We start from the raw sequence: 266160 nt of genomic DNA, 5'->3' as shown, positions 1-266160 counted from the left end.
AGCTGAGAATCCGAGAGGAGGCACAGCTTTCAAAGGACATCTCCAGGTCTACAGTGAGTCTGAGTGTTTACTCCACATCTGCATTATGAGTATAAGCACTGGTACGGGTGTTTTACAAGCCATGTGAGTTTTTTTCTGCAGAGTTTTCAGGGACTCTTTATGATATAAACTTGAAAGTAACACTTTTGTTAAATTCAAGGCTGTAGATCAGTCATGGTCCTTATGAACATGCCGCACAGTCAGGGGACTAATTATATTCCTCCATCCAAGAACTAAGTTGATCACATCAACTAATGAGCTCTGTTTTAAAAGTTTGAGCGAGGGTAGTCAGATTATTAGAGAATCATTCTTGTTATGTTTCTTTTTGATTAGAACTATAGCTTTGAACACTGCATTCTGCAAATTTGCAGAGGACACCTGTTTCTAATTGTATCCCTTAGTAGAAAAGCCTGATGTAATTTAATTACAGAATGTTTAATACCATTAATTAGACGCACAGCTTCTTAATAGATCTTTCATAACATTGTGTTGTCCTCACATGATTTTTAATGCAGGCTCATTCCAGATTCATCAACACACTTCATTGCATTTAGATTTGGTTCCACTTTCACCAGACCTTATTAAAAATGTGAGCTAGAAAGTTTTTATTGTTCTAATCATTGTAAACGCAAAGTAAGCGGGCTGAACCTTTACGCCTGATTATAAACTTATCTCTGAGGCTGCATGTCCCCTCTCCTCTCTAGCCTGAGCCGTGATGCACAGCACTAAGATAATGGACTGCCTCAGCCTTGGTAGGACACATTCCCAAGGCCCTGCACTTCTTGGCAACCTCCATTCTGTTGACATCACAAGGAGAATAGGGAGCCTAATTTGTAGCAGGCTCACGCTAAATGTAATTTACACAGGTCAGCTGCTAGTTTGAACTTCCATTGTGAGGGAGACCTTCCCGACCATAATCATTCAATCAAGCCACCAAAAAAAAAAAAAGGTATTCCAGGAAGGTGCCGTATGCAAAGAATAGGAAAGAACGTGCTCGGCATGCTACTGTAGGAGAAGCAGCTTAATGGGTGTTTTCCTTCTTTTTTCACACACTGTAAGAGAAATACAAAGCAGAGCAACGTGCAATGTTTGTATGCACATCGAATACATTGCACCTATATCTTCTACTATAGTACGGTGGCCCTGAAGGACAAAACACATTTACAACAGATGAAACAATTTTAAAAAGTTGGAGACAAATTTACATTTTGGAAAACATTTTTACATTTTATAAAACAAAATTACATCAGCAAAACACTTGACAAACAAATGTACATTTAAGGAAACAAATTTACAAAAGATGAAACAAATGTACATTTAAGGAAACAAATTTACAAAAGATGAAACACTTTTACAAAGTTGGAGACAATTTTACAAACAACGGAACACTTTTAACATTTCTGAAACAAATTTAAATTTAAATTTTATGGAAAGGGAAGATAAGATAAGATAAGATACTCCTTTATTCGTCCCACAACGGGGAAATTCATGGAGTTACAGCAGCAAACAAAAAGATGTACAGTACAAGAATTTAACTCCACAGGGTCCAGGACTGAGCTGGCCTTCTTCACCAGTTAGTTCAGTCTCGCTCTCCTGTATCCTGTCTGCCCACAGCACGTGAAATCCTTCCAATGTGGCGTTCGTGTCCGGTGTTAGCTCTGTTAGCATGATGCTACTCTGGTGCTGGGTTAGCTCGTCCACCTCACCGTAGACAGATCCCACAGTCCCCATAACGGTGGGTGGAAGGACAGGTCGACGCCGTCCCTTCTAACTTGCACCTCAGTACCAGCACATCATCCTTGCCTCCTTCGCCTCAGCTCGCAGGAAACATGGGGCCTAACATTGTTTAGCATCGTCTAGCATCAACATGCTACGGGCTGCTAACAGCTGATCTCGTATGTGAGCAATGTTATCATGGATACACGCAGGATCTCCGGACACAGACAGGAACAAAAATAGCAAAAAAAAACACTGCAAATGTAGCCAGTTTGGTGTCTATGACCAGCAAATGAGTCCTTAAAAGCCATGACAGGCTCCAAATACAATATAATACAAAATACATAATTAAACACATATGAAAAAAAGAGTCGAAAAAAGAACAATGAAGAGAGAGCTGCTGCAACAAGCAGCCACTCGAGCGGCGCTAAGCAACGGGAATGTACCAAATACCTGAAGTGATCAGGGAGTGATGGAGTGAGGGGTCATTTAGGTTGTTTTGATGGAGAGAAACCAAACAGAGATGGACATGGTTTACATATTAGGACATCCTCGGGTCTCAGAGTGAGGTGTCAGACTTCAGATGAAAAAGCATCATATCTCTGCAAAACCTTAATCGTGTGTCTGAATTCAGATGAAACGGCCTCAGACAGCCTGTTTCCTTAAATGTACATTTGTTTTGGCCTTGGTAAAAGTGTTTTGCTGATGTAATTTTTTTATATAGAATGTAAAAATGTTTTCCAAAATGTAAATTTGTGTCCAACTTTGTAAAAGTGTTTCATCTTTTGTACATTTGTTTTGTCCTTCAGGGCCACCGTACTATATAAAGCAATGTCATTACCAACAACTACCCAATATGTCCATCATAAGTTTAGACATAAGAAGGGCTGTTTTAAGTGCTAGTTGTAAATGTTACTCTAATATTTTGAAGAAGAAGAAGAAACGTACTTTATTAATCCCCAGGGGGAAATTCAATTTTTCCACTTGTGTTATTTTTATTTTTTTTGGTCATGCTACACACACAGTTTGGTATGTGTACATACAATTTTATGCACAAACATGCAGTGGACATGCACTTAGGGAGAGATGTCAGAGTGAGGATGCTGCCATCAACCAGCGCATCCCAAGCAGTTGGGGGTTCGGTGCCTTGCTCAAGGGCAGGCAAGTGAACCAGCACCTCTCCAGCCACCAGTCCACTTGCCAAACTTTGTCCATGCTGGGACTCGAACCGACGACCCTCCAGTTGCCAAGCCAAGCCCCTATGGACTGAGCTACTACCGCCCCAAAGCCTTGAGCCTTGTTCTTAGTGTAGGTCCAGATATCATAACATGATGTTTTTACATTTGAATATGTTGATCATGTTGATGCCAGTATATTCTACAATTTTACAATTTCATTTAGCAGACGCTTTTGTCCAAAGCGACATACAAGAGAAGTATATGCATTTGCAAATATCTCATTTATGTGGAAACAACATTAGAGCACAAAGCACAAGGGAGATGAAACTAAAAGGAGCCAAAGCTTGTGCTACTGCCTGACTCATTAATTAACATTCCTTACGCAGGACTGGCTCAATGATGTAGCCCCAGTCAAAGGTCTCTGTAAATTTTTATAATATTCAATGAACATGAATAAAAAAAAATGCAGAACCACATATAGTGTAGTACCGATCGGATAGAAAGAGACTACAAGATGAAAGGAAAAGCACATACAGCCCATACAGGGCTCAGATGTGGAGTTGTGAGAGGGAGTCTTTGCAGCATGTGGAGTTGGGCAGGAACTGTGGATGCAGCCTTGGAAACAAACAAGTAGGCTACAGGAAAAAAGGAAAGGAAAAAAGGCTTCATGGTTCAGGGGGCTCTCTGGGAAGACAGTTGCCTAGTTTTTCTAAGCCACTGGCCAGCCATGCAGCAGAAGAACAATACAAAGAACATGCGCAGGAACATTACTGAAAAGTGGTCTTGTGATCTGGAGAGGAGAGAGGAGTGCTTTCACCTTTTTTTTCAAAATATGCACTCTGGACCAAATAAGTAAAAGTCTCCTCAGCATTTTCTTCTCATGTTCAGAAACAGCTTCAGAATTGTAATAAGTAGATGAAACTTATTGAATGGCTTGCTCCTTTCAATAAATATGTTCCAAGTTTGTAGCTTTACTTTTGTAGAATCTTTCCAGGGCAGACTGAAAGAAGCCTGAATATTATGAACTGCACACATTTTAAAGCTTTCTGTCTGCTCATTAAGATAAGTGAGCATTTTATTCCCCCTCAATTCTTTTGGGTTAAAGAGCACAAAAGAGCACAGGAAGAAGAAAATGTTTTACTCCCAGAAACCCTGTGTGATTTATACGATAACTTTGTTAAGTGATTTATTAAGGTACTGGAGCAATGAGAGTCAGTCTGTCAGAGCTGTTCAGATAATTATCACAGGCAACATTTAAGATTAAATTCATCCTAAATCACATTTCTGCCTCTCAAGGATCATTGCCTTAAGACCTCTCACTACATTATACATCCACTTTCTCAATACAACGGCTTGCATTGTGTCAACAGTGTTAAAGTGGGTTCTTTTCTCCTCTTGTAAAAGTCCTGGTTACCATAATTGTGCCTTGTATGCGTTTCAAGGATGAATTACTTATTCCCAAATCTTTTTTTTTTTCTGTCTTCCAGCCCTCCCTCAGTGGGTCAGAATGATTAATGATACTCAGATGGATAGCGGAGAGAAGCTCCAGTGGGAGTGCAAGGCCATGGGGAGGCCCCGGCCCACCTATCGCTGGCTCCGTAATGGTTTGCCCTTGACATCCCAGGTACCTATCTTACAGCACAGTACCCTCTCTTTTTTGGCTTATTGTACCATGAAACATCTGAATTATTCCTGTGACGCTACATGTATAGTATGTCTTTATTCAGATATGCTGTTCCTTGTCTGCCTTTTCTTATTACAGGGTCGAGTTGAAACGCTGAACGGGGAACTGACTATTCATAAAGTGCAGCAGGCGGACTCAGGAATGTACCAGTGTGTTGCTGAAAATAAATACGGGGCCATCTACTCGAATGCAGAGCTAAAGATTTTAGGTAGGTCTTTCTTTTTGGGTTATAATTGAAATAAGACGAAATACAACATTGTAAAGAAAAAAATGTGGGTTTAAGTTGCACAAGCCAACTCCAGCCAAGCGTATATCTTGAGTATTGGCATCTGAATGAGGTTCCACATGATAGGTAAGGAAGATTGAAATGCAAGAGGGGGAAGCAAAACTGTGAGATGTGCTGATTGCCAATCAATGGCCGCTGATTTAACCCCAGCAGTGGACGCCATGAATAAAAGAAGGACCCTTACGGTTATCATCAATGAGGTGTCTGCACGCATCAAGCAGAGGAGTGCCTGGAACAGTGCTACATTATTCTGCGAAGAATGAAAAGCAATGACTTGTAGGTATAGATTTATACTAATGGGAGCAAACACTGGGAGAGAGACATCAATGGTTTGTTTGATGGAGTTTAATGACTCCATTAGGATCTTATCTGAGCACTATCGTTTGTCATCAAAGCACAGCCCACATCACAATCCCCATTACTTAGAAAAGCTTCACTTCCTGCATCACTCTCATCTGCTGTTTATTAGATAACGTTATAATTATCATTTGATAATCAATTTTAATTATTAATAATTGTCAACTCACAGATTCTACAATGTTTGGTCATTCTTTGGAAGGAGGGTTTTTACCCTGTGTTGTTCATAGCGACACATACATTGCATGTGCTTTGGTATTTTAGGACATTAAAGCCGAGGAAACCGAGCCCTTCAGATTTAAAGCTCTGGGCTAAAACGTAAGAGTCACACTGACTGGCTGTCCACTGTTCTGTGTTGATGCACTATTTTCTCCTTGTCATCTTCTATACTGGGACGCATCTGGTGACACCCATTCCCCTTTCATGTTCCCTCAAGGGACAGTTTGATTTACTGTCTGTGTGGCATGCCCTTTTTGAAGGGGAATCTGTGGCATTTTGAAAATCTTACAGCGAATGGACACATTTTTTTTGTGGAAAATCTATAAAATGTGTTTTTCAAAACTAACAGTTCATGACTTGTGTAAAACTAGGAGTGTTTGCATCTTTAAAATTCACATTTTGGTGCTTAAAAAAGTGAGAAGTTCTGGATTCTAAAAAGCTTTATCCGAGCTGACGAGGAGGTGCTTTAGCCTTCCTTAGAGTCACAGTCACATTGATGATATATGGAAGCCTGTGATGAATGTTTTCATAACTATACCCCCAAGGTATCTCTTCCAGTGACCTGTGCTCTGTGGAGATGTCCACAAGCAAACACTATCAGGACAGATTACATGGCTAATAACAGCCTGTAGATGAGCGATCACTGGAGGCTACACTGGGGCAGCGGCTGCCCTCATGCCTGTGATCTTGTCCCAGATCCAGCTCTTCTGGGAGGGTGGCCACTGAAGTAATAAGGGTACTGCTGCCACCAGCTGCAGGCTTGCTCTTATTTTGATTAAAACAAATACACACAGCAACTGCTCTGTTTTCTGCTGCTTTCGTGTCTAGAGGGACCTCTGCCACTCAGGCAACTACCCAGGCTCAAAGACACAAGTGTTACAGGGAGAGGGGTCAGCCTGTAGCTACAGACGGGATTGAATTGTCATTGTGTATAATGTCACCTATAAGGCATCAGTCAGGATTTGAATAATCACAGCTGACAAGGCCTCGCAGCCTGTAGATGGCCTTGATGTGTAATGCAGCTGCACACCAGCAGCACATCAACCTTAAGCCTGAAGCCTTATTTAGACCATTACGACTTAATTCATTCCTGTGAGCGAGCGATGATTGTTAAAATGCTTCTATAATGTATTTAGTAGTCACTCAAGCAGCCTTGTTAAGTACAATTTTCATAAAAGCAGTTCAATTCACCCAACCATGTCATCATTAACATCACAGCAGTTATTTAGTAATTAAGCAGCAGAACACAATGCGTGTTTATATTTTTCCAGTGGATGCTTAATTAACAAAGAATTAAGAACTATGGCACATTATGATACAGTTTATTAAAGCATGTTTAGTCCATTGTATGTATAGAAGCACGCTTTGTAATACTTCACGTGGAAGATGTAGTTATTACTTCAAAACATATTAACATTTTGATCGAGCAGCGTTTGAGTCATGGTGCGTCAGTCTGAACCCTCTAGCATTTTCAAAATAATGACTTTGAAATGCCACAGTTGAAGAGGTGTAACTGGTGTTACCTTTATTAATCTGGTACTTTTTAGCAACTACGATGATTTAAACTCTGCAACAAGAGTTGGTTTCAATGCTAGGGGGGAAAAATCTCCAAAACAACACTTTTAAAAACAAATTCTAACCTTTATTTAACCAGGTGAATTAATTGAGAACCAATTCTCATTTGCAATAACGACCTGGGCGAGAAGGCAACACAGGTGGCATGACAATATATAAAAGACAAAACAAAAAACAGAGAGGACATACAGAGAGACCTAGAGACAGAACAGTACAATACAAAAATATGACAGCAGTGAACAACTTAAAAGCAATTTAAAAGCAAGTGCAGTGATGTTGAGTTATGGAGTGTATTAAGTTTTTGGAAAGTGGCGAGTGGAATGAGAGAGGTCAGCTTTAGGGATTGTTGCAGGTGATTTCAATCACTTGCAGTGGAAAACTGAAAGGAGGTGTGTCCAAAGGAGGTCCGGGCTGTGGGTGTGATGAGTTTGATAAGGCTACTTGAGCGCAGGCTACGGTTTGTGCTGTGACGTTTGATTAGTGACTGTAGATAGTGACTGGTTTTTACCAGTGAGGGATTTGTAAATAAATAGAAACACGGGTATCTCATCAGATTAATTTGCCATTGAGCAAGTTGTGTACAATTATCCTCTGGCTGGCGTGGACTTCAAAACAATGCTCAAGTTTCTGTCTGTGACATCGTGGTTTTAGATTTTGAGAAAAATAATAATAATAACAACAACAACAACAATCATGATGATGATGATGATGGTATTGATGATGATGATAATAATAACAATAATAGCAATAATAATAATCATAATAATAATAATAATAATAATAATTATTATTAGTAGTAGTAGTAGTAGTAGTAGTAGTAGTAGTATTAGTATTATTATGAGTATTATTATGATTATTATTATGATTATTATTATGATCATTATTATTATTATATTATTACTAATACTACTACTACTAATAATAATGATAATAATAATAATAATAATAATAATAATAATAATAATAATAATAATAATAATACTTTATTTATATAGCACTTTTCAATACAGGTAACAAAGTGCTTCACAGTGGGCAATTAAAGAAGTGCAAAGCAAAATGGAGCGATACAAAATGAAATGAAATAAAAACTAAAAAGCATGCAAGCTTGTAAAACAGACCCTTAAAATCAGAGCTAAGCTTTTCTGTAAAAATGTGTCTTGAGTAATGACATAAAACAAGGGACTGATTCTGCAAAAACAACAACAACAAGGGACTGATTCTGCAAACACAACAACAACAACAAGGGACTGATTCTGCAAACACAATAACAACAACAACAAGGGACTGATTCTGCAAAAACAACATTTATTTATTAAAGGTGAAATGTCCTTCACTGTTGGGCCTTTGAAATAATCAAGAGTTAGATGATTCAGTCGGCTCCATGCATTGACAAGTCAATATAACTTGATTCAGTATTTTAAAACAATGAACGATCAATGACTGAAGTACAGTACATGTTTTCTCTAACAGCTATATGTGCAGTGTAAGTACACCTTTATTAACATATCTTAAATGTCTATATAAACATTCAGCATGCTTGTTCTGACAGTCTGAATAGTGCTGTGCTTACAAAGACATGACTACATTATTTCTCTTTCTAAAAACCTTGTGCATCCTTCCCACACAGCGTCCGCGCCCGTCTTTGTCCACAATCCTGTTCGGGTCATTGCCACTCTTGGAAAAGATGTTTCACTGGAATGTAAACCCAGAGCATCGCCGAAACCCCGAATAACATGGAGGAGAGGAGACAGAAGAATACAGCAGAATAAAAGGTAAAGCAAAAGCATCTTTTTCAAGCGTCATGCCTTTCTCTCATTTTCTTTGTCAGGTTTTATTGTCACATGAAATGATATAAATGCATTGGATTCCTTTTCTGTGCGAGGAAAATTCTCATTTACATGCAGCTTGCGAGAGGCCCCAAAGCTGATAGGGATCCAGTGTTGTGCTCAAGGACACTTAGCTGGCACAGGTGTTTGCCTATGCAAAGGCTGGAACCTGAGATCACCGACTAAGGTCATCAAAATAAACCCAAGCGCCACGTAAAGCAGACTCTCAGACACATAATCAACACGTGGCAGCAGGAATGATGACACTTTTAAATAAAACATATACCTGTTGTTGATCTGTGGCTGTCAAGCCTTCGTTGTTATTAAAGCTGGGGTTGGTAGTCAAATTTAGACACACTTTTTGTCATACTAGTTAAAATGATCTTTATGTATTTATATATATGTAGCATCCCCGGTCGAATGATGAGCGTACTCTCAACTGATGGTTCACATAGCTTTATTAATAGAAGTTCCTTCCACATCTATGAACATAGTGAACACACCTAAGAGCTAAAACAAGATAAAAGAAGAAAGATATCAATACTTTTATACACATAGAATAATTATTTATCTCTTTACAATTACGTGTTCAATTCAATTAACGGTTACACATTTTAAACCTTTAATTATTATTATGCCTTTTATCCTCATGAACTGTTTTAACTTTTTTTTACTAAATGACAACCTCAATAAAACAGAGTGATTTAACTACTAATTATTAGTCCTTTAAATTATGTTAAATTGCTTCTTTTTAAACAAAATAACAAACTGCATCCTTCTGCAAACTCTCATATACCACAGGCAATACACACACTGATATAGCATGGTCAGGATCGTAGCATCTTCATTAGACTCAACAAAACAAGGAGAAGAGGTCATAAAGTTGCATCTTATTAATGTGCACAAGAAATGGAATGAATACTAACCTTATGCCTCCTTCAACCAGGTGCTTCATTTAACATGTAATAAAATAGAGACACTCATTCATTTACCTTCAAAGTAAAGTTGACATGACAGACAAGGTATTTGAGTCACTTACAATGTGTTCTTAAAAAAGAGTGAAAAAAGCCGCCATCTAGAGCCGGAGTAAACCTGTGAAAACACCAACCAATCCCTGCCATCAGGAGCCAAATTATGGAACCAATCAAATCCCGTCCTGCTGTTCTGCCCGCCTCCTGCAAAGCATACATGTCATGTTTGTTTGTGTTTTTAACTTTCACTATGATAATGTTTTTGTGAGACATGAGTTGACATAGTACAAAACACAAACGATTTTTTAATTTTTTTTTAATTAATTATTTAAAAGGACCATGCATATTAATTAACACTTCTGTAAATAAGCCAGAGTAAGCCAAAAGGCTAGTTTACATCCGTAGTCGCTTGCCAGATGTTAAAAAGGCTCCCTAAAAAGATCAAGATTAAACAAAGATAAAATAAGATCAGAATAAGAAGGTAGAGGAGAAACCAAAACACAAACAAACAAACAAACAAAGAGAAGAAAAGAAAAGTACAAATAGCACCATACGATTAAAAATGACTAAAAGCTACATAAGGACATGATATGACAGTCTTTGAGAAAGTGTCCATGGACATAAAACACACGGAGCAAGACAATCAGGAAGCAGCAATGAGGAAATGTTAAAGAAGACACATGCAGACACAACAGGAGAATAATTAACAGTGCTGTACATATTTGCATCAGGCAGTGACTACCAATCATTAAACTAGCTGCATGCAATTCAAATGAGGCAACATATAGACTTTGAATCAGTCACCATCATATGGTTGTGAATCAGTGGCGCTCGTGCATGTAAGCGGGGGCGTCGTTTTGGAGGAGTTCTGAGGGGAGCGGGAAAGGGGTTAGACAGAGTCCTGAGGAAATGCTCCATCAAATTCATGCTAGTTTTCTGTGACTACCAACCCCAGCTTTAATTAGCAACTTTGTCTACAATGGCCTGATATGACCAGGTGTAAAAGAGATATGATGGATACCTCAGAAGACACAGTGGATTACATTTCCACTGTTTGACAGATCCTTTTAATTGCACAGTTAATCCTCATTACTCAGTGCCTCCAAAGAGGAACAGTTTTTTGGTATTGAAAAGTCAGAGAAATATGTAGATGAATCAATTTGTGCTCAAAATATAACTGAAGTAATGATTTGCCTTGAGCTCTAAACTGAGCAGCCAAAAAAGTCAAAACTTGGAGGATGTTTTTCAGACTCGGGAATGAACCCCTTAAAATCACTTTGGACTTTTGGAAGGAATTCATTTAGCTGTTTTCATTGAGATGGATAGCGTTTCCAGATTATCTTTGCAGACTGTAGATTTGTTGCAGCCCTGTTTTATAAATAGTATCAGATTTTTTTTTCACTGCTCAGTTTAGAGAATAGAATATTATGAGAGCAAGTTAATTGCCCTGTAAAATATGTATGAAGTCCTGAAAGTTTGCCTCCCTCCATATCTTCATATTGTTTTTCATCTCAGTTTCACGGCATAATTGTAAGCGTTATCATTCCAGCTCAGGCCCTTGAGGAATTGCATACATGTCTTGTTGTAACACATCACAGTTTCATTACTGTAACTGAAATTAAGTGTCACTACTAAAATAAAACACCTAAGGTGCTGGCAAAGCTCGGGAGACCCTTCCTCAACCCCACCTCCTGCTCAGGGAGGCTGACAATTTAGAGCGTACAATTGCATTTGGAATTCACATTCAGTTTGATGCATCATCTTTTATGAGAAACATCTCTCTGTGTTGCACCTAGAGGGGGCCAAGTAGAGCGAGGGTCCATCAATCAAACTGAGCGACACCAGTGAAATTATCAGTCGCTGCTGAGCATCCCAAGTTCTGAGTGAGAGAAGAAGACCTTTTATTTATCAGCCAAGATTCAGCAGTCTGTTCGACAGCCTCGCAGCAAGGGCAGCCAGTTGATAATCAGATCCTCAGTGAGCCGCTCCTTCAAACAGGCAGCGACAAATGTTGAAGCCTTTAACAGGTGGATGGAAGCACAGCACTCAGGAATTAGTTTACCACTGTTATTTTAGAGGTTGGTGCACATCTGAAAAACAGTTTATCTTCCCCTGAATGGAAAAAAAAGTCCTCTAGTGGGTTTTTTTTTTTTGGAGGTCTATTTTCTCTAAAAGAGCCAGCTTCAGTGGGACTGATGGATGGGGACAAGTAAGAGAGTGTGCTGCCCTAAAATTGTGATTGATGACCCCTGTCTGTCTGATGAGATAAGGCTTTTGAGGTATTCGTCAAACCCTTCCAAATCTGTTTTTCGGGTGTTGTTGGTGCACACTGCAGGATTCGTATCTGTCCAAACACCTCAATCTAGTTTTTATCTGACTTCAGACAAAGTCATTTCATAAAAGAGCATGCAATTCCTCACAGAAGTGTCAAAGGAGAGAGTTGATCCCTCCCCTCAAAGAGTTATATCATTAACTATAAAGTGCTGGTGTTATGTATGGTTCGTTGTCCTTGTGATCTGAAAATTTCAGCACTCATTAATGATGAAGTGTAACTCCTCACAGGTTTTAAGTTGCTATACTCGGTGCATTTTTAAAACACGAATCCAATTAAAGTTTGACACTAATTGGGATTTGCTGCAACTAAGCGTCACTTTGTTATCCAGTGAATAAATGAACTTGGTGAGAGAGTGTTTTTGTCACCACTCAACAGGAGATCGACCTTGTGAAAGGATGATTTCTGTTTGGGGAAGAAAAAAAAAAGGCAGGGTAAAGAAAAGCCATGCATTGAAAGGTCTTAGACAGGGTGACTCCTGTAAGGATGTTTCTGCCATTACCTGCTGTAAAGTAAAGAATTTATGGACGGACAGACTTTCTATTCTTGGAATAAAAGGGTGAAGAATCGAAACGGCTTCACGTTTATCTGGCATTGACAGCTGTGCTGACTTAATGAAGGTTTGTAATTAACATGGATTTCCGCTAATGTTCAGGGCTTTTGTCTCTTAAATAGAAAGTATTAATCCCATTAGTTTCAAAGTACGTGGCAGACCCTGTTCAAAGCCACAGACCCTTTGTTTCAAAAGTCAGTGCAGAATGTTTGTTAAAGACTGTGGAAGTTTTTTTCACTATTATGCTAGTAACTGATTTCATACATGAATAATGAGTATCCTGTTGATTACAGTGACTCAGGTTCAAAGTATATTCATAGGTTTCCTTTGATTTTGTCATGTTTCCCTTTACATATCCTAAGCTTGAATGGATTTTCATCTGGTGTGTACCTAACAGCTCCTCTCCTGTCCTCTATGCCTCAGTGTCCTTGTCGGATGTGAATTTCTTCCCTAATTTGAAAAATGTCTCCTGGCTGCAGATTGCCTCTGAATTGTCTATGTGTAGCAAGATTTCGCCACGCCTCCACGAGTGTCTCTTTGCCAGTTTCAATCACCTCGCCCATGATGAAAGAGCTTAGCATTGTAAATACGAATGCCAAACAATCTGAATTAAATTGAAAGATGAGAATACGTCACACCCCGTTGTTTCCTTTGTTTGATTTGGGATGAAATTGATATTCCAATAAAGAATAACTGTAAATATTCATCTCCACCTCTGCAGGAACTGCGAAAATCCAATGTGATATGTATATTTACGTTTTGAATAGACAGGGTTTGTACTGGACCCTAAAGGGGAAAGCAATGGCTCAACATGAATCACAATACTATACTTTGCATGAGTCCTGCTCTGAAGCCATCTGCTCACAGACATGCACAAGAGCTGTTACATCCTATACTGTCTGCTGTTGAGCACTTAATTTTCAAGCTGTTATCTACAAGGCAGAGAGAAACGTTAAAACCATATTGCCTGGGTCCTTCTGCTGGCTAAGGGGCTACTTATGGATTCAGGCGAAGTGTTGTTTTTTCTGTCTATTACACTTGTGTTTCCCAGGAGGACGGCACAGTGAAATGCACATCTCACTTTGACAGCTTTTGCTTTAGATTTATTGAACGCAGTAATATTTAGGGTTTGTCAGGCGCATTCAAGAGCAGTGTGCAGGATGAATGCAGCATTTATTAATATTTGATGCAGAGGAGCAAAGAATCACAGCCTCTTTTTTTTTAAGGTTGTGTTGTGTTTTGTGCTCCAAAAAGTGTTATTTTTAAAATTGTGCTTAAATGCATTTAAAATGACTGTGATTACGCCAATAGCAGCCAATTGTGTTCTCTCCAAAGCACACAATCAGATAAAGTGCATTATTGTACCTGCACTGAAAGTCAGTGGGAAACTACTTCTTTGTTGTCCACATCAATACTCTTCTGTCACTTTTTGTCTTCCTGCAACGTGTCCTGCTCATGGTTATCTGTATCTTTAAAAGCATCTGTGTTTTAATCCTGTCAAAGATAGAGCTACTTAGTGTTATCTATAGATCAGATTCATTAACACATTTAAATTGTTGATTGATCTTTAGTGAATCGAGCTTATTTTCATGTTCCCCAGTTGAAGGTTACACGGCAAATACAAACACTGCTCTTGACTTCACATCCGCGGGTCCTCTGAGCTTTCTCAAAACACAAACAACTTACTGTCAGAGGCTTTTTGTCCTTCAGTTCACAGATAATAACTTTCTAGCTGTAAACACAAACCACGGTTTATATTTCCCTCCCTGAAGTCTCCAGTGGATGATTATTTCAAGAGTATCTGAGCAGTTTGTTTTAACTATCCCTATTCTCATCCCTCATGAATATTGCTATTTCTGTTCCCTGATATAACCGCAGACATATAACCTCACGCCTGCACTTGTGGTGCAACTGTTCATACGTGAATTTGTGTCTTATACCAGTATTGATTCTCGTGTCCTTTCTCGTAGGATTATGTTGTTACGGAACAACACACTGAGAATTGTTAACTCCAGCCGAGCGGATGAGGGGAACTATGTTTGCCGGGCCGAGAATCAGCTGGGCTCTGCAGAGATGACTGCCATACTGTGGGTAAAAGGTAAGTGATGCCCTGGAGGCCTTTATTTTCTGCCAAATTAGCACAAGTCTGCACCCAGTAAACAATCCCCAATGTCATTTTTTCCCCCCCCACCTTTGCTCGGGTGCCAGGAAATTTATTGTGCTTGCTCAACCGTGAACGAAAAGGCTCTCACATTCAAGAATCATATTACAAGGACACACTTTAACAGCGTAAAGGCTTTTGTCTCAGAGATGCAATGTACACAGTCTAGATCAGAGCCAAGCAGGGTATTTATCTGACAAAGGTGAGTGTTTTTTCGCCCGAGTTAGGGTTTGGTTTCCGTGATTGCTCTGACAGTGATGTCACACTCTAATGCAGCTGCTTGACGCTAGCTTTTGGTTAGCCTGAGGTGACAGTGTAGCAGCTTTGTGCTTCCAGAGGCCATGCGTGTGGAGCTGAGCCCGAGCAGAGTTGAAGTGACGGTGGGGGAGAGCGTGGTGCTGAGCTGCAAAGCGACACACGACACGTCGCTGGATGTGGCTTTCCAGTGGTTCTTCAACCAGAAACCAATCAACTTTCAACAGGACGGAGGCCACTTTGAATACATCCAAACAGTAAGAGCAAGAGTAAGAGCAAAGCTAAGACTAAGAGTACATTCATCATATTAGTCATGGTCTTATCTCTCTACCCGTCTGCCTGCTTGTGTCTCTAATTAGTATTCCATCTCTCTCATCTTGTCTGGCTTTGTCTGTCTAAAAATTTGTTAATCTGCTGATTTAAATTGGTGGCTGTATTTTTCATTTCATTGAAAGAAACTCATCTGGAAAAAATTGTGTTGAGCTTTTTAATTTGACAAAAACATTTTTCTTGCAGTATTTTTTACTCAGTGCTTTTTATGACACTACTTATTTCACAAATCCTTCATCTCCTCTCCTGAAACATCATATATCCTCAAAGACTTGAACTGATATAATTTCTATCAAAGGCTAGTCTACTATTTTCAGTTGTGCCTGCCTGTAAAATTGTCTGCTTTCTAAAAGGTGGAAACACATATAGAGGCTGACTCATACTGACTGTGAGAGGTGAAAGGGTGGAAAGAAGGTCGGCAGCGATTTAAAGGAGAAACAGAGAAGAGAATGATGAAGGAATCTTTCTGTTTGACATAAGTCATACAGGAGTAGAGGGTCAAGGATCCTCTGAGAGAGATGTCACATAAATTCTTCCTGTGAAAACAAAATATTCCAGTACAAGGAGCCTTGTTATGCCTCCCTTCAACATCAAGGTTTCCTCATTGTTGTTAACTTTGCCATTTCGTGTCACCTTGTTACCTTTGCTCTTTACGCTTGGATCCTCTCTGAATTTCAAACTCTACTTTTTCCTTTTACCACATGTTATAATTTCCTGCTCGACCATATATGGTGCTCTCAGGTGTTCAATAAAATTAGTCAGTTCCTTCCCATAGGAAATTAAATTTAGAGAGGAGATCTCAAAAGTGTTTCGTTTATGTCTCCTATAGACAACAATGAGATCTGTTTGAAAGCAAAATGAGCTTATGTCTCCTGTTTCTCATTCTTGCCTCCAGACCAAAGTTGCAAAAAGTCTCAGCTTAGATTTTCAGGTATTTCTCAAGTGTTGTGACTCCTTTTGAGCTCAGGTGGAGAAATCAGGGAGCTCTTTCAATTGTCTCAATCTAACCTCATCCATTTGTTTTTGTCAGACTCAGTTCTTGTGTCTCAAGCTGAGCTCAGATGGAGCAAAGAAAGAGCCTGAGCTCATCTTTTCATGAACATTTATAGTGCCCTGCAAAATTAAGATTTCAATGTAATTGTCCATGAACTTACAATTCTCAAAATTTGAACCATTTGCAAGATCGGCTATTTAGATGTCAAATGATCTCTTCTTTGACTTCACACTATGGTCATTCCTTTACAAGTCTGTTTGAGAACAAAACAACTTCACAAAGATTTAGTGGATTTGAGAGAAATTGCAAAAGATAGTGATTTCATATCTCCAGGTATGACAGACCATTTATTTAAAATATGGGCCGCAAAAGGGCTGACCAGATTTAGCCAGATTATTACAATTAAAGGGTGTATTCCTTTGGGTGCTGTTGGCCTAGCAGTCTAAGCGCCCCACTTACAGAGACTACAGTCCTCAACGCAGGGGTCGCCGGTTCGATTCCCGGCCGGTCGAACATTTCCTGCATCTCCTCCCCCGCTCACTACTCCCCACATTTCCTGTCTCTCTTCAGCTGTCCTGTCAAATAAAGGCAAAAAGGCCAAAAATGTATATTTAAAAAAAGAGGAGAAAATTAGCCATTAATGAGATCTCTCATTTAAGTCTCAAATAAGACTCATGTCATGGTCTTAACTATTTCTCCTAGTGAATTTTAGGAGAAACTAATGAGAAACGAATGAGAACAATTTGAAACTTGAATGAGGCTGAAGTGAGAATCTCAATTTTGTCTCCGCAGACTTAGAAGAGAAAGCCTTGAGCAGTCAAATTTTCCTACATAATTTTGTGTCCTATTTAACTAATGCCGTTAATATAGTCTATGTGTTGTTTGCATTTTTTGGCTGCATTATTTGGAAACATACTCAGTGAATCGTACATAAAACAAGCCGCATATATTGCTTCTGTTATGTTTGCAACTTGGTAGTTAAAGTTTCCAAAAGATTAATTAAGTTTTTTTCTTTTTCCAAACAGGATCTTGCATTTCCCCTCCCAATAATATAAAAAGGAAACATTATTGCCTGCACCATAAAATGAAGTAAAAAGCCAAATTTGCTGTAGATTGGGGAGTCTTTTTTTATATCTCTATTCCTTTATTAGCAGTGGATGTTAAAATCACATCTGTCCTGATGTGTCCTCTGCTACTAGCTGAGCTCTGGAGGGGAAAGTATTTGCAGTGACAATCCTTTACAGGCCCAACAGATTCCTGGCTGATGCATGGTTTGTAATTTTAATCAGGTTTCAAGCTAAACAGCTGCCTGTAGACCTTGAATTATTCCCAGTCTCGCCAAAGGCATTTCTCATTTCAACACACAGAAAATACTGGAAGCTGAAGAATGTGTGGCAGCGAGCGAGCACCTGAATTAAACAGAAATCTCTCAAGCTGCATGAGCCTCAACAAGATGTAATGGAATCGCACCTTTCCCTGTCAAGCACATTAAGGCTTGCTTAATACATTACTTTTTTTTTTTCTTATTTCTTCCTCGATTTTGCAGCAGTCTTCCACAGTGGATCTGATGATAAGGAGCATTTTGTTGAAACATGCTGGGAAGTATGGATGCCGGGCCCAGACCAGTGCTGACAGTGTGTTTGCAGAGGCAGAACTTCTTGTCCGAGGTGAGTTATCTGTCCATTCACTGGTACACTGTGCTGTGTTGTTCACTTTTTACATGAGCCAGCGACCCACTGCTTCCTTTTCAACTGGGCAGATTTAATTCTGATGCTGATATCTGTTTGGAAAGTTTAGTTCTGTTGAAACTGGGCGACAGTCACTGGTCTTTGTGAGAGGAATAACATTGCTGCAGTTTTGTGGAGTTAGGGTTAGTTTACTGCGTGGGACTTTATAAATGTGCTTCTAGGGGAGAAAATTGGACAAAGACTGTCTCCCCTTTATTGCCTCCTTTTGAGCATTAGGACTGATTTTTATGGCCACAGTAAGTATGGCTGGACAGACGGTCTGTCTGCATGAACAAGTTTAATAAGTGTTGTAAAACAGATAAGTGCTTAAATGTCTGCTGATCACATACTGTGATGCAGCTTTTGATTGTTGCTCGTAATTTATCATAACCCATAATTGTCTCTGCAGCTCCTGGTCCTATTTTGTAATTAATTTCCTGACTCTTTATTTTTTGCCAAAGTGATTTTATTTGAATTAATGAGTCCAATCCATTTAAAAAAATATGAAATTCTAATGTTTTATTTTGTAAATGTTAGAATTATCTTATAAAACGTCCAAATAATGTGACATGTCTTCATAACAAACATATTCATAAGGACATATCCAAACATTAGGTTGAGCCGTCTTCAGTAAACGCTGTGATGTAATTATTTAACATTAAATACTCCTACAGAGGTGAATTAAAGCCGTGGGGCTGGGCACAATAAAAAAGAGGTTGCTGCACCTATAGTGACACAAAATGCATCTTAATGTCCTGAAATGCAAATGCACCTTTCAGGGGAAGCGTCTAATGGGCACTTTTTGGGGACACAGTACATTGGTTTTCATCGAGCGTGCCAGCTGCCAGCATTCTGTTTACAGCTGTTCCCCCCAGAGTCTTTAGACGTTTGCTGCACTTGCAGATTATATTACTTCTGAAGACTGAGGTAAACATATGTTCAGCTGTATTAAAACATAGGAAGGTCTACCACACAGTCATGCTCAGTAGAGCTGACAGACTGTCTCAAAACCCCCCAAAAAAGGGATCTCCAGAATCCTTTAATCAGCATGAAATCAGCAGAATATCTTCCAGCCCGAATGCTATGATATCTAAGTCTGTTGTTTTCTTCTTGCCAGTTGTGTGTTTGTGAGGAGATTACAACAATGACTTTATGTTATCATCATATGCATACAGCTGCACATCCGTCTCAATACATGCATGGCTGCATTCATTAGTGTATCTAATAGCAGCAATGCATAATGAAGACATCACTTCATGGAGCAGCTCGGAATTGATTTAAACACCAGCAGAGCTTTCTTTCTTTTTTTTTTTCTTCTTCCCCTGTGTCTTGACATTTCTGAAGCATTGGTGGTTCAGCCAATCAAACCTGTAATTTAATCTCTGTCTTTCCTCCAGGTCCTCCAGGACCCCCTGGAGTAGTGATAGTGGAGGAGATCACAGATACCACGGCTACCCTCTCCTGGACTCGTGGCCTGGACAACCACAGCCCTATCAGCACCTATAATTTACAGGCCCGCAGCCCGTTTTCATTAGGCTGGCAAACTGTCAAAACAGGTAATCAATAAGAAGCAAATTACAACATCTAGATCAATTAGGTTCATGTGAGGACTTAATCTCACCCAAAGTCATGGAGGGAGCAGTGGAAAAAGCCAAAACCAGTGCAAGGTTACTGGTTTCACGATTCATGATTAGCTTATGATAATTGAAGGGAAGTGTCACCCTGTTTTTATGAGGATGATTATGTGTTTATAGTGTTGGTAGGAATTATAAACATTAAAGGGAAGGTTCTTCACCTTCAGAGGCCTTATTTACCATACCTACATGTACCAGGATGCTCTGCTCCCAAGCATCCATAGCCTCAGCCTCACTCAGCACACTTTGGCTGGACTATTTACAGCTGAATATCCAAGTAAGCCTGTGTTATCCCCATCCATGAAATTCTGCAGACTCATAGTTTGGGTACTATTCTCGCTTTTGAAAACAAAGCTAGTTTGCAAGAAATGGGCAAGACAGAGACTGCAAATCTAAACAAAAATAGCCTCTAGCTCTCCCAGGCCAACAACCATATCCTGTGACTGTGCCGGTGGCCTGAAGAACAACAGATTTTGCAGTCACCGAGAACATTTCCAACAACCTCGGGCGTTTTTCATACTCTGTGCCTCACTGGGAGAGATGGAGATAAAGTTGAATATTTATGAACAATCGCTTTACCACAATCGAATTTAAACCTTATCTGAAACGTAATGAATTAAGAGTTTCACATGGATCGCTCTGGACTAAGCTCTGAGCAGGACTTTCTTCTCATTTGCTTGCCTTAATGGTGGGAATGATAAAAGTAAAATGCTGAACTCTTAGCAGCTGCGGTCTTAATGTTTGATCTTGGCTGTTGTTCAGAGGAACTTCACAGAAAAGCAATTTAAGCCCAAATCAAATGTCATTGCTTTGAATTTTATTCTGTGATATATCAGTGGTTATTGGGAAATTAACCTTTTGGGCTTGAATTATAAGACTCATCAATGTTCATTTAATATAAATGCACTCTTTGCTTAAAAATGAATTAGCCTCTTTTTTTTCTGAACCCTGACAGAAAAGCTATCCATTACCATCACTTAGCTTTAAAGGATGAAGGCTTGCTAGGCATTGTGTGTAATCCATCTTAATATGCTGTGTGATAATAATAGCAGAGTTTAAGGTGTGATAATGATTCATCCCCACAGATAAATAAATCATACTCTGTACACACTCCTCTCACATCATGTCTGTTCAACCACATTTAATTCGATAAAGTGCAATTAGGACTGTGTGATGTATTGTCAGTGTTGAACTTGTTAAGATTAGCATGAAGGGGATGGGGCTTTTAGCTCCCACTCCTTGCAAACAGAGTTATCAGCTCATGTTTGAAGAGCAGCTTGCCTGACAGAGCGCGCTCATTGTGAGCTGCTTTGGATGATAAGAGTGCGTCACTGAATGTTGCCTTGGTTTAGCACACAGAGACCTCTGCTTCATTTGTGACACGGATATGCTCTCAGTCAATGTTTGTTTGTTGTTGCAGGATCAATATTGACGTAGCTGGATTACTGACGCTCTGAAGAAACTAGATTAGTTGTGTTACCTGCTTGTAATTCCACTCAAAATTGCATTCATAAAACTTGACTTTTTTTCCATCTCTGGATGTGTTTTATAATTACGTAGCTCTCTTGGTCTCCTGCAGAAGACTTGATTGAAATCAGCTTGCCTCTATGTAATGAGTTGTGCTACCAAATGCGCTCTAAAGCAGCTTGTAAGCTGTTGTTCAGGAATCATACATCAAATGCCAGGTTCCAGGGAAACTGTGTATCATCCCCACCTGGTGTTTAAGTATGCAGAGTCACGGCAAATCTGGAGGGAAAGTGCAAAAACCGTGCAGTCAATAAGTACTGAGACAATGGATTTCTTTTTCTTTTTTTTGGCTCTGTCCTTCCTTAAACTGGATTTAAAATGAAACAATGGCTGAGAGGTTATAAGTGTCATCTGGCAGATTTGACTCACGGGTGTTAACATTGAGGGAATTATCCCTCAGTTTTAGGGAACAAAAGTAAGCAGTGAACAAAGACTTGAAGTCTTCACATAAAGTCGTCAAAGTTCAGCAGGTGTACGCTTCTTTGCAGGTTGTAACTTCCTCAGCAGACACTTGTCTTCCTTCAGTGTTTCCCACTCATAAACGATTCCCACTCATAAACGATTCCCAGGCAGGCCGCTCACTGAGCCGCCAAAGTTTAGTCCATGGCTACTTTTCCATTTTTCTTCCTTTTTGAAATCCGTTTAAGATCATCGTCTGTTACCAATGAGTTAGACGGTCTCTCGTCACTCTCTGCCTCTGCATCTGACAACCTGCAGCACCTGACACCTGATGTGAGAGAGAGAGAGAGAGAGAGAGATAGGTGCTTGATATGTTCCACCTGTTAATGCATTGGTTGAGGAGCAATGTCTCATATTGAATATATACCTCCTCATACTGCTGTTTTAAGAGTATATGCACACTGTAAACCCGAACAGTACTCCTAACTCACAGCCATTAAGGGTACAGCACTCAAAACCAGCTACTTAGTTGAACCAACAATTAATTATTGAGTTAATATCCATGTCCAAATAACAACTTTTGAGTGAGAGGGATGCTGCATATGACGTCATCAACGTCACAACGTAAGACTTCACACACAAAAACCACAATGGATGTGCTTTGTGAAGTGGCAAGTAACAAGAAAAGACAATGCCAAACCGCTGTTACCAGTACAGTGAAGACGAACAATGCTCCAACAAGGGACAGGGGAAACAGAGGAACTAAATACACAGTAATTAACACAGGTGTGAACACAGGACACAGGTGAGACTAATGAGGGGAATCACAAAAGGAGGGAAACACACGAGGGTGTGAGGTAAAACTAAACTGGAGACACAAGGATTCAGAACTACAGGAAACACAAGACTAGACTAAGAAAACACAACATGAGACATGGATCACTAAACACTCAAGAGAAACAAAGGAAAACTAATACAGAATAAACACGGGGAGGAAGCAAGGCATGAAGCACAAGGACAAAACTAAACTAACCAAACCATGGCATGGACTCAGTTTCATCTAGTATGTATGAATTAAAAATATTAAAAACATGTAACTAATACATTTGAGTAAGGAAAACTCTACTTAAAAACTCTTATGTCATCACTTACTACAAACATTTTGAGTCATTTCAACTTGTTCGGCTTTGCAGTGCAGTTACTGCTGATGTCATTATGCGCTATCTTAGTTTTGGATTCCTGCAAATCCCTGCATCATTAACGAGACTCTTTCACATTGAATTTGACATAGAGTGGTCTAGACCAGGGGTGTCAAACATGCGGCCCGTGGGCCAAAACCGGCCCGCCAGAGGTTCCAATCCGGCCCACAGAAGACTTTGCAAAGTGAAAAGATTACAGAGAAGACATTAACTGCAGACTTTTTAGAGCACTATAAGATGATCCACTAACTACTTACACTAGCACTACACCCCTGCATACAACACTTTCCAGCAAGCAAACTGTTCATGCTGGAGCTGAGGGGTCCAAAATAATCAACTTTACCTTCTTCATTATTATAATCTCTGCTCTTTTGCAGTAAACATTACACTCTGTGTATCAGGTGAATGGGTAACATTTGTGTTTGGTGTGTTTGCAGCAGGTTGCAGGGCTTAAATAGTAAAATATTAGGCCCATTATGAGACTCATCATGGCAAAAAATACAACAGCTGTTTTTGTAGAAAGAGAGTTCATTAAATGTGAACATTTTCAGAATGTACTTGTACTTTTTTGCACTAAAACAAAGGGAAAAATGTAGAGTTGTTGTTATTTATAGGTTACTATGTTATGATTTTGCTGGTCCGGCCCACTTCAGATCAACTTAGGCTGTATGTGGCCCCTGAACTGAAGTGAGTTTGACGCCACAGGTCTAGACCTCCTATGTTTGTAAAAGCGTCTTGAGATAACAAATAAAGGTTGATTGATTGATTGATTGATTGACATGCAGATCCCTTATTTTGATAACAGATCATTGAGTGTAATATTACATAACAGGAGCTGTTTTATTTGGGCATCTTCATAATATGTGCTGCTGATGAATATTACCAAAAGATCAGATGCAGAGAAGGGAAACATTGGGGGTAAGGTAGAACAAGCCGCTGTGTGTATAAAGAGAGAAAAGCTGCAGGTGTGTGTGTGTTAGATGGACTGAGGGGGTTAACAGAATAGAAGGAAAACGAGGTGAGGGAATGAAAGTAGTTTGTGAGCATTCATAAATAAGTTGGATAACTACGCACATTTAATGTAACAACTAACACATCAATACTAGACAGATGAGACAAAGTAATAGAAATGATATACACGGGGTGATGTATTCAATATTTGCAGCAGTCTCCCTCTCCCTCCTCCTCGCCCTCGCCACAGGTACAGCATCACTCTGTGGAAAAGGCTGTCCTTGTTGATACACTGCCAGACATCTTCACTCCCTGCTTGTCTCAGTCTGGCCTTCAGCAGTGAAACACCTGCTCAGTCTGTGGAAAGGACGTAAGGTGTTTGCATTGGCCAGCTCTGAACTTCAGCAGCAGTGAGCAATCAGCCACAAAATAACTTTCTCATTACTTTTTCCTCTTTGTTTCGGATTATTGGCTAAATCTCCTGAGAGACATTTTTTGCTGCTTTAAAAACCTGTTTAAGCGCTCCAACAGAATAAATGTATTCTATATGAACACCTAAACTGTCCAAAAGTGATTGAAATTGTAATTGTTTTTCAGAGGAATAGTTTAAACCTTTTCATTTACCAATCAAAAACAAAAATGTGCAATGAATTAACTAAATTCCCTCCTGGCTGTGCTCCTTCTGTCTTATTCTGTATGCATAGGGATCTACCAAGTTGGAAGAATGCATCATTGTAAGCAGCTTAGTTTAAAGCAACTAAATAAAGACAACTATAGCACAATTTAGTGGGTATAAGATCATCCTCAGAGAGACTTTCAAGCAACCAATTAGATGAAATTACAGAAGTTGCTGAAAGGCAGCTCTCAAGGACGGGAAAAGCATGTTGTATTTATCACTTTTAAACGTGTGAACCAACTTCCAGTCACACGTGTTGGGCACATGAAAACACCATATCACACTCATCTCTGGTAAGCACTGCAAAAAAACTCAAAATCTTACCAAGTGAAATTGTCTCATTTTTAGTCGAAATGTCTTCTCCCACTTGATTTAAGACACATTTACACAACAAGTAACATTTGAGAAAGATAGAGGGACTTGTTTTAAGACATCTTAAATATCTTGTTCAGTCAAACAATCTTGAAATGATGTTGTTTTGAGTTGTAATTTAGAAGAAACAAGGTTTATTTCACATTGCATACATTTTTCAAGCTGAGATCTTATTTGTAGAAGACGGATAATCTTACTTGATTTAAGTAAATGCATTTTATTGGAGAATCTAACAGAAAACAGCTCCATTGATAAAAGAAAGAAAGAAAGAAAGAAAGAAAAGTTGTTGTTTTTAAGGGTGGGTTTCAGTTTTCAGACACTGTTTCTTCTGAATCAGATAAAAATATACATCCTCAAACTACATGCACACAATGAAACACCTACTTTAGAGCATAGCTGGCTTATCCTAAAAAACAACATGACTGAATATTAGTATATCCAGCTCACTATGAGAAGACATTATATCTCAAAATGCTCAAATTAAACTTTGTGATCTTGTTCCAAGTACAAGATGGTCTTAAACCTAGAGAAGTGCCGCTATAACACAACTCAAATTAAGGTGAATATATCTCAAATGAAGAAGTTGACATGAAATTTATTAAATAAAATGAAAAAATACTAATTGTTAGCATTCCTGTCTTATTCTGAGACACTAAGCTTTGAAATACTGGTAAAATATTGCTTAAAATAAGTTTTCCCTGCTAATTTTAAGATCACAGTTTTCTAAATATTACATCTTATTTTAAGAAATCTTACCAAGCAAATTTTCACTTGTTCTTTTGGCAGATTTGTTTTGCTTTTTCAAGGTAAAAGTACCTTGAAATAAGTTTTTTTTCTTGTTTTTGGAGGGCCATTTTTTCCAGTGAGGAGTACCTGAAACCTTTAGTCAGTCTGTTTCAATCAGAATGAAAAAGGGTGCATTGGTTTGGGGGACACATTCCAGTATTTTTATAATATTACAGTATACTCAAATTATTGAAAGGCAAATGATTCTACCTGATATGAATCTCTCAAACATCAACCTCAGAGTCATCCCATCACAACACTGTATCTCTTACATTTTGTACATTGTGTGAACAGTGCCTGAAGCTGCAATGTCTTCATTAGCATCACTTCTCTCTCTGCAGATCCAGACCCAGTGACAGGGGACATGGAGTCAGCCATGGCTGTGGAGCTCAACCCGTGGGTGGAGTATGAGTTCAGGGTGGTGGCAAGCAATGCGATCGGCACCGGAGATCCCAGCGCTCCCTCGAGAGGTGTCAGGACTAAAGAAGCAGGTAAATCCTCTTAGCCATCAGTGCTGGATACAAGTGACATTCAAGTCACATCTTGACAGACATAATCACCCGGAATCCAGGAACTTATTATATAACACTCTGAGTGCAAATTCCAGCTGATGATTTCTTGTAACAAGAGAGCTTTACATTAGCTTGTGCCCCCACACGCCACTTCATGACCACGTTATATTCCCATTGTTGATATACTCCATTTTAATTGGGCAAGAAGTTTAAAATAAGCTGCTTACATGAATTTCAACAAGTTTAGTGGTTCTGCTAAAGCAGACAGCCATTTAATGCCTCGAGGCAAAGACACAGCAGAATACACTATTTATGGTGGGGCAAAAAACTAACTGAGACGGACTGGATGAGGCCTGCCGCTTCACTGGCTGCTCATTTCTCATCTCTTAAAATGTAATAATTACAAAGGTCAGTGGAAATTTGGAAGTAGCTTATTTAATCTGTCCTTTCTCTTCAGCATAATTAAGAGACTAATTACTGTAACTAAACACAGTTGCGTTATCAGACGCTGAAGTTATAATCCATGATTCAAATGTCAGCAAAAGGGTGCAAAACTAAAACAAAGCAGTGAACGCTATTGTCACTCTTCATTTGATTGACAGGCATTTTAATGTAGAGTAAAATAGCAACAAATAATGCATTTTTCATGTTTCCTGAAGCTTTACAGATTTGTTCAGCTCAGATTTTTATTTTTTAATCATTAAAAAGCGTTGTATTTGCAGTTGTTACCCAAAAAAATCTGTTTTAATTTATAATAGCAAACTTTAGAATAATTAAAATGTAAATTTAGCTGGACCAGGACTGCAGTTTTTGGGCTCCACCGTTTGAAAATGTTTTTATTTCCTCTGTTTTTTTCCTTTTGTCTCTGATTCAAACATGTTGCAGTGAGTTAGTGGTGTTGGGGCAGTGATGCAGTGTTAACCTTTGTTTCACACAGTCCCGTCAGTGGCACCAGCTAACGTCAGTGGAGGAAACGGCCGGAGGCATGAGCTGGTCATCTCGTGGGAGGTAAGTCCTTGCCAGACTCCCTTAGTAGCAGCAGCCTGACACCCAATGTGAAAAAAACACGTCACATCGGGTCTGCTGGGCAAGATAAGCATGCTCAGATTTCTGCTGAATGATTTGAAGTTTATGGAGACTTCTTTTTGTTTACTCTGTCCTAAAATGAATGATTGAAGTTTCTTGTTGTTTTGATGGATTTCAAATACATGACAATTAACCTGTAGAATGTTTCAGATATCTTAGGTAAGTCATCACACATTAAATAATTTAACTACAATTCATATTCTAAATGGAAATACAAATCTCTAGTTTAATTTGAGGATCACCAGCTCTGCTTTTGCCACTAGCGTTTTTACCACAGTGTCAACTGGCAGAGGTGAAATGTGCTGGGCGAGTTATTTGATGACGTGGGTGATCAAGCTGTTTCTTGCTTTTGAGAATGTATTACCATTGTTCTGGTTCATTTTTTTTTAAATGAACCCAAATACTTCTGACCTGTGCTGGCATGGTTGCAGTGGGATTGGTACACTTATGCATTTACTGGGGTCTTGTCCAATGGTTGAAAGATTCTGGACCCAGGTAATCGATATTTTAGAGCTGTTAATGAATGTTCATGTCCCTAATCGCCTTGATGTATGCATACTTGGAAATGTGATGGACAATATACAGCCAAGAGCAACCCAACGCATTGTTGGTGTAGCTATGTCTGTAAAAAAGGACAATACTCCTGATCTGGAAAATTTGAAAACTGGACTGTTTTGATATACACAACTGGTTTGCAGACTTTTTGGATTTGTTATCAATGGAGAGTGCAGCATCATCACTCAGTGACCATCACACACCAGAAGCCCTATGGACTATAATCAGGGAAAAGTTTAAATTATATATGCATCTAAGCTAATTGTGATCCTAACAATAATAATGAAAAACCGTACTAATGCTGAACCCTCCCCTCAATCCCACCCATCCACCCCACACGGTAAGGGTACTGACTGTGGCCAGTTAGTACATGTATAGTGTACCCCATGGAAACAAGGCTTTCTTTGTTTCTCTTGTGTCTTGTCTCTTGTGTGTTTTTGTGCATTACTCTTATTGTATATTAGGTGTATTGTCTCTGTCAATGTCTTTCTTTTTATTTTGAAAATTAAATTAAATTACAAAAAACAAATAATAATTTATTTACCATTGTTCTGGGGTTTTGACCAATCAGAATTAATTATTTAACACAGCTGGGTAATTTATAAGGAGGGTTTGATATAAAGCAAATAGGTCAACCAACCCTCCAAAGACGGTTTACAATAATCCGTAGTTTTAAAATGACATTAAAAGCATGATCAGGGTCCTGCAGCTTGCAAAAGAAACTAGAGGGTAGAATGATATTTAACAATGATAAAAATAATGTTGCACTACTTGGAAAGATGTCATAAATAAATCCTAAACAATGAGAGCTTTTTGAATAATTGAAAGTCGTATTTCTGAGAAACAGAGAGTTTTTCATCCTTCTTTAATCGTGACTCTTGGAATGAAGACATCCCTGCAGTGATATACGTGGAAAAGAACAGACTGCTGACTATTCTTAGGATTTTTTCATGATTAGGTACAGGAAAGAAACCTGTTGAGTGTAAATAACTTGAGAAGTCATCATTCTTGATGAAGAAATGCGATCATAAATCTGTATGTTGGAGAATTTATCCTCCTCCATCTGCTGCTGTGAGCTTTGTGAAACCTGCAGGCTGAGAATCGGTGCTGTAATCCAAGAGTGAAAACAAGCTGCTGAACAAAGGTTCACTTTAAACTTCTGTACTGAAACTACAGCTTTGCCATTGTTCCCTGAGGAATTTAACTGTCACTAAGTAATAAATCCTGCGTGTGAATGTGACTTAATAATCATGTCGAGGTAGCTGCTGCATGTGCCATTCATTAAACACCTTCACTTTTTGTTGCCTGGGAATACTTGTCAGACATTATTAAGGGGGATAAAGCACGGTTGATGGACGACGTTAGTCCTTGTGGTTCCTAAGCTTGAAGGAAACGGTCTAATGATTTTGAGATATACTGATTATTGCATTGCTTTACAGTCAGTTGCATTCACTTGAGGTGAGATTTCATGAGGAGCTGCAGTTTTGCTCAGTGTGTGCGAGGGACAAGAGTTTGGTAGCTGTCCTATTCCCTGAACCATCAAAGTGGGATCTAATTAAAACATAGAGGAAAGTTTCAGCAGCCCAAGTGAGAAAATGAAGTGTGGGGATGTTCTTAAAATGCAGAGAGCTGGATGCAGTCAGGGATTTGCTGGAGTATTTAAGTAACTATGTTGAGCATCAGTGGTTGACATCTGGGCTCAGACAACTGATGCCCTGTTGGTTTAGAGCGTATTTCTTTCTGTCTTGTTCAGAATGTTTGATTTTAACTGTGAAGAGATTTTGAGAGAAGTTTTAAAAAAGGAAAAGATTAAATCAGCTATGTCTGTGTCCAAAATAACATAAACAGGTGTTGTTTTCTGTGATTATCTGTATTTATACATTTGGTATTTAGATCTAAAATCTGATAATCATGCCAAACAAAACACCCAGAAAAAATTGTAACAGACATTCAATTCTGGTATCCATGATGAGTATTTTCATTGCAGTATTTTGTATGGTGGCCCTGAGAGCTTACAGCACTGCAACTTAAGAAAACACATGCAAAAAGACAGAACACAAGCAAATTAAGAAAACATCTTCATCAATTTGACAACACATGCCCAGCATTTGGAAAACACGCAGCAAAGACCACAACACAACACATTAGAAATAACATGCTGCAAAGACCACAACACAACACATTAGAAAAAACATGCTGCAAAGACCACAACACAACACATTAGAAAAACATGCTGCAAAGACCACAACACAACACATTAGAAAAACATGCTGCAAAGACCACAGCACAATACATTAGAAAAACATGCTGCAAAGACCACAACACAATACATTAGAAAAACATGATGCAAAGACCACAACACAACACATTAGAAAAACATGCTGCAAAGACCACAACACAATACATTAGAAAAACATGCTGCAAAGACCACAACACAATACATTAGAAAAACATGCTGCAAAGACCACAACACAAAACATTAGAAAAACATGCTGCAAAGACCACAACACAATACATTAGAAAAACATGCTGCAAAGACCACAACACAATACATTAGAAAAACATGCTGCAAAGACCACAACACAATACATTAGAAAAACATGCTGCAAAGACCACAACACAATACATTAGAAAAACATGCTGCAAAGATCACAACACAATACATTAGAAAAACATGCTGCAAAGACCACAACACAACACATTAGAAAAACATGCTCTAAAGACCACAGCACAATACATTAGAAAAACATGCTGCAAAGACCACAACACAATACATTAGAAAAACATGATGCAAAGACCACAACACAACACATTAGAAAAACATGCTGCAAAGACCACAACACAATACATTAGAAAAACATGCTGCAAAGACCACAACACAATACATTAGAAAAACATGCTGCAAAGACCACAACACAATACATTAGAAAAACATGCTGCAAAGACCACAACACAACACATTAGAAAAACATGCTGCAAAGACTACAACACAATACATTAGAAAAACATGCTGCAAAGACCACAACACAATACATTAGAAAAACATGCTGCAAAGACCACAACACAACACATTAGAAAAACATGCTGCAAAGACCACAACACAATACATTAGAAAAACATGCTGCAAAGACCACAACACAACACATTAGAAAAACATGCTGCAAAGACCACAACACAACACATTAGAAAAACATGCTGCAAAGACCACAACACAATACATTAGAAAAACATGCTGCAAAGACCACAACACAACACATTAGAAAAACATGCTGCAAAGACCACAACACAATAGATTAGGAAAACATGCTGCAAAGATCACAACACAACACATTAGAAAAACATGCTGCAAAGACTACAACACAACACATTAGAAAAATGCTCTGCAAATAGACCGCAACATAATGGAAGTGTTTCCAGAGGACACTTAAAAGTGATGCACACGTCAGGACACGCTTGTTATTGATGCAGATTTTGAGTCACTGCACTATTAAGGTTCTCTTACCGTCAGTGGTGTTGGAAAATGAGATTAAAAAAGTAAGTGTTTTTGATTTATTTTAACATTGTGATCGCATGATTCGGCCTGTTGCAGTGATCTGCTGTTAAACTACAAGCGTGTCCGGACTTGTGCATCACTTTTAAGTGTCCTCTGGAAACACTTCCGTTGTTTTGGGGTCTTTGCAACTTTTTTTTATTGAGTTTTCCATAGATTTAATCATGATACATTTTTCTTGCAGCATACATTGCTGCTAAACACATACAAAAAAATATATATATATTACACCTGCTGCAGTATTTAAGGTTGCCATTCCCCTTCCATGCCCCACCCTATCCCACCCCAGCCCTCCCTTCAACTCCACATCCCAGATTTTACATAATGTGTAAGTAAGCAAAAGGGGAAATAAGATAATTCATTAGTAAAAATATAAATAACAATAATAAATAAGTAAACACACACACACACACACACACGCACACACACAAAATTAATAGTAATCAAGAAATTGGAAAAGGAAGAGAAAATAAATAAATAGATAAATAGTGGCATCCATTCTTCTATTCTGCTATTGTTAATTTCTTATTTAGAGGGACTTGTAGGCTGTCATAATATTTTATAAAGAGGGTCCAAGTCTTACTAAAGTTGTGTAAGGAACCATTTAAGGTGTATTTTATTTTTTCAAGTTTAAGAAAATACATGGTATCTGTAATCCATCTGGTGAAGCTGGGTGGTGATTGTGCTTTCCAGGAAAGAAGTATAAGACGCCGGGCTGTTAAGGAGGTGAACGCTTTTATTTCATGAGCCTTTCCTTTAAGTAAAGAGATCTCATGGCTATATCCAAATATAGTGCACATAGGATTTGGAGAAATATCAATTTGGAACATCTTGGTATATGCACCAAAAATGTCTGACCAAAATGTTTTAAGTCTCGGACAGGACCAGAACATGTGCATATGGTCTGCAGGTTGGTGTCGACAGCGAGGACATGAGGGGGACATGCAGCTCGTTTTCTAAATGCTGTGCATGTGTTCTCACATTGATGAAGATGTTTTCTTAATTTGCTTGTGTTTTGTCTTGACTTTTTGCATGTGTTTTCTTAAGTTGCAGTGCTGTGAGCTCTCAGGGCCACCGTAATTTTGACTTAAATCCTCAAACATAAAGTTTGAAAATAAATGTCAAATTAGCAATTTTCTAAATTGCATTTTCCATAGCCTGGTGTTTGAGATGCTTATCAGTCTAATTAAAATGTTGCTCTATGCTGCAACTGAATTTGACTGAAGTCAGCGTTCCCTTGGTTTTAATGTGTCTTTCAATGACCGTCTTAAAATCAGAGGAGCATGTCCACTAGCTCTCCTCCAGAGGAGTACAGTATCTCAAAAGGGAGGGGAACCTCAGTTGTTTAATTCTGTAACACCACTTGTGTAGCAATCCTCTCCAGCAGACAAACAGGTCAGCCCCTGAGCCCTGGAGACAAAGGTGAAGTAACCCAGGTGTGGATGCACTAAACTCCCAGGAAGCTGTGACCCCTCTGATGGAAAAAAAGACACAAAGAGAGATTCACATTAGATCCAGTGAGATAGCACAAAGGTGGAGGTTGTAGAGCTAAAAGTTATCTCTACCAGGACAGAAAGGGGGTCTTGAGAGTTGTGAGGGGGTTTGTGTGAGCGCCCTTCATTAAAGCAAAGTGATCTTTTTTTTTTTTCCATTTGAAAGGAAAGACGTGTTCATCCCATCTTCAGCAGTATTCTTTTCCACTGAATCGTAATTCTACATTGGAGGGTTTGAGCAGGTTGAGCCCGGAAGAAAGGCTTCAACTGTTCCATCAAAGGAACAAACCAAACGGGAAATTGCTTCAGTCTAGCAGGGCTGGATGCTGTTCCACTAGATCAGAGGTTGAAGTGGTTATTGTAAGAGGAAGCCCGTGTGTGAGATAAAGATTTAACTGTATTGGTCCCATGGGAAATAAATTCATGGCAGTAGCAAAGAATGCAAAACAAGCATTAGTGTTCAAGTGAAAACACCAAAACAATATGTTGATCATTTTACAAAGACAAACCTTCAAATGAATAGAAATAATGTCCACTGAGCGATTTCTAATTCCAGCCCAGGTGGAAGGTGTTTTAAATTTTTCTCTCACCCCTTCACTTCCTGTGTTTTTTGTGTGTGGATTTTCATTACAGGCAGGGCAAACACTCTCGCTTGATCACTGACACGCAGCACATTGCATTGTAGAAAGGGTCCCACTTTAAATCTGCCATAAATTTGTTAAACCATTCAGAGTGTCAGAGTTTGAGGGCACAACTTGGTCACAACTGCAGAATGTGCTGACCGAGCTGAAAGAAGGCCAGCTGGGCCGTGTTTAACACAGAGCATGCATCAGCCGGCCCAGTGATTAAGATGTTGTGAATTTTTAATTTGCTCCCACCAGAGAGGCGCGCTGATGATTAACCTTGAATCTTAGAGTCGTTCCCAATAAATCCACGGATGTTTATGACTATCTGTTTGCAATCTCAATCGTGACAATGATTGGACAAAAGGTGATAAATCTCACACACCGGGTAAAGAGGAAATTAGTGTGAACTGTTTCCAAGTGGACAGCTTGGCTCCCTGCCAGGTTCAGGGCACCGCATGTACAGAATTACTATGAGCAAGGCTGAGAATTTGCAATTGAGATCAGTTGAAGGATATATTAACAGGGGAACAGTGAGCAGATGTGGAAGCGACTGACAGTTATTCTTGTAGTTATTAAGTATGGGAGCCCAACTGCCACTGGGAAGATAACCTTCACATGAGGAGAAGTGCCCCTCGGTGGCACATTATGGGGGATAATGTCCATTCCAGATGGGGTGGTGTTTGCTGCTACACCATTTCCTATTTATAACTCAAGAGTGTCATTAGAGTAGCTAGTATAACACAATGACGACCCCTTATAAATAAATACAGGACCCTGTGTTGGCAGGGCAATCATGGGATACTTTAAACTTACACACAGCCACTGGTGCTTGTTTAGACCTAAAACCATGATATAGAGTCCCTTCATGCTGTAATGAAACTAGGTAACAAAATGTGCTCCGTGTGAAATATGGCCTCATCCAGAGTTCTCAAACTTTCCCCTGATTAGACCGAAGAAACTGTATATATTCAGCTTTATATAGACCGGCTCATCTTGTGTTGCATCAGCATAAAAGTGAGTCTGATCATTCCTTAGTCTGCTCATTTGTTTTTATTCACAAGTTTTTTGCCACTAGATCAATTCACATCTAAAGTACAGAGTGTACAAAGTGAAAAATCAAAGCAGTACCTAAACTAAAGTGTTTCCTCTCTTCCCTGTTGTGGAGTACAGTAATTGGTCACACACTGATAAGTCTGTCAGTTTTTAAAGTACAACAGGCCCGACGCCGAGACGCTCCACTAGTGCAGCGTCCTCCTTTTGGTTTCCTGGCATTTTAAGTCGCTTTAAGCTCTGCCCTATTTCTCCCCACTCCTGCTAAATGCTTTTGGAAATAAATCAGGACTTTGTCAGTGATCAATGGAGATGGATATTAAAGGAGACGGAGCAGGAATGTCGGCCCTTTTTGGCAGTCGAAGCATGTGAGCGCATGGCAGTTCTGCCTCTCCAATCATCTGTGGAGAGTTGTCAGAGTCTGGACGGCCATGGTGGGCAGGGTTATTAAGCAGGATGAATGACTAAACAGTCTCTGCAGCTTCACTCAGCCGTCTCATTAGAGTCGACGGTGAGGGGGGGAGCTTTTTTTTCTCAGGGAGCCATCGGGAGGACTATTAGTGATGCCCCCACAGCCACCGTCACTGAGCCCAGCAGGCCCCACGATTTCATCCAAAAGACTCTCCTCAGGTGGATCAGCCCTCTCACTGTGTCCACGCTTTTCTTTCACTATCTCAATTCCCAAACCTGCAGGTCCTTCTGCACTTAACCAGCTAATTTGTTTGTACTATTTTTTAAAACCTCATTCCTTTTTGCATCTCTTTACAAGTATTGCCAGCTCCGATAATAACCTTGATGGAAGCTAATTCATTTCCACTGATCATCCCTGTAATTAGGCAGTCATTGTGATTGGTGCTTGTTGGATGAAATGCGAACTACATCTCCATCTTGCAACAAACCCTCTGTGGACTAGATGGCTAATTTGGATGATGCCTTCAGGGGGCAATATTACTTTGAAGCCTATGCAAATCAACACTCTACAGCGGGAGCCGTTTTTGTAGCCAGGAACAGGTGTACAGGTGTTTGTCATTTATTAAATATAGCCAAAGATTCAATCCCTGCAGCTCAAATTTTAATTAAATCCTAGCTCACTTAATAAATTGGCATTTGATTCGATTAAACACAGAGCAGCTGTGGAAGACAGCTCCCAGTTTCACCACTTCAGGAACACCACAGACACTCAGGGAAGCCGGCGTACAGAAACCTGTGTCCCAAAAATCCTGCCGTCACATGGAGAGATAAACTGATACATATTCGGAACAAGTGAGCCAGATATAATTTGTTTCCATTACTGTAGACTGACTGCATCTTTATTAACGCTGGCAGAGAGTCCCAGTGAATTGAAGGATGGTATTGTGTGAGGAAGAAGATAGAGGAAAAAGTCATGAAAACATGCAGAGCTGACATGCTGGTAAACCAGTTCTGCACTAAACCTCAGTATAAGACACTCTCCAACGATTACCTCTCTCTTTCCCCTCTTTTCAGCCTGTGTCTGAGGAGTTCCAAAACGGCGAGGGCTTTGGGTATATCGTTGCGTTTCGTGCCAACGGGTCCAGAGGCTGGAAGGAGAAGATGGTGACTTCAGCAGACTCAACGACGTACAAATACAGAGACGAGACTTTCCCTCCCCTCACCCCGTTTGAAGTGAAGGTCGGAGTGTACAACAATAAGGGAGACGGGCCATTCAGCAAAGTTGTTGTCATCCACTCTGCTGAGGGGGGTGAGTTAATTTGTGTGGCAGCATGGGTTTTCAAAAGTACAGACGGACTAGCTTTCTGTATTTCTGACATTTTCCTTTGTGACTTCAAATTCCCAGAGCCGAGGGAAGCACCGTCTGATGTCAAAGCTTACAGCATCTCCTCGACAGAAATTAGAATCACTTGGAAACCACCCAATCCTGGCCCTGGAAAACCAAGAGGATATGAGGTGCTTGTGAACTTTTTGTCTTGTGTACTTTGCTCCCACACTAGATTATTTAACCACACAAGTTGAGGTGATGGAGGTCATGTCTCAAAGTTTTATATCTCTGTTAACAGGTCAGCTTGTGGAAAGATTCAGAACAGGAAGAGTCTGGAAAAAAACAGAGGACTCTCAAAAACGAAACATCCATGGTCTTGACAGGACTGGAGGGCAACAGTATGTATCACATCACAGTAAAAGGATTCAACAGCATCGGCCAGGGTCCTGCCACTGCTGCTGTCACAGCCAGGACCAGGAAAGCCCGTGAGTGCAGCACTGACACTAATCATGTAATGCTATTTATGGAATAGAGGCTACCTGTTAAGTTAGCTCCAAATCCCCTCGTGAAAAGTGTAGTAATTGACCCAGTTGGTTGAAACTCTGCTTTCAAGTCTGTTTGAATTTGCACCCAGAATTTTTGTGTTGTGTCCTCAGCACCTGCTCAGCCTCCATCCAGCCTCATGTGGATTCAGGAGGGAAACAACGTGACTCTGAGCTGGGACCCAGTGAAGGCCAAGGACAACGAATCTGATGTCATCGGATACATGGTAATTACCAGTCTTTTTTAGCATGTTTGTGAAGTTTCATTATATAAAGACATGTAAAAACAGTAAAGCAAGGTCTGTAAATATGTAAACAGGGAGGAGAGAATATTTATAGGTGTATTATTTACTACAGAAACACAAGAGCCTGCTTCATAGTGCTTCATGGATTGAGTTATTTTTTGTCACATATTGTTATAGCAGGTATGATTATGGTCAAATGTACATAAAAATCAGGAAAAAAATGTGTATATGGCATGGGGCGGATCCAAGGGGGGGCCACCCCAAAATCCTACACCATGATTGGTTATCTAGCCTTGTGAGGTCAAAATCTACTTTTTAGGCTGTTGTAACTGGCTGCTATTATTCTCTTGTTGCATTTGAATGTACCACCTTCTTTTGTTTTTGATACCTGTGACTTAAGACATAAAGTACGGTGGCCCTGAGAGCTCACAGCACTGCAACTTAAGAAAACACATGCAAAAAGACAAAACACAAGCAAATTAAGAAAACATCTTCATCAATTTGAAAACACATGCACAGCATTTAGGAAACGGGATGCAAAGACCACAACACAACACATTAGAAAAACATGCTGCAAAGACCACAACACAACACATTAGAAAAACATGCTGCAAAGACCACAACACAATACATTAGAAAAACACGCTGCAAAGACCACAACACAATACATTAGAAAAACATGCTGCAAAGACCACAACACAATACATTAGAAACACATGCTGCAAAGACCACAACACAACACATTAGAAAAACATGCTGCAAAGACCACAACACAATACATTAGAAAAACATGCTGCAAAGACCACAACACAATACATTAGAAAAACATGCTGCAAAGACCACAACACAACACATTAGAAAAACATGCTGCAAAGACCACAACACAACACATTAGAAAAACATGCTGCAAAGACCACAACACAATACATTAGAAAAACATGCTGCAAAGACCACAACACAACACATTAGAAAAACATGCTGCAAAGACCACAACACAACACATTAGAAAAACATGCTGCAAAGACCACAACACAATACATTAGAAAAACATGCTGCAAAGACCACAACACAATACATTAGAAAAACACGCTGCAAAGACCACAACACAATACATTAGAAACACATGCTGCAAAGACAACAACACAATACAATAGAAACACATGCTGCAAAGACAACAACACAACACAATAGAAAAACATGCTGCAAAGACCACAACGCAACACATTAGAAAAACATGCTGCAAAGACCACAACACAATACATTAGAAAAACATGATGCAAAGACCACAACACAACACATTAGAAACATGCTGCAAAGACCACAACACAATACATTAGAAAAACATGATGCAAAGACCACAACACAACACATTAGAAACATGCTGCAAAGACCACAATGCAACACATTAGAAAAACATGATGCAAAGACCACAACACAACACATTAGAAAAACATGATGCAAAGACCACAACACAATACATTAGAAGCAAATAGAGTGGAAGAGAGGGGGTGAGCTGGGTCTCCATTTTTTGTGGACCGCTATTTTCTTTGATCACTTTAGTCATCTGTTTGTGCACTTTATCATGAGTTGATTATCCTTTTTCATTAATAAAAGGTTAAACTTATTTTTTTGTATATCAGTGATTTTTGATTTTAGCACGTCAGACACGTTACTAGGCCCAACCTCAGCCTCTCAGCTGATTTTGGTGCTTTGTAGTTGCTACATTAATAGTCAAAGTAGGGGGCTCTGGTGGCCTAGCGGTCTAAGCGCCCCACATACAGAGGTTACAGTCCTCGTCGCAGGGGTAGCCGGTTCGATTCCCAGCTGGTCGACCATCTCCTGCATGTCTTCCCCCGCTCTCTACTCCCCACATTTCCTGTCTCTCTTCAGCTGTCCTATACAATAAAGGCAAAAAGGCCAAAAATATAACATAAAATAAGATAGTCAAAGTAGATATGATCAGACAGAAAGAGTAAATAACTGTTAGTTTGCTCTTGCACTCAGAACAATTCATATTGCAGTTAGAATCAAGATAATACGCAGAGGTTTATTAATTTATCCAACATTGAGCCAGAAGATGAAAAAATCAATATAAACTGCTGAATGTACAGTAAGGCCTCTGTAGAGTGCAAACCTCAGCTTCAGCCTTTTATTATTGACATCTGCCGCAAAACTGAAGCTCAGTGATTTGACCTTTAATGCTTAAAAAGCCCTTGTAATCATAAATAACTTCTCTGCTGACATTTGCAAATCACATTGAATTATAATGACCAGATATTTACCAAACAAGTTGTTTATTAAAAAGTGACCAACACATGTCCAAGTAAGCCTAGAAACGACAAATTATGTGTAATGGTCTAAACAGAAAACAAACAGGACTTAATACCTGGATTTCCTAACAGCAGAAATTAGCTCATATTTCACTGCTTGGAACTTTTAATGTTTGTTTTTAATTTCTGTTTCTTTCAACTTGTGTACACTGTGTCATCCTGTGCTCCAGGTGTTACTCAAACAAGAGGGCAGAGGTCACAACCAGGTGACAAGAACCATTAACCCCTCCACCATACTCTCACTGCCAGAGGGAGGCACCTACACCATCGAGGTGCGTGCTCTCAGTGAAGGGGGCGAGGGAGCAGTCAGCTCCCAGGTCCGGCTGGTCACCTCCTCTGGTAAGCTGGAAGCGAGTGAGTCTCCTCTCTCTCTCTCTCTCTCTCATCCACACATTGCATTACATGACCTCTGAAATCCCATCTCTATGCACAGCCTCATTTCTCTTTGTTCTAATCTTATGTTCTGCCCTTAATTGAGTCGCCACAGCTGTTGTTCGAGCCAAGTTTTCTTTGGCTAATACTGTTTTAATTACATCGCCCACACAAGCCTTCCTACTCCTGCTCAGCCAATTAACTTCTGAGCAACAGGATGAGGAGAAAGTTAGCAGCCCTCGTGTGATGTGGACAGCCAGCTTTTCAGGGCAATGGATTGCTGTTTGCTTGCTCATTTCCGATTCCCATCTCTGTCCATTTTTTTTGTCCTTAAGCAAAGAAATCTCTCTATTGTTTCTCGACTGGAACAAGCTCACCGTGGATAATTCATTCAAAAGATCAATGACGTTATGAATGCCCTTTTGGGATATTGTTTAGCACCTCTGTTTTCATCAGTATTGACTCTTCCTCTCCCCCTCTCTTCTCTCCTTGTCTTAGGTGTTCGAGCAAAAAGCAGCCAGTGCTCGGTGCACTGCCTGCCACAGAGCCTAACATGGACAGCACTGCTGCTGGTTCTCCTGGTGCCTTCAGCTTCCTGGTGAGGCCACTGTGCCATCCTCATTGTCATGGAGGGAGCCACCAGTCTTCCGCTCCCTCGTTTCCTCTGACTGCCTGATTGCTTTGGCCTTAACTCATCCCAAAGGGCCGAGGCCTGCCAAAGGGGGTTCAGTGTGCCAGTTAACATGCGGCTCTTCAGAGGTCATCCTCCTTTAGTTCCCTGTTTCTTTTTGAAGGCCCTGGACTTTTGATTTGCACAGTTCTTTCCAACATGACAGTAGTGTTGTACTGTAGTGAACATTATGTGGAAAGATTTGTTTAATCACTCGCTCTAACATCATGTGTTGCCCTCATTGACTGGCGTCTAACCACTTCCAGACGGCTGCTACAGCTCTGCAACTCTGCAGAGCGTGAACAATTCCTCGAAAGCTGCTGTGGTAGTAATACAGGGATCAGCCGGCCTGTTTCTTTTCATTACTTATCTGCATCAATTTACCCCTTGGCCGCCTAACAAGCAATGCAGCAGAAGCTCAGTAGAGATAAGTGCATTGTTTTCTTATTCACACATTGAGGAGAAAACGTTTTATATGGAAACAAGAATCTTACTATTTCCAGACTTGCTTTTTTGTACATTGTGTTACCTTTAGAGAACAAACACAGTGGTGTGCTATGTCAAACTCTCTGTTTTTTGGTAGTGGTTAAAGCAATGCTTGGTGATACAGTTTGTTGACTGTTGGATGTATGGAAGTAGGAAACAGGTCCTTACCTGTAGTGCCCAAACACATCAATAGACAAAGACGACTCTGTACGGACTCTTGGTATCAGTACAAATAAATGTGATGTATATTTTTTAAATGCTTGTTGTTTGTAATTTCTGACTTTTAGAGAAGAGTTATGACAGTGTTGTACCAGGGGGGAAATAACAAGTATTTGCATTATTGATCCGTCTATTGGTTATTTTTTTAACGAGCAAATTAATCATTTTTATCTTTTCAATGATTCCCAAAGCCCAAAGTGACATCTTTTTAAAGACTTCTTCATCTTACCAACAGTCCAGGATCCAAATATATTCAATTTAAACCAATTACAAGGAAAATTATCAGTTTCTCACACTTTAAGTACTCAAATATGTTTTCTAATAAACACAAGGGATCACTGACAGCATTGGTAAATAGGTTTGGCATCTAAAATATGCACACACAAAAAAATGCAATCCTAAACTATCATAAAACTTTGATTGTGTGATGTTCAGAAGAAGAAAGAAAAGAAGAAACATACTTTATTAATCCCCAGGGGGGATGTGGTGTTTTTCGGGCATGCTACACGCACAGTTTTTTTTTGGTATATACATACAATCATGCACACACATGCAGTGGACATGCACTTTTGGGAGAGATGTCAGAGTGAGGATACTGCCATCAACCAGCGCACCCCAAGCAGTTGGGGTTTGGTGCCTTGCACAAGGGCACCTCGGCAGTGCCCAAGCAAGTCCCTATGGACTGAGCTACAGTATGAAGTGAGTATGAAGTGTGACATCTGAATGTCCTCTGTCTAATTAAATCCACCAACAGCACAGGTTAGGTTATGTTGGTCGTATATTGACACTATAGAACAGGGGTGTCCAAACATGCGGCCCGCGGGCCAAAACCGGCCCGCCAGAGGTTCCAATCCGGCCCGCAGAAGACTTTGCAAAGTGAAAAGATTACAGAGAAGACATTAACTGCAATTTTTCAACAAAAGTAACTACTATTTTAGATTTGTTCTCTGGGGGTCGCATACAATCATAGTGCTGACAGAGCAAACCAGAACCTGAACAGTGCTCTTTTTCCAGGACATTTGTTCTCAAAGTGAGAAAATAGATGACTTGCTGTTTGCATTAACCGGGTGAGAATCATGAAGACTTTTTAGAGCACTATAAGATGATCCACTAACTACTTACACTAGCACTACACCCCTGCATACAACACTGTCCAGGAAGCAAACTGTTCATGCTGGAGCTGAGGGGTCCAAAATAATCAACTTTACCTTCTTCATTATTATAATCTGTGCTCTTTTGCAGTTAACATCACACACTGTGTGTCAGGTGAATGGGTAACATGTGTTTGGTGTGTTTGCAGCAGGTCGCAGGGCTTAAATAGTAAAATATTCGGCCCACTGTGAGACTCATCATGGCAAAAAATACAACAGCTGTTTTTGTAGAAAGAGAGTTCATTAAATGTGAACATTTTCAGAATGTACTTGTAGTTTTTTGCACCAAAACAAAGGGAAAAATGTAGAGTTGTTGTTATTTATAGGTTATTATGTTATGATTTTGCTGGTCCGGCTCACTTCAGATCAACTTGGGCTGTATGTGGCCCCTGAACTGAAATGAGTTTGACGCCCCTGCTATAGAACATTATCCAACATATTTAAAGCTACTGTGGGGAGTTTGTAGCTAGTCATAAAACACACTGAAATGAATATCTATGCCTCCCTATGACCTTAAAAAAGCAAAAAAATACCATCAACAAGAGTCTAAATTGTCACGGCTAACACACCTCTTTTTTACCATTTCATCTGCAAAGAGGCTCAATAGGATAAACATTTGACTGGGATAAGAGAGGAAGATGAGATTTTTTATCTCTAACATTCACAGGACAAAATCAGCAAAAACTCACTCGTCCACAGGGGGCATAAAGTTCCTCACAGGAGCCTTAAAGTGTTTTTTAATATTTTTGTAATATGAATCATCACAGAGTGAATTCACCCTGAGACTTGGATCCCAGATTTCACTTGTCAGAATGCTAGAGGTCTATCAGACACTTCAGCACTTTTCAAAGCAGCTCCTACTAAGTCTGGATGATTGAATTCCACACTGGTGGCAATAGAGGTCACAAAACTTTGTGTGATAAAAGAGCCATCGCAGAGTACAACAGGGCACCATGAGGAGTATCTCTCCTTCCCCTCTGTCTGCTCTCCTGCCTCGTTTTCAGTAAGAGCTTATCTCTCGCTGGGCAAGAATCCAAATGAATTTGCCTCAAGTGTAATTAATGTTAGAATGGAGATCTGTGGTTCTGAAGCCTGCTTGCTGGAGCAGACCTTTTGCCTGCTCTGCCTGCAGCTCCCTGGACTCTCCATTACACATTCAGAGCAACCTGGCTCGCCTGCTAAGGGTTCAGACAAGGGTACCAGCTCAAGCACGAGGGATAGGACCACACAGCTACGCAGAGGACGAAAGCTGCTCCGAGCTGTGTCTATCCCAGGGATACTCCTCCTCTGTCAGACCTCTGTGTTTTGGTGACATGCAGAGGGGGAGGATGGGTAGGTTGGACTACTCTCTCTGACTTGCTCATCATTTCTGTGTGTAGTGCAAAGCATTAAGCTGTTTAATGTGGATGGAGGGTTTTTGTGGTGCTTTTAGGCTGTTCAATGACGTCGGCTCAAACACATACCTCCACACAAGTGCTAATGTACCGACCTTTAATTATTCATGCAGCACCTGTCTGTGTTGGCGCTTCTGATTTATGATAATGGATTATGTATCCTGCAAGGGGACCCATTTGGTTCAGAGAGCCAGAAGCTATAGTGTCAGCAATTAAAGCGTGAACTCCCTCTAGGTTAATGTCAGGATGTGTGTGAGTGTGTGTTTTAGCATGTGGAAGTGTGCTGGGAAATACTGTACTTTCATTTTATAACAGTATTTTTTTTTTGTAGGAGATTTTAGGGCTGATTAAAATAACTTGAGTTCACACAGATTCTGTTTAGATGACCCTACTTACAATTACATGTTAGAAAAATATACTTTGATCAAAACATGGCTCATGGAACTAATATCATTGTTCTTGTGTCACAGTTTGAACCTCTATTTTACTTTGCTCTTCATTAAGGTTAAAATGTCTGATCACCATGAGTTTATGGCTGAAGAGTGACTATGCTGAAATTTGAAAACAATTTTACTTGATGGGTAAATCCATGCACATACATTCCCATAATCCATCAGTAACCCTGCCACTGAGGGATTCAACAGCCCTGCTGCAAGGACACTTCAACTGGAGGGATGCTTAGGATGGGAGAATTTCAAGTTGAAGGACTTGTGCACTACTTTTTATACCGTCTATGCTGTTGCATTAAATATATTTAGAGTTCATTTTCCAAAAGTCATGGTTTATGCAGGGGGACATCTTGCACATATGGTATGCAACTTCCAAATCTAAACCATATTAGCACGAGCATATTGACTTATCTGCACCAAAGAAAAAAAAACCTTCAGATATAATATCCCAGCAAGTATCAGTTTATACTACTTACGCCTTCATCCATATATTTCCTTTAGCCTTTTAAAACTTGCAAAGTCAAGTATTAAATTGTCTCGGTGGTGTCGTCAGAGTACTTTTCCAGTGATGGAGAGCTGAGCTGTGACTTTGCTTTTCAGTCGGGGTCACAGTTAAACACTCATCCTGAAATTGCTGGAAGCGTAGAAGCCCTCGAACAGATGCCGCCGCCGCTGCTGCAGAAAGAGGTAAACTTTAATATCGCACAGTAACAGACTTTCAGTGCAATATGTGTTATTTTCTGTCTTGCTTCTGATCCTGTTGAGCTTCATTCACAAAGCTGTTACATCAAACTCTTCAGTGTCATTTTCGGTGTCAGCCGTTGAAAGCCTTGACAAGTATATGATCACAAGGAAGTAAACCATAACATGACAAGTCTTTCAGGGATGTGGGGAAGATGTGTCTTACCGGAGACTGAGAGGAATTGTGATGAAAATATTGCTCAGATATTCATAATTATGCTGAATGTGTGTGTGTGTGTGTGTGTGTGCATGCATGCGTGCGTGCGTGTGTGTTCATGTTCTCTGGATTTATCTCTTTCATGAGCACTCACAGATTCCACTGAATTAAAAAAACATAATTATAGTTCTACCTAATTTAATTTTGTCTACAATTTTTCTGAATACGCTTTAATTAAGTGTTCTCAAACCTTAATTTCCTACTATTGTATGTCTAGTTAATACTGTTATAGGAGAATTAAAATCCTGTGTGTGATGTGAAGCCGTATGTGCTAATGAAAAATCCTGCGGATCAGATTTCTATTTCTGTGGACTGAGATATCAGTCACAATTATGTCTTATCTTAGCTGCAGTACATTGTGTATTTTTTAAATTCAAACTGTGGGGACTTCTGACACAGCTGGCTAATTTTATTGTTTGCCATTGGAGGTTTGTGTGATGTTTGGATTTTGGGCCTGTTGGTCCCTCTCGGCGGTGGCAAGGATGGCAAAGAATGAGAATTAGGGAAGTTTGCCATGTTGTGCTGAAGACTGTGAACAGAGGGATTAAAGGAGCAGCTTTGCAGAGAGAGTCAACAGCCAGCATTGTATTGCAGTCCAGAAATTATTAAAGTTATAATTAAAGTTGTCATTTGACCTCTAAAAAAAACAGCTGTGCTGTCAGGCAACAACGAATGTGTGCTGAAACACCTTTAAGGTTTAAAAAAGTAATACATCTTCGGTTTGTTTTTCTGTTTGTTTGCAGTACTTGTCTCTTACCATCAACTTCAACAGAACTGTTCTCTCTCCCCAGCAGTGGACGGACAAGAGAAAACAACTTGTTTGGTCAAGAGTTCAGGGTAACATTTTTTGAAATGTTCATGTCAATATCTTTCCAACATTGCAAAGAAAAGGATCAAAACACAACACAACAAGGATATGCCTCATCTCAAATCCTACAACTTTTTTTTTTTTGGAGCAAACTTTTTTTTCTGAATCACACCAAAAGAAAAAATGTGGTTCCATTTGAGAAACCAAAATCCTTCTTATGTTGTTGCTCCTATTTTGTTTTGTTTTTGTAGTGTCTTGTAAGTCCATATGGGCATGGCACCTTTTTGGTGCATGACACGATGAATAATAAATAAACTAAACTGATAATAATAATAATAATAATAATAATAATAATAATAATAATAATAATAATAATAATAATAATAATAATAATAATAATGCATTTTATTTAAAAAGGCGCCTTTCTTAGCACTCAAGGTCACCATACAGGGCAGAGTTTAAAAAACAATATCAAAATAAAGCTGATAAAATTTACAATGCATGATACAGTGCAATTAATAAATACAAATAAAATGAACAGGATCAAATACAGTGCAGTGAAGACGTGTAATCAGAGTGAATATGAAGTCTGGTGGGAGGGAGTTCCAGAGGCAGGGGTAGACCGGCTGAAGGCTCTGGACCCTAAACTGTATACATTCAGAGTTGTTTCAATCTCCTAAAAGGATAACTGTTAAAGCAAGTGCATGGATACTCTTCTTCTTGAGCTCCTCTGTCATGCTAGTAATGTAACAAGCTAATCAGAGAAACTTGGTTGGTTGGTGCACCCTTTAGTTATGACCTTATGACCTTTCCTTCAGCACCTCTCTCAGGACAAACAGCATATTTAAGCTGCACTAATGAGGCGCAACAGACAGGGGTATTCTGTATATTATTCCATTCCATTCCATTCCATCATCTTGACCACTTATCCCATTCGGGGTCAGGGGCTGGAGCCTATCCCAGCTGACATTGGGCAGAAGGCAGGGTACACCCTGGACAAACATGGAAAGACGGACAACCATTCACACACTCACACCTACGGGCAATTACGAGTTACCAATTAACATAGTAAGCATGTTTTTGGACTGTGGGAGGAAGCCACTGTATATAATATGTCTGTTCTGAAAGAGTTACATGATTTAAACCTAATTTAATGCTACAATATAGCTGGAAGTGAGGTCAGTTTCATTGGAACAAGCGGCTGAAACAGTCTCCAATATACCACATGTGTAGCATTTAAAGCTACAAGATACAAGATAAAGATCCACTACTTGCAGAATTACAGTATATTGTGTTCTTCTTTCAAACGAAATGCTCTTACCAGTGTGATGGCAGATGGTGTACTATTACAGAAGAACTTTTTAAGATATGCCAGCTAATTTGATCTAGTGTGAGCCCTCCCTCCATAAGAAATTCAAGTGAAGGTTCCCTGCTGAGAGAGCTCATTAGAGAGACACATTTAAGAGTAAAGTTAAAGAGAGGAAAAGACAAATTCTGTTGATTAAACTTTCCACCCCTTGTGGTTCAGCCCTTGTGTTTTGCACTGCAGAACATTTGCAAAATGTAATACTTAACAGAGTCACTGAGTGCATTATAAATGTTTTATTTCTTAATCAGTGAACTTTGCTCTGACACAACCAAATGAAGGGCGCCAGAATCACTACACTTATTGCATGTCTGTGAAGTATGAATGCATTTAAAGGTGACCCAGGTATTCATGTGAAATCTTGATAAGCCAAGATACTCATTCTTCACTGAACCACCTGTCTACCTATAAATATTTCCCTAGTAGTGTTGTGTTTGATGCTGCTCAGAGAAATCAACATTTATCAGGACTATCCCTGCTGGAGTAAATCCTTTCACAAAGTTAAAGTCACATATGGTGGATTGTTTATACACATCTTGGAGTTCAGCCAAATCCCTGCAAACTGGTGAAGGTGCTGATTCAATTTGGAGATTCAAGCTTCTTTTCTCCAGACCCCATTGTGTGACGAAATATAATGGCATAGATTTGTAAATCTGAGGATAATCCAAGTGCAATGTATATAAAAAGGAGAGGGCTGCGTGGGGAGATTTAAAGGTCAGGCAAAAAAGCAGGAAGCTCAGTGCAGACCTTTACCAAGCCCTTTTAATCTTCCAGTTAACCATTCCTTTCCAAGGCCGTCTCGTACCGGGTACAGAAGTGGGCAGCTCTGTGTCCATGACCAAACTTTCCCCTGATGGAAGCTCAGCAGGAAGGTCATGTGATCAAAAATCCAAAGGTTTGTATCTGATGGAGGCCAGGGGCGTGTCCAGAACTTTTTGACCAGGGTGACCCAACTGAGGCTCTCACATAGGTAGGGGTGGCCAGTGCATTTACAAATAAATAAAAATGACCCTTTCTGTCTTCACAACCTATACTTTCATTAAAGTATTAAACACTTGTCATATTCCTTTTGACTTAAAATATATATATATATATAACAAAGTGGCATAAATCTTCTAAGCTTAATTCTTTAAGGACTTACAAAAGATGTTTTTTCAAAGTCACATTTGAGGGCACTAATAAAGAAATCTACTGTCAGCCTTTTACTCATCCCAATCATAGATTTTAACAGAAACCCACCTCTGACAAGGCAAACAGCCAATCATAGTTTTGGATTTTTGGGTGGCCCCTGGGGTGGCCAATTGGATTTCAAGGGATGCCAGTGCCACCCTTGGCCACCCCTCTGGACACGCCACTGATGGAGGCATACATGTGCAAACTGAATGTCTTATCTTTGTAGGACTGAAGTGAATACAACTGAACCTGATGGGTGTTCAAGTCTAAGCAGTAATGTGTTTGACATTTTTGATGCAAAGTTTATGCCTATTAAATTCAACCTAAATAAGTTGCAAAGTATATATAAGACCAAGAATATGTAATCTATAATGTGCTTGCAGGGAAATAAAAATCAACATAAAACATTCAAATAAAACTTTAATGCACATTTTTTATCTGGTGACTAATTTGGCCTTGGGATGATTTTGTTCTAATGAAAATCCAAGTATTCAAAGTTAAGTTTCTTAGCTTGTGGTTTAAACTTTCTTGCATACAAACACTGTAGACATCATCCACTTTATGGAAACCTTTCTGTCTCACAATCTCCCTTATTCATCACTGTGTGCCTCATATGTCCCTTGACGCAGGCAGGGTATTGCATATAAAATCCTTCATGTGCAACTCAAGCTACGTTATAGATGATTGGATACCTCCTACTTTTGGTTCCTGCTCGTAAAAGAGGGGAAAGAAATAAGAAGGGGGACATTATGGCTAAGCAATCATTGAAGGAAAAAATTGATTGGCATATAAGTACCTCAAAGTGAAGCAGAGGTTAAACTATAAAATGAGGATTGTATGTGCAAAAGCTGCTTTATCTGGATAAATGATAAAGTGAAATCTGTACAGTATTCAGAGCCGTATAGAATAAAAACTGACAGTCAAACAATCTTTAAAACACAACAAAGGGTGAAATTTCATGGAGGGTCATCAGAGTTAGAAAGTGCAACACCTGGTTCGGGGTTGAGCAGATATGGGGTTCGATTGCATGCTCTACACTCCAGTCCAGTAGATGTCAGTGAGGCACCTGTACGCGGCTTTACCAACCACCCTGGAACTGGAAGAAGAAGTAAGACTTTTGAATACTGCTCACCTGAGAGGTCACGAGGCCTACCAGCCACCAAGCCACCTTAACTAATCCTGGCATTGCCAAAGTTGACATGTAGAAGATTTCTGCCAAACCATCAACAAAGGAAAAAGAAACAGGGAGATGTCCAGGCTGATTTATGGAGTGACTGCACTGAAACCTCAGGTAACTTCATCCATCATTTGTGCTGTTTGTGTTACCCTCAATATTGCTCACCTCACACTCCTGTGTGACGAAAGGACTCAAGCTTAAAATTCCCGATATTCATCCAACCCAGCTTTGGGAAAGTACTTAGACTTCATGGATTTTTACCCCTCGTGGATGTGCTGTGTTTTGTGTCATTTTGCTTTGGCTGTGGTTGGAAATATTTAGCAGGGCTTCAGTTTTTTACAGGGTTTGACCCCGAAAACTGTCTCGCCGAAGTCTTGAAGTCTCACTTGAGAAAGTTTCTGTCTTTTAAGTTATTGTTTTGGGGCATTTTTTCCCTTAAGGACAGCTGAGGAGAGACAGAGTGGAGGATGGCGTGCAGCAAACGGTTGTGGCTGACAGTAAAACCAGCAACCACTGAGACTAAGACTATAACTACTGTAAATGAGGCGTATATTATAACCCATGACAATAAAGTTAACATCAGTAGGAAAATACAGTTGCAGGCATTACAACAACTTGGAGGTATTTTGGACCGGCATGGAAATCTGTGGAGTTTTTGACCCATAGTAGCCTTTTGAGCCGTTTATGAGCTGGATCCTGTTTGCTTCATTCAATTGTATGCAGAGAGATATAGAGATGGAGACAGTCAGAGAGATATAGAGATAGAGACAGTCAGAGAGATAGACATTCAGAGAGAAAGAGTCACAGATAGACTGACAGATAGAGACGCAGAGAAAGATAATTACATAGATAGCTGACCAAAGTCAGATGGTGTTAGAGGCAGTGTGTTATAAACTACAGGAGATTACAGTGACAGGAGATAATCCATGTTATCATGATTTTAAAAAAACTGCAAGCAAGTTAACACTGATTTTACCTGCTGTTAGTGTCATAAGAATTCCTCTCTTGGACTGTATTAACGCTCCTGTTATGTTCGTTTCTCTTGAACAGCATTAATGTTCCTGGGTCAGTTTGACCCGGGGTATATTCAATTATCCAAAAGTGTCAGAACCCAAAAATAATCCCAAGACACATTTTTTTTTGTCTAATTTTTAACTCAATTTATAACCATTTAAATCAAGATTGGGTCCATTGGTGTTCTTTAATTCTCAACTTAACTCGTTTTGCATTAAAATTCATGTTAAAACTTTTTTAATATACATTGGAATGACCTTAATATGAATTCAATAGTTTTACATGACATAGATTTTTGTTTATTTTATTTTAAAAAATGTTTTTATAATTTTTTTATGAAGTGATGTTGATAAAATAACATGAAACCTCTTCTGTCACATGCTGCCTAGATTTTTATGCTGCATTTTGCTGGTTTGGAATGCATATATTGCCTAAAATAGACTTTAAAAAGGGTCAATTTGACCCGCAACATAACAGGAGGGTTAATATATTTACTAATTTTGAAGTAGTTCAACCAAGAAGTTTGGAAGTGTAGGACTGATAGACTGACCAGCTATAGAATAAAATAGAAAAATCCTTGTTGGACAACAAGGTGGAAATTTGCCTTTGGTGCTCCAGATAACATTGTGGCATAAAAATATTCACACAGTTAATAAAACAGATAAACAGAGTAGTTCATGTCATGGTTTAGATGTCTTCAGTCACTTTAAAAAAAAACAACATTTAGGTTAACTCTCTTTTAAATATAAGAGCTGAATGATGTGGATATTTTTCAATAAAAAGAGCCAATATTAATCACACTTTTCCCAGTTTTGAGCCGCAGACTCCTAAATCTCTGCTAGCATATGCCTCAAACTGGAAAGCAAAGGAGCTTCTCCATATTTAACCAGGGAAAGTTCAGCATCTGTACCAGAATGTCCTGTGTGTGTGAATCTGACATTTCTCACCAATCTGGACACGAGGGAGTGCAGAGTGCCTGCAGATGGTCACATCTAATTACGTCTGGGTTTCCTGATGGCTATTTACCCTCTGTCTCAGAACACAGAGAGAAGCTGTTTTCGTCACTGTCCCTTTAACCATTTCCTCCTGAAAGTGAGACTCACTCTGTCAGTTTTAAACGGTACACCTGTGGTCATGTACTGTACAGCTGTAGGCATGGTTCATGTTGACTACAAACACCTCTCAGGTGTCCTCTTCTCCCGTCTGTGGACTGAGTGTGTTCCCAGCCTCCCTTGCCTTGCATATATTCTCTTGTTAAGATCTTAATAACAAGTGGATCTGAGGATAATACCCAATGTTTTATTCATCGCCTTTAAATTCCGATGAATCAAAGTCTCATCAGTTCCTTTAGTGCACTGGCTTCTTCCAGGATTGAACCGTCCTGACCTGTCGCTAAGATCCTGCTGCAGCCCCCCACCCTCCATTCTCCACAGAAGGAGGGAGAGAAAAGGTAAATGCTGGCTTTATCCTTGGTCTGGAGCCCGACTGTGCAAGGGAGCATCCAGTTCATCGCTTGGCCTTTTACAGCTTCATTGCCTACTTTACAGTAAAGCCAGGTGCAGCGAACCTTTCATGGGGCTGACATATTACCTGATTTAAAGATTCCCTGGGTGGCAGGCCGCAGTAAAACTGGGATCAGTTGAGGCGATCTGAGGGTTCCTTCAAAGTGAAACTAAGTAATAAAACAGTAAAGAGGCTGCACTCTCTTCAGTTTCTTTCTTCTTTTTGCTGTTCTTCTCCAAGTTTTAAATTGGCTGGATTACAAGAAAGCCTCATATTTGCCCATGTCAGACACTGCAGTGAAAGAGATCTGAGAACTTCGCTGATAAACTTAATAAAGTTGAAGCTCCTCCACTCTCGCTACAGAGCAGCGATGCTCTAATTTAAGCTTGACAATAAAGCATCTGATTTTTGAATGGAAGTCGCAGTTCTCAATAACAACAGCTGTGTCATGTCAGTCCTGATTTACTTAAATAGCATCTGTCTGAGTCTAATTCTGACGCTGTAAGCTTTCCATGTTTTGGTAAGGATGTCGCTGAAAGAGCATATCAGATAATTCTCTTAGACTCCCTTTTTTTTCCAACGATGCGTGAAATCAACATGTATTATCTAACGCTGCATGGGATGTATAGAGCAGAAACCGCTCATTAAATCTGATCCCCGTCAAAAAAGGAACAACTACAGTGCTGAATCACTCTTTTCACAGTGCTTTCAATTAGCCGCTAAGATTCCTCGCGGCTTGGATTTATTGTTAAGAGATGAATGGGCTTAGAGTGTTGTGTTTTTCAGAAGATCTGTAAATGTTAACGAGACGGAAACTGTTTCCTGAGGAGGGATGGAAAAAAAGGAGTTCATGCATTTACATAACGTCTTACGGTATATAGACCTTAAAAGGCTAAAGACAAATCCTTCCTGGCTTAGCGCATTAGCGTTGGATTCTCATTGTGATATTTTATAATGCATAATACAAAGGTATAAATACACCTGTTGTGAGATGGGCTTTCAAAGCTTCTTTGTGAGAGATCCAAGCTGTGGTCTCAGTATGCGGTGTCTCCTCTCTGAGTGTGATTTAATAAGCAAGAGAAATTACAATTTCTCCTATATTGTCTTGTTTATTGCTTTTTTTTTATCATGTTGATCATCTTGTTTCATTTTGGCGTCTTAAACTTCTACTAATTTAGTTGCCTGTGTTTTTGTGTGTAATAATTACAGAGAAACATCATTGGGTGTAATCTTGGTAATTGAATATCATAAAAGATGATGCATGATGGTGCTTTCATGAAAACAAAAACAAGGTTACTTAGCTGTCTTTGGAAGCAGATGGATTCAGTTCATACATGATGTAATTAGTAAATAGTTGTGACAACCATAAAATTGTCATTCCAGCTTGTTGTCAATCACTGTGAACAACCCACAGACCTGGGGTCTCTGTGATAAGATAAGATAAGATAAGATAAGATAAGAGAAGATAAGATAAGATAGTCCTTTACCCGTCCCACAATGGGGAAATTCAAGTGTCAGTAGACAGTGCAAAAAATATATAAAGCAAACAAGAGCCTATAAAGTATCATAAAATTAAAGAGGTAAAAATAAGCATATCTTGCAACATATATATATTATTGATTATAGAGTCTGACCACTTCAGGAAGAAAAGACCTGCGAAATCTCTCCGTGAGACACAGCAGATGAAGAAGTCTGTCACTGAACGAGCTACTTAGTGTTGTTATGGTCTCCTTGAGGGGGTGTGACGTGTTTTCCATCGGAGAAGATAGCTTTGCTATCATCCTCCTGTCAGCCACCACCACCTCCACAGGGTCCAGCTGGCAACCCAGGACAGAGCTGGCCTTCTTCACCAGTCTGTTCAGCTTCTTCCTGTCAGCAGCAGAGATGCTGCTTCCCCAGCAGACCACTCCAAAGAAGATGGCTGATGCCACCACAGAGTCAAAGAAGGACTTCAGAAGAGCCCCCTCCACACCAAAATACCTGAGACCTGATAACTAAGAGTTTAAGCTCTAGAGCAGGGGTTTCCAAACTTTTAGGCCAGTGAACCCAAAATATAGGTGTCAAAGACTTGCGACCCCCTGCTGTCCCTTAAAGTGATTTAATGTGGCTTCATTTAGCTGGTCTGCAGAAAATGACTCTACCTATATGAGCACGTTTCTGTGTTTCCTGTGCTGTTATGAGTTAACCTGCTGCTACTGATGCTTTTGATAATTAACTGGTCACCTCCCTAAACTTAGGAGTCATTTGGCAGCAAAGAAAGGCAGAAAACTCATTACATATTCTATTTTCAAGGTTTTATTTCAAGGGTAGCTACTATTTTTGTAGATATTTTTTAATATAATGGGTCAAATTTTCTATTTTTAGATAACTTTTAAAATAAAAACATTCTGGAGGACATCTCACGACCCTTCATTTGTGTTTCCCGACCCCCCAGGGGGTCCTGACCCACACTTTGGGAACCCCTGCCCTAGACTCTAGAGTCTAGAGAATATCGCTGAGAAATACTTATGTCTGGACTTGCAATTGTAGTTCTTTGTAGTGCTCACGTGTATACATTTCCTCTTTTGTATATACAGCAGCAGGTGATATCCTAAACTAGAATCTGAAGATGTCTGCATTAAAACCCCAAATATAAAAGAGCGAGGTGAGAACACCTGCTGAATTTTGGATGAACCAACCTTTTAAAAGTCTTCAACTCTGAATCTAATTCTTTTTGACCTGAGGACTTCTCCCCAGTAAACAAAATGTCAAACAGCGGATCCTGTCGGTGTACACCCTCCAATGCCCAGCAGGCAGCCAACATCTGAAGGGTGGATCCAACAATGATACTTGTAGAATCAATGGCAGCGTCGTTACCGTAGAGACTGCCGATATGCTCAAGGCTGAAATCATTCAGCTCTGATGTATTACACAAGGTGTTGTCAGAGTGTCTTCCCTGTATGACAGTTTCACACCATCACAGCTAAACAGCAACCTGGAGTGTTGGCCACGGTGTCCTCCAACACTGAGGGGGGAAAACAGGTAAAGACACGTGCTGCTGGATCAATATAAAGAGAGATTGCAGCTGTAAGTAAGCGCATGATGAATGAGATAGACTTGGAGGTGATTGAGCATGTCTGCTCTGATGGTGGTGCATTTAAATTGGGCTGTGCATGTAAATGTTTTTCCCTTAATTGGTAGCCAGAAGAGGTTTATCACCCGAGGTGAATACAGATCTGCAACACAGGCGACTGAAAAGAAATTCAATTCAGATTTAATGAGCTGTAGGCTGGAAATCTAGCTTTACGCACATAGGTTGAGCAGAGAGCCAATTCTCTTTGTACTCAAACATAGAGATTTCCTTTTTTTTTACATGGCGGTGATTAATGTCCTATGTTTGACCTTATTGACTCAAAGCTCAAATCAGGAAATTGCTCTCAGGAGTGGTGCACTTTACCCTCATTCAGACCAGAATGTCAAATGTGTGGGTCGTGTTTCCCTGGATGGCAGATTAGGCAGACCAATTTTCTTTTGCTGACAAAAGCAGAGGCCAAATTCACTTTAACATGCTTTTAAAGCAGCTGGGACGGACCTCAGACTGCAGCACTGTTTGTTCAGGTGGACCAGACATCCCAGTCTTTACTGTTGAGAGGGAGTCTTGATTAACGTCTGGGAGACGAATCAGCACTTTGGACAGCTCCTTTATGGTCGCAACAAAGCCAAGGCAAAAATACACGACAGGAAAAAGCCACGGGAGCTCTGGAGCAAAGACGTGAACACAAAGCAGACGCCCATAGTCAGAGTATTACAATAAATCATCAAATAATAGTGGCTTCTGTCTGAGCTATCGTCTTCACACATCACAGCATGCAGGCTCCTCTCAGTAAATGAGATGCCTCTCAATTTGAAATGGCCGCACACACATGTTTGATGCTGCACATGAGAAGATAAGCTTATGTTGAAAGAGCATTTATCCATTTTAACAACCGAGGAAGCTTATCAGGGTGGGGGAAAACAATTTGGCTGCACAAAGACGAATGATTTATGGTTATCGTCTTTATGTTGGTAAAATCTAAATGATCTAAAATAGCTCTGAAATTTAAACTACTGTAAAGGCAATGCATGACAGCACCAATGTCCGCCTCATGTACTGATAGATGGTTATAATAAAGTGCAGCAATGAGGTGAAATGTTGTGTTGAGGATCTCTGAGGTTGTGGTATGAAATGCAGATTTTGCATGAACATGCATGATTCCACAACGGCCATTTATCCTCCAAAACAGAGCTGCAGAAATCAATAGAGCCACTGATTTGTTTACTGTATCGAACGCTGGCACAAAATCAATGTAATGCTGTTTCCAGAATATCCTGCTGGATGTCTTAACTTGTGCAATTGCTGGATAATCTTCAGAGATTTCCTTTGGGTGTCTTTTGGAGCAGATGTACAGTTTTGCTTTAAGTGGTTCAGTTTCAGGGTTTTTCCAGACCATCGGAGCAACTGTGTGATTACTGCACGCTCTTCTGAGGCGCCATGTAGCCTGTGCCGCCGCTGCTGGAGCTAATCTCAGTTTAGCATTTCCATACAAAAGTCTTTGTGGTTGCTCGAACAATAGAGGACTACTAGAAGCCTCAGATGAGGCCGGTTGTGAAAACAATGGCATGTAGCCCTCAGTTTCAATCTTTCCAAAACGGCAGTTTGTACATGTAAGCCGCCGCTCGAGTTGTCTCCCACAGGACTGTCCCTGAGGCGCTGATGCTTTGGCAGGAACACTGACATGTGTATGAGTCATTTTGTACAGACAGCATTGACAACTTTATGTCCATGTTAATTTAATGCACAATTTATGAGAGAGAGTCAGAGTGTCTTGGAGGATCAGGGGTAGAAAGAGAGTGAAAAGCAAGCAAAAAAGCATTGCAGAAACATCAGAGGCATGGAATCTGTGAGGTCAGATCCAATAAGTGAATGAAGATCACAAACATGGAGATGATTATTTTTTGGATTTGAATCATGATGCATCTCCAGCCATGTCTGGACAATCTATCTCCATTTCATCTGCTGTCACCAACCTCAGTGTGAGACTGGACCCTCACCTAACATTTGACAATCAAACATCTGTCCAAATCCTGCTTCTTTCACTTAAGGAACATTGCCAGACTCCGCCCCTCCCTCACCGTATCTGATGCTGAAAAGCTCGTCCACGCCTTCATCTCCTCCAGGCTCGACTACTACAATGCTCTCCTCCATTGGGACCCCCAGCAAAAATCTCCACAAGCTCCAACTAATTCAGAACACTGCAGCCAGGATCCTACTCAGTCAGAAAACATGAACACATCACCCCAGTACTCCGCACACTTCACTGGCTTCCCGTCACTGCAAGAATTAACTACAAAGTCACACTCATCACCCATCAGTGCATCTATGGAAACGCCCCACTTTACTTCAAAGAACTCCTCACCCAGCAAACTCACGCTCTGCACATCAGAACCTCCTCCACCCTCCCAGAACCAAGCTCCGGACCATGGGAGATCGGGCCTTTTGTGCTGCTGCTGCACCACGTGTGTGGAACTCCCTGCCCAGCCACCTCAGGACCCCACAGACTGTGGAGGCTTTTAAGAAACATTTAAAGACTTTCCTCTTTAAAGAGGCTTTTAACTTATTTTAAGTTCTTATTTTAAGAAATGTTAAAGTTTGTTTTTACTGTGTGCCTGTAGCACTTTGAGATTTCTGTAAATGAAAAGTGCGTTATAAATAAAATGTTTTCTTCTTCTTCTTCTTCTTCTTCTTCTTCTTCTTCTTCTTCTTCTTCTTCTTCTTCTTCTTCTTCTTCTTCTTCTTCTTCTTCTTCTTCTTCTTCTTCTTCTTCTTCTCCTCCTTCTTCTTCTTCTTCTTCTCTTCCCCCTACTTCTTCCTACTTCTTCTTCGTACTATTCTTCTTCGTACTATTCTTCTTCGTACAATTCTTCTTCGTACTATTCTTCTTCTTCTTCTTCTTCTTCTTCTTCTTCTTCTTCTTCTTCTTCTTCTTCTTCTTCTTCTTCTTCTTCTTCTTCTTCTTCTTCTTCTTCTTCTTCTTCTTCTTCTTCTTCTTCTTCTTCTTCTTCTTCTTCTTCTTCTTCTTCTTTTTCGTACTATTCTTCTTCGTACTATTCTTCTTCGTACTATTCTTCTTCTTCTTCTTCTTCTCCTTCTTCTTCTTCTTCGTACTATTCTTCTTCTTCCTCTTCCTCTTCCTCTTCCTCTTCTTCTTCTTCTTCTCCTTCGTCTTCTTCTTTGTACTATTCATCTTCTTCTTCTTCTTTGTACTATTCATCTTTTTCTTCGTACTATTCTTCTTCTTCTTCGTCTTCTTCTTCTTCTTCTTCTTCTTCTTTGTACTATTCTTCTTCTTCTTCTTCATACTATTCATCTTCTCCTTCTTCTTCTTTGTACTATTCTTCTTCGTCTTCTCCTTCTTCTTCTTCTTCGTACTATTCTTCTTCTTCGTACTATTCTTCTTCTTCTTCTTCTTCTTCTTCTTCTTCTTCTTCTTCTTCGTACTATTCATCTTCTTCTTCTTTGTACTATTCTTCTTCTTCTTCTTCTTCTTCTTCGTACTATTCATCTTCTTCTTCTTTGTACTATTCATCTTCTTCTTCTTCGTACTATTCTTCTTTTTCTTCTTCGTACTATTCTTCTTCTTCTTCTTCATACTATTCATCTTCTCCTTCTTCTTCTTCTTCGTACTATTCTTCTTCGTCTTCGTCTTCGTCTTCGTCTTCATCTTCGTCTTCGTCTTCGTCTTCGTCTTCTGTCAACTTCAGAGTCCTAACTGCTGTTCACTCATCTCACACTGCTTTCACTCCTGACCCTGAAACAGGAGTAGAAGTCTGTGAGCTGACACTTGACAGACATCTCCTGATAGCGATGAAAAAGAAAATGTGTGCGGCAACTTTGCTGCTTCGGCATAACGTTATGGCATGTTTAGTATTTCTGCAGGGCCCCTGTTGAAATCTACACTTGGTTTCTTCAGGCATGCAGTGCATGCTAATGAACTCTGTGCTAACTGACAAATCCTGATCTCACCCGGCTATTTATAACTTTCAGTGGGCTCACCATTAAAAGCTGAGAGGGTTACAGAGAACCAAAGCAACAACATGTGGACTCCTGAAGTCAAATGGAAACACTCATGTTGGAAAATCTATCTGATATTGATTTTATTTTGTCAGAGTACAACATCCAAACATACAGCATGTGGACTTTTATATAATGGCTATCATATAAGTTGTTTGTTTAGCCCTGAAAATATGTAATAACTGTAGCTGCATATTGCATGCTGCAAATTACTTTATGATCCATGAGCATTATGTTCTAGTAAACTGAGCCGTGTAAGACATAAATCCTACATGAGACTCTATTATAAAGACATTCATTAGTACATATCTAAATGGATGTTCAGCAGCAGCCACTGTTCTTAGTTATTTATGCCCTAAATCTTATATTCAGACATTATTTTTCTCACCACTTAAGAGCAGCTGTCGGAGTAAATCTGCTTTATCATTCAGTAAATTCAAGCATTATACATTTCAGCGTTTCATCTGTTAAGAGTAACACAAATCAGGATGCCCAGAAGGAGTAAATAATATTTTTGAATCACATAACTTGATTGTTTTGTATTGTTCAGCTGTGTCACATTCCCCTTGGAGCAGCCTGTTTATAATCTGCAGCTTTTTTTCGGGGGACAAATTCACAGAGGGATTTGTCTCATGTGAGTTTCAGAATATCAGATGTCTCCTCTCCTCTCCTCTCTCTACAATACCTCACATTCAGCAGCCAGAGATGTTTGGCAACGCTGCACATCAGATCACATGACACATGAAAGCTGAGGGTTTAATCTGCTTTTCAAGGAAAGGGGAAATCCAGACACACATGGGTTGAAAGTATGGCTGCTCTGGCTCACTGTGTGTGTGATGTATTTCTAATGTAAAGAGAAGAATGTTGAACTATATCGAACTTTCAGAGGCTACTTCCAGTTATATGAAGAAAGACGTATTTTATTGCTTCTGGCATCTTTTGTTCTGACCTATCATGGACTCTGACACGTTACCAGCAGCTGACTCGACAAGCTTAACACAACTTTTTAGATTAGCATAAATCTTTAAAGTGGAAGCTGTCACTCATTCGGGTTTGACTGGCAGTACTCGTGATGGGATGCAAACAAAAAGTGGACAGATAAGCCTTTTGTCTTTGTCTGTTAAATGCCTTGACCTTGGATTATTGAGCTTCTGTCAGCTGCAGTCTGCTCTCCCCGTTGCTTATTTACCAGCTTTGTGCTTGTGTAAGGACACCGGGATGATGAGAGGGATGATGCATTTGATGCCGTCTTTACACACACTCAAGACCATCATTACTCCCAACCTCACCTGGTACTGAAGATTCAGACTGAGGTTTAGTTTAGTTTGCAGTGTTTGCACGTGAAGGAAATAACTTGACATTTGGAGCAACATTTGCTGCACAGGGAGGCTGGAGATGAGAAATGTGGGAGTGGGCTCTCGTTTGTGGCTCTTTGTGGAAAAATATTTACAACACTGAGAATTAGTTGAGTCCAAATATCATGATGACCTAGTTTACTGAAGTTCTGCCTGCCTGGTTTCATTAATGAACCAAACCACAACAACTATGTGGTCATGAATGTGTCAGGTGCTGCAGAAATACCCTTACTCGCCAGGTAATAAACAGTGGATGCACTTGATATTATATATGCTGCCATATGAAGGAGGTATGTTCAAATATTGATGGTGGAGATTGCCATTTTCACACAACCTTGAGTCTGCTGTCACAGTCACTTCAGGTCTGAAGTTTAATGAATTTTTGAATTAGTTTTTGATTATTTTCTATGGTTCAGCTGAGTCACACTCCCCCCCTCTGAGCAGTATGCTGTAATCTGCAGCTGTTTCAGGACAAATTCACTGAGGGATTTGTTGTTTCCTGGGGGGAAACGTTTGTGCTGCTGTTTTGTGAGATGAATTTAGTTAAAGAGGCAATGCATTTAACAGCAAATTAATTACATTTTGTAAACTTTAGATATGATTGGTCTGCCTGTCTGTCATGTTAAAGGTGACATATCACGCTTTTTTCATCAATATATATTGGTCTAAGAGGTCCCCAAAACATGTCTTTAAAGTTTATGCTCAAAAAAACACTTTGAAATCAGATTTTGGCATACCTGAAAAGCCCTCTTCTTCAGTCCTCCTCAGAACACTCTGTTTTCTCTCTGACCACGCCCCCTCAGGAAGTGGATGTGCCTCGGCTCTCCAGCACGTTGATCTAATGTTTACATGTTGGCTGAATATACACGGCTGCTGACAGACCTGCGTTACTTCAACCCTCTGAATCTGATCCAGAATCTGATCCTGACGGAGAGGTGCCTATAGCAGGACCTTTCTGAAGGATTGGTCACAGATTTAGTGTTTCTTGTTGTTTTATTTGTCAGTATGTCGACGTGTGTCTTGGTACACAGCTACGAACATGTAGCTATGTGGCTATGCTAACTAGCGCTAGCACTTATCCATGATAAATAAAAATCATCCACTAGATCTTCAAATCTGCAGACGTGGGGAGTAAAACCGACCTCTGCCAGAAAGGCAGCAGGACCTTTCTGAAGGATTGGTCACAGATTTAGTGTTTCTTGTTGTTTTATTTGTCAGTATGTCGACGTGTGTCTTGGTACACAGCTACAGATACAGCTATGAACATGTAGCTATGTGGCTATGCTAATTAACGCTAGCACTTATCCATGACAAATAAAAATCATCCACTAGATCTTCAAATCTGCAGACGTGGAGAGTAAAACCGACCTCTACCAGAAAGGCAGCAGGACCTTTCTGAAGGATTGGTCACAGATTCTGTGTTTCTTGTTGTTTTATTTATCAGTATGTCGACGTGTGTCTTGGTACACAGCTACAGCTACGACATGTAGCTATGTAGCTATGCTAACTAGCCCTAGCACTTATCCATGATAAATAAAAATCATCCACTAGATCTTCAAATCTGCAGACGTGGGGAGTAAAACCGACCTTTGTGTTTATTAAGACAGCCTACAATTAGCATGCCTCCCTCCTAAGCTCCTTGTTAGCACACATTTGTGCAGGTAATGAAAAACGGAGGAGGAGTTGAGTTGTATTTTTATACAGTCTATGGGCTGAACAAGCTCCGAGCTCTGACTCCGTGACAGACCGGATATTGTTGTTACGTAACAAAAACACGGAAGTCTGAAGCGGCTCGTTTCACACACATTTACAGAAAGGTGGAGAAATCAGAACAGGGGCAGAATGGTTTTTTTTATTCTCGGGGGGTTTGTAGACATGCCAGGGACACATATTTCAGGGAGAGAACCATTAAAAAGTCAATTTTGCATGATATGTCACCTTTAAAACGTGTGTTCCAGTAAAACAACTCTTGGTTGTTGTTCTTTTTAATCAGCAATATAAGCGATAAAAGAGCCCTTTGATATTTTCAATATAATTAAGAGTTGCAGCCTCAGTTGGTTGTGTTCCACTATTTGCCTGGTTGCTAAATCAAAGTACTTCATTAGACATGAAAGAAATCCGACTCTTTTAGTTTGAATTTTAATGATTTTAGGTTATATCTCATGAAAATCAGAAATCCAGTATCTCAAATTATTAGAGTATTTCCTAAGATGAACCAAAAAATGTATTTTAAAATACAGAAATGTGCAACTTCTGAAAAGCGTGTTCATTTCAACTCTCAATTCTTGGTTGGGGCTCCTTTGCCATGAATTATTGTATCAATGGCATGGCCTGGAGGTGATCAGCCTGTGCCTGAGGTGTTACTGAAGCCCAGTTTGCTGCTTGATTGAGTGTTCCTCATCTTCCTCTTGACATATATCTCATATCTGGTCAGCACACCAGGAGTTTTGGCATTGTGGGCAGGTGCCAAGTCCTGCTTGAAAAGATAATTAGCATTTCCACAAAGCTTGTCAGCAGATGGAAGCATGAAGTGCTCTAAAATCTCATACAGGCGGCTGTGTTGACTTTGGACTTGGTAAAACACAGAGGACCAACACCAGATGACACCACAGATTGTAGAAACTTCACTCCGGACAAAACCTTGGATTCCGTGCCTCTCCACTCTCCCTCCAGTCAAGGACCTTAATTTCCAAATGAGATGCTAAATATACCTTCACCAGAAAATAGGACTTTGAACCACTGAGTAACAGTCCAGTTATTTTATTGCTTAACATGCTTCTGGCACTGTCTCTGGTTCAGGAGTGGCTTGATATTAGGAATGCGACAGCAGTAGCCCCTCTTCTGAAGACGTCTGCACATGTTGGCTCTTGATGCACTGACACCAGCCTCAGTCCGCTCCTTGTGAAGCTCTCTCAAGCTGTTGAATCAACTGCTTTCAACAATCCTCTCAAGGCTGTGTTCACCCCTGTTGTTTGTGCACCTTTTCCTATCACACTTTTGCCTTGCAGTCAACTTTCCATTAATACAGCATTGATACAGCACTCTGCGAGCAGCAAGCCTTTTCAGCAATGAACTTCTGTGGTTTACCCTCCTTGTGGAGTGTGTCCATGATCATCTGTTAAGTCAGCAGTCATCCTCATGATTGTGGTTATGTGTATTGAGCTAGATTAAGAGATACACTGCATTTATTTTGAATAGTATACTCAGAAATGAAATACTCTTATTTTCTGAGATATAGTTCTTTACATTTTTGAGCTGTAGGCTATTATCATAATTTAAATTGAAAAGCACTTAAAACATTTAGTTAGCATGTAATTAGTCTAGATTAAATTAGATAATTAATTTCTTAATAACTGATGGAAGATATTTAAAAGAATATTGTGTTCTAATTAGTTTGAGATGCACCTGTATGCATAACAAGGAGTAAATGAATAGCTCAGACAGTGTAAACAGACAGTATTTTCCAGGGAACATTTTTTTCAAACCCTCTGTTGGAAAGAGTGCAAAGGCCTCCACAGTCTCCAACATGTTTCTGATTTCTGTCTGACATCTGGAGTCTCTTTCTCCAGAGTGAAAGAGCTGCGACCTGTGATATTCACATGCTGACTGTTGGAACCTGCAGAGCAGACCATCGCAGCTAGATGTATTTTTTCACCAAAAATAAAAGAACTCAGAGCAGAGATTTGATGCCTGAGTTAAACAGACTGTTAGTGATAAGGTTCAACAGGTTGGACAAAGGAGGCATTCAAAAATGTTCTAATCTTCTGGATTATGGAGTTAACCCTCCTTCAACTGCTTGGGTAACCACATGACCAATATGCATGACTATATGTACCTTGTTGTGTGTCTTGCATTTAACCCTCCTGTTATGTTACGGGTCAAACTGACTCTTTTTAAAGTCCATCTTAGGCAATATATGCCTTCCAAACCAGCTAAATGCAGCATAGAAATCTGGGCAGCATGTGACAGAAGAGGTGTTAATTTATCAGCATCACTTCATAAAAAATAGAGAATTCAAAATGTAAAATAAAATAAACAAAAATCTATGTCATAAAAAGCTATTGTATTTATATTTAGGGCTTTCTAATGTACATTTTAAAAAGTTTTAACATTAATTTCAATAAAAAACGAGTGAGTTATCCTCATGGAACCATGATCTGTGAGAATTAAAGAACACCAATGAACTATATCTTGATTTAAATGGTTAGTAATGGAGTTAAAACTAGATTTAAAATAACGTGTATTGGGATTTTTTGGGGTTCTGACACTTTTGGATAATTGAATATGCCCTGGTACCAGGTACATTATTGGTGTTCCAGAGAAATTAACATAACAGGATGGTTGAAGCAAAGGTTTGGGGGGAAATTGTAGAGGCTAATATGTGTAAAATCAATGCTAGAGAAAGACTGAAAATGTGCAGTGATTTTGTTGGAAAACGGAGTCTTTCTAATCTCCATCATCCAATGTTATCTCCACATCTCCTTCTCACTCAGTCCTCAGTTAATTGTTGGCTGAAGACTCAGAGTGTAATAGCAAAGCATTAAACTTGAAAACAGTACCTCTTTAAGTGGTTTGGCAGAAAGCAAAGCACTTTGAAGTTCTGGCAGTTTCAGTCTGATCTTTCTCAATCACTGACTCGGCAAAGTGATGAATTTCGAGATATTTGAAAATCTATTATTATAAAGTTGTTTCTTACTTGCTCAAATAGAAAGCCAGAAGGCTGATAAGAGTCCACTTTAACAGACTAACACTTCTGGGATGCAGTCAGCTTTGTTTTAAGAGCTGCTGATGTTTTCTTAAGCATGATAAACTACTTGAAAACTTTAACTCCTTTTCATTAAATACCTTCTTTCCCAGTCTCAATTTGAAGTGTCCGTTTTAACTTGATTGAAAGGCACAGCTGTGATGCATTATGACACCTGGAATGCGTACTGCGAGGCATCAGTCTATTGAGCCTCTCTGATTATGTAAGTGCTGATGAGGCTGGTAGTGTTATGGATTTGTTGTCTCTCATCTGCGCCAGGGCTCAGGATTTAGCCTTTCTCTCTGCTGTGTGGCAGCGTTTAACCTGTCAGATGATGTTCTATGCACTGCGCTGATGGATTGTGAAAATCATAAGTTAATTTAAATGCATTATAAGCATGAAAGTGTATGCCATATCAATATCTGAGCTGACTGGCTTTCCTTTCAGCCACATACTGCTTTTAGTAGTGTGGGCTCTTTTGTAGATATGTGACCTGCTCAATGACTGTTTTTTCCTCCTTTTTCAATTACCTGCCTTTGAGCTGAAAGGGTCCCAGTAAGCACAAACAAGGCTTTTATCAGTCAATCACCAGCAATGGAGACATGTTCTTGTGTGCTGTTAAAACTGAAAGCAACGTATAGTTATTAAGCCTTTCCTGCAAAGCGCAATCCCCGACAAGACAAACTGATCTCTCCTGAAGGAGCTTTCCTCGACTCAGCCTCCAAACCTGAAACAGACCTAATACTTGTGATTCAGCCTGAGCTCCTAAGTGCTTCTTGTTATATCACCATATATTGCTTATTAAATCCTTTATAGGACGCATGTCAACACCATACCATTTCCATTAATACACAACTCAGTCTTTAATATTTTTTTTTGATAAAATACGAGCATAAGTTTATCTCTAGGAGTTTTTTATTCTCCAAAGTTTCAGTGGCCACCGAAATAACTCTGTATTTACTGTGTGTGTTTATATTGCTGCAGTAAGAACACAACGCAGTGTCTTTGCCTCTGGACACTCGCAGTATCTCAGCGATGCAGTTCTAAATTTGAGGAGAACTGTTTGCTTGATTTCTCCTTCAGCGTGCTCTCCAGAAGTTAATCTCCTCGTCTCCTTTCTCTACTGTCAGAGGCAGAAATACACACTGAATACAGAAACTTCAGGTGACATAAAACTAATGGACTTTAGATTTAACCATGAAAAGAGAAGATGATTGGAAAAGTTTTTGAGGAATGTAAAATTCTAATTCAGTCTCCCTGAGGAGGAGTGTGAAGCATGGGAGGACCTGTGTAATTCTCTCTCTGATGAAAACCCTTAATTCTGATTTATCTGATCAAGAGCGTCTCAACAGCTTTCTGAGGTCTGCTTGAGGAATACTAATAAAGCAACCGCAAGCTAAAGAACCGAACAGGACCCATGCAGTTACAGACATAATCATTTGAGGCTGCAACATTTGATAGCCCACATTTAATAACTGTGAAGGCTTTGTGGGATATTTTTGTCCCTGCAAAAGATTGATGTATTGGTTGTCTTTGGACAACAATATTGCTCTCTGTTACCCTGAGAAAAGAAGCTGCAGTCACTGAAATGGAATCAGAAAATCATGAGAGAGATCGTCACACATTTAGATTTACTGGGTGTGACAAGTTAACTGTAACAAGCTTTAAAAAAAACTCTGAAATCTCACTTAAGAGGAGGAGTGTATGTTTCATGTTTATCAAGATGAAAACATTTGATTGGAGTTCCTTCGTCGTCATCATTTTTTTTGTACTCAAAACAATATTTCTGAACTATGCCAAATCTTTGTTTTCACAAATAGTTCTGTAAAGCTCTGTGTTTGATGAGAATAAAAGAAAAGCTGTGGCATCATTTCTAACCAAAATGGCACTCCAAAAGATGTCTGGTCCAAAGCATGGTGTCCAGATGGAATAAGCTGTAAGAGAGAATGATCCAGTTTTATATGCAATCTGTTGTTTTCTGTTGGGACCAGGATAACTCCTGAATCCTGTGCTATTATCTCCCAGATGGTTAAAATGAATCGTCCAATAAATTGCACCAGTTATTGCAACTGACTGGCTTTTAACCATAGTTCTTTGTAACTGTCGTTTTCAAAACTAATGAACCAGCACGTTTTTAGAGTTCAACTGCAACTAAAACCACTCTTACAGGAACATCAAACACGATTTCTTTGGAGGGAAGAGGTGAAAATGAGCCAATCAGGAAAATAAAGATAACATTTTAGGCTAAGAAGAATGAGAAGTTCCATTTTTGAAGCATATTTAGGACACAAAATGTCATTTTGGCTTTTCTATTTCTTCCAGGCAGAACTGTATTTTGCATGGTCGAATAGGCTGGGAGGAACAATGAGATTTCTGTTCCATGAAGAAAAGGGAATCATTGTTTTACAACAACATACTGGATGAAACACTCTACTTTGAGCTAAAATTGAATCAAAGTCTTTTCTAGGATTTAGAGAAAATCAGAAGTAGCTGCTGCCAGCACTTGAAGTGGCAACCTGCATCCTACATCAGGTTTTAAAAATAAGAACAAAGGCTTCTCTCTTTTTTTGTTGCTCTAAAAATCTCTTAAGCACCATTCTCTGCCTCACAGTATCAGGTGGTAATGTTCGGTGCAATCACTGGTGATGTACCACGACAACAACACAATGTGGGGCCAACAGTTGAAGGTGCCAAAGAGTTGTTTATGTGGCTCGACAGGTTGCACTCGGGTTGAAAGGTCTGGGGTGTTTTTTTTAAATAAATTTCTCTCTCTTCAAATGAAAGTTAAAGTCGCAGCAATGTGCACAAAGTGTTTGCTGACAAAGCTGGTGGAAGAGCTTGTGTAATTTATCATTCAGACTTAAATTTGTGCCTTGGGTCTGCCTGGACAGGTATCACCTTATGAAGGACAACGAGGCTAAAACTAAAGCCGCTTTACCCTGAAACCTTTCCTTTGAGTGCTGAGAAGATTTGTAAAAGACAAAAGTAAAGACACAGCAGAGGCTTTCATGTGCATTTATACTCTCCACCTCTTGCATATTCCACTGGATGTGTCCTTTACCTGACACCAGACTCAACTCATATGCAGCCATGGCATTTTCAAGCTAAAAAAGCTCACCATCCCAATTTCCACTGTGCAATGAAAAGCAATAAATGGAATCCCTGTGGACACCGGCATGCTTCAGAGGTGCTTCTTTGTGTAAGGAGGAGGTAATCGTGCATAACTGCTCAAACGTCATCTGGACACGGGAGTCATAAATGAGTGCCTGCCACTTGCCACTCGGGCAGATTGCTCTGTCAGGAGGTAAACAACGGAAAAGAGTGAGGAAGGACTCATCAGATAGGAAATGTCAGAGCATGATTGGATTAAAAAAACCTGCGAAATTAGGGTCATTAATCATTAGCTGGGAAAACATTGACAGGTCTCGTTTTCAAAAGCTCTCCTCTGGAACTAAGCTGAGTGCCACCCGGAAATTGTGCAATTACCGTAATACCTGTTTTAAATGAAGAGTATGCATGGCAGTGTCAATTGTTAATTGGGGGAAAGCAGCTCTTATTATTGAGTGGTAATTGCGATCACAAGAAGTCTGGTTATCTAATCCTGTCTTTTTTTATGATTCATCTATTTGTCCCTGTTGCGTAATTAACACAGCAGTAAAATCACTTATATCTGATGCTGCCCAGCTCTGTGCAGACACGGCTCACACAGCATGCTATATGAAATGTCTTCCTCTGCTGTGGTTTTGTGTTTGGCTCATCCTGGCTGGTAATACACATGCCAAATGTGACATCTTAAAGGTGACATATTATGCTCTTTTTCCTCAAAATATATTGGTCTAAGAGGTCCCCACAACATGTCTTTTAAAGTTTATTGCTCAAAAAAACACTTTGAAGTCAGATTTTGGCATGCCTGTAAACCCCTCTTTTTCAGCCCTGCTCAGAACAGGCTGTTTTCTGTGTCTGTGCCTTTAAATGAGAATGAGCTCTCTGACCACGCCCCCTCAGGAAGTGGATGTGGCCTTGGCTCTCCAGCACGTTGATCTAATGTTTACATGTTGGCTGAATATACACGGCTGCTCACAGACCCGCGTTACTTCAACCCTCTGAATCTGATCCAGAATCTGGTCCTGACGGAGAGGCGCCTGCAGCAGGACCTTTCTGAACCATTGGTCACAGATTTTGTGTTTCTTGTTGTTTTATTTGTCAGTATGTCAACGTGTGTCTTGGTACACAGCTCTTAACATGTTGCTATGCTAACTAGCGCTAGCACTTTTCCATGAAAAATAAAAATCATCCACTAGATCTTCAAATCTGCAGACGTGGGGAGTAAAACCGACCTTTGTGTTTATTAAGACAGCCTACAACTAGCATGCCTCCCTCCTAAGCTCCTTGTTAGCACACGTGTGCAGGGAATGAAAAATGGAGGAGGAGTTGAGTTGTATTTTACACAGTCTATGGGCTGAACAAGCTCCGAGCTCTGACTTCCTGTTACAGACCAGATGGCGTTGTGACGTATGAAAAACACTGAAAACTGAAACGGCTCATTTCAGCACACATTTACAGAAAGGTGGAGAAATCAAAACAGGGGCAGAATGGATTCTTTTCATTTTTGTGGGGTTTGTAGACATGCCAGGAACACATATCTCATTATAAAGTTGATTTTGCATGATATGTCACCTTTAAGCTCTATCCTCTCTGCTCTTTCAGACGGAGAATTGAGCTCTGTGCATCGAACAGAAATGTTTTTTTTGTCTTCGTCCATCAATCAGTCGTCATCTTTCACCCAATAACCCAGTTCAGCACTGCAGGAAGCACACAGCAATTAACTTGAAGCAACAGTTACACTAATGTATCACATTTCTCTGCTCACTGCGTCGATGTAACAAACTGCACCCCAGAGGGCTGCTGCAGCAGAATGATGGCAGAGGGGGGCCGGATTTGACGGGGGCATGTTAGGAACCAACACCCCCCTCTCCCCCCTCCTCTCTCACCACGATTAGACCAGACATCTCCTTGTGTGCAACCGGCTGCCCCACTGTGTGATGCAGTGATATCAGAGGGAATCTAATCAGGAGTTGCCCTACTTGCGTATAAGTCACTGGAGAGCTAATCGATGCTTTTTCTGCATGGATTATTGATATCTTTTGTGAAAACCAAGCCTTCTTTTCCAGTTCAGCTGCTGATTCTCTGTCAGGCAAGGCCGAAGTGGTTCTGTTTAATGCAGTGAGAACGAGACTGAGGACGTGGGAAGATGTGTGTCTCATATCTAATTTCTTCACCCCACATGTGCAATGTGTGAAGGATGTCTCACTTCTGCGTGCAAAAGCTTGTGTGGTCCGTTGGTTGGTCTCCATAGGTGCGGTCACACAGAAAAGCATGTGCACTCCAGCAAAGTGGACTCATGTTTGCATGCATAATAAGAATGTGTGAATGCCTTTATGAAAGAGGAGTGCAGGGACACAGCTCTCTACTGAGTATCATCTTAATTAAACCAAATTTCCCTCAAAGACTCTACAGGCAGCTATTTTAGATTGCAATTAGACGTGCTTCATACAGTTAAGCACTCGTCCACAAGTCTCTACTGGTGCGTCGTCAAGGCAATATTTTAGACTACTTTTCTGCATGATCCTTCCAGAAGCAGCAGACAGCAGGAATGCACATCATATTAACTTTATTTTCAGAGAATTACCTCATCACTGAAGCATGGCTGTTCCCATGGTCATATTCCACCGAATGGATGAGACATCCAAGGGCATTATTACGGCTGCAATAATCACATTCCCCCAGGCTAACCGGGCTCCCTGGCAAAGCTTTGTCACATGCAATTTTAATGCGATTTTAGTGTTGGTGACCACAATAAGTGTTACACCTCCCAATGAATCACTCAGGGTTTCACATTAGGTTTCATTTGCAGCCTTGAGATTTCATCATCATAAATGCATGTTTGCAAGGAAACAGTTGCAGCTGCTGTTGCTGATACCTCAGGTGCAACCAGAGGCCAGTCGTCGTTAGTCTGGAGCTCACTCCTGGAGCATTTTGGGAATGTGTGACACAGAATCAGCCATGAAGTTAGAAGATGACTGTCTATAAACAGATGCTGTAATCAGGGGTAAAACAATAAGCAACAGAAGGCATACAGGGTGACATCATCAGGAAGTAGAGATACAACATGCAAACATAGCCATATGACCTTTAATGACTGTATCATAATAAATTGTGCTTTTCAGATCTGTGTTTTCATGTCTGGGTTCAATGAGAAACTTTTATTAAAAGTCATCATGTCTGTAGATTAACGGCCCTGTCTCACATCTCAGGAAATGTTCCATTCATAGGCGTTTCTAGCCCATTTTTGGGGGTGCTGAAGCACCTCTAAATTGAATCCCAGCACCCCTAAAATTTGAGAGATTTAAAAAAATTGTTTTACTTTATGTCCTTTTTAATAACAAGCTAGAAAGGTTTCAAAACCATACAGTACTTGGTTGAAACTTAATATTTTAACAACAAAAAGACAGCAGCTCCACCATGTTTTACATGTTGTGCATTGCATTTCAAATGAAAGTCCAAACAATAACTCCAATGTCAATTTTTGGTATTTTTGGTTCTCACTGTAGGGGGCTAGTTTACTCCAGAAACATACTGTTTATGTGTATGTTGAGGACCTGCTGTGTCAACATGAGTTGTCTTTCCCCAGAAATTAGGTCTACCATATGTTTCTTTCATAATTCCAATTCATTCCTCTTTTGCTGTGGCTCAGCATTTAAATAACCTTTGTCAGATTTGATGGTTTAGTCACAGACTTTCCCAAAAATTGTTAGACTTTTCTTTCACAAATGTGGGAATGAAATTGCATTAAAAATGTACAAAACAGTGAAATGTATCTTGCCCGGTTCAGCACCTCTAAACATCCGATCCTAGAATCGCCCCTGGTTCCATTTATAAAATTGTTTCCTACATTTGACATCAGATGTTTGCAGCTGTGCACCTGTTTCATGCAGATATCGGACACACAGAAAGCAACCTTCTAGCTCCTCTTGTTGTGACAGGTTCATAATGTTCAGGTGAAGGAGGACATGCTTGTCAAAGCCCTGATGAAATACCACTGCTACACTGCTGACATATTTGTATCTGATTGGATGACAGCGTGACTTTCACATAGTTCATGAGTACATAAGAATCTACTGTATATCTCAGTTTTGTGTATTGGAAATGCAGTTTGACAAAGACTACTGGCCGTAATTGGAATATGACTTTTTTTAAAAACACCAGCAACTAAGCTGCAGCCACTAGACACTGCTCAGGAAGGTTATCTGTCTGTGATGCGTTATCTCTCTGCAGCAGAGTCAAAGCAGGTATCTTATTAGGAAAGGTTGCTAGTTTGTTATCAAGGAAGAAGACTGCAAGGCAACCTTCCAAATGACACTGAACGAACACCTCTCCCCTCCCACAGAGCGTATGGTCTGCTCTTGATAGCGAGAGCATTAAATAATTAATGCATTTTCATTCATGTGTGTTGTTTCTCGCCAGTGCTGCAACATTTGCCTCTCCACGGAGGTTGTTTTTACACTCTGCACAAAGATAAAGCCTCTTCCGGGCCCCCTGATGCTGCAAAGTACCAGAAGTAGAAAGAGTCATCCAAAAGACTTAGTGCCACTGGTGACAGAGCCTCGGCTTCATGCCTACCAAAATACTCATTTGGAGTGTGACATCATTATCATCATCCGTCCCTGTTGCTTGAAGAGAAAGTGACAAATCCCCCCGACTCTAATTATGCTCTTGTTTAATTACTTCCATTTACCAAGGTATTAATTCAGATCCCTCTCCTCAAACCCTCACTAATTCCTCTATGAAGCATTGTCACCCATAATTTCTGCACAGTACACAGTTCATGACTCTAAAAAGTAAGCCTGCTGGTATATAGTTGAACCAAAAATCTAAGATGTGGCTGAGTCACAGTTCAAAAGGTGTAGTAATAAGATAAGGAATTAAATAAGAAAGCATAATGTGGTGTAGAGCACAGAGTAATGATTAACAGAGTTAATTTTGTGCAAAAGCCTATTACAGGATTCACCTGCTACTTTGTTTTCATGGCTGGGTTGGTATTTGTAATATACCAGGAATAATCGTGCTGCAGGTCGAGAATAGTTTTGGAAAGGATCATTATTATTTTCAGGACACAGCATAATGGTGCTAAATGTATTAGATGCTTGCCTTGGAGCTTACCTGCAACATCATTTTGCTTTGGGCATTGTGTCCACAATTTTTAAAAGATTAATATGTGTTTGAATTGACTATATTCTATTTTATTTTCTTCTTTATATTATTTGCACAAAAATTTAATTTAAAACTCTAACTTTTTAATCTATTTTAGTGCTTTTGGTTAATAACCTTGCAGAATAAAGTGACTGGGTGTCAAATTCTGCCAAGACACCCAAAAGCACTTGAACAAGCCTTTCTCTAACTCAGGGGTTCCCAAACTTTTCAGCCTGCGCCCCCCAAAGTATAGGTGCCAAAGACTTGTGACTCCCACTGTCCCTCAAAGTGATTTAATGTGGCTTCATTTAGCTGGTCTGCAGAAACGTTGCCTACCTATATGAGCATGTGGCTGTGTTTTTATGAATTAACCTACTGCTACTGATGCTTTTGTTAATTAACTGTTCACTAACCCTAAACTTGGGAGTCATCTGGTGAAAAGAAAGGCAGAAAACTCATTACATTTTCTATTTTCAAGGTTTTATTTCAAGTTTAGCTACTTCTTTTTTTGATATTTTTTATTATAATGGGTAAAATGTACTACTTTTAGACAACTTTAGAAAAATAAAAAACTTTCTGGAAGACCCCCCAGGGGGGTCCCGACCCACACTTTGGGAACCCCTGCTCTAACTTATGAACTCGTAATGACGTGGAACACTAGAAATAGGTTTCCACTCTCCAATTCAGACTCTTCCACCATGTTAATTATTAGAAATGTGTTATTTTATAATTGTTTCAATGTTATTAAACATAGCGAGCTGAATGTGTGATAATATTTAGTACTGCACAGACTGTGCAGCTCTAACCTGGAAAGGTAGGCTGTTCCACAGCTTTGGGGCCGCCACTGAGAAGGCTCTGTCCCCACGAGTAGAGAGTCTGGACCGAGGTCCTGCCAGGAGCAGCTGGTTTGACGACCTAAGTGCTCTGGAAGTACTGTGAGGCTGTACAAGGTCTGATAAATAAGGTTTCATTTCAAGTTGAGCTACTATTTTTATCGATATTTTTAATATAATGGGTAAAATGTACAATTTTTAGATAACTTTAAACAAAAAAAAAAAATCTGGAAGACGTCTCACGACCCCCCATTTGTGTCTCGCGACCCCCCAGGGGGTCCCGACCCCTATATTGGGAACCCCTGCTCTAACTTATGAACTCGTAATGACGTGGAACACTAGAAATAGGTTTCCACTCTCCAATTCAGACTCTTCCACCATGCTAATTATTAGAAATGTGTTATTTATTTATTTTTTCACATATATGTTTATAGACATTTTGTTAAATACAATCAACACAAAACCAGGACAGCACACAGACAGTGACATACAACAACAACAACAACAACAACAATAGTGGTACATATTATATTAGAAGTTAAATGATATAGAGAAGCGTATACAAATCAATATGTATAAAGTAAATAAATCGTTAAGTAAATAGACAAATGCAAAAATGTAATTAAATTAAATTAAAAAAACAATTAAAAAAACAATTAAAAATAAATAAATTGTTATTGGTGAAATGTGTTATTTTATACGTGCTTTAATGTTATTAAACATAGTGAGCTGAATGTGTGATAATATTTAGTACCTGAATGTTTCAGTAGGAGAAAAACAGTACTGGTCCACAGACTCCAGCAGGCCTATAAACCCTCCAGAAGTTGCCAGCAGGAGTCTCACGACCACTGTTTTTACGATAGGTAGCAGAAAAAAAAGTGAAGAAAATCAAAGCGGAAGTGAGGAACTGAACAGAGCAGGAAAAGTTTTTTGGAGGAACTTGGAGACGGCTGTATCACATCGAGACTCCGGGATGAAAAGTCTCTTCTCTTGTATGCAGAGAGAAACAGTCTGAGAGTTTGAGAGGTCTCTTCTTGTCGTTGAGGCGCAATGGGACTCCCCACTTTGGAGTTCAGTGACTCGTTCCTGGACAGCCCGGACTTCAGAGAGCGGCTCATATGTCATGAAATCGAGCTGGAGCGGACAAATAAATTCATCAAAGACCTCATCAAGGATGGGAACATGCTCATCACTGCGCTCCGGAGTGAGTAGCCAAATGCGCGCTTGTACACAGCTCCAGAAATAAGCCATAACAATAAGTGTAACTACCTGAAAGCCACATGCGACTAGTAATTAGAGGATGCCTTCATTACAGTTTATTTCAGTCCACTGTGTGAGTGTGTGAATGGTCCTGCCCCTCTTCTGAAGTCTGAAGAACCCCATGGTCTCCCATTGGGGAGCGTTTACTGCAGCTCTAAACACAAAAAGCAGACTGAATTAATTATTCTGAGGTTGTTGTAACTCCTGTTGTTTGCCTTTGTGTCCGCGCTGCATGCATACTCTGTTTTAAAGCTGTTTAAAGTTGTTGTGATATTAAAGCTTCAGTCTGAATAATGCCCAATCATAGGGCCACATGCTGGCACATTGAGGCAGTGGCGGAGCCAGACAGTTTTGACTTGGGTGGCCAAACTGGGGCACTGACTGTTGAAGGGGTGGCCAGGCGTGGAAAACAAACTTAAGAGCTTACCCCAAACCTAAGAGGGTTACTTCCAATAATCACATCTACTTTAACTTCTTTTATAAAATAATTTTAAATTAAATTAAAATTAATTTTAGATCTGCTGAACTGAACTCTTTAAGGACTCAAAATTAGGATGATTGTCCAAAGTCAAAGCATCAACAAAAATAATATTCAAATGCAAAGAAACTAGTTTCTCTGCAGCTTGTTGAAACACAACAACACAATAGCTGATTTCAATATAAGTAATACCTCTGACATGGCAAATAGCCAATCATGTTTAAGAATTTCAGGGTGGCCACACGGGTGGCCAATCAGTTTTCAGAGGTGGCCATGGCCACCCCTGGCCACCCCCTGGCTCCGCCACTGCATTGAGGACATTAGTGCGTAATAGCTGCAACAACGTAAACTTCAGTTCATTCATGGGAGATGCTTTTACGCAGCCCTATAACGTCACCTCTCATAATTGAGTCAAAACACAGGCTATTTTTAATAACCGTATGAATGAGAGCTGTGGGACTGTCCCAGCTCTTTGACACGGGTCACTGTCCTCTCAAATCCTGAGTTCAGTCCCAAATTCCTCCATGCTGATTAAAGTTTCACTTCCTGCTCTGCTGTATCCCTGTAGGGATGAGAGTTTAGGTCTGTTACCCTCAGAAGTGTGTCTGTGAAATGGAGGGAGATTAGAAATATAGGCCTAATAAATATGGAAAATAGCTGGCCTAGCTGGAATGGGACGTGCAGCCCATCACTTCTTTCATCATTCAGTCTAGCATGATTCTGTCAACCTTTTACTGTGAGGAAGCATCACTCTTCATGCTCTTCTTCTTCATCTCCTTTCACTGCATGTCCTGTACACGGGTTTTGGCTTTTGTTTTGGACATGGCAGGGAATCATTCATTGAAGCTGGAAGACTAGTGGAGTTATCACCAAGGGTCTAAGATGCAATATCAAACTTTTACACACACACATACACACAATTCTTCAGTTTGATGTGCTGCACATTGTTATGTTTGTGGCTGTCCACATTGTCTTCAATGTAATGCTAGAAATAATGAGGCATATGGGTACCATGGGTGAGAATAAGCTACAATAGGCCAATTTCTGTCCAGGCCAATTATATAGTGAGCTGTGAGTTTTTACCGACCACAGCCACTGACACCTCACAGAGTTTAAATGAGAAAAAGAACTTCTCCTCGATGAATGGATGCAAAGGTACACCCAAAGAAGAGTTAGCAGTAACTTCAGTTCACAGTCAATGTAGGAATAGATTGTAATAGTATCTGAGCTTTTTTCCCCCTGTTTTCTTTCATGTGTCTGTCGGTATCAGAGACAGTGAGGAGCACTCCAGAGGGCAGCTGAAGGTCAAACCTATTTCATAGCTTTTCTGCAGGAAAATAGTTTTGTCAGTGGGCAGGGCACCACAGGTGGACATGAATACCTTGCTGAATGGTTTATTCATAGCAGTTAGGACACTCAGTGGTGAGATGCCAAAGGTTCATGCAGTTTAATATCAAATAAGACCTTTACGCCCAGTTTTCCAAACACATATAAGAAAGGAGCAGCTGAGTCTTTGATTGGCTTTGATAAGTTCATGGATGCAGGGAAACTGCAAATCTAAGGTCCTCTTTGAATTCATGTCTTAGGTCTGAAGTCTCTTGACAAAAAAGGTAAAATACAGGAATGTAACGCACCAAGTGATCAGCCTCAAGGAGTAAACTGTCTTGGTGCAGAAGCCCAAAAACTCCCCACACCTAAACAGCTATGGGCAGGTTGTATTTGTCCTTTCTTTGTCATAAAGAAGTAAACCGCCTTTAGCTGGGAGCTCAGTTTCAGTTGAGGGGGAGTGAGAGAGCAGGAAGAGAAGAGACGGAAGTAAATTATTGATGGTCTTAAACTCCTGATGCCACAGAGGTTTATGACCCTTTATGACCCACCATCAGTGGTGACATTACAGGAAGACCTCTAATGGACCCTTTTTTTAATAGTTATCATCTAGTGTTTCAGGATTTAATATTGTACCATAATTCATCTGTCATCACATGTGCTGTTTTTTTCCATGATTGACAGTACCTGTAAAATGCTTGAACACACATTACAACATTTAGAAGCATCCTATATGTGTGCCTGTTTTAAAACACACATGGAGTGAGCATAATAAATCAATCACACTAAAATGGATCACAGAATTGTGCATTGCTGGTCAGTTACATGTAAAGAAAAGGAAAAGTAGCATCAAACTTGGCTTTGGAGATTAAAGGCTGTTTTTTTCTTGATCTTCAAATACATGATTCATCAATTCTTCTTTATGTAAACATGGTAATGCCAAAGAAACACAGCAGTCACAGTCATCTCCTTAAATGTGTAATTCAATACTCATGATGAGGATTGTGGTCTAAGCTTTGTAAAGTTAACCACAAGTTGAACTTCTTTATATCCTGGTGTGGATACGCTTTGTTGTAGGTGTGAGTACCATCGATCTGCAGATGCTGGTGATAACTTTGCTTCACTATCAGTAGCTGGCACTGACTGTTCACACCTGGTGTAAATAACAACCGCTGCCTTTTTTATTAATCCCTCTGCCTGGCTGCTGTAATTGAATACACTAAAAGCACTAATTAGCTCTTTGTGGGCAGAGTGGGGGGGGAAACCACAGATAAGAGGCAAACAGTGATACATTTCAGATGTGGTACCAAACTTTGTACACAAAGCACTTGGGCAGGTAGCCAGCCCTGATGGAGTCCACTGTTGTGTATTTAAACCATCAAATGGTGAGGGAGGAGGGTGCACAACAAGGGGTGCTTTAAATGTCAGCTTTACTCTTGTGCTTCATTTGTTGACCTCTGCGTCCTGATTCGCAGCTGAGGAATGAATTATCATGCTAATGTATTTTGTTGAGACAAACAGAAGTCACAAGGGTTCAATGTTGAATTGAAAGCCAATATTTTGAAGCTCTTGTCATCTGTGCTTCTTTTTTTTTTTTTGCCATGAGTTGTGGAGTAAGGTTGGCACGACTCTCATGAGGCGACAACCACTGACTGGTTAGCTTAGTGTAGCACAAAAACTGTAAACAAAGGACTAGGGATGGGCATTTCAAGCCAAATTGCTATTCAATAATCATTGGCATCTATTCAACGATTATTTGAATAACCCCCATTTTACAGCCACGCTCAGTCTCTGGAAATACATGTTGTGGGGCGGCAGTAGCTCAGTCCATAGGGACTTGTCTTGGGAACCGAAGGGTCGCGGTTCGAGTCCCAGTATGGACGAAGTTTGGCAAGTGGACTGGTGGCTGGAGAGGTGCTGGTTCACTTGTCTGGGCACTGCCGAGGTGCCCTTGAGCGAGGCACTGAACCCCTAACTGCTTGGGGTGCGCTTGTTGATGGCGGCATCCTCACTCTGACATCTCTCCCTAAGCATGTTCACTGCATGTGTGTGCATGATTGTATGTATCTACCAAAAAACTGTGTGTGTAGCATGTGCAAAAAAATAGAATGAGTGAAAAAATTTAATTTCCCCCCTGGGGATTAATAAAGTACCTTTCTTTCTTTCTTTAAGTTGTGTGAGATTCAGAAAATCGTTGTGAGTGTCGCTAATGTTTTCTTCTTCTTTTGGTATCTAATGCAGTTAGCATTCTTCCTCTTCTGCAAATATTCAAAGCAACTTTTCAATTTTTACTAAGTGAACGAATATACGAAAGTCATTGCCCATCCCTTCAAAGGACAGCATCAAGCCCATAGACTGTATATTAAAAGGGACGCCAGAAGTGTTCACTGACTGTGTAGCCAAAGGGCTTAGAGCTCCCCCTGCTGACCAGCTGCAGTAGAGGTCGTTTTATCAGTAAGTTAAATGCGTGTTTTGGTCAGAGGACAGGATTTGACATCAGTACTGCAGCCCTACCACTCAGTTAGCTTCTCTGCATGTCTTGGTTCCATCAGCATGATGTCTTTTGGCCACCCAGTCTCATAATATCATCATCGATCTGATGTGGCTCCAAAGCTCATCATATTGTCTAATTTGTTAAATCAGTACCACTCACTACGATTTCAAGACTTCAGGAAGTGATGATGCCAAGACAAAGAAAATGTTGAAATACATAACCCCACTTAAAAACCACCTCAAATAAACATTTACACGTAAATGAAGACCTGTTACTTTATGACATATTGTAGCATGGAAATCCAGCCAGAGCAGAATAAACATTTCCAACCATTCAGCACGAATAAAAAAATGACATATCCTCTCAGAAAGAGTCTTCATGCCTCTATGAAGTCTTTGGTGTCTTTTACTATTGTGTAACAGAACGTAACACTTCTGCTTTGTGCTTTCAGCTGAGGTGGTCAAACAGATATGATCACTCATCAATAATGGGCTGGGAAAAGTTTAATACATAACATTAACTCTCATTTTAAAATAACAATGGAGGCAGAGGAATCATTTCCCCACACCTTATCCATTTTTGTGAGCACTATGAGTCTATTTCTCACTGTGGATTCACTGAACAGCTCCCACAGACATATTCTGGGACTGTTTGGCATTTAAATGAAATAACAGCTACCTGTGTTGTATTAATTGTCCTGTTCTTATGCGTGTTCTCTGGTTTGATAGCGACGTGTTGGTCCCTTATGTGGGAGTATCAGAGTGTGTTTCAGCCCTGCTGTGGTTGAGAGCACACAGACTCTCAGTCGTGTAGATCACAACCACCTGACTGATGATTAAGACTGTACATTGCTTCTACTGCTGTGTCCCTCTTTGATCTTTATATTTTTTTAACAACCACTTGTTAGCTTTGCTTTTAGTCATTTCACACTCATATGGTAATGTACAGTGGGCATGTGAATAAGCTTGTGTTGTAAGAGCTGCCACTACACATTCAGAGGGCATCTTTACAATCCTTTCAGCAGGCACAGGTGGATGTTACAGACGCTCTAAGCGCATTTTCTACAAACTGATTTGCACTGAGCTGATGCAGAAAAGAAAGCATTAAGAGCTGCTCTAAGTGGCTCCATCAACGGCAATTTAGTAGTATATCACAGAATGATATGGATCTCTATTTAAAGACATGTTGTTACAACACAGCGCACTAAAGGTGGTTCTGGTGCAGTGAAAGAGTCTTTAGAGACCTGCTTAGCCTCGGGTAAGCCTTTAGGTGCTGGAATTTGTCCTTGAGTTAATATTTGCACAAATTGTTAGAAAATGAACATCCTTGTGCTGTGCTTTGACAAGAGTGGCAATACAATGCATATACTACATACCAGTGGTTCTCAAAGTGGGGTCCTGGGGGTCCACGAACCATAGCGTGGGGGTCCGTGAAATAATTAGAATACATTTCCTATTAATTATAAAATTGTACTGTGTCATTAAAAACAGCATATATACCATTGTTAGGATACCATTTAGTGGCTTGAAGTGATATGCCAGTCTTGCTACTGTTAATTTTCTGAAAGCTTTTAAGATCAATTACTTGAAAAGTATAAATGCTGTCATGTTGAGTCCACAATGAATGAAATGTCCCTCTGTTTTAAAGGATACAAGTGGTATTTACTTGATTCAAATTGAAGTGGTTTCTGTTTATCACTATGGAACAGGTCTGAAGTATTTAGATTGATAAGTTTTACAATACAAATAGTTCCAAGGGCATCTAAGAGTGCAAATGGTAGTAAGCATGTGCTTAATCTATGTTATAATTATGAGGGTGTCCTTGGAAAATTTCCTCACCTGTAAGGGGTCCCTGTCTCCAAAAAGTTTGAGAACCCCTGCTATATACTATAGACTGTCACACATCTTGCAAGGAACTTTTAATCAAAATAGAGAAGTAACACATTGTCTTCAAAATGATATTATGTCTCTGAAGTAGATTAATATCCTCTTACAACCCGAGAGCTCACTATTTCTTACTCTGCTGTAGCTGCTTTGGCACTTACCTCTCCCAAACTGAAATACTTCTCAACAAATTGATCCAACTGGACCTGAAGTGTACATTTAAAAGTTGTTCAATCTTTGTAGAGATGCTTGGAGATCTTTCCAAGACAGTGTTGTTTTATAAGAAGAGTCATAAGTCCCTGTAAGCATCTAATTTGCACAAGCTTTTGTAAACTGGGAGACAGCCCATTATTATGTACATTGACTGTGTGTCACGCTGTTCAACAGCCACCGACTGATGCTTTCTTCCTGGGATACATGCAGTAATGAGTGGCTGACACAAATGGGCGTTGCTGTTATAGAAATTATAGTATTTAGTCTGTAAGCAGCATCTTTACTTTTTCCTAGCATGCCTGCATAATCCTGAGATATTTATGCAATTTAATACAGCTATAATTAGTGTCTTATTTAATTAAATGAAGACATGACGGAATTTTTTTTTTTTTAAGTGGGGTTTGCAGTCGCTTTTAGATTGGGGAACTCTGAGTGTTTGTTTGTCTGAGGACAGATGATGCTCCCAAGGCTCAGCCACAGGAAATGTCCTGTAAACACACTTGTATAACCATCCCCCATCCTCCTTCAGATAGCACTGGGCTGGACATGATTCTGCTACTGAGTGTGGTGTGTATGTGTGTCTGGCTGACTGTAAAGCAGGCTTGCACGATCATATCATTTATAATGTACTGCTGTTGGTTTGACTGCTTTGATGAATTTGAACTCATGTTATGGAGATGTAATACGGGAGTACATTATGTGACCAGTTTGGTAATAACACTGAGTGTGGCGGTGAGCACAGGCTCATGCAGCTCTGTGAGGGACACGGCTGTTTCTTGTGGACAGATTTTGATAAAGGGATTAGACGCTGTATTGGTAAAAAGCTGCTTCCCCTCAGACTGTGCGGGGAAACGTGTTCGACTCCTGATTGAGGTCTGCTCTGAAGTGAGTGTTGTTACTGTGTCAGTCAAAGTGACTGTCACAGCCGGCTCTCTATTCTCATGCTAACAGTCGACTGGCATCATAGCTGCTGCTTTTGTTGCCTCCTCCTCAGACTGAAAAGAATAAAGTGAAGCGTTAGTGTCTCTCCTCCACAGCATAAAAAATTCACCAAAACTCTTCAGCTGGATATACTTCTTGTTGAATTATCTAGTGTATGTGTGTTTTTATCTTTTTCTCAATGCAGGTAAAAGCCATGTTGTCTAAAGGATTCAAAGTCACTCTTATCTTTTAATACACTATAATGATAAGAGAGCACAAACCATATCCAGCTAATGGAACCACTTTACAAACTGTGCTCATATAATAAGAGATGAAGTGATAATGTAGTCTTTGTATGTGTTTGACATGTATGTATAACATGGTAAGAATAGCTTATTTCCTGGCAGATTGTTCTGAACCAAAAGACTGTAAATGAAGGGGAGTGTACGCACCGATTCAGCCCACACAGGCGCTAAACTGGGACTGTAGATGGCACAAAAGAAAGTCTCATGGGATGCCAAGTTTTCTCAAAATGTTTGGACAATGGGGAGGTTTTAAGAAGTTCTGCACACCTCTTTGTTTTTTGAATTGTCTCACTTTGAAGCGTTGTTTCTGGATAATTGTGTGTGTCACGAGGAGAGCAAGAAGAAGAAGAAGAAGAAGAAGACAAAATAGATGCTTTGTAAGAAATCGAAGTGTGAAGTCGTATGCCAACTATCATTACAAATTCTTGTGATATTCTGCTTGTTTTTCTCTGAAGCCCTTCTTGCTTCAGAGGCGAGTTCATCTCTGTCAGAGGTTGTGTCAGACGTCTTGTGAGAGTGTCTTCTGGAAGAAAATCTCTCAACTCAGTCTAAAGGCTGCAGACATGGGTGATAAATGGTGGGGGTTGGCCTGGATGGCTTCTTTCATTCCCACAGAATTGCAGGGCTAATAACTCTGATCCTTTTCTTTGGAGTTTAAGAATTGGCTGTAGCATTGCATCAGCCTCATATCAAAGACCCGGGGTCAGTAACTCCCCTCTAGTCAATTGTTTCAGCTGTTTAGATGGATGAAATCAATTCAGTGGTGTATTCTTTTGGAATAAAGATGCATTTCTTGAACTCTGATCATCAATGACATAATTGCCAAACATACTAAGATTATTGATTTGAACTCCTGTACTCATAGTCTTCCAGAGACTCTGAAAAGGCCTCTGGTGTGTCCTGACACAACCCCAAACTTTCTTTCTTGCCTTTTTTAAAAGAAGTGGTGTTAAATCTGGCAACCAATATGCATTTTAATTTTACAGTACACTGTATATGACTGTACCCCTGGGACAATGTTCTCTGGTCTCTTGCCTTCATGTTTTATTCAGCCATACTAAGACCTCTCTACTTAAATATTAGTTCAGAGGTTGACCAAATGCTACTTAAAGTGACTGCCTGCTACTACAGGAGCCGGTGTGGAGTTATTAGATAAGTCTTTTGTTTCAGGCAGAGGTCTGCTGTGGGAAATGTTCAGTATGCTGCAGGAGTACAGGGGCCCTGTCTGGTCGGCTCTCCTCATGCAGCTATTCTCTCTCTCCTGCTGGGCGACTGACAGGCAAATGTTACAGCAAGCAGGTGGAAGAGGCCTTACCTGAGGGGCCACTACCCTGGTACAATCCCTCCAAATGGAATCAAAGTGGCACAATGCACCCCACTGTTGCATCAAAGAGATCTCCTCATCTCTCGTTAAGCTGGGCGCATAGAAGCGTTCCCCTTTGAAGACCCTTCTCATCTGAAATCAGCTGCGTCTCGCTGACAGGATGATGTAGCTATGGTGGTTCTCACATCCATGATGATGTACAGGCAGACAGTGTGTACTAAAGAGGAGCACTGCAGTACGCTAGTGTTTTCATTTGCTCCACTAGAAGACAAAGATGCATACTAAAGGACTGAAATGCACTTTTTAAATGTTCAACAGAAACGACCTTGATGGCACTCTCAGTCATTTTAGGGAGAGTGTAAATATGTAGCTATTCAGCAATAGCTCAGGCTGAATGCTTTATTGGGATAATAGTTTCTTTTTAATGGAACACATTTTAGCAGCGTCTTGAAGTTTTACAAGCTTTTGTGCACTAATTTGCGTTTAAACACTTCATTAACCCCTCCGAACATTCAGAGGAGGGAAAAGCACAACAAGGATGCAGCTTGGTAATTAGTGTTGTGATGAGCATGTCAGTCACATAACACAGAGGGCTGGGAGTGCAGCACACTGCTGTTCCAACATGCCTCAACATGTGTGAGGCGGCAAGACATTTTTTAAATATCAGCTTGTAGTTTGGAGTATTCGTCTGTTAGGGGAGGACAAAGTATGGAAACGTGCTGGATAGTGTTCAGTGTGCTTGTCCTCTATAAGAAGTTTACTTTAAGCTCTTTGTTTGTGTAATTTGTCTCTCTCTGTGGTGTAATGACTAAGAATACGTTTTTCATATTGTCACATTCGCAGGTTCTTTAAACCGTGCTCTTGCAATTTACCTCCAGCTCCCTTGGTTACCTTGGAGGCTTTTTACACAATAGGTTGAAATATGAAGCAATTAAAAACAAATGCTGCTAATTTGAATTTAAGTTGTTACATTCGGAAGTTTTAATATTTAATGAGGTTCTCAGCAAAAACATTTGAAACTTAGGGAATTGAGTTTTACAGGTTTTACCACACAGACATGAAGAATCAGGCTACATGATGACTTTATCAGTAACAAGCTCAGACATTGTTCTGAAAGCGTTGTGAGGATGTTGCAGTTAGTGCATCTTTATAGTACCGATTTTGTGGGAGCATTATTGTTGTTTTTTCTTAACTTCCTTGTGTTTCTGTTTAAAAGTAAGACCCTTTATTGTCATCCTGACTTAAAGGTGACATATCACGCTTTTTTCATCAATATATATTGGTCTAAGAGGTCCCCAAAACATGTCTTTAAAGTTTATGCTCAAAAAAACACTTTGAAATCAGATTTTGGCATGCCTGAAAAGCCCTCTTCTTCAGTCCTCCTCAGAACACTTTGTTTTCTCTCTGACCACGCCCCCTCAGGAAGTGGATGTGCCTCGGCTCTCCAGCACGTTGATCTAATGTTTACATGTTGGCTGAATATACACGGCTGCTCACAGATCACGTTACTTCAACCCTCTGAATCTGATCCTGACGGAGAGGCGCCTGTAGCAGGACCTTCCTGAAGGATTGGTCTCAGATTTAGTGTTTCTTGTTGTTTTATTTGTCAGTATGTCGACGTGTGTCTTGGTACACAGCTATGAACATGTAGCTATGTGGCTATGCTAACTAGTGCTAGCACTTATCCATGATAAATAAAAATCATCCACTAGATCTTCAAATCTGCAGACGTGGGGAGTAAAACTGACCTCTGCCAGAAAGGCAGCAGGACCTTTCTGAAGGATTGGTCACAGATTTTGTGTTTCTTGTTGTTTTATTTGTCAGTATGTCGACGTGTGTCTTGGTACACAGCTACAGCTACAGCTATGAAGATGTAGCTATGTGGCTATGCTAATTAGCGCTAGCACTTATCCATGACAAATAAAAATCATCCACTAGATCTTCAAAGCTGCAGACGTGGGGAGTAAAACCGACCTTTGTGTTTATTAAGACAGCCTACAACTAGCATGCCTCCCTCCTAAGCTCCTTGTTAGCACACATTTGTGCAGGTCATGAAAAACGGAGGAGGGATTCAGTATTATTTTATACAGTCTATGGGCTGAACAAGCTCCGAGCTCTGACTCCGTGACAGACCGGATATTGTTGTTACGCAATAAAAACACGGAAGTCTGAAACGGCTCGTTTCACACACATTTACAGAAAGGTGTAGAAATCAAAACAGGGGCAGAATGGATTATTTTCATTCTCGGGGGTTTATAGACATGCCAGGGACACATATTTCAGGTAGAGAACCATTAAAAAGTCCATGTTGCATGATATGTCACCTTTAAAACATTCAAAAAGAAGATTCTTTCATTTAAAGCTCCTGTGAGGAGTTTTCAGCTGTTATGAAACAGACTAAAATGAACAGTGATGCCTCTTTATGAACTACAGGAGCAAAGGAGACCATTAGCAGGAAGGCTGATTTCATTTTGTGATTTTTAAAGCTGTAAAAAGAGGGAAAGGTGGTTTATTTGACTTTTTCCACAACAAAGATAAAAAAATAGCCAAAAATATAAATTCATTTTCTTTCTGTTAACCCCCTGATAAATATATTATTGATAGTCGCACCCTTAAAAAATGTATAACTTGTGCATGGAATCCATATCCACAAAACTGTCACAATCTGAGCTGCCAACACTGAATTTATGCGCGTCTCAAAATGTCAATTTACGTCCCAGTCCTTCATAAAGTCAGCATGCACCTGCGCTGTGTGTGTCAAAACTGCAGACTTTCCTGCAGCGTTGTCTGTGTTTTGTCAGCCGTTGTCAGCAGATGGAATTAGGTAGTGTGTGGTTGCCCTGGAGACGAGATAAAGGGTGTACCCAGGGGGCTTCGCTGTGTGGTGACTGACAGCCATAGTCCTCCTTCACACCTCAAACACACTGGGCACTGACTCGGGAGCTGCTCCATCCAGGCCTGTCTTGGCTGGCTGGTCAGAGCTCCTCTCTTTGATTAAAACCTGCTCAGGAGGACAGTCCACCATCACCGCTGGTCAGTCTGTTACCGGACTGTGTGAGGAACCATTACAGCAGGTTAAATACAGCGTTAGTAATATTCCAAGCAGGGTAAGATCAAAAGTTTTCTCAGGGTAATAAAATTAGAAGGTGCTATTTTAGGGTGCTGGTATAAATAGTGTATAAATGAGCTCTTTCTTCTTATTTCAGAGTTACATAAAAAAGAGATAAAAAAGAATCTTCAGATTCAGACCTTATCAAAGTTCCACTTCTTTCCTTTTATTACTTCTCCTCTGAACAGCACAGCTCTCTCTTTCACCTCGCACCAAATTCCTGCCTCTGTCAGAGGAGATGTAGTGGAGTGAAATGAAATGTCTGAGGAACCATGAAGTCTCTCCACTCCTCGTACTCCCGAGGAAGACTCATCCTTCTTTCTGTCTTAATTTTTATTCTCTCCCTCTCTTTAAGAACAGAAAGTAATCTGGCTGACTGCGGTGGCTGTGCTGCATAAATATCACCTGTGTGGTCGGACTTGTATCATTTTAATATGGCGCGCACACGACAGAGAAAGGCATTAACATATCGCATATCACTGTACAGAGCACTCTGACCTATAACTATAGTTTCAAGCTCAGCTTACATCAGCCTTTGTCTCTGCACCAGCACCATTTCTCAATCAGAAAGCTAATACACCATAACTTGTAAAAATACAGTGCACAAAGAAGCATTTAGGTTCATCCCAAAGCTTAAATTAGAAGCTCTCTGCCTTCATTGTTTCCCCTGCAAACTTTTGATTGCACAACATGGATTTTTCTGCACTGTTTTTGTCTTTAGGGTTAAAATATTTCAGCTGTTCATTTATCTTCCTTTCTACCCCTCTGCTTCCATTTATCGTTGTTTTGCTCTTGTGATCACTGTAAGTGAGTTTTTCTTTGTATTTGCTTGAGCTATATTTTCTTCAGCACCCACCAAGGAGCCGAGGGCCAAATCATTAGTGGTCATTCCCAAAGTTAGTAAATAATGCATGAGAAATAAACACAGTTTTCTTCTGATTATTGCTCTTATTGAAATATTTAAATGTATTCATGTTTATGTTTAGGTCGGGGTGGAGTAGGGTTACTGTGCTGCCTGAATCCTGTAGCTCTGCAAGTGCGTAGCTAATGCTTTGACTAAATATAAGAACATACTTACAATACAAAGATTTAAAGTCGCAAGTTCAGAAACAAGCAGCTGTTTTTTTCTGCTGAAGCTTACCAACATTGTCCACAGAAACCTGGTTGATCAATTTCATTTCTATTTAAAGGGATAGTTCTGTTTTTTTAAATGAGGTTGCATGAGGTACAGCTTAGTTTGGTTGTATTTTATTCTATTTCCTTTGTTTGGCAATTTTTTAAATCCCTTTTAAAGGGATATTTCAGGTTTTTTTAAGTGGGGTCATATGAGTTACAGTACACTATTGCTCCTGTTAGCCACAATGAGTGCCTGTGAGCTCTTCCCCTTTTAAAGAGAAAATTCCCAGAGGACCGGCCGGCAAGCTAGGATACAATTCTCTGCAGATGGGGCCTCCTATTTCGCCTAATTTCGCAAAAGTTGATGAGTTCCTGTACTATATTTTCTCAACTGTAATGAAATAAGCCGGCCCCATCTGCAGAGAAAATAGCCTAGCTTGCCTGCCAGTCCTCTGGGAATTTTCTCATTAAAGGGGAAGAGCTCACCGGCACGCATTGTGGCTAGCAGGAGCACTAGTGTACTGTAACTCATACGACCCCACTTTAAAAAACTGAAATATCCCTTTAAGAGAAGGAGCAAATCCTCTCAAATATGAAATGTTGTTGAACACTTGAAGCCATACAAGAACTTAAAGCTGCTGTTGCTAGTCGTGATATTCACATCAGTTTGGAGAGAGATTGCGAATGTCAACACTACCTCTTCCCACCAGATTTCATCTCACTCACCTCCCCCTCCCCTCTCTGCTCCCATAACCCCGCCCACAGAAGATTGTTGTGCATGTTCTATAAGGAAGAAGTGGCTTCCCAGCCAATCAGGATGACAGAGGGTCAGGAGAAGCTCTGATTGGTCTGTGATAATGGGAAAGAGGGGAATAATAAGATAAGATACTCCTTTATTCGTCCCACAACGGGGAAATTCATGGAGTTACAGCAGCAAACAAAAAGGTGTACAGTACAAGAATTTCAACAAGAATATATATAGAAAATAAATGTCCATTAAAGATGACCGATTGGCCAGAATTCTCCTGTCAGCCACCACCTCCACAGGGTCCAGGACTGAGCTGGCCTTCACCAGTTAGTTCAGTCTTGCTCTCCTGTATCCTGTCCGCCCACAGCAGGTGAAATCCTTCCAATGTGGCGTTCGTGTCCGGTGGTAGCTCTGTTAGCATGATGCTACTCTGCCAGTGTTCTCTCTGGTGCTGGGTTAGCATTGCTCGATACAAAGGCATTGGAAAACACAGAGATTTCGACATAATCTCAAATTACTTCACTTACAGATGAGTACCAATGGGTATTATGACCTTTTCTCCAAACCCAGCAGAAAAAAGTACAGTTTTTTTACACCATTCCTTTCCTACCAACAGCAGCTTTAAACCTGAATCATTTAAAATAGTTTGAAATCTAAAATACATTTTTAAAGCTCTTCATGATGAAACAAGAAGTAAAGAGGGTGAACTAAACCACCCATGAAGTTCGTGACTAGACATTGCCTGGATAGCTACGTTAAAAAAAAACCTTATGAAGAGATCAAAGGTCAGAGAGCGATGATTTATTTTGATCATTTTCCTTTATGTGTGTTCTTTTCTCCTGGTTTCTGATGGCCATAAAGGCGTTACAGGATTGTATTTGAGGTTGCAGCCCGTCTGAATGTCAGAGCTAAAAGATCATCGTTTATTGATGGCCCCGCGAGCTCATTCAGACAACTGCAGCCAGGTATTGATCTGAAATCAGCAGCTCTCAAGACAAAGCAGAAATGATAGCAGCCCATCGCTGGCACAATACATCTGCACTCCGCTGCTCTCAGCAACATTTACAAGTGGTCAGACGGACTCCTGCTGAGATGGTGTAGATGTCTTTAAGAGGTCTGTGGTCTCATTGAGTAAAAGTCTTATTATTCTGTTTCTCCAAAAATACACTGAAATACAATCCAACAATGTTTGCTGGTATGTAAAAGAAAAAGATACTCGCTGACAATTATCACTTGATTCTTTGGTATCAGCCGTTCCAAGCAATTTATGTTCCTGTGGAGATGAGAGTATTGATTTTTGTTGGCTTTTAAGGCTGGTTAGATAAACTGTTGTTGTCACAGGACGAGCAGTATGTGTTTCCACACAAAAGCCATTGTGCACTGGCAGACCTTTCATCACACAGACAAGTTTCAGCAATCATTGAGATGGAAATTTGCAGGTTTATCTTTTCAGACTGTATTGTCAGCTTTCTATTTGAGTCATAATTGTAAGACATGAAAAACTCCATTGAACCAGATTTTTTTATTATTTTAAGTGTAATGTTTGTTGGAGAAATACCGCTTTGTTTACATCTTACTTCATTCCCTGTTGTATTCTGCTATTGCTGCAGTAAATACAGTTAAATACAGGATCATTTTTCAAAGACCCTAAATGTATAATACCAGATTGTAAAGCACAAATAGTCTGAGAGGCATGTGTGAATGTACATAAGCATTTTTCATGCACAGTTTAAAGCAGTAAAACAACCCCTGGAAAGGTTTATGTCTAAGTTACTGCAGTTTTAAATTAGACTTGTAAAGCAGCCTCGTCCTCTGTGTTTTATTTACAGTTATGAAAGAGTCCTTTGCCACAATGTCTCAAGCGTCTGCAGCAAATGTTACTCTGTGTGTGTGTGTGTGTGTGTTATTCCTCCACAGGCAGAGTGTGTTAGGTTCCTGCATCTTTAGACATGTCTGTTGGTGAGCGAAGACGGAACCACAGGAGCAATTAGTGAGTCATTGTCAACAATGGGTATGAGAAAAACGTCTGAGTTTCCAACTGTGTGGGCTGACAACTAAAATGTCAGAGCATTTTAATATCTCCAATATCTCCACACACTCACCTTTATGTAACTGAGGGACGACATAAAATTGAAGTCAGTTGCATAATAAACAATAAATAAAATGAGGGGTGATTCATGCTCCCGGTCAGCACTGTGGTTACTTATTTTGTCTTAAGGACGGATTGATTCCTTCCTTTGTTCTCAGCATGGTTTTCCTGTGAGTCTCGGTGATATAAGACCCTCTCATAACTAAAGCTTTGTGTTTTATTGGGCAAATATTTGTGTGTGAAGTGCATCTCTTTGTAGTTCTAGATTCTCAGGAAAGATCCACCTTTTATTAAACTCTAATTTAGTGTTTCTTTGTTTTGTCTGATGCAAAAGTTAAATGAACTTATCACCGCTTTGCCCATTTTACCTCCAAACCTGAGCCATCAAACTCATTTAGTAAAAGTGCTAGACAGGGAATCAGCTTCTCTGCCTTTAACTAATGAGATAATTCTTTCAATTTTTGTTTCAGAGGAAGAAATTTCCTAAAATTTGACTCTTTAGCAGCTCAGTACTTTGACCATGAAGTTCCCTGATTGGGGGTTAAATTTAGTGATACTGTTGGGAGATGTTCCTGCTTTGCGACCCAGCTACATGAATAAATGATGTTCATCCATCAAGTGAAATATAAGAAAAGAGAAAAACTTGGATCATACTGCAGTGTCTAATTAATAATAACCTCAGACTGAGTGGAGTTTGTCTTTATTCTGTGGACAATAGACGAGAGAGGTTGGAGGCTCTGTTGGTGGAAACCTTGTATCTTCTCTTTTTTCAGTCAGTCTTAAGTAACATAATCTGAAAGCATCTCTTCTTCTTGAATGGACATGTAACACCCATGGTTGACTCATCACTGCAAACATTGAGTGATTGCTTTTGGACAGTTCAGGCTTATTGCTGGTAAGTTAAAGGTAGAATAGATCAAACCAGCAGATACAAACAATGATTTGTTCCTGATTCAGAAATTTGACAGTTTTACGCCTCAAGCTGGTTTCACCCGCAGCTACGAGTGCCAAAGCTCATAGCATGATGGCCATAAAAGTTCAATTTAAAACTTGCAATCAGATCCCTCTGAGAACCAATAGACACCACCTTATCACTGGCACCACTAGTGAATAGGTGAATAAAAGGCGGGGCTCACTGTTTCTCAGAATTAAAGCTGCAATACAAAAAGTTACATAAGCTGTTTTCTCCAGTGGTTTCAAATGTCAATATGTGCAATCATCTGGGGCACCAGTTGGTCTAACCATCTTAGGCTTGCATCCCATATACAGAGGCTATCCCTTATGGCAGTGTTACAATGTCATTTAGCAGACGCTTTTATCCAAATTGCGTACATATGAGAACAAGAACAACACAAGCAAAGATCTAGACAAGAGGAAACAAGATCAGTAAGAGTAACAAAGTGCTTCAAGTCAATTTGGATGCAGGTAATGCCAAGCAGTGTAAAGGCAATGCACAAAAGTAAATACAGATTTTTTTTATTTTTTTTAGTGAAATAAGGAACATCTAGAATGAAGCAACCAAACAATTTAAGACCTTCCATTATCATCATCAACAATTAACTTAGTACCAAGTGCTGGGTCACTCCAGACTTGAACACAGATCCCCAGAGTAAAGCATGCAGTGTGAGTCAACTGTAGCTAGAAGACACAATCTGCCACTGGGGACAACATTGGAGAACAGTCTAGCTAAGTGCATAGTGCTTCCTAAAGAGCTGGGTCTTTAGCTGTCTTTTGAAAGTAGAGAGGGACTCTGCAGATCGAATGGAGTTGTGGTCGCTGGTTTGACTCCCAGCCATGACCCTTTGATGCATGTCTTCCCCCACACTCTACTCCTCACATTCCTGGTCTCTCTTCAGCTGTTCTATTGAATAAAGGCAGAAATGTCCAAAAGTATAACATTAAAAAGAAAGAAAGGCAGTCTATCTAACAAAAACTCCTGTAACCCAATAAATATCCTAAATTTAGCTTTCATTGTTAAAGTATCCAAAGGTGGAATATTTCAAAGGATTTAACTCCTGTTTGTGCACTCAATCATTCTTGATTCAAAGGTTGAGCAGCTCAGCTGGGCTTAGTTTTCTGGACAGATCGAGATATTATGATCAATGGACTGGAGATGAGATAAATATAGCACATTTATCAAGTTTCACAAGATTACTATTGTGAGAATGTCAGTGGGCAATGAATTGGTTTGTCAGCAGATCTTCAGAGCGTACTCTTGTTGCTGTTCTGCCTTTTTGTCAAGTAGAAATCATCTTAATCGTGTTTGTTCCTGCAAAATGGAAAGCCTAGGAGGGTTTTTTATGAGTACAGTATACCTAAAGTAACAACTAGTCCTTATAGGAAGGGGCTATCCAAATTTACAGCTTCACCATTGAACCTGATAACTTGTGTTTAAAGGCAACATCAAATACATCCATATGAAATCTGACTTTTGATCACTCACACATCAGTGTTCAAGTTTCTTTGGTTAAGGAGTTTTTTAGGATGGCTTCAGTGTGTTTTCACAACACAAGAGTAAAGTATTGATTTGCAGTCCTTTTATATGTATCCAGTACATGAGAAGATTTTGATCTCTGAGTCTGTCTGAATCATTTGAGCAGTGTGTTGTTCTGATGCTCAGATCCTCTGTCTTCTCAGATCTGTCTGCTGCTGTCCAGAAGTTCTCCCAGTCCCTGCAGGAGTTCCAGTTTGAGTGCATAGGTGATGCAGAGACAGATGATGAGGTGAACATCGGTAAGTCCAGTTTGACCGGGGCCCAGGAGGGCAGATCTCTCTCTTTAAAGTCTCTCATCTTCCTTCCTCTCTGCTCGGCCCAATTAATCACCCTGTCACCCCACTCAGAACCTTCTCTGACATTTCCATAAGGGTTCTCCTGGGTGATACTTAAACACAATTGGCTGCTGTACTTAAATCCTATCATAAGAGCTATGTCCTCTGGCTAAGGGGAAGTGCTCAAAATGTGAAATTATTGTGTTTGAAGAATTTAACATTGGCTAAAGTAGTAAAAAGGAAAACTGAAGAGCTATCACAGATGCTGGGAACTCTTTTCAGACACAAATTAGCCTTACCCTGCAAATTCTTGGAATGAGAACAGGCGTTGAGCATAGATCTTAAAGTTGTCCACGTTGCATGTATAATTAATTCTATTGATTTGCTTATGATGCTTTATCTTTTCAAGCCTATGAGAGATCAAAAGGACTAATTGTAATCAGTGTCAGAGATTAATGGAGGTGTGCACCTCGTAGCCTCCAACAGGAATATGAAAGCAGCTGTGCAGAGAGCCTCGCTGGCTCTAATGGGCAGGACTCCCAGTCTGGCCTCATCTTCCTCTTCTTTTTTTTTTCACTGCTCATTATCCTCAGGCTGAGTCCTTCGCTCCATGGAGCTGCAGACTTCTGAATTACTGTCCATCTGTGAGGGCTAGACTGGATATCGACCTCCTCTACATGAGGCTGTAATGTTCATCTGAATGTGTAATGAATAGTCATTCTTCCCTTTTTTCTCCTAGAGCCGGGGCGGCTGTGTGATAGGCAGCATGCAGGAGACCAATTATGCTTATTGGAAAAATCCACACCAAAATCCAAGCCTCATTAGAATCAAGCACACTTTAATTTGAGGCAGCGCACCCCTTCCCTGGACTTCAATCAAGAGCAGTGTTTGAACAACGGACATTTAAGCTGCCCACCTGTTATGTAGCTGGACTTGCTTTTTATTTACAGTGCAAACCACTGGTTAAAATGAAGCCAGAGCGGGGGCTGTGCCCAATGCTCGGATGCAAAGCCTTTTTTGTTTGGAAGCTTTTTAGTATGATGCAGACAATGCTTAATTCGTGTTGGATACATTAAACACAGCATGACACAGGATATACACGGTGTGGAAAAGCCTCCCATGGGCCTTTTTCAAGTATCAACATGTCCAGATTTTGAAAATCACCATCACTCTGAAACCACTGCAGCCTGCAAGCAGCTTCTGTGTAGGAAAGGAAAAGTTTCTATGAAGGCTTGGATGGTGCAGTGAAGCAGATCTGGTTCTTAAGTGTGAATAGTTTTAAAACATGACATCCAAGAAATGTGTTTAACCCTCCTGCTATGTTGTGGGTAAAATTGACCCTTTTTAAAGTTTAAAAATCTAAAAAAAGAAAAGTAAAAAGTATTTTTTCTGTATGAAATGTCTTTGCTTGGCTTAAATGTGATATATAATATAAAATCACAATGGTTCATTTCACATTTTAGGCAATATATGCCTTCCAAACCAGCTAAAAACAGCCAAAAAAACTGGGCAGCATGTGACAGAAGAGGTGGTTCGTGGCCCCACCACCACTTAAACAATGTGTGTTACTCTGCAGGAACAATCTTAGGGAGACCCAGGGCATCAGCAAGAGGAGACTGTTCAACTAAACTTAGAAAGACTGCATTTGGACAGTCTGCATTTTCAGTCAGAGCAGCAGGAAAATGGAACTTAATCCCGACTCACATTAGAGACTGTACAAGCCTCAGTGTTTTTAAAAGTGAACTGAAATTATGGCTCAAGGAAAAACAAACATGTGATCATCTGAATGCATCAAACTAGAAACAATGAAATGTAATTTTAAATGTGTTGTTATTAGTGATGGACTGTGTTGAGTAGCCTATGTATTGTTTTAAATGCTAGTGTTTTTTTTATCATTTGTATTGTACATTCGTTTACATCTTCCTGCCCAGGGACCACAGATTAAAATTAGCTTATAGCTAACTCTGGCTTGACAGTTTTTGTTTTGCATGCCCCCTGTAAAATAAACTAATAAATAAATAAAATAATAATTGGAAATAAAAAAAAAAAAAATTCTAAGTCATAAAAACTATTGTATTTATATTTAGGTCTTTCCAATGTACATTTAAAAAAGTTTTAACAAGAATTTTCATTAAAAACGAGTGAGTTATCCTCATTGAACCATGATCTGGGATGATTAAAGAAAACTATTGCACCAAATATTGATTTAAATGGTCAGTAATGGAGTTAAAAATTGGATTTAAAAAAAATCTGATTGGGATTTTTTGGGGTTCTGACACTTTTGGATAATTAAATATGCCCCCTTTCAAATTGACCCATGACTTTATTGCTGTTCCTGAGTAACAAACATAACAGGAGGGTTAAAACAAGTATTTTCCAATATTCACATAAAGCTTACTTTTTTTTTTTAAGTTATATTTTTGGCCTTTTTGGCCTTTATTTGACAGGACAGCTGAAGAGAGACAGGAGATGTGGGGAGTGGGGGGAGGACATGCAGGAGATGGTCGACCGGCCGGGGACCCCTGCGACGAGGACTGCGGCCTCTGTACTTGGGGCGCTTAGGCCGCTAGGCCACCAGCGCCCCAAAGTTTACTTTTATAACAACTTTGAAATTATTGCATCAACACAAATTTTTCCCCAATAATTGATCTCTGTGTCATTTAGCAAGTGTTCAATATCTTGTTGGACAGAAATGATTTCTTTAAACCTTGACATCTTTACTGCTGTGTTCACTCACCATCTCAGAGAGAAAAGGCCATGATTACTCTTTGAAAAAAAAAAATGAAACTGCCTGTTCAATCAATCTAGTCATCAATGAAACTGAGCTTCTGAGTGACATCCCCGGACCCTTGGTGAAGGCCATCCACGATTTTGATACGGTATTGCTATAGCTCGCTTTGATGCTCCTAACTTACCCTCATAACATCAGGATCCTGTATGTGCTGCCAGACAGGTTCACCTGACCTTTATTGATTTTACTCCATGACTTCCTGCAGTGACATTCACATTCCAGGCCAGTTATCTAGGAATCAATGGGGGCAAAAGATTGATGTGGCTATAGAAATTTAAATTTTAGAAAAAGTTACATGGCCTTCTCTTCGAAGGTCAATCCGTCAGCCTCCCAGAGCTGTGCTGAGCTTTCCAGGGTGGAACAAGTCAGATAAGGTCTTGATTTAAAAAGTTAGAATTAAAGTAGAAAGACAACATTTGAACTTTAAAAGAATATGAAAAGCATATTGTATGCAGAGGAAATGAACATGTACCCTGAATGTCTCTCAGTATATCGGTGTAAGCTCGTCCTTCTTATTCACTCCCCCTTGAGGTAGTACATTTTACTTTATTCAGTGATTCATCAGTTCTATTGCCTTTCCTCCATTTACCAGTGAATGATATGCAAGCTGTAACCTCACTTTGACTTCCATTTCCTTTCTTTGGAGTCTAATCTTGTCCCATCAACGGCTCCAGCTGTGCCCTTTACCCCCTGAGAGGTTTGCACTGTTGATAAAGGAGCTGGTGGCGTTAATAGGAGGCCAGCCTGCCTGCAGGATCACTGGCACAAAATCATTGCTCCCTGCTCTTTAAAAGCTTTGGTGTGTAAATGGACCAAAGTGTCTAAGATGATGCATGGCTCCCCATGCCAGGCCGTCGTGGCTGATAATGATGTTGCTGTGTTGGCAAGCAGAGCAGCTCGACCACGGCTAAATGGTTGGACACAGGGTGTCAGAGGCTGACCAACAGGGGCCACACTGTATCTGGACCCCTATTTAATGAAGCCGTGAAGCTATCAAGGCACTATTCTCTGGCAGATAAGATTTCATGTGTGGCACGCTGAATTTAGCTGGCCCTGCAGAATGTAATATAAGCTGCTGAAGTACAGCCCAGATGGTGTGAACACATCAGTCTCTCCTATATTGTGACAGTATATTGTAAAGTCTTGCAGGGGAAGAAAATAAAGGGAAGCAATCAGTGGGTTCAATTTAATTGAAGTATTGTTTTTTACTGCTATTCTTGGTTTTAAATTGGACAGCTGCATGATTTTATTAGGTTCTAAAATGTGCTGCACTGAAAGCTCTGAAGCTGCAGTGAAAATAAACATTTTAGCACCGTGCGACACTGCTTGTGGGGTGCCAAGAACATCTGATGTTTAATGACTGAGCCACTGTATTAAAATATCTTCTTTTATCTTCAGAATATAAGAACACGATATATCACTGTGCACTTGCATTATGGGGAACACATTGTGCTTGATGTATCATACATGTTGCTGCATTTATTGACTAAACAAACCGTATTTCACCTTTTAATGCAGTGTCATAGAAATTGTATTTTCTTTTGTGTTTCAGCCCAGTCCTTCAAAGAGTTCTCTCAGCTGTTGAACACTGTGGAGGAAGAAAGGAGGCGCTTGGTAAGAATGCAGTTTTGATATTTACTTTTTCTTTTAATGTAGTTTTTTAATGGAAATTGGAGGAAAGAACACACTGTGCTTCTGTTGCTGTAACAGGATAACCGTTTTGCCAGATATTTGTTTGTGCTGTCATACTTGTATTTGTTTGGACTAGTATCATCTGGTAAAAAGGATTTAATCTACTGGTTTCTGGCCTCTCATTTCCCCACCAAAGCAAACAGAGGTGGATTCTGTGTACACAAGTCAGGCACCTTATTCAGCTCAGGAAGGGCTGAGGTGCTCTTTTGAAATACAATGAGGCTGGAATTACCCCAAAACTCCTGACAGTGTTACAAAGTCACAGTAATGGAAACTGTGAGAGAAAATGTTCTGATTGAACACACTATATCACTAACATGGAACACCTTCTTCTTGATTGGTTCACTTTTACAAGGTGTTGATTTTTTATTTCCCTCTTTATTTCAGAGTAATTGTTTAATATTCTCAACTCTGAGTGACTCTGGGTCCTTTTTTTTTTTTTACTTCTTTTGACTTTTTGACTTAGCAGCTTTGTAGTTCACCTCAAGACTTCCTCAGCTGTATCACTGTGGAAAAAAAAAACCCTGGATCTGCACTAAGCATTTGTTTTGTAAAAGAAGACACTTAAGTGGGTGGTACTGAAGGTGCCTCAAGGCAGGAATTACCTTAGACCACATACTTGAGCTGTGCATCTGATTTACCCAGTCTGATATGCAAATGAGTTCAGCAGCGGGTTTGCAGTCATAGACTTTGTAACTAACTGAGACATTTTCATTAGGACTCCGTTCTCCGTGAAGGAGCAGACTACAAACTTTTTATAGACACTTTTTCAGTCGAAGGGGGGGAGAGTGTTTGATGCAGAAAAGATTAACTTTGGAATAAAACTTTAAATGGCTTGCACAAATGAGACTTTGAGGACAAACACACTAACGTGAAAGGTTGTTCTGAGACTATTAGAGTATATATGTCTTTATAAATAGATGCACAGACGAGCATAGGCAGGTATTAAAGCAATATCAGTTAAATCACACATTCATCTTATAGATGTTAATTTCAAAACTTGAATTAAAGTGACTCAATGAGAGCTTTTTCCTCCTGACATTCAAATTGCAGCTGCATTTTATGATGGACACAGTTGCCCTTTTGAAGACGTGGGTCACCTCTGTGCAGGCCATGTATCTTTATGAGATATCGTGTCATCCTAATCAATTTGACAAGCATAAAGTCACCGTTCATAAATTCATACTGCCTGTAGAATTGGTGAAGCATGATTTTCCCCCCCAAAGCCCCTTTTTCTCATACACGGTTTAATTGCTGTAGATAATGTATGGCATATAACACCTGTGTCAGGCTGAACCAATAATATCTAATCTAATAATTCAGAAGGGATGTAGAGCTTGAAAACATTTTCCCCTGAAAGGTGATGTAATTATTTTTATTTAATTGATAACCTTGAAATACTTTTACACAGAAGCTGATTAACAGGCCTCAAAAAATCTGAATAATCAGAATCAGAATCAGAAATACTTGATCAGGGTTCCCACGCGTCCTGGAAAACCTGGAAAACAGTTGACCAGTTTTCCAGTACTGGAAAGCACCTGGAAAATGGGAGAAAAAGTCAAATGTCCTGGAAAATCACAGATTGTCTTGGAAAATTATTCCAACATGACTGTGTGCAACCTGACAAGGTTGAAAAAACACATCCCCATTCAACATTTGTGGCCATTTTTGTCATTCAGTTCTATTAAGGTCAATTTATGCACTCATCCTCTGATTATTATTATTATTTATTCATTTCAGTAAGGCAACTTCCAGATTCCTTTGCTGTCTCTTTTGTTTTTTACTCAGCTCATTTTATATTTTTTGAGAAAAGAGAAAGCTGACATGAGAGCTGGCCATCATTGTTACTTGGTTGCACTAATAAAGTGCTGTACATCAGTGGTTGCATTGTTCTCTAATTAATTTGCCATACTTTTTAAGCATGTAAGATATGATTTAATGGTTAGCCATAGACTGCACGTCTTTCAGTGTAGACTCCCACTTAAAGGAACATATTAGACTATTTAGGAACTAAATTAGGAACTAAATTTAGACTGTCATACCAGCTTGATCATCACTGAAAATGTCCTGGAAAATAATCTCTTGAAAAGAGTGGGAACCCTGTTGATTTATCCCGGGGGAGATTCAGTTGTTACAGAATGCTCTTATACACAGTATGAAAAAGCCAAAATATTAATAGAAAGAAGGAATAAAACAAGATATAAATACGGATGAAATAATATAATTTGGATTAATAATAAGTATATACAAAAACAGTTTGCTATGTACAAAAGCACTGGGAATGAGGGTATGTATACAGGATGCCGAATATAACTGCAATGTAAAAATGCTCAAAGCTCAAAGTTTATTTTGCAAATAAATGTAGTCAATATCAGTCATTGTGTCTGCAGCATGAACTGCAGCTGGTCATTTAATAATACAGTATGTTGAAATGGCAGAAAAGGCTGCGGACAAATGGAGAATAGAATTTTCCTCACTTTTTATCTAAATTTCCAATCAGTGTGGATAATAACTTCAGTAAATTGAAGCAAAAACTGCTCAGTGTGTGTGTGTGTTTCATAATAAAGACAAGTTCTTCTGGAGAATGTGCCGGATGTGCACACAAGTAGAAAGCTGACACTTTGTTATTGCTAAGATTTTATGAATGTGGTTATATTAAACAGAATCGGCTCGAGTTATGAAAGCATAAATTCTCTAAGAATTTAAAAACAGTTTGTACAAAATGTCATTTCTTTATTTTAGCTGTCTCGCTGTCTCGCTTTCTGCTGTACTTTTTATTCCAAATCAGTTCTTTGACTGTCAAGGTCGGCGAGAGAGACAAGACAGTGCTGCTACTGCTCGAGGCACATCCTCTGCAGCACAGTATTTCATGGCAGAGAGACGCAGCCTACCTTGATTCACACAGATTAGATTTAAGTCGCTTCTTGTGTTTAGAAAGCAGCAAAATAACAAACGGCAAAGGAATAAACATCTCCATTAGACTGAATGATATTTCCTCTTCCCTGGTCCAAAAACAGGATGTGACAGACTCAGAAAATAAACTCAGTGTGACACAGGGCTGGTTGGCTCTCACTGCCCCAGTGCCTCAAACTAGACTCTGACATATGGTTGTGACTTTGTCGCTCTCCTGCAGTGGTGGTCATTTGATGGCTGTCAAGGTGGATCAGAGCAGATTTGGACCCACCAGGTTACCTGCTTCATGAAATAGCACTTTTTTTGTACTTTTATAGAGAGCACATTTAAAGTCAGGAATGTGGATGGCACAGAAATGAAACTGCTTTACAGCTTGATGTGTTTTTACAACATTGATATGCACAAGCTATAGCGACACAGAGGGGAGGGAAGTGCGTATTAATGCAGGTGTTTGCAGGTTTCTCCTTTGTAAAAAGCATCTAATTTCAAAAGAAGCTAAGAGACCAAAATACATTAAGATGACAAGCAGAGTCACGGCTGAACTGGATAACAAAAGTTGAGTCCCTACCCGGCAAAACTGTAACACAACAACAAATGCATACTGCAAAGTAATGAAAATACACTTAAATCAAAGCTGCTGGAGTCACAGGCTATAGGATGCTGTATTTGATTCAGATGAGATAGATTTAAAGATTCAAAACTCATACACATCACACATGACTCCCACCCCTGTACATTGTATCTCTCTCTCTCTCCTTGAGAAGTGAGAGTGGTCTATTTTTAATCTTTGCTGTCTCCTGTATCTGAACTGTAAACTGCTAATGACTCACCTCACTTTGGGTGTGAAGCTGTAACTGATCTATAAGCTCCTGTAGGTGTTGATTTCAGATATTCTTCTTATAACAGAAACACACTGTGTATGTATAGAAGGCTCAGTATGCAGGTTACCAGGACCATGGCTTACATTTCCTACATTTTATCTCCATTTGGCACAATTTGATCTTCTTAATAAATAGTTTAAGATACCACAAAGGTTGCTCTTACAAGGAATAAAACCTCCATCAGTATAGAGATGAGAAAACCTTATTATTAAAAATATTAAAATGAGAAAAAAAGCTTTTTTATTTCAGAGATTGTCCTCTGAAGTCAAAAGGTTTCCAGATTATATGATCTACTACCCAACAGTTATATGTCAAATATTGCTGCAAAAGCTTAGTTAGAAGCTTGATAACTTCTTCTAATGTTATAAAGTCTTTTATAGTTTGTTTTCTCATCATGCTTCTGTCCTTTTGTAAATGATTGACCCATAATCAGTATAAGCCCAGTGAGTATTTTGTTTGAAATGACCTGAACATCAGATACAGATACAGATAATTTAACATAAATACAGGGTTTATATTCCTCCAGATACAATTTGCATTCTCTAAATCTGAAAGAGCATTTACATGATTCATGTTGATGAAACATTCATAACTGAGCTCTGCACACGGTCAGCAGTCACATATTTATTTGGAGTCTATACCCTATAATTTTCAGATATTGAAGAACTATGATAAGCAGCTTGCACAAAACATGTTTATCTAGTAAGAACCTCGGAGTGTGAGCTTATCTTTGACATTTCTCTCTATATACGAAGATGTGATGAATTCAGTGTAAAGTCTGGAGCTGAAATGGCTCCATGGTGTAATCAGCAGAAGTTGATCACACCAAGAGTTGATGGATTCTCTGATTAAGTTCATTAAGTCTGATGTGTCATCTCTAGAGTACCACAGAAAAAAGAATGAGTTTAGATGTAGTGATAACACATTGAATGTGTTTATTGGATCCTCCAGTACCCCGTTATCAAATCATTGATTCAGACCGCAAAATTTCAACTTGTTTCAGACCAAGTTTGGTGCTAAAAACGTGTAACTGATATATTCTTCTGCAACTTTTGAATAACTCATTGTTTTACTTGTTTATTGAAGGGACTTGAGTGGCAACAAAAGGTTTAGATTCTATAAGAAATAAAAGAAAATAGACTGATGGTTCCTCTTAAGTGACCTGCTGTCATATATTTCAGCAACAAAGATGCAGTCGAGCTCAGAGAACTCACAGCACTACATAGAGAAAGAACAAAGGAATTATTATGAAGACATACACATTTCTTTTTACCTAAAGGCAGCATCATAATTGAAAAGGGGCTGGGTAGCAAGTTCTGACATTAAACTAATGAGGCTTCTAGTCTAACTTACTCAACCAACTTATAAGATAAGATAAGATAAGATAAGATAGTCCTTCATTCGTCCCACAGCAGGGAAATTTAAGTGTCACAGCAGCAAAGTAGACAGTGCAAAAGAGTATAAAGCAAACAAGAGCCTATAAATTATTAAAAAGTTGTTAGCAATTAAAAATTAAAGAGGTAAAAAATAAGCATATCTTACAACATATATACACAACGTATATACACAACTAGATAAGTACATTTACAAATCATTATATCATGACATCACTCTGTGGCCGATACTCACTTTTGTTTGCAATGTCTACTGTCCACTTCCTTTATCTGAACCAACAGTAGATTCAGAGCATTCCACATCAGTGACAGCCATCTTGCTTGTTTACAAAAATGCTCCAATGGTGCACCACTGTCTCTTTTTTGTTTACCAATATGGCCCCTTGTCAGAAAACCACTTTGATTGGCCCAGCCTGAATCAGGCCGGATCTGTTTGAGTGGGAGGGGAACTGGATGTTACTGCCAAGGCAAATGAGACAAGAGCTCATAGATTCAACTGGGTCTCAGGCTGTCTGCATTTTTATCACAAAGTTTTGCAAAAACATTATATGAGGGATACAACTTCTGAGATGTGTATGTTGTATTTGGTCGTAATGCAATTACTTGAACAGCTGGCATAATTGTAAATCTTATTTGTTGTTTTTTTTCTGTGCTGCTGTCTGTCTGTTTTTTTATTTCCTGCTGAATTACAAAGACACAAAATCAGGGATGACAGCGTACAAATTAGACTGTGGAGCTGATGTGTGTGTGATTGTCAGGGGGGGAGAGGTGCCAAGCACATTCAGCTGTCTGTCACTGGCTTAAATCATTTCCAGTGTCAAATTATGAAAGGCAAAAACGCTTATTTGTTTAAGCACTTTGCACCGAGCAGCTTTTATTCGATAATTCACTAAACTGTCACATGAGAGAAAGGCACGAAGGAAATTCCTAAAATGTTTTCCAGATCAGCGCTGTCGTGCTGTGTGCATCTGGAAGTGCAGACGACCAGAGGGCTTCATTCTGGTCTCTCTGTAATATCAAAGCAGTTGGTCTGCAGACCTCAATTAACACCTCAAACCAACACGTGTTCCCCAAATGTATGAAACCTTTCTTCATCAGGGAAGTACACTATCCTCAAAACATGAAATAGTGTGGATTGTATCAGTTGAGACCAGACTCTCTGCTTTACTTTAGACTCAATGGCTGCCAGATGGTGTGTTTATTTGTAGGGTTTGTTACTGCTAATAGAGTAAGGCACACAGATGTGGTAGTCACAGCTGAGTGTTGGTAGAAAGAAGCTTGTCACACACAGACTGAGTGGGTGTAAACTTTCAGTGGCAGATTCTGAACCCCCACCACCCCCCTCACTCGATTTCACATCTGGACTAAATCTAAGTACTAAAAACCAGAAGATACAGACTGATAAAGAGTCTCTTAAAGCCACACATTTCAAAGCTTATGGAGAGGAAAACTGCATGTCTCCAATGAAACGCACCGTCCTGTACCGTGGAATGTTAACCATGCATACTGTATATCAAAGGTACCTCAGCTGCTGGGGGGGTAGACTCTCACCACAAGGCCAATTTCTGCCGGCCTTGTGGAGCATGAAGTGTTTTATTGTCTGTTGGTTTGGCGGGTGGCCAGGCCTGAAATCTCTTGCTTGTGCACTTAGTGATTGGCTTACCAGCTACTCAAGTGTGTTATTCCATGGGAAGACTTCCCAAATGCTATCTTTTTTTAAGAAAGATTTCTGCTATAATTCCCCTGCTGATAACCCTGCAGCAGCATAGAAAGAGCGAAAGTGGTTCAAGTTCTGCATGGGTTGAGGAGGTTCAGCACGGCTGAGCGTGGATGGCATTTAGGGGTTGAAGGGCAGCACCCTGAAGTTGTGCCTTTTGGACTGATGAGCATAACCCCCCCTGGGAGGGAGCCTTTTATGGCAAAGGTGGAAAACAGAGTGGGTTTCCCTCTTGTTGAGATCAGGTGTAGCATCTCCTCTGAATTATGTAACATGAATAAATGAATGGAGAGCTTTAACATCAAAGTGATACAGAGTAAAGATTACAGATGAAATGATCTGTTTGATGAATGAGTACACACAGCTATGTTGGAGCCCATGACCACTTTAAAAGCCTTTGAATTTGCTCTAACAGAGTGTCAGGTCAATCAACCGACACTCCTTTTCCTGCAAGAAAGAGAGCTGAACAGTTATGGGGGAAAAAAGATAAATGAATGTGAACATCTATGATAAAACTTCAAATTCAAAGAAATGTAACTTTAGTAACCTTGTGTTTTTTTATCCTTGTATTGTGAGTTTGTGTCTGTGAACAACGTGAATGTGTTTTTGCCAGGATGTCCTTATTTTCAGGCAGAGAAAAACAATTAGTACACTCTTTAATTGCTCCAATATTCTGCACATGCACAGTATGGCAGATGGAGATGAGAGAAACTGGACTGAGAATTTATACTTTCAAAGCTCTTCAGGCTCAAAAATCCAACAATATAAGTTTCAAAACTGAAAAAACTAACTGGGAAGCATGACAAGCTGTCTGTTCTCTAGAGCTATCTCTTAAATCTTAGACAGCTTGGCAATATTCAACAAGCTGTATCATCCTTATTTCCCTCTCTGTAATATGTGAAAGACGCATTTTCTAATTCACTCCTCATTCTCCTGCTCCTCTGTGAGATGAGGGGAAGAAAAGTCAGTGCATAGGTGCATTCAGCTTAATTCTCACATTTAGAGTTTTCTTTGGATGTACATTTTCTTAAACAGCCTTTAAACTCTTTAAAAAGTTCCACATAATTTGTCTCTGCCATGAAGCTGAAACCAAATGGTGTACGTTTTTGTTTTGTGTGGGGTAAGACATATGCTGCTGCTGTTTTCTCAGGATTTAACAGTACAGTAACTCCGCTCCGTGGGTAACTTGTGTGCCGGCCTGCTAACTGAGGAATGTGCTGTTGACCCTGAAACTACAGTTTGAAATAAAAGCAGGCATTGTTCTGCTACACCCACGTTGGCGGTTTAATGAAAGTCTGAAAGTATTTGGAACAGACGGCATCAAACCTTTGAGCCTCCACCACAGCTAAAATTAACCTCAGTAAGCATGAGCCAAAGGTATCAATATTTGTATCGTTCTTTCCCTCTGTCTGAGGTAGGGTTGCAAAGTTCTGGGAATTTTCAAAGCTGGAAGCTTTCCATGGGAATAAACCAGGAATTTACTAAATTGAAGGTTGGCTCTTAATAGGGAACTTAAATATAGTTGGGGAAAATATATTTTAGCATAATCCTGACTAAAACAACCAGATTGGTGATTTCATGAAAGAAGATGCTTTTTTATTTGCATGTTGAATGGGACTTTTCTGGAGGGAGAGGGGCTCTTTTCATTTAACATTTTGAATGGGACTTTGTTGGGATTGCATTTTTTGTTCATTTTTGAATGGGTTGGGTCAGAGGGATGAGTAATGTTTAACTCAACATTCATGTTTTTGTTCTTCAATGAAAGAAGTGATGGTTCAATAAAATATTTAACACTTAAGATAAGGTAAGATTTACTTTATTTGTCCCCCATTGGGGGAAATTCTTTTGTTACTGCAGCTTACAACAAGGGAAAGGGGAATACAACAATGTACTAACATAGTTAAAAATATAATAACTATAATAACAGCAATGATAAAGGTAAAATAGAATAGAATAGAATAAAATAAAATAAAATAGAATAAAACAAAATAGAATAAAATAAAATAAAATAAATAAATATAAAATAAAATAGAATAAAATAAAATAGATTAAAATAAAATAGAATAAAATAAAATAAGATAGAATAAAATAAAATAAAATAAATAAATATAAAATAAAATAGAATTAAAAAAATTGATTAAAATAAAATAGATTAAAATAAAATAGAATAAAATAAAATAGAATTAAATTCAATAGAATAAAATTAAATAGAATAAAATTAAATAGAATAAAATAAAATAAGATAGAATAAAATAAAATAGAATAAGATATGGCAATTATTACAGATGTATACGTGCCATGTACACTTCTATCTGATAAATAGATAAGGTAAGTTATTGCACTGATAAAATTGCACCAGGTTATTTTAAAAAACATACACAGATAAAGTTCTACTTACAAATAAATCTGTTTTAGTTGTATTATTTTGGATGGATGTCTGCTTGTAAAAAAAAAATATTTATGATATGATACATTTCCATTAAATTGCCCTCAATTCCCAGTTAATTCACATAAATTCCCAAATTCCCATGGAAAGTTTCCAATTTGGAATATTTCCAAATTCCCCAGCTTAACTTCCCATCGAAATTTACCAGAAATTTTCCACCCGTTTGCAACCCTAGTCTTAGGTTTTATGTGTTTACTGAAACTTGAATTTAAACCACACCATGTGCTTGTATTCTAAAGATATAGAGCACTGCAATGAAGTTATAATATTAGTTTTTAACATAATCTTGCCTGACAAACTCTCAAAGGATCTATTAAACATACACTCTTGATAATGATCACATAAAGAAAAACACCTTCAACCTTACAGACTGTCAAACTCAGGTCATTCTAACAAACCACACTGACTTGGATCATATCAGATGTATCTTCAGATCACATGTTGGCTGAGTCAAGCACACCTCACAGGAGCTGATGATTGTCACAGTTTTAAAGCCTGTCGGTGCGGCTGCACTGCAGAGCTTCCTTTTCTTCTCGCTGCCTCTCTGCTATGTGCTGTTATGTGTCACTTATAGCAAGCAGAATAGCAAGGTCGCAGATTCCTTTCAAATAAAGTATCCTCTCTGATGATGTGAACGTTCAGACTGCACACAGCTGTTAACTGGAAGAGTGTGGAAAGTGAAGCAGGCATTTAGACAGTCACATGAAGAGCTGTTTGCTGACATAATGTATTTCCTGACGTTGTCTGTGCTAAAGAGAAACTGGATCCCACAGAGCCAGACGGGCTGAAATACCTCTCCCAGGTGGGAACTTTTATGTTCCCATATATCACCCTGAAGGTTCACCAGACTCACATTAATTAATACATGAGATATGGTACTTAAATATCTATGTAACTTTAGCACACAAATGATCTCGCTCACTCAGGGTCCTTGGTAAACTCCGCCTGCCAGCTTTACTAACTTGCTGACGGCGGGCTACATTTTTCAAGGATCCAATGGAGTGTTTTATGAGGACAGTTGAGCTGGTGTTGTAATTGTTTAGTTTCTGTGCATTGGGGCTGCAGTAAAGATACAGCAGCAAAGCCTGGCCCACTCACGCACCTGAGTGACAGCAAAGCTTCCTGTTTTGACACACGGGTATCATAAGTAAATAATAACGCTATTTTTACGGTGCTGTCATTCCCCTCTCCCACTTGAGTTTGATGTGTTTCAATGTTTGTGCAGCAAGAGACGAAGTTTGACTATAAGACAAAATAATGAAAGATATGGTTCTGATGTTCAGAAAATAAACAATGAGTGTGAAAATAGAAGTTCTGTGCACATAAAAGTAAAGTGATACGTTATCTAAATGTACATTGTCACCAATCACCTTATATCAGTGATCTTATTTATAGAGTATGTCATAACTCAGTCTAATTTCTAAGTCAAACATGAAGAATAAAACATCTACACTTGATAACAAACCTTTATAAGCTTAAAGTCCAAAAAAGTTTGTAAACTCTACAGCCAGGACTTTTCTTAGTATAAAAGTTACACGTCTATGAACAGGATTTAATATCTATGCCGGCTTGTTAATGCTCCACTGCTCTTTGAGGACTAAAGAGTTAAACTGTGTGTATATTTCAAGCGGCAACCTCCGGCCGTGAGAATTGAAGCCAATGTGGAAGTGTTAAAAACTGCAGTTAGGGGCACTGGTGACCTAACAGTCTAAGCGCCCCACAAACAGAGGCTATAATCCTTGTTGCAGAGGTCGCTGGTTCCATTCCCAGTCATGACCATTTGCTTACCCCACTCTACTCCCCACATTTCCCCACAGTCTATCTACTGCTGTCCTATCAATAAAGGCAACCCCCCCCCCCCCCCCCCCCCCCCCCCCCCCCAAAAGAAAAAAAAACCAACAAACTGCAGTTCATCAAGTGTCCACTTGAGGCTGGCTCCGGAAGTACCAGAAACCACATACACACCAATTCAAAAAAGCTGATCTTTACAGCAGAAATAGACATGTTTACAGCCTGGTACAAAATAGTTTTTTTCAAAAAAGTTTAGTCTGGATAGGTCATTTCTCGATTGGCACACACTACGGGGGTTAATTTTTTCATAACATTGCAATTATGAAGATATTAAGATTACAAGTTTTCCATTATGAGAGACACAGCTGGCTTGATTGACAGGCGGGAACACTGTAACTGTTGGCTAGGAGGCTCAAACTCCGTCTCTTTACATCACACTCGCTCAACAGCAGTTATGTTGAGTTCAGTGTTTCCAATATGGCTGCCATTGTGCCCCTCATAATGAAAAACTTGTAATCTTTCCCATATGGACGTTTGATACTACGTCCATTATTTATACAGTCTATGGTATATTTACAATATTCAGACATTTATTGGGACACCAGAGCACACATCATCCAACGCCACATTGGAAAGATTTCACCTGCTGTGGGCGGACAGGATACAGGAGAGCAAGACTGAACTAACTGGTGAAGAAGGCCAGCTCAGCTCAGTCCTGGACCTTGTAGAGGTGGTGGCTGACAGGAGAATTATGGCCAATCTGTCGTCTTTGATGAACATTTCTTTTCTATATATATATTCTTGTTGAAATTCTTGATCCAAGATGGCTGCGCGCATGGATGCTGCTGCTGGTTGCTCCGTTGTTTGGTACCTTGTTTTTAGCACCTAATGAGGACTGCACCTTTCAATTTCATTGTACTTGTTGCAATGTCAATAAAGGCATATTATTCTATTCTATAACAGCGGGCTGTTAAACGGATGCATCTGCTCACCTTTGGAAGCTAACTAATGTCAATGAATCAGAGCTTGCAAAGTTTTATCATGTAGCGTTAGTTAATCATTTTAAGTAGCTACAAATCAATGCATTACCTCATCACTCTGAATCCTGCTAAAAATTGTGTTGAGCAAAGAAAAGTAGTCTCAAAAAGAAGATCTATTTTTATAATACAAGAGCCACATCTTTATGACATCCAGTGATGGTGCTGATGGGAAATTCAGTCTTCATCCCAGAATAACAGAATCGATTTCATCCAAAGGGGTCACCGGAATCGACACAGCAAGAAAACTTTTCAGTGCCTGTAAACCTGTGTAGGATTAAATAGATTTTCTTTTTTAAGAGCATGTTTCTTTTTTTAAAAAAAGCAGCAGTTTAATACACAAGCATAAACACACACAAACAAGTACTCCACAGAAGCCTTGAACACAGGTTTACTTCAACAAGCATTACAATATATCACAGGCAACCTAAACCGTTCCCAGCACAAACAACAGGAAACCCTCATGAGACCCCCACACCCTCCACTGTCTCCATTTCAGCGGCTGCTTCATATCCACGGCTCACTCACCGATGAAATGTGCGGGGTGAACGTGTCACAGCTACTCTCACACTGTTCTGTGACTCCGTGTGTGTGTGTGTGCAGAGGATTTGTTTTTATATCACAGCTCATAAAAGTTAGGGGAGGATGACTTTTCAGCTTGCTGCAGGTGCCAGTCCTGCACCAGATAAAGATTTAGCTCTGCGATGAGATTGTTATACCCTGCCACAGAAACACTCACAAACAGCTCCCTTCAAAACAATCTTCAGACAGAGCACTGAAAGTGACTGACTGAGACTCACAGCCATGGCACTCCCTTTTTTTTTTTTTTATAAAGGTCATATCATACCATAAACAGGAAATAGGAGGTTTTATTCTGCCATGATTATGAAGGTAATAATGTTTATTATTCATTTAACACATTTATTAGGTTGTGGGCTTCCACCTACTGCAGTGTGTGAGGCCAAGGTTGCTGTTGTCGCTGTGGTTATTGGTGTGAGTGTTGCTGTTATTTAGATTTGATGCTGCTGGCTATTATTACTTGTAATGTGACTCAAGACAAAGAGGTGCTGATTCTTTTACAGGGAAGGAAAACACACCCACGTCATCCCTTTCAGAAGCTCAACCATCCCCTCGTTAAAGTAACTCCTTGCTTTTACCCTCTCTGTGTCTCTGCTGGATTTGATACCTTATAAACTGTCAACATTTTACTTTCAAATCAGCTGCTGCCGAAGTTTAACTGTTTACAAATGACAGTTAAACTTCAGAGAAGACCTGACTGGGAAATGTAATCCCTGTCTAAAAACATTAGGCCACTGTAACTACGAGAAGATACATTTATACACTATGCCATCAGGAGATCTCTTCATGGTTCAAGCTTGAAAGACAACCTTTGTGAGGTTATTCCTTTTCTAACAGATGATTCACAAGATTTCTGTGTTTATTTCAGACCCAAACTTCTAAGTCATCTGAGTCATTCTTCTAAAAGTTCCAGGTGTCTCAGGGCGCCGTTGGCCTAGAGGTCTAAGCGCGCCCCATATACAGTACATAGCCCTCGTCTTGGAGGTCGCAGGTTCGATTCCAGCCTCACCCATTTGCTGCATGTCTTCCCCAACTCTCTACTCCCCACATTTGGGCGGCAGTAGCTCAGTCCATAGGGGCAAGGCTTGGCAACCAGAGGGTAGCTGGTTGCCAAGCCATTGAGCAAGACACCGAACCCCCAACTGCTCAGGGTGCGCTGGTTGATGGCAGCATCCTCACTCCTGTCCTATCCACTTTACTGGCAGTGAGGCTATTTTTATCCTAACTTCCCCTTTTTGCTGTGAGCAGTTCCTGGCAGATTGCGAAAGGCTATTGCAGGTGAGCCATTTCTCCAGGCAGACCTATGCAAGGCTTATTGCATGTGTACAGACGGGCAGGCCTGCATGACACTCTCTCTGTCTCTACACTTTGTTATTCTCACTCACTAAGTCTTAATCTTACTTCTATGCAATACTAGTTTTGATTTAAAACTTACTCTAAAACATATAATTTTTACTTCTATGATTATCATTCTGCTTGCGGCGTAAGCTATTTGGTTCTAATTTAAGTTTAATATAAGCTCTCTTAACTGATGTTACTCAGGCCCATCTCTGCTCTGATAAGATCACTTTTCACCCTTATTTCCCCCAGTATTTCCTCCCCCCTCGTTCCCCTACTATACCATCTCCTTGGACCCTGTCGTTGGGGTCTATTACGGTCAGTTGGCCAAGGACGGGTCTCCCAGCATGGTCTAGATGCTCCTGCATTGGAAGGGCTTACCTGTTGTGTAGGCCTGACCCCTGATCTGTCCCTGACCTGATTCCTCAAACTAGGATCCTCTTGACACATGACCAAAAATAACACAAGTGGTAAAATTGAATTTCCCCCCCATGGGGATTAATAAAGTAGGTTTCTTTCATCTTCTTCTTTCTTCTATTTCCTATCTCTCTTCAGCTGTCCTGTCCATTAAAGGCGAAAATTTAAACCTTACTCTAAAACGTATCATTTTTACTTCTATGATTATCATTCTGCTTGCAGCGTAAGCTATTTGGTTATAATATAAGTATAATATAAGCTCTCTTAAATGATGTTACTCAGGCCCATCTTTGCTCTGATAAGATCACTTTTCACCCTTATTTCCCCCAATATTTCCCAAATAACACAAGTGGTAAAATTTAATTTATTCCCATGGGGATTAATAAAGTATGTTTCTTTCTTCTTCTTCTTCTTTCTTCTATTTCCTATCTCTCTTCAGCTGTCCTGTCCATTAAAGGTGAAAATTCTCAAAAAAGATAACTTTAAAAGTTCTAGGTGTCTCCATGGAGGCAAAATGTTTGTACAGACAGACTCAAACAGAGGAAAATAAACTGTTACTGGCCACCACATACTACATTGTTAATATGAAAGTAGATATAAGTAGATGTACTATTATAATCGTTTTATGAAGTATATAAAAGTATAATCAGTTGTAGTAATTTAACAATATAAATAGGGCATATTAAAAGCATTATGCTGTGCTTCATGTATATCCCAGAAAGGCCTTTCTCTTTATTTTCCTCTTCAGATGTAAGGCTGTCGGTGAATATTTGACCTGTTCCTGTGAGAGGCATTTACAAACTTGTTAAAGTTGGCAGATTTTAACTGGCACACACAGACCAATTAAACACCCACTTGTAAAAGCCCTGGTGCCTTTTCCAAACTCTGCTCTCTGCCCGGATCAACGTTAGCTTGGATATTGTATGCGAGAGCAAAAATTACTAACACAAAAATGTTGTTCCCTTTGAATGATAGGGCAGAATAATGATCAGGCAAGCTTTTATGACACCTCTCCAACCTGCGAAAATAAATACACAGAAAGTCAGACCAGCATATTTGTAGTGGTGTGTACTTATGTACAAAGAGATTGAGTTTGATTTGCTGTGAAGTCGCAGAGCTTCAGGCGACCTGAGCTTTCTTTTATCGTGAGAAGAACATTGTTAAAATGGAATGGGGATGAAGCCCATAAAGGTTCTATACCAATGGATTATAGACTTGCATGCTGTAACCAGAGAGCCCAAGCAATTCACTGTTAAATGCTTCAATGATTATAACCTATAGACATACGCATAGGAACAGACATCCACAAGCTAATCCCCAGGATGGAATGTGGCTGATAAAAGCTAGTGTTGAGAGTGAAGGATGAAAAACAACTACATTTTTCTGACAATTTGAGGTATGATTAGTGTCACACTAACAACAGATTACCTGGGAGAAGTTATTACTCAGTCAGTTATTACTTTCAATATAAGTGGAAATATCTGATTTAAAAACCTGTAATGTGTTGAAAAGCTTTGGAAAAACATTTGAATGGGAGGACAGATGAATAGGTAGAGACCACGAGATGTCATTTCACACTTTTGAAATGGTTTCTCTCATTTAAGAAGTCCTAAGATGTTTTTTGACAGACTTTACTGGCAAACATCAGTTGGTCACTTTGCAGTTTTTGAAATTGGTCTGACCTCAGCGGCATCCTGATCTGCCTCCGCACATTAACCCCTGAGTTAGACTTTTTGATCCCTCAGATATTTGGACTGGTAAAAAGCAAAAGCAAGAGCAAGGGAAATGCAGCACATTGACATTCCTCCCCGTATCTGGTAATGAAATTGCTTAGCGCTATTGCATCCTTTCAAGCATCACACTGTGCTCGCTCATATGGATTTAATCCTGTTTAGAGAGGCTTTTGCTGACGGCATTCGGCACAATGCCATTTGAAAGTAATCCATTGAGTCTGGAATAAGTTGGCCCCTCTCAAGTGTAAATATCTAAATCAGCTTATTGGAAATTAATAATCCAGACTGATCTGAAATCATGAGCATTTCAAATCTTGACATGCTTATTACGACCTATATATTCTGCACTAGTCTGGATATGATGTTTGCTTTGTGCCACAAACTCTGCTGTTTGTTTGTTTATGTTTAAACAATTGAAATCTAGTTTTTTTTTTGTATTTCTTGTCAGAATTCATTTTAAGACAGGTTATAGTAATACTATATAATAAGATGTCATGTTATATAATCCAATTTGATTTTAAAACATTGTATTTAACAGCCAAGCCTATTCAAATAAAAAAAGAGAAAAAGAATGATCCCATTCTTGCTTTTATTCAATTCTGAATATTAGACCCTAATCTTAAAAGCTTATAGTGCTCTATATTTAATTGTCTTGTCCATTAAACTGAAAGCAAAAAGACTAATGGTATTAAAAATTTACATTTAAAGCATGGGGATACTGTAGTCTCCATTTCACTGAAAGCATAGGCGATAAGACAGAGGAAATGGCTTTATCACGGAGGCAGAGTTGAATAATTCTTGCTGTTGACACAGTAGATAACAGGATGACTGGAGGATTATAAGAGCTAGATTTGATGACCGCCAAATGTCCTCTACACTCCTAATGGAGTGTCACTTTTAACCAAATTGCCTTGGTTTTATCTTGCAGAAGTGCTTTTCCTCCATATGCTTCTGTGATGCTTTTAAATTCCATCTGCTGGTGGACTTCATGCAGGTTTTGTGTGGTAACACTGGGATGTCCACATACATTCATATTTATAAAAAGCATCCGATTGCTTAAGGTTAAGGATCCTATTTATAAATTAACTGGTGGCTTCCCAATTAAACCACAACATGTAGTAGACGTGATGACAGCAGTGACCTTTTCTAAAACTGTAACTGTGTGATGTGAGTGTCAACCCATGTGTCAGTAAAAGCCCCCCAGTCTGCAGATTTTTGCTCTAATTAACAGGGTCTCATTATTGGCTTATTACTAGGTTTTCCCTCATTAGTCCAATGATTTTTGAACCCTTAATTATCAAACAATGTTCCCTCATTGATAGTAAAATCAAAATGACCAAAATGGACCATTAGATAGTGATGTCAATGCATGGCATGTACAGCCTTTTTCGGGAATCAGTGCAATACTTTTTGTGATTTAAATGAGGAAATGATTATAACTCCACATTGCTTCTGTAAAATTATGATGCAGAACGTCTGAACTCTCAGTTTAGTGCTCCCTGTGGGGTAAACAGAGATGTTTATTATATAGACAGCAGTGATTGCAGACGCAGTATTAGTCAGCAAATATTTGTAATTGTAATATCGTGTAACCACCACGACAACTGAACTAGATTATGGTTTCCCATGTGAAACATCAGTGTACTTGAAGGACCACAAATATCACTGTCTAATTAAAGTCTATTATTACAACAAAGCTACAAATTTACTCAACAGGCTTACGACATCCCACAGCACTGCATGTAAAAGGATGAGGGAAGATTTCAGGCTCAGAGAGATTGCAGCTTTCTTTTGAAGTCACTCGTTCTGGTTGGGTGACGGAGCTGACAGGGTTATTTTGGGACAATGAAAATACACTGTGATTAATGGTTCAAAACAAAAACACCATCCCCAAGACAGTGTGTGTGTTCGGAGCACTGTAGCAGATAGTCCATCTGAGCCCACACCTCTAAATTAGTGCTGGTATCATGGATGTATGATAGAGCTGAGCCTTCAGTTTATCACACACACTCACCGCACAGAACAACACCTTAAATCAGCCTAAGAGCCGTGTCATCCTCGACAGCACCTCCTGTAGAGCGGCCCCACAAGTCTGATGTCATCTGATCACAGCGGATAGAAGCCCATCCGCTGGAAATTCAGAGGCACCTTAATGGCACCTTTTCTGAAACGCTCGATTGCAACAATTGAGCGTGGGCTGTAATTGGCTCGATACATCTCACCTGATCTGTTTCTGTCTTAAATGAGAAGGTAGAGGCCCCATGAGAGAGACCTTTTTACTCCTGTATGACGCAGGAGAGGTCACCGCTATGTGGAGACGTGCCTCGAACATTTAAATGCATCGCAGGCTGCAGTTGTAAAGCTCCTTTATCTGCTGTGCTGTGTCATATTTCAGCGAGATTTGACAATGCTGGTGCTTCACAGCTCCCATAAAAAGGCTTCATTTTCTTCTATCTAGCAGAGCCATTGTTGAGTGCTCTATCTCTTATCTCTGCAGTACTTTTGGGTACCTCACAGTCACACATTGTTCATTGTCACAGGCTTAAGAGATACTAATGAATGTGATTGCTCTATCCTCCCCTTGTATTTGGGCTCAATGCATATGTATTTGACTTGGAATGGATAATTCTTGGTGCTTAATTTCCTGTGTGTCATACTCTCTCTGGCACATTTGTAAAGCGAGGCCATTATAATGGAACTGAATGACTACTAGATTAAAAGTTTTTGTGATATTTCTCTTTCTGATAGTCATATTGAATTATTCAGAAGGTTACAATAGGTCAGATCCCACCTTTCAGTCTGACATCTTTCCCCCCTCCTCCTTATTATTCTTAATTTTTTTCTTTTCAGATTCAGAATGCAGATGACGTGTTGATTACTCCCTTGGAAAAATTTCGGAAGGAGCAAATCGGTGCTGCAAAGGTAAGAGACCACCTACACACGCAATTAGTGATAGAACAGCAGAGGGTATTTCATGTGTTCTGACATCCTCGCCTCTCATGCGCACCCCCTTCATCTCCCCCACAGTATGTAAATCATTAATTAAAAGCAAAATGTGACACTGCCAAGACAAGTGACTTAATCAGACGGATAGGGGGTATAAACAAAGCTGTCAGTCTGCGAGTGTAATATTTAAAGGATATTAAGACATGTGAGATGACAGGGCCATCAGTTCTTTTGGAGAGCTAGTGTGTATTTGTTTAAAGGTGGCGTATAGAACTGAACTGTCTATGTGACAGACCTCTCTAACCAGAGAGGACTGCTTCTCTGATACAGCTCAACATAAATTACAATTTACAAATGACATACTAGACTTGAAAAACCACATTAATGAATGACTGACTCCATTTACAAACTGCTCATTTTCATCTGTTTTTATGTAAATAGCAAACATGAAAATATAAAGTAACTGTGTCACAGTGTTTAACCCTCCTGTTATGTTGCAGGTCAAATTGACACTTTTTAAAGGTGACATATTATGCTCTTTTTCATCAAAATATATTGGTCTAAGAGGTCCCCAAAACATGCCTTTAAAGTTTATTCCTCAAAAAAAACACTTTGAAATCAGATTTTGGTCTGCCAGTTAACCCCTCTTTTTCAGCCCTGCTCATAACAGGCTGTTTTCTGTGTCTGTGCCTTTAAATGAGAATGAGCTCTCTGACCACGCCCCCTCAGGAAGTGGATGTTCCCCTCGGCTCTCCAGCACGTTGATCTAATGTTTACATGTTGGCTGCTCACAGACCCGCGTTACTTACAGATTTTGTGTTTCTTGTTGTTTTATTTGTCAGCATGTCGACGTGTGTCTTGGTACACAGCTACAAACATGTAGCTATGTGGCTATGCTAACTAGCGCTAGCACTTTTCCATGAAAAATAAAAATCATCCACTAGATCTTCAAATCTGCAGATGTGGGGAGTAAAACCGACCTTTGTGTTTATTAAGACAGCCTACAACTAGCATGCCTCCCTCCTAAGCTCCTTGTTAGCACACGTGTGCAGGGAATGAAAAACGGAGGAGGAGTTGAGTTGTATTTTATACAGTCTATGGGCTGAACAAGCTCCGAGCTCTGACTTCAGTTACAGACCGGATGGCATTATGACGTATGACACAGAAAACTGAAACTGAAATGTTGATTTTGCATGATATGTCACCTTTAAAGTTTATTTTAGGCAATATATACCTTTCATACCAGCTAAATGCAGCATAAAAATCTGGGCAGCATGTGACAGAAGAGGTGTCGTTTCATCAACATCACTTCATTAAAAAATAAATTCAAAATGTAAAATAAAATAAACAAAAATCAATGTCATGTAAAACAATTGCATTTATATTTAGGGCTCTCTAAGGTACGTTTAAAACTTTTAACATTAATTTGAATGAAAAACGAGTGAGTTATCCTAATTGAACCATGATCTGTGAGAATTAAAGAACACCAATGGACTAAATGTTGATTTAAATGGTTAGTAGTGGAGTTCAAAATTAGATTAAAAAAAATGTGTATTGGGATTTTTTGGATAATTGAATATGCCCCGGGTCAAATTGACCCAGGAACATTATTGCTGTTCCAGAGAAACGAACATAACAGGAGGGTTAACATCTAATCCTAGTTTTCCCTCCAAAGATATTTCTGCAGGATCAAGCTGCAAGGCAGTTTCAACAGTCTGATTACTTTAAGTTACCTAATACACTAAATTGACCATTTTTGTGATCGCATATATTATTCTGTTCCATGTAATGCATACCTTCATATCCTTTTTGATATAATAGAGGGTTATCAGTGGGGTTCTGCAGAGTGTTGCTTGAAGGAATTCCTGGTTCCACAGTGGCTACGTTGTTGAAGTCAGCGTTGACTGCAAAGAACAGTGTGGGCTTGTTGCTACAAGCCATGCTTTCATTCCTGGCCAACGCAAAGGCATAAAATGAAAGCAGAGCAGCTTGTTTGTGGTCATTCCCATGGTGAGATCACACATGAACGAGCTGCCTTTACACTGATCTCCCACTGAGTTTCTGAGTCCACTGCAAACTCGACACTCCACTCTGTGAATCATTTGCACATCTTTATAGCTCCAACCACTGTGTGGAACATTACAGCCTCAAAGTCACACTCCCTCTCATCTCGATTTGTTTTACATAACTTGACAGCCACTGGTCTGCAGAAGAAGAAGTCATTCTCAGTGTTGTATTGGTGTCCTTCTACGAGCCGGGCTGCAACGTGAAGGGACTATTTCTCTTTTCGGTGCTTAGGTGTGAACATCACTCACACTCCTTTTTACTGGGTAGACTGAATAACTATTGTCGCTCCATGTCTCAACTATCAAAAGCATCTGCTATAATGAAATGGCACATCTCGCTGCCATCTCTCTCTCACTCTCTCTCCCACCTCATCGCTCTGTGTTATTGCACTGACTCTCCATGTTTATAAAATGGTTTCTTAAAAGCCACAGCCCCCGTCACTCCCACTACCTCTTATATCCTCCGACCACTTCCTCCTAATGGCTCTCTCCTCCTCGGGCCCACCCCCCACACCAAACATTAGCCCAACTAGAGTGAGATAAAAGGCAGACATCACGAGTGGCTGAGCAACTTTCCACTGTTCCGAGAATCTGAGAGAGATCTGCAGGCTGTCTGACCCTTCCAGTTACTGCGCTTCATGTCCGAAAAAACGTCACATGGACGAATGGGGAGCTCTTGCCTTATTTGGGTATACTGAGAGTAAATCCCAGTGAGTGTATCAGCTTCCTAGGCACAAGCACAACACTTCCATGGCTATGAAACACCAGCAGATTGACTGCAACACTACAGGACATATTAGGCACAGTCTTGTTTTACACAAAGCAGAACCAAATGTTTTGGAATGAAACTTTCAAAAAAAGCATGTAACAAATAAACTTTGAGGAAAGCCACGAAAATCCAAACCGTCTTGATTTGTCGCTGGGACATGCAGTCACCATGTGTGCTGCTGTCTGCCAAAGCCAGATGTAGAAGTGAAATTACTGTCACACTTCTTTGCAGTTTCAGATGCATTTTTGTTTGCTAAAAGTTGTTGACTTCCCAGGCGGAGAACAATGCTTCCAAAACTGAAAACAGGAACAGAAATATGTCCTGGTTTCAGAGTGTTTCTGCTGTTTACTTTTACTGCGTCTTCCCATTTTATCTGCCAAATTGCTAAATGTTCAGCTGAAACTTAGACCTGAACTTTTGGTCTGAACTCACACAGACCCTGCTGCTGTAAGGGGCTGTGGTGTTGATCTTTTCTGAACCTTTGGAGGTAAACTGCCTAAAGCTGGTTCCACACTATTTCTGAGTGTTTGTCGGCTGTCACATTTTTAAGACCTTGAAATTTAAACAGACCTCGGGGACACTTTGTCAAGAAAGTACCAGGGGGTGTCAAACTGGTGGGTGGCAGCCTTGCTCTCGGAAATTTTTGACAATATTATACTTCCTGCAAAGATCTTCAGCATTAGGGGCACCATAGGGGGCCCCCTGCTAGCTGAGTGTGTAGAATTAGTGCTAACAGGCCCAGATGGGAGTCAGATGGCCACTGATAATTTGAGCCTCATCCTACAAAGAGTGCAGGGACATCGCTCAAATAGATCTTGGCTAGTTTTTTGTCTCCAGAGGCAGAAATGACATTTGCTTTCATGTTATCAAATCTCAAAATATGCTTACCAGGAAGCGGTGGAGTAAAGGGCATCAATTAGAGATATGAACACCAGCTGTGGGCTGCATTTCCATCATGAAATATGTACTGTATATTTTTATACTTTAATCAACCTTGGGATGTTGTGGTTAACAGGCAGCGCATGACTGAAGGACTTTTCTTCTATGTTTCTTACAATGTGTTCACCACTGGAAATGTGGGCTTGGCAGAAGTGATCATCCATTGAATTTAAGTCTAGTTAAATTGTGTTGAAATTATGTTTATAATCTTTTTTATCAATGATATCCAGTTTAGTGTTGATGATACCACCAGGCAGTGCTCTGTAAAAGCTGTATACTTATTGCTTATAGGTGACATATCATGCAAAATCGACTTTTTAATGGTTCTCTACCTGAAATATGTGTCCCTGGCATGTCTACAAACCCCCCCCGAAAATGAAAAAAATCCATCCTGCCCCTGTTTTGATTTCTCCACCTCTGTAAATGTGTGCTGAAACGAGCCTCCTCCTCCGTTTTTCATTCCCTGCACACACGTGTGCTAACAAGGAGCTTAGGAGGGAGGCATGCTAGTTGTAGGCTGTCTTAATAAACACAGAGGTCGGTTTTACTCCCCACGTCTGCAGATTTGAAGATCTAGTGGATGATTTTTATTTTTCATGGAAAAGTTCTAGCGCTAGTTAGCATAGCCACATAGCTACATGACGTAAGACACACGTCGACATACTGACAAACAAAACAACAAGAAACACAAAATCTGTGACCAATCGTTCAGAAAGGTCCTGCTGCAGGCGCCTCTCCATCAGGATCAGATTCTGGATCAGATTCAGAGGGTTGAAGTAACGCGGGTCTGTGAGCAGCCATCTATATTCAGCCAACATGTAAACATTAGATCAACGTGCTGGAGAGCCGAGGCCACATCCACTTCCTGAGGGGGCGTGGTCAGAGAGCTCATTCTCATTTAAAGGCACAGACACATAAAACAGCCTGTTCTGAGCAGGGCTGAAAAAGAGAGGTTTACAGGCAGACCAAAATCGGATTTCAAAGCGTTTTTTGAGCAATAAACTTTAAAGACATGTTTTGGGGACCTCTTAGACCAATATATTTTGATGAAAAAGAGCATAATATGTCACCTTAAAGTTGAGTATTTGAATTCAATCATTATCTTTTCTTAATCCAATAACCAAACTCTTCTCCTGTTTTTATTGGAGTACTTACATAACTATTCTCACTGCTTATGGATCACCGGTTATGAATAATGTTACTATGCACAGCACCGTTTCACCATCTGTACTGAAACACGGCACAAGTCCAAGCACTTGGAGATGATCAAAGCAGAACTGATATAGGCTACTGCAGATATGCAAACCATGTTGTGAAAGCTTACAGATTATCAGTGAGTTAAAGTGACAGCACTGAAAAGTGAAGTCAGAGTCTAACTTTAGGCTAGCTGCACAAACAACAAAATGCCTGAACAAGGTGAGCACGTTTAATATATTTCTTTCCATTATTCTCCTGTCTGTCTCATCACTTTCCACTGTGCCCTACCTAATAAAGCAGAAACACTATTATAGAATCTTTCTGAAGGTAATTACTTTTTTCCTCCTGATCACCAGAATTTCACAAGGCAGTCAAAGTAGACCTTGAGAGGTCGATCCTTACCTGTGTGAAGGCAGCCAGCAGCCATCCACTGCAAATATATATCAGCTTCTTTCTGATACATTGTTGTTTGCAGAAGCAACATGTATGAAATTAGTAAACATGAAAACAGGAGTATTAAATTGACTTTAATTCATGGAAGTGCTCACAGTGTTGTACCTCAGGAGTGCTGTGTATTGTTATGTAATATTTTGAAATAATTAATGCACTCTTAAATTAGAAAACAAAGAAACAAAACATCTCCCAACAGTTTATTTACTATTTACAAGCTGTCACCTTCAAAGCAGATGATTGGTTCTCTGGGATAATTCCACACTGTTGTGTTTATCAAGTATTTAATGGTTGCTTTTAGACTTTCGAGGTTCCTGTTTTTATATTTGTTCTGCATATTTTTGAAGGACAGTTTTATTTGGGACTGTAATCTAACTGACAGTCACTTACTCCGGGGAGTCATTTCACAGGATAAAGTGACATAGCGGCTTTAAGTTTTATTGTATATTCTTGCAGCGTGTTTGCTGTTCTCCAGATCTGAAGCAGTCACTGAGCAACAAACTGAGTGCCTATATTTCATGTCTCCCTTCTGACTGTCTCTGTGGGGAAGCTTCCCTGTCAGTCTTCCCCCTCTGCAGGTTTAATAATAAAGATTTGTTTTGAAAGTTATCTTCATATTTACACAGTACTTGCCAACAGTTAAACTTCATAAGCAAATGAAACTTTTTAGTTGTTGGACTCAGGTTTTGATAAATATTTAACTTCAGTGTCTATTCAAATAAAAACTAACACTAACACACATCATTTATCTGCCAGCCTGATGCTGAAAACAGATAACTTCCTGTTACCTCAGATCAAGCTGCAACCTCCAGCTGTGAGACTTGAAGCCAATGCAGAAGTGTTAAAAACTGCAGTTCATCAAGTGTCCACTTGAGGCTGGCTCTGGAAGTACAGAAAACCACATACACACCAATTCTAAAAAGCTGATCTTTACAGCAGAAATAAACATGTTTACAGCCTGGTACAAAAAACAAGTGTAGTCTGGATAGCTCATTTCTGGATCGGCACGCACTGTACAGGGGTGAATTTTGTCACAACTCCTCAATTTCGAAGATATTAAGATTGCAAGTTTTCCATTATGAGAGGCACAGCTGACTTGATTGACAGGCTGGATCACTGTAACTGTTGGCTAGGACAGCGGTTTTCAAAGTGGGGGGCCTCCAGAGGGCGCTAGGGGAGCCTCAGAAAATTGGAGGAAAGGGAAAAAAAATGAATCTAATAATTTTTTTTCATATATATTTTTTTTACAACACGTTTGTTAATAATTTCCTATGCTGAACAAATGTAATAATTACTGAAAAGTGAATAAAAGTAAGAAAATACATTCTAAAAGTTGATGTTTTTTATTTACATATTTTGAAGCATTGTCTGTAGGTTTGCAAAGGGGGTATCCGGCCAGAAGCTAATGCTGTTTGGGGGGTTTTGGCATGGTAAAGTTTGGGGACCCCTGGGCTAGGAGGCTCAAAGTCCGCCTCTTTACCTCACACTTGTTCAACAGAAGTTATGTGGAGTTCAACATTTCCAATATGGCCGCCACCGCCGCCGTTTGACCTCAAAACAGAGCTTCAGAAACATGGGGGCGTCACTACGTCCATTATTTATACAGTCTATGCATCAGATATAAAAGGGGTGTTCTTAGGAAGCTGCTTTGCCACAGGCACATCCAAGGCAGCACTGACCAGCGCCATCGTCCAAAACAAACAACCCTGACCGATGTTTCATCTTAACAAAGATCTCCAAACTTCCTGATGACTCATGCTGCCATTTCTCTCTCATTCTCTTCCTGGTGAGGTGGTGAGAGAAAGGTTTAGGATGATCTGTCTTGACAGTGAGAAGCCTAAGGCATCGCTATTGGATACAGTAAAGATGTATATTCATGCAGAGCTTATCAAAACCTTTTCTGCGCCATAAAAAAAAGAATCCTTTGAAGGTTATTTTATGAAGATATCAGCACCCATTCTCCAGCAGCTACAGTGTGTTCAGACTTAAAGGCTCAGTTCATATAGGAGGACATGTGTCTGTCACCAGCAGAGTGTACATGTAAGGAGTTTTGTATACTTTTTAAAACAAATTTGGATTTCTTATACCATGTGTCAGGCTCAAATTGAGCACTATTAAATGCTCATTTTCCTGACTAAGCCCTGCAGTTTGCCTCACACACACACACACACACACACTAAATATGGCTTATTTAGAAGTCTGGATATTTGTTTTTCAACTCCTCTGAAGCAGATGTTTGTAATTATTCTGTGTTAATTGGCCGACTTTGAGCTTGTCTCCTCGGGAAGTGGGATTTCAGGTAAAGAGGGAAACATCGTTTGGCTTTACAGCAGAGCAACTGAACCCTAGACTGAAGCCTTGTGTTCTCCCCTGTGGAGGTGAGACCAGCCCGTGTGTGGTGGAGCATCAAAATAACCCGGCTACTGCTACTTAATCGCCGTCCTGGACCCTTGCTCCAATTAGCCATCCCCTAATGAGCTCACAGACATAGGTTGCACAATTTTTCCCCTTTCATGTCACTGCTCCGAGCTTCATTTAAAATCTACGTGTAGGGAAATATCCTGCATGTGACACACCGCTAGCCATGAATGTTTTATAATCCTAAGGTGTTGAAGAGACGAGGAAGTGTAGAGAGATACTGTGGGATCTCTGTAGTTCTTCAAACATAGACCTTTCTTGATGCTTACATCTGTAACCATGGTGATGAGAGGTACAGGCATGATGGGCCTCGGGCTCTTAGGGCCGGTGTCAAACTTGCTTTCTACGGCATGCTTCCAAATACTCCTCTTTCCATCTCTCTGCCTTTTCTCAGCATCCTTCTGCAAACTGAGAATATTAAACCAGAAGAAAGCAGCCTGCAGTTTCTCATAATTTCTTCCCTGCAATGTTACATTATCAATTAGCAAACTCACCTATACTGGAGCTGCCATCAAAGAGCTTTTAACAGCACCATGAGGCTTGCCAGTTAGAAATCCCACTACTGAGGAATCTGCATCAGAATATTCTCTTCCTGTATCTGATTTATTCATGAGCGTGAACAAAGCAATCAGATGAGGAAATCTCCCAAGTGGTGGGGTTCATGTGTGTTTTGTGCACCTCAGAGTGTTGGGAAGTGCTCGGGCTCCATCCATTCCCTGCCAGATGATTACTCGGGGGCGCTGGCATTAGTTTGTGTCAGAAACTTGTGTGCTTCAGGGTATATATCTATCCACATCTATGTCCTCTGCCACCGTGTGTTTGGCTTCAAAGCCTTTATGCCTTCACTGCTCCCCCTCTCTTCTCTAGCAGTCTTTGCCATTTAAATTGCACATATTCCTCTCAGATTGCACAAACATATCCAGGGGGGTTGGGGTGGGCGTGTGCTCGCTGCATGGGCAAACCAACAAACACCTGGCGTTCTTCAAGGGTATCATTACCGATCGCACCAGTTTATACACGTCCGGCTCGGATCAAAACAAAGCAAGGCACTTTAGGTGTCTTAACAAGGGTGGCTCTGCCTCACAGATATCTGCAGCTCAGAGTCACACCCCCACTCTGTGCACGTGTGACAGAGGTGCAGAGGAGGTCGTCTGTGAGGAGGCTTTAGTATGCTCGCTGTGGTCAGTAGTGTGGGGTGAGTTTCCTACTACAGGGCTCAGCTAAACCTAAAGCTCTAGATTTAATGTGATCACCCGTGAGTGTGTGTGCATATGTCTGTGCAGGGCTAGTGGGAATGTGTGGGCCTCAGTTGCCTGCACACAAATGTCACATCAACAGCAGTCAGAGTGGCAGAAAAAAAAAAATTCTATAAGTGTCATTTGTATTTCTGTCAGAGCAACATCATTCTTCATCATTTGAATATATTTCTATCCACCTGTTAAATTTCTATTATTTTTCTGAATAGTGGGCACATAAACAATTGATTTTCCTCCCTCCTGCTGAAAAGATCATTCCTGGGTCAGACATGACAGAAAAGATGGAAATAAGATGCTACTACATGAAATTGTCTATTGATTTTTTTTTTGCGCTGTACTTGTTATAGTTATGTAGGAGGGTTACACAGTGTCTTGTGGTGAGTTCTTCCACTGTGGTTAAGTGCTGTGGGGGTTGCTGAGGCAGAACACTGTTCTAGGTCATATCAGTAGCTAGTAGATTAGACTTGCTAAATTTCAGGGCCATGGGAATGAAAACAAACAAGCAGGATCTGGTTACATTGGCTTTTTCCTCACACCCCCTCTCTGTTCTGTCTCTGCTCTTCCCCCCTTTATGAATGTTTGCGTAGCGGGATGGGCATTAAGTGGGCAAAGCTTAGTTTAGAGGTCAGCCTTGAAGATGAGCCACTTGAATGCCCTCTTACAGACAGGTCCTCTCTGCTCGGGCAGAGTTTGATTAAGGCCTGCAGAGTAAATCTCTTTGGGGTGAAATGTTAGATCACTTCATCCATATGCTTTATAGATGGGCATCTGGCATGAAAAGCCCATTTCCTGTTCCTTCCTTTGAGCCTTTTGGGACACTGTGTGACTATAGAGCTTGACATGTCTTTGCAGGTGGAGAATTAGAAGTAAGGAAAATGCAGAAACCAGCTAGTCCTGTCTGTCACAGTGCCAAGTGCATGATGCTGTTGATGATTTAAGTTGCTCTGTATTTTTCTGTGAGCTTCTGTGAGCAGCTTGGACAATGTGAGGATAACAGAACATATTTCAGAGAAGTCCTTTTGATCTTATCACAGTCTTTGTTGACCATTCAGATATTGTCTACACCACATTACAAGAGCCATGTGTCATTTTTTATGACCTGTAATAATCTTTTGACAGGAATTTAAGACGTCATTTGCCAGATGCCATATGAACCTGTAGTGAGACTTCCATCTAGTGGCAGTTCATCACACACACTCACATCATGAATGCCTGACACACTTGTGGAAATGTTTATGCCTGTCATGTGTTTTGTGGACCATTTTAGGAGGGGAAGAAGAAATTTGATAAGGAAACAGAGAAATACTACTCCACGCTCGAGAGACACCTCAACTTGTCATCCAAAAAGAAGGAGGCATACCTGCAGGAGGTAAAAAAGCAAAACAAATGTTCTTATCCCCAACATGTCTTTAAATAATGCTATTTTACAGCCAGATGAGAGTCTCCTTATTGTTTGTGCACTGCTCTTTCTGCACACTCTGTTTTCAGGTGTTGGTCTAAACATTAACCGTCTGTCCTCACAGTGCTGACCCTGTTTGACCTCCTGTCTTTGTTATGGCTCTAACCCTGGTTTGTTTGCTCCTCCTCCTCAGGCCGACACGCAGATTGATAAGGAGAGACAACTCTTTTATGATGCGTCCCTTGAGTATGTTTTTAAGATACAAGAAGTGCAAGAAAAAAAGAAATTTGAGTTTGTAGAGCCGGTAAGAGAAGTGTCCTCTTTACATTTTTCTGTGCTTAGTTATTACTGAATGCATATTGAAGATCCAGTAATTGCTTTGCCTTTTTACTATGTATAGAGTTGAAGTAGAGTTTAAATGGCACACACTCGAAATAGCACAGAATGTTTGTACTTACTGCTAATGGAAGTGGCTTTTTAAGTGTGTCTTGGATCTTTTCCTGAGTGAAGACACAATATTACAGTGCATTTCTCACAGGTATACATCTAGGCTTGTACACTCTCTCATATTTGTCATGTGCATCACAAAGTCTCTGCAATATTGTCGATCCATTTAGAAGAGGTAGTGGGTAAAATTGGATAAAGTGGTTGTTGTCAAAGAAAACAAGACAAAGTGCAAGCATAAATCCAAGCCTTTGTAAAAAGCCTCACCCTTACAGATATGTGAAGTCAATTCTAACATCTTTAGGGAGGGGGAAGTGACCAGGAAACGTTAGGTTCTCTTAGGTGTTAAATGTCTGGGAACGTGAGATGGGAGCAGAGTGGCTGTCTTAAAAGCCCCCACTCCCATTTGCTATATTTCCACTGGCAGGTCACCCAGAACTTAGGCCAGAAATGCAAATCTCCAGGCTCCAGGTAGTGGTGTGGGAAGTGACAGGGCTCAGCCTAGCCTGTGATGAATCTGGGCACGGAGAAGATGCCACATCCTTGAATATTTGACAAACAAGTCTCATCTTAGAAGTAGAATCAGTGGTTATGTCTGAGGTTTTGACTCAGAGAAGCTCTCATCTTTCTCTGTAGTGAGGAAGGGATCAGTTCTTTCCTTTAACAATACTGTTTGTTATACCGAAATAAAATCAATATGTGTCAGCCTTAGAGAACTAAAACTTTCTAAAACTTGCTCCTTTTTTTTTGCTCTCCTCTCCTGTGCAATATTCAGTGCATCAACATGATCACACTTAATTTTGTCAGATTTGCTACTTCATTATCTCACAGACTAGAATCCACTTAAATGGGAAGTTAATTACATTTTTACTGACAATGCAGTAATTACACTGAAATTATAGTTTTACTCCAAAAGTGGTTATTCACAGGGTGTGACTCACAGAATTAAAGCAAATTCTTTACTTTTGGAAGCTTATTTGATAAATCACAACAGACTTTATTCCCCATGTGTTAGAGACACTAAATGGTAATTGTGTTGTTAAGAAAGTCATCACAGCATCTGCTTTTCAACATAGAAATTTAAAGTTGCAATGCTTCTTATTAAAGTGTCCTCTCTGGTGTGAATTGTAATCAAGCTGTGTGTTGTTTATTCAGTCAGTAAATCAGTTCTAAATATTCTTCCTTATCCAGCTCCTGGCCTTTCTTCAGGGTTTGTTTACATTCTACCACGAAGGATACGAGCTGGCTCATGAATTCGAGCCATACAAACAGCAGCTCCAGTTCAACCTACAGAACGTAAGTCTCCACACCTCAGGGGTTGCACACAAAAGCAACCAGCCTCGTAATCAGATTCTGCAGCTTATCATACCACGACATAACAAGCTGAGTTTTCACAAATGGATAGCTGTGTGATGAAATGGGATTCTCTGCTGCACAGAGGATCAATATTTTCAGAATGCTGTGTTGCAAGGAGTCACTGCAGGCTATTTAATGGTAATGTGTCCAAAAAACAAGGGACATTTGGGAGTGAAACTACAGCTGCAGCCGTGCCCCCGCCTTCCTTCACCATGGCCCCTCCACTTGTAGCCTGAGGGCCCAAATTTCTTTTGACCTCAAATGTCAGCATCACTGCCCTGACAGTTTCCACTGCCTGACCCTCAGTACATGTCTGAAGATACAGAGAGCTCTAATGGTAGTGGGAGAAGGTGAGACTGTCTCAGCTCCTTGCTACTGAGGGAAATGAAACAATCTTGTTATTTTTCAGACCCAAAAAAAAAGGATTTCTGAGATCATCGTCACTAAATTTAGATTATTAAGTATTGAGTGTATCTGTATTTCCTAACAGTTTGCCAGTTTCTCAGTAATCCTTTCCCCAAATGTTCTCTTAAAGCTGCCCAAATATGAAACATTCTTTTCTTTCAATGGTCTTTTTATTGAACAACACTCATGATAAAAACACCAAAGCACATGACAATTGACATACAGAAAAAACAGCCTCATAATAGTTATAAACGATAAGGTAATGATCAGTTAGTCAGATAGACAAAAAAATAAATGAAAGAAAATAATAATAATAAAAAACAGGACAAAAACAAACAATCAGTTTAGTTTTTATAAAAAGAAAAAAAGCCCCCCAGCCCTCCCATCTCTTTCTAAATAATATACAGTAATAATGGATAAAGTAGTATAAACTAAATATTTAAATTAATCAATAAATAAATAAATAATAATCAAATAAACAAAGAAAAAAATGGAAGGCAGTGAATGCACTGATTTAAAAAAATAAACTTAAGAATAGTAATAATTGAATTAAATTAAATTACAAAAAAAAAACAGAAGTGGAGGCTACTCCACATTTTTTAAATATTTGTCTTTTCCTTTATTTGTCTCATTTCATTCCTTGTTGTGGGTGAAAAAAAGAGGTATTTTTAAGATGGAAAAATCAAGTCTCCCTCTGTTAATGAAACTGTAATCCAATCTTTCATTTTCTGCGCAGACACGGAACAACTTTGTGAGCACCAAGCAGGAAGTGGAAAAGCTGATGAAGAGGATAAGATCTGCAGATCAGGACTATAAACCCCCAGGCCAGTGGACGATGGAAGGCTTCCTGTACGTCCAGGAGAAACGTGAGTCTTTCCAGCCGGGCTCCCAGCACAGCCAGACCCCCCTACCCACTTTTAAATGCATGGTTTTACATCCATCATCATAAACATGTCTTGACTTCTCCCAGGCCTCTGCAGAAAAGATTCTCTCACACAGAGCTCATAATTCATCCTGTTTACTGATTCACTTTGATGTGCTCTCAAACAAGGGGGGGAGATACCCGAATGGTAGATTTTTATCAGCGGTGATAAACAACTTTTGATTTATCACACTTTAATTGCAAATTGATTTTCTGAAGTCTTTCCAGAAGCCTGGGATTCAGAGAAAAATATTTTGGCTCAACCGCTATTTTGTTCTTTTTTTACCCTGTCCTAGGTCCTCTGGGGTGCACATGGACACGTCACTACTGCACATATGAGAAAGGCAGCAAGACCTTCACCATGAGCAACACTGAAACTAAGTCAGCAGGGAAACAGGTAGTTTAGATTAGCAGCACAAACAAATGATAAAAGCTGAAAGACACAGAGCAAGATTAATCCGGGTGGGTGCAACAAAGATTCCCTTTGAGGTTTATAGAATTTCTCAACCTAGAGGGGGAAAGAAGGGAAAAAAGTCAAGATGACAGAGCTGTGAATTGGGCACAGAAAACAAAAGGCTCGTAAACTCGAGGCGGACTGAAATGGTTCAAAGATAGCTAAATCCACAAATAACAAAAAAGGGAAAGTCAAGGGATGAAAATATCTTTAACAGAGAAAGTTTAGCTTCCTTTGTTTGTACACAACAAACTCCCAACAGTGTCACTTTATGTTAATGCATATATACTTTCAAACAGATGAAAACTTTTCTGAGGGCCTGATCTACTAAAGTTTTGCGTGTATAAAAACACGTGCAAACTTTATAGTGCACGCAAAGCTGATGTACTAACCGGGAGCACCAAGGATTGCGTCTGTCAAATGCACAAAATAGCACTCGCTATCCATTTAGCGTATTTGCCTTCATGAATACGCAGAATACATGTAGATTATCAGAACACGCAAAATACTGGGAGGAGGAGATGCAAAGGTAATCATTTAGCACACACAATTTGATTTATCAAACCTGAAGCGGATAGCGGGCGGTGTTTTTGCGTCTATATTTAGCACGTTTTGAAAGGTAGGTGCAAACTGGCACAGCGTTACTCACAAATGGCTGCGGTCACTGTGGCGAGAAGAAGGCATATAGGGCGGTCTGCACCACTTTTGCACTTGTTATCAATTGCGCACGCAATCATAGTAGATCACCCGCAACACGACCACTTATAGCACGTGCGATATTATAGTTTGCACATGCAAATTTGCGCTCGTTATTTGGGATCTTAGTAGATCAGGCCCTGAGAGTTCAGAAAGATCATATCAGAATCGGAAATACTTTATTTATCCCAGGGAGGGAAATTCAGATATTACATAGCTCTTATAAACAGTATGTAAGAAAGTCAAAATATTAATAGAAGGAATAAAATAAGAAAGAAATAGAAATAAAGATCAATACAATTCAATTAAATGGGGCGCTGGTGGCCTAGTGGTCCAAGCGCCCCACATGCAGAGGCTACAGTCCTCGCCGGTTCGATTCCCAGCCGGTCGACCATTTCCTGCATGTCTTCCCCCACTCTCTACTCCCCACACTTCCTGTCTCTCTTCAGCTGTCCTATAAAATAAAGGCAAAAAGGCCAAAAATATAACTTAAAAAAAACAAAAAACATTAAAATAGAATAAAACAATAATAACAATAATAATCATAATAGTAATAATAAAGTATATACAGAAGTGTAGAAAAGTTAGAAATATCATTAAGTTTTAACTGTTTCAAACTGTTTTTAGATACATGAAGTTTTCACATTTTCCAATAGGATAAGAAGATAAGATAAGATATACTTTATTGGTCCCCTATTGGGGGAAATTCTTTTGTTACAGCAGCTTACAACATGAGACAGGGGAATACAACAGTGTACTAACATAGTTAAAAAATATAATAACAATAATAATAGCAATGATAAAGGAAAAATAGAATAGAATAAAATAAAATAAAATATGGCAACTATTACAGATGTATACACACTATGTACACATAACATATTACATGCTTACACACAGTACATGCTTTCTGTATGCGTTGAATATTCTGTCATTATTTATTGTAATATGTGTTTATTGTTGTTGGATGTGCTTCTTATATTTTTAGAATGGGCTAGTCGTGAACCACGCAGAGATGTTCAAACTCAAGTCCTGCATTCGGAGGAAAACAGACTCCATCGACAAACGTTTCTGTTTCGATATCGAAGTGGTGGAGAGGTCTGTGACATCTACATGCTCCTAATAATGTCTGTCTACTTACATAGACTGAAAACATATAATGACAAAACATGGAACCCTGTAGCATGTGATGGTACGTTTGAGGAAAGCAAGTGGATGAAATGTAAAAAATCTTGTCCTCAAATCTGCATGCAGACATTTGATATCACTGTTCTCTATATTGGCTTCTGGAAAACATTACTGTGACATCCCTCCAGTGATTTTCTATTTTGAAGTTTACATGAAATGATATTAAAGCTGAACAAGTGCTTGTAGTATTAGCTGTCTGTCAAATTACAACTCACTTGCAAAGAAAGAGTCTTCATTTATTTAAGGCACACAATGGTTATGTCAGATCTAACATTTTAGGACCGATTAAGCTCACTTAGGAAGTTTATTTCTTATGCACTTTGTGTTTTATTGAACCCAATTGATACTGGCAGTTAACCCAGATTACCATGGGATCCCGCAGCAGTGTAAGAGCTGTTAGGGTTTGATTGACATCTTTTAAGACTCCCTGTTTTCCAGTTTTGGAATGTTTTCAGCTCTGTCTGTGTCCTGCATGTTCCTCAAGCCCTCTCCCTTCCGAAGCTCTTGTTTGTTGAATGTCCACAGCATCTACATTGACTTTATTTTTGAACCCATTCCATCTTCTCTCTGTGTTCATGTCGATGTAGAAATGAGATCTGTCGTGGAACTCTTTTCAGACCGCTTCAGTTTTTCTGTAAAGTCCGGTATGTGAACTGACCAAGTGCTGCCGTTTCAGAGCAGTTGCATGTGCTGCATGTGTGCTGCTAACCTCAGTCTCATTCACTCTCATATCCAATCCTAATGATAATCTGTCGCTCTCTTACCACTTCCCAGAAATCAGACCTCCTGTAGTCAATAAGGCTACAGGACACAAACATATTCTCTAATTATTTATACTTCTCTGCAATTACTCAAGCAACACACTGATGAATGTTGTTCTGAGAATCACTTAATCATTTTGTCTCTCTCCAGAAGTTTGAAATCCTTTATCTGTATGGGATCATTCAGAACTGATTTGTATTTAATGTTGCACTGGGGAATAGATTAAGTTATTCCACAAAGATCAAACACCTTCAGGTTCTCCTCTCGCTGATTAACCGTGGCTAGAATGATTAAGTTCTGTTTTACGAGAGCTTGATGTGAGCTCATTATTGTGATGTGTATTTCAGAATATAGAGTTGGCTCATCACTGCGCATTATTGTTGCACAGGGCCAGCACTGCTCACCCTCGCTGACTGTTGCTGAGCTTGGACAATAACTGCAGTTTATTTGCAGGACAACTCATTTATCATAAAGAGCGTGGCCCCAAGGTGCTTGTTCCAGCCACAAGGACAATGAGGGCCGAGCTCCAGTCAGCTCCTAGCTCGTGCATTCATCCTCATTATCATAAACATGCTGTTTCATATAAAGCCCAGCTTGAATCAGGCCAACCATCTCACAGCCTTTTTAAAGGGTGGTTTCACACAAATAACTTCAGGGGTATTCAGCCATGCAAGTAGTTTTATTCTATTTGTCCAGATTTTGAGATATGCATATTTGACACTTCTAAACGAGTAGAGCAAATAGCATTACTTTTCTGTCAAAACACCAAGACAGATTAGAATACTCAAATATGAAAGAATATCATATACATTATGTAGGGGAGAATGGGGTTGGTTGTCAAACTTTTTACTGTTTTGATGATTGCTCATCATCAAAACATCTTTCAATAGTCATTCCTACATTAAATTGAAGCTTAAGGCGTTGGCTTGAAATGTGTATCCCTCTCATTTTCCAACTCATTGTAACAAAGAGGTAATTAACTATCAAAGACACTATGACACATTGTGACAACCAACCCAATCATGGGGATGGTTGTCACACACTATGGGGTTGGTTGTCACACACTATGGGGTTGGTTGTCACACACTATGGGGTTGGTGTCACATGGTATTTTAATGGGAAAAATCTTTTTAAAAAGGCAAGAAGGCAGAACTAAATTTGAAAGTTTAATTGCACTGACAAGTGATAGGCCTGCATAACTTAATGCATTTTAACATAAAATGAGCAAGGAACATGAACAGGAAACACATCTTTAGGCCAGCCTATATAACAACATAAAGAACAAAACAAATAGGCCTAACAATAATGGCCTACTAAACTTGGCTACATGCAGTCACTGCCTGAGTTACAGTGATGGCAAATGTAGGGTCTGCACACTGATTTTGCCAACATAGAGAATGTGACGACCAACCCCAATTGGAATTTTTTGCTAGCATCAAGGCTAACAACCATCTAACAAGTAGTTAGCTAGCTAATAAAAATCTGAACTATAGCTTTCCCCTCACACTTTGTAAGGGTAACACTTGTTTTGCTATAAACCCATCATTTAAAAGCCAGAAGAAAAACACTGAGGAGCTGAATATTTACAATTTGACATGAAGAACACAAAAAGTCCTCTCACCTTAAGTTCAGCTGTCTTACTCCAGAGAAGACTATGTAGGTGAGCTCTGATCCTAATTCTGGAAATGTCAATACCCCAATTTGAGAGACAGCGCCCTCTGGTGGTGAGATATAACGAGTGTGCCAACCAACCCGTGTGACAACCAACCCCGTTCTCCCCTACTGTATATCTGTTTGTGTATGATTAGAGCTGAATAGTTTTTTGAGGGAATGTCCAAAATGTTGCCATAAGAGCGTGAAAAGGTTTATTTTAAGAAATAGAGACACTCAGTAATAGGAGATGTTGTAGTAACGTGATTAAAAGTCTTGAGTGTTGGGAACATCAAAAATAAAACTCCCTCCACCTCTGCTTCCTTTTTCTGAAATCCATAATTGCACAATCAAAAAGAAAACCTTGTGAAATAAATCTAAAACTATCTGCATGGCGAGTTTCCCCAGCAAGTAAGTAAGTAAGCTCATTACAGGCTAAAGTTGACATTGCTCTATGCTAGTACTAACTATCATCACTGGGTGGGTTTTGTTTTTGTTCACCAGTACAATCACATGGTGTTATTAGGAGATTATGAAGGTACAGTAGCAGTGCTGTGTAACAACAGCAGATAAGAGTAATCTAGTCTGAAGCTATGAAACACACAGTGAGATGAGACATGAAACACAAGATCTGCTGTGCCGAACACAGATGAGATTGGTGTATGCATGTTGGGGGGCAGCAAATCAGATTCACTGTAATATAAAAGCACATGTAGCATTTAATTGGGAGTGGAATGTGAGGCACCCAGCCAACCAAGGGCACAGTTTGAAGTCAAGCATTTGCACATGAGCTATTTTAGTCACACTAGTCCTTTTATAGTGGTATCAGCCAGTGTAAACATGGCCTGTCCAGGGGCCCCAAGGCAATGAGATCAGACTGAGACCAGCTTTTCTCTGAAATCTTTCCAGGCATGGCGTTATGACACTGCAGGCACTGTCAGAGTCTAACAGAAGATTGTGGCTGGAGGCTATGGATGGCAAGGAGCCGGTGAGGAACTTTGCCTGTTTGTCTTTGAAATATTCATTTTTCTGCTGGCTGCTGTTTAGCCAGGAGGTTTTTTACTTGACTGTTTGACAAGAAAACAACACCAAACATGAATTTTTTGTTCACTGGCACCCTCTTCTGGTGGATTCAGGCGGAATCTTAAGAAACTATGACCTCACCACCCACTTGTGCTAAGAATAGGAGAGTTTGCTATAAGCATATGAACTCTGGGGAAAGAAAAACAGCCAAACACATAACCTTCTTTCCTGGGACTTTATTCAATTTTAGCCAACAGGTTCCTAAACTTTGCAATATGTTTTTTTTTACTTTCTCTAGATTTACAACCTGCCAGCCATATTAAGCAAGAAGGAAGAGAGTAAGTGTGTCTTTTTATCTTTCCTGACACATTTCATCTGAAATATATAGAATCAGCAATGTAAGAATTAACATGAAACCCTCTGCGCACTCTCTGTTACTTTGAGCTATCTCTGTTCATTAACACAATTACTTGACATCCACCCACTCAGCTGACATAGCAGAGCCTTCCAGCACAGGGGTTGTATCTTATTAGTCAGAGCACAAGCATAGGGGAATGCTTATTATTCCTGCATGATGCGTGGTTAACCCTGACGGTAATTGACGTGTCAACTTTATTCTCCTGTTGTTTTACAGCATTTCTTAATGAGGCAGGCTTTAACTTTGTAAGGAAATGCATTGACCTGGTGGAGATGAGAGGTGAGGCTTTTCAAATCTCTCAGCTTTCATCCGTCAAATGACTTGAGCTGCAGGTCTGCTGTGTTAATGATCAACAATGTGCCCCGCTCATTAGTTGGCATGACAGCACGTGGTATTGACATTAGCTTTAAATGAATGGGAAAATCTTTAAACGTTGTTCTATTATTTCATTAACTTTCATTTATCTGAAAACAGGCATCAACACGATGGGCCTGTACAGAATCGGAGGGGTCAACTCCAAAGTGCAGAAGCTGATGACCACAGTGTTTTGTAAGTGGTGACATACAGTATATTAAACTTAGTATAGATGTCCAGATTTTACTAATCTACCTGCTATAGTTTAATAAACTCCCCTCTGGAAGGGTTGTCAGAACAGGTGCCTACCGACACTCAGTGGTTAGAAGTTATATGACTCTTAATTAGGTTGTAAACCTGCAATATAAGCACAAAACACAACTCAAAATTAACCTACATCAGCACTGCCAGTACAAGGCGTACCAGTCCTGACGCTTAATAGTCCTGGACCCTGTAGAGATGGTGGCTGACAGGAGAATTATGACCAAGCTGTAGTCTTTGATGAACATTTTTTTTCTATATACACTCTTGTTGAAATTCTTCTTTTTGTTTGCTGCTGTAACTCCATGAATTTCCCCATTGTGGGACGAATAAAGGAGTATCTTACCTTATCTTATCTAACCATGTGAAAATGAAACTAAATGAATTAACTACACTTTTTGGTAAGACCTGCCCACTCCACACACACAGTTGGGAGAGCACACTCCTATCCAATAAAGCCATGTTATGCTCTCATGAAAACATCCATCACTTAAACAGAACAATGATTGCAACTTCTGTGAAGTTATACAATAGAAGAACTACCTCTGAGATCTGTGTTTGCTGGGACAAAAATCACAATAATTGTTTATTAAAACAGGAATTAAGAAGCCTCCTCTGTCCTTACAGTTGTTTTTTTGCACTTAAGTAATTGATGACATTCTAACAGGCTCCAGTGAAAACAAATAATGAGATATTTTGTAATTTTTAATGCTTGAATACCTAATTTTGTATCACCTTTCAAGCTCTAGTGTATAACTGCTTGTTTTGTCAAGCATATACAAGTTAAAATGAGAGGTCTGGTAGGTATGCTGGTGGTGCAGAGTAGAGGAAGAGGTCCTCCTTGTGGTGTGATAGTGTAACAGCCATCTGGCCTCATAGTACTTAGTCATTACCTTATTAGATGACCCTAGGTAACCTTGTTTGTATTCATAACATACATGAGAAGTAGAAGCGCCTCATTGATTTATTCAAATCTGTCTTAAGCTTGATCTACATTTCTGTGAGGCTGCACACATGTCCTCCTGTGCATGGGTGTTAATTTGAGTGTATCTACACAAGGAGGCACTTTGTAACCTTAATGCTCAGGTCATGTCAGCTTGTATTGTTTTTTTTTCCAGGCAGTTTACAGCTCACGCATTGTTGTGATATAAAAAGAAAATGTGTTTCCAATAGCATCCAAGGCACCAGTGCATATGGACCTGGACCCAGAGACGTGGGACAACAAAACTATCACCAGCGGTCTGAAGAATTACCTCAGGTCAGCTCGCCCCACCAGCTGTGTGTCTTTTAGCTGTCAGGAATCATCATTACCTCCATTATGCCTCTTAGAAACCTCTCTGGTGTTAGTCATGCGTTCAGTGCTGCCTGTGACTCACAGAGGCTGCTGACTGGATTTCAAAGACCCATGTCACTCAGGAAACAAACGACGACTTCTCTCTTTTATTCACCAGGTGTCTGTCTGAGCCTCTAATGACCTTCAAGCAGCACAAAGATTTTATCATGGCTGTCAGTAAGTTGAGAAAGGTTCCAGCTTTGATGTTGTGTTTTTCCAAACTGATCAAATTACTTTTATTTCGTGCTTATCAGGGACATCTTTATGGGCACTTTATCCATGTCATGACTTTTCTGGGAATCAAATGAGCAAAGACTGAACCTCTTAAAAAAAAAAGCCCACGTCATGAGCAGCACATAACTTATATGTCATGCCTAAGCAGGAAGTTAATTATGTTTCATCTCTGCTCATTTGCTTTTTCCTGCACCTCTGGATGAAGTTTAAAAACTCAATAACTGGCATCTTGCTATTTTCTGTTCTCATTTTCTATCCATTCGCCCCTCCTCAGAGTCAGACGACCAGAACTACAGGGTGTGTGCTGTCCATGCCTTGGTCCATAAACTGCCAGAGAGGAACAAAGAAATGCTGGAGCTCCTAATAAGACACCTTGTCACGTATGTGTTGCCGTAATCAAAAGAGAGCCGCATTTAGGAGGAGATAAAAAATGTTCTGAGACTGATTAAATTGTGTTCACTGTTCAGGGAGAATTAATGCATTCGCAGATGTCTCTAAAACTGTCAGTTTCAAGAACATATTGAAGAGTAATGGGTGTTAGGGGTGTGTATCAGCAGAGAGCAGAACGCATCACATGTGTAACTCCTGTGTCCTCCACCTTCAGAGTTTCCACACAGAACCAGTCCAATCTAATGACAGTGTCCAACCTGGGCGTGATCTTTGGGCCCACCCTCATGCGCTCTCAGGAGGAGACTGTGGCGGCCATGATGAACATCAAGTTTCAGAACATTGTGGTGGAAATTCTTATTGAGAACTTTACCAAGGTGAGTAGCATAGAAGTACATTATGATTATTAAAAGTAATCATTATAATTTTCTTGAACATGTGGTTTGTCCTTTCATGTTTTTTTGTTTGTTTTTGCGAAGTTAAGAGTACTTTTATGCATATTTTTAATGTTTAAAAAAAGGATACAAAGCATTATTCTGCATACAGGTGGATGATATGCATACTATCTTATATCTACAATTCTACAATTTCATTTAGCAGATGCTTTTTTCCAAAGCGACGTATAACACAAGCAAGAATTTAGACTGGAGGGAAAATGAGGTTAGGGTTAGAGGGCAAGACGACTGACCAATACCAAGGGTTAGGTTTAGGCATTAACCCCAAGTGATTAGGGTTAGGGTAAGGGTTGGGTGAGGCGATGTGTTGCAAGTAAGCCCAAAGGTTAGGTTTAGGCGTGAAGTCCATGGACCAGCAAGAATGGCTCGGGTTAGGCACCAAGTCCAGTGACAAGCAAGAACCCCGACTGGTTAGGGTTAGGCACCAAGTCCAGTGACGAGCAAGAACCCCGACTGGTTAGGATTAGGCACCAAGTCCTGGATCATGTTTGGGTTAGGGTTAGGGTAAGGGTTGGGTGAGGCGATATATTATGAGTAAGCCCAAAGGTTAGGTTTAGGCGGGAAGTCCAGTGACCAGATAGAACTCCGACTGGTTAGGGTAAGGCACCAAGTCCTGGATCATGTTTGTTTCTTGCTGTATTTCATTTTCTGTAACATTAGTTGTGAAAATGTTTATTGATCTCTAACCCAGTTCTGATGAACACAGCTTTTAGGTTTTTTTTTAAAATAAATTATAGGGGTTTACATGCAACCAGATATCCAGAAAGATAAATCTATCAACATAAAATGTTTTGCAAACTTCAGAAATTAAACAAAATTCATTAGTCCCAAATTATATTTTGTAAACTAAGCAAGCAAACAAACTCCAGATATCCAATTCAGATAGCAAATATTTGTTATGTATAAACAGATTGTGATTGTGTTGAGTAATCAGTGAGCTTGTCTGGACCTCCCAGATCTTTCACCAGCCTCCAGATCCAAACGTGCCCCTGCCTCAACCCCAGAGCCGGCCCGGCTCTCGAAGGAGCAGAGCCATCTGTCTGTCCACGGGGCCCAGGAAGCCCCGCAGCATCTACACGCCAACACTGTGCCTGGCAGATGCAGAAAGTGAGTGTCACAGCAGTGATTACCGCAACAGGTCATCACACCGCGATTTCATGAACCTGTCGGCGGCATTTAATATCCATCACAACATGTGCTTGTTTCTGAGAGATTTACCTTGTGTGTTTTAAATGAATGCTATCATAGCTCACTGAGAATCGTCTCCTAAGAAGAGAGATATTTTCTTAAGCCATAAATTAACCTCAGTGAGTTTATCACTCAGCAGGTTTTAATGAGGGCTGTGTGTGCCTCTTTTCTGGTCCCTGCATAGGTGACACATTCAGCAGCAGTCCAGGCAGCACCCCCATGGGCAGCATGGAGTCTTTGTCCTCCCACTCCTCTGAGCAGAATAACTCCTCCAAAACAGCTTCCTCTACTCAGGTCAAGGACAAGTCGCTCCTGGACCTCCGCCGAATGCCATCACAGCTCTCAAATGGCCCCAGGAGCGCCGTATGTGTCAGCAGCCCAGAGTCCAGCTCCAGGGAAGATGCAGGGCATACAGATGGAGAGTCAGAGGATGCTCTCAGCCTGTCCTCTGTGAGCACCACACCCAGGCTGTCTCCTGCCCCCAAAAAAGCCCCCCACTGTCGCACTGACCTCAGACCAGCCCTGCTGAACCGCTCAGCTGCTCCCTCTCTGAAATCACTGCATGTACCTGAAGGTTAGAGAATTATTAAGTAATGCCAGTTTAAACTTGTCTGTTATTAGTTTGTTGATTTTGTTTCCCTTGCAGTAATGGAGTGGAAATAAAGCTCGTGAAAATGTCATTTACAGGACAGAATTCATAAATTGGATGGTTTTATTATCATAACTTATTCCTCCAAGACTTAATACATTCATAGATGAAACCAACCCCTCAGACTGAAGCATAACACAAACAGCAGTGGTAAAATAATATTTATGTGTCTCATTTCTTGAGCCACTTGGCACATTGAGCTGAGCTGTCTGAGTAATAAACTTTAGTATCTCTGTGCCGTTTACACAGATAGGAGTTATTATGTGTATGTCTCCCTCCAGGCCGAAGGAGCTGCTCTGGATCTGTCCACAGTCTGTCAACACTGGAGCCCAAAGAGGGTTTAAAGCCTGCTGAGCACCCAGACCTGCCACCAAAACAAGTGATTCGCCGCAGGATGGACACCTCAGCCATCAACGGCTACCAGAGACCTGGCTCAGTGTAAGGCTAATAATCTTGGTTATTTTAATCTGTGATTAATGAAAGTAGTGATGATGTCAAATTGCAGTGTGATTACATTTATTTTTAGGACATTTTCTCAATCCCAACTTACCTAAACCCAGTGCAGTTGAATAATAATAAGAAAAAGCATGTAAATTATAGTAAGACTTGGACCCCCTTTTGTATATATTATGACAGCCTACAAGTCCCTCTAAATAAGAAATGAACAATAGCAGAGTAGAAGAATGGATGCCACTATTTATTTTTTTATTTCTTTCTTTATTTTATTTTATTTTATTTATTGATTTTTTCTCTTCCTTTTCCAATTTCTTGATTACTATTAATTTTGTGTGTGTGTGTGTGTGTGTGTTTACTTATTTATTACTGTTATTTATATTTTTACTAATGAATTATCTTATTTCCCCTATGCTTACTTACATATGATGTAAAATCTGGGATGTGGGGTTGAAGGGAGGGCTAGGGTGGGGCATGGAAGGGGAAAGGCAACCTTAAACACTGCAGCAGCTGCTCTATGTATTGTTTTTTTTTGTATGTATTTACCAGCAATGTATGCTGCAAGAAAACATTATCATGATTAAGTCTATGGAAAACCCAATACAAAAAATAAAAGAGAAAAAACATGTAAATTATTAACCAAAATCTAATAATAGCCTTTTAGAAAATATCCATAAAGCATATTATACAAGTTTTAAAATATGAGACCTCCAGCTGTTCATGTTGTAATCATTGTAATTCTGATATTTTTGTGTATAGTGGGCTGTTTGTCCAATTAAATAAGTGATTTAAGTTGTTATCTTCTTTGAGAAGAAGTGATGTTTTTATCATCAGAGGGTCACAAAATAATAAATGATCTCAAAATGATAATGATAAAATGATAAGGTATCCGAACGCAGCAACACTCAGGCTCATGTAGATTAAAAATCAGCTATGTTGGTCGCATCTGTAAATAAGACATGAGGACAATAGTTCAGCAACATTTCTCTCAGTCTTACTCCCTCCCTCTTGTCTCTCCCCGTCTCCGTCTGAGTCATCTCCTCCTCCTTCTTTGCGAGAGATCAGATGAGTATGTGTTAGTAGATTTATGTCTTTTCCTTTCTGGTGGGAGAGCTGGCTTTAATTGCGCTCAGCCTGCTCTGGGGTTGATGTGACCCAGCAGCATTCTGCGCTCGTTCTCTTGGGACAAATAGATTGTTTGACTTGTCATGTCTGAGGGGCCAGTCACACGGTCTCGCAAGTAGTTTCCCTGTATAGCACCCAGTTTGCCTTAGGCTCTGTTGTCCCCTTGACTCTAAGGTTGTTGTGTGCAGGGTCAAGTGTAACCTTGTTATAGGGTTTAACTCAATTCAGTACCATACTGAAACCGAGTCCACCCGGAGGAAGGAAACCCTCCTGTATTGTGTCATAGCGCATTTCACTGCGTTCTAAACAATAAGGATCACTGGCAGGGTCAAGAGAAAGTGTACAGACTAGTTTTTGTCTAAATTAAGTCAAGAATTCCTCCCTGAAGCAGTCCTGCTGATTTATAGACATCGATGAAACAAAGTGAATTAGACGAGGAAGACTTACTCTGATTCTGACTGCAGCTCGTTTTTTACTCTAGATGACATTATTTTCTAAACACATGATTTCTCAACAGTTTATTCTATCCATGATGTCATCAACTGCAATGAACTATGTCCTCATATCATTTCAGGGTTGCTGCAAGAGCACTGCTTTTTGAAAATGCCTCCTCCCAACAGTCTGTTCCAGTCGGAAGGTGAAGTAAAACATCCCACACCTAAATAATCCAACTCTCATCTCAGACCTGCATTGTCATTACCTGTTTTGTTTTCTTTATAGAGATGCCAAAGCAATGTATTCCTGTGAGGCAGAGCACAGCCATGAGCTCAGTTTCCCCCAGGGGGCGCACTTCTCAAACGGTGAGTTAAGCCAACGAAACACAAACACTATTTGCTTCAGTTGACAGATACTTTGCTGCAGAAGTCCTCACATCAGCACACGCTCCTCTTTGCAAAGCTGATAGGACATTTGAAAAGTGTACACAGACAATCTGGTGTGTGTACTGGAAGCCCACAGTGCATTCTTGGCTAATTCCCAGTGTTATGTTGAGGCATAAAACAGATTTGCTCTTGGCGTAACACCCCCATATGCATTGCTTAAATCCAAACAGCCTGAGGGTTTTTTATTGCCTCTTGCCTTTTTCCATCGAGAGCTGACTTGGCCCTGAATCAGTGCAGGCAGGTCACTGTAACCTGGTGATGGAAGGCACCAGTGCCTGTTCCCTGTTAACACAGCCAGCAGAGCCAGCAGCCAAATGCAAAAACGTCAACAAATGCTCCCCCTTCACTTAACAGCAGGCAGACTACTTTTATTGCTGTCTACATCAGCGGGCCATTTTTCTCTACATCTGTAATCTGAATACCTCTGCCAGATTGTTTAAGCTTTGTATTTTTATATCTGTGCTTCTCAATGCTGTTGCATCTAAGCAATAAGTAAAAGTGTTTTATTTTGATTAATGCTGTGTATATGTGATTAAGCAAAGTGATGCTGCTTTCAAGTCTGCTAAAATGCTCCACGGGGATCGACTTGAAAGAGCGCTCTGACCCACACTCTTCCTCCATCTGCAATAAATGTTTATTTTTCTGCCTAATAGCTTCTTTTTTTATTTTTCCCTGGCTTCTGTTCACTAAGTCAGGGAAATAACGTTACCAAATACCAGCTTAGTGAATCTGATCTTGTTTTATTACATCAAAAGCTTCATTCTTTCTCTCTTTTTTTGTCCTTCAGTCTACGCCTCTGTTGAACCAGGCTGGCTCCAAGCAACACACGAGGGGAAAACTGGTTTAATCCCTGAGAATTATGTTGTCTATCTCTAAGCAGCTGGTAAACATTGCATCTTTTTCATGGCATCCATGGAAATATAATGCACAATATGACTGATTGTTGTGATGTTTAGCTTCTTGCTGGTACCTGTCGTTTCTGCATGTTGTGCAGATATCAAACAGGACAGTTATTGCTCTACATGTCCAAAGTTTACCTCCTTAACTTTAATGGTTTTATTGTAAATTTATTCGGGGAATCATGCTAGATTCAGACGTTCAGAAGAAGTAGACTATAATGAAAAAATGTAATGTTAATACATTTTCCTTCAACTGCACTGATATTTTAAAATCACAGTATTAGATCTCAGAATCACAAAAACAATCACATCGTGTTTCACAAGATTTATTGTCAGTAATATATTACCTTTGAACTTCCCATTCTATCAACATAACACTTTCATCCAGTTGTTAATGGAAAGCTGTAGCTCCAAAGACATGTTGCATTAACTGTAATTGAACAAACTGTGATTATAAATAAGGATAGAATGTAGTTTGTTAGATATTAATAGAAAAAAAGCATAATGGTTTGCACCTTAACTTTCATGTTCATGTGAACATTGTTCATCCACTGAACCTGCTCACCTCTGCAGTGCACTTTCTGTTTAGCTACATGGTACTGTAATGTAGATTACCGCTAATATTTTTTTTGCTAATCAAAAATATTTACCTCTTGTAACTGGTAGTTACTATAAATTGTCACATTAAATATATATTCTGTATGTAAAATGTGTTTTTTTTTTATATATATAATGCAATGAATGCTTTGTTAATGAGGTGAAGCCCTCCTCTTGAGTGCTTACTGGTACACTGGTGTACTATAACAACAACTAGACATGTATCAGAGTATATTATGGAATAGATGTCATTGAATATTTCTTTTTCTATTACGCTCACAACATTTCCAAAGTACAAAGTCCATAATCATCTAGAAAGTGAACTTTATTGACACTATTTCAGCAGAAAAGGATAAAAAAAATGAAATCAGAACAAACTCCTACATGCTTCAGTTATTACAAACTAAAAGTTTTATATCAAAGTCAACCTTACTCTGTTGGAAGTAAGTTTTATTTGAAAGGTTATATTAGACGCTGCACTTGCCAAGATCAGGCTGTTCTTTCCCATTTACATTTTTAAGAATGTGGTGGCCTTGAACACTGATGCTGGGATAATACTCCCCTACAGTCTGAAATTGCAAAGGCTTATCAAGGAAATGATATCCATATCCTGACTATGTAACGTTTGGCGTCCTTTTTTGTTTTCTTTAAATGGAAAGCTTGTTTCCTTGCGATCAGCTACTGTGTCGGGACAGTACATAAACATGTCTAATAATAAACAGCGTGATTTATTAGACCTGTGGTCTGAATTCTTTGGAACAATAAATAACTTTTGCTCACTGCAGTAAGAACAAAAGGTCTGGGGGAGGCGGGGATATTGTTATGAGCAATCATTTTGGACTATTCCAGTATGGTGCTTGCTTCTTTCTTTCCATACCTTTATGAAAATGAGCTTTTAATGATTTTTTTACATTATGAAACCACTTATCTGTCTTTTTTTGTCAGCTACTTTAACTTTCTTCACTTCAAATGTGTTGTAAAAAATGGTCAGAGAGGAGGGGATTAATTACTTTGACAGATCTGTAAGGATTTTTTCTGGATTTAGGCACTTACTGTCACAGTGGGGATTTTAAAAAAGTCTCCCTTTCTGTTACATGCATCATTTTGATACAGATAAAAACAATTTTAAAACATTGTATTATGAAAATAACATTTAGGGCATTGTGCAGTCTGCATGGAGATATCCACGGGGTGTGCATAAGGTAAGTTCTAGTTCAAGCAGGCACATAGTTTATAGTTGATTGTTAAAGCTGGTCATTTCCCAGCCTCTCCTCCCTCAAATAAATTCTGAGTCACTCTGATGCTAGCTGTAAATTTTGGTTGTCTCTTTTTTCTTATAGTAAGAATAAAATATTAGTGGCAAACACTGATTATTTGAATTTTTAAAACTATTTTTCTGTTTCTTTTTTGTTGCTTCAATACAAAAATATGTGTATTTATGGAGGTTCTCAAAACCTTTTTATTTGTCAGCTTGGAAGTACCATTTTCACAAAGGTGGTAGGATTTGACTTGGTGGATAAATCAGGATTAAACAGATTTATTGATTAAAGCCTCTGAATTCATAAGAACATAGTTCTGTCTAAAAAGAAAAAAAGGAACAGGTATGTTTTTGGCCTCATGAACTAAAGTGGCCAAAGACCATGAAAGGTATTAGGCAAAGCATATTCTGTACATGACTGAGTACAATGGTGAATGCTACGAGGAATCCAGTAACTGAAAGATCAGTAATCCATTAACGAGATGTCTCCGCAGAGTAATGAAGTCTGTGCTGGAATCGTCACTTGGAGTGGAATAAGAGGGGCCTCACCATGCCGGCCAGGACCTTGGGGAGCTGGGAGGCAATGACCTCTGACATCATCTCTGGAAACTCCACTTTCATGGAGTCTGCCTGGATGAAGGTGCTCAGACAGAACAGGTTGACCTTCTTCACTATCTGTCAGCAAAGAAACAAACATTCCTGTTTTAGTACTCATCTATGTGCCAGTTATATTAGACACATTAATTAATGATTAATGTTGTTGCACTCAGATCTGCAAGAAGAGCATACATCATGCATAGCATCCATCAGTTTGGTGAGGTGGTAGAATCGCTGTGAGCTGGCCACCAAACTCTTCTCCTTCATGTGGATGGCCTTGGTCAGCTCCCGGACGTAGGCTTGTCTCATCTCTTCAAACGCTGCCTGACTTTTTAGTCCCTCAAGAGGCACTGAGAAGAGACAGGATTTAGAAAATATAACCCCAAACTTTATACTCTTTTTAAATTCAAATTATGACCATCCAAAAAGCTAAAAAAAAATATGAATGAAACAAAAGCACCAGTCAGAATGGTTATTTTTCAAGCTTCAGTGCACCGTTACACTGACTGTTACTTTAATACTGACTGATTTTCTGTCGGTGTAAAAGTAGAATTTGATACATGCTGCAACATGAATCTTATCAAGGTCCAGTCATCTTGTGCAACCCTCCCTTTATTTTGTGGATTTACAGTGGACAGTCATCAAAGCTTCTCATGACTGTTTGCAACACTGTTCACTGAGTGCAGTAAATAAAAACAAGGTCACCATAAGGTGATAAGGTGAGTCATCTTAAAACATGTTTACCTGTGTTGAGTAGAATTATGGCTTTCATGCAGAGGAACTCCTCATGGGTGACTTGCAGATTGGAAAACTCCTGCGGGATGAACTGTATCGCCAGGCACAGGTCGTAAATTGGAGATCTCCTCATTTGCTCCCTGTCAGACAAACAGAACATGGTCAGTGTATCTGAACCACGGATATACAGTCGTCTGTCTATAACCTGTAGACATAGATCACAGTGATTTGAAACCAGCTGCCTGTATGAGCATTACTTACTGACTGAGAATCAGATCAGGTGCAAAGTATAAAAATTCACTGGTGACATTCTGAAAGGAGCGCCACCCGAGAGAGAACACCATCAGGTTCATCCACGAGTACTGGATGAGGGTCATCTGATCATTGATGTGGAGATTACGAAACCCTTAAAAAGAAAGTGCTGATTAGAGAACATTCCATCCTTATCATAGTAGATGTCAGCTGTGTTTTAACTCCTGTACACTGATTTATAATCACACAAAGTTGTGCAGAACTCTGCTGCTCCAGTAATATTTTAGCTCAGCTTGCAGCTACAAAATGCTCCTTAATCTAACATTTCCTATGACAATCAAATAGTTTTATTCCACTTGGATGCACTCCTCTCACTTCAGTACTCATGACATTAAAAGGCCTTGTATTTAAGGGTTTAAGGCTGAGTCCTTGACAAGGTCTGCCTTTGGATCCCCATGGAAACAGCCGCAATGACCCTGAGCTGCAGAGAGCCGTTACCTGGCAGAGACTTGGACCACTTGACGATCCACAGCAGCTGTTTCTCGCAAAGCCTGTTGAGGCTGTTGAGCAGAAGATGCGGAACATCAATCTGGGAGTTGTCATAACCAGAGTGCACGGTCTCTGGTTCAATGTTTTCCAGGATGTTTATGATCTGCTGGGAGAGATGCACCTCTCGGACGCCTGGTATGCAAGACATGGAGGTCAAGGCTTGATTGTCGCTGGACATGGCCAAGTGAGACTGGAACATCAGGGAGGGGGGCAAACCCAAGGCTTTCAAGGCCCCGAAGCGCTTCAGCTTTCTACCTGTGATATGAAAAGAAAAGCTTGGTTAAATCTGATGACAGGGAGCACAGTTTTAAGCCTATCACTGAGCTTTAGTGTTTTTCTTTTGATAAAAAGTAATCTCCTGCAATTCCAGTTTTCTCAATGAGATCCTGTTAAATGTGATTTGTTGTTACTTTACACATCAGTTGCAGTCACACCATTTAGCTGCATTATCTGTGCAAAAAGGAAATCTTGGTAAATAGTACCTCCGAGCATCATTCCAGCTTGGTAGCATTTTCGAAGGCGACAGGCAGGGCAATTTTTCCTTCTGATCTTGTCCACAATGCAGTCATTTCGCCCGGCGCAGAGATAGCTATGATGACCTGTTGAGTGAAAGGGTACAGACAATGCACACAGTCTTAACTCCACTTGATTTTCCAATATTAAGAAGGAGGAGAGGCACATAATGAGGAGAAAAGGAGTTGAAGAGCTCTTGACTATTTACATGGCTCCTTTTATCCACACTAAAGCAGCGCTCTAAGGAGATCTAAAGAAGAAAATGAGATAGAGGCAAGGCTGTGAGGACAGAGTGACACGGCCACGCTGAGACATAGTGGCTCTTATGTATCTCTCGTTTCTAGATAACAAGAAAAACAAGCCCGAGATGAAGAACACGGTGAACACTGGTCAATGTGATACTGTTGCTAATGACCTTTAACAACCACCATAGAAGGCCAGTCAAAAATTGATGTGTTAACTCCCCCTCAGTGATTCATCCCATTTACTGTAGATCTGTGATAGCTTATTGTAGATAACACTATTCAGGTACAGCCTGTAACCACCTCTTTTCATCCTGTTTTTTAAACTTTGATTTTCAAGAAAGATGCCAACTGCTTACAAAAAAAAACTAAATAAGTATGCCCAGGAAGAAAATGTTTCAGGCACCTTGATATCAAATAAGTAAAAATGAAAAGTCACAATAGTGTGTGTAAACTTCACATGCACTGATGCAACAAATAAGATAAACTTCCCCATTGTGGATTAGAGTAGGGAGATGAAAAACGAAAATGGATGGGATAACAGAAAAGAGTCATGCATGTTTGATCAGCTGTCACGGGCCAGATGTGAAGACGTAGTTTCTTTCATATAAAAGCTGGAAGAGGAAGCTGTTAAGCTGTTTGCTATTTGATGACTTTCTCCCCATTCATATCAAAAACAAAGTAATGTAGCTACATGTGATTAACAGTATGTACAAAATGGAAAGTAAATGTTAAATGCTTAAAACAATTATTGGATTAGACTTTCACAATAGTAGGGTAAATTATTTCTTAACTTACCTTCAACTGCTCTTTTAAAAAAGACTTTACAGCTCCCGCAGGTTAACACTCCATAGTGGCAACCAGATGCTTCATCACTACAGATCACACACATTCTCTGAGGTGGCATACTAAAGAAACAAAAAAACACACATTCATTAACTGCTGTATAAATTCATATCAAAACTGAAGACAGGGCACTTCTTTATGACACCCTGATTTTTTTAAGAACAATTTCCCTTACAAACTTTTCACCTTACAGTGAGTGCAACTGTTCATACTCACATGTAATGAGTAAAATGAATGGGTAAAATATCTGAATCTACACTTTTAGTGTGGGTGTGAGTAAACCTTTAATTGTGTACTTTTTGTATTGTTTTTCCTGAAAAATCACAGTATATAAAATTATTTTAAATTACATGAACTAGAGGTGCTGCTTTGAAAGTAATGATTTGCTTGTTCAAGCATTAGAAGAAGTTGCTGGTTGTTTAAGAGGACTCCTTGTTTGTTGAACCCTAAAGCATCCAGGGATAGGATATGAGAGGTTGATGTGAACTCTGTGGTGTCCTCTGTCTCGTTTTTGTGTGTGTGTGTGCTTCCTGTTGTTCCATCTTGTCAACAGCAACATCAGATCAATATGAGTCAGATGTTCATCAACTTTCGTTTTTAATTATCCGTCACATTGAATTTCAGTGTTTCCATTAGCCTACACAGTTAAAGTATTGCGAGTGGGCAGAGGTGACTCTTATCTGATCAGAAAAGGAGAACTGAGTGATAAATTGGTCACAGTTGTGCAGAGCAAATAATTTATCAAAGCACTTGTGTTTTGTTCCTCTCTGCCTATCATGTATGCTTGGCCTGCAGTCTGAGAGAACTCTTGTCTACCTCTTTCTTTTTCTTGAATTGTCACACAAGCATTAAAGCAAAGTTACATTAAAAGTTAACTGAAATATTTTTTTAAATATTCTAAAATTAAGCACAATTATATATCTGCCTCTGTGACTTTAGGTAGTTGATTTCTTACCCAGGGAATGTGGAGTAAAGGGTTTGGTTCCTCTGAGACAGGGCCTGACTCTGGATCACATCATACCCGCTGTGTGTGAATGGGTCATCGGTCACTCCTGTAGGCTGGCACCAGTACTGAGGCTCAGGTGGAGACGGCTGCATCTGCCAACGGGGAGCCTCGCTCTTGAACATGGTCACTTGCGTGGATGTGTGCGTGTTGCCATCAAACTGAATGACAGCCTTCCCTGGAAAACTGCTCCTGGAGTCGGCTCTCCCTTGCCCCGGTTGGTTCAGGTCCATCAGAAAGTTTGGAGATCCCTCTAGCCCAGGGCGAGAACCCGAGGCGCCATGCGTAAAGCTAGTATGCTCTTCGTCTCTAAAGCCAAGCTGCTGCTGCTTCTGCTGCTTTCTGTCACTGTCACAGCAGGAGTCCAGAACAGGTATCTCAGCGGATGGATCAAAGTTGGGAGAAGCGGTCCCCATGATCACAGACGGCTCCTGTTCATCTTTGATAAACTTACAAGCTCCAGTTGTCGAGGAGAGACTTGCATTTGCGCATGTCAAACTTTCGGACGTGGCCACATTGGTTCTCTGAACATTTAACAAATCTTCCCATGTCACGCTGTCACACTTCAGATATTCACCACGGTCACAGAATTGCTTTTCAGTGATTGAACCATCAAGTATGGTACAGTCTTTAAAACCTGCGTTTTCACCAGCTGAATTAATACCATGGACGAGTGTGCCAGCGTTTCCAAAATTACGCACGGAGGAAGACATGCAAGTGAGAGACTGCGATTCGTCAGGTAATTTATTACTACTGTACACAGCTTCAATCAACTCACTTACTCTTGTGTCAGTGGAATCCGCCATAGAAGTACTGATGGTGCTCATCCTTTCGCTTATTTTATTTGCCATTTCCTGCCCCGAGACGCGCACAGTGCTCAGAGAGTGGAGTGCGCCCGGAGGCTGGATGGAGTCTGATAAGTCGTGGCTCAGAGATTTTCCTGTAACCCTCCTCCCTTGTCGAAGAAGGCTGTAACTTCGTATTTCATTCACATACGAGCCTGTTTGATACAATGTCACAGCTGCTCAGTGAGAGGAACGAAATCCAGATTTGACAAAGTATTGGAGGTATAAGGGATTGAAAGTGCGCAATTATTCACTGTTACTAGTAAATAAACCTGGCATGTTATTTCAAGTAAAAGTGGATGCCATGTTTGAAAGTTATATTTCCTCTCTAGCTCAGACACAAGCCTTTCTTAATCCAGAGTGAATCGTGAATAACCCACAAAGTGCCCGAGGAAGAATCAATCCCAATGTATACAGCAGCACTATCATTAAGGAAACATAGCCAGCCAATGAGGAGAATCAATGATGAATCACCTCAATGTCAAGCACCATTAGTCTCCACCCTGCTGATCATGAGTTAAGTACAAAATGGAAGTTTTTGGCTCAGTGATTTAATATTAGGAAGTAAGTCCCTTTGGAAGAGTGTTTATTAGCATTATTAGTATCCATAGTACTTACTTATTAACTCCCTGGTTTAAGAAATCATGCAATAAGTGTAAGCGATATGTTTAATTTAAATGGAGTGAAAAGTATAAAGTCTATGTTTTAATGTGTTGCTGTTTACTCAACCAAATGAAGTGAAGTAACATGATAGAGGGAATAATATTACCCCAATTAGCTTCTGTGCAGTTCCCATAACTTTTAGGAAATTTATAAAATAACCAGATTTCTGTTATCTTAGTGTGATAACATGAAGAGTTATAGTCTTTGAGTTTATCAGTGGAGTATGGGTGTTGAGGATGCATGTAGTTATGATGCACAGAAAGGCCTTGGCCCTCTGTTCTGCGTCATCTGTTTGCCCATATCAGATTTGGAAGGGATTCTCGTGCTGTGGCCTACATAATTCTGTGATAACAGTTTCACAATCACATCTACTCGAAGACATGGACTGGATGACATAATTCTCATACCAGAGGGGGGAAAAAATGTGGTTAGTTTTTTTTATTCTTGCTCCTGTTTTAGCTCTGCCTGTCCCTTTAGTTTCCTTGGTAGAAATGCTTCAGAGTAGCTCTGTTACGGGATCTGACAGCAGATGGAGGTGAGCTGTTTGTCTACCTAACAGGTCAGACTGTTCTCAGACATTTGTCTTGCTTCAAAGCAAGCGTGAAAGGGCAAAACAGCATGTGTTGTAATGGTTTGAGAAACACAAACCCTTGAAGACAATGAAGTGAGGATCATTAACATAGATTATCATTGTATTCATTGAACATTATGCTTATACTGTGCAATCAACAGTTCAATGAAACATAGTATTGATAAATTATGAAAGTTAATGGTCTGTATGATGTTCAAGCAGGAGCTCTGTTGATTCATTTCAATGTTATATTAATGAAAAATTTAATCTCATATCCTTTGATACAGACAGCTCTGAGGGAAGGTTACAACCTGTAAGCTGGCATTTGTCTAACTGGCTTTATGAGCCTACCACTGACACATCTAAACATAAGCTGTTTCTTTCTGAACACCTTCTCCAGCACGAATGGGAAAGTAGCCTCTAAATGAACCGCAAACCCTTTAAACAGCTGGTAACAGGCAGTGCTGTCATATGTTAGCAGTCAGCTGTGCATATTAATCTAATGCAACAGAGCCTGTGCAAGAAAAAGTTCATTTGTGCCAACATGTGACTGACAAATACAGGGACTACACATTTATTCATTTTAATGAAAGGAAAATAATCTAGGATGTTAAACATTGTTGGTTCTATTTAAAGTTTATGTTTGAAGTGTATGCTGTGAGCTTTTCAAGTAATCACATCATTCACATATCTATATTTACATTTGTTTGTATTCTTTAAAGAAAGAATAACCGTCTAATTGTTCTGATTTTCATTCTTCTGGACATGTATGACTTCTCCCAGTTGCCTGATGAGCTTTGCCAGTGTCTGCATGTCATGCTCTCCTCTTTCCAGCAGCTCATAGCGGAGACTGGAGATGTCCTGTTTGATTTCTTTAAGCTCACCTGTGATACAGCAAGTTAAACATTATCAAATATATCTTCATAATTCAAAGATTCAGACATTTCAAAGCACTGCCAAACTCACCTTCATTCACTTCATCATTGTCCTTATCTCTATGTGCTTTGAGGATGTATCTTTTAATGAGGCGATTCATTATTTTCTGAAATAAAGAGAGAGGGACTTTAGTCTTAAATGGATGAGGTAATATTTGTTAAATTCAGAGCTTGTTTCAATGAAATAAGAAAATAAGAGTTCAAATGTTTGATGATTGAAACCATGGTTGTTTCTAACAGTGCATTATTAATGTTCAGATGTTTATAAAACTTAATACAGGTGATACTAAACAGGGCGGTTAAATACAGATGATTAATCAACATTAGTAAATGAAAGAAACAGTTTTACGTGGTGAGAGGTAGGGCCAAGTGTTGCCACCACATTCAGATCCTCTTGTTGTCTCAGCTAAGATTAAAAACAGCCAAAAAAGGAGAGAGAAATCCACATTGACACCTGCAATTTGTAAACCTGACACAAGAGGGCACTGTAGACCAGTATCAGAAGAGATGCTGCACTAAACTGTTTTATTACAAACTGCATTTAGACATTTATTTGCATTTGAAGAAGCTAATTTGATTCCTTCCTTGCATGGTATGTCATTTTTGAAAGCAGCTGATGCCTCACCTTGTTAAGCTCCGTTTCATCATGTGAATTTTCTTTCTTTTTGCTTTTAGGTCCATCCCAGAGAAACTGCTTTAAAGCCAGCCAGATGGAAATGACGAACGTGGGGCTGGGTATGAGGTTGAAGGGCACAGGCAGTGTGCCACCGTTCTCAAAGTACGAGAACCACAGCTTAGCTCTGGCAAACTTCCACTCAACATCAGAATCATCCTGCAAGCAGAGGAGACAGGTAAAAATGGAGAAGTTATTAACTCTGATTTTGTTATGTGAATCTTCATCCAACATTTTTTTCATCAAATCTGAGTGATTATGTGTGAACTATATACACAGCAGGCAGACAGAACATGACTGTAACATCATTTTGACACAAATCAGTAGAATATAACATATTTTGATTGTTGATTCCAAAAAACACAAAAAAAAATAATCTTTATTATTAATCACAGAGTATGAGGTTAAAAAGTTACTACTAATTTTGAAAAGTAAATTGATCAGATGTACCTCAATCTCTTGGAAGGAGCTGTTAAACATTGCAATGAGCATGTTCAGCAGCACAATCACCATGATGATGTTGTACACCCCGTACAGAACATAGCCAATATTCTCAATGAACTTATGGTCGATGTTAATAACCACAGACTTCACTTCTGACAAGCCAAAGATGGCCCAAAAGAGCGTCTTAAAGCTCTCTTCAAGCCTTGAGGAATGAAGAAATGAAAAATTGAATTAGAAAAGCAAAGAAAAATTAATTACAGTTACATCATATCCAAGACAAGTTCTGTCTCAAGGCAAAATGAGTGAAATTGGTTATTGCAACAGTAAAAGCTGGCACTTACGTTGTAAAGGCATCGTTGTGCTTGGCTCCGAGGTAGTACGAGTACAGATTGAACATTCCTACCATGAAAGCCACAAAAACTGTTATGAAAATAACCATGAACTTAAAAATGTCCTTGACTGTTCTTCCAAGAGAGATCTGCAGAGGCCCGAAGCTCTCATTGGCAGGCAGGATGTATGCAATGCGTGAGAAACTCAGCACAACTGCAATTGCATAGAGGCCTTCAGATATGAGCTGGGGATCTGAGGGCATCCAGTTGATTCGAGCTGAAAGTAGATAAATGATGAATGTGACAATTTTCATTCTTTAAACTTCCCCACATTTAAACCACCACAGAAGTCTTAAGAGAAGAAGGTTCAGCCTGAGTATTATTGTTACAGAAAATCAAGAACTCAGTAAATGCTGTGAAAACACTTCTCACAAGCAGAAAAAAATATTCCTTTCTCTCTATCCCTTCCTGCCCTGGGTCTCAAATCCAATCAATTAGAAGGATTACCTTTAAATATTCCCCTGTTAGATCAAAAATGTTAGAACTCATTGTCCAGTAAAATAAAGATTGAATATAAGTCTCAGCTATAATATAATATCCAGCAACAGTATCTATTTATCAATTCTTATACATGAATTTGGTGGTCCACACTTACCCAGCTGGAAATACTGTATCTCAAAGGGCAAGGTCATGTTGGACAGGCCATTATAGTGCTTGTCAACATAACTCTGAGCGGAGTATGCATGCCAAAAAGCCATTAACCTTGCAATGAACGAGGTCATGAAAATGGCCAAAATGCTAAAATCAAGAAGGTTCCAGGGTTCTGAGAGATATTCCCGGATGTCCTGCGACCAGATGTCTTTACATTCTTCCCAGATCTTTCCTGTAGGAAGAAGAAGAACAGTCAAATTGATTCTCTCTCAAAGGAAATCTTTTTTGTGCTGAAACATTATACATAAAGCTTCAATTGATAGTCATATCACAAAAGACTTAATGATACTCTAGGGCCAAAGTCCTGCTTAGTAAAACTGTTACCATGTATTTCGTCTTTACAAGCCTGATTTATTACTGTACATGTATTAAAATAAATAATTGTCTATGCAGGTAATTTCCTGGCATGATAGATTTAGGAGGGGTTTATAACACCCTCATGACTTCTCACATCTATAACCCTGTATGCACAGCAGAGAGATTTGATTGTAAAAGTGACGGGGTCTAAATTAAAATATAAAAGGTGGACACCAGTGAGTCTCACAAAGCTGGGGAATGAATAAATTATAGATGTGAGCCCTCTGTTTTTATATATGACAGAGTAAGTGGTAAGGTTGAGTTTGAGGTGTGGTTATGCTCATGACCTATGACCCAGGAGATGATGAGGATCTCCATCCAGGTGAAGGGGGTGGTTTTCATACGAAACAGCTGTGAGGGGTTATCATGGGTCGTCATGTTAGGCAGCAGCGATGTTCCCCCAAACCGGTCTGCTGCATTCAGGATCAGTAGGCAAAGAAATATTATAAAAGAAGCTGCATGCGCTACGAACTTCAGGAAAGGGCCACACATCAGTTTCCCCAACTGAAACGAGACACAGACAGAACAAAGCTCAACATTTTTTAAAGTGCACCAGGATTGTCAAAGTCTTTTCCACATGTTGTAAATCTCAGATGGGAGCCATCCTTGCACACAGATTAAGATCAATCATAATCCATTAAGTAAAAACAGTGCATGACTTTAGCTAACCTTGCTTGATGGTGCTATCCAGTACATAAAAGCCAAGACAGGCAACCCGGCGGCGACACCAAGGACCAGAAGGATTTTTACTGCTGTGGTTTGCTGACGCAGTCCAGACAAGTTCTCGTACCAGATGGAGAGGAGTTGCTGTTGGCAGTTTGGATGTGCCACAAACTGCATCATTTTTTTGTTCGGCAATATGTGCGTGTGAAAGAGTGAGAGGGTTAAATAAAAGGGTTATTTTAAAAGAAAAAGACACATGAGACAGAATATGAAAATGATTCCATTAATTCAAATGATGTACATTAGAGGGCTTATCTCAAGTGCTTACTTTTTTAACCTCATATTTTATTGCAAGTTTCAATCTGATGAGGTTTTGTCTGCTGAGGGTTTGAGAGTTCTGACATGCTTCAGAGTCCCCGTTTAAGATGGCCTTCACTTCCTCTGTGTTTCGACACAAATCCAGGAGTCCCACCACAAAGTCTTTACACTGCATGGACAGTTTCTGGTACTCATTCTGTAACAGACAAAGTCAGCGTCTTGAACAACATGTTTTAGGACTTTTATGAATCAACAGTTAAAAAAAAAGTACATATATCTTCAATACTTTACCTTAAACTCCTTCTCAATATTTGCCAGAACTGCTAGCTCATTCCCCAGCTCCAGGGCTGCCATCACAGGGTCTTCATTGGAGAGGGACAGATACGCTGGACTGGCCAAACCTTTATATGCATTAATGCGTGATTGTGAATGGCTAAATGAGTCAAACTTCTGCTGCTCACTGCAGATCCCACACTGGCAAAAGTAATCATGGGGTCTCTCTATCCGCGCCCCCCTAATAAGAAGTGTATGCACGATCTCATAGTCATGGCACTGGGAAGCCAGTATGATGGGAGTGATGTCGTGGGAGAAACGTGTGCCGTCCTCATCATAAGCAAAGAAGTCATCATGTGTCTCTGCCTTGCTGGGACTGTTAGTCAGCCTCTGTCCGTCTGCAAAGGCCTGATGGTTCAGTATGGCCTCCACTATACGGATGTAGCCTTTACTGATAGCTAACAACAAAGTGTCTCCTATCCTAGTGAGGTCCTTCTTCTTAAGCAGGAGCCTTGTCACCTCTAAATGCTCATTGGCAACTGCCAGCTGTAACGCATTCAGGCCCATGTAGTTCACACAGTTGACATCAAGTTCTGGCAGCTCCTCAAGCATCCGCCGCACATCAGGAATGTTGCCATATTCTGCAGCTTCCAAGAAAAGTTCCTCTGTCATTGAAAGGCAGGAGGACTGAGAATGTAACAGGTAACCAGCTCCCCGTAAAGCCGGTCTCCTGGGTTTGGACACAACCTGGCAGGACATCATCATAGCTCTCCATTCATTGCTCCACCTAAAGACAGGTGAACAAATTGAAGATGTTTTATAACACAAAGGATATAGATGAAAACTTTGTAATTTATAATATGCGAATAATTTAACTTCCTTCTACAGGTAGATTTGTTTTTTAAAGATGTATTGTTAATGCTGAGCAGAGAAATAAGAGTCTGCTGGTTTAGGTAAGACCTGTGCCTGGGGAATGAGACAGTAATGGAGCGAATGGAAACCAGTATTAAATGGACAGCTGGTCTTGGCTGAATCATAACTACATGTGTGACACCACCCACGGTCTCATCATCTGCTCGCCTTCATTTCATGGCCTGGCATTGTCCATCCACTAAGCCTCTGACTGAGGATTATCATACCATTGTATCACAAATGTTCAAAGTTTAAACAAGTGGTGAACTTTTATTCACTGTCTCAAGTGCAGTGTTAACTTCATCCGCTCCACCATGGCTTTAACCATAAGACAGGAATTCTATCTAATTGTAATTAAATTTTGTGTCATTGTCAAAGAAGGAAATCTTCTTTCTGTCCAGTAATTCGATTTGGAATAACATTGTTATCTCAGTAGATAATTGCTTCAGCACAGATGATGATAGATCACAATACATTCAATCACAGTCATTGTTAATATGATTCTACAAGCTGTGCAACCTTCTGCAACATTCTATATTGAGTGCAAACAGCATATCATTTTTAAATAGCTACTCCTAAATGTTGCATTGTTTGGCATCTGGTTTTACTGAGCTGATAAAAACAGCTTATTAGCCAAAATATTGAAGGTTATTGCTTTAGCTAAGTTTACAGCCATGGTGGATTTATCTTCCTGGATTTATGAGCAATCCAGAATTGTTAAAGCTCTGTTGCTCTACAAAATGACCTGCTACTTTTCTTTAAGTGGATGGAAGACACGCTGCTTTACAATGATGGGAGTAACTTGACTACTTGACTGATGAGCAGATCAGATTCTTTAGTAATTGACGTCATTAGTGTGTGCACGTGGACAACAACTGAGAAGACTATAGTCTAGAGTTCCCAATCATTTCAGCCTGCAACCCCCAAAAATATTGGTACCAAAGACTCACAACCCCCACTGTCCCTCAGAGTTATTTAATGTGGCTTGATTTAGCTAGTCTGCAGAAAATTAGCCTACCTACATGAGCATGTGGCTGTGTTTCCTGCGCTCTTATGAATTAACCTACTGCTACTGATGCTTTTGAAAATTAACTGTTCACTATCCCCAAACTTAGGAGTCATCTGGCAAAAAGAAAGGAAGAACAATCATAACATATTCTATTTTCATGGTTTTATTAAAAGTTTAGCTTCTATTTTTGTGGATATTTTTTTACTATAATGGGTAAAATGAAAACCTTCTAGAAGACATCTCATGACCCCCTAAAGACAGGTCAACAAATTGAAGACGTTTAATAACACAAAGAATATAGATGAAAACCTTCTCTGTAATTTATAATCATATGCAAATAACTGAATTTCCTTCTCCTGGTAGATTTAAAAAAAAAAGAAAGTGTATTGTTAATGCTGAGCAGAAAAATAAGAGTCTGCTGGTACCTATATGAGCATGTGGCTGTGTTTCCTGTGCCATTATGAATTAACCTGCTGCTATATGCTTTTGATAATTTACTGTCGACTAACCCCAAACTTAGGAGTCATCTGGCAAAAAGAAAGGCAGAAAACTTTATTTAAAGTTTAGCTACTATTTTTGTCGATATTGTAACGCCAAAACTTGTTTAAGTATCTCTTCGGAACTGTTAAACTTCAACAGCGTTAACTAGAAGCTAGAAGAAAGAGCACGGGACAACTTCTGCTGTGCGTCCTGATGCCCTTAATGACCCTTCATCAACATATAGGACAACAGCACATCGAACACGTGACACTTTTACTTCAACTCAAAAACCATATCACCCCGAGCAACTTTAAAGAGGCAGTGCAATATATGAAATAGAAGTCTTTTGAACTTCATTAAAGAACTCAATGAAACAAATAAAATCTGAATTAAATAAGGACTATTTGGTGACACTTAAAATAAATTAGACCAAAATAAATGTTATTATAATGGGTAAAATGTACTATTTTTAGATCATTAAAAAAAGAAAACATTCTAGAAGACATCTCACGACCCCCCCAAAGTGTGTCTCGCGACCCCCCAGGGGGTCCTGACCCACACTTTGGGAACCCCTGGTCTACAGAGTACAATGCTATGTTGTGTTGTCTTTGTAAAAACTGCAGGTCTCTATTAAAAACAGCAAAATGTGAAATAATCTCACTTGCTAAAGTAAAGTGGAGGCATCATTGTATGAGAGGAAGAGATACAACAGGGATAAATAAATAGAAGTCTTTTGAACTTCATTAAAGAACTCAATGATAAAAAATAAAATTAGAATTAAATAAGGACTATTTGGTGACACTTAAAATAAATTACACCAAAATAAATCTCACCTTACAATATTTGTTACTATAATGGGTAAAATGTACTATTTTTAGATCATTAAAAAAAGAAAACATTCTAGAAGACATCTCACGACCCCCAAGGGGTCCCGACCCACACTTTGGGAACCCTTGGTCTACAGTCTATGTTGGTGTCTTTCTAAAAACTGGGCATCTCTATTAAAAACAGCGAAAAGTTCTGTCAAATAATCACACTGGCTAAAGTAAAGTGAAGGCATCAGTGTATGAGAGGAAGATACTGTATATAACAGGAATTTGGAAAACTATCCTGCACATTAAAAACATTGAGTTGTCTGCAGCCTCGCACAGTTAGTGTTGATGTAATAAAATAGGCCAAAAGCTTATCGCAAAGAAGCATCCACATTGACATTCTGCGAATAAGGCAATACATAATTAAGACTGCTTTAGCATGGTTATTATAAAGATTCTAACGCAACAGTATCCTACTCATAATATTTCCACCTACCTCTGAAAAGCCTGACGACCGAAATGACTTCATTATCACGCCGTTAAGTCGAAACGAACCGACACGTCCTGCAGACATCCAGTGTGCATGCTTTCTGTAAGAGCCTGTGATCCACCTGTCAGACTGACTCTCCCCCTGAGTCCCACCTTGGGTCCTGATGCTGACGATGCTCCCTCTGCACGCCCAGTGGGCGTTTTTTCAAACATAGGACATCAGCTCATTTCTTGAATGACATTTTGGATTCGGGTTTTGGTGAGTATAACTCTTTCTACTTTTATCTTCCCTGATTTTCAAAAGCTGTGACCTTAAGCCTAAAAAAAAAACGAGTTATTAAAGTGCTTTGTCTAAATAACAGAGGATTTAAGCACAGACCTCCACTGACCTGTGCCATAAACGGAGGGAAAGGGGCTAAGGGATTATTTTCTTCAGGCTATTTGTAATTGTCAGTGTGCAGGCAGCAGGAAATAGCACCATTAATACTCTATATGGTGTTTGACACAATGGAAACCGATTTGAGGCACTGGTCCGCGTCCATAAACACTCTGAAAAATGCAGCTTTTCTAAATCCTCTTAACTCAAGGTGACATCAAATGTAACAGGTAATAGAAGCAAACCTTCAGCCTATATCACATGGGAGACATCCCCCCTTTGCAGGGTTAGGCTGTGAAATTGTGCAATAACTGTTAAGAATGAAAGTGTAGATCCTTAGTATGTCTAAGATAAAAATACTATTAAGTCAATATTCCTTTATCTTTACCCTGTAGTAGGCAATGTGTTTAAATATATTGATTTACATGTAGGAGGACAGAGAACTGCTCGCCATTTGTCTCCAAGCAAAACCAAAGATAAATAGCCTATTCATTGCTGACTGAATATGTTATGAGAGAGGCCTGCAAACGCTGATGAATGTTATATTATATGTGAAAGGGGGCGTTCACTATAAATCACTAAAGACTCCTGTGATACATTACATACATGTGCAATCCTTGATTTCAAGTGCAATATCTCAACAACCAATATTGTAATATTGTAATTTATGCTATCACATATTCTATTATTATATTCATCCACTGAAATTTGCACTCTGGCTTTTAGGCTGATTCATTTATTTATATCTTAAAAGTACTTATTTGCCTTTCTTTGCACATATAGTATTTTTATTTAGATTTTTTAAGGTTAGTTTTTAGGTGACTATATTTATTGTCCTTACTGTCTTGTTGTGTCCTTACTGTCTTGTTGTGTCCTTATTGTCTTGTTGTGTCCTTAATGTCTTATTGTTTCCTTATTGTCTTGTTGTGTCCTTATTGTCTTGTTGTGTCCTTACTGTCTTATTGTTTCCTTATTGTCTTGTTGTGTCCTTACTGTCTTGTTGTGTCCTTACTGTCTTATTGTTTCCTTATTGTCTTGTTGTGTCCTTATTGTCTTGTTGTGTCCTTACTGTCTTATTGTTTCCTTATTATCTTGTTGTGTCCTTATTGTCTTGTTGTGTCCTTACTGTCTTGTTGTATCCTTACTGTCTTGTTGTGTCTTTACTGTCTTGTTGTGTCCTTATTGTCTTGTTGTGTTCTTATTGTCTTGTTGTGTCCTTACTGTCTTGTTGTGTCCTTACTGTCTTGTTGTGTCCTTATTGTCTTGTTGTGTCCTTACTGTCTTATTGTTTCCTTATTGTCTTGTTGTGTCCTTATTGTCTTGTTGTGTCCTTACTGTCTTGTTGTGTCCTTACTGTCTTGTTGTGTCCTTACTGTCTTATTGTTTCCTTATTGTCTTGTTGTGTCCTTATTGTCTTGTTGTGTCCTTACTGTCTTATTGTTTCCTTATTGTCTTGTTGTGTCCTTATTGTCTTGTTGTGTCCTTATTGTCTTGTTGTGCCCTTACTGTCTTATTGTTTCCTTATTGTCTTGTTGTGTCCTTATTGTCTTGTTGTGTCCTTACTGTCTTGTTGTATCCTTACTGTCTTGTTGTGTCTTTACTGTCTTGTTGTGTCCTTATTGTCTTGTTGTGTTCTTATTGTCTTGTTGTGTCCTTATTGTCTTGTTGTGTCCTTACTGTCTTGTTGTGTCCTTATTGTCTTGTTGTGTGCTTATTGTCTTGTTGTGTCCTTACTGTCTTATTGTGTCCTTACTGTCTTATTGTTTCCTTATTGTCTTGTTGTGTCCTTATTGTCTTGTTGTGTCCTTACTGTCTTATTGTTTCCTTATTGTCTTGTTGTGTCCTTATTGTCTTGTTGTGTCCTTACTGTCTTGTTGTATCCTTACTGTCTTGTTGTGTCTTTACTGTCTTGTTGTGTCCTTATTGTCTTGTTGTGTTCTTATTGTCTTGTTGTGTCCTTACTGTCTTGTTGTGTCCTTACTATCTTGTTGTGTCCTTACTGTCTTGTGTCCTTACTGTCTTGTTGTGTCCTTATTGTCTTGTTGTGTCCTTACTGTCTTGTTGTGTCCTTATTGTCTTGTTGTGTGCTTATTGTCTTGTTGTGTCCTTACTGTCTTGTTGTGTCCTTACTGTCTTGTTAAGTACCAGTGTTCCATTCACCACGTCAAATTCCTTGTGTGTGCAAGCTCACTTGGCAATAAAGATTTATTGATTGTTGATTGTTGATTGATAACACAAGCTCTTCTCAACCTTTACTTCAGCTGTAAAATAAAAACTACATCATTGTCTAACCCCTGAGTGTTATTTTATAAATCTCTTCTCAATTTTTTTTATCCAAACAGTGTTATTTTTCTTTGCTTCCATGTTTGTGCTTTTTTAAAATCTATTTTTTATAGACTGCTAAACATTTTCCCACACTTTAAGTTGTCCCTGAAGGCAACATGCGTTCAGCCCTCTGCTGGGCAGATTGTGTCATAACACGCACGAGCTCCTCCGTCGTCAAGGAAGTGCGTCCTCGGTTGCTATCATGGAGAGACAGTACACAGACAGGCTCTATTCACCTCTGTGGTTTAGATGATAGAAAAGTGACAGGACAGCCTCTGTTTGGGTTTTAACAGACCTAGAGGACGTGGATCCATCTTTCAGAGGAAGCTGCTGCGATGTGGAGTCGAACATTTCCTCTCCAGGTCTATCTTCGCTCTGAAAATGGTTGAATGAGTTACTGACGTTAGCTAAGAGGAGGGTTAGCTAACAGCTCTGCTGGGACCTGGACCTGGACCAGACCTGGACCTGTATGTCTGTTCTGCGTCACCAAGAAGCAGCAGGCTCGGAGGATGCAGTTTCTTCAAGACAACTTCTTCTATCACTCGTATCCTACAAACTGAAAACTAGAAACAGATACTGAGACTTTTAAACGTATTTATTCAGTCTGGCTTTTATGTAGGGTTTAACAATTTATTACTCACATTTTACAGTAATATTGATTTAAATGTTGCTTTATTATTTTAATAGTTTTAATTGTTATTTATTTATTTATTTATTTTATATATATACTCAGTTTTATCTAAATTTTTAGCTTTATTTTTATTTTTTTATGATTTGTTTATTTGTTTATTATTGATTTATTTATTTTATTTATCTACTCAGTTTTATTTATATTTTTAGCCTTAGTTTTATTTTTTTATTTTTTTTATGATTTGAAATGTATTCGTTTTTTCAAACATTCAAATAAAGACACACAAATAATGACATACACTAAAATAAAAAAACAAAACAAAATAAAAATAAAATACAAATACATTTTTAAAAAAAATTTCAAATATTTTTAAGTATTTGTATTCTTAATTTTGATGCTTTAACTTATTTTAATTACACATTTTATTGTTGGTGTGCATTGGTCTCTATTTTATTTTTATTTTTATTTTTATTATTTTTATTAATATGTCTTGCCATTGATTATTGATACATTGATTTGTATGAAAGGTGCTATATTAATACAGCTTGATTGATTAATTATTAAACAGATTATTCAACAGATTAAACATGTATCATCAGTGGTTATGTTAAATATTTGGACTGTGAATCACTGTTAAATGCATGTTTACAAGCAGCTTTTAATATCCATAAAATTAATAATCATTTTTATTCTGTCCAAGGTAACTTGTAGGTGACACATATCTCTAATATTTGAAATGCTGTTGTCCTTAGCTGCTGACTTCCACTTCCAGAGATTCAAGGTTGGGAGCTGATGGAGGCCTCAACAATGAGCGACAACTTTTGGTTGAGGAGCAGAAGCTAAGCAGAGCTCGAGCTCGCAAGTTCTCTGTGGAGACAAACCAACGCAGGAAGTCAGTTCTGTTGTTTGAACACTTTATGATTGTAACTTCAAACTACTTGATGTTGTCTGAAATCCCTTTCTTTGTAAGTTAAAGGCAGCATCTTCCTTGAAGCAGAATTTGTGTTACTGATGTACAGCACCGTATGGTTGGACAGCTTACGCCTCTGTCCACGGCTTAATACTTATCAGGCATGGATGGTTTTGACAGGATTTTGTAGTCTAGACCTGGAAATAGATCTGTTGGCCCAGAGGGTGACTGCTGGCCAGATCCATGACTGAAGTGTCACCTCTCAGAGGACTAAAGCTACAGGGTGCAACCCCGCACGAGGCTCAAATCCCCAACAGTTATTAATATCCTTCTAAATTTGTGTTTCTTGGTGAACAGTAGTGACAGAAATTGCCTGTTTGTACTTTTTAAACGAAGAGCTTGAAAGAGGAGGTGGAGGAAAGACTTGTTGGGTATTAATTACAGCTTCCACTCCTCTTATTCATACTGTAAAACACTATGTATTTATAAAGTATACGTTTTAATTTGTGCTGTCATTTTCGTGTGACTGTTTTGTGACATGTGCTGCTGACCTCTTGGCCAGGTCACCCTCGTGAAAGAGATCCTGATCTCAATGGGTTTTACCTGGTTAAATAAAGGTTAAATAAAATAAATAAATAAAAATAAATAATAGAAACAGACTTGATAGTAAAGTAGATTTTTATCTCCAAAGTTGGACCTCAATTTAAGAGTTAGTCAAATGTATCCACAAATTTGCTTTTACAAATGTTCTCTACAGTAAAATGGATTTAATTAAATATTGAATGAATTCAACTTTTTTTGAGTATGCAATAATCTTCATAAAATACATATTTATAATTATCTTAAATTTAATGCAGCAGATTTTTGTACAATATCGAGCTAATGCTTGTGAAAATAAACTTAAGTTACATAATTGTTTGAATACATGTTAGAAATAATATTCAAACGATATCAGATTATTGGAAATGCATGATCACTGCCTCATTCTTGCCCACATAGGTGTTTGTATTGTTAATGGCGAAGCAATTAGGTGCAAAATTTCCTAACTAAAATTTAAAGATGGTCTTACACCTCTTGGGGCATGATTGAGGGAATTGAATTAGACTCAAAATAACTCTATATAACTGAAAATGTAAGAATTTAGATGTAAGTTTCACAAGAGCTACTTTTAAATAGATAGAAGAAGAGACATTTGAAATGATAAAGATTATTTTGGTTTGAACATTTATGTGGTATCCAAAAGCTTTAACTTTATATTCTTGTTCTCAAAGCTGTTTAAAATACGTCTTTGTTTAGATTGATTATCGCACCTTTGAACATATAGAAAGAAACAAGAAAGTTCTGACCTCGCCTGACCTTGTTGACGTCATTATTGGCTCCCTCTGTCAGGCCAGTTGTGAGGGGTATCTTTAATTTATTAATGACTGTGTTGAAAACATATATCAAGGAAGGGACTCAGGTTTCTTCATCTAAAACATGGCCAGTCTAAACTTAATCAGATAAAATGTGCCTCTGGTTCATGCTCTGCTCTTTTTATGTCTCAGGGCTCTGGAGGAAAGACAGAAGCAGTGGGACAAGCAGGAGCAACGGCTGAGAGAGAACGTCCTGCAGCAACGCAGGCAGCGAGTTCAAGATGCAACTGAGCGCTTCCAAAGAGCCCATCTACCTCCTTCGCAGAGGCGCAGACAAAGTAAATAATCAAGCTTACATAATATCCCTGTTATGATGGAGAAATAATGAGCAAACAGTTGTGAAGCATTTCAGTTTTTATCTGTAATTTCTCCTTTTTTGTGTGTTTCAGCCTTCCGAAGAAATGTCCCAAACATTGAAGATGCACTTCATCAAATTCAAGGCAACTTGACATCATACACCCAGCAGTCCTCTTTCTTGTCCAGCAATTCCAACATTTGCAGGTAAAAAAGTCACACTAATAATTCTATTATTGTTATGCATCATACACTCAAGAGAAAGGCCTGTAACTGCTGATGGTTAAACCCACATACTGTTACTCAAATTACAGTAACACTGGAATTGAGAAATTATGATTCCAAATATTTTTAATGTCATCATATTTCTATTTTGCTGTTTTCTCTTCCAGAAGCTGCACTCCCTCTCCAAAGCCTCCCACAGTTTCCAGAAACACTCACCACCAAGGACTCTCCGTTGTGGAGGCTATCACTAAGTTGCTTGAGGAGCAGAACATGACTTGCTTGAAGATTGGTCAACAAACTGAAAAGAGTGAAGAAAAGCAACAGGATCCCAGCCCACAGGTATGTTGGTTATTCAATTTCACTGTGCAGAGAACACAAGATTGCATGATTTATAATGTCAGAATTAAACTTGCATTGTGTGTTACTGAATGAGCATCAGAGGCTGTTGTCAGCAAGGTAAAAATATGTATAGATATTGACACATGTGCCCACCCGATGTTAAATTATGTGGCAAAGATATGGGCATTCAAAGTGAAATAGTTGAGACTGTGCAGAGAAGAGCTGCAGGCTTTCAAGAAATTGATTTTTCTCTGTCTGCTTGGGGCGACATGGATTGTAATTCTGGATCAATAGCATAACAAAAGAATAATAACACTTTATTTATATAGCACTTTTCAATACAGGTAACAAAGTGCTTCACAGTGGGCAATAAAAACAAAAAGCGATAAAAATAAAATGAAAAAAAACTTAAAAACATTCAAACTTATAAAACAGACCCTTAAAATCAGCGTTAATATTAAATAAAATCACACAATAAAAGCTTTCCTGTAAAAGCTGTCTTGAGTAATGACATAAAACAAAGGACTGACTCTGCAAGTCTGATCCCCTCTGGCAGGATGTTCCAGAGTGAAGGAGCTCTGACTGAAAAATCCCTGTCCCCTTTAGTTTTCAGTCGGGTCAAATGAAATGTAAAATGATAAGGCTTTAATATGGTTTACATAACATTTTAAAATGATGGTGAATAGGTGTATTCTCTTCATAATCAATGCACACTTCTCCATTTTCTGTAGAGCTTTGTGCTATTTGTGTAGACACAGATTAACAAGAGATCTCATGATTTATTCATTGCACAGCCTAAACACAACCTGCTACATTCACAGAAAATGATGAGACATGTGTTATTTTCATCATTTCATAGTTACAATCCGTGTTTCAAAACATTCTCAGTCAATATAAATTGCTTTTGCATGTTAAAGAAAAGTACTATTACACTGATCTCACGTATTATACCTCCACAACCAGAATTAAAGATGTTAACACCAGAATGCACAGTTTGTTGAATCCTGCAGTAACTTATCTGTTCAGCCACTAGGGGGCAGTGTAAACAAGCCTTAAAACCCACCAAAGTTTAACCATCAAATTTAGCAACCTGTTGCTTATTTTCACATCCAGCTGTCATTTTGCAATGTTCAGTCATGATTGAGGGGACTGTAAGCTACAAAATAGACCACTGTGTTAATTGCAGAGGGACTTCTGTGCAGTGCAAACAAACATTGTTATATTTGTAAAAAAAAACAAAAAAAAAACTTGATTACCTCTCTAACCATCCATCAGTCCATACAGGGATTTTCTATTTTTAATCAGTTTCATCTAATGTCTGTAAAGAAACTGTATAAGCACATCATGCATTGTATCTACAGGGTGAGATTTCTGCATAGATGATGAACTGTGTACTTTTACCTGATGCATTGCATTCATAGAAAAAGTGCACAGATTGCGTTCAATGCTGAACATATAAGCAATAACTGGTTTTATTTCCCTTAGTGATTAGGATACCTGCTTGTGCAAACTGCATTGCATCTCATTTTTAACAAACAGACCCTGAGGTAGCAGCAGTGTGACCTGTTTCCTGCAGGAATACCCCTCCTGTCTGCCAAAGATTTCAGCAGACATGACATTTTCTCATGGCATTTTTAGAGTCGAGAGCCAACTGATCCATCAACACTATAGCTCTTTAAATTTAATTTCCGCCTTTCAACACAAACACCTTTTGATTAAGTGTGTCTACGTGGAGAATGTAAGTCATCATCAAACTGTTTCCAAGTCATCAACTTTCTTCTGCTTTCATATTTCAGGACAGCCGTCTGTCTGATTGTTGTTACTCTGAAAGCCTTTCAAGTAGAGACAGTTTGGAGAATGAAGACCCAAACCACAGCACAAAGAATCCACAATGTTCCTATTCATCAATCTTGCTTGACTCTGAGAAGTCAAACCCAGACCTGAGAAAGCAAAAGGATTTGTATCCAACATCAGACCTTACTCCTTTTTCAGCAATGACACTTCTTGGGGATAACGTACCCCCATCAAGAAAGCTGTCTGATCAGAAGCCGCAAAAACAAGAGCACTGTGAACCACCTAATGACAACATGCACACTTCTAAAGCGTCTTGGGGGTTCACACCTTTTGATTCAACACCTAAGACTGAGAGCCAACCTGCGCTGAACAACTGCAACGTATTAACTCTGAGTGAAATTATGAGTGCAGACAAAGAGCACTTTGGAGTTCACTTCCCACAAAACACTCCCAATGACAACATCATTATGACAAAGAAAATTGCTCCTGATGACACCGCTCTTAAGTCTTTGTGTCCTAAACAAGAGGCTCTATTAGACGCCAGGCAGCAGAGGGTCCATGATGACAGACAAACAAAACATCCATCAGCAACAGAAATTCTTTTGCCTGCCAAAAGTTGCAGCAAAGACATAATGTTTGAGGATCATCTGAGGCCAAATATCTTCTTGAACTATAACAGAGCAGACAATGCACCAGAAGAGGGAAGTGTCATGCAAACACACAGAGAAAACCACAATATGTCAACCAAGACTGAGCCCAGTGCTTCCATTAACAACCTTAATAAAGTTTCAAACTTAGAGCCCCAAACAAGCAAGTCTATTAACACAGCACTGCTGCAACAGGCATGCTTGTCTAATATTCATGATAATAATAAGTGCCTTAAGTGTCCTGAAGAGGAAGTGCAACATGTGCCTGCTTCAGTTGGGACACCTCATTCAGTCAGATTCATTAAAGGAATCCTTAAGAAGCAGTCCAAATATATGTCAGGGGATACCACATGTGCATATGGATCAGGACATTTGATATTTGCAAAACAAGTAGCTCTAGCGATCAGAGATAGTGTTGAATTGACTCGTGCAAAATCTAAAGCTCTAGAGGGAAACACGGTTAAAAAGAAGCTGCGGTGGTTTGATGAGGTGAGTGAGGGAAAAGAGGACAGAAAAACAGACTTATTCAAACAGACAAGTCACAAGTCTCACAGTCTCCCTGAGTCGAAATACACTTCAGAAGACCACCAGCTAAGTCTAACTGCAGTCTCAGGGGCTTCCAAGCTTGGACCAAGCATGACCCCTCCAGCCTCGAATGGTTATCACTTTACAAAGCAAGCGTGGACAGATGTTGGGGTTCAAGTAAGCTTGCCGCAGAAACGAGCAGATGAGGTCAAGGTTCCTTGGAGCAGCACCAAAACCGGTGGCCCCAAAGTCCCTCGGAGAGAGCGCTCTGCCAGAACTGGAGCAGGTCCTGTTTCTTCAAGAGCTAGAAAGGGCACTGTCATACGACCTCAATCTGCCACCGAGGTGAGTCAGATTGCCAAAACCCAAGGGAAGATCATGGTGCCCCGCCCGCCTCCTAGGATGCAATCACTGGAGAAAGAGGAAAAGCCGCCATACATCACAAAGAGTCCATATGGCGGCGCGGATCATGCAAGTGTCAACAGTAAACAAGCTTTGAGAGTGGATACCTCCGAAAGCTTCTTCTTACCATGCACACATCATGTGATAAAAACCGATAGTGCTGTTATGTACACACCACTCCAGCCCTCGTATACATGCCCTGTGTCTGAGGTCAACACCAAGGGTACGCCCAGCTCAGGTCATCAAGAGACTCAGGGCTCCAGTAGACGGAGAGGGATGGTGTACCATGAAAAAGGCATCTGTTTGGATTGCACTCCAACAGATGAAGAGATCTCAAAGCTCTGGTACGGGGTCCGCAGCGCCTTAGCCACCAAGGAAGGTAATGTATATTCTGTCTGGCAGCCTCTCACATGGTTTACATTCGACTTGTGTGCAGACGTAGGTTTTATAGTGTCCCTTGAGCATATTTTTCTGGAAGTTTTCCATTAATTTTCATATTGAATTTATTAATCTTAGGTCCAGCACAATATACTTAACTTTTTAGGCTTTATTCTGTCCTTACTTAAACTGGTCCAATGACCCTTCAAATATATCCTTATCTACACTCCCAGTCAAAAGTTTGGAAACACCTTCTCATTCAAGGGTTTGTATTTATTTTAATTATTTGAAACACTGTAGATTAAAACTGAAAACATCAAAACCATGAAAGAACATATATGGAATTATTTGATTCACCTTTTTCCGTACTGACAGATTTGCACACTCTTGGTGTTCTCTTAGTCTGCTTCATGAAGTGGTCTCCTGGAATGGTTTCTAATTAACATGAGCCTTGTTTAGAGTTCATTTGTAGAATGACTTGCCTTCTTAATGTGTTTGAGACCATCAGTTGTGTTGATCAGAGGTAGGGTTAGTACACAATGGATAGCCCTGTTGTAATCCTTATTATGGCAAAACCAGATTATTTCATAGTTTTGATGTCTTCAGCATTAATCTACAATGTTGAAAATAATTAAAATATATGAAAACAATTGAATGAGAAGGTGTGTCCAAACTTTTTACTGGTAGTGTAGGTTTCATTACGTTCTCTGGAGAATATTCTTCTGGCAGTTTTCCATTCATTTAGCAATCATAGGTCCAGCACAATATTTTCATTCCTTTTGAGGCTTTAACTATGTCCTTACTTTGAATCCAGTGACCCTCCAAATATGTCCTTTTTTTCTCATTTTTAAAAAAATATATTTTTATTGATTTTTCATGGACATACATTCATAATAATCAGGGATACAGTGTTGAATATTAACACAAATATCAATAGTATAGTCAAAACTAGCCTAGAAAGGAACATCAAGGGTGCTGGTGGAACATACCAAAACATCACTAAACAAACAACAGAAACCTCCCAAAAAATACAAATAGGTAAATAGAGCATATAAAATCACTAGATAATAAAACTAATAATATTAATAACAATAAGAAGAAGAAGAAGAAGAAGAAGAAGAAGAAGAAGAAGAAGAAGAAGAAGAAGAAGAAGAAGAAGAAGAAGAAGAAGAAGAAGAAGAAGAAATAAGAAATTGAAAAGTGTATTAAAATGTTAGAAAAAAACCATGCACAAACACACACACACACACACACACACACACACACACACACACAGACACACACAGGGGAGGGGGGGGCTCCAGTTGCAAACATATGTGAAGTGTTGCCGGTCAAAGTATTTTAATAGTATACCAAATCTGCTGGATGTTAATCAGTCTAACTGCAGCCCATCAAGATCCTAGACAAAGTTCACAAAACCATCTCAAGCGCTATGGAAGTTCTGGAGGGCTCCATTTACACTGTATTGGATCTTTTCCAACTGAAGATTAGACATGATATTACGGATGAGAAGAGTGTGGGTGGGTGGAGCAGCTTTCTTCCAGTTCAGTAATATCAACCGCCGTGCTAATAGGGAAGAGAACGCAAGAGCTTTTTACACATGTCCTTTTATGCATCACTATCCTTACACAATCTCAACAAAAGAAAATGATAATACTATATTTTATTTGTAGAGCACTTTTCAAAAACCAAGTTACAAAGTGCTTTACATGGGCAGCAAAATATAACAGGAAGTTAATAAAAAAACACACAAGTCAAGATAAATTAATGAAACACATTTTAAAATTCCCCTAAAAGAACTCTAAAGGAATACAATTATTTTAAAATATATTTCTTAAGACGGTTAAAATAAAATAAAATAAAGATAAAATCCAGGAAAATGCTCTGAATGAGTTGCAGGACCTGTAAAAATGTATTTTTCCACTTGATTTTAGCTTCTTCACACATTATCACACCACCATGTTTAACAGATCAAGGTTGCACATTGTAGACAAACACTGTACACTGCTACAGTATTTAATGTTTTGTTATACTTGTCCTGCATTTTTTTTTTTTGCAAGGCAAAGAGAAAGCCCAAACAAGACAGAGAACAAAACTGAAAGTGTAATGTTACAAAGTGGTATCATTTCCTAGCATATTGCATTTCAGGTCAGAAACCAATCTGCTGACCTTGGAGCAGGCAGTGTGTCTCCTCATCATACAGATATCTTTCAGTGTGTTTGTTGTGCTTCATTCATTGTGTAACACATGCAGTTCATATTTTCAAGGTTGATATAATCTGGTATAACTTTCATTCACATTTATTTCAGACTTGAGGGATTTGGTTTCTAATTAAAGATACAAAGTTTTTCATTTAATGTCCTCTCAGTGGACCACAGGGGTCAGGACTCATAACAGGAACAGCTAATTCTAATAGTAATCCTTATTATTATTTCTGTAATGTTGGGATTGTTTGTTATCTTAATAATTTCAGTGAATGTGTCTTCTTTCCAGTCAAAAACATGCTGCGCAGACAGGCCCTTGAGAGTGAGAAAGGTGTGAGGAAACCCTGCGTGGAGCCGAGCAGACCGCCTCCTGTCTCCGGGTACAGAAAGTTTCCTCAGCCCTCTCAGGTACGTGCATGCAGTTGCCCTGTGGGAAGTGGGGGAGTGAGAATAATTGAGAAGATCAGTAAATGGGTGTGTGTTTGAACTTGTTGAATCGGTTTTTGCAGTCCCTTTCATGCTGTCCTTTAGTGTTTGGTAAAACTGACTACACGCCACAATTTATGCTCCTCAAGACAAGACTTTCCAGCTGGACTTGAGTTGTCACTATTTACCACGAAACACGGTTGAGGCATAATGATTTTTTTAACTTGCTCTACCTGTTATTATGCTTTATGCCTCTCGCCTACTAATTTTGCTGTGTACTTTGGTCTCGATCGATGTTATGCAAGGTTTATCTAACATTAACGACCTGACATGGTTTTGTTTTGCTTTGTGAAGCCAACAAAACAGCCTACAGAACCTGTCAGATCCATTTCCAGTGCTTACAACGTTGCCTTACAAGTTGAAGGTAATGTGTTTTTCTATTAGAGTTCAATCAAACGTACATTTCCAGTCAGCAGTATCAAGTTCAACATTATAAGCATATTAATAAATGCAAAACTGATAAGGAATACATTGAAAGCAGGTGAGAATGAATGGCACAAGTGTGATTTGATGTGTTCGATCAGGTTTAGAGAGTATGTCTCAGTTACACCGGAGTGAGGTACACGCTGAAGGCCTCCTTGAAGAGAGGGGTGTTGTAGCTGCTATGGAGACCGCCCAAACACAGAGACCTGGGACAGTGCAGCGGCACAGCCAGCAGCAGGGCCTCACCAACATCTCCCTGGAAGAGCAGAAGATCCTCCTCTCTCTGGACAGACTCAACCGCCAGCTGTGCAGTGAGTACTTTGTGAAGGCCTGAACTGACATAATTGATTGTTTTGACCTGTCTCTTTTTTTGGATTCAGACTTCCAGGCGTGTAACAATCTTTATTTTTACAACCTGACAAAAGACTCTTATTGTGAACTTAACCTTCCCCTTCATCCCATCCTGCTTTGACTTTTACTGAAGAGCCCACACACTTACACACACACACACCTTCATGATAAAATCCTCCATAATAGACCTTTAATTTCCTCATAATGACTCACCTGTTGTCTCCAGGTAAGACAAAGAGCCTCCACATGACTGAGACATTAGTGCAGCAGCCTGTCAGAGGCCCCCCTGTCTCATCCGGGGCCCACGTCTTTTTTATTTTTTTTAATAATTTATTTTTTATTGAAATTTTGCATCAAACATTTCCATGGTATATACATCATCTCTACATTCTCAACATAGGCTTTTAAAATCATCATTCCAAAAGCACATATATTGGCCATCTCCATGCATGATAACCAATTCTGCCTGTCACTGTTTACAGGTGTGCGGGAACACGTGGGGGCCACTATTGGTACACAAGGCCTTGTACTCATTGGGACACCCTCTGTAAGTATTACTCTCATGGGGAATCATCTATCGGCTCCACAAATGAGCGGACATAAGATTGTTCCTCCACTCTTTTCAGATAAGGGAAGTGAAAGTAACAAACCATCACAAGCGCCGTGCATCTTCAGCTACCAACCGCCCTCGGTACCAAAAGAAATCCTGACCTGGAGATCTGAGATTCCCTATAAACAAGCACTTTAATGCCCTCTGAAGAAGGTTTTATCTTCTTTACTACTTAATCTACCCACCAGAATAACTTACAGATCTAAAGGATCAGCAGTGACGGACTGTGGAGGAAAAATCCACGGATGTTTAAGTTTGTCCTGTTTGCTTTGTGCATGGATAAGAGCATGATGTCACTGTTTTTCTTATTTGCTCAACTTCAGCAATGACATTTGAAGTGCCTTTCAAAATTACACTTTTTATTTCACAAATTATAAGGCCCGTCTTATAAGTGACACATGACCCAGATTAAATGAATAACACTTTAAAGACTGATGTAAGATGAGGATTTTTTTCATAGCTTCTTCACTCTTTGTTTATTCATCATATATATACTGTATAGTTATTGAATTGTAACAGTTTTCAAAGCATATCAAAGTGACACTAAATAAAGGTTATTTTTCATGTATAAATAAAATGAGTATTCAGGTTTTTTTGCTGTTTGTTATTGTTTCCTGGACAGACTGAGAACAGGAAACAGTTTGTAGAGAAAAGCGTTGCAGTGTTGTAAGGAAAGGTGTGTTTGTTTTCTGTTGATGGCTGCAGAAAGGACAATTATGTCTTTGCAGTGCACTGAACCCACTGGCTCAACAAGGTGAACCTCTGCCAGAGGGCCTGTCACCTTCTGTTGCAATCACATCCATCCAAAACTTCACTCTGAAAATCCTGTTTCATTCCATATCATCCTTAGCAACATTGAGATCAAGACTTAAGCTTATGTAATATTTAATTTAAGGGGAAGCAACTCTATTATTTTTTTTCATTTAAAGGGATTATTAATTATATCTTTCAGTGCCTGTCTTGTCAAAAAATAGGTGCAAAGGCTGCAGGGATTATTGCTGAGTTCAGTTGCCCCGCCTTCACCAGCATGTCTGGCTTTGCCCAGTCAGTAAGCCTGCTGGGACTTGCTTCAAGACGTGGAGGAGGCCTGTACTCATTTGCAGAGTGAGGCTCCCATCTTTGATGACACTTTTTGGGGTTTAACTGCTGGTTTCTGGTTCTTTGCATGTGCACATTCTTGAGTTGTTGTGTTTTTGACAAGAAGCTTTTAACACTGATGTGACTGTGTTGTCTTACTGCCATGTTGAGTCACATCATCTCCTTGACATCTTACACCAAAAACTAAGAGCAGACACAGTGAAGAGAAAATATGCTGCAAATTTGGTGTTTAAAAATACTAGATAGTTAAAAAAGGCTTTTAACTATAAGCACAAATGACACAATATTTCCACTCTGGTTATTTAAAGACACCTGTCAATGTCACTGGAGGCCACTGGGCATACGGCCATGACAGAGGAAACACACTTACACATTTTCCTTTTGGTTGAATACTGATATTTAACTTATGTAATCAAAATATGTCCATTAGACACAACCACACAACCAAGCACCTTCTTATGCTCTCTTGTGTCAGTGAGTGAATAGGCCTAAATGCACATACAAAAAAAAAAGATAGTAAATTATGTAAATCAATGCAAAATCTCTGCACAGCATTGACCAAATTTGATCTCAGGCTACTATAGTGCACATTGTCTTGTTAATATCTTCCTGTTGGCCTACTACCGTTAATTTTAGGAGTCATTATATCACACAATGGAAAGCTTAATGACATGTAAGCCTTCAACAGCACAACACCCAGAAACTCAACAAGAAAAGGCAAGTGAGCTGAGAAAAGGGGAAGACATTTCCATGGATGCAAGTTCAAGCTTGCACGTCTCACAAGCAGCTTGTCATGTTTTGTTCCAGACCATTGAAGATGCGATGAATGAGTGTCTGGTATAGCTCAGTCAGTTTCTGCAAAACAGAACACTTAGTTTGAAGCATGCATAAGGATATTCGATAGATCTAGATTGCAGGTTACAGAAATGCTGGACAAAATTGCATAATAAGTCAAAATATTGCAATTAATCTTTCTTTAAAATGTTTCTTTTCTACTTAAATGACAGATCAATTAAAAAAAATAGCATACCTGCAAAGACATTGTGTTATTGACACAGTTTGAACAGATTAGAGATACAAGATATGAAAGATGGATCATGGAGATGTTCATAAAACTTAAAACTTGTCAAATAAAAACACTGTTTATTGTTAATTTTACTTGATTAATTCACTCTGAACCAAATGCAACAAACACATTGTGTAAATAGGGGAAGACAGTCATAGTTTGCCTGTATTATATGTGTTTATAGGGTAAATCTACAGTCTTTTAAGTTCTCATGAAAGACTGCAGGGGGCACTGGAGCTGTCATCTGCCCATGTTCTCTAGCAACATAATGCGTCACTATGTCCTATAATAACACCACACCAAGTGTTTTAAACATGGAGGACTCATATAGCCCCTGTGTCTATCAGGACCTCAGATTGATTCAGAGAAACAGAGCCCCACAAAAATCCAGGCACCAAACACCTATGTCACTGACTCGCCTCAGAGGGAGGAAGAGATGTTTACCAAGGGACCAAACTCTGCCAAGTGGGTGGTCCTTCCAGGGCTGCTGGGACACTGCAGTCCATCTCTTTAATGTGTCTGAGTGCGTTACAATGATGTGAAAATGACCACTTTCACCAGAACAATGGACATCTCTTGACTGGCAGCATGTGTGCACAGAAAATGTCATTCATAAAGGGAAATTACAAGGGCTTGAAGCACAGTTATGAAGCATGCACAGACATGGCAAGTTCTCAGAGAACTTTGATGCAACTTTGGTGTAAATGGAAAGTTTCATAAATCAAAATATGCATTAATTAATGTAGAGCAGGAGAAATATGAACATGAAGCAGAAGTGGAATAAAAGCTGCAATAGATTAGAAAGTCTATATTTCATATAAAATAACTAATAACAGTGAATTGCAGAACTTATTGCAGACCTTACTTAATAACTTCAGAATTGCATCAGCATTATGTGTTGGACTGGCAAAGGGAAGCGTTTTAATCTCTTCATCTGGGCTCTACAGTGTCTGCTGGTATTAAATGGGGCTCATAATCATTCATTCAGTAGATGTATGGGAAAAAGAGTTGAAACAGAGCCTCTGTATCCAAAGAGAGTGGATCTTGACAAAATGATTTCTCAATGGAAGAGGGGCCTCATTAGCATAACAATTGTGGGAACTGCATGGATCTACTTTTCATGAGCACTGTAAAAAAGGGGGAGAAAAAATAGTACTATAGGCTTCTTGGCCTACTGATAAAAGAAAATGTGGTTGTGGGTAATTGTTAAAATCACTGAGTTGTGAAAATTAGTTTTGTCTAGTCATCTATATATAATAACCTGTAGAGCCTAATAATAGGAAGGAAAAGACTTCACCTGTATGATAAAACATATAAGGAAAAGGCCCAGTAAGTTACCCAGAAAATCAGCAATCACATAAATATTCACCTCAAAATTTAATTAATTATAAATACAATTTTCATTATTAAAAACTATTTGGCAAAATACAATGTTCAGCTAAGCTTGTGATTGCTATACACGCCTTCCACCACTGTGCTTTTTTATGGGGCTGCAAAGTTGAATTTCTGAAAGGTGTTTGCAGTTTGTTTATTTATTTTTATTAGACCTTTATTTTACCAGGTAACAATGTTTGAGAACCAGTTCTCATTTACAAACATGACCTGACCAAGAGGCACCAACAGGAACATATACACACAGACATATAAACATAAATAGAACAAAAGTGGACCAGTAACAAGCAATGTGCGCAAGGTGTAAAAAAGTATGTGTGTATAAAAGTATGTATGTAAGTAAGTTTATTTAGCACACTTCTACATTATGGGTAGCAAATGAGCTATAATAAATTAAATGTTTTTCCAAGTGGGTTCAAGCTGTAAAATTGGGGATGAGCAGGGGTTGTTGTTGTACTGAAAATAAGTAATACCTTAATTAAATAATTGCTTTTGTGAATTTCTAATAAATGTGCAAGAATGACTGTGCGTAATAAATTATTATATCATCAATAAAAAAAAGTTATTTTGTGACATTGGGGCTGTTAAAATGTTTAACTATTCTCAACTCAACTCAACTTTATTTATTTATAAAGCACCTTTCATACATTAAAGCAGGCAGCCCAACGTGCTTCACAGAGTAACAGACAGTAAGAAAACAACAGCAATGGTAAAATTATAAAAGGCATGATTAAAAAAAAAAAACTTGAAAAATAAAAGAAAATCAGTACAGTAAAATTAATAAAACAAGTAAGAGTGGAAAGAAAAGTTAAGAATAAGGTAGAGTTAATGAGATCTGATGAACACAAGAAATAAATAAGATAAATAAATACATGTTAAAACAATGGTTTAGATAATAATGATTAAAATAATTAAAATAACAACAATTACTACTTGGACTATATATGGTCTATTTCATTACTTTAAGTAAACGAACTGAATGTTAAGTTGTATTTTATATATGTATTTTTTTATGGGGCTGCAAAGTTGAATTTGTGAAAGGTGTTTGCACTTTGTTTATTTAGCACACTTCTACATTTTGGGTAGTAAATGAGCTATAAAAAAATAAATGTTTTCCCATGTGGGCTCCAGCTGTAAAATTGGGGATCAGCAGGGGTGTTGTTGTACTGAAAATAAGTAATACCTTAATTAAATCATTGTTTTTATGAATTTCTAATAAATGTGCAAGAATGACTGTACATAATAAATTATTATATCAGCAATATAAAAGTTATTTTGTGACATGGGGGCTGTTAAAGTTTTTAACTATTACTTGGACTATATCTGGTCTATTTTGACTACTTTAAGTAATCAAACTGAATGTTAATGTTGTATTTTATAGAGGAAAACTTATAAATAGAAACATTTCCAGGCCCCTGAAAGCGTCCCGGGACCCTGGGTTAAGTAATACCTTAATTAAATAATTGTTTATAATAATAATAATTGTTTTTATGAATTTCTAATAAATGTGCAAGAATGACTGTGCGTAATAAATTATTACATCAGCAATAAAACGTTTATTTTGTGACATGGGGGCTGTTAAAATGTGTTACTATTATTACTTGGACTATATCTGGTCTATTTTCACTACTTTAAATAAACGAAATTAATGTTAATGTTGTATTTTATAGAGGAAAACTGAGTAAAATAGAAACATTTCCAGGCCCCTGAAGCGTCCCGGGCCCCTGGGTTACACTGACTGTACCTTTAAAGACTCTTGTCCCAATTAAAGCCAAGCCCCGCCTCTGGAGCAGACATCCCATGAGTCATAAAGTTTGATGTCCTGCCCAAAGTTTAGATCCGACTGGAGCAAAAGTTTTTTTTTCTAGAAAGTGAGCTGCGGAGATTTGATGGTACGCACTCTGAATCTTTTCTTTTAAGGATTCTTTTAAAACACTTTCAGAAACACAGAAAGTGTCGGACTTTTCCCACCGAGCGTGTGTTGTTTTTCCTCTTTTGTGGCTACCTTTTTTTTGTGTGTGTGTGTTTTGTAAAGTTGGGGCCAGGACGACAACATAGATTCCAGTGTGGAGTAGATATGCGCTTTGTTACATTGACAAGTATGCTTGCGGAAAACAACAGCCCAACGCTGTCTCTCTCTGCTGATTTGGACAGCTAACACACTTTGGAAGATTACAAAGTAACGACCTTGTTCCACTCTGGAATGACTCGGGAGAACTTTTTCTGAGTGTCGGTGTTATTTCCCGATTTCCGGCTGAAAGGGGGGAAAAAAAAGTTTGGATTGCTTCAAACTTCTTCTTTTTTTTTGTGTAACTTTTTCTCATCGAGACATTTTCGGACTCCAGAAGTTTGCTGACAGTTTTTGGCACAATGGATCCGAGCCAGCACCAACCTCCTGCCGGACACCAGATCGTCCACGTACGGGGCGACTCTGAGACCGACCTGGAGGCGCTTTTTAACGCCGTGATGAACCCGAAGAACACTATTGTACCCCCTTCAGTACCCATGAGGATGAGGAAGCTGCCAGACTCTTTCTTCAAGCCTCCCGAACCAAAGTCCCACTCCAGACAAGTAAGCCCGCCCTGTCTCTCCCCTGCCCCTTTCCCAGAAATCACGGCTGAAGTAAGGCCCATCCTGTGGGGGGCTCAGGCCTACAGTAGACTTCACCACTTAGAAAGTCACATCAGAGTTTTTCTCTTATCTTGATATCTTTTTTAGCCCTGATGTCACCTCTGTTCATGAAAGACTATTCGATGCCACATCCTGAAATGCAGAATAACTTCTACAACACTTACAAAGTTTATCAACAATCAGCTGCAACAAGTTTCACTTGTTTAAAGTAGAACATTTAAGATTGGAATTCTCAACAAGCTAAAATAGGATGAAAGTGAACATCTCAGCAACAATAATAATCACTTATTAAAAAAAGGCCATGTGGCATATATGAGGAAAAAGTTAGGGTGACTTAAATATCCTCAAAACATTTTGCTGGCCTCAAATGTTGGCCTTTAATTCTGCAAAAATGATGTATCTGCAGAGACATAAGAGTCATATTATCATGCCTTAAGTGAGTTGTCAGATTGGCTTTACCAGAAGTTGCACATAAGTGTAGGCCTATGTGTTTTGTTTGGATTATTTAGGTGCAGATGTTATAAATCAAAACTTTATCTGAGGTGTAAATATTTAGAAAGAGTCTCTCAACCTGATTAGTTTGCTTTACAAATGATTTCTAATCAGAAATCATATGATGGTTGAATTAGTCCTATTTACCCCCTCCCCCTAACATCCCCCACAACTGTTGCTTGTGGTCTTTGGAGTTTGTCATCAGTGCGCATGCGTTGCTGTGCTGCGAGCCTGCGCTCTCATATGTCAGGCCTGGGTTCCCCCAATCCTCCAAGGCTCTGACTTAACCTCCTCCTCCTCAAACTTATAAACAAATACACAACAAAAGGGGGGGAATGTTCTCATAAACCTTTAGAGTGATTCAAATGTATGAGGAATACATTAAATGTAATGTCAGGGTTATAGACATCACAACAATGCATGTGGCTTCAGACACTAGTGTTAAAATTAAGTTATTTATGTTACTTAGAATAAAGTGACTTAAAAAATACCCACGAAAAACAGCATTTATTACACATTAGTGAAAGGGGTGTCTTGTGTTTAAAGCTATCATTTTTCACATTTCACATTTTCAAGACTTAAGTAAGTGAATTTTAAAGTCTATCACTGAGAGATACTCTGACAAAATCTTCAAGATGAAACTTCAGTAGAGAAATCCTAATGTTTTGCTTCACTTCCAACACAGGCCAGTACTGATGCTGGGAGCGGCGGAGCACTCACACCCCAACATATCCGAGCCCACTCATCCCCAGCTTCCCTGCAGTTGGGAGTTCCTGCTGGCTCCCTGTCTGGCATGCCCCCAGCAGCTGGCTCCCCTCAACATCTCCGTCAATCTTCCTACGAGATTCCTGATGACGTGCCCCTGCCTCCAGGGTGGGAAATGGCCAAGACTCCCTCTGGCCAGAGATACTTTCTCAAGTAAGTAATTCCAGCAACAAGTGTTATCTTGTACTAAAGCGTCCATAGAGGAACCTGTAACTTTGTGGTGTTAATGTAAGTTCCAAAAATAATGAATGGTTAAGAGTGATATAACCACTTTTATCATTTTAATATGAAAGGGGAAATTATAGCTTCAGTCATGGCCCAGACAAGTCCAAGATACCAGAGGAGCAGTCTTGAGTTGGGATACTGCAGCTCAATTTATTACAACATGTATATAATGCTTGTAATAATTTGGACATCAGCTACAGTGCACAATGGTGGTCAATGTACTAAAAAAGAGACAATTGCAATAGTGGAAATTGTAGGTTATTAAGTTTGGTGTCCTCTGCAAACAAGAGACGTCTTTAAGAGGCTGCTGCTGTATGTAGTGCTCCTTTTTGTCCGTCTCAGGTTTCAGTAGAAACAATGGATCTTTGTAGCTCCGCAGACAGCAAAGGACAGACAGCTCTGCAAAACTCATCCGCCAACAAGCAGATCTCTTCCACATCTAAGTTCCAGAGTAAAGTCTTTCAGATAGGTAGCAGGTAGACCGGACCCTCTGGGCGTGCTACAGGAAAGTAACTTATTGGATTGTTTAAGCTTTGTTTTTATTCTTTAGTGCTTTCTTTTTTATTTATTTGTTTTAAATGCCTCCATTCTCTATAGCTTTGTGAAAATTGATTTAATAATTGCAAAAGTGACAACCTTATGTAACAATAATCAGCCTTTTGTAAAGTTAAGGCTGCTCATGTTTTGGTGGAATTGAAAGTAAAAGTCTTCAACGTGTTCCTATTAAAGGCAAGCTGATCTCACTTTGACTCTCTGACACGGGTTCAGATGGACATGATAGCCTCAAATTAACTTCAGCCTCAAAAAAGAGCTTTGAGCACCAGATGTTCTCAGGTCTCACATCTGGAGGACATCTGGTCCAGTTTGACGAGGTTCTTCTAAAATTGTACGAAAAGAGAGCGGACAGAGAAAACACTATTCCTGTAGACTCTCCCATGATGATCAGTGCAGCTCTTTCAAAAAGTGTCTGAGCGAGTGACTTGAGACACAAGGAAGCAATTTTCTTAACTTAATGTGATTGTCCAAAGTTAACTTTAGCCTTGTATAACCTATAGTTGAAAAAGACAGATGCAGAGAATGAAAGGCTCTGACTAAATCAAACACAGTATTCCTCATATCCTTGAATAAGGCTTAATAACTTTTGATAAACAAAGAACTGTATAGTCATATTTATGGCTTTTAGGACATATTATTTAATCTGAGCCCTGAATGTAAGCTGCTGGTCTGTATTTGTAAAAGGTAAACATTCATATAAATGTTCTTTACTCATATGTGTTAAAAGTCTTAAACTAAACATCTTGCTCTTGTAAAGTAAAACCAATCTTGGACAAGCAGTTGAGTATCTGTGATTTGTTACACAACTACAGGAAGAGTAGTACACAGTGTCTGTGTGAAAGCAAGGAAAACTCGAGGAGACATCTTCATACAGTGCACATCAAAGTTCAGATATTTGATCTGGAGCACAGCCGGCCTCAGCAGAGCTGCTGCTTAAAGACACTCCCCTATTTATAAACAGGAGTAGTCTGAGCGAGACGTGTTGCAGAGGAGGAGTGAAGCCGAGTGTGTGTGTGTGTGTGGGTGGACGGGTGGGGGTGGGGAGTCAGTCACAGACTCTGCAGAGAGTGGGGGCTCACATTTCACTCAGGTGACTGCTGTTGTTCTTAGAGATAAATCAAGTCAGGGGGGGGAAAGTTTTTTTTTTTTTTAAAGAGTGAGTTTCTCCTCCTGGTTGTGTTCACTTTTACATGACTTCATGAGTCACAGTGGCGCTCAGATGGCGATGTCCCATTCCCTTTAAAGCTGGGCTCCGCTTGGTATGAATGGAGCTGTGGCGTTGTGATGGTGCCTCTTTTGTATCAATGGAGTTAAATGGCAGCCATGTGGAGAAGCCTAGAAGAGGGGCCAAGAGAAACTCCGGCCCTCCCTTTGTCCCGGCAGTGAAACAGTGATCTTTATTCAGACCACAGGCCTGTTGAGACTCATGTGAGGCGTCCCAAAATAGACAAATAGTTGACATGAAGTTAAAAGATGGTGCTGAAAGAGGCAGCGGCTTTCTTTTGTTTTACCTTGTTCCTCACATCTTAAACATTAAGCTAATGTTGGTAGTGTAGCGTTGGTATCTCAAGAAGTTTTTACTTTGCAAGTCTGCTGCAGGGGAGAAGTTCAGCTGTCACTACACCTTTTACACTGAAGCCACAACCGCCTGATTTTACAGTGTGTTGAAGATGCACAAACATTTGGATATCAAGCTCATTGCATTTCAAGGTGTAATGTTAATCACAATGTTCTAATAAGTTAATAAAATAGTCTTATAGAGGGTTCAAATATTTGATAGTTGAGGCCCAAATAGAAATAGGAGGCATGCATGAGCTTTGTTTCTACATTGGTACATTATAAAAACAAAAACCTAACACTGAGAGAAAACAGGGAGATTGTCAACAAAGTCTGTTGACCTTTCCTCTTCTTTCTTCCAGCAGTTTGCTCTGGCCTTTGATTTATGACAGCAGGGGCAGGGAGGTTGGGTCACCTTGCTTGGTGCTGAGACGGGGGCAGGGCCCAGTCTCATGGGCTGGGTCATAAACTAATGAAGGTTTCTAATTTAGACACACCGGTGAACTAGGAGGGGTAATCACCGTTTCCGGGTGCTTATTAAATGCAGCTTTGAATGAGCTTTTAGTCCGTGGGAAGTCAGCCTTAAGCAGAGGAAAGCTTTGGGGGAGCAGCTATTGTCTGCCCTAAGGGGCAGGTAGAGCTGTGTGTTGATGGACACTTTTGTCTTTTCTCAATTGGATTTTAAACTGTTTTGATGAGCCCAGTTTCCCACGACCAGAACGTTTGATTTGCACCTCCTCCATATTTGACTAAACAGTGATCCAGATCAATCAAATCAATAACGGTGTCTGTGTGTTTTTTAACACAGTGAAGCGTCACACTTCTGGGAACATGAGACTGAGCCTGATATCTTGTCTGACTGAAGTCGTACACTATCTGAGGTTTCCTGAACATCTGTTGCACTAAACACAAGTCAAAGACAGACGCTTTTAGAGCCGGGAAGATCAAAGTGTTATCTTGGAGCTTATGCTTTTTAGATATCTGTGTTAGTCCTGATTTGGATTACAAGATTATGTGGGGATTTCCAGCAAGTGATTTTGCCTTTTTATCAATATTCAGCTTGTAAAACTAAAAAGACTAGATCTTTTTTTTTAGAACCCCAACACTAGTGAAGAAAGATACTTTGAAAGTATTTACAGTCCCTTTAAATCTTGCAAGACTGAGACTATTCCATATTATATACAACACCCCTAGAGCTTTAAATGACACGGCCATTGAAGTAAAGCCATTTGTTGTCACCCTGTATCCTGATTGGTCCGTGCATTGACTAAACTTTAATTTAGTTTTATCCTCAGTGAGCGCTGATTTCATAATAAACATCTTAAAACCTACAGGAAATCAAAGATACCTGAATCTTGTATGCGTCAGTGATTACCCTTATTTGTTTAATCCTGAGGGAATGAATCCTCAAACTGGATTTCATACTAAGCTGCTATAAACTGACGCCTCCCGGTCAATCCCAAATGGTGCTGGGAAGCCTGGGCAGTAAGCCTGCGTGAAGCCCTCATTTGGAGCAACTTTTTGTTTGACAAACTTTTGGTTTATTGACCACACACAGACAAGGCCCTTCCTGTTCAACTGGGGGCCAGATCAGTACACAAATGGGACTGTGAGAAAGTCAGGCTTAGTGTTTACCAAAGTCTTGATGCAACACCTCTGTCCCAGACATCAATGCCTCCACTGTCAGGGAGGGCATCTCCACAGAGATGTAGTATCTGAGAAGTGGGCTCTCTCAGGTAGGGTTAAGAGGTCCCTTAAATGACGCAACCCACAGCATAACAACATCAAGGAACACTTTGTGAATGTGTTGTCAGTGCATACCTGTGTATCACACTGCTTTAATGTTACATGCAAAACAGGAATCCATCCTTTAATTAACCATTAATCCAATAATGGTTAATTGATTCAAGCTGATACATCTTTAATAACAAGTGTGGTCTGGAGTCTGCTCATTAATTTAATCCATCATTCATGTTGTGTTGTCAAAAGAAGCAACCTCTCAGGAGTGACTGTATGTCACATGACTATCCCTAAAATAACACTAATAAATTCAACTTTTCATTGAGTCTGTGAAACTAGCTGCAGTGTGTCTGTGAATTAGCTGTTTCATTAGGAAGTATGATGGTACTTACTCCCTCCTTCAAAGGGAAATTTAAAGACACAATGGGGTCACAGAGGTTGCCCCAATAATCTCTCTTGATGATGTCCTGCTGATAGAGAGGCAGCCAGTCGAACACAGTGGAGGTGGTCATCCTCATCTGAGAAGCCTGATTACATCTGGCCTCCCTCAGTGCGCTTTTCAGCCATCTGCTGCAACCACCTTCCGAGCATATACTCCCTGGGTGGAGCCACTGTGGCCTGAGGATCCCATTTTTAACATTTGACAACTCAGCTGTGGGGCGTGTTTCATCATTGCTGCACTCCCACATAGCTGCACTCCCCTGTTTTAACACGAGTGAGATTAAGCTTCTGACGTCTGGGTTTGAAGGGAGACGATTTCAGTGGAAATGAACAGTCGACCAAACCAATTGGCCCCAAATCGAGTTTGGATGTTCTGTATTGGCAGAGCTTGTTTGGAGACGTGTAGACCAGACAACAACTTACTTTTGGATGAGATGTTTTCCTCAAAGCAAGTTGTAAACACCGCAGCTCTTCATGGGTGAAAAGGGCCATCTGTGTGTGAGGAAGTTTGTCATACTGAAATCAGATGAGTTCATGAAACAAGTGCAGCATTCAGTTTTCTCCTCTTGGATCTCTGTAACAGTGTTTAACCTTTCTTTGCTTGTCTGTTTAGCTGGGGGGAAAAAAAGTGTGTCAGAGGTAGTTTCCTGGATTTACATTTTACTACTGATGGAGAAGTCCTGTCTTAAATCCTGAAAGTTGACAGGGAGGATTTTCCTCATGAGGTGAACAAGAAGGTTGGACAGCAAATCATTTCAGCAAAGTCAAGTTTAGTCTTTACTCGAAAGGTCCCCCCCTCCCCTCTTTCTCAGCAAGACACATTATAAATAACACTGGCACAATAAATGCCACCTTGATAATTGGGCTATCAGTCAAGGAGATGTCAAGTGCCTGGGTGGATCAAGAGTCCTACTCTGTGCTCAGCTAAGCCACAGTCGACCATGATGACAGCCTGGGCAGAAATTAGCAAGTAAAGCACAACGCTGCAGGCATCCCACTTGATAATGGGTCATGTTTGAACCACACTGTATTACCTGGCCATTTATAGAAGCTTGTCTCCTCAGAAGGAGTTAATAATGGGTCTTATTTTGTTTCTAAAGGTTCACAACAGTGCAGGAAACATCAGATTGAAGCAAAATAATGGATTGTAATGTTTTTTTTTCTCATGGTTTTCGCCCAATGTTCCTATCAGGTGTTCTGCAGGTTTTAGCTTGTTCCCTCAGCTCTAGCATACATTTGTAATGCCAGGAGTAATGTAACCTCAATTCTCAATGTTCTCAGTTTGTAACCATCATGAAGTCTAGCTGACCGAGGCCACAGTTATGCAGAAACACACAAAAAAAGTTCTCAATTGAAGACTCATCTCAATATTTGACGTTTGAGTTTGGACAGCAACTCTTTAGAAAACTATCAAACAGTCAGGCTTAAGAATTCAATCATGTGAACACAGTTTTATGTGTTTCAGATTGTAAACACATTACTCTACATATGTCCTGACCCACAACCAGTCTGCTTCATGTCCACGGCCCTGCCCCTGGGTTTTTTTTTGGGGGGGGGGGAGGGTGAGCTGACCATCCTGCTGAGCTCGCTGTGGTGTCAGAGACATGTAAAGACAACACCGAGCAGTTGTGACTGCCGAGGTTGCAGATCATCAGCAATTCCTAACAGCAACTGGTGGCCTCCAGCCGTCCCAACAGTTGCCATGACATTGTTTTGTTTAATGTTTTGCCTCTACAGGAAGCGGCGTATAGCCCTGACCATATAGCGTTCGGGGAGGCAGGTTGAGTGAATGGATTATCTTTCTGTTTCAAAACCTGGTGATAAATTACAGGCTCTTGGTAACTTATTTACCAGATCTGTTGAGTTCCCACACGCAGGGCTCTTTGAATACAGTGCTGCACTGACTTGGAAGCTCTAACAGTGCAGGGATTTTTATCACGTGCTCATCTCTGTCTCCTCTGTTTAGAACTGAACCTTTGTTTACATCTGTTTTGATTGATTTGAGCTGCAGAAGTGAGCCCCCTTTAAGCTAGGGTCTGATAGAAAATTCAATATTTGACTTTAATCAGAGCTGAAAGAAACTCAAGTTCAGGCTGGAGAGTAGAATATTCTATAATCAGAGATCTTGGAGGTTGTTTATCTCCATCAGTGTTTTCTAGCTGTAGCATTTCTGTCGGGTTTTGGTGTACCAGGATGTGCAGGCCTCTTATTTACGATAAGCCCTCCCTTCCCTTATCCCAGTGCTCCTCTCCCAGTCTCCTCCCCTGTTCTCCCCTCCCTCAATAATAAATGTCATAGTTTCCAGAGTGGGAAGGAGGCAGAAAAAGGGGGGAGGGCGGACGCTCTGAGTGTAACAAGACCACAGCAACTCATGCAGCCAATGGAATTCAGAGGGATTGCTTCCGTAGATGTTTTTTTTCCTCTTTCTCTCTTTTTTTTTTTTTTTCTTTTCTTTAGTTGTCTCACCCCGCTCCCTGTGACCCCTCTTTCTCAAGGGGCCCCACCAATCTGAGCAGTTCCAGCTATTTTGCTTGGTTTGTGGTGTTTGTGTGTGTGAGAGTGTGAGTGTGTGTGTCTGTGTGTCTGTGTGTGTGTGTGTGAGGGCTGGGGGGAGGGTTTGGTAGGGGATTTGGCAGCTCCTTTGATCACTAAAGCATAAACAAGAGGGGGCTTCAAAATGGGTTGCATTGTGTAGAGAGGGTGGGGGGGGGAGTGCTGAGTCAGGCCCTCTCGCTCTCTGGCCTGGGACAGAGCGCAGACAGGCAGGCTGGGATTACCGCAGAGGCCAAGAGAAACTCTGAATCTCTCACTTCAGCCAGCTGTTCCAAAATCTGGGCTAATGGCGTTTTGGGATCAAATTAACAGTGAGATGTAAAGGATCACAGTTGGCGGAAGAACACATGCTTCTTGCAGGGTACAAAAAATAGATCCCTGAGTTTTGATAAAGCCCACTTCAACTTAAAGTTTTATTTTTGTTATCATAATAAATCAATTAATTCAGATACAGTATACATTTAAGAGTTGTGTTGTTCCATAAACGAGCTCCCGGATTGTGCAGCTAGCTTGTTTGAGGTGAGGGGGTCCCTTTTAAAGGGGATGTTTTAAAAAAACAAAAAAAAAGAACAAGTGAATAGCGGGGTTTTAGGTCGTAGCTCAGTCTGTGCCTTTGTCAAGCAGGTGAAAGCTTTGTAAATGTGGCGCCAGATTGTTAAAGCCCCTGACACTCCACAGTGTCCGAGCCACTTCCAGGAAAAAGGACCCCCTGCGTTGAGCCCTGGGACTGACCCTCCCTCAATAGAGAGGGTCCTGCTCGGGAGAGGAGGGCTTCCTGTATTAGCTTTCCATCTTAATCAAGCAACAAGTACCAACAAAGCACTAATTATCAATGCCTTCACAGAATGCAACACAATGCCCCCCTTCCCCCCCGCTCCCCCACTCCTGTCCCGGCAGAGACAAGCTGTAAAATAGATGGAGCAACTTTGTCTAACATTACAATCGTTGTTTTTGAAACCAATCATAGCATCTTGGACGTTTTTAAAAAGGCGTGTCTAGCTGACTTATAGGAGCCTAAAAAAAGTTGTTTTTATTTTTTGTTTTTATTTTTTATTTTTACAAGGTTCAGTTTCTTCAGTTTCACTCTGATTCATGACACCAAGCCTCAAGTGAATAATAGTGCAAACATCTGACTTAATCCAAACAAAGAATGAAAAGCCTTGTGTGAATCTTTGTTGTGTTGCGGCTCCAGAGTGAGTCCAAGCAGACAGCTGAGTTTGGCTTCCTGTAAGTCATGGTTCACAGAAATCAGGAGTCAGATCCAGAGCTTTTATCAAAGAGCTTGGTGAGACTCTTATGAGTCATCAGTTCCTGTACATGACCCAGTATTTTGTCCCTGGTTTTGAACTCACTCTTGATTACTGGATGCATTGACGCAAATTTTCAGACTAACGTTGTGCTCACCTTGTTGTGTTCTTACAGCCACATCGATCAAACCACTACTTGGCAGGATCCTCGCAAAGCCCTGCTCCAGATGAACCAGGCTGCCCCGCCTAGTACTGTACCGGTGCAGCAACAGAACCTCATGACTCCAGCCAGTGGTATGTAAATGTTGACTTTCTTTAATGAAGACAGTGAGCAAAAAATTATTGCACCTTGCTGTGTTCTTTTTGGTGCAGAATGAAACTTTCCTTCAGATTATTTCTGTGCATTTTCTCACTTTGTGTAACGTTCACTCAGGAGCAGCCTAGTCTAGTTCTTACATGTCACTGAGACTCTATGTACCTCAATTCTGTCCATGCAGTTGGAATTTGCCCTAGGTGAGGTAAGACAGGGGTAGAACGTGACAGGTCCTGTCTGACATGTTTGGGAGCTCCGTGACTCACAGATTACAGAACCTACAGATGAAGTCTCTGTGTGTTTAAATCAGGACTGCTCTGTCTTGTAAACTGGAGGTACAAAAAAAAAAAATAGAAAAAGCTTGTTTGTTTTTTGTGAATGAGGATTTATTACACTCCCTTCTGCTAATTGTTTTGTTTTTCCCTCATCCAGGCTTGTTTTAGCTTAATGTTTGTATGATATCCTACAGCCCTACTTAAAGAGCATCTCTGACATCTCTATAATATACTGTAATTACACCCAATTATGTACTACAGTAAAGCATTGACTGTAATATGTGCAATTATGGCAGCAAAGAGGACTGTGAATATTGAGCTAACCACCAGCATCTCTAACATGTCTTTTGCTTGTCACCCCTCAGGTCCTCTCCCTGATGGCTGGGAACAAGCGATTACATCAGAAGGAGAAATTTACTACATCAACCACAAGAACAAAACCACATCCTGGCTTGACCCGCGACTTGACCCACGCTTTGGTGAGTTTTTTTATAGACTGCTTTTTCTCCTTAGTTTGGAACGTGATGAAGTTAATGAAGGCTAGTAAACTACATGATTGTTAATGTAAACAAAGGCAAGGATTTTTCATAAGAGTGATTTACTTTCTCTTCAGAGAGCTCTCTGACTGAGTCATGAAAGTTGCATTGTCCCCTTTTTTTAATACCGAGTCTAATTCTGTATGATTCATAGTCCGGTTTAACACACAACATTGTTTTAGAGTGAGCTGTCATACCATTGGTTGTTGGAAACAGATTTCTCCAAACCCCCCCCCCCAACCCTCAAAATCTGCACCTAACCTTTTGTCAGCCATTTTAGTGTTGGAGCAACAGCTGAGTTGGCCATTAATCCCCCAGGCCAAGCTAAAGTTTGACAGTTGGCTTTCAGTGTGTGGTGGCCAGGCCGGGTGAATTAGTGACAGGACCAGGTACATGTGTTGGGATTTTCTTGTGTGTGTGGCCCATGGGAATGAGCTAAATCTCCTCTTTGCCAGGAAGACTTTTTGAGATGAAGGTCCCTGCTTATGTCACTCTGACTCATTTACGCTTCAGGTGCCATCCTTTCATTACGGCAGCATTCCCCAGGGAAGCTCACTCCGGTTCACAAAGGCAACATGCGTGAATCAGCACGCAGGCTGTTATCCTGTTTAATTTTGGTGTTGCTTTTTTTTTTTTTTTTTTTTACAGAGTCTGGACACTTTAGGAAATGTTGTTTTTTTTTCTCCTCTGTAAGCTGTTGCGTGTCCCACTCTGAGAGTAGTCAGGAGGGTTCAAAACAGAGTTGCGAGGAGGGGAGCGGGGCAGCTGGAGAGAGAGAGAGAGATGGCGGCTCTGATCGGCAAACCTCTTTGAAGACTTATAAGTCTTGAACACACAAGGCTGTGGGGCCTCTGAGAGTGAGGGAGAGGGAGAAAGAGAAGATGTTAACTCGTTATGTGCCATCAAACACTATTTTCCAGCAGATAACGCACATCCTCCTCGTACTTTAAAGTTCCAAAGGCTCATATCTTGACCTTTTATCATCTTTACCTTTTATTATTATCTCTTAGAAAGATAGAAACACGCTTTACTCTTTGGATTGGTGCTTGATATTTCATAAGTGACGCTCTGTGTTTGAAGGATCTTAGTTTTTACGAGCATATGTCAACATTTATTCTATATTTGTGTCTGGGCTCCTCAGATTTAGTCAGCGTCACAATCCTCCATACTGCTGTTATGTAGGTCTGCAATCATATGCAGGCTGCTTTGATAATGGAGGCTAATTTGAGCTTTGAGAAGAAAAGCAGCAGAGCGCCTTTAACTGAGGGTTGTTCGCCGGCTGGCTTTCCCCTGCGTGAGGCCCAGTGCAGGCACAGCCCCATTCTGCTCCAGCTCCAGACAGACTTGAATCTCTGCCAGGCCTCTTTATTCTGTGGTCCAACTCTTAATCTGTTCCAGACCTTTTCAGTCAAAGAACTCCAATGTGAGAGGGGGGAGGTGGGGGTTGGGGGGGGGCAGGGAGAGGCAAGGCGAAAGGGGAAGAAAGAAAAACGGAGGAACAGAGGGAAAACGCCGACAGGATAAGCATGCATCCTCTTAAAAGATCCAAGGAGGTGGTGAACAGCGGACAAGACATGAGTGCACTGTGGCTGGGTTCAAAAGTGTGTGTGTGTGTGTGTATGTGGGGGTGGGGGTGGGGGGCTAATGTGAATATGATGTGTTTTCTGTGTGTACCACTCTGCTGGAACAGCATGGAAAACATACAGGGAGGACACTTGAGGTCACATGAGGATAGAGAGTGAAAGTAAAGCTGTTTACCAAACACACACGGCTACATTATCCATCATGTGATGCTTATTTTTTTTTTACCTCAGCTCCTGAAGCACCTCAACAAAAGAGTCTGCACCTTATTAATGACGTCACTGCATGAAATACATGTGTGATGAGGCAACAGTGAGCCACATGAAGAGGCAGTTGAAAGTTTCGGTCTGTGTCACTGATTCGATTTGAAGTTGCAACATCAATAATTCTTCTCCCATGACATTTTTTTTTTTTTGAGGAACACAGCATCAAATTTAAAAACAAGTCCTGTTTACTTTAGTCCTGGTTCAAGACAGGGGCTTCACGCCTCACAGTAAAAGGTGCTGAGGCGGAGTGGTGATGCTCTCGAGTCTGCAGCAGAGCGGGAACATTTGGTTACTGTACTGCACTCGGAAGTTTCAACTTCAAATGAGAAGACTTTCCAAAAGATTGTCACAGAAGTTGGAGGAATGAAAAAAGTCATCACATTGCAGACTTGCTTTTAATTTTATTTATAAGTTCAAAAAACTTTAATTGGACCAGAAAGTACAACAACAATTTGAAGAACCGGTGTTTGTGTCTCATCAACGCAGCACCTTCCCAAAGGAGTCTTTCTTAAATTCACTAAAGTGAAAACAGACACATGTTTGCAAAGCCTCCAGAGGTGTTGTGCCCTCGACATGTAGAGAACATCCCACAGATGGCGCACCCTCGTTCCTACCTGCCCCAGGTAATCCGGTGGTGTAATATGCCTGCTAGCGTGATGCCTGATAAGGGCTTGTGTTGCCGGCTCGTTGTGTTGAAGGAGTGCGTGAAGAAGACAAAAGGCAGACAGCATTAACTTGTTTCTTATCTGCCCGGCCCACCTGCTATCACCGCCCGTATGTGCTGCTGCTGACTCTAGCCACCCCTCCAAACACACACACACACACACACACACACACACACACACACACTCAGACTTCTCCTCCTGGCCTGATTTATTGCTATCAATCTGGCCCTGAACTGAACCTGTCCTTCGCTCCTATCTCAACCACAGATGTAATTCTCTGCTTCGATATGCTCATTGTTTGTGCATATTTCCTCCAGTAACATTGGTTAATGTTAACTGTTTGGTCTGGGAGGAAGTCCTTGACTTTGTGCATAGTGTCTGCACGGTCTTACACATCAATGGACCTTTCTTTTTATCCCTGCCCTTCTTTTTAAACACATACTGCTCCTTAGAATTAAAATCTTTAAGGAAAATTCCAGTACAAGAAGCTTTTTTATTTACCTTAGGTGTTATACTGTATATATTTTTGATAGTTTTGGCCATGCCTCTTGTTGACTTTGACAACATTGTTCTCATAAGCGGGAAAGCATACATCCAGGAATATTGCAGCGTTAATTTATTAGCATAAACTTTTCCTGAACTTAGTGTTTTCCCCTTCAAATGTTGGCCTTGTTATCAGTGAGTCTTTCTCCACACACCTCCACTCACTTTTCAATACACGTCCTATCAAATCTAAAGCTGTTTAAATCACCCGTGTGCAGCACTCCTGCCTTCAGAACAGCTGATGGTGCCCTGATGGAGGAGTCACCCAGCCACAAAAGGCCTCGGTATCAGCCAAAAGATAAGACACAGAGAGAAGTAACACACTCTCCCGTGTGTGTGTGTGTGTGTGTGGGAGAGAGGAGGTGGCGGCTCCATGACTCTGTGTGGGTTTTGTGTGTATGTGTATGTGCTTGGGGTGGGGTGGGGTTGTCGGGGGAGGTAGCGTGGAAAAGAGAGAGAGAGAGAGAGGGGGAGGATGGGGGGAGACGGAAGGCAGGGTAGGGCGGGGCCACCCAAGCTTCCCAGGGAGAGCCCTGAGCCGTGGTTCATTCAGCTCCTGAGATAGTGTAAACAGACAGTGATTGAATGGTGATGAGGAAGGTGCCGGGGCGGGCAGGACAAGCACAGAGAGGTGGCCCCGCATGAAAATTGTTCCCCCCTGTCAAGGCTTTGTTTTGGTTGGTGCTTCAGTCGCAAAAGCAAACAGCGCTCCTCATTGGTTCCATTACTGTTACACCCCTTGTGGTCAAGCACATTTGCTTCTCTTTCTCTACTTTAGTGATAAAACGTGTGACCTACTTTGCATGCATAGATTACCGCGTTGCTGTGCTTGCTTTATACGCATGTTTATTAGACCCACCCTCGCTGGAGTAAAGAATAACAAAGATTTCTCTGAGGAACAGCTGTGTTTTCAATCCACACACATTTGTTCTGATAATGTAAACATGCACTGAGGCTGTTGGTGCACATTGCAATTACACTTTTTGGGTCAAAGAACTTTCCAAACTAGATTCAATAGTGGTGGTGTTTATAGAATATGACGTCGGGTCTACTTTTTAATTAGATTGTTTGATCCGCACGCCGCGCTCACATTGCATTCATTAACTCAAGCTGAAGTGGACGCATCAGGCCGGGGTAAGGAGGCAGAGTCAGTCTCCGGGGATAATCTGCGATTTGTTTAGAAGGAAACAAAACGCACGATGAAAGGATAAATCATAACTGATGCAATGTACAACACACAACTAACAAAGCCTGTCTTAGTCAGTGAGTGGGAGGGGATCAGGTCTTACAGGAATTGTGGTGGTTTCAGACACTAGGCTGCAAACTTGTGCTGGGACTTCCCTTGTCCTACACAACCTGCTGCACTGGCTCAGCTCTTTTACAAGTTCAGCTTGTAAAGAAAAAAAAATAAACGCTCGAGTTGTCACTCTTGTTATGCAGCGGTTAAAGGCAGCCAAGCATTAACTGCTGTAGCTGCAGACACAGTGGGTTGGTTGTTGTCAGCTTAAGATCCCATATGTATTATTCAAGGTGCTAAATTGATTGTTTCAGTGCTGAACTCACTTACACTTACTTTAGGCAGATGCTTCTTCCTATGTAGCTAAAACAATGTTTGCAGTTTGACATTTCCCCACAGAAGGAAAGAAAAATTATAAAATGTCTATAGACCTTTATTATGAAGCAGTGACAGTTCACATTTCTTACTGAGAGTTTCAATAAAGGCATTTGGAGTCTTTGTATGCAAATGTAAAAAACAAGCACAACATTTTATTGACTGATTACATTTCCTTTCTGTGTCTTCTGCAGCCCTCAACCAGCAGAGGATGACCCAGAGTGCTCCAGTGAAGCAGGGAGGCCCGCTGCCTCCCAGCCACAGCGCAGCAATGAACAATCAGATGAGACTGCAGCAGATCGAGAAGGAGAGGCTGAGACTAAAGCAACAGGAGCTGCTTCGGCAGAGACCACAGGTGAAGAGTCGGACTTGCATCTATTTGAATGCACTTTAAGGAGCTCCTGTTGTCTCCAGGAAGAAGAACTTACCTTTTATAAATAGGACATGAGGATGCCGGACCTTGAACTGCTCATGACTTAATTGCGAGTTGCTGTGAAACGTTTATGTCCTAAGATTTGAATGGACACCTTGAATAGACTTTTTAAAACATGAGTCATCATTCATCCGTACAGTGCCTGAGCTTCAGCCCCCCCCTTTGATCGCTCTTTATTCTTACGCCACCCTACAATGAAGTCTCATGAGTCATGTGTGGTAATTTTATCACTTCCTAACGGTGATGTGTCACAGCGCCGCCCACACACAGGGCGGAGCAGCCAAATCCAGTAGTTTACTCAAGGCTGTGTCATAACAGCAGAAACAGAGCTTTATGGTTATGAATGAGGGCTCGGGCCACGTTGTTTACAGTGCCATTCACACCGGTTTGTTTAAAGTTCACAGAGTAGGAAGTGACCTGAGTGTGCACATGCACCAGCCTGCAGAGAGAGAGAGAGGTTGTATTTGAACTGTCCCTACGGAAAGTCCTCAGAGCATATCCTCTGTATGGGTGAAATCTGGTTTTCATAATGGGGTGAGGGATTAAGAGAAACCTGACAGGTGGCACAGAAAAGCCTAACTTCTTAACCAAAGCATGCATTGGTTTCAAACTTTTTTTTTATGTTATATTTTTTGGGCTTTTTATGCCTTTAATTGATAGGATAGCTGAAAAGAGACAGGAAATGTGTGGAGTACAGAGCAGGGGAAGAGACTCAGGAGATGCACGAGAGCCGGCGACCTCTGCAATGAGGACTGTAGCCTCTGTATGTGAGGCGCTTAGACCGCTAGGCCACCAGCGTCCGCCAAACTTGTTTTTTAAAGCATCTTTGCAGATAAGATAAGATAAGATACTCCTTTATTTGTCCCACAATGGGGAAATTCATGGAGTTACAGCAGCAAACAAAAAGGTGTACAGTACAAGAATTTCAACAAGAATATATCAGCCACCACCTCCACAGGGTCCAGGACTGAGCTGGCCTTCTTCATCAGTTAGTTCAGTCTTGCTCTCCTGTATCCTGTCCGCCCACAGCAGGTGAAATCCTTCCAATGTGGCGTTCGTGTCCGGTGTTAGCTCTTAGGGTATCTTAATCCAGCTCTCTCCTTGATGTGTTTCTTGCAGTAGATGCAGATCCTGTTTATGGTGCAAGGAAAACATCATGTATAAAGAAGCTGATCAGTTTTCCAGCCTCAAGCATCCATTTTTTAACAAAGCAAACACTTAATGGAGCATTGTCCGCGAGGATTAGCTTGCAGACTGGACTGTATACATCTGAAGAGCACCCTGTCAGGCAGGAGGCCAGATATCAGTGAAACCAAAATTTCCTACAACCTTCAACTTCAAGATGTTTGGCTGGCTGGCTGTGTTTGCAAACATAGAGCAGTGTGACTATAGTAGGAAACTGTCAAATCATGCAGGCGATGTGTTTGTGCATGGAGTTCAACTTTGGGGGAACATTTGCCACGCCTACATTCATCCCACATGGCGGAAGAATGATTAAAAATGGGTGGCAATGCACACAACTTGCCGGTGGCAGCAGTGGAGTGCTGACGCTGCGGAGTCTTGCAAAAAAGAGACGTGAGCCCATAAATGTTGTTTACAGTACACGGCGCTCATAATCTTGCTTAATCACAACCAGATTGTTTACAAGTGTGCATAAATATCTTTCTATAAGGAAAACATACAAGAGATGTTTTTTAGTTTTCTTAGTCCTTAAAGCTGTTTCACCCTGAGAGAGAAGACTGTGCCTGTTTCTACTCGACCACAACCAATAAAAGCTCTAACCAACCACTTAGGGAGTCTAGCAGGGAATTTAACGTCCTTAACAGAAAGGTCACATCTCATTGGCTCCCCATGTTGTCGTCTTTCACCCACGAAAGGCTCAACGAAACTCTCAAACCTTTTTCCAGTCCACTCATTCCATCGTCCTGTTCAAGGACCTGTGAGGGAAGGAGGTGAAAAACAACAACATGACTTCATATCCTCTGCCCTTATCTGATATGTGCAGAAAACAATCGTCTCCCACTGTGGACAGCCCCTCATGTAATATGACACTGTGTATGAGGAGAAATGGAGAGAGAGAGAGAGAGAGAGCACCATGTCGGCTGTGGGTGTGTTAGGCCTTAATTCAACATTTTATGCAGTGACAGCACAACAGCAGCAGTGTGAGGCAGCCCTGACATGTTTTCACGGAGCTGTAGCTGTGTATAATTAGCTTCTGAGGTTTAAGGGGTGGGGTTCATTGTGTTGCTTATGAGTCTCGTTCTTTATCACCCTCAGGAGCTTGCCCTGAGGAATCAGCTGCCTACAAGTATGGAGCAAGATGGCGGCACGAACCCTGTGTCCTCCCCTATGGCCCAAGATGCCCGGACCATGACTGCCAACAGCTCTGACCCATTCCTCAACAGGTTGGTTTTTTTTTCACACAGAAGCCCAGGAGTGAAGGCAGGGAGAGTCATCTGTAGAGCAAAGAGCAGGCTGAGGTGTACTCATTGACGTCAGAGCACTTGGCCGGGGCTCCACTTCTCCCCTCGGCTTGTCAGACTTAATGTATCCCGTTTGAGAGAAAACTGTGTGCACGCCTGTTTGAGTTTGAGCCTCAGCGAGAGCTCCCAGAGTTACACAAGTTGTAAAAACAGCAGAGCAGCCTCTGAGCTTAACCCCTTTCACATGGCAATGACTCATTTGCAGCAGGAGGCGATCACTGCACAATGACGACCTCTGGTGTGCAGATGTGGTATTTAAAAACAACCACAAACCAAATGGTGTTGTAACCTGTGAAAATATGTATCAAACTGTCCTTTATTCAAAGTGGAGAAGGCAGGAATGTGAACAGCAAAGACACAGAACAGACAGAAAGGGATGTGAGACCATTTATAAAGATAAGACAAGTTTTGTTTCTGTTCTGGGAAACTAATCATAGCCGCTCGAGCTCCAGTTCTTCTGTAAGCAGATGAAGTGAGGAGAGAGCTGAATAGCAAGCAGGCCATGAGAACATGTGGTCCAGTCAGTAGACAGGCCAGCCTAATCTCCCCTCCTCCCCCTGTTGCCTCCGCTCCCCTGCTCTTACAATGGCCTCATTCATCCTGCCTCTGCCATACTCTGCCTACATATTTTTCCTCTGCTAATTAGTATAGGCTTGTCAAATGTCTTCTCTCTGCCTCTTTGTCTCTCTGTTGCCCCATTCATGGTTGCCCTTTTTCCTGTACTCTGTGATAGAAGTGAAGCTCGTTTTCCTCGCTGTCACTGTGGATTAGTCACCACAGTCTCTCAAATAGATCTATCTGTGGAAATGTGGATGTCTGCAGAGGGTCCCTGAGGGAATTAAGGCCACACTGTAACTTTCCAGCCTCTGTGTGTGCGTTTAATAGCCCTGTTTGCTTTGTTAGATTGAGTGAGTGAGTTAAGTGTGGAGTGATGTAAAGTGAAGGTTGCTATCACTAACCGGGCGGATACAGAAGTCTTGTGTGATTGGACTCTAGTGACTCTGCAGAGTTTGACACAAACATGTTCCTCTCTTTGTGTTCTGTCAGCGGGACCTACCACTCCAGGGATGAGAGCACAGACAGCGGCCTGAGTATGAGCAGCTACAGCGTCCCTCGCACTCCAGATGACTTCCTGAACAGTGTGGATGAGATGGACACAGGTGAGGCCGGAAGACTGAAGTGTGATACTGTAGTGACATGTCATTTCTCTGCAGGTTGAATATAGAAATAAGGAAGTTTCTTGTTAGAAAAACATGGTTAAGGGGTGCCGGTGGCCTAGCGGTCTAAGCGCCCCACGTATAGAGGCTACAGTCCTCGTTGCAGAGGTCACCGGTTCGACTCCCGGCTGGTCGACCATTTGCTGCATGTCCTTCCCCCGCTCTCTACCCCCCACATTTCCTGTCTCTCTTCAGCTGTCCTTTCATTAAAGGCAAAAATGCCCCAAAAACATAACTTCATCACACCAATTTTAGCATCCCTATACATGGACTCGCCCCTTAATACATCTCTGAGCTTTTATCCCCCCCATAAACCAGGACGCAGTCTGAGATCCTCTGGCAGTGCTCTGCTAGCTGTTCCACAGTCTAGACTAAAAACTAAAGGCGACAGGGCCAGAGTCAGTGGCCCAATCTCAATGTCCTCCCTAAGCCCTGAGCCCTAAGCCCTGAGCCCTTCTTGACTTAATTGACGTCAACTGTAAAGTGATTGAGGGCAGGAGGCTGTAATGGCTCAAACTGTAGAACTGGGAATGGAACAGCACTTTGAGACTTCTCACATAACCTGCATGACATCACCAGCTCACCTTAGAGATATTAGGAGTTTTTATTGCACAATTTTTACTTTCCTCAAATTCAAGGTGCTAATGGGATGACTGACTGTCATGTGATCCAGGCTCTTACAGTACAGACTGCTTAACAACACACTTTAAAATATGAATAGGCTATATAACTACAAATATATAAATTATACTGCACACACATATGTGAAGATGAATAGATTAAGGCTGTTTTCTATATTTATACTTACAGGCAAACTCTTTTAAATTACATTGCAACTTTCATGCTTCTTTTTTACCGTCTCTCTTTTTTAAATGTCATGTAAGCTCGCGGGCTTCCCCTAGGAATCCCGTGTTTCACGTCACAATGCTATGAACTCTGGGTAATTCCCTTACGCCAAGTCTGCAAAAATGCCCACTTATGGAAAGGGGGCATAAAGGGCTCCAAAAGTCAGTGAGAGATCCCTCACACACTTGATGATTTGACAGTGGGACAGCCCTGAGCCCTCACCCATTTAGCGGGAACGCACCTCAAAGTCAGTGAGTGCTTGAGGGTGGACATTGAGATTGGGCCAGTCCCTCATTTTATTTCACTACTCAAAACACACCCCTATAGTAAAGCTTTAATTTTGTGAATTTATTTACATTTTTAGCATTTTACCTCTCTGCTTTTATTGTGTTTTTTTTAAGCATTTTGTTACTTGTATTGAAGAGTGCTATACAAATAAAGGTATTATTATTATGTAGTGGGTGGCCCAGGTTCGAATCCAGCCTGCAGCCTCTGTCCCACATGTGATTCCCCCACCCTCTCCATCTTTTCTACACTATCCACTGTCCTCTCCTCTATAAATAAAGGTGCGAAAGCCCCAAAAAATATAACTTTTAAAAAAGAAAACTTGTTTAATAATCACTTAAGCCAGCCTTAAACCGCTAAAACACACAGCACATAGTGTAGGGAAAAGGTGCAAAGGTCGGCAGCACAAGAAGAGTCACATGCAGCCTAACCTTCAAGTCATCTTAGTAGGATTGAGTACAAATAACTAACTCCATGAATTTCCCCATTGTGGGACGAATAAAGGAGTATCTTATCTGATCTGATCTTATCTTAAATCTAAAGTAATGATGCTGGATCCTTTTCTACCCGTAGTAATTGTTCTTGTTCTCTCCGTGTCCATTAGGGGATCCTCTACCACCCTCCATGGCAACACAACCCAGCCGCTTCCCCGACTACCTGGACGCCATCCCGGGAACAGACGTGGACCTGGGCACCCTTGAGAGCGAGAGCATGGCAGTGGAGGGCGAAGAGCTGATGCCCAGCCTGCAGGAGGCCCTGAGCTCCGACATCCTCAACGACATGGAGTCTGTGCTGGCAGCTACCAAGATCGACAAGGAGAGCTTCCTCACATGGTTATAGAAGACCTGAGCAGGGCGCTCCTCACTCCTCCGCCTACACTCTGAACTGCTGCCTGCTCTGATCTGTGAAGGATTCATAGATGCTTTTTACAAGACATTTCAGCAAGCGTCTCTGGACTTCTGTGTCTGTCTCGGCGTGTAAGGCCAACCCTCCTTTGAGGCAGTATTTTTCTGTTCTTTCACTGCTGTGTTATCTCTTTATTTTGTCTGTGTCTTCAAGGCTGGCCCATGAACAGACAATTACGCAAGGGTCCCCAAATCTTTCACATGTCTGTCAGTGAATCGAGGGCATGTTTACCCTGATCTTCCCTGGTCTCCCCTCATTTTCTGAGCTTGGCTGATGCATGTGCTCCTCTGCAAGGACTGTCATCAACAGCTACCGCCTGGAGTCTCTGGTGCCTCTTCTTCTTGCATTATGGCTTGAAGCAGCAGTTCTTAACTGAATTTGGGACTTTCACAGCTAGCTTGAAGTAGCTTTATATTTGGCCTTGTGAGTTTGTATTCTTTCTTTTTTTGTGTGTGTGTGTGTGTGTGTGTGTGTGTGTTCAACGAGCCTGAGAAACCAAAAATGATGTATTAGAAGCCGAAAGAACAATACTGATTTGGAGTAAAGGTAAATGTGAGGCCCAGTTTGGACATATTGGCTCTGCCGAGGGTTTTGGGGGGGGGGGCGAGGGTTGGAGCCTGGGGACCGACTACATTGCTGCTTGGCTGTGCCAGCAAGTCTAAGTTAAACCTTTGATAGATCAAGTGCCTTCAGTTGTATTTTTTTGAGACGCGAGCAAAATGAACAACTACTTAGTTCCTGTAACGCAGCGATTAAGCATCAGGCTGTGTTGGTTGAAATCAGCCTCTTTCCTCTCTCTAATGTTCAATAATCAAAGTGTATTTTGTTTTATAAACACATTATAAGGGGATTTAGGGATTTCTGTTTGTGTTTTTGTTTTTGTAACCCTAGCTTCTTTGTATCTCAGTCTTATCCAAACCTAATCCATGATTCACTCTTTCTTTTATCTTCTTAGTATTCTTTATTTTTTAGGTTACTACGTATGTATGATAGCTTAGATCAAAAAAGGCATTTTTGCTTGTTTTTAACTCCTTTCATAGATGAATTTATACATTTTTAACATGGTCGACTGTTATCACAGCATGTTTTCACTTCATGGAGATGAAGTCTGCCAAGACACAGATTCAGTTTTGGCTTTTGTAACCATTCAGCTGATCCTCTTCTGTCTGATTTCCTGTATTCATATAAGTGTTATTGTGTATTTGTTGATCACATGCAGCTCTTACTATCATCCGAAAACATTAACCAAAAAAAAAAAAAAAAAGGCAGATCTCTCGGCTCAACAGAAACTACAGCTCTGTGACAACGTTGCAGAGTTACAGTGTTTGAAAGTGTCTTCCTGAGGAGGGGAGGTGGAACCCGGTGTTGGCGCTGGGTGTTGAAATGAAGAGTCTATAGGGGGGACTCCAGCTTGGACAAGTTTCAGCAGGTTTTAAGAGTCACGTCGAGGAGAGCGGGCACGGCCGGGGGGTTTGACAGACAGACAGCAGCGAGTTGTGTAGATTGATGAAATGTGTCGATTTTTTTGTGAAACGATCAAGAAACAATCAGTAATTATCTCAGTCAGGAATTGTTGAGGCGGATTCCAAAGATGTTTTTGTAATAACGCTGATTTTGCTTCCATTTTCACAGAGTCCAGAAACGATATGATTTGTAAATCAGCCTGTGTATGAACAAAAACGTATAAGCTAATGAGAAAATGATGTAGGTTTTTAAGTGTTAAAAGGACATGTCTGAATAGGTCTAGCTGAGAGATTCTTTTTTTTTATGATGAGACGGTTGTTTTGAGTGACTAACCCTGAGATTTTTAAGGATGAGGTTTCACCACAGAGAAACAAGTGATTCTCCTACAAACACTCACATGTTTACATTCTCTCTGAGTCAGAAACTGCGACAGCCACAGTGACAATTCTCTCATTATCACATTGTTTTGATGTTGACAGCATGAACACATCTTTGCATTACTGCAGTAACCGTTGAGTGATCAGACTGTCAGATTGTCACACTGATTCTGTTGCCTGCCAATAATTGATTGGTAACATGAACTTGATGGAACAACTTTTTTTTTTTTTTTTTTTAGATCAGAGAACATGAACAATTTTTTTTATTCTGTGTGAGAAAACCTCTTTTAGTGTTGATTTTATTGATCATTGAATCATGTGTTAATGATGGATTTAAGGCGGATAAACAGTGTTGGTGAGAACAATGCAACTAAAAATGAGTGGTACACTACAGTGCTTGTATCGCACGGCTACAGAGTTATCATTTTGATGCAATGATGCATTTTTGTCACACAAACCTGATTTTATGCTTACTTAGTGTGTAATTGTCGGAGCATATTAGCTGTTGACTGTCATTGTAGCAGTAGAACTAATCACACAAGTTAAAGGATTTTGTATTTAGAGTTTTTCTAAATGCACATGAAATGAATTTATATTCAGTAATGATCTGTTCATTTTTGATAGATATGTGCATGTGTTTTAGAGCAATAAATTCTGTTACATTATATCTTGCTTCATATCATACTTTGAAATTGGCCTGAAATAAAGTATATTCTTTGTGGTAAACATGCCTTGTGTTGTTATGTGTTTGATTTATATGAATTTAAATTATAAAACACAAGAGATTCTGATATGCATGCTCTTTACCTTACATCAGAGTTAGATTTGGCTGCTGTAGCTTTTTGAATTCAGATAAGATAAGATATTACTTTATTGATCCCCTGGGGGGGGAAATTCAGTTGTTACAGCAACCCAGACATAAGTACAATCAAGAAAGAAGTTTCAATAAGTAAAAATAAAATAAAGCTAGAATACAATTTAGATATATACAATGTTACAAATGGATCTAAATATTAACTCAGTTTGAAAACCAATTCAGAGGAAGACAGACACATACAGCTATTTGAAAGGTCATCTAAGTATCAAAGCACATTTCAACATTGAACTGTTGTCAATTAGGTGAAAAGTTGGAGTATGCATTCACATTTAAAAACCAACATCCTAAAATATGTTGCTGCAATTACAGTTATTTTAAAACTTAACAAATACAGGGATACATAAATAGTTGATGTTGGCATATTATTTTAAAAACAACACATCTTCAAGTGTTCATCAGTCAGAAAATAGGCTGTTTTTGTACTAAAATCACATGTAAGCCGATGACAAAGACACAACAGCATAAGTTAAAGATGAGATCATGTGACCAGCTTATTTCTTTTAGTAAATAAACAATATCATTTGGTCAATTCTGCTGTATTTTGTCTTGTCCTGTTACAATTTGGACAAACAGTTTCATTGTTTTTTGTTATGTCATGGATTTGAATTATTTCCTTACATTTATTTTGTACTGTTTGTATGTATGGCTGCTCTTTGTTTGTCAGACACCTTTTTAAGCGTGCGGCTGCCTATTGGTCAGGTCCCTCTTGAAAAAGAGATTTTTAATCGCAAGGTGTTTTTTGTCCTTGTTAAACAAAGCTTAAATAAAAAATATAATAATTATTACATCCAAAGGCTCTTTTGAAAGTCTTCACCGGAAGTTCGTATGTGCTGCGGTTCCTCTAGGTCAGGGGTGTCTAACATACGGCCTGTGGGCCAAAACCGACCCACCAGAGGTTCCAATCCGGCCCGCAGGCGACTTCCCAAAGTGAAAAAATTTCAGAGAAGACATTAACTTCATTAAAAAATTTTCAATAAAAGTAACTGCTTTATCAGATTTGTTCTCTGGGGGTTGCATACACCCACCTGAATAACCCAGGTGAGTGGGAAACCTGTGTGCTCGGTGTGTTAAAAGATTATAATATTTGGCCCCACTATGAGACTCATCATGGCAAAAAATACAATAGCTGTTTGAGTAAAGAGATAGTTCATGAAATGTGAACATTTCCAGAATTTAATTGTACTTTTTGCACTAAAACAAAGAACAATTTGGAGTTGTCCCTCTTTATAGGTTATCATGTTATGATTTTACGGCCCACTTGAGATCAAATTGGGCTGTATGCGGCCCCTGGACTGGAATTAGTTTGACACCCCTGCTCTAGGTGACCCCTGGAGGGCAATACACACGATGCTGATGCTTGATAGTCTGCCGTGTAATGCCTTGTGCTGATTGTAGAGCCGATTTTGATCATTTGGACACCTGAAAGTGAACACTGCCCTCCACATAGTGTTACATTTTTGTATAAGATTTTTTGGTCATTTTGAATCAGTTTTAACCAGAGACTGTATAAAAAACAGGGCAGGTTAGAAAAAAAAAGGTGTAGCATTACGTAGTTATTAGGGAAGTTTCACGCTAGCTATGGAACATTTACACAAATGTACTGCCCTCCAGTGGTCACAGTGTGGAACTGCAATATCAAGATCAATAAAGCTAGCGTCAATACTTAGTCAAATGAATTAGTATTTCTGGCAAATACTCTCAAATTAAAGATTAAAAAATGAAGGATTTTTTTTTCTACACTGTTATTGGACTGTTTATAAAAATTCAATTAAATTCTTGTATTTTCACACAAGATGAAAAAGGCATTGTTCCATGTTCTAAATTGAAACGATTTCTTTCTTTTTGTTGGTCAATAAAAGCAATGCAACATTAAAGGCAGGTGTGAGTGCATCTGCACGCACAGTGAGGCGAAGACTTTTGGAGGAAGGCCTGGTGTCAAGGAGGGCAGCAAAGAAGCCACTTCTCTCCAGTAAAAACATCAGGGACAGACTGATATTCTGCAGAAGGTACAGGGACGGGACTGCTGAGGACTGGGGTAAAGTCATTTTCTCTGGTGAATCCCCTTTCCGATTGTTTGGGGCATCTGGAGGAAGGCTTGTTCGGAGAAGACGAGGTGAGCGCTACCATCAGTCCTGTCTCTTGCCAACAGTGAAGCATCCTGAGACCATTCATGTGCGGGGTTGCTTTTCGGTCAAGGGAGTGGGCTCTCTCACAATCTTGCCTAAAAACACAGCCATGAATAAAGAATGGTACCAGAACGTCCTCCGAGAGCAACTTCTCCCAACCATCCAAGGGCAGTTTGGTGGTGAAGAATGCCTTTTCCAGCATGATGGAGCACCTTGCCATAAAGCAAAAGTCATAACAAAATGGCTCGGGGAACAAAACATGAAGATTTTGGGCCCTTGGCCAGGAAACTCCCCAGATCTTAATCCCATTGAGAACTTGTGGTCAATCCTCAAGAGGCGGGTGGACAATCAAAAACCCACAAATTCTGACAAACTCCAAGCATTGATTATGCAAGAATGGGCTGCCATCAGTCAGGATTTGGTCCAGAAGTTGATTGACAGCATGCCAGGGAGAATTGCAGAGGTCTTGAAAAAGAAGGGTCAACACTGCAAATATTGACTTATTGCATGAATTCTGTGTAATTCTCAATAAAAGCTTTTGATACTTATGAAATGCTTCTAATTGTATTTCATTATACCATAGAAACATCTGACAAAAACATCTAAAAACCCTGAAGCAGCAGACTTTGTGAAAATGTAATATTTGTGTGGTCTCAGTGGGAGACGAGGTAAGGTTTGGGTTGCTGTTTTGATGAGGCTTCCTAGAGAGTTACAATGCTCATGTCTCTGTTATGTTCGTGTTCAAGGCTCACCTGCTGGAAGGCTTCACTGAAAGGTAACCTCACAGAAACTCTTCAGTTCTTTGGATCTTTGTCCTGATTCATTATAAAGATGGTCACAGAACATTTACCTGCAATGACGTTCAAACCAAACATGAGACACTTCAGGAGTTACAGACACAATCCTGTAATCAGGCCTAATTCAAGACATCTGCTTTCAGATTGAGCAAAATCATATACATGGGAATTGTAGTCCATTGCCACACATGAACTACAGACTGAACACTTCACAGAGGAGATATTTTGAAACATGTCAAAGTGACATCTTCACATATAATGTCGACTTATTTCTTTGCACATTATCTCCGCTCTGATGTGGAAACAGTTGGCAGCAGAACTTACTTTAAGAAGCTAATGACTAAAATGAATTTTTTGGATGTTGTGATGGTGTGAGCCACACAGTGAGTTACCTGGCTGTGGGAGCATGGCACTTCCTGGATTGAACAAAAGGCATGGCTAAGGGTGAAAGAGACTTTTATCCTGAAGCCAGCTGAGTGGAGCAGACCATAGGCTCTGATGTCATGGGGGTGGTTTGGGCTTAGTTAGTATTACTTTGAATTCAGTTTGATTAAGCGTCCGTTTTGTTTACCCTTTGATTAAAACTTGGTTTGGCCCAACCACTATATAAATTCCTTGATGGCTCATTGTGTCAGGTCTGTTTGTTTAGTTCACACCTTACATTTTGTTGTGTTAAATTGAGTCATGTTAAGTTGACCTCTTTTATAAGCCTAGTTCTTATAATTTGGGGTAAAATAAGAACCCGCTTCTCTTTAAAACTTACACCTGTGTCTTGTGCTTTACTGCTTGGTCCCTAACAGATGTCAATCATTTTGTCCCAAATCACAGCAAAGGTTATTTCATACACTGGAAAAAATGCCCCTCCAAAAACAAGAAAAAAAAAACTTATTTCAAGGTACTTTTACCTTGAAATAAGCAAAAAAAAATTGCCAATAGAAGAAGTAAAAATTTGCTTGGTAAGATTTCTTAAAATAAGATGTAATATTTAGAAAACTGTGATCTTAAAATTAGCAGGGAAAACTTATTTTAAGCAATATTTCACAAAAGTTTAAAAGCTTAGTGTCTCAGAATAAGACAGGAATGATAACAATTAGTATTTTGTCACTCAAAAAAAGATTTCTGCACTAATACATTTCATGTCAACTTCTTCATTTGAGATATATTCACCTTAATTTGAGTTGTATTATAGCGGCACTTCTCTAGGTTTAAGACCATCTTGTTCTTGATATAAGATGACAAAGTTTAATTTGAGCATTTTGAGATCTAATGTCTTCTCATAGTGAGCTGGATATATAATATTCAGTCATATTGTTTTTTAGGATAAGCCAGCTATGCTCTAAAGTAGGTGTTTCATTGTGTGCATGTAGTTTGAGGATGTATATTTTGATCTGATTTAGAAGAAACAGTGTCTGAAAACTGAAACCCACCCTTAAAAACAACAACTTATCTTTCTTTCTTTCTTTCTTTCTTTTATCAATGGAGCTGTTTTCTGATAGATTCTCCAATAAAATGCATTTACTTAAATCAAGTAAAGTGTTTGTCTTAAATCAAGATTATCCGTCTTCTACAAATGAGATCTCAGCTTGAAATATGTATGAAATGTAAAATAAACCTTGTTTCTTCTAAATTAAAACTCAAAACAAGATCATTTCAAGATTGTTTGACTTAACATGATATTTAAGATGTCTTAAAACAAGTCCCTCTATCTTGCTCAAATGTTACTTGTTAAGTAAATGTATCTTAAATCAAGTGGGAGAAGAAATTTTGACTAAAAATGAGACAATTTCACTTGGTAAGATTTTGAGTTTTTGCAGTATTCAAACTGAATGAATGTAATATTTTCAATAAAACACTGACTTCTGTTCCTTTTTAGAGAGTTATTATCTAAACTCCTGCTTCAACCTCAACGATGACAAGGGATTCAGAGGTTAAATGTCATTAGATTAAGTTCTAATAATTCATTAATTCTAAAAAGAAACAATTTCTTTATCTGCATTGTGCAAATATTTTATTTATACATCCACTACAGTCAGCTGACTTTGTAATAAGTGAGTTCAGTCTTAAATCATATTTAAAGTAAAAGGAAACAACAAAAGAAAATGTTCGATATATTTATTTTTTCAAATCAACTTTCATTAATTACATGTACTATAATGTCTCATTACTATCCCAATAATTATTAAATATCACATGAAAAAAACTAAAGGTTACATTATTTCAATCGCGTCAAAAACTAGCACAGATGAAAAAGCTTGAACAATGAGTAAGAAAACATTGCGGCAGGTTCTCTGTGAATGCTAGCAAAACTCCTGAAGGTAAATACAGTATCATGCTAAATAGTGGGTGCAGAAACGTAACTTGGGATGCCGACACGGGCTTGAAAGAGCACAGACATGTTTTCTTTTCACAGTGTGAAGTGGGTATTTCATCCTTTATGACAGCACTACACTTGAGTATGACAAACAAACCACATGAAGTACTGGAGAGACTTTCACAGTAAATACAATACAAAACAATACAGTATACTAGGATAACAAATTATATGAGTTTATAAAATTCCTTTTTTTTTTTTTTTTTTACAATATTTAAAAAATGTTACCCCTACATCTTCTCATCCATAGCCTCTGTTGTTTGAGTTGCTGGATTTTTTTTTATTTTTATGCAATCCCTGGGCGAAAACTCACGAGTGACTCCCCAGAATCTCATCCAAATTTATATCTTTCATCCAATCGTCATTCCCAGAGCCTGACTTGAGCAGAGAGTCAATAAAGTCTGAGTCGGTGTTGATCCCTGGAACTGTGTTGTCTCCCTCAGGGAGGAAGTCAAAGGTCAGACGGTTGGCTCGGTTATTCTGGAAGCTGCTGGAGCCGGGATTGGGCTCTGCAAAGGTTCCTGCTGGTACCCTCTGCTCAGGAGAGGCCTGGTTTCCCACTCCCGACGGAGATCCCATGAGTGGCTGACTTGGTCTTGGGCCTGTGTCTCTTACTGAAGGATTATGAGGGAGCATCCCGATATCTGGAGCTACCTGGTTGGGAGGTCCGATGTGTCTCTGTTGGTATGCATGGTTCTGGATGTCGAGCTGTGCACCCTGAGACTGGAGTGGGTTAGGGAGCCGCCTAACACTGAGTCCAGTTGTCCCTTGCTTGTTGGCTGAGGCCCAGCCCATGCTGGCATTTTTCATCAAGCCTCCGAGACCCTGTCCTGGTGCCCCTGAAGGATGCAGGTCAGTCGCCATTCTGGGGTGTTGAATTCCCGCTACATTGTTCATCCCAAAAGAATGTCCGCGCCCGTGCGGCCCCAGAAACCGAGTTTTATTCTGATTGAGTCCAATCTGACTCTGATTGTTATGCTGCTGGAACGGACCGATGCAGGAGCTTGTGTGACAATCTGTGCCGATGCCAAATCTGCGATCTGATGGTGAGGGATTCATCTTGGAACCAGGCCCGCTCTGGAGGTGACAGGACATGGACTGGAGCTCATTGTCAGGACCACCGCTGGAACACTGGGAGGAGTTTTGACCTGAGGGAAGTAAAAAGAAAATGCTTACAATGATTGTTACTTAACATTTAAAGCATCTCTAACTCATGAGAAGTGTGTGTTACCTGTGAACATATTTCCCTGCTGAACTCCCACCATACTTCTTGGCTGCTTGTAGTCCGGCGGAGGTCTCGTGAGGTGACGACTGAACTGATCATGCGCACTGTCTTTGTCCTGAAATGAAAGAAATTATTTGAATAATTCATTCTGACAAATGCTTTCTATGTTTTATCAGCTTGATATTTGATGACAGATAAAATGAGATGTCGCTCACTGAGTTGTTGATGGTGAGCTGTTGCTGGTTGAGCTGCCTCTGCATGGCTTGAGTTTTTATTGGGCCTTTCTGCTGGTTCATGGGTACTGGAGGCCGTGGTAGTTGCGACTGAGCTGACATGACCCCCAAGTTTCCATTGGTAGGCAGCCTTGGACCGGGAGGAACAGCCTTGGAAGTAGAGACATGATGGTTAAGATTAGTGTCAGGGGAGGTGCTTCTTTGTTATTTCAAACTCTCACCTTCTCAACAGATCATTGGAGGTTGGAGGTAAGCTCTGTGAAAGCTGATGGAGAAGTACACGAAAAACTAACCACCACCAACCAAAAGTGTTACAAAATGACACACTTAGTCTCTCAATTTATGAATCTATTTACCTGAGAGAGGGACTTTGGCTACTTCTTTAACTCTGTCAGGGTGAAGCATCTCATTTACAATAGCTTTTGCAGGAAGTATTAATGTCTCTGCCACAGTGTGTGGCTTTTTTGATTTAGCTACGAGTTCAGCTACTCAGTAGCTAGCTGTGAGAGCTCGCCAAACACTGTTGTAGTTAAGCTCTTCATCCGGGTTCGAATTTTGTCCAGGGCCCAGTTTGGAGTTTTCATTTTTCCATTTTGGATATTTATCCATCGCTGTTGTACGCCTACGTCTTGTCACATACACCTCTCATGCGCACACCATTAATTCTACTGTCTTAACAAGGTCATAAGTGGGCTTTATTGTAACCCAGTGGGTGGGCAGCGCAGGTCAGTACATGGATAAGTATTTAATTACTCTGCCAGTCACTACACTGCAGGCACAGACGCACTCCATGGCAAATTATTTGCAGTATATGAATAATATTTTTTGATAATGTCCCACGGCACACCTGACAATCTGTCACGGCACACTAGTGTGCCACGGCACAGTGGTTGAAAATGACTGATCTATAAAATGTTATACAGGATGCTTGAATAAACTTTTAACCACTGTTACTTAATTATATATGCATCATGCTCAACCACATTCTCATAGAGTAGGTGTCCATACACATTATATTCATATGTTGTACTTTTGAATTCTGTTGTTATAATAACTGTATTTATAGTAATTATTAATTTTGTATATTCTAATGTTATTTTATTTGTAGTATCAACTATTGTCTTTATATGTGTCAATCTAGTATTTTTTAATTCATTTTTGATATTAGAACACTATTTTGGGTGAAGGCTTCAAATAAGCTCTCTGAGTTCCAATCATCCCCCATAACCACCATCACCTTTTCTGGACAATCTATCTCCATTTCATCTGCTGTCACCAACCTCAGTGTGAGACTGGACCCTCACCTAACATTTGACAGTCACATCAAACACCTGTCCAAATCCTGCTTCTTTCACTTAAGGAACATTGCCAGACTCCGCCCCTCCCTCACCGTATCTGACGCTGAAAAGCTAGTCCACACCTTCATCTCCTCCAGGCTCACAGCAATGCCCTCCTCATCAGGACCCCCCATCAAAAATCTCCACAAACTCCAACTAATTCAGAACACCGCAGCCAGAATCCTACTCAGAGTCAGAAAACATGAACACATCACCCCAGTACTCCACACACTTCACTGGCTTCCCGTCACTGCAAGAATTAACTACAAAATCGCACTCATTACCCATCAGTGCATCTATGGAAACGCCCCACTATACCTCAAAGAACTCCTCACCCAGCTAACTCACACTCTGCACATCAGAACCTCCTCCACCCTTCCAGAACCAAGCTCCGGACCATGGGAGATCGGGCCTTTTGTGCTGCTGCACCACATCTGTGGAACTCCCTGCCCAGCCACCTCAGGACCCCACAGACTGTGGATGCTTTTAAAAAAACATTTAAAGACTTTCCTCTTTAAAGAGGCTTTTAACTTATTTTAAGTACTCCTTTTAAGAAATGTTAAAGTTTGTTTTTACTGTGTGCCTGTAGCACTTTGAGATTTCTGTAAATGAAAGTGTGTTTTCTGCCTCTTCCTGCACATTATATTATTCATCTTTGCAATTTTTGATGTATGTATTTTATTTTAATTGTGCAAATAAATACACATAAACATAAACATACACAAAACCAAAATGGTGCAATACTATGATTTGACCACTAGAGGGCAAAACTCCACAAGGATTGGACAGATCTGTTTCAAAGATGCTGTTCAACCTCCAGAATGTGGTCAAGGCTACTCCCTCTGCAGATGAAAAAGGGAGACTCAGAGAGATTTTTTTTTTGGGAGGGGGAGTGTGAGTCCTTCTCAAGGCTCGCTTCTCTCTTGATAATTGTGTCTAAAGAGAGTGGAAAGAATCCCTGAGACAGCAGGAAATGTGTGCCAATGGGGAGTTCAGCGCCAGCACCATGACTACCTCCATTTAATAAGCTCTCCTTTACTGATCACTGTGTTGTGTTTGGCAAGTAGGCCTTCCCTCCACTAGAAACCCATTTGGCTCGTGACACTATCACACTGATTAAAATGTAGTCGGGCAGCACTCGAATGAAACAGATATTCAAACTTGCTTTTGTTTGAAGTCTTGTTCAGAATGTATGCTTTTGAAGATAAGCTTTAACCACCCTGAGTGTTAGAGAAGTTACTCGTCCTTGATGCTTTTTTTTTTTCTTCCATTTTTAGACCATCCAGGCGCTCCAAGTAAAACCTGTCTTTCTTGTGGACATAAGGACACTCACTACGCACAGGCTTTAACCAAGTGCGAGCATTTGTCATGAAAGAGGTTAATGTGCACCAAATCAAAGTCAACACATGCTGTGTATACAATGTCAGTCTTTCTGTTGACTCAAAATGTTTCCCAGGGTGAAATGGATTAGAAACCCAACAGTGCATTTAGCAGAAGCTATTACTTAGAGGACAGATTCTCTGCAGAAGATGAATCTCAACAGAGTGGTGACTGTGGTCCCTGAGAGGGAGAGAAAGAGGGAAGTATGTGTACATAAATATATATGTGTATGCGTGTGAGAGTGTGTGTGCGGGGATGTTAATGAATGGGGCTGAGATTTTTTGGAGAACTAAGGAGACAGGAGACACAAAATAAGAGAAGTTGAAACTCATCAGGAGTCACAAGCCATTTCATGAGCTAATATTCGCCTTCTCTGCCTGAGTTCAACCCACACGGCAAACCGAGCATGGCAATGAGGTTACACAGGGACTCCAACATCAAAACCCCGGATTCTTCTGTTACTCTAGAAAGCAGAGGCACCGGCTTTGATTTCCTGAACGCAGTTATCCAGACTGTAAGAAAACGTGATCATCACAGCGTTTTCCCTTTGGAGGTTCACCGGAGAGCACTTATTCTATCTTTGTTATAAGAAAATCCGATGAGGAGTGTTTTAGAAAGCACAACTGAGTAATCCTCTCTGTCATCCTGATGTGTCATAAAGCTGTTTTCCATGTTTCTTCCCTCCTCTCATTCTTCACAAGCTTGTTGTTAATGAATACCACATGTGGCTAAGGCCTTCGGAGAAGGAGCCGAGTGATTTAGTCTCCCATCCTGCGGCAGAGCAGGCAGCTGACAGTGATCCAGGCCCAGCCTTTTGCCGGCTCTCACACTGCACTTCCTCCAGTCTGGACTCATGACGCTGCCCCTGGGGAGCGCCTCGGCATCTGGACTTGGCTGCAGCTCCCTTTCCCAGGAAACAAGCACTCCCTTCACAGCACTGGCGGAGTGACCTGGTAGGCACAAACCCCCCCCTCCTCCCCTCCTCCCCTCCACTCCCCTCCCCTCCCTCTGGCCCCCGCTCTTATCCGCAACCGAGGGGTTCGGTGCCACAAGATCATCATCAACAACAAAATGCTGAGGCGTCATTATGAACTGCAAACAAACCTTTATCTAAAAGTCAGAGTTGTAAAACAGGTTTTCACATTTTCTGCAAAGAGAACACTACACTGCAGAAAGCAAAAGCACTACGCTCTTCTGTAGTAGTCAAAAGGAAATCTGTAAAAGCTGAAGCCGCTCACTGGGATGATGAAATTGCTGCCAAATGTCTATTCCTACTTTCCTACTTGATCTAACAGTGTTTTCTTATACTGAGCAGACGTATAAGTCACTACTGAAGAGACGGTCTGCCAAATGTTGCGAGTACTCATCTGAATGTACATTTTGAGATCTGATTAAAAACACAAACGTGCATAAGAGTAACTGTAGGAAGAAATCAATTATACAAATAGAGAAACACTGCTGCATAATCACTGGATGCTATACAGCTAAAGGGGCATGTTTTAATGTTTCTAGAATCATGGTAGTATTTTTTAAAAGCAGAAAAATTCTTGCAGTTTTTTTGAAAGATTAGGAGAACACCACTTTTCTTTTCAGAGTGGCTTTAATACAGAATCTATTATAAAAACACAGACCTGTAATCATTTGAAGTACACCTTTTTGTCCCTAAAAAAAAAAGACACCCCTTTCTGTCTTTGACTTAAAACACACCACAGCTAAACAACTGATGTGACTAGCAACACTAAATTTTGACCTTGAAGCAGCATTGCCCACCACAGCCACAGTAACTCAGGTTTCATAATGCATTAGTGTCCTCTGCTCTGTGCTGCCACAGAATGTATTCATACTTTAAGTAATAAGTGAGGTATTTTTCTGTGTGACCACAAAGCTGAGAGATGGATTTTTTTTTTAATTTGATGTTTCTCCTCAGCGGCTGATAATGAAAACTGTGCAAAGCTTCAAACAACGAAGCTCACATCTGTGGTTGTTTTTTAAAAAAGGTCTTCAGCTTCTCTCAGTGGGAGGAAGTCCTCGGCTAGTTGCTAGTGTTACACAGGGGATCAGGGCACTCTTTCAGGACCTTTATTTCTCTGGCATTACTAATTCAATTCGCTGTGGGAAGAGACTCTGCTGGTTTTTTCTCCTCTCTGTGAGCTGTACCGTCCTCATTAGCTAGACTTTAACCCTCTCTGTGCTGGATACAACGGACAGATGACATTATCAGCCTTATAAGATGATGTTTAAATGTTACTCCTATTTTTGAATATTTATGCTTTTTATATTCCTCTTTTAATGATTCAGATTTTATTTGTAACACACACATAAAAAAAAAACACAATGTCCTTGGAAAAAGTTGTCTCACCAAACCATTACCCCTCATTAACTTGAGCACAGGCAGGTCCTCAGCTCTTTAAAGACAGGAGGTTCAGAGCTTTCACTTCGATTATCTGCCAGCTTTTGAGAGGTCTGCTTTCTTTGTCAGTTTATCAAATACACTTTTAGCCTTTCATTATAGGATTTCCTAAAAAAAAAATTCACAACTCTCTCTCTTCCTCTATTACTGTTATCATCAGGGATGTGCATTTCGGCAAAATTACTATTTGATAGTGACTGGAAACTACTCGATGATTGTTTGAATGGTCATGCCCTCCATGCTCACACACTGACATAAGGAGAGAGAATGAGAGAAGGACCCATGACTGTAGATATGATAATTGTGGCTAAGATCTACACTACCTGACAAAAGTTTGGACACACCTTCTCATTCAATGTTTTTTATTCATTTCAATTATTTTCAACATTGCAGTTTAATACTGAAGACATCAAAACTATGAAATAATCTGGTTTTGCCATAATATGGATTACAACAGGGCTATCCATTGTGTGCTAACCCTACCTCTGAACAACACAACTGATGGTCTCAAACCATTCCAGGAGACCACTTCATGAAGCAGACTGAGAGAATACCAAGAGTGTGCAAAGCTGTCATGAAGGAAACAGGGGGCTACTTTACAGAATCTAAAATATAAATCATATTCTGCTTTGTTTAACACTTTTTTGTGAATTAAATAATTCCATATATGTTCTTTCATAGTTTTGATGTCTTTGGTATTAATCTACAGTGTTTACAATAATTAAAAGAAATACAAACCCTTGAATGAGAAGGTGTTTCCAAAGTTATGACTGGTAGTGTATGTCCATGAAGTGAACTCCCAAAATAAATATTTGCCATATTAGACACAAGGAAAAGATTTCTGTGGTAGGTCAAGTGCTGCTGCCCAATCATCATTAATGAATGCATCATTTCCACTAAATGAGCCCCTGAATAATCAGAGGTGCTGTGAATACAGCATGTTTTCTAAAATGTAAGTAAAATGTATTGATTATGTAAATGTTTGTATTAATCTACAGTATTTGAAATAATTAAGATAAATAAAAACCCTTGAATGAGAGGGTTTTTTTCAAACTTTTGACTGGTAGTGTATATAAACTAGATTTACCTCATAAAACCATCCACACAAAACTCTTTGAGGGCTGCAGAAGTCTCTTTAATTTCCTCATATTCTGAATCTCACCATGTGAAACTAATTTAAGGGAGCCACCTGCAATTCTGCTTTCTTTTTCCTTTGTTATTTCACAGCTTTAATATGTGCTTCAGCCACTGTCTGGCATTTGTACTGCATTGCAAACAGGAACTCATAAAATGAATTAACAAAATATATTTTAAAGATGACAAAATAGTCACATAAGCTATGTGTTCTATTATAATCAAACAAATATTTTATTATAAAAACATTACAAGCCATCCCTAGTACTGAAAATGCTAATCACAAACAAAAAATACTCAGATCTGGGATTATTTTGTATCAATATGCCATCAACACCAAGTAAAAACTGACTACCATGTTTAACAATGACCGGTTTCAGAGAGACTTAAAAGAGGGTTTAAGACAAACAACAAACCACACAAACCATCAACATGCACAGCCATTCTGGAGTGTAAATTACTCTCTAGTGGCAAAACTGGTTCTGTTTTACCCATGCGTGATGATGTGTTTGCCATCCTACCTTGTTTACTTCAATAACTCTCTCCCTCCTCCCACTCTCTCAGAGTCACTCAAGCACTTCCCTTGATCTGTAGACGTTATGAGAGCTCTCTTGTGTGGCTCGCATTATCATTCCACACAAAGACAGCTACAGAAACTGTTAGTGCAAAAATGAAAAGGGGGGACGGTCTAAATCTCCCCAATCATAACAAATCAGTGATTCAACCTCCGGCACCAGGCTAAGCAGATTACTGTCATTTTCCACCACTTGTCCCTTGTAGCTAACAACCTCCAATTAGCAAATCCCGCTGTGCATATCTGTGCCCTGACAGGGAGCCACCATGACAAGCAGAGAAATTAGAAGTCCTGCATGTTAATCTACCATGCTCTGGCAATCTGTGTCATCGTCAAAACACTTTCAGGGGAAATACATATTCAAAGGAGTCACAACAGCAAAGGCACTGACAGCAGCCAGAACAATGACAATAAAGTCCTAAAACAAACAGCAGAGCACTGTTGCTGTTTCAGACAGCAGGTTGTCTGCTGCGAGCAAACCGGGGAAACAGATTGATGAGGAAGACTACAGAGAGCAAGAGTGACTGCTGTGTATAATGTAACCTGTGCCTTCAGCAGGGAAATGCTATCATTTGTTTATGTAGTGTGATATAATACACAGCCCATTCAAAGTCATGGCACTTGTGGAGACTGTAGATTGGATACATAAATCAGAACTCCGGTGCTTTGCTGTTTTTGCTATCACATATGACATCATTTAAGTCACACATACGAGTAAACCCTGTAACAACAACGTCACTGAGCTAACTCACATTTAAAAAAATACCTAATGCTATTCTATGTATGAAGCTGTGTTACTGCAAATGTAATTAGTTTGATATTTATGGTAATTTTTTTTAAACTTAAAGCTCTAGTGACAAACTTCCTGTTTGTGTCGGTTTTGGCGCCCCCTGTGGAGAAAGTAATACCTCGCATCTCTTTCTTGTCCTGTTCATGCGTAAGTAATGTTTTCTGATAAACAATCAAATGTGGTAGGGGAGAACGGGGTTGGTTGTCACACGGGTTGGTTGGCACACTCGTTATATCTCGCCACCAGAGGGCACTGTCTCTCAAATTGGGGTATGGGCATTTCCAGAATTAGGATCAGAGCTCACCTACATAGTCTTCTCTGGAGTAAGACAGCTGAACTTGAGGTGAGAGGACTTTTTGTATTTGTATTTTTCTTCTAGGCTTTTAAACGATGGGTTTATAACAAAACAAGTGTCACCCTTACAAAGTGTGAGGGGAAAGCTATAGTTTAGATTTTTATTAGCTAGCTAACTACTTGTTAGATGGTTGTTAGCCTTGATGCTAGCAAAAAATTCCAGTTGGGGTTGGTCGTCACATTCTCTTTGCAACCCCTATGTTGCATGATTTTGCAACATAGGGGTTGGTTGTTACATGTAACAAACAACCCCAATATTGGCAAAATCATGCATGGTGAAATTAGTTGGAGTGTGCAGACCATACATTTGGCATCACTGTGACTCAGACAGTGACTGCGTGTAGCCTAGTTGAGTCGGCCATTATTGTAAGGCCTATTTGTTTTGTTCTTTATGTTGTTATATAGGCTGGCTTAAAGATGTGTTTCCTGTTCATGTTCCTTGCTCATTTTATGTTAAATGCATTAAGTTATGTAGGCCTATCACTTGTCAGTGCAATTAAACTTTCAAATTTAGTTCTGCCTTCTTGCCTTTTTTAAAAGATTTTTCCCATTAAAATACCATTGTGACAACCAACCCCATAGTGTGTGACAACCAACCCCATAGTGTGTGACAACCAACCCCATAGTGTGTGACAACCAACCCCATAGTGTGTGACAACCAACCCCATAGTGTGTGACAACCAACCCCATAGTGTGTGACAACCAACCCCATAGTGTGTGACAACCAACCCCATAGTGTGTGACAACCAACCCCATGGTGTGTGACAACCATCCCCGTGATGGGGTTGGTTGTCACAATGTGTCAGAGTGTCTGTGATAGTTAATTGCCTCTTTGTTACAATGAGTTGGAAAATGAGAGGGATACACATTTCAAGCCAACACCTTAAGCTTCAATTTAATGTAGGAATGACTATTGAAAGATGTTTTGATGATGAGCAATCATCAAAACAGTAAAAAGTGTGACAACCAACCCCGTTCTCTCCTACTCACTGTGAATATTAATTGTTGAAAAACTAAAAAATTGTGTTTTGCATGCTGTCAGTCGTCTAGTCTGACACCGACCCCCTTGCACTGTTACAAGCAATAAAAAATTACAGCATAAAAGTTGTCAATCTTGTTGTTGACGGTCTTGTTTGCTTTGGTGGATCAGCATCTGTTTCATAACCAGCTAATAACTCCTCACAGGGGCTCTAACCTTTGACAAAGTTTTCACTTAAAAGAAAATCCTGAGTGTGAAGTTCACAGAGAGCTCTTACCTGTCGCTGCTGTGCCAGTTTGAAAGGGATCCCAGCGGGACTAGGCTTGGATTGCAGACAAAGCCCCCCTGATGTTGAGATCTGTTGGTTCTGGAAGTGGAGAGCTGAGTGTTGCGAATTATGGCCAGTCGCTGGTGACTGTTGGGTCTGCTGCTGGGCCGAAGTCTTGTTGACCGAGCCTGTCATGACAGGGATCGGCTGGTTGGCAGAATGCGGCGCTTTGGGACTGAAGTGCAACGTGGGCTTGGTGCCAAGAACCTTCATGTCCAAATGATGGGAGCCATTGTGGCCATTAGACTTAAAGAGGCAGTTGATCCCTTTACCCTGGGTGCCCATCCTCTGCTGGCTTAGCGGGGCCAGACTGGAGATCTTGTCCTGGGGAAAGGTGCTGGTGGAGGAGTGGGTGGTCATAGAAGGGGCCCAGCTGGTCAATCCTGCAGGTGGTGTCTGATGGTGGTGATGGAGCAGGGAGCTCGGCTGCTGCTGGTTCGCTGCCATCTGCTTCAGTTGCTCTGCATGGGATATTTCTGGCCAACAGGGCATTACTCTTGGGTGTCCTGCCTGAGTGTTAGCTTTCTGCGACGTGGTAGTGGAAGAGTTGCTGGACAGAGTGAAAGAGGGTCCTGCTGAGGCTGGTCGAAGCTGCGGGGAGCCTCCATGAACGTGGCCAAAATCTGGGGAGTGCTCCATCTTTATCGTCCTTTCCATCGGAGAACACAGACTAGCAGCTGCTCCCGCTGAGCTCGGCCGACCTAGGTCTAAACCAAATGTGTCATCCTGCTTCAGGATCTTCTCAAACTCCAGATCGTTTAGCGTGGGCACTGTCTTTGTCAGCTCGTCGAAAAGGTCCTGAAGCTCGGGGTCAATCTGACCACCACCTTCATCTTTGAAGTCAAAAATCATTTCTGCATTAGACTGTCCACAAGACGGGACCTCAATGGGCTCTTTTTTCATTTCTTTCAGGGTCATGTTGAAGATGTCAGACCCCACTCCATGAGGAAGCATGTAATTCTTCCTCTGCATACCCATGGTTGATGACCCTTGAAGAGAATGTGACTGGGACATGTTGTGGTGGCAGGGCGCATGTCCCAGACCGCCAGGATCCACACGGACCCGCTTAAAGTCTGGTGCAGAGAAACCACAGGAGACGCCATTCTGCTTTTGTGGATGTCCTGGTGTATGTCCCTCAATCTTCCTTCGCAGGGATCCTTGAAGCTGCAAAACAAAAGGAAACAGAATTTGAAAAACTCTTCATATAGACGATACTTCAATAAACCTGATACCTGAACCCCTCCTTCATATTGATTATATACCAGTCACTGTGTTTCACAGAGTATGAATTAAAATAAGGAACAAAGAATAAAGACATTACTTCACAACAAGGTTTAAAATATTCCACTAGGCTCAAACCCTGGTGGTTTTAATAATGGTGAAAGATCTGAGTGAGTGCATTAATTTTTGAATTCAGCTCATACAACCATGTAAATTAATCCAATTTCATAATTTGCTCCAAGGCATGAGGACGCTGTACACATAACCAACTTTTGAAATTTAGAGGGAGTCATTTAATTAATAGGCAGGGTTTTATTCAGTAGAAGTTCTTTCATTTTCAGACTATGATGACACTAGTTTTGCTTTATTTGACAAAAATCATTCACTAACATTCCTTAAAAGATCAGGCATTCAGAGTTTCCACACACACACCATTTAAAACATATTCCAAAAAGCCCATTGTGGCAATAAAGAAAGCTTTATATTATAGTTGGAGTACAGAGGATGGTTTGGAAGATAGCTGAGAATCTGATACAGCTGACAGGCCGCAGAGAGAAGAATAGGGTCTTTGTTTCCCTCATTTGCATACATTATATTTCTTTTTCTTTTGTGCTTCGTTAGATAGCAGAGTTTCTCCTTTGTGGCTGAGATTCTGCTTAACATGCTGGTGCAGATCTCCAACTTCCTTTTGTCCTATCCCCATGCCTTTATTTAAGGTAATAAGCATATGACTCAACACTCTAAGCACTCAGAAACACTCCATAAAACTGAGGCATTAAAAACCATACAAAAAAAATCTGTGCTTGTTATCATTGGGAGAGAAAGAAAAACACACCATTTAGATTTTCAGGGACAGATAGTCTCATGCAAACCAAATAATGGGGTCTTTGCTTTCACGGGAGCCTGCGTGTCATAAACAGCAATTCACTGAGAAGGAAATTGTCTATCTAGAGTCAATCTTAGACACACTGCTGTAAACACATAAATATGAGTTATTATCTGACCATGCTTTAATGTGGGGCCTGTATGGAAACAAAATGTTGCTGATGGTACACCAATCCAGCCACAGGAGAGGAGTATCAGTGTGTTGCATATTTCACTGTGGGAACAAATTTGAGTCATTTCCACCTGCTGGCACACATTAGATTAAGATGATTCATAGCCTGAGGGTTTGGAGTGAATCCTGCAGTTCACTACATTTCTACTCTGTTCGTGTCTGTATTACTTCTGCTAAAGCTCTGAACAATTGCTCAGAGTTATATCCTCACATTTTTAATCACTGCACAATTATCTCTGTGAGTCATGAAGCCTCCTTTATCAAAACTAATAACAGTGTTTTTGTTTCAACAATACTGAATGGATGTGGATGGGTCATGTTGATTATGCTGATGTTGGAGTTGTATCTAAACAACAGAGAGACATTAAGAACAGTGAGTATAAGATCGATTATGGAGGACATCATACATTTGCATTTCTTCTCACTTCAAACTCTTATACTCAAGCTAAGGCTGTTCTTTAAAGCATGATTGTAATCGTTGCAAGTACATTTACTGATTTTCCAGCAACCAAGTAAGCCTTTGGTTATTTCAGTACTGTAAGGTAATCAACTCACAAACACTTGAAACTTCCTTAGGCTCCATGACAACAACTGACAAGAGGGAAGAAGAAGCCAAAGCATTCAGCCACAGACAAAAAGAGAACAAAGATGTATGTGACTAATGTTGAAGCCAAGCGAATGTGAACAATGTGTTACCTTTTTTTTTCTTCTGGCAACAAGATGTTGTAAAGTGTGTCACTTCAGTTAGAGGCAGAACAGGATTGTGAATTCACAAACCCTGTGACTTTAAAGGTGACATATTATGCTCTTTTTCATCAAAATATATTGGTTTTAAGAGGTCCCCAAAACATGTCTTTAAAGTTTATTGCTCAAAAAAACACTTTGAAATCAGATTTTGTTATGCCTGTAAAACCCTTTTTAAGCCCTGCTCAGAACAGGCTGTTTTCTGTGTCTGTGCCTTTAAATGAGAATGATCTCTCTGACCACGCCCCCTCAGGAAGTGGATGTGCCGTAGGCTGTCCAGCACATTGATCTAATGTTTACATGTTGGCTGAATAGACACGGCTGCTCACAGACCCGCGTTACTTCAACCCTCTGAGTCTGATCCACAATCTGATCCTGATGGAGAGGCGCCTGCAGCAGGACCTTTATGAAGGATTGGTCACAGATTTAGCGTTTCTTGTTGTTTTATTTGTCAGTATGTCGACGTGTGTCTTGGTACACAGCTACAGCTACGACATGTAGCTATGTGGCTATGCTAACTAGCGCTAGCACTTTTCCATGAAAAATAAAGACCCTCCACTAGATCTTCAAATCTGCAGACGTGGGGAGTAAAACTGACCTTTGTGTTTATTAAGACAGCCTACAACTAGCATGCCTCCCTCCTAAGCTCCTTGTTAGCACACGTGTGCAGGGAATGAAAAACGGAGGTGAAGTTGAGTTGTATTTTATACAGTCTATGGGCTGAACAAGCTCCGAGCTCTGACTTCTGTTACAGACCGGATGGCGTTGTGACGTATGAAGAACACTGAAAACTGAAACGGCTCGTTTCAGGACACATTTACAGAAAGGTGGAGAAATCAGAACAGGGGCAGAATGGATTTTTTTCATTCTCGGGGGGGTTTGTAGACATGCCAGGGACACATATTCACATATTAGGTAGAGAACCATTAAAAAATTGATTTTGCATGATGTGTCACCTTTAAGTGTTTCAGTAATATATTGTCAGAATAAAATCATCAATAGAGATCTCATTCATGGGTCAGAATGATTTGAACTAAGTCACTTTTCAAGAAAATCCTCTGTTTAAAACTGAATTACAATACTACAAGAATGATCAATAGTATCACTTGACATGGTTTTGAGTAATCAATAAATAAAATTGATGGAAATAATAATGATTCATTTTATTTATAGGTGCCTTTCTGGACACCAAAGGTCACCTTACAACATAGCAATAACAAAAGCAACACTCAACTGTAAATAAATACATACATTAGAATAAAGATATAATATTAGAAAAATGAAAGGGGGAGGGTAAGTCATTCCAGTCCCAAGGAGACGGATTATGGTGCGTATACTTGGTGGAAAAGGTGAGTTTTTAGGTGGGATTTGAAGGTGGTGGGAGAGGTGGATGTTTGTACGTCCAGGGGGAGAGAGTACCAGAGGCGGAGGGGCGAGCGGCTGAAGGCTCTCGACCCCAAATAGAGGGTAGAAATGTATCATAGAACTACTGATCGTTTTACATTCATGGTTATGTAACCATGAATTTAAATTAGACAACATTTGTTCTTAAAGGACCAAACACTGTAATCAAATAGGATTATAGGAGCTCAGTGAACCTTCTCTAATAAAAACAAGTAAAACTGTAATGTTTGCAAAAGAAAGTAATTTTCTAAGACATAGTTTGCCATAAAAGTGAACCTAAATTAGAAAAAAGGAGAAAAGAAAGAGGGCAATATCAGATGATCCAACAGCGGTCTGTTTGCTTGATGCCATGTTACTACAGAAACACACATGGTTTTAACTTTGAAATGTCCGATAAGTCAATCTGCAGCATGTCTCCATCAACAACTCCTCTTTTTGCCATCTTCACTGAGATACAAACTCCTAAAGACCCTGGCTCTCCACAGACCGATGGACATCTGTTTTTCTCCAAATGCAGATGAAAACAGGCCTTCTAGTGTTTGCAGCTCATGCACACTCTCTTTTCTACCACAGGGCTCTTTTCTGGAGAAGACAGACAGAAGTGCTCCTCATGGTTCAAGGCACTGTCTGAGAAAACACATCATGAATAATGGAAAGGACAGTGGATGTGTTGCAAAAAGCCATTGAGGGACAGGGTTGCCTCACTTCTGCACCAGTGCCATTCAAAGATGGACTCTAGTGGCAGCTCTTAGTTCAGAAGATGAAGCTTCACAAGACTGTGTAACCTCAAACTTAGACCTGTGTGCATCCTAATACTAAAAAAAAAATACAAACTCACATTTCAACTCCAACACATTTTAAAGTTAATTTTAAACGAAAAGGACTACCCTGCTCACTCAGTGTTCAGTACTCGGAAGCAGTGGCCTCCTAGTTGGCCTGAAATCCTCATGACAGATCTCCAAGTGATCTGAAAATAGATTTTTTGATTAACATTTAATGAGCTTAGAAGCTCTGAATCACTTTGAAAGTGACTCCTGCTGCATGAGCAGCTAAAATGTATGCATTATATACCGATCATCTGAGAGATGTGAGCATTGATGCTTACATTGGTTTTCTGTTGTGATTATATGTAACTCAGCCGCTTCAGTGTCTATGTTAGTAATGAGAACAGCTTTATTTAAAGGTGACATATCATGCAAAATCGACTTTTTAATGGTTCTCTACCTGAAATATGTGTCCCTGGCATGTCTACAAACCCCCCAGAAATGAAAAAAATCCATTCTGCACCTTTTTTGATTTCTCCAGCTTGTTCAGCACATAGACCTTATAAAATACAACTCAACTCCTCCTCCTTTTTCATTATCTGCACACATGTGTGCTAACAAGGAGCTTAGGAGGGAGGCATGCTAGTTGTAGGCTTTCTTAATAAACACAAAGGTCGGTTTTACTCCCCATGTCTGCAGATTTGAAGATCTAGTGGATGATTTTTATTTTTCATGGAAAAGTGCTAGCGCTAGTTAGCATAGCCACATAGCTACATGTTGGTAGCTGTGTACCAAGACACACGTCGACATGCTGACAAATAAAACAACAAGAAACACAAAGTCTGTGACCAATCCTTCAGAAAGGTCCTGCTGCAGGCGCCTCTCCATCAGGATCAGATTCTGGATCAGATTCAGAGGGTTGAAGTAACATGGGTCTGTGAGCAGCCGTGTCTATTCAGCCAACATGTAAACATTAGATCAATGTGCTGGAGAGCCGAGGGCACATCCACTTCCTGAGGGGGCGTGGTCAGAGAGCTCATTCTCATTTAAAGGCACAGACACAGAAAACAGCCTGTTCTGAGCAGGGCTGAAAAAGAGGGGTTTACAGGCAGACCAAAATCTGATTTCAAAGTGGTTTTTTGAGTATAAACTTCAAAGACATGTTTTGGGGACCTCTTAGACCAATATGTTTTGATGAAAAAGAGCATAATATGTCACCTTTAAACATATTACTATTACAAAAACCTGGCTTACAACATAATGTGCTTTGCTAGCAGTTAGAGCATGTATCATGGAGACCTCAACGTTTCAATACATAGTAGAAAAACACATTACACATGCTATATGGATTTTTTTGATTGGAAGATTTTTGCTGCTGCTTATTGATGCCCTTTGACTGTGGTAGTGGAGAACCTGACCTTGGACCTGTCAACAGAGGCTATCTATTCCTGGGAGCTAGAGGGGCTGGTAGCTTGTGTGTCAGGCTGAGCAGTGTGGTGATGCTGAGCAGTGTGGATGGGGCTCCGGGTGAGCCATCACATGGACGCAACACCAGGCCTCCTGGTACCATCTGTCAGTCCAGTGGCACAGCCCTCAGAGCCATGCATGCTTAAAGAGTATAGGTTTGAGAGAGTTCGAAGGTTTTTTCTATGTTCGAAGACTGTGAGCTCACCAGACTTTAATCTATTCACCAGAGCCCTGAAACATGTTGCAATCCACTCCTTTGTGGGTAAGAAGAACCTTCCTCTCGGTATCTGACACGGGGAAAAAAGCTGCCTTTAAATAAAGGAATAAATATGACTTTTGTGTTCCTAGGGAGACATAATATTTATGCGGTTCTGCAGGTTGCATGCTGTTGCAAAGGGTTTTTTGCCAGATAAGAAACAAGAGCCCTAAGACCAGTGCCAATGATCAGCTGACATACAACATTCAGATAGCTGCCTGCAGAATGCTGAGGAAGTGTGGAGCTCAGTTTGATAGGGTTCAACTAGCTGTCTACCACTGTAAGCTATTACACTATATCCAAACAAATTGAATAATAAATTCAGATTATCTTGAATATTTTAATTATTTAAAGGAAAGTAAGAAGCAGGGGCTGAGACAGATACAATTGAGTAAATAGACTCACAAAGCAATGTTTAATTTCAGACCCATCGGGAGCTGTCATTCTGCTTTGTCTTTATTATAATCTGTTTTCTTTTGAATCCTTTTTTCTTGATAAGTTGTTTTATACAGCAAATTACCAGCAACAGAAAGCTGTGTGTGATCTATTTGATATATTATGAAACAAGAAAACAGCTCCAGGATAAATATAGTATGGGTTGCAGCTAATAGGAGAAGATACTTACACAATACTGGCAATTTATAACTTCTGTGGTGGTCAACAAGTCTTTTTTGTGGCTTTAATCCATAAATCTGCAGAAATTTACAATGCATTATAAGAATAAAGAAACAATACAACTTTGAGGGCAGCCATATATAACTGAACTTTCATGAAAACATATGCCACCGCGAACAGAAAATACTTCACCAGATTTCTCAGAGCAACATTTAGATGAAAAAAAAACAGACATAATCGCTTCTTAGAAAATTGTCAGGGTGTTTTGGTGGATGAATTAAAGGCTGCTAACACTGCTTGTGTTTCAAGTGAAGCGAATTGAAAAGCCTAGCACTTTTTTTATTTCAAAATGAGGCACACTTGGAATACAGCTAATCAAAAAGACATTTCATCTTGTTTCTACAGGGCATTTGCCACAAGGCTGCACAGGGATGCAAGCATAGGTTCACGGTGTGCTTTCCTAATCAGGCTGGCGTGTGTTGGGACGAAGCAGCACACTGCAGAGGTGGGCTACTTTTGGCTCATCAGCACTTTGCATCCCCACACTTCCTGACACAGTTGTATTAGATTGAGGCTGCCCTCCAGAGAGCAGGCAGGAGAGAAGGATGAGCAGCAGCAGCGGCAGCAGGAAGAAAAGAGAAGCAGCTTTGTAGCAGCCTCTGGGAAATGGAAAGAGATGATAAGAGCTCCTTTGAAGGGAAATCATCCATTATGTTTACTGAAGGCAGATTTTTTTTTAACAGTTAATGTAGCTCAGCTCCAACATTCCATGAAGAAACTTGCTATTTTAATAAAAGGCAGCCTGTGCACAAAAAAATCCTGTTAAAGAGACCTCCCGTTTCAAAACCCAGCTCTCTATTATCCAACAAGCACAGATTAAAAGCCAGCATTCCTATCAGTCTTTGCATTAGCCTTCCCTTTGTTCTGAGTCAAGCATATGAGTTTAATGTGATATCCCCGAGGCATAAGGAGGACACAGCTTTAAAATAAATATATGCATCAACCCAAGTAGAGAACGTAGAGAGCCCAAAAAAGGTTGCAAGCAGTGCTGCTATCTTTGCAGTCGCTGGTCATTCAAGCCCCTTACAATGATGCTCTGACCTCAGGGTGACTTGACATAGTAATTAGAGCTGCTCTTTGTTAGTTTAGCTCATGTCTGAGACTGATTTTGATACAAATGATCTAACACACAAAATACTCTCATGTTAAGATGGCCTCTGTTTAAGAAAACTGAGTATAATCTCCAGTCGGGTACCGCAACACAATTCAGGAGCTTTGGTTCCTATCCCCAGATTTCCAGGATGACAGGATGGTAGTGAAATGATCCTGGGAACAAAATATGGGATGTGTGACTGTTTGTGGAAAAGGGGAGGGCAGATTCTGTCAAGGCATCACTGCAGCACCAGCTAGGCCACGCCACTGCAGACATACCATAGGTCACCAACATCGCAGTGACAAGCCGTCACATCACATCACCCATGGCCATGTGGCTCACAGAGCTCCTGACACTGCTGTCGCCTCTCATCTACATGTCATTCTTAGCCACAGAGACATTTAACTGAGGAGGAGAACTGAGGGCTCCCTGGACTCAGGAGCAATCCTGTGCAGCACGCATCACTGTAGCTTCCAGAGTAAAAGGGATCCCTTCAGTATATGATGTACACCCGGGAAACTACAAGTTATATTTCATTTGCATTAAGCAAACTGAAAATCATTCATGGTTTCATCATCATTTGTTAGACAAGATAACTTCTTACCACTTAAAAAGCACAGAGCTAGTCACAGATACAGCTTTTGCCTGCCAATTCTTTATAGGCTGAGCTGCTGGTAAAGCCCAAAGGGTTTAATTTGGAGGTAACACAGGCTTACATTCTCATTGGTTCAACAATCTGTGCTGGAAACACCCTCTCTGTGAACCCTTGCTTTCCACATTTGAAGATCTGCATGATGTATTTAACTTGAAGAGGGCACAATCTCAGGCTTGGGAACTGCTTGAGGGCGTGGTAAGGTTAACATAAATCAAAACATAACAGATTCTTTACGGCAGAGGTTTTAGGATAAGGAATGTTTAATCCACGCAGACATAAGAGGAAGAAATAAAAGAAGAAGTTCAGAATACATGTCAGGATTTGTTTTTTTATGAAATGAGAGAGGGTGAAAAAGGTTAAAAAGCAGCCTCTAGTCACATTACAGCAAAAAGTATCAGGTGCCAAGGTGAAACTAATGTGAAAACAAGCCCACATGAGGTAGTGGACTATTTGATGTTTTTAGCTTCTGTGGAAACAAATCCCTTGTTAAACAGGTCTAAAGCTTCCTAGAATGTTTGTACCCTTAAAAGGCCATTGCCATACAAACACAAGTACCTTTCTCCCAGCAACCGTCAAACACAAGGCCTGCCTCCGGTCATGCCACAGGAAAAGGCCCATAAGCAGGGAACAAGTTCTCTTCCTGTTTTCAAAGACGATTCCTATGGCATGCAGAACAGTTTCCTGCTCACTAGGCTCATTTCACCATCTCAAACATCTGGCTGCTCTTCAGCATGCAGCTGCAGCACGGTGAGAGCCAACAGTGCCACTGCTGAGTTGAGCAACACAGACTCAAACCAGTCCAGTTATATCCACGGCCACTGGAACAAAAGCTATCATTTACTTTAACTAGCTAATCTTAAAGTGAGTATTATTCAAGGCATCCAGTAACTGCTGAGACCATCTGTAACTGTTCCCTATTTACAGCTTAAGAGCTGTTTGTCTTATCTTTCAGCTGTTTGGATTATACATTTCTTGATGCTCCCTTTTCACCACAGTGACGGCAGTTCCAAATCAGGAAACAATGTTCGTCAATATCTGATGTGATTGCAGCAAAGTGCTCTTTAGCGGCATCTCTGTGGCGATTTCCCAGTGTAACAAGGATCCATTTTATATCCCGTGGGAAACCTGGGCTGAGTGGTTAATGCTGTGCTAATGCTGCTTCACTCAGCTAGGTCTTGATAAGCCTCATGCTTTTAGACAGTCGAAACACATTTAGGGGTTTTAAACCGCTTCAATAGAGAAAGCTTGGAAAAATCCACGAGTTGAAAAGCGTGTACTTGTTGAGTTTTGTCATCTCTCTCAGCTTTCACTTAAATTACACACACACATTAGGACAGGCGAGCAGTCACAGTAATCTGCACTGTGTGCTCTGAAACAATCCTCTGCTGGTTGGGTTTGTAAAAAGGGACCGCTGCAGCTAGAAACTAAGAAGAGAAAATAAATGAGTGGGAAGCTTTGTTTGACTCCCACTACTATCAGTTCTGACATTCCAAATAAGGCCTGTGTAGACCGGCGCTGGCAGAGATGGACACAGAAAACACTGCAGAGCTCTCACAGGCTCCAACCAAGGAAAAAAGTGTGTGTTGGGGGGGGGGGGGGGTCGTTTGGGGATCATGGTGCAGAAAATATGTGACCTCTAAAAATGTATCATCGGCCTGACATTTCCCAGAAGGACAAAAACAAAACATGATGTGATACTGATGTATCTTAGATATTAGTTTGATATGAAAAAAAAACACACAAGTCAGTCCACTTCTTAAAAAAGCCTTAAAAACATTTGGTTTTCACAATGTTGAGGCTGATGAAAGTCTTTGACAGCCATTTAAAAATTGATCCAGAAGACTTATCGAGTGAGGCAGTTCATTAAAAGCTGCATTGAATAACGTTGCACACTTTTGGCTCTGAAAGTTGGTGTGAAATAACTCTCTCGTTGCAAACTAAGCATCTATAAATTGTGCAACATACTGCTGCTTAATGGTTTAGTTTAATACTCATGCTTACTAATACAATGGGGCGGCAGCAGCTCAGTCCATAGGGACTTGGCTTGGGAACCGAAGGGTCGCCGGTTCGTATGGACGAAGTTTGGCAAGTGGACTGGTGGCTGGAGAGGTGCTGGTTCACTTGCCTGAGCACTGCTAAGGTTCCCTTGAGCAAGGCACCAAACCCCCAACTGCTTGAGGTGCGCTGGTTGATGGCAGCATCCTCACTCTGACATCTCTCCCTAAGCATGTTCACTGCATGTGTGTGCATGATTGTAAACTGTGTGTGTAGCATGTCCAACAAAAAAAAAATAGCACAAGTGAAAAAATTGAATTTCCCCCATGGGGATTAATAAAGTACCTTTCTTCTTCTTCTACAACCTCAGGAAAATCTTACTTAATGATTGCTTCTGTCTCAATGCTTTTACAAACCTACAGGCAGACAACAACAATCTCTTCTGACTGTAACAAACACCAAACATACTGCTGACAAAAATAGGGACGAGTCATGAACTTGTATAATCTTGCTGCTCAAGATCGATTTATGTTTCTTCTTTTCTCATACTCTTGGGGGTAGAGACCAAAACAGAGCTATAAAAAGATAAGATAAGATATTACTTTATTGATCCCCCGGGGGGGGAAATTGAGTTGTTACAGCAACCCAGACATAAACTACAATCAAGAAGAAGTATTATTAAGTAAACTAAAAATTAAATAAGTAAAAATAAAAAAGATAGAATACAATTTAGATATATACAATGTTACAAATGGAATTTAGATTAAATAGCAGTAATTACAGGCAGTATTAAAAATGATTCAGTACTGACAGGTTGACATGGTGTGATTATGGAGTTATCAAACCCCTCTCCTTTGGAATCATCTGCCAGTCAGGGTCCGGAGGCAGAAACCCTCTCCACTTTTAAGAGTAGGCTTAAAACTTTCCTTTTTGATAAAGCTTATAATTAGAGCTGGATCAGGCTTGGACCAGCTTTTGTTATGCTGCTATAGGCCTAGACTGCCGGGGGGAACTGGCGCACTTACACACTGGGATCCTAGTTCACCCCCTTCCCCCCCAACCTCTTCATCATTTACTTTAACTCTGCCTGTCCCATTAAAGTTACTAACCATAGACCTTTCTGGAGTCCCTGAGCTCCCTTGTCTCGTAGATTCCTCTGAGCTGCCGTAGACGTCCTCCTGCTGCAGACGTTCTGGACTCCAGCTGCAACAGCTTCTACTACTCGTCTCATCACTATCACCTCTCTCTCTTACTCCCTTCCATCCGTCTTTCCAGACCCAACTCGGTCGAGGCATGATGGCTGTCTAACATGAGTCTGGTTCTGCCTGAGGTTTCTGCCTGTTAAAGGAAGTTTTTCCTTGCCACTGTAACTAGCTAAATACTGCGATGTGCAATGCTCATGATGGATTAAGGTGGGGTCAGACTGAGTCTTACCCTGTATTGAAGTTGGGTCTCTGTTCATAATTTGACATAGAGTGGTCTAGACCTCCTATGTTTGTAAAAGCATCCTGAGATAACGTTTGTTGTGATTTGGCGCTATACAAATAAAGATTGATTGATTGTTTGATTATGGTTGGTAATGACAGATTAAGCAATAAATAAAAATAAATATGGGTATGTAATATGACCGTGAGTTGTAGTAAACAAAAAAAGGCAGTATATTACATTTAGATACGATCTGTCAGGAAGAAACTTAAAATGCTAATATTTGATTAGGATGTCTCACTCAGCCAATGAGTGTTCACACTAAAGTCAATTTAACTTTGTGCTGTGAATACATGCCAAGTCTGGCTGTGTGGTGTCAGATTTGCCCCCTAGTGGTGGAAATTGATAAGCTTTGTTGTCACTTCCTGTCTGCAGAATTAATGAAAATCTACACTGTGGTTTCTCCTGCACATGAAGTATTGAAATAACCTTTTATTTAAAGTGTTGCTTGAATTGCCTCCCGATCGAGCCCTGTCGCTTCTGAGCTCACACTGCCTGAGTAGCCTAAGTGGTGGCTCTCAGTGGCATGGAGAGTTCAAGGTTGCAGCAAAGCCTGTGTCTCTGAGCAAGTTTCTGCATGCAGCCAGCTCTTGTGTGTGTGTGTCTAAGTGAGCCTTGTGAACCAACGCTTCAGGTCTTTTTTTTTTACATGTTGCAGCTAGTAAGAGGCAGACAGTGTGCTCTCAGGTAATCTGTCCAAGTGGGAAAAAAAACCCAACTTTCCCATGATGTGATCACTGACATTCCTTTGGAGTTGAGGGAAACACTAAGCAACCGTTGTGATTTTAAACAGATTAAGAAGATTTGCTGATCAAGACAACTCTGGAAAAAAACATCTCTAAGGATAGGCGTCCTACTTTATCCCAAAATAGCCTTTAGCACTGTTCAAAGCAGGTCCTTTGTACCTATGGTGACACCTGATCAAACAAACATCAAGTCCATGGTATAGAAATAGACAAAAGGTTCTCTATGGGAAACATTTCGTTCAAGGTTTTCATCCCAATTCTACTGTTACCAAACATTTTCTCAAACCTCTAGTTTATCATCTCTTTTTGCTGATGAAACATTACTACAAGGAACTATAGTGTTGAGTAACACAGCTCACGCCACACCCATACTCCCTTTTTTTTAATTCTTATGTATTGACTACATGGTATATCATGTCAATACACTTTACCTCACCCTGTATGACTTATGTTGTCTGGATTGTTTGTTATACTGTATATGAATGAAGTAAAACAAAAACCCCACTTTATTAAATTAAAACACAAATATGATTCTACTTTTGAAAATTGGTTCCACCCAAGGCAAGGCAAGGCAAGGCAAGTTTATTTATAAAGCACCAGTCATACAAAGAGTAATTCAAAGTGCTTTACAGAGTGAAAAACAAAAAAACAGAACAGTAAGAATCAACACTTCAAACATTAAAATTGTATATGAGGCCAGTTATGTTTGATCTACTCTCTCTCTCTCTTTACTTATGTAACTTAACATACATAGTAAATAGTGTTGGGTCTTATTATTTATTTAAATTAGGAGGGATTATTCTAAATAATCAGCCCCCTTCGCTGCTCTGAAGTCTGTAACTTGCAGAGTCTTATGGCTCGTTTCCACCATAGACTGTAAAAAATATGGAAGTAGTATCCGTGACGTCACCCATCTGTTTCTGGACGCTATTTTGAAGCCAATCGGCAGCAGCAGCCATATATGTAAAAGCAGGAAGTAAATAATCCAGCCATACTCTATTTTCAAAGTGTGTAAGTAAACACACTTCAACCAAACCTGACGTAGCTAACAAAGATTGGGAGCAAGTCACCACATTGATAAAAAGGTGTTAGGTCCACCCATGTGTCATTCCTCCATTACCAAGTTGCATTTAATACAAAACAAAGCATCACATGAGACGACTTCAGAATATTAAGAGCTGAAATTTCATTAAAACAAAGAGCAGTAGCCCCCTGTCCATGTGATGAGATTTTGGATATCACACTATACATTATTCCGTTGTCACATCAAATTACATCCTGTTACGTCAAGGTTGCGCAAACAGAGCTATCTGCATTTCCATCCCAGGATATGATATTAGGTCTGGGTGGAAGAGATTATCCTGCTTGCTTATGTGGATTCCACAGCTCAACTGGCAAGGCACCCCTTCACTGACTAGACAGCTGGTTTTTCATTGCTTTGACTACATCAGGCAAAACAGATGAGCTTGGTGATTCAAACTCAGCCAAGGCAGCATAATAGAGGGAAAATGTCTTCTTACTGAGGGAATTAATTCACTGGGAACGACGATGAGGACAAACACTGATAAACACAAGTGTCAGAATTTTAATAGGCACTTTGAAAATTGCTCTGGTTTGTAATGACTATTGAGAAGAGTGGAGGGTAATAATGTTATATTTACATGATGTTTATTATGAAGTTAAGAGGTCCATTTAAGAACTGCTTATTCAAACACTTCAATAGAGGAAAGAAATTCTATACTGTATTGCAGGAAACCTTCAGTACAAGAGGGTCAAACACTGTCATGTACTTATGTACGGCACATTTAACAAAGCTGTTCGCCCAGTGTGCTAACTTCTACTTTTTGAGCTGCAGATCTAACCCAAGAAAGTCCCTAACACTCCATACACAAATGAAAACCATTTTTTGCTCTGGGTGCCTCGAGGTGGTGTATGTGTTAAAATAGCAATAAAGTTGCTATAGGAGGCAACCTCATAAATCTGTTGAGCTGGATGGGATACTTCCACACATGCTCCCAGTTTGTTCCAGTGGAAAACTGGTTCTACAACAAAAAGAACACATCCCCTTTGGCTCAAAACGAATCTCCCCATAGACTGTCATCATAAAACACTTGAGAGACTTTTGACATTATACCTTTATATCCGAACAAAGCCAATTATGATGATGATTTTTAGAAGACTATGTTAGGTTTTAAGTTTGCTGCACTTCCAGAGCCTAAAGAAATACATGCTTTACCTAAACTGCAACTTTTATTAATGTATCCTTTCCTCTCCTACTTTACTGAAGACACACAGGAGAGAAACTGTGACCTGTTAAATGGGAGTTTGTCAGAAACAAAGTGGATCCAAAGGGTGGTTAATGTCTGGGATTGTTCAATCAATCTTTATTTATATAGCACCTTTCATACAAATCAAATGCAACCCAAAGTGCTTTACAGTGATTAAAAAACAAGAAAGAAGCAGAAATAATAAAATGATGGAAATACATACTAGGGGAAAATAATAATTAATAATAATAATAATAATAATAATAATAATAATAATAATAATAATAATAATAATTAAAATTAAAATTAAAATTAAAATAACAGAAAATAAAAATGAGACTAATGCGCACAAAAAATAAAATATATGTAATTAAAATAAGTTAAAGCATCACAATTCAGAATACAAATACTTAAAATAAATAGATTTAAAAAGGGTAAGGATAAGAGTTGGATATAAAACTAAGGCTAAAAATATCAATAAAACTGAGTAAATAAATAAAATAAATAAATGAATGAATAAATAAATAAAATTTGAATAAGATAACAGTTAAAATTACTAAAATAATAAAGCCCTGATTGTGTGGATATTTATTAGCTCACTGGTTAAATCTAGCATATAAAACCTTAAACTATACTGCTGTTAATTTATCTGCATTTCCCCTTGTAAATGAATAAATACAAAATCAGACCTCTCTTACAAATTAAATCCACCCCTCAAGCAGTATCACTGTACATTAACAGCTTCTCTAAGACCTGCATCTCTCAGACTCTTGAAAACTAAACAATAAAAATTGACAAAATCAAAATTCTAAGACACAATTTTATCAAAAACGTACATCAAGGTCAGGGAAATAAAGTGTACAAGACAGGTCTTTTTACTGCTATGGCTGAAGTCCAAGATACAGACAACACATCCTCTGTGTAAGCTGATACTTCACTGTTAAAGGACAAAGAACATATTGTAGATTCTGACAATACAAGACACGGCGCCCACCTCGACTACCTGTGCAATCTGTCAGCTGAAGCGATTGAGGACATGAAGTTAGGGATAGAGTGGGCTTCAATTAATTTCCTACATTTGACCATGCGTGTGTGTAGCTGAACCACAGAACACCATGCTGTTAGGTTATGGCATAAAAAGGCTGGCTTTGTTGCCGGATGTGGGAAAAACATCCAATAGACTCTAAAAAAAGCACAGGAAGGAAACTGGGGGTGGGGTGGCAGCGAGTAGCAATGGGGGTGTGGTGAAGGAGAGTGGGAGTGAGAAAGGAATGTTCTCTTCACTCTCTTTCTCCTTCTTGTTATCAAGCACACACACATAATAACCCCACTTTCTCACTAACAGCTATGAAAAGAATGTAGCATCACAGTTTTTCTCTGTGAGGAGAAGGACAAGACAGTGAGCCTTTACATGCTTACTGATCATTTACCCTGCATGCATGTCAAGACAACTTTTATTTGTACAGCCCAGGATCATAAATCACATTACCTCAGAGGGTTATATAATGAGTATCAGTACAACACAAAACACTCTCCACTATCATGGAGCTGTTCATGATTTGAAAGGATACGTCATTTAGAGGAACCTTACAACAGGAACCAAGTGCTTTATCGAGTGTTTTAAACGCCTCCTAATATTTGTTAATATTTTACCCACATTTTGGAAATCAGGCTGTATTCATTGTACCTCTGATTATTCGGGGGCCCATTGAGTGAAAATGATTCATTCATTAACTATGATTGGGCAGCAGCACATGACCTACCCAAAGACTGTATAAAATATGGACGTAGTATCCGTGATGTCACCCATCTGTTCCTGAGAGCTGTTTTAAAGCCAATCAACGGAGGCAGCCATATTGGAAATGTGGAACTTACCAAGGCAGAGTGTGACATAAAGGGGCGGAGTTTGAGCCTCTGAGCCAATAGCTATGCGTACCCACCCGGGAGTCAAATCAGTCATGTCCTTATTTGGGCAAAAACTCATAATCTTAATATCTATATAGAAAAAAAATCACCCCAAGTACAGTGTGTGCCGATAGAGAAATTAGCTACTGTAGCCAAGCCGTTTTCTGAACCAGGCTGTAAACATGTTTATTAATGCTGCAAAGATCGTCTTCTTTGAATGGGTGTGTATGTGGTTTCCGGTGTTTCTGCAGCCAGCCTCAAGCGGATTCTCAATGTATTGCAGTTTATAACACTTCTGCATGGGCTTCATATTTTGAGACCGGAGGTTGCCGCTTGGACCTACCACAGAAATCTTTTCCTTGTGACTAATGTGGCAAATATTTATTTTGAGGGTTCACTAAAAGTTTGGAAACACCTTCTCATTCAAGGGTTTGTATTTATTTGAATTATTTGAAACACTGTAGATTAATACCGAAGACATCAAAACTATGAAAGAACATATATGGAATTATTTAATTCACAAAAAAGTGTTAAAAACAAAGCAGAATATGTTTTATATTTTAGATTTTAGTAGCCCCCTTTTTCCTTCATGACAGCTTTTAACACTCTTGGTATTCTCTCAGTCTTCTTCATGAAGTGGTCTCCTGGAATGGTTTCTAATTATGTCAAGAGTTAATTTTAAGAATGACTTGCCTTCTTAATGTGTTTGAGACCATCAGTTGTGTTGTTCAGAGGTAGGGTTAGCACACACTGGTTAGTCCTACTACTGTTGTAATCCAGATTATGGCCAAACCATATTATTTCATAGTTTTGATGTCTTCAGTATTAATCTACATTATTGAATATAATTAAAATAAATACAAACCATTGAATGAGAAGGTGTGTCCAATCTTTTCACAAGTAGTGTATGTTTCATGAAAGGTGATGCTAATACAGACGACTCATGCCCTCTCTTTAAAGGCCAAACAGCAGACTACACATGTGGTCTGGTCTTGTCCTATCTCAGCTTCATTCAAGGATGATAATCTAAACTCCTAAACATGGCTTTTGAAGTTATTGTGGCTTATTTAGATTTACTCTACAAGCTGACTTGAAAGCATCTCCCATGTAGTTACTGGATTTGCCTCCTTAATTGCTTTAAGACTAATCTTTATCTTTTGGGGGGAACATTCACCTCCTGGCTTTACCAAATGGATTAAACAGACTTTGTACTTTTAGAGAGTGGAGAAAATGAGATAAACTTAAAGTGGCACAACAACAATTTGCAGGAATGAGGAGATGTTTTTTACAATACGGGTTGGCACCTGAAGAGATCTATCACAGAGAGGAAGACAGGGAGAATGAAAATACTAATAGAGAGGTAGAAATCCCTTTCATGAGACTCAATCTTTTAATGATAGTTATCTTTCTCTTCTCTCTGAGCTGAAAATAAATAAATAAATACCACAGAAACCGCAGTTCTAAAAATCCAGGACACAATAAACTACAGCCTCATAAAATCAGCTCTTAAAAATATCTTTGACCAAATTTCCAAAACAAAAATTACTGGTCTATGAATATTTATCAAAAACACAACATTAACTGATATTGTATAGCAGGTTTTTTTCCCAGCATCTCATTTTTCAAAGCCTTCTGCAGCGTGCATATGTTTGGCTAATCTTACCACATGAAGTCACAATTGTTATCGTGTGCTTACACGACTTAAGTGTGAGACTCCATGTTTCTGCTCATTACCCCCTCATGTAATCCTTAGATGATTCAATTGTCATGCAAAGAGAGAGTAGCATTTACATAGCAAATCATCATGCATGTTTCATACAATCTTAGAAATAGCTTTATCTACATAAGATTTTAATGTCTTCCTCTACCTCTACTTTAGTTGAACGTTGAGAATGGTTTCAGTCTGTAGAGCTTACATTCACAGGAAGTTTGGTTGATCTAAATCACATGATCTGCTGTTGGACAATTCAAAACACCTGCACTATTATACCTACAGGTCCAAGCCTTGTTCTAATCAAGCGGCAACCTCCGGTCTAAAAATGTAAGGCCTATAAGGAAGTGCAGTTCATTAAGTGTCCACTTGAGGCTGGCTCAGGAAGTACAAGAAACCACATACACACCAATTCAAAAAAGCAGATCTTTACAGCAGAAATAAACATGTTTATAGCCTGGTACAAAAAACAAGTGTAGTCTGGATAGCTCATTTCTTGATCGGCACACACTGACGCTGCAATTTTGAAGATATTAAGATGACAAGTTTTCCATTATGGGAGGCACAGCTGACTTGATTGACAGGCGGGAACACTGTAGCTGTTGGCTAGGAGGCTCAAACCCCACCTCTTTACATCACAATCGCTCGACAGCAGTTATGTTGAGTTCAACATTTCCAATATGGCCGCCGCAGATCGTTTTCAAAACAGCACTTCAGGAAACAGATGGATGACATCACAGATACTATGTCCATTATTTATGCAGTTTATGGTTGTAATAAGCACAAATAAAGTAAAGGGATATTTCATAATTCATTTGAAGACAAAGAACATTAAACGTGAATTAAAAGCAATGATTAATTAAAAAACTAAATAATATAACCAATGAGTTCTGGGATTCTATTTTGGTCTCCACTTTGACTGTTTCCCCACCAATGACCAAAGCCTGCAGGAACATCAGTGGACAATCAAACCTGACACCCAAAATCTCAAATTAGCACCTGACAAATGACATCAAAAGTTCTGATTCAGCATTTTTAGACAGAATCTCTGATCAGACATCATCACGCCCATAAAGGCGGGCTTCATGTTGAAAACGCCTTTGAGATGATTGGACAGCTCCGATAAAGACCAGAGATCTTCTGCCGGTTTCATCTACTGTGTGTCCTGAAGATTTAATAGCAGTGTCTGTATGCCTCTAGGCAAGGTGGAGAGAGAGCAGGCGCCAGAGCAAGGCTCAGCACCGTGACACCTCACCACAGCAAAGCCCTAACACAAACATTCCAGCTGCCACTTCTCAGCCTTATTGGCAGAGCTGAGGCAAGAAACAAGACCATCTATGTTCCTCCTCTAGACCCGTATCTGATGCTCTAGACAGGCCGGTTCCACTTGTCTGGGACAGAACTGGGATCTAACAGTTGTGGGATTTGATGGAGGCTGATATAGCACCAATACTTGATGTTTGTTAACAGCTAACAACTAGAATATCTCTATGATATTAAATTACTTATAATCTCGCCAAAAATCGGTGGCTTCCAGAGAGTTTTCAACTGAGAAGGTTGGGAAAGCCGCCAAAATAAATACAGTTTGGAGGAAATTCCAGCCCAAAACAACATAATTATAACAAAATAACTGGTTATAATATCATTTATCTTATCGGTGCAGTGATGCTGCAACAACACAGCACAAAAAAAAGAGCAGTCAAATAAACAGACCGCTGACAAGCCAAAACAGTTTGGCCAGAATAGCTGACACTTTATTTGGACATGAAGCCAAAAAGCTATCTTTATGTCGGCCCACAGCTAGAGCAAGGTACAGTACAGTAAACTGTGATGGACAGCTGACAATTTGGGTTATTATGATGCTGATGTGTGCCTGTGTTTTCTCCTCCAACTACCTGTCTAATGGTCTAAACATTTATGTGTCTTGCCCAGTGTGCCCTGATATCAGCAATTATCTTTGTGAGAAACATAGCCAATGATGGAGACAACGATCAGAACAATGACAAAGAGATACAAGATATATGAAACTGGGAAAATAATTTACAGATTCCACAGAAACCCAGACTAATTACATGGTTTAAATCCGCTGGCTGCTAAATAAGGCAGGGTGATTGTACGGCTATGCACAACCTGCTCAGATAAAACGCTTGCCTCATTTCACTGCAGTGATGAAACCACTTAGTTATTCAGAGAGAAACATAACAAACCCTGAATATTCATCAAGATAACAATACTGAATAAAGTAGGGGAGAACGGGGTTGGTTGTCACACTTTTTACTGTTTTGATGATTGCTCATCATGAAAACATCTTTCAATAGTCATTCCTACATTAAATTGAAGGTTAAATGTGTGTCCCTCTCATTTTCCAACTCATTGTAACAAAGAGGCAATTCATTATCAAAGACACTCTGACACATTGTGACAACCAACCCCATCACGGGGATGGTTGTCACACACTATGGGGTTGGTTGTCACACACTATGGGGATGGTTGTCACACACTATGGGGTTGGTTGTCACACACTACGGGGTTGGTTGTCACACACTACGGGGATGGTTGTCACACACTATGGGGTTGGATGTCACACACTATGGGGTTGGTTGTCACACACTATGGGGTTGGTTGTCACACTATGGGGTTGGTTGTCACACACTATGGGGTTGGTTGTCACACACTATGGGGTTGGTTGTCACATACTATGGGGTTGGTTGTCACACACTATGGGGTTGGCTGTCACACTATGGGATTGGTTGTCACACACTATGGGGATGGTTGTCACACACTATGGGGTTGGTTGTCACACACTATGGGGTTGGTTGTCACACACTATGGGGTTGGTTGTCACATACTATGGGGTTGGTTGTCACACACTATGGGGTTGGTTGTCACACTATGGGGTTGGTTGTCACACACTATGGGGATGGTTGTCACACACTATGGGGTTGGTTGTCACACACTATGGGGTTGGTTGTCACACACTATGGGGTTGGTTGTCACACACTATGGGGTTGGTTGTCACATACTATGGGGTTGGTTGTCACACACTATGGGGTTGGTTGTCACACTATGGGATTGGTTGTCACACACTATGGGGTAGGTTGTCACACACTATGGGGTTGGTTGTCACACTATGGGATTGGTTGTCACACACTATGGGGTTGGTTGTCACACACTATGGGGTTGGTTGTCACATACTATGGGGTTGGTTGTCACACTATGGGGTTGGTAGTCACACACTATGGGGTTGGTTGTCACACACTATGGGGTTGGTTGTCACACTATGGGATTGGTTGTCACACACTATGGGGTTGGTTGTCACACTATGGGATTGGTTGTCACACACTATGGGGTTGGTTGTCACACACTATGGGGTTGGTTGTCACATACTATGGGGTTGGTTGTCACACTATGGGATTGGTTGTCACACACTATGGGGTTGGTTGTCACACACTATGGGGTTGGTTGTCACACACTATGGGGTTGGTTGTCACATACTATGGGGTTGGTTGTCACACTATGGGATTGGTTGTCACACACTATGGGGTTGGTTGTCACACTATGGGATTGGTTGTCACACACTATGGGGTTGGTTGTCACACACTATGGGGTTGGTTGTCACACACTATGGGGTTGGTTGTCACATACTATGGGGTTGGTTGTCACACACTATGGGGTTGGTTGTCACACACTATGGGGTTGGTTGTCACATACTATGGGGGTGGTTGTCACACACTATGGGGTTGGTTGTCACACACTATGGGGTTGGTTGTCACAATGGTATTTTAATGGGAAAAATCTTTTCAAAAAGGCAAGAAGGCAGAACTAAATTTGAAAGTTGAATTGCACTGACAAGTGATAGGCCTACATAACTTAATGCATTTTAACATAAAATGAGCAAGGACCATGAACAGGAAACACATCTTTAGGCCAGCCTATATAACAACATAAAGAACAAAACAAATAGGCCTAACAATAATGGCCGACTCAACTAGGCTACATGCAGTCACTGTCTGAGTTACAGTGAAGGCAAATGTAGGGTCTGAGCACTCCAACTCATTTCACCATGCATGATTTTGCCAACATAGGGGTTGGTTGTTACATGTGACAACCAACCCAAAGAGAATGTGACGACCAACCCCAACTGGATTTTTTTGCTAGCATCAAGGCTAACAACCATCTAACAACTAGCTAATACAAATCTAAACTATGGCTTTCCCCTCAGCTCTCCCTGTTTTGTTATAGACCCATCGTTTAAAAGCCTAGAAGAAAAACACAGAGGAGCTGAATATTTACAATTTGACATGAAAAACACAAAAAGTCCTCTCACCTCAAGTTCAGCTGTCTTACTCCAGAGAAGACTATGTAAGTGAGCTCTGATCCTAATTCTGGAAATGTCCATACCCCAATTTGAGAGACAGTGCCCTGTGGTAGTGAGATATAACGAGTGTGCCAATCAACCCGTGTGACAACCAACCCCGTTCTCCCCTATTTAAAACAAATACAGGTTCAGTATGTGAGTTTCGCTCATGCTAAAGGATGGGACAGCATTCACCTAGTTTATCGTGCTACACTTTGTTATTGTTACGGCTGAGACAGATGAAGTGCTATGCATATCAAACAGTTCTTTAGAAGAGAAAGAAAAGGAGATGTCCTGGGCTGAGACGAAAATATAATCAGTTATTATTCTGAATTCAGAAAAAGTTCCTGACTTTCATTCCTAAAACAATGTCAGCTGCAACGTTTCACACATACAAACTTAATCTGTGTCAACTGTGTCAGCTTCCTTATACATTTCACATCCATAATATTCCCACTAGTCCAACTGTAGCACAGAACACAACATTACCACAATGCAAATGGAGTTGAACTGTGACTTAGACCCCAGAGCACAGGAGAGCGGGGGAGAGAAGAGAGAGAAAAAGTGAATGCTTGTGCCTCTTTTCAGCACTCTGCTACTCTGGAGCCTGGGAACTTCTGCAGCTTGGCCCGGCTCTGAGAAATATCCTGAGCTGTAATGTAAACATGTCTGAACTCTGATCTAGCATGGCCCTCCCCTCCCCCTCTCAGTTTAACCCGGCATTCTGTGCAAAGGGGTTTGCCAGTGACATCAGGAGCCCACTTTCTCATTTCCTGAGCGGGGTAATGACCCTGGGGAGAATAGGCTGTTTGAAGTCCTGCAAATAAAGCTGCTTTGCTCTGAACCCGATTGTTCCTCAACAGAAGAGCGAGATTGCTGATTCTGTTCGGGCTTCAAAAGGTTTTTTTTTCCTGATAAACAGATCTTGTTTTCAGGCTTTTAAAAGGCATGTAAGGCTGTTGTAAAGGATTCAAGCAAGGTGAGGACAGTGTCAGTATGTCAAGCCAGGAACACAGGAGTGGACATCCACACCCTGTTCTCTAGTGGCAACTGTGATAATCAGATCTGTTTACAACAGTAGCAGCAACAAGTCCAGGAAACTCTGACAGATCAGGTACCTGATTGTCAGATAAGTGTGAGAACAGTTATAGATAAGCTCCTGTTTATGCAAGCATCATATCACTGTCAGCTCTGAAACAAAACAGTCCTAGTTGTCAAGTTGGATCACATATGCATGACAAAAAATGGGTTAAAACCAGAGTCTATGTGTAGGGCTTGTCATAAACAGGGTGACAAGTTCTGCCAGTGTTTTACTTTGCATGCAGTTTGTCCCCTCAATTCACCTTCCATGCACTGCACATAAAATAAACCTGAGCATGCTTGTTCCCACAGGGTTCCAGTTTCAGGACTGGGTAGCAAAGCACTTGTGGAAAGACACTCCAAGGCACTAACCCCCTCCACCACCACCACCACACCCCTCCCTCTTTTTCCTCACACACAATCCAGCCCTCTCTTCAATTAAGTCAAGCAGGAAAAACCTGACAGAACTCAAAGAGCTCTCTCAGCAGAAGGAATCGCATCAGGCATGAACCTCTACGAGGCCTCTCTGGAGATAGATGTACACAAACATGGTGATTTCTTGCTAAGTGATTGCCCGAAGCTACATGTCTATATATATATTTTAATGTTTAAGTTCCAGATGATGAAGACCATGAAAAGCAAGTTTCTTAATAGCTACAATGGAGTTCTAACATATTAGTCTTCTCAAAATTCCCCACTGACTTCAAGTACTGCAGATGAGCTTTTTTGTGTCTCCAGGTCCACATCATGCTTGAAATTCAAACAAAGCGCTGGTAACAACTGGAAGCATGCTGAAAGCACAAATCAACAACAAAGGAATACAGAAGGGACTCTCCGATCCAACCCCCTTGGGAGTGAAGGTATTTCAACCCAGTGAAACACTCACCAGAATAAAGCACTGGATCCTGGGGTAATTCATATTCATAACATGGAACAAATATCTTTGCATATTCACCAGAGTCTACTGCAGGCTCTAATTTTTCCTTGGAGGATCATCAAGGAAATTTTAAACAATTTCAAACATGCAGCAATTTTGAAATGTATTGTACTTCAAACGTGTAAAGACATTTGACTTGAACTAACCTCACATTTTGTTGCATATCGGCATCGGCCTTTTTTAAAAATCTGACAGCCGATAAGAGATCAATTTAAAACTGGGTTATTTTGGCTCAAAATTGACTGAATCAAGTTGCAGAAATGACACTGTCTGCAGAAACCGTAGCCTATCTTGTGTTCCATGTCTCCCTGCAGTTTCTCATTACAGGAGACAAGCTGAGAAGCATCCGTTGTGGCCCCTACAATTACTAGTGATTAAAAACTCATACAACCACACTAAATAAACTGAAACATCCCCATAAAACAAAGATAAGTTAAGATCAACCCCCCCCCGAAAATGAAAAAAATCCATTCTGCCCCTGTTCTGATTTCTCCACCTTTCTGTAAATGTGTGCTGAAACGAGCCGTTTCAGTTTTCAGTGTTTTTCATACGTCACAACGACATCCGGTCGGTACCGGAAGTCAGAGCTCGGAGCTTGTTCAGCCCTCAACTCTGTCTCCGTTTTTCATTCTCTGCACACATGTGTGCTAACAAGGAGCTTAGGAGGGAGGCATGCTAGTTGTAGGCTGTCTTAATAAACACAAAGGTCGGTTTTACTCCCCACGTCTACAGATTTGAAGATCTAGTGGATGATTTATATTTCATGGAAAAGTGCTAGCGCTAGTTAGCATAGCCACGTAGCTACATGTTGGTAGCTGTGTACCAAGACACACGTCGACATGCTGACAAATAAAACAACAAGAAACACTAAATCTGTGACCAATCGTTCAGAAAGGTCCTGCTGCAGGCGCCTCTCCGTCAGGACCAGATTCTGGATCAGATTCAGAGGGTTGAAGTAACGCCGGTCTGTGAGCAGCCGTGTATATTCAGCCAACATGTGAACATTAGATCAACGTGCTTCACAGCCGAGGCCACATCCACTTCCTGAGGGGGCGTGGTCAGAGAGCTCATTCTCATTTAAAGGCACAGACACAGAAAACAGCCTGTTCTGAGCAGGGCTGAAAAAGAGGGGTTTACAGGCAGACCAAAATCTGATTTCAAAGTGTTTTTTTGAGCAATAAACTTTAAAGACATGTTTTGGGGACCTCTTAGACCAATATATTTTGATGAAAAAGAGCATAATATGTCACCTTTAACTTTATAAGACATGCTGCTGACCCTGGGAGCTCTGTGCATTTATTGTTAGAATTTTAAAACAAAGATGTTTATTGTCTAAGATAAAAAAAAAACTTTTTAAACGAAGATAAGTTTTGGAGTTTGTATTATTCAAAAAATTTGATGCCAATATTTCCCTTTTTACTGCAAATTAATATCGGCTCCAAATATCGGTTATATCAGCCTCCTTGACTACTAATAGTCGATATCGGTATCAGCCCTGAAAAAAACATATCAGTCTATCTCTAAGTTGAACATTAATTAACTTTGCCAATGAAAAACATTCTGTTGATGAACTCTATAAGATGTTTAATTGTATCAGCACTTGACAAATGAGTCTGTTTGTTTATAATGTGAGGACAAACTATCATTTGTTATTCATTACTACGCTGAATATAAATCATAAGATTGGGCACACACAAACAACCTGCCCCACCAGGGGAATAAGCTGCAAGGTTTATGCTGATAATGTATTTTTTACAATGTTAAACTGGTGTTTGAAGGTAAAGCTGTTACCTTGCAAGCTCTGCTGGAGCCGCCGGACTGCAGCCAAGGACAGCAATGAAGAGTCTATGGAGGAAAGGCTTTTAACCTGGGACGGGCACGACTTCAAGTAAAAACTAGAGGCTAAATATACCCTAAAGGCCCAGCTATTATATGCTTCATCCAGAAGCGAAGCAGACCTGGCCCACCTGGACTGTCTAAAGGCCTGTGTTTCTCAGAGCATGTACACACTTATACTGTATCACCCCTTGAAGACTGAGGATGAGATTGGCCTACTACATGATTTCGGCAGCACTCTTCAAAGACAGACACAGCCTTCCCATAGGCCACTGAATAAAACATGAGGTGTGTGAGGCAGGCTGGGTCTGCAAGTGTGTCTGTGCGCTTGTGTGTGTGGCATGGTGGGAGGGTGGTTGAGTGGGAAGTAGGAAGGAGGATGAGGGGGTTTTTAAAGACACCAATACTAGAGATACTGTATAACAGATGATCCATGAACGCCTTTGATTTGACACACATCCTCACTGCCCTGCTGGGTGTCTGGAAACTTTTGGCTTTCCCAGATTCCTGTGTTCTTCTTTGTTTTCTTATTTGGAGTCCTTTTTTCTGCAATGTGTGTTTTTGGTATTATGGTTCTTGTTAACAAAATCTAAATTAGTCCAGAGAGGAATAAGAGTGTGCTCATTTCAGGAGGAGAAGGCAATGCAAATCTTGCCAGGTACAGAGATGTCCCAGATTCACTAGGAACTATTTCCAACCGATGCTGCTGCTGCTTCCACATGACGCTCTATTTGCTGAGCCTTGTCTTTTGGGGGAAAAAAAATGGATATACTTTTATTTCTTGACAGTGAACATTCAAGTATCCTCCAGTCATTATAGGAAAATGATTTTACATTCAATTCAATTTGCATTGTTTTTTGTTTGTCAAAACACTCAGAGTTTAAAGCTGGGGTTAGTCAGATTTAGATACACTTTTTGTTATACTGGTTAAAATGATCTTTATGTCCTGATGGCAATCAATACATAGTGTGTTCTTTAAAAAGAGTGCTATCAAGCTCATACAAATCTTGCTGATCATTGCCAAAAAAATGCACTGCCTTAAAATGGAAATCAAATGTGGACATTCCTGTCTGACTCTGGCTCTAAAATGAATAAATGTGTTCCACTAGAGAAGATAACTTACAGCCTGAGAAATAGAAGTAAAACATTTTATAAGATATGGCAACCCTATCTGGACTACATGGAAACCTGCCATCTCACAGGATGGACTGTGCCACTGTATAACAAAATTGTATTGAGAATGTCTTGAAGATTCATTTCTGTAATTTTATTGTTTATTTTTTAAATTATCATTATTATTTTTTCTCTTGATTTTAATCATTATTTTGGAACTACCTATTGTCTGTATTTTGTCTGTAATATTAACTCTTCTCATACAGTAGGCTTCCTTCTCTTCCTTTGTGTCCTTTGTATAAGTCTATTTTCTGTCTACGTGTTTAAATTTGAAAAGCAAAATAAAATATTCCAAAAAAAAAAAGGAGGTAAAAAAAGCTGCTATCTACAGCCGCAGTAAACCTTGGAAAACACCAACCAATCCCTGCCATCAGGAGCCAAATTATGAAACCAATCAAATCCTTTCCTGCCGTTCTGCCCGCCTCCTGCAAAGCGTACATTTCATGTTTGTTTGTGTTTTTAACTTTCACTATGAGAATGTTTTGGTGTTTTCTTACCGTTGAGTGAGAAATGAGTTGACGTAGTGCAAAACACAGACGATGTGCTGAGGACCGGTTTTGAATCTGTCACGATCATATGGTGGCAAATCAGCCGCGCTCATGCATGTGAGCGGGGGCGTCGTTTTGGAGGTGTTCCAAGGGGAGGGGTTAGACGGAGTCCTGAAGACATGCTACATTCAAATTCAAGCTAGTTTTCCGTGGCTACCAACCCTAGCTTTAAGTCTTATTGGCGGTGTTAGCTAAGATAAGATGAGATATCTTTGTAGTCATTGTTGTAACAGTGAAATTTGTAAGGAGCAGTCCTCCAGATGCCTAAAACAGAAATAGTCTAAAGTAAAGTATTTAACTATAAGAGAATAAACAATAGAATTAAACTTATAACTCTAAAAATACACTGTATAAAATGTACAATAGGAATAAATTATAAAGCTATATAGAAATAGAGAAAAAAATATATATATATACATAACAGTTTAGACAGTAAAAATAACAACAGTAGAGTATGTACAGTTTGCAGGTGTGTGCAAATACAGTAGTTGTTTTAAAGTGGCAGGTGCTGAAATATTGCACAGCTAAAAGTGGTGCAGATTCAGTACTAGTCCATCACACTGGGTCATCTTCCAAAAAAACATATGCATATGCAACTCTTTCCACTTCTTCTCAATATTCAACATGATATTTCCAAGGCTGTGGTAAAAGAGAATACTGTAATGAGACATGATAATGCAGTTTACAACAAAGAGAGAAGGTTAAGTTCCTTGAGCTTGAGTCACACAGGAACACTTTTTGAATTACTCAAGCTGCACAACCAGGGAAGGCTCATCTGTAATCCCACCTTTACTCTGCCAGATGACACAACACACAATCAACTCTGAAAGGTTATACAGTGCATGTATCCAGTTGCTCATAAGGTATTTCTGGGAAATAGTCACTGGTGCACAGGAAGAGATGCATGGTTTGTGGCATTTAAAACATTGTTTTGAACTGGGTGGCCGGCAAACGCTACCATGAGGGATAGAAGAATCAAAATCCAGTTTGTTCTCTGAAAGCAGTGCAGAAAAGCAATATATTGTCTAAAGATGCTCTCAAAAAATGAATCCCTTCTATGACCTCTGAAGATTTCATATGACATACTTGAACATCATCAAACAAGAAGTAATGATTTGTTGAAAATCCTGACTTATCTGAAATTGGATGTTATTAGGACCGTAGTTTACAAGATTGAAAATACACTTTACTTATTAAATGTAGTCATTAACTCAGAGAGATTGAAAATAAAGCTCCTCTGAGAAATGTCAGCCATCAGTGAACTCTGTTTGGTACCACTTGAAACCCCGGTGTCTGCGTCGGGCTACCGACAGAGAATCTTGTTGAAGCTTGTACCCTGCTCTCCCTCGAGGACAGAGCAATCACAATCACAAAATTTATGTGTAGCCAAGTTGTTTAGAATCCATGTACGCTGATGTTATCATAAAACTATGTTTACTGGGGAATAGAGACATTCATTTCATGGACGATTTAGCCAGAGGATGATACAGTAGCTATTAACTAAGTCAGAATCAACATAATGTCCAAACAAATGTCCTCCAGAGGAAAGTCATTTCCTGGAAACTGACAAGCCACAGCATCAGCGTTGTGTGTGATAGTAACCTACCACTCCCCCCACCTCCCTTCCACAAAGACAAGTGGCGCTCACACAGAACTAGTTGGTGCTTAAAATTTATGAACTGCCCCTCAGAAATGACTGTGGAATGTGGGGAACATAATGTTACATGGCCGTGACTTGTATTACATAAGCCAATAAATCTGGTTGGCTTGTATCAGTATAAGGCTGCTGCTGTGTTTCTCTTAGATAAATGTAGTGATGATCCTGTGTGTTTATGTAGTGGCAATTAGAAGACATAACACAGACATTTATGGATGGAGGAATCATAATATCCACATTGCAATCGTGTTTCTCCCCCAACTAATACAAACATAATTCAATAAGGAATTATTATTCAATAACTTCACTATCATAACTTACTTTCCTGTGTTATGTTTCTTAAGACTTACCTTTTTAATCTAGCTTTTAATTTGGAGTAGTTTATTTTAGCCCTGGACTGCATTATTATTGTTATCTTTATTATTTTAATCATTATTATCTAAACCATTGTTTTAACATGTATTTATTTATCTTATTTATTTCTTGTGTTCATCTGATCCTGTTAACTCTACCTTATTTTTAACTTTTCTTTCCACTCTTACTTATTTGATTAAATTTTTTTTTATAAGTATTTCCTTTTTTAATCATGCCTTTTAGAATTTTATAATTGCTGTTGCTTTCTGACTGTCTGTTACTCTGTGAAGCACTTATGGCTGCATGTTTTTATGTATGAAAGCTGCTATATAAATAAAGTTGAGTTGAGTTGTTCAACAATATCTATGGTGGACTGTGAAACAGACATGGTGGCATCATTTTCATCCAAAGATTTTCCTATTGGTCAAGCTTGTAGCTTCTGTTCAGAGTACATTCTTAAAGAGGAAGTACTGCAGGTGGAGGAACACATGAGAGCTAAAACAAAGGGATTTCTAAAGGCAATGTAAAACCCTGATTAAAATATAAATATAGCATTCACATTGACTTTAATGCTCGGGTCAGACTTTGTTAGAGTTGGCTAAACATGGTAAAATTGCCCCCTTTGACAGCAGTTGATAACCTGGCCCTGTAGTTTCCTTGGCGGTTCTCCGTCCGGTTTCCTAACAAAGGGGCTGAGCTGACCAGGGTCCTCTGTGGGTAATAAACTTACTATTGACAGGCACCTCATACAACCCCACTTAAAAAAAACACAACAAAAAACAGAACTGTCCCCTTAACTATTCAGGATCCAGGACTATGAGTTATTACTTAACCCTTCTTCACTAAGTAAATCACAGCTGTACACATCATACAGCAACATTTATTACTCTCTAGTTATTTCTTATTCTAAAGACTCATATCTAAGACATTTAAATTACATACTCCTCACCACATGATGATGTTTGTCTGTGAAGAATTGGATTGTGACTGTATTTAAACCGTATCTTAGAATGAGCACTAATCCCAAATAGAAGGAGGAGATTAAAAGATGGCTTTACTACAGCATATGCAGGCACTGTCTTAATGTCTTTTAATCAGAGCACTATGAGATGTTCGACTCATCTCACAGCTACAGTCAACACAGGAAGGCAGAACGTAATCACATCAGGCCCTCAGTGGAGCTGTGCCGTCAATAAACAGCACCCGGTGATTTCAGTCCTCCTCACTAAAGAGGATTTTCAGTAATTCGCCGTTCAGACCAACTTGAGACAAGCTATTCTTGTATGAGAAACTTTAACCTTCCCATGACAACATGGAAGCAATCTATGGGATGAACATGGATCCTTGCTGCATGCACCGGGGTTGGGTAAAGCTGTGGGCTTCACTGTGGGTGGCCCCCATGGACCTGGGCTAATTGTTTCACATCACAGCCGAGCCTGGCTGAGATCAGACCACCAGCAGCTCTGATTCAGGCGGTTCAACAGCCAAACAGGGTATGCCAGGAAGCACTTATAGTGCACGCCCCACCCCACACTCACACTCTCTTCATCCATCATACATGACCACATGAGAGTACAAGGGTTTTCTTTTTCTCTATGATATCTGAATAAGCTGTCAATCCACTAGTCAGCTGGTGGTTTCAGCTTTAGTATAAAGACTTATTTAAGAGGTGTGATTGTTTCCTGTTGCCAGTACAGACAAAAAGGTGTCACAAGTATATTACAGTAAATACATTTAACCTTTACAGTTCAGTAGGATTACTTTTATTAGTAAAAAAAAAAATACATTTTTACCAGTGTGGTGTGACCCTTTAGTTGTGGACTAACCAAGCGGCAACCTCCGGTCTAAATATATGAGTCCAATGCAGAAGTGCTAAAAACTGCAGTTCATCAAGGATCCACTTGAGGCTGGCTCCGGAAGTACCGGAAACCACATACACACCAATTCAAAAAAGATGATCTTTACAGTAGGATACTGGAGAAACATTATCTTTTGAGCTTTGAGAATTTTTAATTGTTTTCAAATTTGTGTCTTGTGTATAAGATTTTAAATGGCTTGGCCCCGCCTCCACTGCATCAGTTTAATCAACTTTCGCTCAGTGGACTCCATTAGATTCACAAGAATATCTTTGTTTAGAAATTGCAATGTACCCTTTCGCCGTACTGCCTTTGGGCAGTCAGCTTTTTCTGTGAAAGCCACAACTCAGTGGAACACCTTACCGGAGGATATTAAGAACTGTGAATCTCTCAGCAGCTTCAAAACCAAACTGAAAAGTCTGCTAAAGGACACTCAACACTGCAACCACTGATTTGATACTTTTAACTTAAAATACAGTACTGTTTGTTTGATTGTTTGTTTGTTTGTGTGTGTGTGTGTGTGTGCGTGTGTGTGCGTGCGTGCGTGCGTGCGTGCGTGCGAGCGAGCGTTTTAACAATGTGATGTTTTAATTGTGACCTGCCAAGGGACCGCAGATGTAAATTAGCTTTAAGCTAACTCTGGTACAATGCATCAAATGGTGACATTTATGTTAAAAATTGTGCATGGTCCCTTTACAAATAAATCGAATTAAATAAAAAATAGAAATAAACATGTTTACAGCCTGGTACAAAAACCAAGTGTAGTCTGGATAGTTAATTTCTCAATCGGCACACACTGTACGGGGGATGAATTTTTTTCTAACGCTGCAATTTTGAAGATATTGGGATTACAAGTCTTCCAATGAGAGGCACAGCTGACTTGATTGACAGGCGGGAACACTGTAGCTGTTGGCTAGGAGGCTCAAAGCCTGCCTCTTTACGTCACAATTGCTCAACAGGCAGCAATATGGCTGCCGCTGATGATTGGCTTCAAAGCAGCGCTTCATAAACAGATGGGTGATGTCACAGATACTATATCCATTATGGAACTAACACCAAAAAATTCAGTCAACACCAAAGTTGCTGATTTGGACCTTTTCTCAAAGGTGTTTAAATTAAATGCTGAAGCTGTAATATGGCACTTGACACTAAATAGTAGAGAAAATAAACATCAGGTGAAGAAGAAGAGGCTAACATAGTAGGTGACTGCTCTTTTGTGGTTGGTGTTCTCCACCCTTAGATGTCCAATACTCCTCATACTCTGGCTTTTAAAAGAGCAAGCTCCTGTGTGGTGCACATACTGTATACTTGCAAGTATGCAAACACAGCAGACAAACACATCAGTCTACAGAGCACTGTCTTTATGAGCACATGCTGCTCTTGGCTTGTAGTTCCCAGATGTGTCACTGCAACAAGACCGGGAAATAACAAAACTACACACAGGACTGTTAATCACCAGGCATCCCTCTCCTACTGCTTTTCAAGGCCTGTTTGACTTTAAGTAAACACACGCAGGAAATGTATTCAGTGGCTCTAAACATTTATACGAGGGGCTTATGCTTCAAACCGTTTCATGGCCAGCACATCTTTCAAGAAGGTACCTAGTGAGCCATTTGTTAGACACATGATAATAGGGCATGACAATGTATGGCATGCTCCCTGTGACAAGGATGGATCACTGTTTGTTAAGCCTTTATTTTGCATACTCACTATCTGAATCATTGATGGACAATACAAGATGATCCTGGGTCCAGATCTGATTTAACCCTCCTGTTATGTTGCGGGTCAAATTGACCCTTTTGAAAGTCTATTTTAGGCAATATGCCTTCCAAACCAGCTAAATGCAGCATACAAATCTGGGCAGCATGTGACAGAAGAGGAGTCATGTTAACTTATTAACATCACTTTATTAAAAAAAAAAATCTAAATATAAAATAAAATAAACAGAAATCTATGTCATGTGAAACTATTGTATTTATATTTAGGGCTTTCCAATGTATATTAAAAAAAGGTTTAACATTCATTTTAATGAAAAACGAGTGAGTTATCCTCATTGAAGCATGATCTGTGAGAATTAAAGAACACCAATGGACTGAATCTTGATTTTAATGGTTAGTAATGGAGTTTAAAATGAGATTTATGTAAATGTCCCTGTTTCCCAACTGACCTGTGTTTTCTTGATCTCCTTTAAATCTAATAAAAGTGATTTATGTACCCTGTTGTACCTTACAGCTGAAGTGTCTTGTTTCTTTGTTTCTTTGTTTTTTAGTTTTTTTGTTTCTTTGTTTGGGTTTTTTTTATTAGTTTATTTGTATGAATGTGTATATACATATCTATATGTCTATAGACAATTAATCTATGGCTAATCTATTTAATTTAGGATTTTTTGTTGTATGCATTTTTTTTTAAGTCATGACCACTTGTTTAATGCCAGGTGTTAGCAATACTACTACTCTTGCTATAAATGAAAATGTGAAAAAAAAAAAGAGATTTAAAAAAAAATGTGTATTGGGATTTTTTGGGGTTCTGACACTTTTGGATAATTGAATATACCCTGGGTCAAATTAACCCAGGATCATTATTGCTGTTCCTGAGAAACAAACACAACAGGAGGGTTAACTAAACACATGTGCATCACAATACAGGACTAATGTGTTATACTTGACTCTCTCTGACCTATTTCTGCGCTGAAGGCTGAGTATCGATACAGGTACGAAGGGGAAGATTGAAAATACAATCTAAAATCTGAATATCTAAAAGGTTTTGATGAGTTCATGAAAGCATTTCAGAAATCATTTTCTGAGTTGTTGGATAAGTAAGCCCTCATCTCTTCCCTTCCCCTGTTTCAACAATTTCATCTAAAAGAATATCCCTTGTTAATCTGGTCTCAATGAGCACCGTTGTTAAGTGCTGCTCACTCTGCACTCCCAGAGTCATAATCCATTGTGTTGTTTGCTCCTAACTTGGTGTACATTTCCATAGCAAATTCCAAAGTGGACAGTCAATAACATGCACAGATGTGGTCATTGTAGAGGCCTTGTTTTTTAATTCAGAAGAATGTATCCCAGGAAACTTTTCACACACAGGATGGGAAATCTTCACTCGTGTGAGTGTATATTTTAAAGGTATTGGTTGTACTCAATGTTAATGCATTTATGAAAGAACTCCCTGCAGTGCTAATGCTGGATGGATACGGTTTTAAATGCGTAGAGGGGGAATTTCTGCACTGGCTGCTGTTCTGCTTCACCCAATCATCCTGAGTTGTGAAAAACATATTAACCTCAGGGTTGATATAAACATGTAAGCCAGGACTTCATTTCCTTCTCGCCATTTTGCTGCACTCATCAGTTTTATGTAGAACACGCTACTCCAGAGTCAACATCAGTAAAAAAAGAAACAGAACATGATAATGATGTTCCCTGACCTCTTTTAGACAGTCAATATAATCCCTAATGTTGTTGTGTCTTGCCTCTCATCATGATCCACAGATTTACCGCACCTAACAGCATGAAAACTATCCATGTAGAAGAATAAAAAGATAGAGCTTTAAAGATATGAATCATTGAGAATCTACTTGTACAGGAAAGTCATGATGAAGGGATATGTGAACACAGTTGCATTATAAGTAGAAGATACTACCCTGTGCCCAATCCCCAGTGATGACAATAAATGAACTGACAGAACAATCATCACTGCCCTTTTATGGCTATACTGGAAAAATATTACATTGTTTATTTTTCCATCCAACATCTCAAGCAAATCCAAAGCAGGAACATCTGCAAGCTTTCACCATGTTGACATTATATTAAAAAGCTGCTCACAGTCTAGATGCTGAACTCCCTCTTGCCCAATGAAAGAAAACAACAAAATAAATCTTGTATCTCCCTGGCTGTGCCCTGAACAGATGCCATACAGGAAGTCAGTCATATCAGTCCAAGCAGGCACACAGAAAGTCCTGCTGTGTTTCACAGTTCAGTTTCCCTCTGCTGTATCTTTGTAAAGCTCTGTTAAGGCAGAACATAAAAACTCTTCTCTTCTTCTATTTCCCCTCCATATCCTTTATGCTGTACACTCCAAAAAATCTAAAAATGAACTTCACAACTAAAAACTAAAAAACATGATAACAAAGCTCTTTTCTTGAAGGTGAGATATGCTATTCTGGAGAACGTTTGGCAGAGCTGCAACATGACTAAATCAAGTGTCTACTACCATAGTAATCGAGCCTCAAAAGAAAGACTTTTTTATCACATCATGGTCTGTTTCTTGTGAACATGGACCAGAAACAGGGAAAGTAGCCAGTAGAGGTTTGAGTGCAGTGCATGAACGCAAACTGTTGAGAAATTCTGGAATGGGCTTGTGAAGGTTTCTACAAGCCACTTTGTTGATTGCTGATTTTTAAAAGACAGGGCTGTGAACAAACATCAGATTTTGTGTCAGTGCATACACAGCTACTTGACCATGAACTGATAGTTACTGTCTGAGACTGAGAGTACTGGATTAGAATCACACAGTCAATCTTATAAACAGGTAGCATACTCTAAGGTGTTTTTTAATTAATGTGAGAGAGAGAAAACTTAATGATCTGTATTGCAAAACAAGATAGCGTGCTTACTATATAGGTTAAACAAGCCACAGAGTGCATCAGCATCCCTGTGTTTGGATCAGCTGCACACAGTAGAGAGATGCTGACAAGTTTACAGTCACTGCAAAAAAATCCCCATGGCCCAATGACCCCAAAACCATTTCCTTTGAATAGATTACTTTGCAAACAAGCTTTCTGATCCTGGGTTATCCAATTTAATTCAAGGCACAGTTTGGTCAACAAGATCAGGAATAAAGTTAAACTCTCATTCTTCAAATATTTGAAAGGTGCCATTTGGGTGGATTTACAACCGTAGTTGTGCTGGAGGGGTTGGACAAGGTCTAGTAAAATATCTGATGTGGACAAAAAATACCAAATTCACCAAAGCCAAATGAGCTCTCAGCTTACCAGCAATTCCACTCGTTTCCCATTCATTCATTCATTTTAATTTGATGCTCAGACCATGATCACATGGTATGGAGCCACAGAACATAAATTACAAATAACAAAAGAATATAATGATGGCACACGGCATGTTTGAAGTACAACAGATCTTACTTAAACAAAGGAAGGACATTCTTCAGAAAAGCTCCTAATTTACAGATAAGTTTTGGCTTATCTGATTGCAAACGCAGAATTCATTTAAACACAGAGGGACGTTGGAAATAATACCTGCTGGGTATGAACCTCTCTCTAATATTCAGAATGCTTGTGATCGTGCATTCAAACAAAATATGGTACTCATCACCCACACGATCATCATTACAGAGATTACAAATCCTCTGTTTTCTATCCAGGCCTTTATACCTTCCTGCGATCTTAGGGATCCTGGTGTTATTCGTTCTAAAATTACAGATAGCCTGTCTATACTTCTGGTTTTCAAATAACAAACATTTTTCTAGGGATGTCATTTTATCCAGTTCACATTGCCACTTTTGCAAAAACAGATCTTTATGCCTCTGTTCAACAGTTCATCTAAGCCAGTTAATGTTGTTATACTGCTGTGTGATCCAGAGGTATGACAGGCCACAGTCATCAAGTGTCTGTTTAACCTTTAAACCCCATGGTGATGCATAGGCACCTGTGTTGTGCAGGTTAAGCAGATAATTATACATAATACAGTTTAACTTACTTTCTTTACCTGTGATCAACCTCCCCAAGTAGCCAATCATTCTTTTGTTAACTGCAATACAGAGTCGGTATCTTCCCAGCTCGCCATACACCATGTGATTGCAGGTTGTCATTTTAACTTTTAAGGCAGTGGTGTCCAAACTTTTTTCAAAGATGGCCACATTTGATGTTGTCAGATTACCTCAGGGCCAGTGGCTCCTACTGAGACTTAGGAATCCTAAAAGTTATATATGAAATATCTATTTAATAACAATTATTTTACATTTGTTCTCAATAAAACAGTAACTAGGTAGTCCTCAGTTCTCAGCAAGCCACTTAAACATTAGAAAACTTTATCTTCTTCTGGAGGAAAATGTTTTTTTGGTTGGGCAATGTGGGAAAAAATATTGTATTATTATTTTCCTATGGCAGGATCACGATCTGGATTTCATCACACTTCTTTTTGATGTTGTTTTTAAGACTATTCTGACCAGCAGACAACATTTTAAGAACAAAATCATTCCTTTCCTGAGTTCTGAACAATTTTTATGCATCAAATTTAGCCTTTTCTGTACCATTTCATAATTTTGATCTTGTCTTGTGTCTTCTGAACTTTCAGTGTTCATAAAACAAAATTTCAAATCATGATAAAAACCTTATTTTGAAAACCTTTCAACTTAAAGAGTTCTTGTGTTTCTTCTTTATTGTCATCTTGCAGAATTCCCAGTGCTTTGGCTTTTATACAAGTAGTCCATATGAAGCTTTTTGAGACGTTTCTGGATTCACTTTAGTTTTGTTTGTGCGCTTGAAAGAAACTGCAAATGTTCAGATGATTCAGAATGTGATTAATTTCTGTGCTATAAATAACACAATTTAAGATGGAAGCTTGGGGCCATAAATAAATGGACCTTGGGCCGCGATTGGCCCCGATTGGGCAATACTTTGGACATGCCTGTTTTAAGGTATACTTCAAAAATTGAAGGTGTAACTTTTCCAGTAGATCTATATTTTCAAACCCCCACACTTCACATGCATACAACATAACCAGCATAACAAGCTTGCCAAATAAATCTAAAGTGGCGTCTACAGGCAGGTCAAACTTTCTGCATTTGCTCAACATTCACAAGAGACAGCAGCCTGTCCTCCCATTACCATAATAATCATAATCACCATAGGTTACCAAGCTTTCATAATCAACATCATCATAACTATCATTATCACCATTTATCACCAGCACAACTTTATAGAGCACAAATACCTTGTGTGTATCTAACACAAGGTTGATCATAACATTTCCATTCATCATCATTACCTTCTCCACCTCCTCCACCTTCTCCACCACCATCATGATCTTTCACCCTCACCACAATCACCATCTTGGCTCTCTCTCTCTCAGAACTTACCGCTATGCGCGTGGAGATCTTCTGCTCCCCCTCCGTGCCCCTCTGCTCTCCATTGACCCTGCTGTACTCTGGAGGTTGCTGGTTCGATCCCCGGCTCCCCTTTGTCTTCCGGTTCCCAGGCCCTTGTTGGACTATGTTGAGCAGGTGAAGCGTGCTCTCGTGCTCCCGGTCCGAGGTCTCAGCCTGACCCCTCTGGTATCGGTTCTCGCAGGTGGAGTGGTGCCTTCTGCACAGCTCTATGCGGGCTCGTAAACGTTCCACGATGGCGTTGTGCAGCTGGGGCACCGCAGAGCCCCTGGAGGTGGCGACCACCGGGCCAGTGCCCACTCCACCGGGCATGGCTCCTAAACCGACTCCCAACATGGGTACGAATGCCCCTGCAGCAGCTTGAGCAGGGGTGGCTTCTCCCATGCCAACACGTCCAGGACCAGTGTTTATACGGACTGAGGTCCAGTGAGCTTAAAATGGACCACAGGACGGGCATGGAAGGAACCAAGACGTGTAGTGGACTATGATCCCATGTGGATAGAAAAATGCTACACTGGACAAGTCACCCTTAAGAGAGATGAAGCAGCCTTTGATAGTTAATTAAAAATGGTTGTAGAATGATCAAACTGATGTGAAATGAAATGACGCACTGGTCTAAAAAGTAAGATAAGGTATTAAAAAGTCCAAATGTTCCAGAGTGTTATTGGTGATTTCTTCCTCAGGGTGTTCTGTGTGGATGAGCTTCTAATTAAAACTGAAATGATTTACAAACACAAGAGGCTCGTGAAATTCACAGCTGGAATAAATCCACTCTTGCTTAAACGACTCGACCTCTGCTAACAGATAAATTCAATCCAATATGAAACCCTGGGATGATTCACAATCATAGCACGCACAACTTCACTTCCATCGTTGGCTACATCCCTCGACTTTTTTTTTCCTTCAACGTGCCACACTTATCAAAATGTCAAAAAAAATTGCAACACTGTAACTCTAAAGACAAAGTAAAGAGAGGGATCGACAAAGATAGAGGAATCTACGAAAACACAGATCCACTAAACTTCAAGACTCACGGCATTTTCTCTCTTTGGGGGGAATTAGTCCTTTTCTCTCTCTCTGTCTCTCTTTCCGTCCGGATAAAAAAGGAACCTGGCAGCAGATTACAAGTCTGAAACCGCGCATCTGAAGCACAGGGAAACCGGTTCATACACGATTGAGATCCGTCTCACACAGTCCATTGACAATCGTTTGTTCGTGTGGTGCACCGAGGCAATAGCGGAACTACAATACACAGACCCTCATTGTAAGAACATTCCTCTTTTGACATGATACACTCATGCGGATGCAGCAGGGTCCTACAGCACACCCTGGTGGAGTGAAAGGTGAGCTGTGCTGCAAGGGAGGGAGGTCTCTGGGTCTCTATCATGTTAGTTGAGTCTGTGATTTTAAATAGCACATTGATCTGTTCAGGGGCCAGGAATTCTGGGCCCCCTGATAAAGATATCTCAGTGGGCCCCATCACCACAGCCAACCCTACAAAATATAACATTGCTGCTATATTACTGGTTTATTTGCATTAAAGAAAAATATATGTTTAAAACTATCCTGCTTAACTGACTCAAATCTAAGCTACATGTCAATACATATTTTTAACAATTTCTCCAAAGGTGAGCTGTACTGCAAGGCTCGGGCAGGAGGGAGGGAGGGAGGGGGGTCTCTA

General features: G+C 40.0%; 7 protein-coding genes and 1 long non-coding RNA gene across 21 annotated transcripts in view; 4 read left to right on the top strand and 4 right to left on the bottom strand.

The window, feature by feature from the left end:
• cntn5 (contactin 5) overlaps positions 1–41259 on the top strand; it is an 88204-nt gene extending 46945 nt beyond the window's left edge. For 3 of the 10 annotated variants that reach the window (XM_034700902.1, XM_034700904.1, XM_034700899.1), the window contains 16 exons: positions 1–53; positions 4421–4557; positions 4696–4825; positions 8682–8826; positions 14707–14834; positions 15234–15421; positions 18023–18143; positions 19601–19759; positions 26089–26238; positions 27197–27267; positions 36105–36339; positions 36436–36545; positions 36656–36842; positions 37014–37126; positions 39645–39828; positions 40345–41259. The exon at positions 1–53 is cut by the window's left edge and continues 129 nt beyond it. In XM_034700902.1, coding sequence (XP_034556793.1) covers positions 1–53; positions 4421–4557; positions 4696–4825; positions 8682–8826; positions 14707–14834; positions 15234–15421; positions 18023–18143; positions 19601–19759; positions 26089–26238; positions 27197–27267; positions 36105–36339; positions 36436–36545; positions 36656–36842; positions 37014–37126; positions 39645–39828; positions 40345–40448 — 2215 coding nt within the window. In that variant the 3' untranslated portion in view covers positions 40449–41259. The remainder of the gene's footprint in view (positions 54–4420; positions 4558–4695; positions 4826–8681; positions 8827–14706; positions 14835–15233; positions 15422–18022; positions 18144–19600; positions 19760–26088; positions 26239–27196; positions 27268–36104; positions 36340–36435; positions 36546–36655; positions 36843–37013; positions 37127–39644; positions 39829–40344) is intronic. The other 7 variants (XM_034700910.1, XM_034700909.1, XM_034700908.1 and 4 more) reach the window with 5 other exon arrangements.
• Positions 41260–75351: 34092 nt separating this feature from the next.
• LOC117824922 (rho GTPase-activating protein 42) lies at positions 75352–147560 on the top strand. Of its 4 annotated transcripts, none has more exons than XM_034700427.1 (25): positions 75352–75690; positions 94390–94485; positions 98865–98926; positions 118101–118172; positions 128559–128660; positions 128884–128994; positions 130326–130430; positions 131632–131761; positions 132114–132214; positions 133956–134065; positions 134743–134799; positions 137477–137555; positions 137889–137928; positions 138225–138287; positions 138483–138557; positions 139797–139881; positions 140075–140133; positions 140465–140570; positions 140795–140954; positions 141989–142139; positions 142405–142794; positions 143151–143307; positions 145022–145084; positions 145168–145247; positions 146116–147560. In XM_034700427.1, exons 1-25 carry the CDS (start codon positions 75537–75539, stop codon positions 146202–146204), a joined length of 2697 nt encoding a protein of 898 aa, XP_034556318.1. In that variant the 5' UTR covers positions 75352–75536; the 3' UTR covers positions 146205–147560. The 4 variants fall into 4 exon arrangements, with proteins under 4 accessions (XP_034556318.1, XP_034556317.1, XP_034556320.1 ...); XM_034700426.1 differs by having other exon boundaries at positions 75353–75690; positions 142393–142794; XM_034700429.1 differs by lacking the exon at positions 134743–134799 and having other exon boundaries at positions 75354–75690.
• On the bottom strand, positions 146538–153728 carry pgr (progesterone receptor). The gene is made up of 8 exons (XM_034700430.1): positions 152772–153728; positions 151769–151878; positions 150698–150814; positions 150165–150470; positions 149676–149820; positions 149424–149554; positions 148872–149029; positions 146538–148757 (listed from the first exon to the last, which is right to left on the bottom strand). Exons 1-8 carry the CDS (start codon positions 153668–153670, stop codon positions 148602–148604), a joined length of 2022 nt encoding a protein of 673 aa, XP_034556321.1. The 5' UTR covers positions 153671–153728; the 3' UTR covers positions 146538–148601.
• A 1728-nt stretch (positions 153729–155456) lies between these two features.
• trpc6b (transient receptor potential cation channel, subfamily C, member 6b) lies at positions 155457–163539 on the bottom strand. The gene is made up of 12 exons (XM_034701660.1): positions 163311–163539; positions 159620–160388; positions 159339–159524; positions 159017–159181; positions 158635–158851; positions 157935–158162; positions 157292–157556; positions 156957–157152; positions 156459–156665; positions 156183–156239; positions 155865–155940; positions 155457–155782 (listed from the first exon to the last, which is right to left on the bottom strand). The coding sequence occupies exons 2-12, from the start codon at positions 160364–160366 to the stop codon at positions 155634–155636; spliced, it is 2493 nt and encodes an 830-aa protein (XP_034557551.1). The 5' UTR covers positions 160367–160388; positions 163311–163539; the 3' UTR covers positions 155457–155633.
• On the top strand, positions 163524–178066 carry cep126 (centrosomal protein 126). Of its 2 annotated transcripts, none has more exons than XM_034701658.1 (11): positions 163524–163562; positions 167388–167527; positions 169090–169235; positions 169347–169458; positions 169644–169815; positions 171612–173562; positions 176055–176173; positions 176546–176615; positions 176776–176985; positions 177508–177572; positions 177652–178066. In XM_034701658.1, the coding sequence occupies exons 1-11, from the start codon at positions 163539–163541 to the stop codon at positions 177733–177735; spliced, it is 3093 nt and encodes a 1030-aa protein (XP_034557549.1). In that variant the 5' UTR covers positions 163524–163538; the 3' UTR covers positions 177736–178066. The 2 variants fall into 2 exon arrangements, with proteins under 2 accessions (XP_034557549.1, XP_034557550.1); XM_034701659.1 differs by lacking the exon at positions 163524–163562 and adding an exon at positions 166175–166548 and having other exon boundaries at positions 167408–167527.
• A 4952-nt stretch (positions 178067–183018) lies between these two features.
• Positions 183019–207925, top strand: yap1 (Yes1 associated transcriptional regulator). The gene is made up of 8 exons (XM_034701534.1): positions 183019–183762; positions 185000–185232; positions 193573–193691; positions 194351–194464; positions 199383–199543; positions 201899–202026; positions 203152–203264; positions 205057–207925. Exons 1-8 carry the CDS (start codon positions 183562–183564, stop codon positions 205290–205292), a joined length of 1305 nt encoding a protein of 434 aa, XP_034557425.1. The 5' UTR covers positions 183019–183561; the 3' UTR covers positions 205293–207925.
• On the bottom strand, positions 200610–211417 carry LOC117825621. The gene is made up of 4 exons (XR_004633878.1): positions 211392–211417; positions 210955–211052; positions 203162–203312; positions 200610–200752 (listed from the first exon to the last, which is right to left on the bottom strand). It is a non-coding gene; the product is annotated as an uncharacterized LOC117825621 (long non-coding RNA).
• A 1978-nt stretch (positions 211418–213395) lies between these two features.
• On the bottom strand, positions 213396–265741 carry zmp:0000001236 (mastermind-like protein 2). Its single transcript, XM_034701472.1, is given in 6 exon segments — positions 213396–214518; positions 214602–214710; positions 214811–214978; positions 224064–225278; positions 264453–264896; positions 264898–265741. Coding segments are annotated over 6 exon segments (2814 nt in total). The 5' UTR covers positions 264937–265741; the 3' UTR covers positions 213396–213679.
• Between the last annotated feature and the right edge of the window lie 419 nt (positions 265742–266160).

The sequence above is a fragment of the Notolabrus celidotus genome, chromosome 14 (genome assembly GCF_009762535.1).
Source record: "Notolabrus celidotus isolate fNotCel1 chromosome 14, fNotCel1.pri, whole genome shotgun sequence".
NCBI classification, from domain to species: domain Eukaryota; kingdom Metazoa; phylum Chordata; class Actinopteri; order Labriformes; family Labridae; genus Notolabrus; species Notolabrus celidotus.
This window is presented reverse-complemented; position numbering and strand designations above follow the sequence as displayed.

Bases quoted from the DNA above. Each gene is read 5' to 3' on its own strand.
- pgr (XM_034700430.1), bottom strand. From the start codon at position 153,670: ATGGCAAATAAAATAAGCGAAAGGATGAGCACCATCAGTACTTCTATG. The intron at 149,555-149,675 runs GTAAGTAATGCT...TTTGTCTGACAG, and splicing joins CCTGATCTGATTCTCAGTCA to GGAGCAAATGAGGAGATCTC. The intron at 149,030-149,423 runs GTAAACATGTTT...GTCTCTTCTCAG, and splicing joins CATAATTCTACTCAACACAG to TGCCTCTTGAGGGACTAAAA.
- cep126 (XM_034701658.1), top strand. From the start codon at position 163,539: ATGACATTTTGGATTCGGGTTTTG. The intron at 176,174-176,545 runs GTACGTGCATGC...TGCTTTGTGAAG, and splicing joins AGTTTCCTCAGCCCTCTCAG to CCAACAAAACAGCCTACAGA. The intron at 177,573-177,651 runs GTAAGTATTACT...CACTCTTTTCAG, and splicing joins TACTCATTGGGACACCCTCT to ATAAGGGAAGTGAAAGTAAC.
- trpc6b (XM_034701660.1), bottom strand. From the start codon at position 160,366: ATGATGATGTCCTGCCAGGTTGTGTCCAAACCCAGGAGACCGGCTTTA. The intron at 156,666-156,956 runs GTACATCTGATC...CTCTGCTTGCAG, and splicing joins GCTCCTTCCAAGAGATTGAG to GATGATTCTGATGTTGAGTG. The intron at 155,783-155,864 runs GTGAGTTTGGCA...GCTGTATCACAG, and splicing joins CAATGATGAAGTGAATGAAG to GTGAGCTTAAAGAAATCAAA.
- yap1 (XM_034701534.1), top strand. From the start codon at position 183,562: ATGGATCCGAGCCAGCACCAACCTCCTGCCGGACACCAGATCGTCCAC. The intron at 185,233-193,572 runs GTAAGTAATTCC...GTGTTCTTACAG, and splicing joins GGCCAGAGATACTTTCTCAA to CCACATCGATCAAACCACTA. The intron at 202,027-203,151 runs GTTGGTTTTTTT...GTGTTCTGTCAG, and splicing joins TCTGACCCATTCCTCAACAG to CGGGACCTACCACTCCAGGG.
- LOC117824922 (XM_034700426.1), top strand. From the start codon at position 75,537: ATGGGACTCCCCACTTTGGAGTTCAGTGACTCGTTCCTGGACAGCCCG. The intron at 118,173-128,558 runs GTAAGAGACCAC...GGACCATTTTAG, and splicing joins AGCAAATCGGTGCTGCAAAG to GAGGGGAAGAAGAAATTTGA. The intron at 138,558-139,796 runs GTAAGTGGTGAC...TGTTTCCAATAG, and splicing joins GCTGATGACCACAGTGTTTT to CATCCAAGGCACCAGTGCAT.